Here is a 288,358-nt window from a genome sequence, read left to right on the forward strand (position 1 = left end):
TTGACGAGGCCTTGCTGACGAATCACCCCATCGTGATTATGCGACTCTCCACGGACGTGGAGATTTGTCTCATTTGATCCAATAATCGATTAATTTGTCTTGTTCAAAGTGTCTGTCTTACCCGACTTTCCTGTACTGCCTCAATCATCCCATAGGCCTTTGTATATAATTTTCATTCACCGTAAATCATATTTTCTGAATGCAAGATTTGATGCATGTGCTGTTTACATAAGAATCTATTCTGATCGACGATGTGCTTGAATGATTGTTGTTCTGTCATGGCTAACCAATGAACATTAAAACCTGCTGTGACTTGCACGGGGCTGAACTATATGACCATTTTCTCTTTTTTTCTCGGGGACATAAACTAAAGCGCAATAGTTTGTGATCAGATTCTTCAGCAATATGCACACTGGAACATGTTCCAGATGCCATCAATAACGGTGGGGTTCTACACCAGGGTCATGAGTACAGAAATTTGCTCATACAATCGGGCAGGCAGAAATTGTAGTATGATGCAAAATGTTGTAAGACAAAACACAAACAAATTCGAAGGAAATATGCGAGTCTTAGCACGATTGCCAATTTAGGGGCATGGCAGGAGTTGCTAGGGATTATGTAATCACTTCCACTGCGCCGGCCAATCAGCTGCCAAGAAAACATCTCCATGCAACATGACCGCCATGACATAATCACTCCGTGCACTTTAACCAGTCTGTTGCTGAGGTAGGTATATATTTTGAATGTATATTATATTCATTAATGTTATTCACATGAAATTGTTCATGTAATTAATTATGCTGTATTATTTTCAGTAAAATTTATTTCACTTTGACAATCGACATGTGAATGATCCTGACCACCCCCAGTTCTCTCCTAAATTTACGTGGCTTATTGTCTTAACTCCTTTATTAAACCGAAGTGATGACAAGTCTTAGCTTGCACGATTACCTATAACTGTGTAAGCGGTTCTGCAGTCAGGTCCCGGATTAACATAGCTTCAAAATTTCTTGGTCATGAATGGAAATGATCTTAACAATGAGGAAGGAAATTACATGTTTCTTTTATATAGAAAAATGTGCATTCACAGCCTGTTCTGCTCGCCGTTTCCGACGGGAAACTCCGGAGAGGTGTCTCAGACCCTCGGGGTGATGCACACTTTGTAGCGAGCGGGCTTCAGCACAAGGGAGTAGATCGGGGTGGGGTCCGGCGCCGGCAGCCCCGGTGGAGATGTAATGGAGAGGTTCTGTAGCAGCGTCGAGAGGAAGATGAAGAGCTCCTGCTGAGCCACCGTATCTCCGAGACACCGGCGCTTGCCAAGACCGAAGATCTGCACTTTCTCCGTCAGCTCCTTGTTCACTTCGCCGCTTTCGCTCGACAAGAAACGGCTCGGATCGAAGCTCTCGGGATTTGTCCAAATAGCCCTGCGCAAGACAACAGTGTTAGTACAAGCACACAATTCTACTCCAGCGACGGTAACAATCAATAATTGTTTGTTTTTGATAGAGCGCGCTTCACACCGGAGCATCTCGGAGCACTTAAGATGACATAAGCGACGCACAACTCATCTCAACACTTTCAAAAGGCACCCCTAGTGGCAGCTGTCCCCGGTGTGGAACAAGGTGACTGCATCTGGTCTGCAAGTGGGCGTGGGTCTGCCACTCGGGGTTGTGTGTGCGTAATTAGTATTATGCGGGTAATAAAAAATATGCAAATTTGGGCCATTATGCCAGCACACAATGGCCTATTCTTTTCGGACGACGTCAGGAATCTTTAAAAGTCCACTGTGAAGCAGATGGCATTATATCTTACTGCTAATAAACCCGCAGTACTAACCAGGGCCACCTGCCCGATTACGACCCTGGACCTCTGCAACGAGCAGCGAACGCGCTACCGCTGGGCCATGTCACCGCCCCAGTGGTGTGGAGATTCCGATGGGAAGTCGGGCGACTGGGACAGGGACATCGAAAGACTCGGTAGGTGGATGAGGGGTTGAACAAAACCTCACAGGTTGGCAAAGGAGTAGCGAGCGGATGAAGGGGGGGGGGGGTGTAGTGAATAAGGAGCAAGTTACGGGGAGAGAGAGTTACGGGAGAGAGTTAATTTTTGGTGAGAGGGTGGTGGAGACAAACGCAGAGCCGTCGCGGAAGCAGGGAGACGCGCCCCTGGCCGTGGCTGCCACAGCCTACGCGTGCGTGCACACGCGCACGCACCGCTGGGCATACGCTCGCTACGCGGCGTACACGGCGAGATACGGTGGAGGGTCGCCCCACCGGTGTCTCCCTCGCCTGGTAAGCAGGTCGTGGGTTCGATCCCGGCCCTGACGCCTGCTGCTGTGTATTTGGAGTTTGCGTGTCTCTCTTTCCCTGTGGTCACGTGCAATTTTTGTCCGGGTCCTCCGGTTTTTTTCCCTCCAAATTTTGAATCGAGGTGCGCTTAGAGTATTTGGCTACTGCCATAAATGTCCACGTGACAAGCCACTTCGTTGAGTTATCATTTGTGGCCAGGTCGCTTCTGCAAAAGAGCTACATATCTCAGTGGGCCTCACCTGCTAAAATAAAAAGTCTACGCATGCGACACGGCACCCCAGTGTGCATTGGCGCGCTGCCCTGTGCCGTCGCGTCAATGCAGGCGTACGTACGGGTCGTGGTTGATCTGGTACTGGTTGATGAACACGCACGTGTCCCGCGGAATGAAGAAGCCGTCCAGCACCACGTCCTGCGTCGTGCTGCAAAAAGGCGAAAAGCACAAATGCGATCCTCGTGATGGGAACATCCAGGTTAGGTTCTGGATGTTCTCATCACACTGCGTATGCTCAAAGTTTCAGAAGAAGTTTTAGCACGTAATGATTGAGCTAAAGTTCATGTTTGCAAGGCCGTGACGGTAAAAGGGCATTGTTATTAAAATTTCATAGGTTGCATTTTTACTCTTATACATTATCACGCTAGTTTACCCAGGAAAGCCTCACTGAGTCTTAAGACTCTTTTTCAGGAGGGTCCTGCCAGGTTATCACAGTACAGAGTGAGGCTGCTGCTGTGTGATCCTACATCGTGACTTGCAGGTATGTTTTTATCATTGGGACGTTTGGCCAATAACAGTCACATTATAAGTGCGTGTGTCTCGCTAGGGAACTTAACAGGAGAACCCGGAAGAAACCCATGCAGAACAGGGGGAGAACATACACACTCCACATAAGATATAAACCCCTTTATAGCTTTGTAGTGAGTTCAACTGAGTCGCAGACATAGACTTGGAGGCAACAGATTTATTTAACTCCAACACACGGGGTAACTTTCCCCTTAACAGAATAACAACCTATGATGGTGACGACCAGGCAAACTATATTAATTACAACGTAACTGGTGTAGTTAACCGGGTGGTGACCACCAGGCTAACTACACTAGTTACAACGTAACTGGTGTAGTTAACCGGGTGGTGACCACCAGGCTAACTACACTAGTTACAACGTAACTGCTACTACGGACCGGGACCAACAGCTTGGGTCCAGGTCCACGTGTTGGAGACTCGTTGAACGGAGAACGTAGACGAAGGGTTTCTTCCAGGATGAACAACTACCCTGGTCCCTCTGGGGACCCGGCTTATCTCCTCTGCGGCGTGGCCGGCTCCGCCCTTGGCCACGCCCACCTTCCAGAATTCTCGGGAAGGATCTGGGTCCCAACCACGTGACCACTCCTAGCCCCCACTTGGGGCCCCTTTGTAGACTGGTCACGTGTCCTCCCGGGTCAACCAGAGTGCCATGGCCTTGAGTAACCTCATCCCTTGGCCGGCACCCACACCCTGTCCTGTAGGGTTGGCACTGCACGCAAAGCGTGGTGCCATCTCGAGCTATCAATCAGCGCTCACCGGGCCCCTCTCGGGCCGGTACTACACCCAAACTACGGTGGTATCTGCGATGTCGTTCCACCGCACACCGTGCCTCTCTAAGGCCGGCACTGCACATTAACATCCTGCGATGTCACTACAGCTTTAATAGACGTTTTTGGCAAGTGCTGTTAGCGAGCACCTATGAAGGCCGACATGGCACACGAGGGGCTGGGTGGCCACCACCACGCCTTTGTCTCCTCAGTGGCGGTGTTTACGCAACGCTCCAGGGGACGCGAGAATCAAACTCGGGTTGCCGGGTTCACAGCGCAGAGCGCTAACCGCTGCGCCACCGCTCCCCAAACTCCAAAGACCACCCGTGGAGCCTTAACAGACTGTTGGAGCAAACGCCACGCACTCACTCACACTCAGTCACTCACTCACCACTCACTCACAGAACATGCACACAGAAGGGTGCACAAGCGTCGCCCGCCGCGCCCCCCTGTAGCGACTCGCGCGCTCACGCCGGCACCTGTGCGGTATGGTGAACGGCAAGTAGGAGGAGTGGCGGAACATTTCCGTGATGAAGGCCTCCAGCTGACGCAAGCTGCTGCGGTCGCCCGAGACCGGTGCTCGGTTCCCGCCGATCTTCTCATCTGACGGGGAAACGCGCACGCACACACGGCGCGACTGTTGTGCTGACGTTCGCTCGGAGCGCATGGGGTGGTGGGGGGGGCAGAAGAGCAACAGCAAGGAACATTCACGTTCGAATAAATAAATCCCACGCCTGGTCACTAATGCAAATACGGCTTCTGCAGCAGCAATGGATGAATGTCGTCGCTGTCAATCATGCGAAGTGTAAAACGGGAATTGAACTGATCCACGCTTTTTAAAATAATTTTTTTTGGGATAGACCTCGAAACAATCGAGACTAATTTCAGGCGTAAGACCCTCAAGCACGCGGCATAGCGAAGCAACTGAGATCGTCACGCGGTGTGCGGTACAAGCGTTTAACGAAGCGCCGATTAATGTCGTTTGAGCTCGCCCACTGGTGTGAGCTGAAGGACAACCCTCAGAACCAAATTAAGCAGCGATTGGATACGCGACGTTTCGCTTGATGCCACATCGAGCAACTTCAAGGAGATCCCCGCAGTCAAGATAATCACAGAGTGAAGTTTTATTTACGACGAGCGGCGCAGTAAGCAACGTGACCAAAATGGTTTATTTCGAAGTTGGGTTTCCTGCTGCCAAGTTGCCGAGCGCCAGACAGGGAACCGCACCGACGTACAGCGGGATGCGAACTCCCACCGAACCTCCAATTAGCACGCTTGGCTACATACGGTGCGAAAGAAGTTCAACATACACACACACACAAGCTCCTTTCTCTCACCGCGGCTGCTGTTGTGTGCTTCATTTGGCAAGAATAAGCGACTGGAAAATAGTCGCCCAGAGACACGCCCTTCAATCTACCGCACGAGCCCTTCGATCTTCCACACTAACCCTTCGATCTTCCACACGAACCCTTTGATTTATCACACGAGCGCTTCAATTTATCTCATGAACACAGCGCGGAACACATTTTGTTTGAAGAAAATGGGACACACAGTTGCATTCAATGTCCGAGGATGTTCCTTGGAAGACGCTGTCCTCATACAATCATTTGTCCTCCACTCCTCGACCACGTGAGATGATGAGACGAGCGATCAAAGGGCCTCTCACCGATCTCCTTCTGTAGCTTCTTCTGAATGTCGGGGTAGATGCACAGGTAAATGAGGGACCACATGATGCCAGCAATGATCGTGTCAAAACCTGTGCGGCACACAGGGGACGCACATTGGGCATTACCGTTGCGTCCACAAAGATATACCATACCTGTCAACCACTTATCAGTGCCTGCCTTATTGGCTCTGTCAGCCAAACGGAGCGGCCTCAATAAACGACGGATGGAAATCTGCACCCAAGAGAGCCGACCCCAATTGAGTAAATTGTTTCTTTCAGGAAAGACCTTCACAGATTTTACAGTATATATGTCATACCTGTCAACCCCTTTTCAGTGACTACCTTATTACAACCAATGCAGACCTTATTGGTCACCCCCTGCCCCTTATACATCTCAACGTTCATCCTACAAAGTCCCATCGCAAGGAAGAAACACAAACAAATAGACAAAAAAAAATTGCCCATTTTGAGATGGCCGTACGCCGTATGGACCTGAAATTCTCAGTTTTCCTGTACACGAATACAGGTAAACCGTGTGGGTTGACAGGTAAGATATACTCTTTGGTTCTTTCGGTAAAGTCACGTAGGTAGAAAAAATATAATAGATCACGACGTTTCGATCGCAACACAAGCAACCGTCATCAGGTGTGAAACAAACACAGCAGGAAGACTGCTGACGTCGGCAAACTGCAATCGAAACGTCGTCATCTATTATATTTTTTCTACCTACGTGACTTTACTGAAAGAACCAAAGAGTATGGATTCCTGCAGTCACGAAAGCTTCAAATCAAGGTAAGATATACACACACACGGCGAGGTGTAAGGTGTGCCGTAAACTGGAGCAGAGTGCTCAGAGAACTCAACACATTCGTCAACAGTGACACTCCCAGACCTCGAAAGGAAATATTAACAACAGCGGACGTGTTGTGCACCGACTCACTTCAATGTTGTTCGGAGAGGGTGATGCTGAAGCAGCATTTCACCTGCCACTGTGACTTGCTCATCGAATGGCTTTCTCCCCTGCCACTATTCTCCCCTGCCACTATTCTCCATCGATCGGCGAGCCGGGCCGTGAGAGTACGCGCCCGGTCGTTGTTTGTGCAACGCGGCGAACGATAGATGATAACCTTTGCCTGATTTCGATTTAAAGCTTTCGTGACTGCAGGGATTCATCTTCTTGGTTCTTTCGGTAAAGTCACGTAGAAGGGAAGTAATAAAATAATAAAAATAAAACAATAAAATAATTCTCACGACGTTTCGGTAAAGTCACGTAGAAGTAATAAAATAATAAAAATAAAACATAATAAAATAAGATAATTATTTTATTATGTTTTATTTTTATTATTTTATTACTTCCCTTCTACGTGACTTTACCAAAAAAACCAAGAAGATGAACCTTTGCCTGGTTGGCGGTGTACAACTCGCACGCGCGGCGTTTCCCAATCGCACGCGTGGTCACCTGCGGCAAAAATATCCATGACCGTGGCGACCACCTGCTCGTCACTTAACCCAGCCATGATCTTGTCATCGTTGCGCTCCGCACACAGGCTGATGAACGAGTCCGTGATGTCCCGCACGTGATCCTGCGACACGGGGAAGAAACGCGTGCGCACACAGACCGGCCAATTTCTCGTCAGCAGTCGAGCGGCTGTCGAATTTATAGTTTCCGCGTTGTTACGCGGTCGTCCACGTTGGGTCAACGCCGCATTCGTACGCTCGGTGACTCCCTCCCCCAGCGTATCGGATCGCGATCGGCGTCGCAATGATTGACTCCCATCCGACGCAGTATGCGGAAACGGCCGTGAAAGTGGAGCCAGGGAATTTGTGGGCACAGCCAACGAGCCTCAGCGTTTGTTTTATTATTACACGCTTTTATTTAACTCACTCTGTTTATTGTATCCTCAAATCTTGTAACTAAATTTATACCCGCTTCCCAATGTGGTATCGACTGCAAACTTGGTATACTTATGTCATACTGATGACAATACTATATTCTATCATTACAAATAAAATATATATCTTTTTAAACAATCCTTTTTATATGTTATGTTTCGGCTTGGGTCTAATTGTCCACGCTCAACTAATGTTGGCTGTAAATCACCACGGGCCCTTACGTTATGGCAAGCTTCAGGGCCACTTCCTGGAGTCGTGGAGTTCTGCCATTACGAATACGGTACATTTCATTAAAGCGTGTTTTAAAAAGTATTTTTAAATATTACTTATTTAGCCAAATGTTCAGCTTAACACGTCCCTCATATTGGGGGCAAAATACAGCAATGGAACCTAATATTAACAGTCATGATCAGCAATACAATTCGGGTGATAATCCTTGACATCCAATTGCTCTTGACAGTTATCCAAACCATGCTGAGACCTGTTATAGTGTCTGTGTGGAGAAAATATGGACTTCAGTGGGGGGGGGGGGGGGGGCGTGAAACTCGGGCTAAGCACTTGACAACGTTCATCAACGTCAGAGTGTCTCTCCATCATCAAACCTTCTGGTAGGTGCCGTAATGCTCCTTGATGTTTCCCTCCATGAAAGCCTGCAGCCTGCCGGTGATGGCTTTAAACGCCTTCAAGGACGGGTTGGGGAGGTAGCGCAGGACGGGGAAGAAGTCGAGCAGGCTCCCCGCGCCCGTCAGCTGCGAGATGTCCCTGTTGAACTCCACGACGCGCAAGAAGGTGGGGTCCCCGTGCCGGTAGCGCTTGCCGAACACGAGCGCGCACATCACGTTCGCGACGGCGCACGTGACGGAGGGCACGGGGTCGAAGCCGGCCGGGTCCCCGCCGCGGCACACCTGCACCAGCTCGGCCGCCTCCTCGCACACGTGACGCTCCAGGAGGCACGGGAACGGCGGAACCCCCGCGGGCGCCGCGCAGAATTTGCGCAGCGCGTTGCGCGCCAACTTCTTGCGCGCCTTCCAGCCGTCGTCGTACCGGGGGGAGAAGGAGAGCGTGTTGCCTCCGCCGATGAGCCCCAGCGTGTAGAACGCCGGCCGCCCCGCGAACGCGTCGCCGTGCTTGACCAGCGCCCGCTTCGTGGTGTCCAGGCCGGAGATCACCACCACGGGGACGGAGCCCAGGCGGATGAGGAAGACGTCGCCGTAGCGATCCCTCATCCGCGTGAGCGTCACGTGCGGGTTGAGGCCGACCTGCGGCATGTTGCCGACGATGGGCCACGGGGTAGGACCAGGGATGGGTTTCCCTTTCGGCGACGGTCGGTTGGAGCCCCACCTCCTCACGGACACGTAGACGAGCAGGAGGCAGAGCGCCGAGGCCACGAGCAGCAGCCCGGCAATGAGCGACGACTCGGCAGACTTGGGCAGAAACGAGGCCTTCATGTTGTTTTTTCTGAGATTGGATGCCTGCGTGAGTCAACACAGATCCCCCAACCCCCCCCAAAAAAGACGTCAAAACATCAAGGCAAACTATTTAGTAAAAAATATTATTAAACCTTATACTTATCACTTGGTTACAGCTCTGTGGTGGAAATTGCATTTTTCTACGGTATGGAAAAATATATCGCGTAAATTTAAATGGTTTAATAAAAAAAAACAGTGTTGTGCTCAGAAGTAAAAAAAATCCACAATGGATTTGCCTTACAGCCACACAACCTCACGAGTGGCAGCACGGCACACAACGGAGATCTTTCTTTGACGAGCAACATTGGGCGATCCCAGCATTACCTCCGCTGCCGTCCATGCTTTAGCAGTGTCAGAGTCCCCGAGGAGTATTTCCTTCGTACACTCTACCGTGAAAATTAGCCTGAATAAGCGTCGTTGTGCGTGAGGTTTACGCGCTGCTGCTCCTGCTGCTGCTGCTGCCTGGGAGCTGCTGCAAGAAGAGCGTAAAAGGAGGCGATTGTGGCTGGATGGGAGGCGTTGCTGCACATCGAAGATCGTGCCAGAATCCAGCGATATCAACGGTGGCCGTTTCTCGTAGCTTTGTCGTTGCATTTCGCATCGTTAACGTAGTCTTCTTCTTGGTTCTTTCGGTAAAGTCACGTAGAAGGGAACTAATAAAATAATAAAAAGAAAACATAATAAAATAATTCTCACGACGTTTCGGCCACAACGCAAGCAGCCGTCCTCAGGTGAAGAACAGGTTTGTCAGAAAGACAGCGTCTGAATGGGCACCACCAGGCTTGGCAGCGTATATTTGATTATTTCCCTTCTACGTGACTTTACCGAAAAAAACAAGAAGATGAATCCCTGCAGTCACGAAAGCTTTAAATCGAAATTTCACGTAGTCTTCTTGTGCGCTGCTGTACCGGTGCGAATAAAGACTGCCTAAAACGTAGATTTGAAGCTTTCGTGACTGCAAGGATTCATATTCTTAGGTTTTTTTCGGTAAGGTCACGTAGGTAAAAACATTAAAATTAATAAAAGTAAAATAAAATAAAAATCACGACGTTTCGGAGGCAACACAAGCTTCCGTCTTCAGGTGGAACCGTCACAGCCACGACAGCTGTATCAAGTAAATGAGAGATTGCAGGAGCTACCACTCCGTTTATATAATGGTTGGAGAGGGGGGAAGGGCCAAGTACAGCACACTTTTTATTCATATGGTAGGGTGAGGCTAAAAAGGGTGAGCCTTTGTTATGGTTTGTGACAACTAAGCATGGTGAACATGGTACACCTGTAATAGTTGTCTGTCAAATAATAAATAAGATTGGTCAAATAAGTGTAGTTAAATCTTTTTTGCATGGTTAATCACATCTTTCCAATGATTACTCAGTTTGTAACCATCATCACGGTTGAAATTATGTCTGTGTTTGTATATTTGTACTAGCTTTACTACCCGGCTTCGCCCGGGACTTGGATTCTCGACGCCCGGCCGTCTTTGTCTCCCCAGTGGCGATGTTCACACCACGGTTACTCGTTTGAGGCTGAGTCGACCTAGGGGAGGCCCAGGAGCGGTTCAAATGATCGTCACAGGTGGTGGTAGTAAGTGGGAATCCGAACTCGGGTCGCCGAGTTCATAGCGCAGCGCACTAACCACTACACTACCGCTCGCCCCACACACGCGGCCCCCGTCCATAGGTACACATACACGCGCTTGCTACAGACACACATCTTTAACGGTGCGTACGGCAGTAAACGACAGGAATAATAAAGCAATGCTGCGCGAAGAACGTCTTAGACCTGCAAAACATTTGTATGGCACTTTGCTCACGGAGGGTTGGGAGGGGGGGATGCGTGATGAGCAGGCGTTACGCTTCCGCACGCGCGGGTCACATGACAGATGTGACTTCACAGCTCACTTGCCGTGCAAAATATATGCATTATTGCGCCCCCCCCCCCCCAAAAGAATACAAAAGTAATGTTTTTATAAGTTTTGCATGGTGTACATTCTGGAAAGTACCCACATGGCAAATTTCACGTTTTTTGCATGTCGGGAAGTACGCTAAACATTTTCAACAGACACACATTCACAAATTTCCCTTTTGTATATATATAATAGCAGTAAAACCCGGCGTTGCCCGGGTGAAAAATATATTTCTTAATAACCTTACATATATACACACCTTCACCACTCACCACTCACCCTCACCATTCACCCTCACCACTCTCCCTCACCACTCATCCTCACCAATCACACCCTCACCAATCACCACTCACCCTCAACACTCACCCTCACCCTCACCATTCACCCTCACCACTCTCCCTCACCACTCATCCTCACCAATCACACCCTCACCAATCACCACTCACCACTCACCCTCAACACTCACCCTCACCACTCACCACTCACCCTCACCATTCACCCTCACCACTCTCCCTCACCAATCTCCCTCACCACTCATCTTCACCAATCACACCCTCACCAATCACCACTCACCACTCACCCTCAACACTCACCCTCACCACTCACCACTCACCCTCACCATTCACCCTCACCACTCTCCCTCACCAATCTCCCTCACCACTCATCTTCACCAATCACACCCTCACCAATCACCACTCACCACTCACCCTCACCATTCACCCTCACCACTCACCCTCACCATTCACCCTCACCACTCTCCCTCACCACTCTCCCTCACCACTCATCTTCACCAATCACACCCTCACCACTCACCCTCAACACTCACCACTCACCCTCACCATTGACCCTCACCAATGACCACTCACCACTCACCCTCATCACTCACCCTCACCAATGACCACTCACCACTCACCCTCAACACTCACCCTCACCACTCACCACTCACCCTCACCATTCACCCTCACCACTCTCCCTCACCACTCATCCTCACCTATCACACCCTCACCAATCACCACTCATCACTCACCCTCAACACTCACCCTCACCACTCACCCTCACCATTCACCCTCACCACTCTCCCTCACCACTCTCCCTCACCACTCATCCTCACCAATGACACGCTCACCAATGACCACTCACCACTCACCCTCAACACTCACCCTCACCACTCACCCTCACCATTCACCCTCACCACTCTCCCTCACCACTCATCCTCACCAATCACACCCTCACCAATCACCACTCACCACTCACCCTCAACACTCACCCTCACCACTCACCCTCACCACTCACTAATCACCACTCACAATCGCCACTCACAACCGCCCTCACCATTATATTTTTGCCCCAGTCAACGCCGGATATTTCCCATTCGTAGCAGTTTATATCAACTCTATAAGCAACTTATATTAAACAGGAAGTGCAATCCTAAAGTAATTTACAACCTTCGATTAGTCCTTTGTGCGATTCAAAGAATCGATTCCTGGCATGTTGGGGGTTTACATTTGGAATGATAGAGTTTCATTTTCATTGTTTTTTTTCTTTTTTCAGGAGTTTTTAATTACATTTTTGCCCCGGTCAACGCCGGATATTTCCCGTTTCGTAGCAGTTTATATCGACTTTAAGCAACTTATAGTAAACGGGAATCGTCCGAATGTAAAGGAATCTACAACCTTCGATTCCTTTGCGCGATTCAGAGAATCGATTCTTGGCGCATCGGGTTTAAAAGTAATTACACAGTTGTTTTTTCATTGGTATGTAATGTTTGAAAGTTTTCATAAGATTTTAAATGTATTTCCCCCCCGGGCAACGCTGGGTATATCGAGTTTATACGACAAATGCGTGCGCATATTTTTAACGGAAATTAAAAATGGCGTCCACCCGGCAGCGAATGCGTCGCTACCCGTTGCCAGGGGCAACCGCCGTCCAATGAAACTGCGTATGGTCCGGCGACACACAGGCACACACACAGACAGACAGACAGACTTGCGATTTTATATATATAGATGGCTTCGTGTACAAACCTTTGATGGTAGCCAGGAAGTTTGCAGAGAACCTTGGTCTCGGAAAAGACAATTTCATGAGAGCCCACCGAGTTGTAGCAATGATCGGCAACGGCTGAAGAATCAGTTCTACCGTGTTTCAGATCTGACTTGTGCTCGCGGACACGATCAGAAACATGACGTTTCGTTTCTCCAATGTAGCAATCACCACAAATGCAACTCAATTTGTAGACTCCAGGATACTGTAAGTCAGGAACGAAATCCTTCACAGATGTGACCCATCTTCTCGTCATCGGGAACTTTACAACATCTATCCGATTAGCACGGTTGCTTTCGCAAACGCTATTATCCATGAGGTTCTTTTGGGGGTTTGACCGCGTGAATATAAACATGTCGTTAAACCTGCCACGGACAATTAGTAAGGGTTGTCACATAAACAAAACATGCCAATTTGTTACAAACTGTTTGGCAATCAGTTTGGCACTCCAATACCAATACTCGCCATTCGCTGCTAAGTGACGGTGACATCACCACGGTGCCTGTGCCCGGCTAGGTGCACTTTGAGGCCATGTGAAGTGTCGAAGTCTCGCTCACAGGAGGTCTCGGGACAGACCTAGGTGCCATGGGTTGGCCGACTGAGACGACTGGTAGATGCACCAGCTGTACCCTCTACTGTGCCAACTTGCTGCCTTTCATCCACCCGGCGCTCCGCTCGTTGTTGTAAGCGTCGCTCCTCCACCCTCCGTTGTTGTTGGAGGGCGACTGCCTCCAACTGCCCAGTAGCGTCCTTCACGAGCCTCCTCCATAGAGGCCGATTCTAACACCGATGGCACCGGTCTTCGGCAAGTCCACTCAGCTCCACGTCCTCTCGTACCGCATCAGCTCCATCTCTCTCTCCAGCACGTGTCACAACAATGCCCCGAAATATCTTGAGTCTCAATTGATAACAACACTTGCCTTCGCGTGATATATCAAGGCGAATATTTACACGTAGGAAAGTTCCCTTGTTGACAAATGCCCTCATCAACCACGACGTGGTGTTGCGAACAACAATCAACTCCTGCACCTCTGTGCCACAAACACACCTCTTCGCTATATTGCCCGCGTCCAACTTCAGTTGCGGCGACGTGAAGCTTGGCGATTGAAGGGGAGAGAACATATGCAGTAAGTATGTATGTGTAACGGGTTCCGGAGACACTTGTAGAGGTAACTTCTTTATTACAACACAACACTCCAACAGTCCTGATACTCTGTTACAGCCTAGGTACACAGCCTAGGTACACAGCCTAGATACTCTACTCTGGCTACACTCTGGAACTCGCCCTCACAAGGTCGTAGAGTCGGGAGTTCCAGAGTCCCACCACTCGCTCTCACAACATCCCAGGGTCTTCAGATGGCTGGTCGTGGGTCTTGGGTCTTGAGTTACAACTGGCCCCGATCGTCTAGGGAGCTCCCCTTTTTATGCCTAGTCCAACGAGGGGTGGGGCCGTGTGCGCCACCAGACATCCCACAGAGCACACACAGCCCCCCCCCCCCCCCCGTTGGCGGCGCCAAAAGGCTTAAGCGCCTGGGAACCCAACGCCTGGCGCCCAGAGGCTTAAGCATCTGGACCCCCTGGGAACCCAGCGCCTGGCGCCCAGAGGCTTAAGCGTCTGGACCCGCCCGGGAACCCAGAGCCCCCAGCAGCCCCTCCCTTCTTATGTCACTACATATGTACCCATATGTCTTGCCTCACGGCAGATGGGGAGCGTACGTTCACAGGAAGTTCCTGTTTTTTTATGCTAATGTTGGTCACGTGACCAGGAAGTGACGATGTTAGATTTCCACTGTACCACGCGGGCGTCAGCCATTACACAGATAAGTCAAGATGGCGGCACGCATCGCATCTCAGTGAGACCACAGCCGCACTTGTCCATTGTGGGAGCTTAAGACGCATTATCTGTAAGTTGTTTATATTCCTATAATATTGGAAATGCTGTTGTAATGTTGGAATGACCGTTATAGCAATGTAAATGCCTTTATGGTGCCGTTAAGTTGTTGTAGTAAATACGAGGCCTAGTTAGTAACGAAGCCTGTGACTTTCCTTATTGTGGATGTTACTTGTGATTTAGTAGGTCGAGTCAGACTTGTGCCTATGTTGCGATCCTGAGAGTGATGACGAAGTATCCCATCCACAGTTTAGTGTTAAGTGTAATGCTGTACATTTGGGGTGCAGTGGGATGAATACACTATGTGCCTGTATGCAACGCACCAGCTTGTGCCTTTGTCTAGTTGTTCAGGGGTAATGTGGGGGCCTGGTCCTTCCAGGATCTATTGTTATCTGAGACAATGTTCTGATGCTGTGGTGTTCATTGTATCGGTGTTTCCGAATTATAACAGATGCTGTATCTGTGTTTTCTCACCAGTTTTACCTGTTACAATCAATAAATGACGATCGGAGTTGGACGGTCATCCTGGCTCCGAGGGTTTATTGAACACATGGTTATCTACTCGACTAGCGGTGCAACGCAGCGCACGGCGAGGCCGAGATAGTAAAAAGATATTCTTCCTGAAGCTCCCAACCAGTGCTGCAGCCAGCTCTCTGCAGCCAAGTAAAAAGATACTCTTCTTAAAGCTCCCAAAAAGTCCTGCAGCCAGCTCTGCAGCCAGCCCTGCAGCCAGCTCTGCAGCCAGCTCTGCAGCCAGCCCTGCAGTCAGCTCTGCAGCCAGCCCTGCAGCCAGCTCTGCAGCCAGCCCTGCAACCAGCTCTGCAGCCAGCTCTGCAGTCAGCTCTGCAGCCAGCTCTGCAGCCAGCCCTGCAGGCAGCTCTGCAGCCAGCCCTGCAGCCAGCTCTGCAGCCAGCCCTGCAGTCAACTCTGCAGCCAGCTCTGCAGCCAGCCCTGCAGTCAGCCTGCAACAAGCAAGGAGCTCTGCAACGAGTCTACATTAAAATCGTGCTGCAAACATCGCAGCATGGAAAGCCACAGTTCAGCAGGGAGAGATGCTGAAGAAGGTGAACCAAGCAATCCAGGATCTCCCATCCTGCCTCAAGAGGACCAAGGGAGTTCAAGGCCCCAGAAGGAGGTCAGGTTGACGCAACGGGCCTTGGAAAGCTATGAGGCTGAGAAACAGAACCTGGATGCCAGGATACAACGAGCATGGGACCGGGTCGAAGCAGATTTATCTGAAGCTTCAAACGCCTCAGACACAGTGGTCTCAATTCAGCGGGCCATCCAGCGAGTGAAGGTGAGCAGCTCAAGCTACAAGCTCCTGGCAAATAAATACATATCCCTCCTGACGAAGATGAAAACAGATGAGGGCATTGAGGGAGTGCGCACGCAAGAGCACTTCCTCGAACTGCTCGATGATAATGTGCAGGCAGTGATACAAGATGCAATGGACCGTGTGGATGGCTTAAGAGAGACAGGATCTCAGCACTCCGTCTCATCCAGGTCCACCACAAGATCTAAAGCCTCAGCACACTCAAAGACACCATCTACTAGTATGGCAGCAGCTCAGGCACGCGCAGCAGCAGAAGCAGCAAACGCCCGTATTGCCTACATTGCTGAAGAGGAAGCCATGCTAATTGAAAAGGCTCGCATACAAGAAGAAGAGAGTACATTAGCAGCTACTGCCGCACGGAAGAAAGCAGAGCTTGAAGAGCAAGAGAGTACATTAGTGGCCACTGCCGCACGGAAGAAAGCAGAGCTTGAAGAGCAAGAGCGTATAATAGTGGCTACTGCCACACGGAAGAAAATTGAGCTGGATGCTAAGTTAAGCACCCTACAACTCAAAAGGGAAGCAGCTGCTGCAAGGGCCCAGGCAGAGGTGCTCGAAGCAGCAGCGAACCTGGATAAGGAAGAGAATTGGAGTGAGTTTGGCACGCAGATACCTGTCAAGGACCGTGATCAACTCACCAGAAAAAATATTTTGGACTGGTCTGAACAATGCATCAATGCATCAAACCATACTGAACAAATGGTGGACGTTCAGGCTTCGCCATCTCCACACCGAATGAACATGAATGCTGTCTACAGGAATGGTGGAAATGCATATCCCGCTCTGGCAGTTAGTCGCCAACTCAGCGTCGCGCACGTGGGGTCAGACGTGGATGCACCAAGTCAGACCCACATTCCAGACAGTCACATAAGGGGATCCAACCAACGTGATCGAAACCCTTTGGGCCCACAGTCCAACGCCATCGCAAATGACGGCATGCTAGGCAATACAGCCAATAATGCCGCCTCACAAGCGCCAGTATGGACACACCCTGGATCAGCAGGACTAGGAGACTTTGCTAGGTACCTGGCTCACCGCGAACTAATCAACACAGGACTCGTTAAGTTTGATGACCACTCTGAGAACTATCGAGCCTGGAGATCTACCTTCAGGAATGCAATCCGAAATGCAGACATCTCTGCAAGTGAAAAACTCGACCTGTTGGTGAAATGGTTAGGAAATGAATCTGCAGAGTACGCAAAGAGGATCCGGTCAGCAAACATTGACGACCCTGCCTCAAGCCTGCATGCGGTGTGGGAGAGGCTCGAGGAGTGCTATGGTAGCCCAGAAACCATTGAAAAGGCTCTCTTCAAGAAGTTGCAGAACTTTCCAAAAATCTCTGGTCGAGACAATAAAAGGTTACGGGAGCTTGGAGATCTTTTGATGGAGCTTGAATCAGCCCAGGCTGATCCCTACTTACCAGGTCTCATTTTCTTGAATACCTACCATGGCGTGAACCCCATCGTAGAGAAATTGCCATTTGACGTGCAGGAAAAATGGAGAACAGCGGGTTCAAGATACAAGTCAGAGCATCAGGTTGCATTCCCCCCATTCTCTTTTTTCTCAAAGTTTATCCGCAACCTGGCTAAGACTAGAAATGACCCGAGTTTCATGTTTGGCACCACGGGGATTTCCAGTCCAGATCTCCCAAAAATGGAAAGGACAACGGCGAAACGAGGAACAGCGAGAGTGCCAATTTCCGTACACAAGACTGAGGTCTCTCCTGCGACATTCGCAAATTCCGTCCAGGCAACCACCACAAAGAAAAAGATAGAGGATCCAGAGAAGCAATGCCCATTGCATGATAAACCTCACTCCCTCCAGAAATGCCGTAAGTTCAGGAGGAAGCCATTGGAAGAACGGAAGAACATGCTGAAAGAATTTGGAGTGTGCTTCAAATGCTGTGCTTCTACTAACCACCTTGCAAGGAATTGCAAGGCAGATATCAAGTGCGAGGAATGTGGCAGCGACAAACACGCAACTGCTCTGCACACATTTTACTCGAAACCCAGTAGCACTAAGGCTTCCGATCCCGAAGCAGAGCACGGCGGGGAGCAAGGCGAGACCGCCGCACTCACTTCGTCAATCACAACCAAATGCACAGAAGTCTGTGGAGAAGGCTTCAAAGGAAGATCTTGCTCAAAGATTTGCCTCGTCCGAGTCTATCCCAAAGGACATCCTGAAAGGGCAGTAAGTATGTACGCCATAATGGACGACCAGAGCAACAGGTCTTTGGCAAGGTCAGAGTTCTTTGATCAGCTAAGTGTAGGTGGGAATTCCTTTCCATACACGCTCAGAACATGCTCAGGACTGATGGAGACAGCGGGAAGAAGAGCGAGCGGCCTCATGGTGGAAACCATAGATAGCACCATGAAGCTAGCCCTTCCTACGGTGACAGAGTGCAACGAGATACCGGACGACAGGAGTGAGATTCCCACGCCCGAAGTTGCACGTCACCACCCACACCTGAAACCCATAGCAGAGTTCATCCCGCCATTGGATCACGCGGCACAGATTTTACTTCTGCTCGGCAGGGACATGCTGAGAGTCCACAAGGTTCGTAACCAACGCAATGGACCTCACGACGCTCCCTATGCCCAGAGACTCGACCTAGGATGGGTCATCGTAGGTGACGTTTGTCTGAAGGGAATACACAAACCAGACCACATTAGCACATTCAGAACGAGTGTGCTCACGAATGGACGCACGTCGCTCTTCAAACCATGCCCCAACCACTTCACGCTGAAAGAGGAACTCGGCGAGAGAAGTCAAGGCTGTACCGTGCAGACTTACGAAGAAACCCCATGACTTCGCTTGTGCATCCACCGTCTTCGTTGGAGTTTGTTCCTCCACGTTTCTCCAAGCCAGTCCTGACTGACGGGAAGAAGACTAAGGTGAAGCCGCTGCTCGTCGCTCTGCTGGTGGTCGTGGCGGTGGTCGCTGTGACCGTGGCCTCTCCGTTCCTCGACTCGGAGCTATCGTCCGAGTGGGAATTCTGGAAGGAGTTCCACGGCAAGGCCCCACAACCGGAACATACCATCTCAAGGCTCGAGCTGTGTGGAGCCATTCTTGCTACAGAGGTGGCGGAACTGATCTTAGACGAATTTGACGTCAAACTGGACGCGGTCAAGTTCTACACGGACAGTAAGGTCGTACTAGGCTACATAAACAACCAAACCAGAAGGTTCTACACCTACATCAGCAACCGGGTGGAGCGCATCAGGAGATCGACGCAGCCGGAGCAATGGAATTACGTTCCAACTGACCAGAATCCAGCAGATCTCGCAACTAGGTCCGTCCCTGCATCTCTGCTGAATCAAACCATCTGGCTGACGGGTCCAGCGTTCCGGTTACGACGTGACGTTGGCCCATGTACTACCAAGGAGACCTTTGGACTCTTAGAGCCCGAGTCCGACAAGGAGATTCGTCCTCTAGTGACAACTTTCGTAACAAATGTGCGACCGAGAAGTCCACTGAGTCCACACAATTTTGAACATTTCTCGAAATGGACGACGCTCGTGCGAGCGATAGCACATTTAACGCATATCGCAGACTGCTTCTATCGCCCGATGAGAGGCACCACTGGTAGCTGCAATGGATGGCATTACTGCACAGTGCCACGCACTGAAGACGAGCTTTCCAGAGCAAGAAAATCAATCTTCCGCTGTGTGCAACAGGCAGCTTATGCAAGTGAGATCAAGGCCATCAACAAGGGAGAAGACCTTCCTAGGGTCAGCACCCTCAGGAAGCTAAACCCCGGGATGGACAATGACGACTTGCTCAGGATCGGTGGTCGGCTAGGGAATGCAAAATTAGATGAGAATGAACGAAACCCCCTCATAATCCCAAGCCAGAGCCACATCGCAATCTTACTCGTGCGCCACTACCACGAGAAGGTCAAGCACCAAGGTCGGCACTTCACAGAAGGAGCAATCCGATCTGCAGGGCTGTGGATCGTTGGAGCAAAGAGGTGCATCGCCAGCATAATCCACAAGTGTATCCGGTGTCGCAAGCTACGTGGAAAACAGGAAGAACAGAAAATGGCAGACCTCCCAGCCGATCGACTCAGTGTGGAACCTCCCTTCACCTCTGTAGGGATTGACGTGTTCGGACCGTGGACAGTCATCTCCCGCCGCACCAGAGGAGGGCTCGCGAACAGCAAACGTTGGGCAGTGCTGTTCACCTGTATGAGTACACGAGCAGTGCACATCGAAGTCATCGAGTCCATGGACTCTTCGAGCTTTATAAATGCACTCCGGAGGTTCTTCGCCATCAGAGGGCCATCCAAGCAACTCCTTTCTGATTGTGGAACCAATTTCATAGGAGCATGTAAAGAGCTTAAGATCAATACGGAGAATGTCGAAGATTATTCTCTCAGGAAATACCTTGGTGACCAAGGCTGCACATGGATCTTCAATCCTCCCCACTCTTCGCACATGGGTGGAGCCTGGGAACGCATGATCGGGATTGCTCGACGCATTCTCGACTCCATGCTATGTGATGTCGGGTCCACATGGCTCTCACGAGGTCTTGACCACTCTCATGGCCGAGGTCTCAGCCATAATTAACTCAAGACCCCTGATCCCCATCTCAACCGACCCGGAGTCACCATTCATCTTGACTCCTGCTACGCTTCTTACCCAGAAGACAGATGTGCTCACAGCACCTACCGAGGAGGCCAGCACTGCAGACCTCTACAGACGTCAATGGAGACAAGTGCAGAGCTTCGCGAACACGTTCTGGCGTCGCTGGAAAAACGAGTACCTTACGACACTCCAAGTGCGCAACAAGTGGCAGTCTAATAGACCAGACATCCAAGAAGGCGACCTCGTCCTACTGAAGGACAACCAAGCCAAACGGAATGAGTGGCCAATGGGCCGCATCCTCAAGTCGATTCCAAGTGCCGATGGAAAAGTTCGAAAGGTCGAGGTTATGATTGCGAAGCAAGGAGTCGCAAGAACTTTCATCAGGCCCATAGTCGAGATAGTACTACTTCTCTCTCGCAAAGATATGGACAAATAAGTCGACCCGTTGAAGTTGTTATACACTTGTTTATGAGATAGGAAATAAATGGTGGTATCTCCTAGATACCAGACGGGGAGTGTCTTGCCTCACGGCAGATGGGGAGCGTACGTTCACAGGAAGTTCCTGTTTTTTTATGCTAATGTTGGTCACATGACCAGGAAGTGACGATGTTAGATTTCCACTGTACCACGCGGGCGTCAGCCATTACACAGATAAGTCAAGATGGCGGCACGCATCGCATCTCAGTGAGACCACAGCCGCACTTGTCCATTGTGGGAGCTTAAGAAGCATTATCTGTAAGTTGTTTATATTCCTATAATATTGGAAATGCTGTTGTAATGTTGGAATGACCGTTATAGCAATGTAAATGCCTTTATGGTGCCGTTAAGTTGTTGTAGTAAATACGAGGCCTAGTTAGTAATGAAGCCTGTGACTTTCCTTATTGTGGATGTTACTTGTGATTTAGTAGGTCGAGTCAGACTTGTGCCTATGTTGCGATCCTGAGAGTGATGACGAAGTATCTCATCCACAGTTTAGGGTTAAGTGTAATGCTGTACATTTGGGGTGCAGTGGGATGAATACACTATGTGCCTGTATGCAACGCACCAGCTTGTGCCTTTGTCTAGTTGTTCAGGGGTAATGTGGGGGCCTGGTCCTTCCAGGATCTATTGTTATCTGAGACAATGTTCTGATGCTGTGGTGTTCATTGTGTGGGTGTTTCCGAATTATAACAGATGCTGTATCTGTGTTTTCTCACCAGTTTTACCTATTACAATCAATAAATGACGATCGGAGTTGGACGGTCATCCTGGCTCCGAGGGTTTATTGAACACATGGTTATCTACTCGACTAGCGGTGCAACGCAGCGCACGGCGAGGCCGAGATACCATATGTTGAACTTCTTTCGCACCGTACTTTGCCAATCGTGCTATATCGGAGGTGCGGGGGGAAGATCAAACTAAACACAAACAAAGCGTTTATAAAGAAATGCGTTTTCAATCTGGATGATTTAAAAGTGCACAGCTCCCCAGAGCGTCTTCCTCATACTAGAAGAGAGATATACCGGCGATCACACTCTGCTGGACTGTGCATCAATACGTCGCCAGTTCCACCGTCAAGAGGTAAATAAGGCGAAGCCCTGCAATTCCTTGCTAATGCCACTGCCGACGCAAGGACCTCCACGAGAGGTAAATCTGGGGGTGGGGGGGTGGGGGGTATTTGGCCTACTCTTCCACGCTGGCGAGGCATCTTGTTGGAGGTGGGAGTGCCCACACTTTACCCCACCACACGCGCCCAGCCGATCGACCGCGGTGAAGCCACTTACACTGCTGGATGAACAACACTTCCACATGGCAGTCAACCCCTTATCAGTGCCCCCTACCTTATTAGAGACCAACTCAGACCTCAATGGTCACCCCTCGTGCCCTTATACATCTCAACGTTCATCCTACACAGTCCCATCACAAGGGAGACACACAAAAAATGTACGTTTTTTTTTGCTGTTTGCCAAACGGACCTGAAAACTCGATTTCCCTGCACAAGAATGCGGGATAAACCGTCTGTGTTGACACGGTAGGCATCCACGGCACGATTATCTGTGATGCACCCCGTAGGACTGCACAACGACCGCTCCGGCCTCTCTGTGTGTTGCAAAGGGACACTGCCCGAAACGTCTCCTACAGTTTACTTTTTTCCCGTTTCAAGGCCGCACGCAAGCACGCGGCGTCATTGACGAATGCGTTGAGTGTTTATTTTGTTGTTATTACCCCCGCCAGGTGCTATAGGCTCGCTGCTGCTCTGCGTGTCACAACGCAGAGTGCAGCAGCAGCAAGGTCAAATGTGGCGCTGTACTTCTATGCTCACCGCATTCACCAACCGGCTATGAACCAGCGTGGTGAAGTATGGTCAAGATGAATAGGCCCTCAATTCAGCAATGGATTGGCGCAAGCGGGCGGTGCGCTGCGCTTGGTGTGACGATGGCAGGGCGTGAGGGGTCGTCCCCGCACTGCGTGAGGCTGGCATTGATCAACACGCGCTTGGCTACGTACGGTGCGAAAGAAGTTCAACGTAGGTACATCGTCGTAACCGCGTTGTGTTGTGTTGTGTGATGTGGGGAGTTCGAATCTCCCCGCTCACGGCCAACACCCAGTGACGATAATAATCGGGAAAATGTCAAAACTGGGTGGTTTTTAACTTTTGCCGACAAAACTGGATCCCAAATGTCAAAACTGGGTGCACCCTGGGTGGCCAAAAACTTGAGTTTTGGACACTCAGGGTGCACCCAGTTTTGACATTTGTCAAATACACTTGATAATTGTATACTAGCACAGTGTGCCAGCACCCCATTCATCCAAACACTTGGTATTTGTATACTGGCACACTGTGCCAGCACCCCATTCATCTAAACACGTGGTATTAGTATGCTGGCACAGTGTGCCAGCACCATATAACTACACACACTTGATATTTGTACGCTGGCACAGTGTGCCAGCACCCCAACGACCAACATTTCAAGCTACGGCTCGGACTCGGAAGTGAGCTCGGGGCGGGCTTGCGACCAGGCGGGCGCACTGCCACCTTGCTCACATTCGAATGGCAACCCTCCACCCCAAGAAGACTTTTACCACGCGCCGCGAGGCCATCCACGGCATCCAAGACTTTGCTTTGCAACAAGGCAAGCGCGCGGTCCTTGACCTCAAGCGAAGCGGCGGACGGCACGTTGCCATCGTCTGCTCTAGTTCAACACCTTGTTCCTTCAAGGTGAAGCTGACGAAGCTCACGGGGGAACGACGCGGCTTCCGCGTCTCGGCGCTGTGCACGGATCACCACGGCTGCACGGGCACTACCAAGATCACGCAGCGCCAAGTGGAGGCGAACACGACAGCCCGTTCGGCCTTTCGCGCCAACCCCCGTACCTCCGCACCGACTGTCATTGCCCAGGTCGCCGACGTTGCTCGCGTCATTGTCCCGACCCGGATGATGTACCGCGCCAAGGACACGTGCATCGCGGCGAACGAGAGTGCGGCCCATGCAGGCTTCGAGTTCATCAACTCGCTGGTGGAGACGTTCGGCAAGCTCAACGCGACGACCTGCAGTGTGCGAGAAGACGCGGGCATCTTCTGGGGTGCGTTCATCTGCAACCCGATCGCACGCTCGTTGCAGCCAAGTCTTCAACGCGTCGTCGGCATCGACGGGTGGCACATGAAGGCGCGCGCCTACAATGGAACCATGCTCGTCCTCGTTGGGCGCGACGGCAACAACCGCAACGTCCTTCTCGCCGTGGCGCTGGTGCCGTCTGAGACGGCAGCGGCCTACGACTGGTTTCTCAACTGCTGCACGACCAACGACATCGAGCTCGACGGCACGCCGGTCTTCTGCGATCGTGGCACGGGCATCCTAGCCTCCGACTGGAAGGACCTCATGCTCATCCACTGCACGCGGCATTTGATCTGCAACGGCGTGGACAACATCGGCTCCGCGTTCACGCCCGACCTCCAAGGCATCATCTACGATGCCCAAGGGTGCGCCTCCGAGGCCGCGTTCCGCAGCTCCTTGGGCGTAGCTCTGCCTGCGGCGGCCACGTACTACAACAAGATCGACCCCCACACGTGGGCGCTCTACCCGCACCTGCACACGACGCCATTGTACGGCTGGCGCACGACGAACTTTGTGGAGTCCACGAACAGCGAGGCCCTGCCGGCTCGCGAGATGGACCCCTTCCACTTCCTCATGCACCACATGGAAGACATGATGACGACGGCCTTTGCCCACCGCAGCGACGCCGAGAAGTGGGCCGCTCAAGGGCGTGTCATTACGCCGTACGCTCAAGGACTCATCGACGCTCAGCAGGCGTTGGCCCCGAGGTACAAGGTCTACGAGAGTACCTCGACGCGTGCATACGTCAAGGATCCAGACGCCTACGCCTCTGCCAAGCGCCGAGTCGATCTCAGCTCTCGGTCGTGCACGTGCGGGTACATGAAGCAGATGGGCTTGCCGTGTCGGCACTACATTCGTGCCCTCATGGCGTTTGGGCGGATGCCCGAGCTCTACGACGCATGTGCGGTGTGTTACCAAGTCTCTGCCATCAACACGACATGGACCTCGGTTGCCGGTATCGAGCTGCCCATTGCCGAGGAGCTGCAACGCGACAACACCATGATGCCACCTCCTCGCCAGAAGAAGGCTGGCCGCCCGAAGAAGCGTCGGATTCGCAACCGTGGCGAAGGTGGCCCATTGGGCCTCACGCGGTGCTCCTTCTGTCGCGCCAAGGGCCACAACAAGCGCTCTTGCCCGTCGAAGTAGTTATATATGTAACAAACATGTTTTGTTCTAAGTGTGCAGCACCATACTTCTCGACGCAAACACTATCTACCGTTGTTCTACTGTAGTAGGTGTAGCATGCAAGCTGGCACACTGTACCAGTATACAAATGGCAAGTTCGTGTATGTTCGCGAGCTGAAAGTGTTACTGTAGTTGCAAGCTGGCACACTGTGCCAGTATACACATGGCAAGTAAGTGTTACTGTAGTAGCGAGCTGGCACACTGTGCCAGTATGCAAACGGGAAGTTTGTGGTGCAAGGTATGGAACATGAGCCACGAGAAACATCATTTGGAACGCTCTAAATCTGTGGCGACATATGGATGAATAACGCAAGGACCTAAAGGTGTACAAAATGATACATTAAATCGTACACCTTCTTCACCCAGTTTTGACATTTGTCCACATTGAACATCACCCAGTTTTGTCATATCAAAAAGCACCACCCTGTTTTGCCTGTCGTTTTCCAAGACCACCCAGTTTTGACATTTGGGATCCAGTTTTGTCGGCAAAAGTAAAAAACCACCCAGTTTTGACATTTTCCCGATAATAATCTGAGACGGTCCTGGGGCCTCCCCTAGGTCGACTCAGCCTCAAATGACATACCTGGCGCGGTGTGTATGCATCGCCACTAGGGAGTGGTGCCGGCCACCCACCCCCTCGTGTACCGTGCAGGTCATCATAAGTGCTCGCTAACTCACAGCACTCGCCCCAACGGTCTGTGAAGGCTATACGGGGAATCGTTGTCTTGTTTTGCGTGTGTGGCAGGGTCAAAGTTACTCACAGCGAGCGAGCGAGCGGGGTTGGTGTGTTGGGGGGGGTGGTGGGCGATGGGATGCCGCGTTCAGGCACGAACGTTCACGAGGCGAGGCAGCTCCCCCTACTCCGCCTGCCGCATGGACCGAGAAATCCCCCGCCGCTCTCTGTCTCTCTCTCTGTGTCTCTCTCTGTCTCTCTGTGTCTCTCTGTGTCTCTATCTCTCTGTCTCTATCTATCTGTCTCTCTCTCTGTCTCTATCTCTGTGTCTCTCTCTGTCTCTCTGTGTCTCTCTCTGTCTCTCTGTGTCTCTCTCTCTGTCTCTCTGTGTCTCTCTCTCTCTGTCTCTTTTTTTACGATCAGTAGAAACAAGAAGATTCTCGGTGTAGTTGGCACTTTGCTTCGTTCATCATTTCGTAATTTTTTTTTAAATAATAACTTTGCTTTATGTAAACCCCCACCTCTCGCTCACTCTCTCGCTCTCTCTCGTTCTGCACGCAGCCCGTCTCGCAGTCCGACGGCCTCCGACGGGTATCTCTCTCTGTCTCTCTCTTTGTCTCTCTCTCTGTCTCTCTGTGTCTCTCTCTGTCTCCCTGTCTCTGTGTCTCTCTCTCTCGCGCGCAGGTTGAAGAGCCACCCACCGGTGCTTCTACGGCCGCCGCTGTTGATTCTACCGCTGCCACCGCGCCTCTGCATCTATAACAGTTGCGGGACACGCCTCTCCTCCTCCCGCCACCCCCGTAACCCTCCTTCGTCCCATCCCCACTCAACAGGGCCACTGGTGTCGTTTCCACAACTGCGATCGCAACATCACTGCTTCGACTGGCGCGCCTTACGCGCGGCGACCCAACGCTGGACGAAGACGTTCGCCACCGCTAAAGGGCCCTTGCTGCTGCTTGCTGCTGCTGCTTACTGCTGCTTGCTGCTGCTGCTTGCTGATTCTGCTGCTGCTTACTGCTGCTTGCTGCTGCTGCTTGCTGATGCTGCTGCTGCTGCTGCTTGCTGCTGCTGATGCTGCTGCTGCTTGCTACTGCTGCTTGCTGCTGCTGCTGCTCCGGTCACCGTCCCAAGGATCGCACGGGCAGATCCGGAGGAACGCTGCTTTTGGCGAGCGCTGTTGGAACGGCGTGGGCGTCCAGGCGTTAAGACACCGCATTCGAGATACAAACACCTGCACCTCCTGGCTTTGAGAAATCCAGAATCAGAAGGGTAAATACAACCCCATTGAGCTCAGAAGCTCCTTTCAAGGGGGCCACTCGGCCATCAGACGACATCAAAGAACCGCTACTCGCAAACCCAGAGTGATCAATACGTCACGCACACCCTGTGTGATCAATACGTCACGCACACCCTGTGTGATCAATACGACACGCACACCCTGTGTGATCAATACGTCACGCACACCCTGTGTGATCAATACGACACGCACACCCTGTGTGATCAATACGGCACGCACACCCTGTGTGATCAACACGTCACGCACACCCAGAGTGATCAATACGTCATGCACACCCTGTGTGATCAATACGACACGCACACCCTGCGTGATCAATACGGCACGCACACCCTGTGTGATCAATACGGCACGCACACCCTGTGTGATCAATACGTCACGCACACCCTGTGTGATCAATACGGCACGCACACCCTGTGTGATTAATACGACACGCACACCCTGTGTGATCAATACGTCACGCACACCCTGTGTGATCAATACGACACTCACACCCTGTGTGATCAATACGTCACGCACACCCTGTGTGATTAATACGACACGCACACCCTGTGTGATCAATACGTCACGCACACCCTGTGTGATCAATACGACACGCACACCCTGTGTGATCAATACGTCACGCACACCCTGTGTGATCAATACGACACGCACACCCTGTGTGATCAATACGGCACGCACACCCTGTGTGATCAACACGTCACGCACACCCAGAGTGATCAATACGTCATGCACACCCTGTGTGATCAATACGACACGCACACCCTGCGTGATCAATACGTCACGCACACTCTGTGTGATCAATACGTCACGCACGCCCCTGTGTGATCAATACGTCACGCACACCCTGTGTGATCAATACAACACGCACTCCCTGCGTGATCAATACGTCACGCACACCCTGTGTGATCAATACGACACGCACACCCTGTGTGATCAATACGTCACGCACACCCTGTGTGATCAATACGTCACGTACACCCCTGTGTGATCAATACGTCACGCACACCCTGTGTGATCAATACGTCACGCACACCCTGTGTGATCAATACGTCACGCACACCCTGTGTGATCAATACGTCACGCACACCCTGTGTGATCACTACGACACGCACACCCTGTGTGATCAATACGTCACGCACACCCTGTGTGATCATACGTCACGCACACAGCTCGTCACGTGGGTGGGGGCAGGAGAAGCACCTCGGGCTCGAGGTGGGTGGGAGTGGAATAGGGAGGGGGCTGAGATCCAAGCGCACTTCAAAGCCACCGGACCGTTGCCCCAATTAGCGGATGCCTATTAACTGCAAATGAAAAGACATATCTGTGGATTTCCCCACAATTTTTTTTATAGATTTTTCAGTTGAAGTATTTCGTTTGAATCTCCGTCAACTGATTTACTATTGTGCCATTCGTCATCGGCCATGGTCATTCCACTGCTGGATGATGGCCTCCCCCAAAAGCCACCGTCACCTCTCACGATACTACGATGCAATAATTCACCCAGTAGCTGCCTCTACCCAAGTTGATGTTATTCATTGATAGACGATGCCATTGACGGAGTGAAACGTCTCATAAACGCGAATGCGCACACACGTCACCCTTGTCGTGCCGCACCTCCGATTAGCGCGGTTGGCTACGTACGGCGCGAAAGAAGTTCAGCATACATACTCTGGACCCATCACAGCATGCACGGTGGTGTTTCTATAGCATTGATAAAGATGTACAACCCTTTGGGACTCCGCTGTTGGATGATTGCCATCTGCGGTTGTTGTTTTTCGTTGTACCCCATCCCGCAAAAGAAGCTGTTTTATCTACCAGGTAAAATCTACAGAGACATTAGCTTTTTTAACAAAAATACCTGGGCATTTCTAGCAACCAAATACTGTAATCTAAACGCGTGTTTCTATATACGGGAGTCAGGGTCGGGATCGAGCCCACGAACCTTCTTGGGGACCAGGCGAGAGAGATAACATCTCACCAACTTGCACTGATCAAACACTTTTTTATTTTTATTATTCTTGAGCCACGTTGGTGGTAGGCAGGTGTGAGATAGCAATGCTGTTCTTCACAATGTCATGGCGTTCATTAAACGTCGCTCGCAATGAGCAAGGAAGGAGGTGGTTCAATCTTGATTTGAAGCTTTCGTGACTGCAGGAATCCATACTCTTTGGTTCTTTCGGTAAAGTCACGTAGGTAGAAAATAAAATAAATCACGACGTTTCGGGCGCAACACAAGCGTCCATCATCAGGTGGGAAAGCATGGTCTGTTGCTGTGGCAGACTGTTTTAAAACATAACTTTACAGAAAGAACCAAAGAGTAAGGAGGTGTCTTCTTGGTTCTTTCAGTAAAGTCACGTAGAAGGGAAATAATAAAATAAAACATAATAATATATTATTGTATTTAAAATAATAAAATAATAATAAATAAAACCTTATATTATATTATTTTACTTATTATTTTATTATGTTCTATTTTTATTATTTTATTATTTCCCTTCTACGCGACTTTACCGAAAGAACCAAGAAGATGAATCCCTGCAGTCACGAAAGCTTTACATCGAAATTTAGTAAGGAGATATTTCTCTGTTGTTGTTGCTGCTGCTGCTGATGTAAAGCACTTGCGGGGGTGGGGGGAGTTCAACGTTTGAGGCAGGGCTGGTAACCATTCGCCCACCTCCCAACTCTCACCGCTGCTCAACAACAAATCCACGCGGCTAAAATGTTACATCCTCCTCGCGGCGAGCTCAGAGTGCGCGGAGCGAGGCGAGCCGATGCCCCCCCCCGCCCCGTGTGCAGGGCCCCTTCCACTGGCAGCTCCTTCGCACCCAGGGCCGGATTCAGATGTTGTAGACCCCCCCCCCCACCCAGTAATATATATAAAAAACAAGTTCAAGTTCATTTATTAGGTGTAGCTGTTGTGTCTATACCCTTTTTTTAATTAAAAACAATTCAAAAAAATATATATAATAATTTTTTTAAATCTATATATATACCTTTTTTTAAATTAATTAATGAAAACAACTCACTTCTCCTCACAAGAACACCAGGAATCCATGAAACATGGAGGGCGGTTAAAATGTTGAGAGTTCGGTCACAAAGAGGTCATGGACATCCAGATGGACAAAAGATGTATGGACTAGCCTCCCAAGACATCTGGAGATGTACAAGATAAGGGCAGAATAAATAACGGTTGAAACTTCGCGTTTTCTTAACGTTTTCCTTACCGAAAAGTAGAAACTTAACAAAGATAATTAACCAACAAACAATAATATTTTTTTCTATTATTATATGTTTCCTACCTACACGACCTTCCAAAAAAAAATAAAAATAAAAACTAAAGAGTACGAATTCCAGAAAGCTTAAGTGGAAACATAATTACGCTTAACCTCAGGACATTAAAATATAACTCAGAATAAACACCAATCTCTGGAGAACTAAACTTGGCGAAGCCAAAATAATAATGTGACGAGAATCATTACGAATATTCATTAAACATAGACGAATGATTACCACGATACTAAGACCGAAGGAACTCATAAAATATAATTCAAGAATAAATGTAACACACAGGACCACATAAATGTATTACAAACATCTCCTCAGCCACCTTTGTCTTCCAGCGGGGTCTGACGGGCAAGGAGGGAGCAAAAGGTCACAAAGGGGGGGGGGTGTCTGCTTCTTCTCACTCTGTCTTGTTTGTTTTCTCTCGCAAGAGACGCGAAGAGAGGGGAGTCACGTTTTGAGTTAGGCACGGGCGCACACCGTGAAAGGACAGTCTGGGTTGAGTCGGTCCGAGTCGCGCTCAGCGGTGCGACGGGGCACGCAAGGGAGCTGTGGCAGTCGTGCCTCGAGAAGAGATGGGACGACGAGACATCGTTAAAGTGGCAGCCTGAGAGCAGTCTGGGTTGAGTCGTGCTCAGTCTCGCAACTCGGCTTGCGACGCGGTGTTGCGACGGGGCTCGCAAGAGAGCGGAGGCGCGTCGTGCCTCGAGGAGAGATGGGACGACGAGACGTCGTTAAAGTGACAGTCTGAGGACAGTCTGGGTTGAGTCAGTCCGAGTCGAGCTCAGCGTTGCGACGTGGCACGCAAGGGAGCTGTGGCAGTCGTGCCTCGAGAAGAGATGGAACGACGAGACATCGTTAAAGTGACAGTCTGAGAGCAGTCTGTCCGAGTCGCGCTCAGTCTCGCAACTCGGCTTGCGACGCAGCGTTGCGACGGGGGCTCGCAAGAGAGCTGGGGCGGTTGTGCCTCGAGAAGTGATGGAACGAGGAGGAGTCGTTCGAGTCGCAGAAGTTTGAGTTCAACCTGAGTTGGGGCTGGGTTTCAGCCGTGCTCCGGCTGGCGGAGCGTCGTGAGGAAACGAAACACCGATGCCGATAGCAGGTGTCGCTTCTCGCAGAACGAAGTTAAGTGCGAGTGAAGCTGGCAGCTGCACGAACAAAGGAAGCACGGAGCAGAGAGAATGACGAGCGACGACAAGCAATCAACCTGTAAAAGGGCGGAGATCGCCAAGCGTCGACCAAGCGTGCAAAGCAGAGAGCGCGAAGCAGTGGAGAAAGCCTGGTCAAACGGCTGTAGAGAGAGAGAGAGCGCAAGAGCAGCACGACTCGGACGTCACCGGGCGTCACCGAGCGTCGTGCCAACTCGTCATCCAGCAGTGGAGAGAGAGAGCGCGCAAGAGCAGCACGACTCGGACGTCACCGGGCGTCACCGAGCGTCGTGCCAACTCGTCATCCAGCGGTAGAGAGAGAGAGAGAGGGCGCACAAGCCGAGCGACACGCTGAGCGAGGAAGCAGAGACACGCAGGCGCTCGCGGCGGCCACGCCCAAGCCAGAGAAAACTTCTGGCCGCTGGTTGTATCCTCCTACACCACACAAGCTAACGACACAATTAATATTACGAGGGGACAACGCACACACAGCACGCACACGAATAAGACTAAAAAAAAAATTATTGCCTTTGCGTTTCAAAAAGGGTTGCCATTTCGAGGTGGTGTGTTCAATATCAACTGATCGTGCAAAGCGGTGCTGCCGTCGAGTTACATGAATAATAAATATTTAGTCATTCATATTAGGTAATTGCATAGTATCGTAAATGCATAAGTGTTTATTCATTCATTTTAGTAAATGCATAATATCGTAATTGCATAAGAATTTTAGTTATTCATATTAATAGAATGCATAGTATCGCAAATGCATAAGAGTTTGGTTATTCCTGAATTATTGACGCATGCTTGACCTGCATGATAGAATGTCACATGCTTGTTAGAATAAAATTGCTTAACACCAACTGTTCGAGTGCTTCTTTCCAAGTCCATGCAAAACTGTCTTATTCATAAGAGCTGTATCCTGATGAGATCTGAACTGGTGACCTTAAATATCATAACACACTAGGATAATCGGTAAACGTTTAATCGATGATAATCGTGTTATCCTGATTGACAACTCTGGATAAACGAAGCTGAGCCTAATTATCACAACTGCACACATTAACATCGTCGCAAGCATCCGCATAAATTACTACGATTATCTCAGCGATTATCATAATTTATGCATATAATTACACACATCATCATAATTTATGCATATTAATACACACATTAACATAATTAATGCGATTTGCACATTTTTCGGAAAATTATTAATTTTTATTATTTTCATCAAAAATTCATAACCCGACACATACAACATAGCCCTGTGAGCCATTCGGCTCTTGAATCGGGTGCAACCGCAACAAACAAAAAAACAAAAACATGAACAAAAAACATCTTAAAGTGAATATGTAACTAAGTGCAAACAGAAAATCCAAGAAAAGACAGCAAAATATTGCAGAAAAATCACCGTACACCAACGCTGTGTGCAAAAATCCCAGTGGGATGCAAGTCAAACAACAACAACAACCACAAGACAACTTAGATTAAGGCCATCAGTCTAACTCTGTACTACAACAAACAAACATGGCTAAACCAATACACTTTTCGAAATCACCAAAATAAAGCTATGAAAGCAATGAAAAAGCAATCATAGTTAAAGACAAATATAACGTAGAGAAATATAATGTATTTTTACAAGGCTAACAACAAATGAAAAATCAGCATTCACGAATGAAATAACTTTTCACTTCATCTCTGGAGACCGCTCCAGCTGGCGGAGGCCTATGGGCAGCAGCCCCCTAAAGCCCCCTAAAGCACCCCCCCCCCCCCCGTGACTTCATCCCCAGCCCCGTTCGCACGCGACGCGCCTCGCGTGCGAAGGGCACCGAGAGGCAGCAGCCGTGTCCCTGTTACCTGCCGAACGATTATTGCTCCGGTTATCTTACAGCAAACACCAACAGATTGCACCCCCAACCCAACACTCACCCACTCGCCGCTCTGTTATCTGCGTTCCCTTGTGTCAACAGAAGTACTGCGCACGCGCGCGTTTGTGTGGGTGTGGGTGTGCTCCGTGAGCCCCGACACTTCACGTGGCCTCAACGTGCACCTAGCCTGGCACAAGCGCCGTGGTGACGTCACCGCCACTTAGTGGCGAATGACGGTTGTTGTTGTGTTGGTGGTGGGGGTGGCAGTGTAGTGGTTAGTGCGCTGCGCTACGTACCCGGCGACTCGAGTTCGATTCCCGCTCACGACCAACACCTGTGACGATTATCTGAACCGGTACAGGGCCTCCCCTAAGTCGACTCAGCCTCAAATGAGTACCTGGTGTGGTGTGTAAAGATCGCCACTAGGGAGACAAAGGCGGCCGGGCATGGTGCTGGCCACCCACCCCCTCGTGTGCCGTGCCGGCCTTCATCGGCGCTACTCGCTAACACTTGCCCCAAAAGTATCTTAAAAGGCTACACGGGCAATTGTTGTTTTTGGGTTGTTGTTTTTTTACGAATGTTAAACTGGGGTATAAGCTGGTGCAGGGTTGCCACCTCTCCCCCCCTCTCCGAAGGTACAAAAAAATAACTGGAAAAAGAAGAAGGGCAGTCTGACGATACCGGAATAGGGCAGAATGCGCATCAGTACCCGACTGGCAAAAGCCCGGAGTCCCGTATCGTGTCCCCGGGAAGACTGAGTCCCCAGGACAGCAGCTCCCTCAACAAGAGGAATAATCCCTGGAACACCAGGACAGGTGGCAACCCGAGACTGCTGGTGTGTTGCAACGCTTGTGATCCAGTGAACCCGTGGCCAGCGTTGGTGTGTCAATCGGAGATCGCGTGCGTTAAATGCCCACCCACAAGGCACGGCGATTGTTGTGTGATGCGGACAGCAAATCGGGTTCTAACAGCTTTGAATTTATTCTATTTGCATGCGTTGCGTTGCTTTACAGGCACCCTCTGGTTTCATCTGAGAGAAAAAAAACATCCCGACAAACAATGTTGAGACTTAGTGGCTTTTATGTGTTTATCCACCGATAATGAAACGACGCGTGGATGAATCAAGATGATTTACACTTTTCTGAGAACACCACCGATGCACTGAAGTTCTCTCGGCCGGGTGAATGTTTGCGAGCTGTTCGTATTTGTGTTGGCAGCAGGAGGCCCCTAGGGGGGGGGCGTTACTCCGCACGCGTTCTGAACGGGGCTAAACACCCTTGGGTAATTTTTCCCGATTTGGCTCATGCTACTCTGTTGCAATTTGAAGACATTCAGCACAGCGGTTCCTTTGGAGCCCACGTTTTTGGAAGGTCAACGACTGTTGAATCCAGCACGTGGGCTTTCGCAACCAAGTATTATGATCCATAATTAAGTTTTTGGGGCAAAACACGTTACTAAAATGTGTGTCAAGATGTTCAAACGCCTAATCTATCACAAGTCATCTAAATGGAAAACGTATTTCTCTCATTTGAAAACTCGTTTATTTTTTACAATTTTTGTGTGTTTAGTTTGTTGCCCTTTCCCCGCACCTCCGATTAGCACGGTTGGCTACGTACGGTGCGAAAGAAGTTCAACATACATACAAACATACTTCAAGTCTGAGTTAACCACACAACGTGTTCGTTTGCCCGTTTTACCACAAAAGGTGATGTGGGGTTATGCATACTTGATGCCTTGTGATAGGTGTCTATTTTGGTATTTGAACATCTTAACACCTCAGTTTAACACGTAGGCTTTCGCGACCAATATTATTCATAATAAAGGTTTTTGGGTTAGATCGCGTTATTTATAATTGTGTCGTAACCCTCCCATTCTGGCGAATTGCCCGATGATGCTGGATATGATTACCAGCGAAACGTCGTACTCAAAAATTGTAAATGCTGTAGATTCACTCTTCAACACACCGGTGGGCTAAAGTAGTGAACTACTTGTCTTTTGTCAACGTGACACATTTTTTACTGTTTGGCTATGTCGGGTGGTGGCTCTGAACTTTAAAAAAAACCCAATGTATTGTTGGGAATACTTTCTGCAAGTGGTGTGGCGCATAGCATTTGTCATAATTACCCCGAGGCGAAAAATTCTCACCCACTTTGGTGGATCAGCACAGATGGTTATACTGGTAGGAACCTCCTGGTTACACCAGCCCACAGGGGATTATTGTGTCCGTCGTGCAGGGAGGGGCTGGGTGGGGAGGGTGGGACTGGGTGGGGGGTGGGAGGGATGGGGCTGGGTGGGGAGGGGCTGGGTGAGGAGGGGCTGGGTGGGGAGGGGCTGGTCACCCCGTGGTGCCCTTATAAAAACTCAACGTTTAACCTACTCACGCCGGCTTGTGCCCGCCCTCACAGTCGGGCATATTTGCGGAATACACCACGCCGCCGTTGACCCTGGCCATTGACCGAGCAACCCAACGTTCCTACCAGCTCCCTCCGCAGGAATGTGTTCGTCAGGGTCCGCTGGAGGATCATCTGACAGGCTCGGTTATGCACGGCGCAGTGGCTGGTCGCATCCGCGACATTGGCAATGAAACAGTATGTTTCTTTCTCGGAGGAATTCCTGCAGCAGTCATGTTCACTGTAACTAATATTTCGTGAAATTTTTTTTCATGGTAAATGTAGCAAGGCTTATTTTCAAACTTTTCAGCTGTCTGGAAGGAAACCAACACCTTTGATTTATACTGCAGAAGGGAATTTTGACTGCACAGAGTACCCATGACAGGTTACCCTTGAGACGCCGAAAATTTGTATTTTATTGATATCTACCAAAGAAAATGAATTGCGTGCGTTTTTTATATTTATTTTAATTCATGTTTAGAAAGCTGGACATTGCGAGACCGCACTCTCCCTGCGACAGTACAGTACTCAGTGACTTTCCCGTTCCTTCAATGACACTGATGTTTTAACTGGCAGCACCGAGGGAGTTTTAACTTTTAGAAGCCACGTATTGGTGCGTATCTGCTATTTTATGTACTGTACACATGTCTGTGTGGGGAACGGTGGGGCAGTGGTTAGCGCGCTGCAGTACGACCACGGTGACCCTAGTTCGATTCCAGTTCACAATCAATAACAGTGGCGATTATTTCAACCGATCCTGGGCTTCCCCTAAGTCGACTCAGCCTCAAATTAGTACCTGGTGCGGTATGTAGTAAACATCGCCACTAGAGAGACAAAGGCGGCCGGGCGTGGCGCTGGCCTCATACCCCCTCGTGTGTCGTGCTGGCCTTCATATGTGCTACAGCACTTGCCCCAAGATTTTGTTGAGGCTATACGGTGGATAATTGTTATTGCGTGTGTGGACCCCTATTATGGAACATCTGCGCCGGTTAGAAACATTGAGGCTGGCCTGCCTAAGATCCATCCTGGGTTTAACCAGGCTTGATTGTGTGAGGAGCTCACGCATCGTTTAAAGACCTGGACACATTCCCATCAGTGAGCTCTTCGGCAGGCAAGGCTGCGTTGGCTGGGTCATGTAGCTTTTATTCGCGGAGACCTTGAACTTCGCCTGCATGACCACAACAAATGGCAAATGATGTATTTACAGGATGACGTATTTACATTCCCTGGCCTTGGCCACTCGCCAACTTTAAACGGAACCATGTTTTCCAAGCCTCTTGCTAATTGCCCTCGGCTATTTCGCTTTTGTTTGTTGTTTAAGTGAATGTGTGTGCTCTGTGTTGAACACAGCGGGGAGCGATGGTGCAGCGGTTAGCGCGCCGCGCTATGAACCCCGACGGACCGAGTTCGATTCCCGCTCACGGTCAACACCGGTGACGATTATCTGAGCTGCTCTTGGGCCTCCCCCTAGGTCGACTCAGCCTCAAATGAGTACATGGTGCGGTGTGTAAAAAGATGGCCACTGGGGAGACAAAGGCGGCCTGGCGTGGTGCTTGGCACCCACCCCCTCGTGTGCCGTTTTGGTCTTCATAGGTGCTCGCTAACAGCACTTGCCCCAACAGTCTGTGAAGGCTATCTGGAGAATCTTTGTCTGTGTATTGCGTATGAGGAGGTATGCGAGGGAGCGGTGGCGCAGTGGTAAGTGCGCTACGAACAAGGCAACCCACGTTCGATTCCTGCTCACAGCCAACACCAGTGGCGATTATTTGAACTGATCCTGGGCCGACCCAGCCTCAAACGAGTCCCTGGCGCGGTGTGTAAACATCAGCACTGGGGAGACAAAGGCGTCCGGGCGTGGTGTTGGCAACCCACCGAGGATCTCGCGTGCCATTCCGCACCTTCACAGGTCGCCACTCGCGAACGGCCCTTGGCCCCAACAGGCTGCCAAAGGCTATACGGGGGACCTTTGTCTTTGCCTGCGGTTCACAGAGGCGCAGACCCCCATGCGAGCTTTGAGCGCCATTCCACGATTGCTCCACGATGCAGACGCAACTCCATGTGACCTGTCACACTTCCCACCAAACAAACCCCCCCCCCCCCTAAAAAAACGGTTAAAGATATTCACAACACTATTGTGTAGGCGAGACAGTATAACGCATGTGACTGCTCAACAACAACAACATTGCAGCACGAAAAATACAGAGAGGGACCAGACTAAACGAGAGTAGTGTACTGGGATGTAGCAATGAGACATCACAGGGAAGAGTTGGACGCCCTCCCCCACTCACTCGGGTTGCCACCTGTCCCGGAATGGGGCCGATGGGTGTCTGTGGTTGGAGTTGGTGGCAGCGATTGATTTGTGCCGAACTCCGGAACTGGCATCGCCGTGCTTTGGTGGAGCTGGGCTGACGGAGGAATGACGTCCGGGGTTTGGGTCCATGGCGAGCAGAGTCTTGTACGATTCAAGAGAGTGCGGGTGGTAAGACGTCTCAGGGATATCTGTTAATTTTCTCGCAGACCAAAATTCAAGGGGAATGCAATTACACAGGAGGCGTTGAGATGCTCAGAGCCCAAAAGACGTCTAGGTGTGTTTGCCGAATACACTCCATAGAGCAGTGGTTCTTAACCTTTAATGCAGCCTAAACCCCTTTGGTTTTCAATCGTAAAAAAACTGTATAATGTTCATAAATGCAGAGGGTTTGATGAAACAGAGCAGTTGTACGTACGTGACCGTGCCTAATTTGTGTTTTCGATTATTTAGCTTCTTAACAAATTTGGCCGTGTCTCAAACTCCCCGAAAGGACATCTCGCATCCCCAGGGGGTTCGTGCCAAGGCTGTAATTATACTATATATTGGGGGGGACAATATATCCCCCCCAATATTCAAATGTGCTCAAAATGTCCTTCCTAATATATTGCTATAAAATAGATTTCTGTTTATGTGATTGTGGTTATGGTTGTACTTTATTAATCCCTAATCTCTGCCATTATATACAATGAAACAAGAAAAGGTAAAAAAGAAAAAAACTGGAGAATGGAATACAATACACTATTAGACATTATTGTAAAAAAAAAAGTCCATTCCATGTGTTAGTGAATTTTTTTTCTATTTTAGGCAGGAAATTAGTTTTCAAATTTAGATTTTTTTTTTTTCTTGGGGTTAAGAACCACTGCTCTAGAGAGGGCTCTTTAGAACGGAGTTTTCCCAGTAGAAGCCCTTCTGCCAACCAGCCGTGGCGTGAGCGAGGAATTGCAGGGCTCTGCACATTTTACCTTGCAAGTTCTTATGCAGTCGTGTGCCAGAAAACCTTGCATTATCTCATCGAGTAATTTACCTTAGCCAGCGTGTGTTAAATATGCTGACTGCGTTACGTGCCAGCTGCTTCTGCTGCGTGCGTGTGTGGGCGATGCAGCATTGGCAGTGCCGGATTAAAATATTGCGGGGCCTGTAGCATATGTTTTAAAGGGGCCCTAGATATAAAAACACACACATACATATTCAAACACAAAATGTTAACTTTCACAGTAAAGTAATTGTATTTTGTCATTTGGTATACAACCAGATAATACGACAAATCGCTATGCTTAAACACCCAGACGTTCATAAAAGTTGAAGGCAGTATAGTGCTATAGTAATAGAGCAAGTGCAGAATCACTGAACCGAAATTGATAGCTTGAAAGCATTTAGCGCGTGGCCTTTGCAAGTGCGTAGTAGCTACTACACGTGTAGTAGCTACTACGTGTAGTAGCTACGGGCCCCGCACTTGCTAATGGGATAATCCGGCACTGAGCATTGGGCCCGCCGCATCCAAAACACCCGGCGGCTCTGTGTGCAACAGAATCTGACCGTCGTGGTCTCGTGAGAGGGGTGGGTGAGTGGGGGTGGGTGGGTGGGGGTGGGTAAGTGGGGGTGGGTGAGTGGGGGTGGGTGAGTGAGGGGGTGGGTGGGTGAGTGGGGGTGGGTGAGTGAGGGGGTGGGTGGGTGAGTGGGGGTGGGTGAGTGAGGGGGTGGGTGAGTGAGTGGGGGTGGGTGAGTGAGCGGGGTTGGTGAGTGAGGGGGTGGGTGAGTGAGGGGGTGGGTGAGTGAGTGAGCGAGGTGGGTGAGTGAGGGTGGGTGAGTGAGTGAGGGGGTGGGTGAGTGAGGGTGGGTGAGTGAGGGGGTGGGTGAGTGAGTGAGGGGGTTGGTGGGTGAGTGAGGGGGTGGGTGAGTGAGTGTGGGGGTGGGTGAGTGGGTGTGGGTGAGTGGGGGTGGGTGAGTGGGTGTGGGTGAGTGGGGGTGGGTGAGTGGGGGTGGGTGGGTGGGTGAGTGGGGGTGGGTGAGTGGGGGTGGGTGGGTGAATGGGGGTGGGTGGGTGAGTGGGGGTGGGTGAATGAGGGGGTGAGTGAGGGGGTGGGTGAGTGAGTGAGGGTGTGGGTGAATGAGGGGGTGAGTGAGGGGGTGGGTGAGTGAGGGTGTGGGTGAATGAGGGGGTGAGTGAGGGGGTGGGTGAGTGAGTGTGGGGGTGGGTGAGTGAGTGGGTGTGGGTGAGTGGGGGTGGGTGAGTGGGGGTGGGTGGGTGAGTGGGGGTGGGTGAATGAGGGGGTGAGTGAGGGGGTGGGTGAGTGAGGGTGTGGGTGAATGAGGGGGTGAGTGAGGGGGTGGGTGAGTGAGGGTGTGGGTGAATGAGGGGGTGAGTGAGGGGGTGGGTGAGTGAGTGTGGGGGTGGGTGAGTGAGTGGGTGTGGGTGAGTGGGGGTGGGTGAGTGGGGGTGGGTGGGTGAGTGGGGGTGGGTGAATGAGGGGGTGAGTGAGGGGGTGGGTGAGTGAGGGTGTGGGTGAATGAGGGGGTGAGTGAATGAGGGGGTGAGTGAGGGGGTGGGTGAGTGAGGGTGTGGGTGAATGAGGGGGTGAGTGAGGGGGTGGGTGAGTGAGGGTGTGGGTGAATGAGGGGGTGAGTGAGGGGGTGGGTGAGTGAGTGTGGGGGTGGGTGAGTGAGTGGGGTGGGTGAGTGGGGGTGGGTGAGTGGGGGTGGGTGGGTGAGTGGGGGTGGGTGAATGAGGGGGTGAGTGAGGGGGTGGGTGAGTGAGTGAGGGTGTGGGTGAATGAGGGGGTGAGTGAGGGGGTGGGTGAGTGAGGGTGTGGGTGAATGAGGGGGTGAGTGAGGGGGTGGGTGAGTGAGGGTGGGTGGGTGAGTGGGGGTGGGTGAATGAGGGGGTGAGTGAGGGGGTGGGTGAGTGAGGGTGTGGGTGAATGAGGAAGTGAGTGAGGGGGTTGGTTAGTGAGGGTGTGGGTGAATGAGGGGGTGAGTGAGGGGGTGGGTGAGTGAGTGTGGAGGTGGGTGAGTGAGTGGTTGTGGGTGAGTGGGGGTGGGTGAGTGGGGGTGGGTGGGTGAGTGGGGGTGGGTGGGTGAGTGGGGGTGGGTGAATGAGGGGGTGAGTGAGGGGGTGGGTGAGTGAGGGTGTGGGTGAATGAGGGGGTGAGTGAGGGGGTGGGTGAGTGAGGGTGTGGGTGAATGAAGGGGTGAGTGAGGGGGTGAGTGAGGGGGTGGGTGAGTGAGGGTGTGGGTGAATGAGGGGGTGAATGAGGGGGTGAGTGAGGGGGTGGGTGAGTGAGGGTGTGGGTGAATGAGGGGGTGAGTGAGGGGGTGAGTGAGGGGGTGGGTGAGTGAGGGTGTGGGTGAATGAGGGGGTGAATGAGGGGGTGAGTGAGGGGGTGGGTGAGTGAGGGTGTGGGTGAGTGAGGGGTGTGGGTGAGTGGGGGGTGGTGAGGGCGGGGTACCCCCTCACGCTCCACGCAGCACTCACCCGGGCCCGGCAGGAATGTGCCTCGTGTCGCCGCTCGCCGGGCCGGTGCGACCGGCCAGGACTTCACCACCACCACCACGCTCGGAGTGGCGCGTTCCCATGAGGATGTGCAACAAAATATTAGTTACTGCAGCTACATACTATTAACACTCCTTCCCTTTATTAATGTTACCCCTATCCCCTCCCTTTGTTGCTGCTAATCCTGCATAATGCACGGGCATAATGACTTTAAACCCCTCGCCAAACCTCCTACGCATTTCACAAGTAGTACTAATCGCATATCTGCATTTCCCATAAAAATGCTAAATTCATCTTGATATGCAAATTATTTTGTCAAGGCGCTCTTCGCCCCTCCATCCCAGCTTAAATAGTCGCTCCAAGCCTGGGACGTGTCATTCAGACTCTGTCTTCTCGACAGACCTGTTCTCCACCTGAGGACGGCTGCTTGCGTTGTGGCCGAAACGTCGTGAGAATTATTTTATTATGTTTTATTTTTATTATTTTATTATTTCCATTCTACGTGACTTTACCGAAAGAACCAAGAAGATGAATGCCTGCAGTCACGAAAGCTTTAAATCGAAGCAAATTTTTTTTTTGTAGTTGGAGAAACAGATGCAAAAAAAATTGCCGTGTATGGCATGCTACTTATATACTCCACAACGGCGCCAATGATTGTTGTGAGTCATGTATGTTATAATGCTGCGTCAAACTAGGACCCACATCTTAACAAGAGGGTCCTTGCCTACAAACATCTGGCAGTTCACCGGCATTGATTCAAGCAAGCCCGACTGCTGATAAGCCACAGTTTGTCGAAACCGGTCCAAAGTTTGTCTGTGCCGAATGAATGCTACCGTGGGTCCCGATGGGCTGGATGGAGAAACAGCCATTGTGATGTGAACATATTGACGGCGTATTTATTTCACAATTAACAGGATAATTCGTGCTTGACCGCGCCACCAGCGAGGCACAGAGCACGATTGTGTTGGCATTACTGCGTTTAATCACATTACCACTGCCAGAAATGCCTTTGAAGTCACTCTTGCCTTTGGCAGGCGAGTGCGTGAGTTGAGACCAAATTTACCACGCGGTTTCCAAAGAGCCAGTTGTGTGTGTGTGTTAAGTCGTGTGTGGTACAATTTAATCGGAAGACCGGCAAACAGAATTAACAAATCACCAGCCCTGAAGTGCATAATAAAATTACAGAATGAATCTAGTTACATAATTATCTTAACAAAATATTGTTCAGGAAAAAACATATATCTGAAAATACAATTCCTCTTTGTGAGGTAGAGAATGTTGACAAGAGAGAGATGAGACATTGACCAAAAGAGACAGAGGAAGATGCCACTTAGGATGAAGACAAAACTTAACTCTGGAAACTGATAATTATAAAGCTCATGATGTGGAGATGGTTAATCCCACGTGAGTCCCGTAGCAGTTGCGTATGGAATGCAGTATCCACGGTGTGATCGTGTTACGGGCGCCATGGCACAAGACAAAGAAGTTTCCACTCGGAAACTCTTGGCTCCTGAAGACGCTTCAATCGCTTCCTATCCTGCGTGCCGACAGGGGATGCATTACCCTCTGTGCCGTGCAAAGTGTCCATAGGCATGGCAATATTGTACAACATTCATTAAGGGGCCGTCCATAAATGACGTCACGCACCTAGGGGGGGGGGTCAGACATTTGTGACGATGTGTGACGAGGGGGGTGGGGGGGTTTGAGAAATGTGACGTCACATAAAAATGCGCAACTTTAAATAAATATAGACAACACGTTCTACTTAATTAAATAGACTTTTAATAAATGTTTTCTCCTACAACATCAGAGTGCAGCGCCACATTAAATACGCACTACAATGACAATAGTTTAAAGCGATTTTAATCATGTTTTATATTTGGGGGGGGGGGGCAGAGCTTTGTGACGTCATATTTGAGGGGGGGTCTGACTTTTTGTGACGCCGTATGACGATGGGGGGGAGGTCAAAAATCGTCCAAAATCGCGTGACGTCATTTACGGACGGCCCCCTAACCCCTCGGCGTTCAATTCAGCCAAACGTGAGTGCCAAACCACTTAAAACACGAGCACGCGTTGTTGTTGTTTTGCGTGGTGACGATCGACCGCCATTGAGTTAATCGGCTCACGACTCCTGCCGCCGCTCCCCTCGAGAACCTGGCCGGGTCGCTGGGGATGATTCGAGGGGTTGCTGGTTCAGTGCCCCGAGTTTGGATGTCCGCCTCGGGGCAATGACCTCCCAACACCGCACCGCGCACTCGCGGTCACGTGCGTCTCGCGGTTAACATTCACAGAGCAACCCCTTTAGCTTAATGCGACGGTAACAATAGAATGTGTGTCGGGTGTCACGGGGCGCAAGGGCCGAGGAACGCGTGACCCGCGATGGAGGGGTACTTCGGGATCACGACGGGGAAGAGGACGCCAAGCTCGCCATTTGCAGGGCGAGGAAGGTGGCCCTGGAGGGGAAACGTCCGGCCAGCAGCCTGGGCATCTTCCGCGCTCTGGTCGGAGCCAGGGTGTGTGGGCTGGAGTTCCGCCATGCGCGGCTGACCCACGCCGTGCCGGCCTTCAAGGAGCAGTGGGCGATGGAGGAGGCCGTGTGCTCGGTGGCAGATGACGGGGAGCTCTGCATGCTGATATGAGCTACCCGTCGGAGGCCGTCGGACTGCGAGAAGGGCTGCGTGCAGAGCGAGAGAGAGCGAGAGAGTGACCGAGAGAGAGAGAGAGCGAGAGGTGGCGGTTTACATAAAGCAAAGTTTAAAAATGTGTAAAAAAAATTACGAAATGGTGAATGAAGCAAAGTGCCGAATACACCGAGCATCTTCTTGTTTCCACTGATCGTAAAAAAAAGGAGGGATGGGAAGGAGTGCAGGGGGGGCGAGGGAAGAGAATGGGCAACGGCGCGTTCACGGCTGCCGTGGCAAGCATCCTGCACGTGTTCGTTTGTTTTTTAAACCCACTTGCTGCACAGAAGTCCAAACACCCCTAAAACAACACGCGGCCAGCAACAAGCAGCAAACTCAAAGTTGTAATCGGTAAGAGCGTAAACGCTCAAACCTATGATGCAATTGTTAAAAGGCACTTATCTACGCAAGTCTTTAATGTGTTGGAAGAATTGAAGGTTATAGTTCGGCGGCGATTATGGGGAGTGGCTTCTGAGATAAAAGCTGAGGGTGATGCTATCTGCATATCTGATTAGCACGGTTGGCTAAGTACGGTGCAAAAGAAGTTCAACATACATCTGCATGAAGGATTCGGAGCTGGTGAACGTGACTGGAGGCACGATATCAACACGATGCTGGTGCGATACGAATCTGTATGGCAGCAGCTTCAAGTCTCCGAAGCCAGATACGATCTCCCAGCCAGCAAGCAGCCTGGCCTGCTGCAGACCCTCACTCAACCACTGTCTGTCACGACACCTGTGTGTGCACGGCGCTCGTTTGTTAGTTCGCTGTGAAACATTAGCGGAGGAGGCACTTGAGGTCCACGTCTCTACATTTGTTGGAGAGAAAAAATACCACTTTGAATGTACAAGCTGTACATGTTGAAGCCTCTCGGCGGAGGCGGCGTTAATTGACGATTGAAAACGCTGCTCAGAATCTGCAATTGGCTCTGTCAGCCAAACGGAGCGGCTTCAATAAACGACGGATAGAAACCTGCAGAATTGAGTATTTTTTTTCTTTCAGGAAAGACCTCAACAGATTTTACAGTATATATGTCATACCTGTCAACCCCTTTTCAGTGACTACCTTATTACAGACCAATTCAGACCTTATTGGTCACCCCGTGCTCTTATAAATCTCAACGTTCATCCTACAAAGTCCCAAAACAAGGGAGAAAGACATTTATTTGCCCACATTGAAACGGCTGTACGCCGTATGGACCTGCATACTAAATTTATTTATAAAAGAATGCGGGTAAACCGTATAGGTTGACAGGCATGAATATATATTTTTATCTCCCAGTAAATTCCCGTTGCCAATGCCTCTTCGCTCTTGGTGGAAGGGGGGGAGGTTACTAGGAATCGAAGCCAGCTGTGGTCGCTGTTCAATTGTCGAGGCTAATGCCCCCCCTACCGTCGTTACACGAGGCCGGTACTGGGTCAGTGCTGCTGGGGCTGGCGTTGACAAAGGCGACATGGGGATAGAGTGGGCCGTTTCGCCGGCTTATGGCGTTCAGTCTGTTTGGATAACCCACAAGCAATGTTGTTCAGCAGTTGGTGGGAATCGCGTTCAGACGTTTACAATAGCAGTGGTCGATGAAGGAAACAGCTCCGTTGCTTCCTGCAAAATACACAGCCTTCCCACTGCAACGCGACGTCTCTCAAAGCCGTGGATTTAGACGCGGCCTTGTAACACAGCTGCAGTCGGGACGGCAAGGCACTTGGGACCCAGAATGACCCAGAATGGCCCAGCGGCACACAAAATGAGGGCGACTCGGAGAGACAGGATGACGTGGAGAGGATGATTCGGAGAGACAGGGCGACTCTGAAAGGACGACTCGGAGAGAGAGGGTAACTCGGAGAGACAGGATGATGTGGAGAGGATGATTCGGAGAGACAGGGCGACTCTGAAAGGACAACTCAGAGAGAGAGGACGACTCGGAGGCGGCAGAAGGAGGAATCAGCAGCCGGAGTGGGAGAGCAGCAGCAGCAGCGGCAGCGGCAGGAGCGGCAGCAGCAGCTACGCCGTGAGGAGCTCCGCGCCAACACGTGCAGAGCTCTGCTTGTCGTTATCGTATTGAAGTACCGGTGAAGACGCTGGACACCCAGGTTGAGGCACACGTATATTTATTTCAGCTTGTCGGTACAGGACAACACTAGAGGGGGTAGCGGCCCCCTCACCCGGATAACTGGGGATACCCCCTAGCTAACCTCACCTATCCCCAAGTCCTCCACTAACGGGCTAGGGGAGGCTAACTGGCCCGACACTGGTGAGTCGGGCTACGGTCTCCGGAGTCCCAGGGTCTAACCCTGGTTCACGGAACCACGCCTCTGGCTCGATCCTCTGCAGCCCTGACAAGGGCGGCGTCGAGGGGAGTCCAGGGCTCTAGCTAGAGGATCTTCACTCTTCCTCCTTCGTTCCCAGACTGAGCCCCGAGCTCTCTCTGTCCTCCCCCTTTATACCCCTCACCAGGATCCCAACCCCCCAGGCTGCCTGGCGCGGACGTCGTTGCGGGCACCCCCCCCCGTGTACTCCCGTAACTCCGCCCACTGTGTTTGTTACCCATTGGATCGTATGCACTTACAGCCCTCCCGTAACAGCCCTACATCACCCCCCCCATTACAGCTCGCAGCCGTCCCGGCTGCAACAATTCCAAATAAAGGAACATTTACCCCTCGACCCCGTGTGTGCCTCATTTTTTTTTCAACAAAATGCAAATTGAAGAACAACAACAAGAACAACAACCATACCCCCGAAAGGAATGTCCGACGCACCCCCCCCCCCCCGCATAAATACGAAATCCGTAAAAGCACGTATATACAACTAGCCAGGAACTCCCCCCAGCACACACAGCACACCCACGACACACAACGCACCCACAACACACACACCGCGCCCACACAACACAGCACACACAGTGTGCAAGGAGCACACCACCGACGCAGCATACAGTAACCATGACACGTGAAGGAAAATAAAAAAAAAAAGTTTTTTTTTTTTCTTCTTTTTCTTCCTGCTGTATATTATAAGAGTCTGCGCATTTTAGCGCGCGTCCTTGCCGCAGGCCCGTCACACGGGGCAACCCCGGACGGCGGACCATCCGGTGGCGGCTGTCCCATTCGAGGTGAGGTCGCGATTGAAGTCGCGCGACTGTCGGCATCACCTGTGTGGGTTCCAGGGCGTGAGCCCGTCATTCCCGGTGCACCTGTGGATGGGACAGCCGGCAACACATCAGGCGAGAGCAGCGACGGACCCTCCGAGTCGGTCGACCCCCCACATGCTTGGCCTCGCGTGCGTGGCGTGGGCCCCCGCACCGCAACAAACGGCTTCAGCCTAGAGGGGTGTACAAACCACCGGCGCCTCCCCCATTGGATTCGAACGCACTGAGGCCTCAAAACCTCAACAACCTCGACGGGGCCCCGCCACGGGCGTACGAGTTTAGAGGAGGTCGCGAGTGGTACCTGGGGACAGTGCAGCCATGCCCTGTCCCCCGGCTTCCACTGCAGCACGTGCGCGCGAGCCAGTCTGAGGCGCTCGTTCGCCTTCTGACGCCTGTCAGAATTTAGCCTCGCCGCATCCCGCGCCTCAGTCAGTTTGTCAAGGTTAAATTTAACGTGATCGTCCAATTTAGATTTGCCCAGCGGCACGGGGATCTGCAGCTGTGCCCGAACAGGTGGGTCGGGTTCGCGGCCATACATAAGAAAGAAAGGTGAAAACCCCGTCGCAGCATGGGGAGCCAATCTGTATGCCGCTAGAACCCCTTGAATTTGTAAGTCCCAATCAGCCTGTGAGTCCGAAACTTGCTGCGACAACATAGACGTGATGGTGCGATGCAGACGCTCGACCATCCCGTCCGTTTGCGGGTGATAGGGAGAGGTTCGAATTTTTTTCGTTCCTAGGAGATCACAGACTTGTTTTAGGAGTTTCCCCGAAAAATTTCTACCCTGGTCGGTCAACAACCGCTCCGGGGCACCTTTGTCCATGACATAACCTTGGACAAAGGCGTCGACGATGGCTGCTGCCGACTGATTCGCCAGGGGCCAGGCCATAGGCCAGCGCGTAAAATATTCGACCCCAGTAAGCAAATATTTATTTCCCCTGGGGGTGGCGGGGAATGGCCCCAGAATGTCCAGTGCGACCAGTTCATTTATTCTGGAGACCTGGATGGATTGCAAGGGCGGGTTCGACTCCCGTGCCGGTGGTTTGCGCTGCGCACACTGAGGGCATGCCGCCAACAGATCAGCGACATCCCTTGTCATACCCGGCCAAAAAAAATTCAGCTGGAGCAAGGCGAGTGTTTTCTGGGTACCTAGGTGGAGGAGGCGCTCATGAGCAGCCCACACCACCTTACCCCGTAGGCCAGAAGGGACCACCAGCCGGTGACGCTGGGATTTCCCGTCCCAATGCATAAGCAAGCCCGCATGGGTTTCCCATGCGTCGGCATGACCCGTCACACGCCCCCTCTCCCCGGCGCGACGACGCAACGCGAGGAGGGAGGCATCCTCCAACTGGAGGCGCCCCCATTCATCAACGGGCAATCCAAGCAGGGAATCTCTCCCCTGTTCGGCGATATCAATGGGGACTACCGTTTCATCGTCGGCGGCCGCCGCCAGGACCGGAACCATCATGTCCCCTACTGGCTTGCAACGCCCCGATCCCAGGAGGCATGCGCATTCGGAGGCGGTTGGCATCCGCGACAGAGCGTCAGCGTTGGTGTGGCGAACGCCCTTACGATAAGTGGTTTCAAAACTGAAATCCTGGAGGACCTCCAACCATCGGGACAATTGTCCCGATGGCTGCTGAACCTTCAGGGCGTACTGCAGTGCCGCATGATCTGTGCGGACGGTGAAATGCCGACCGTACAGATATGGGCGATACTGTTGGATGAAATAGACGATTGCCAACAGTTCCCTACGGGTGACACAATATCTTTGCTCCGTTGGAGACAACACCCGACTGCCGTACGCGACCACCCGTTCCACGCCGTCAACCACCTGGGAAAGCACGCCTCCAATACCTGTGTTGCTCGCGTCGGTGTCGAGCAAAAACGGCCTCGAAAAATCTGGGTAAATCAAGGGAGGAGCCTTCACCAGCGCGTCCCGAAGGGAGCAGAAAGCGGCTTCCTCATCCTGACCCCAGTGGAACCGGACCCCTTTAGATGTTAACGCGTGTAGGGGTTTTGCAATCGTTGCAAAATTAGCGACGAAGCGTCGGTAATATGATGCGAAGCCAATAAAACTCCTGACCTCTCCCACCGTGGTGGGAGTCGGCCAGGAGCTGACACACTGCGTTTTGGCGGGATCGGTAGCAATACCCGAGCGCCCTACGATGTGCCCCAGATAACGCACCGACTCGCGTAACAAATGGCATTTCTGGGGCTTAAATTTCAAATTAGCAGCCCGCATCTTTAGGAAAACCGCCCGCAACCTCTGGAGATGTTCGTCAAAAGTTTTACCAAAGACAATAACGTCATCCAAATAAATCAGGCACGACTCCCATTGCAATCCAGCCAAAACCAATTCCATCAATCGCTGGAAAGTTGCCGGCGCTGAGTGTAAGCCCATCGGCAACCGGTTGAATTGGAACAGGCCGTGCGGTGTACGGAAAGCAGTTTTAGGCTTAGAATCATCGTCCAGAGGAAGCTGCCAGAATCCCGAAAGTAAATCTAGTGTGGAGAAGAATCGCGCTCCCGCCAAGGCGTCCAGCGATTCGTCCATCCGTGGGAGCGGGTATGCGTCGGCAACCGAAATTTTATTAAGGCGCCGAAAATCCACGCAAAACCGCAACGAGCCGTCCTGTTTTTTAACCAGGACGATCGGCGCTCCCCAAGGGCTGGTGGAGGGAGAAATGATGTCGGCGGCTAACATGTCATCAACAGCCGATTTGACATGGTCCTTTTCGGCGGGACTTAACCGAAACGGATTTTGGCGAATTGGCGGGCTGTCACCCGTGTCAATATGGTGACGCAGCAGGTGAGTGCAACCCAAATCATATTTATCTCGACTGAAAACGTCGGAAAATTCCCTCAGTAGCGTTCTAAGCTGTTGGCGCTCTGAATTTGTCAGGTCCGTCGATCCCGCACAAAGCGCGTCGATCCACCCTTCATCGCTGTCTGAATGTGGGAGCATCCGGGAAGCAGTGCCAACGTGGTTCGCGACAGGTTCCTCGCAGGGCACTGGCGTCGCGTGAGCGAGCACCGTCCCTTGAGGAACCACCACCGTCTGCGATCCCACATTGAGGACCGCGATGAAAGGGTCCCCGTCCCCTCTTACGACGGTCTGGGCCGGAATCAAATGAGGCCCATTAACCCCGGCCCTAGACGGTCCCAGCAAAACACCCTGATCCCCTATGCCCTTAGCGAAGGGCTTACGAAGTTTCAGAGGCACTAGCATTTGAGCTCCCGGCGGCACACGAACAGTTTTAACGACGAACGCCGGTACCGTCGCGAACGCCGACCGAGCCGCCGCAGGGGATGGCAGGAACGCCATGCGCCGCCCCGATGGAAGCTCAATGCATCCTTGGTCGATCAAAATACGAATGGGCATTTTACCTAAGAAATCCGTCCCCAGCAGGCACGGAACCGCCAGCGAGGAGGAAACGAAAATCGGCCCCGACAATTTGATGTCCCCAATAGAAATTTGCGCTCGAATCTGTCCCATGATGCCGAGAGAGCCCCCGTTAGCGGCATAGAATGGGACGTTAACCGGCAGTAAAGGCCGGCTTTGTACGGGCAGAATATTGTAAATTAATTCCGAAATGATTGTCGCCGATGCCCCCGTATCGACCAAGATGCGTACTTCTACCCAGTCAATGTGTCCGACCACGGCCGACGACCCTGACGACGCGGCTACCACGCGATGGGCCAACACGGACCACTGTTTGGGCTCGATTTGAGTCCCCGCAGTGATCCGCGTTGGCCCCTCGCAACGCGACATCGGCCCCCCGTTTGTTGTGGTGCGAGAGCGTGCAACGGGTAGGTGCTTTGGCCAAACATGTGTGGTGCCGCGACTCGCCGGGTCATGTTGCTGGAGCTTGGGAGGAGGAGGCCCGGCGTCCCGTCGAGGCGTCGTCCCGCGCTGTCGAGGAGAGCGGCACCCCGAGGCGACGTGGCCCCGGACGCCGCAGTTGAAACACCGCGGGAGCCCCGGTGGAGACGACGGGCGGTTGAAACGGCTTGACCCGTCCCGGGCCGACCGTACTTCTTGCGCCTGTTGCCGTCGATGGTCGACGGCGAAGAGCTCCTCCGTCGGAAGGGTGGCTGCAGCCACCGCACGCCCTGCCGATGCCCTGCTGGCTTTCCGCCGCAGGGACAGAAGGTTGGCGTGAAGGAGGCGCGCCGCCTGAAGAGAGGTCATCTCGGCGTCCTCCTGTGCGACGACAGCGATGTCCAGGTCGTCTGCCAGGAGGAGTATTTTCTCCGTGACCATCGCGTCCACGCCATCGTCGTCCATACGGGGAAAAGCCGTCTTAGCCAGCGCTAGGAGGCTCGTCCTGTATGCCAGGGGCGACTCCTTCTCACCCCGCTTGCGCTCGTAGAACTGCTCTCTGCATTCCGCTGAAGGTCCATAGACCCCGGCCAGCAGTTGTAGTGCCTTCGGCAGAGTAGACCGCTTCTCTTTCGGCGCCGATGTGAGGGCGGCGAGCGCGTCTGCGTCGAGGAGCGCCGGCAGCGCGCAGAGGGCTTCATCGTCGGACCACCTTGCCATTTCTTGGTGGGCGATGAAGCGTCGCTGGAAGCCGCCCCAGTCGCCCTCTGCACCAACAAATTCTTTCAGCGGAGGCAGCCGTTGTTGCAGCGCAGCGTTCGCCTTGGAAGTCTGTAGGCTGCTATCCCCGGGACTCGGCTGTGCGTCGGCGCGAATGGCAGATGGAATCGCCTGTCGCGGATGTGATGACGCTCCCTCCGCTGGAGATGACGCAGCTGTCCCAGCGAGAGCGGTGTCGGACCCAAGGTTGAGCCCGGCCACGCCCTCCGCAGCTGCCGTAACGATGGCGGGAAATTCAAAGTTGGAGTCTTCAGAAATGGCGGGAAGGCGCTCAGGTCGACGACTCCCCTCGCCCCGTGGTGGACCACCAGCCCCCAGCCGCGTGATGTTTTCCAGCGTGGCGGCAGCGGCGTACAGTAGCTCCGCCAGTCTCTCGTGAGCCAGCCGTAGCGCGTCTGGCTGCGGCCCCTCTTCATGCCGATGCCCCGGTAGGAACGCGTCGGCCCCCGGCTGCGCCATGTCTTGGTGAGCCGCCTCGGGCTCAACGACTTCAGCAGTGTCCTCCTCCGGTACTCTGGCTCGAGCTGTCTGACGTGTTTCCATGTCCGTAGTACTTCTGACACCAGATGAAGTACCGGTGAAGACGCTGGACACCCAGGTTGAGGCACACGTATATTTATTTCAGCTTGTCGGTACAGGACAACACTAGAGGGGGTAGCGGCCCCCTCACCCGGATAACTGGGGATACCCCCTAGCTAACCTCACCTATCCCCAAGTCCTCCACTAACGGGCTAGGGGAGGCTAACTGGCCCGACACTGGTGAGTCGGGCTACGGTCTCCGGAGTCCCAGGGTCTAACCCTGGTTCACGGAACCACGCCTCTGGCTCGATCCTCTGCAGCCCTGACAAGGGCGGCGTCGAGGGGAGTCCAGGGCTCTAGCTAGAGGATCTTCACTCTTCCTCCTTCGTTCCCAGACTGAGCCCCGAGCTCTCTCTGTCCTCCCCCTTTATACCCCTCACCAGGATCCCAACCCCCCAGGCTGCCTGGCGCGGACGTCGTTGCGGGCACCCCCCCCCGTGTACTCCCGTAACTCCGCCCACTGTGTTTGTTACCCATTGGATCGTATGCACTTACAGCCCTCCCGTAACAGCCCTACAGTATCATCACGTTAAAACACGATGGTGTCAATAACACTTCTATTTACCAAACAAAAAAACACGATATGTTCATGAAATAATACTTACAAAGATTTAGGTGAAGTCGAAAATAGTTTTTGTGGAGGAACAAATTTCAAAGGACACGGTGCATTTCAGTACTTAGACTATGTTTTTATTATAATTGTTATTATGTACATTCCAAAAAAAAGATTTGTCAATATATTGCAGCCATTGGGAAAAAACTAATTTATACATCTCGGTGAAATTAAATTACAATCAAAACTTTGGCTTCATCAAAACACCGACGCATCAGAAGCCACCGACCACCGGAGCAGCGGGCAGCAGATCTCAGGGACGCGCAAACGCACCGAACGCCTTCAGCAGAATCGTGAGCACGGCAGAAGGGCACGGTTGTTGACACACGAGGGTTCGGCCTTCGTACATTGATCCGTAAACAATACCGGCTCCCCCCCCCTCGCTCTGTGCGGCAGTAGTAGTCGTATTAGTAGTAGATGCATTCCAAGAAAAGGGGGCACACAAAGCGAAAACCGCACGAGGAGGCAGCTGCCTGCCGAGTCGCACGCACAGTACCCACAGTACCCACAGTACACACGCACAATTCTGTCCCACGCCCGACCGCATAACCGCACGAGTGAATTCAAACCGCATAACGCGAATTCTGGGTAGAAAGAGGTTAGCCGCATTTCATATACAGCGGGGAATTTGCAAAAGTGCTGATAATTGTTGCTTTGGAAGCTAATAATAAGTCGTTCCTGAGTGATGCGAGTGGTGGTGGTTTAACATTCCGATTTAGAAGAAACATTAGTGGGGTGGAAGGAGTCAGTTGACTATTGATAAATACAGTTCAGTTTTCCAATGGGTCTAAGTTTATTTAGAAAAACCACGACTCAACCGTTCACATCACTGTTCCCATGGGAGCCTCATGTCTGCTAACCACAAGAAGTGGTTGAGACAGATGTGCACGCTATACAGAACAGCCACAATCCCCAGCCTCAAACTGCCACATGAAGGGGTTGGTCGGTTGGCAGATCTGGCACTGCAATGCTCAGACCAATAGACGCTCACCCACACTGCCATCTCCGTCTGCCAACCGATGCTTCTCCCGTCACCCCAAACGATCTCTGTGACATTCAAAGATGCACATTGCGGCAAACGTTGCTACACATACATTTGTACATTTTCTTAAATACATGTAAGTGTATTACAAATACTGTGCTCTGTTTCTGTCCGAGAGAAGATGACATCAGTGATAAACAAACTCTATTATTCTTTATAATTGCATGTGGTTTTTTTCTCATAAAAATTCACAGAAGTACACATTTAAACCTTATCAGTTGCGGCGAGTCTCAAAGTCAGTGCTCGGACCGCTCAGTGCAACGATGGCAAACGCCCCCACCCCCAATCCCAGATGGGGCCTCTGAGGGGGTCCTGGTGATGCGGTTTGTGAGCTCAAGATGGCGTGACTGGATGCTACGTTGCTTAAACACATCATGACATTAAAGTCGATTGTCTCACATTTTATCTTAGTCTGAATAATACTTAGAATTTTTTTTGCCAACGAACAGGCATTAAGATTGGCTGGAAACGATGCTGGGAGTTTAGAGTGTACCCAATGCCCTCTTGTTTACATGAGTGCCCCAAGTGTCGAGCTGTTGTGGGCACGAGCCGAGGACAAACGCACGCAAGGGGCGGGAGTTCGACTCACGTCATCGTCATTCTGCTACGTTGCTGATCAATGTACAAGGTCACACTGTCAGCTCCAGGCTGGTGATGTCTTCAACCCGCTATATATAAACACACACTGATGGTCTGCAACATAGGGCATGTTTTGTCCTGTTCACATGCAACCCTTAAGTATTGTTGCATTACTTATCATTCGTTATTGGCCTGCACAGGCATTGGTAAGAATAATATGAACTTCTACTGGCTAAAAGTACCTTCTTCGGCCCATCATCCCACACCTTCGTTTATGTCGAAAGTCAAAGGGTAACGCGTGTCACCGGGATAAGCAAAACACATTTGGCAAAAATGAAAACGAGTTCCGACCGCTCCTGCCCGAGGAACACATCTTATATACAGTATATTCTGATTCGCCCTGACGCGGGCATGAGATCAGCTACCTCCCTTAAAGCGCGGACCTGGGCCTCACAATCGTGTCACCGTCGTCGCCTCTGACGTTACGTCGCGAGACAGAAGTTTACGACTGCAAAGCCGCCGGAGTGCGTGCCCCTGCGAGCAGAATGGTGGCTCGTGCTCCTCAAGTCCCCCCCCCCGGCGTGAACGCCCGTGGTGCTTCCAGGCGCTACCGGTCGCGGATGTCAAAGAGGCTCTCGGCATCGCTGTCCGAGTCGTTGGCGAGGCCGTTCCGGAGCAGCAGCTCCACGGCCTCCTCGCGCTCGCGCACAGCCGGCTCCACCTCTGCCGGACGACATCGAGCAACAACTGAACAACAAGCCCACGGCTCAACAACAAGTACGCAACTCACCAAGTCTACGAGCCAAAGTGACTTTCTGCACAAACACGCGTGGGGGATAGCGGTCGTATCCTGTTCAGGCGTTGACATGCCAAGTTGCCGTGGTGAGCCAGAGTCTATCCACAGCTCACTCACAGTTGGGATCCGATTTAGCAAGTAGCACCTATAAAGGTCAGCAAGGTGCACAAAGGCGCCGGGTCGCCTTTGTCTTCCCAGTGCTGACGTTTGCACACCGCAGCGGGTACTGATTTAAGGCTGCGTCGACAGAGGCATTTTTGCAAAGGCCGAATCGTGGATGAAAGCCACGGACGCCGGCCGAGGAGTGAATTCCGCGGTTGTGGACCGGAGTCCGTACCAGGTGGCCGCAGCGCCTTGAGTGCCACGTGCAGCGAGATTCCCGCCAGGCACACGCCGAAGCCCACCCAGTTGAGCGGAGACATGATGTCCCCGTTGATGTGCGTGGCCAGCACCAGCGTGCACACCTCCTGAAACACCAAATGGGACGCAGACATTACTCTCCAGGGGAACGCAGGTACCCGCGCCCGCAAGCGTGCAGGCGCGCACATAACACAAACAGTCGTCGAGGAAGAACAAAGCATAGCAAAAAGCAACTGGCCTTGAAAATGCCGGAAATGGAGAGAGTGAGGCCGGACGTTTGGGAGACCAGCAGGAACTCGGAGAAGCTGAGGCCAAACGCGAGCACGCCTCCGAGCGCCAGCGTGCCCACGGACCACAACAGCACCTCGCTGTCGTGGAAGCCAAACAGCTTCTCCGTGCACGCCAAGCTCACACCTGCAGGAGTGGGGGAGGGGGGGGGCAGACAACACGAGAGAGGTCAGCGTCACACCAGCAGCGCACCAACGCTTGAAGGCAGCACTTTTATTTTTATGATTAAAACTCACACTTGCCGTGCCAGAAAATCTTCGACGAGTCTCAAAGCTCTTTTTCAGGAGGGACCTGCTAAGTTTTTTCAGTTGGAGGCGATGTTGCTGCGTATAATCCCAATTGAGTAATTTGCAAGTAATTTTTCTGCATTGGATTGGGATGTTTTGGCCAATACCAGGAAACCGAAGAGCCAGGAGAAAACCCATGCAGAACAGGGGGAGAACATACAAACTCCACTCACTCACTCTGTAGAACACGAGGAGAACACACAAACTCCACTCACTCACTCTGTAGAACAGGGGGAGATCACACAAACTCCACTCACTCACTCTGTAGGACAGGGGGAGATCACACAAACTCTACTTACTCACTCTGTAGAACAGGGGGAGATCACACAAACTCCATTCACTCACTCTGTAGAACATGGGGAGATCACACAAACTCCACTCACTCACTCACTCTGTAGAACAGGGGGAGATCACACAAACTCCACTCACTCACTCTGTAGAACAGGGGGAGATCACACAAACTCCACTCACTCACTCTGTAGGACAGGGGGAGATCACACAAACTCTACTTACTCACTCTGTAGAACAGGGGGAGATCACACAAACTCCACTCACTCACTCTGTAGAACAGGGGGAGATCACACAAACTCCACTCACTCACTCTGTAGGACAGGGGGAGTTCACACAAACTCCACTCACTCACTCTGTAGAACAGGAGAACACACAAACTCCACTCACTCTGTAGAACAGGAGGAGAACACACAAACTCCACTCACTCTGTAGAACAGGGGGGGGACATACAAACTCCACTCACTCTCTGCAGAACAGGGGGATATCATACAAACTCCACTCACTCACTCTGTAGAACAGGAGGAGAACATACAATCTCCACACAGAGAGGTCCCCGAGTCAGGAATTAAACCCAGGCCGTTCTTGCTATGAGACACAGGTGTAACCACTGCGGCACCCTGACAGTCAAACGAAAAAGAACGGACAAACATGTCCGCCCTAATGATATCAACAATAACAGATAACGTTTCCTGGGCAACTATCCGAGTAACTCACTCGTACAGTACACACTGAACCTACCGTCGCGGTACCGCAAATGGAGCGCACGTCACAATCGCTGCAACAGAAACAACGAGGACGTGTTATGGGCTTCACCTTCGTTGTAGAGGAACAATGGGAAGAGAGCGGCGAGCATGAGGGGCTGCAGGTGATACAGAGCATCCACGGGATTGTGCAACCCTGCAAGCCAGAGACAGGAAGTCAACCATTGCCACCGCTGCCACGAGCAACCAAAAGTCACACCGAGCTTATTCAAATTCACTCCAACACCTCGACACGCCACACACACTTGAGTAGAATACGGAGGAAAAGCCCTTTTATAAACAACCCACTGATTTCTAACTCTATTCTCAGCAGGCGATTGAATATTGTAGCAGCGATGGATCCATACCACTCTTTCAGAGGAGTGTTAAAAGATGTAATAAAACATTGAATAAGCAAGCGCATTGACAATGGTTGGTGCATGGACTTTGAACGTAAACGTAGCATTCTCCCTCTTAATTTAGTGGGGTATCTACAAGTGGATCACGTGTGTAAAACACTGGAATTACATTGGGAATGCTACCTGGAGCAAGGGTGGTGCTGAAACAACCCGAGGGTATTCCGCCAGGTGCCACCTCTGGTGTGTAATGCCTCGGTCGCAAGTTAACAGAGTCGACTGTTGAGAAACTGGATGAATGATGTGGAGATGGGGGACCCATTCCATACGCCTTGAGCAAAATACAATCACACGTTTCTGCAAAGTGCATGGGGACTTTCACACTGCACCTCGACATTGCTAAAGAAATTGCATGGGACGATGTTGACGTGTGTAACTCTGGATCTACTTTTAAGGAATCGTGTCCTGCAATCAGCGGAAGGCGACGGCTATACCAAAAACGCAATGGCAACTGACATCATTGCATCTTACAAAAAATAAAATTTACACAGAGCCTTTTGTCAATCCACCATGTCAGTCTTGGGGGTGGTTTGATCATACTTCACCACGCCGGGCCATGCGGGTTGGCAAAGTTGTGGGAGGGGGTGGAGGCAGGACCGGTTCAAACACGGCGGATGTTATCCACGGCTGGGAATCGAACTGAGGTTGTCCGCTTAATGAACTAAGCACTGCGTCACCGCCTCTCCCCCTCGTCATACATTAGAGCAGTACTTCTTAACCCGGAGTGCACTCGCCCCCTGGGGGCGTGAGGTGCCCATTCTGAGAATCATAGGGGTGCAGATTGCAGTAAAGGTTAAGAACCACTTCATTAGAGAGGTGAAAGTGACACGCGTGTAAACACGCCCGCACGTGTGTCGGCGGCATGGTGGGGGGGGGGGGGGGAGGCGGTGATGCGGTCCAGCCATGGCGCATTTGCGGCTTGTTGCGTAAGTTTGCGGTTCGAGTCTGGCTGGCCGCCCTGCTTAATACTGCAGTGCATTATAAATACTACAACTGCTTACTACTACGTGGCAACTGCTTCACATGCTCTGCAAATGTACACAAGTGGTATTACACAGAGCAATATCGGCAACTACTGTGGGGCACAAACCACGGCAGCAGATGTGGACATGTGATGATGCACAAATGGGAAATTAAATACACTTCGGGCTGTGCGCGGCAACTGTGGTCACCGCCCAGAACAGAACCGTGGAGCGAGTGACGTGGATTCGGTGCCCGATTCACAAACACAAGGGAGGAGGTACACCACAGTGATTCACTCAGTTACCCCCGACGCAATCAACTTACTCAACCGCCTCATAGTAAAATTATAGCTGCAGCCCTACACCCACGTCAGCCGTACAAAAAAAGACTGAAATCTCCAACGTAAGCCACTGGAGCTATGCACTTAGCAAATCTAGAAGCTTGTCTCTTCTTTAGAAGGCTGTGTCTGTCTCTCGTGTTTTAACATCTTGACACCTGTTGTATTGCCAGAAAGGGTACAATCTATTCTTATTTAAATCCTTTATATTAAGTTCGCTTGCTTGCTTGCGTGCTTACGACCGTGCAAATCTTTCGGTCGTTTTTTAACCCACTTCCCATGATCCAATCGAGCTGACATTTTCCACACAGACTCGTTGTGCGTGACAATAAATTTTCGTGAATTTTTTTTTGCAAAATTTGACACTTTTTAGGATTTTTTTGTTTGTATTCAATTACCAATTGCTTAATGCTGCCAGGCAATCATCTGACCCATAGGTGGCAGCCATCTCAAGCCAGAGGACGAGAGGACTCTAGCCGCCACGCATATAAAGGATTTATAGTGAAAAACTTAGTTTTTACGGGTTAATTTTTTTTTCAACGTATTCTTTTCATGATTATGTCGCACGTGCAACATGCGGTGGGGGGGGGGGGTAGGGCGGGGGGGTGTTGCGGCCCACAAACCGAGCTCTGCCTTCTGAGTGAGGATCTGGGTGAGCGTCCAGCGGATCCCGCCGATGAACGAGGCGGTGAGCACGAGCAGGAAGCCCTCCAGGTTGAACTGGGTTGACTCGTAGGTGAACATGAAGAGGCCGCCCGCAATGAGGCTCACCACCACGATGAGGCTCGGCCGCTACGCGACAACAACGGTCGCAACGTCACAACGACAACCACGGTCCAAACGAGCACAGGGACACCATGGCCAAGGCACACGAGGCCTCCAACTGGAGAGAGGTTGCAAGGTGCGGGAGATCTCCCCCTTGTGTTCGCTCGGAGGTCCGCAATGTTTCATTCACGGTAAGTAACTATGCTAAGTTTGTGAGAAATTCTGGATCGCTGCACAAAGCATCGATAAACACTTCCCATGCCGCTAGACAGACGCTGACATTAACGCGAGGATTTTGATATGGCTCTGAAATCTGAGCTAAAAAAATCCAAATAAGCGTGAATGTAACGAGTTACGGATGATGAATTTGTAGTCGGAGGGCGTAGTGGTCAATAAATAATCAAGAAGAAACAGTATACTCTCTGGTTCTTTCGGTAAAGATGGACGCTTGTGTTGCGACCGAAACGTCGTGTTTTCCTTTGTTATTTTTTCTACCTACGTGACTTTACCGAAAGAACCAGAGTGTGGATTCCTGCAGTCATGAAAGCTTCAAATCAAGAAGAAACAGGTTTGAGATTGAACCGAGCAGGAACACTGGCTAAAGAAAGCAACTATCAGCAGAACTCTGTCTCTTCACACACAAATATTCATGAGTCCATCAGCCCATCGGCTTTCTAGACCAACATCGATCAGCATTTGTTTAAGTAAGAAAACTGTGGACCTGTTTAAACATTAGAGGTCTCATCAACAGTCAGGCCCGTAAAACAAATGCTGTGGGATTACCAGCTGTAATTGAAAAGAGCACTCGAAGTTAAGTATGGGGCCCCATATACATGCCGTATGAAGTACTCTTGCCAATATGCGGCAATATAATTTTATGGAGTTCTCTTTCAATTTGCCAACTTCACCTTTATGCGGGGTTATAAATAGATAAATCACCTTACAAGACCATCTTTAGTCATGTATTTGTAGTGTTGTACAGACGGACTCTTCAACGTCTTTTGTAGCACACACTTTTATTCGTCTTATTAACACAGTCCCTATGCACTGAGGGGTATACGGTCCCCTCACCCGTTACACTCAGAACGTACAAGCCCCCGTACCCTACAGGCTACTTAATATCCCGCTCTTTCAGTGTCCTCTGACTGGACCTAGGGAGATGTCTCCCGACCATTGGTTACTCTAAACCCTAGCCCTGATAAGGGCTGGAGGGCTTGGTCCAGGGTCCTAGGCTTCTTCCGCCGTCTTGGGTCTTCGTGTAGTCGAACTCCCCGAGAGCTCCGAGCGCTCTGGCTTTATACTTGTTCGTGGCCGGGTTGTCCAATCCCCGGCCACCTTGTGGAACCCTGTGATTGGTCGTTCCCAATCTGCTTTTCGATCCCAATTCACCCTATCTGACCCTGACCGTTTGGTCGCGCGGGAAAACCTTGTTTACGGTCAGCTCTCACAGCTTGTGAGACCCTGACCGTTAGTTTGAGCGGGAAAACCTTGTTAACGATTTGCTCTCCCAGTTTGTGAACATCGAGTGGGTAACTCTACTACATCTTTATCGTGATTACTACTTCTGACAGCACCACAATAAGCGTGGCATACTTGTAGATAAGTGGGGGCATGTGGAGGCATGTAGGGTACTCACAGCCCTCTCCAGCCTGAACACGATGGAGAAAAGGAGGATGAAGATGATCGACGTTGACTTGGTCATGGTGTATCTGGATGGGACCAACAAAAAGAAACATCAGAAATTACATTCGCAATAATAATTTAGTGCATTACGGTATTCGTGATATTCCTATAGCTCAGGGCTAGTGTGAAGGCGCTGTTTCACAGATGGCTACAGTCTGTCAGTAGGGAGGGGGTGAGAATGTTGCGATGGTAATCCCAATTGAGTAACGCAGGTCCATTTTAAATTTTGGCAAATTTGGACTGTGACCCTAGCACACAATGACTTATTTTTTCCGAATGACATTAGGGGATCTTTAACGTCAACTGTGTCGTGTTTTGTTACTACACACAGCGCAGCCTGCTGGATTCAAACCACGAAACTCTGCAACAAGCGGCAAAGGAGCTACCGCTGGGCCGTGTCACCACGAATAAAATCTCATTGCCAAGAACACTCTACACCCTGACCTTACCAAGTAATTATTTGAAAACTCGACGACAGCCAATGGATATATTTGTGTCATACACAAATAAGAATTAAAGTGGCAATTTTGAAGTGGTATGAAAGTGAGAGAAAACTTATTTCTGAAAGATATATATTTTTAAACATATGATTTTCCGTCACTAGAAATTACTTCCTCCAAAGGCGAATCTATAAAACTTCCCAAAAGATAGTAACGCTCCCAAAATACCAAGGCCCAATGTTAAACACAATAACCATGCTATGTATTTTATCTGAGAAATATCGAAACCCAATAAAACTTTCAGGGAATCAAGGGAGAGGGGGGCAATTCCTCCTTGAAACCACCACTGCCCTCCTTTAGTCTTCACATAGATTATAAAATATTGATATTACATGATACATCAATGCTGAGGATGTTAAAAGTATGGTACAAACATTTTCTTCACATTCCACCGATCGTGCATTCACGTCAGTTCATGAGCTTTTAATCCTGGCCATATTGGTTTTATTTGCAGTTGTATTTCCTTAATATTATAGCAAATGCATTTGTGGCATACTTTGAATTCATGGACCTGCATTCTATAACTCTCAACGAAACCTACAGTGGATGCCATATGGATTCAACTTTTCCAAAACAACGCTCCACAAAGACATTTCAGCACATCGAATGCCTGTATGAATTACAGGCCCATTACCAAATTTCTTTGAGTGTGCCAGACCTCATCGGATCTCGGAAGCTCAGCCTGGAAAGTGCTTGGATGGGTGTTATAGGCTACATGATGGATAGTAGAGGGCGGTGCAGCAATACCCATTGTTGTACATGCTATGAAGAGGGCCCATTGACCAAAACGTTACCAATTACATTTTGCTTTTAAGGCAGTGTTGTTGACAAGTGCATTGAGTTTCACTCTGTTGTACTGTACTTTCTATGCACCTGCATCCATGCTACCCGCATCACCATCCCGCACAGACCAGCAGTGGATTGACAAAGGAACTCTACGTTAAAAAAAGAACTGTACGTGTATGCGTGCATATATGCAAATGATGTGTGCATGCACAAGCATGCTCGTGTTCGTGCCCATTAACGTGTGTACTCGTACACGTGAACGTTCAAGTTGATAAGACATCAACGACTCACAATGAAATTGTAATGAACAGGAAACTCCAGTTAGACAGGCCAATATCCAGGGCGCTCGCAATGGCTGAAAACAAACAGAAGAATGATTACATATTATACTTGTTAATGCAGGAATGTTTTGAATGTGGCAAACTTGGACACTGACGCCAGCACAGAGTGGAATAAACATCAGTCAGTGTTGCAGGCCTCAAGGCCATGGCCACGGGGCAACATGAAGTATCGTGCTCACGGTCTGTCAGGACGCTGGAATATATCTCAGGTCCAATGACCAAGGTGCACATTTCCCAAGATGGTGGAAAGACATTTCCCGCAAATATTCGAGTACAAGACACAGGGCAACTGCTGACAACTTCCACAGATTGGACTGTTCTATTGCTCAATGTTGGTGTGAAGTGGATTCTGACAATAATTAAAGCCTCTACATCATTGGACCTCCTTTGCCAGTACCAAAATATAATAATAGGTTTTTTCCCCTTTTTTTCTGGCAACAAAACTGAAACCTTTATACAAGGATTCATGTCTGCATTAACCACAATACTTCAGTCAAATGCAAAAAAAACACGCAATGATAATACATGCATTGTCCGTGACACTGATTGGTCCTCTGGTCGAGCACCAATTGGGTCGAGGCTCAAAAGAAAACCGTCCCTTGATGTGGACCAATCAGTGTCACGGACAATGCATGTATTATCATTGCGTGTTTTTTGTTTGCATTTGACTGCAAGTATTGTGGTTAATGCAGACATGAATCCTTGTAAAAAGGTTTCAGTTTTGTTGCCAGAAAAAAGGGGAAAAACACTATTATTAATAATTAAAGCCGTTCTTGCACCCTGGCCATGTGCTATTTGCCTGCCCATAGAGATAAAAGCCACGCTCAATAATTTCTATTTAAAAAAACTACCTTTTATGAAACAATTTAAAGCGTTTTGTTATCACTCTTCACACGTTATATAATTCTTCATCATTATTTTTTTTATCATAATGTATCCTCTCTTGTACACAAGGTGTTTTTTTTTCACTCGATCTCATTGCAAGAAAATAAGTGCTGCAGTTAATGGGCTGTGGGTGAAATAAAGCATTGATATAACGTCAGCGTTCATTGCAACATCGTTAACATTGTACTCATCGAATGAACACTACCGCCAATTGCTGTCCCATTCAGCTACATCATTCAAATAAGCAATAGGAGAGGTGGGGGGAAATTTACAATTGTAACTGTGCAATTCATAATAGATTGGAATCACAATTCAACGTGAAATGTAATGTTAGTTAACCATTGCTTTTGCAATTGCAATCTTGGCAAGTGCCCAAACTCGGCAGGTGGCCAGGCTGGCGAGAGGAGAGTTGGTGACCGTCTCACAGAGGTCGCAACCGGGTACCCGATACCCGTACCCTACCCGATACCCGGCTACCTGTACCTGGCTGGGTACGGGTATGGGTACCCGTTTGCGACCCTGGTGCGGCCGGATACGGGTAGGCCATGAGTCACTGGTGAGTAACCGTTTGTCACTCATTTCCCAACGTCTTGTCTCTTCTCACAATTCAAGTTCCTAGAATCAACCCACCCGCGCCTGCAACATGGCTTCATCCCAGAGGTCGCAATCAGGTACCCGATACCCGTACCCTCCCTGTACCCGGCTGGGTACGGGTAGGGTACCCGGCCAGGTACGGGTAGGGTACGGGTACGGCCGGGTACGGGTACCCGTTTGCGACCCTGGTGCGGCCGGGTACGGGTAAGGAATCAAAACCCGCTTGCGACCTCTGCCATCTCACCCGTGGGCCCCACACGCTTGAGGTACTCGGGCCAAGGCAGGGCCACGCGCTCCCGCTCCCCGGTGCACTGCATCATCGCTCGCACCAGTGCCGAAAACATGAAGTTCATGGCCATGTGCACCATGGTCATGGCCAGCGGGAAGTGGAAACCCTGGGGAAAACAAACAGACAGGGCGTGGCGTCGGTGACGGGCAAGGTGCAGTCGCTATCACGTATCGCGTTCCCATTGTGCTGGCGGCCCCTTGCTGCGTGGCGGCACAGAAGACGTCCCTTTGGTAAATCTCGACAGCAAACACAATGTTTGCGTGACGTTGGGGAATGGGCACCCTGAACAGGATGTCACAGGGCTACTTTTGTTGTACGTTTTGGTTCTGAAAACATTCACATGAATGAAGATGGAAACAAAGTTGGTGATCTTAACGAAATTTTATCACAATTTGCGATCGGCATCAAGGCCTTAACGAGCCAAAGTACACGTCAGATCTGTTGCAGAGCAACCCTTTATGTTGGTGGATTGCCTACGGAAGTGGATATTACAGAGCTACCTCTGAACTACCTTCAAGTGACCCCTGGGGTCCACAACTAGCAGAGTGCAGCACTTCCCACTCGCTCTGCACTACGAGAGTGACATTTGTCACATGCAAGTAAAAACGTTATTTACACTTTGAGAGATAGCATTTTAGCCGAATTGTGAAAACCAAATTTAATAAGATGCCCTTTTTGATGAGGTAAAGAAAACGAATCAACCAGCAACACTTCAAAACCTGGTTGAATCATTGGTAGCTGCCCAGATGCGATCCAATTGTTGTCAGATCAGCGCTCAGATTTCTGAATCACGTAGCCACTTCATCCCTGTCACATCTTTGTGGGCTCAGCACGTCTCTCAGGTTACCGAGCGTACAGTGTCCGTGCGTTAGATGTCCAACAATTCACCCCTCACTATTCCCGCAATTAATATTTTGCCTTGATTCAGGGTCATACGAAATCAACTCAAGAATCAATATACTGTCTTGTTTGTTCAGTCTCGTCTGCACCATCTCAATGTCTTGTTTGTGCCATCGGTAAGGATAAATGTACATTTTGTAGGATTTTGCACAAAAGTTAAATAATTCGTTTTAACAAAGCAAGATTCGTTTCGTGAATTGCAACAATAATAATCGATGCTCGGCAATGAATCCTCTGCATTTCAGTCGACTGTTGCACGTATATACCTATTTGTTAACAAGGGTCATCCTTTAGACACCAGCCAATGCTGTCCCAACAGCGGACACACAACTGCATTCAATTCAGTGTGTGGATATTGCTGAACTTCTGTCTCCGATGTATCTCACTGATGACAGTAGCCACTACAAAACATTACTCTGGTTGTACAGTACCTGCCTTTTTCACACAGCGACATTGGCCAACTGCCTTTCACCATCATAATGCACACGTGTAAGTACCCTTTGTTAAGTTGAAGGGAAATGCATCCCCTCTGTTGGGCCTGCGTATTGCAGGGTTTTTACATTTTAAAAAACTGTTAGCCTTGCTTCATGTGAAGTTTCACGCACACAGGGAATACAATGTACTGTAAATTCAATCCTCACCAACTTGCAAAATTTGTTTGTGAGGATTGTTGGATATTATCATCTTGGGGCACCGGTTTGAGCGTGGCTTCAAACAATGGCCCAGGCTTTCCAGTCTCAGCTGGGGAGGGTGAGATGATGTATTAAAATCATGAGGAGGTAAGCTATAATGCACAAGTAATGGCAGGCCACTTGACCAGTTCTTCCTGGAACACAGACCTGTGTTTGCTACACAAACAGAGGAATCCACTGCTAGATGAGGGCCTAACCAAAGCCTTGTGGGTTGTGGGAAAAAGAACGCTTTTATTAAGCCACACCATCTGCATTCCAGTTAATCTATGAAGCCACTCCCATTTGTAGGTAACTGGACACAATACTTGAGTACTCTGGATAGATTTTAATATTTGTCATGAGAAAGCCCTGTCGTTTTTAGTACAAAAATAACATGTATTTCAAATGTAGGCTTTCACGGCCAATATTATGATTCGTACTTGCTTTTATTTAGCTTTTCAACGGATTTGGTTTTTCAGAAAACCAGAAGAATGTTGAAAAGCATGACAATGTTTATACGTAGTTTCGCTAGAGATTATATCCAGCAGCATCAGGTCTTAGCAAGAACTCCGCTCTTGAGTGAAAGAGCTTCACAATCTGGATCCCTAATTAAAATAGAAAACTCCAGCTTATTAACACAATAAACCATACTATATTTATGGATAGCCTATTTTCACCTGCACTACAGATTCACCTTATTGCGAAAAACTAACCTGCCAATTACAACCAACCAGCAATCAACTCTTAATCATTAAAGTGGTTCACCAGCATGTCTGCTCTAATGATACGATGGCACCAACTAAAGGCCCTGGAACAGGAAGCTCTTTCAACCAAGAGCTGAGTCCCACGTCAGACAGGGTACATCAGGGTGAGGGCCCTCACCCAGCAGTGAATTGGGCTGGTATCCCCTTCATCAAAGGGCTGGGAAAAGGGCCAGTCTCACCTTCATCAAAGGGCTAGTCTCACTTTCATCAAAGGGCTAGTCTCACCTTCATCAAAGGGCTAGTCTCACCTTCATCAAAGAGCCGGTCTCACCTTTATCAAAGGGCTAGTCTCACCTTCATCAAAGGGCTAGTCTCACCTTCATCAAACGGCTGGTCTCACCTTCATCAAAGGGTGGTCTCACCTTCATCAAAGGGTTAGTCTCACCTTCATCAAAGGGTTGGTCTCACCTTCATCAAAGGGCTGGTCTCACCTTCATCAAAGGGCCAGTCTCACCTTCATCAAAGGGCCAGTCTCACCTTCATCAAAGGGGCAGTCTCACCTTCGTCAAAGGGTTAGTTCACCTTCATCAAAGGGCTAGTTTCACCTTCATCAAAGGGCCAGTCTCACCTTCATCAAAGGGCTGGTCTCACCTTCATCAAAGGGCTGGTCTCACCTTCATCAAAGGGCTGGTCTCACCTTCATCAAAGGGCTGGTCTCACCTTCATCAAAGGGCTGGTCTCACCTTCATCAAAGGGCTAGTCTCACCTTCATCAAACGGCTGGTCTCACCTTCATCAAAGGGTTAGTCTCACCTTCATCAAAGGGCTAGTCTCACCTTCATCAAAGGGTTGGTCTCACCTTCATCAAAGGGCCAGTCTCACCTTCATCAAAGGGCCAGTCTCACCTTCATCAAAGGGGCAGTCTCACCTTCGTCAAAGGGTTAGTTCACCTTCATCAAAGGGCTAGTTTCACCTTCATCAAAGGGCCAGTCTCACCTTCATCAAAGGGCTGGTCTCACCTTCATCAAAGGGCTGGTCTCACCTTCATCAAAGGGCTGGTCTCACCTTCATCAAAGGGCTGGTCTCACCTTCATCAAAGGGCTAGTCTCACCTTTATCAAAGGGCTGGTCTCACCTTCATCAAAGGGCAAGTTTCACCTTCATCAAAGGGCTAGTTTCACCTTCATCAAAGGGCCAGTCTCACCTTCATCAAAGGGCTGGTCTCACCTTCATCAAAGGGCTGGTCTCACCTTCATCAAAGGGCTGGTCTCACCTTCATCAAAGGGCTGGTCTCACCTTTATCAAAGGGCTAGTCTCACCTTCATCAAAGGGCTGGTCTCACCTTCATCAAAGGACTAGTGTCACCTTCATCAAAGGGCCAGTCTCACCTTCATCAAAGGGCTGGTCTCACCTTCATCAAAGGGCTAGTCTCACTTTCATCAAAGGGCTGGTCTCACCTTCATCAAAGGGCTAGTCTCACCTTCATCAAAGAGCCGGTCTCACCTTTATCAAAGGGCTAGTCTCACCTTCATCAAAGGGCTAGTCTCACCTTCATCAAACGGCTGGTCTCACCTTCATCAAAGGGTTAGTCTCACCTTCATCAAAGGGCTAGTCTCACCTTCATCAAAGGGTTGGTCTCACCTTCATCAAAGGGCTGGTCTCACCTTCATCAAAGGGCCAGTCTCACCTTCATCAAAGGGCCAGTCTCACCTTCATCAAAGGGGCAGTCTCACCTTCATCAAAGGGTTAGTTTCACCTTCATCAAAGGGCTAGTTTCACCTTCATCAAAGGGCCAGTCTCACCTTCATCAAAGGGCTGGTCTCACCTTCATCAAAGGGCTGGTCTCACCTTCATCAAAGGGCTGGTCTCACCTTCATCAAAGGGCTAGTCTCACCTTCATCAAAGGGCTGGTCTCACCTTCATCAAAGGGCTAGTTTCACCTTCATCAAAGGGCTAGTTTCACCTTCATCAAAGGGCCAGTCTCACCTTCATCAAAGGGCTGGTCTCACCTTCATCAAGGGCTGGTCTCACCTTCATCAAAGGGCTGGTCTCACCTTCATCAAAGGGCTGGTCTCACCTTCATCAAAGGGCTGGTCTCACCTTTATCAAAGGGCTAGTCTCACCTTCATCAAAGGGCTGGTCTCACCTTCATCAAAGGACTAGTGTCACCTTCATCAAAGGGCCAGTCTCACCTTCATCAAAGGGCTGGTCTCACCTTCATCAAAGGGCCAGTCTCACCTTCATCAAAGGGCTGGTCTCGCCTTCATCAAAGGGCCAGTCTCACTGTCATCAAAGGGCCAGTCTCACTTTCATCAAAGGGCTAGTCTCACCTTCATCAAAGGGCCAGTCTCACCTTCATCAAAGGGCTGGTCTCACCTTCATCAAAGGGCTGGTCTCACCTTCATCAAAGGGCTAGTCTCACCTTCATCAAAGGGCTGGTCTCACCTTCATCAAAGGGCCAGTCTCACTGTCATCAAAGGGCCAGTCTCACTTTCATCAAAGGGCTAGTCTCACCTTCATCAAAGGGCCAGTCTCACCTTCATCAAAGGGCTGGTCTCACCTTCATCAAAGGGCCAGTCTCACCATCATCAAAGGGCCAGTCTCACTTTCATCAAAGGGCTGGTCTCACCTTCATCAAAGGGCCAGTCTCACCTTCATCAAAGGGCTGGTCTCACCTTCATCAAAGGGCCAGTCTCACTTTCATCAAAGGGCTAGTCTCACCTTCATCAAAGGGCCGGTCTCACCTTCATCAAAGGGCTGGTCTCACCTTCATCAAACGGCTGGTCTCACCTTCATCAAAGGGCCAGTCTCACCTTCATCAAAGGTCTAGTCTCACCTTCAAAAAAAGGCTAGTCTCACCTTCATCAAAGGGCTAGTCTCACCTTCATCATCCACTTGTTGTAGAAGGTGATGCCGATGGAAAAGCTGTAGTAGAGCACCACGAGGCCCAACGTGAGCAGCGTGCGGCGGCACAGGCGGCACCAGTCGGCACCGCTGAGCCGTCGGGCCGGCATGCAGCTGGCAGTAGAGAGAGCCTGGCCCGAGCCCACGCAGCTCTCGGCGAACTTGAGACGGATGGAGACGCGCTTGCGACCCGCTCGCTTCCCCTTCGTCATGATGCCGCGACGATGGGTCTCTCAAAAATGAAATATTGGGGCGCACTCGCCAGTTATAAAGTCAAACCGCACTGGTTTAATATACACGAGGCCCGGGTCTTCTTTGTAAAGTAGTTAGCATGTTCAAAGTCTTCAACAGGGAGTCACTTGCCTTGAAGGACTTTAAAAAAGTGTGTGGTACGCAAATCCCCTTTCAGATGAGACGTGTCTGAAAGAACCCCTCCCTCCCCCCCCACACATGGGGTGCTCGTGATATTGACCGATGCGTCTCAACACACCAATATCTTGTCACCTCTTGCCAATGCTTAATTCACGATGTGGCGTTCCTATTCAACCTCAGGTTGCGTGTCACGACGCGTCAAGTCTTCAGAGGCTAGTCCGTGTCGCCAGGCCGCCCTTTGACGTGTTCATATTTTCTGCTGAGTGAGCATGCAGAGTCAGCAGATAAATTCACTTCTCTAGCCAGTGGAAGTCGCTTTCAGCCTCACGGTATTTCACGCAGTTACAAAAGCAGTCGGGTACTAAATTGACTTTCTCTCTCTGGCTGTGCGTGTTCCAAGTCTTTTCAAATATGCATGCACGTTTTGTCTTGACCGCGATTCAATGCCACACAATAACTTCACTTTTAGATGATAATAAGAAGAAAACCCCGACAATCCTGCACTTGAAGGGACACATTAACTCGCCCTTTAAGAGTAGTGCTGGCTCTCACCCGGCCAGCTGTCAACATTCGCGCTGTGAAGTGTGCAGCTAACGTCAATAACAATGACAGCACCTCTCTGAAGCCACGGCCATCCGTGTGACAGGCGACTAGACTTTGCAATAATAAACACGAGATAATAATTATCAGCTTCTCATAAGAAACATTGACACACGTGCGTTGAGCGGTGGTCACATGTAAACAAACTCGCTACCTGCGTAATTAACACATCTCTAAGACCGTCTGTAAATGTCAATATTTTCCTCGTCGATAACTCTCTTTCCCAGTCACGGTAAACAATTCCTGCCGTGTGTAATTAACCCGCTTTTCGTTGAGTTATGTCACCGAATTTAGCACGGATGGCTACGCATGATGCGAAATAAGTTCAACAAATATACTGAATCACCGACTTCAGACCGAACGCATTTACTAAATACACCAAGCGTAATAGTACGTTGGTCAATAGCCGTTATTTTTATAGCATAAAGAGCAGGCAGATTCTAATCAAGACAATGCTTCAACTAGATCTCCAGACGCTTTCCCCGCAGATACTGGAACACTTAAATCAACTCCCTTTCAAGAAGGTGGAAACCCAAGCACGGCACACGAAGAACACCCAAACCGCATAGAAGAGGCGAGTACGCCACAGTCCGCACAGATGGGTTCACGAACCCCCTTCTGTCTGTGCACTGCAACACCTCCAGACGATTAGAAGTTTCGTTCCCTCTCCCAAATCTGTGACAGCAAACACGGAGCGGCTTGCAGAGACCACGCTCACGACGGCTGTGATATAAAGTGCGGGCAAGAAGCCAGCCGAGGATCTAAGAGTATCGTCATGTCCAACGTTGCCGGCTACAGAGCTGGGAAAGGCCGAGAGGAGCCGGGGGGAGGGGTGGTGCGGCCTTGCTCGGCCCCCGACTAGGCTCGCTCTGCCTGGGCAGAGCTTCTATCCGAGGCCGGGGGTTAGGCCGCGGGCCTCGCGCCGAGAGCGGTCGCCGCCGCGCGTGTGCGAGCCACCGGGCAGGATGAGACGGGCGGCGCGGCCTTGTCTCGCGTCCCGCTCGGCTCGAGAGGCGCGCGGTGAGGAGGTGGAGGGCGGCGAGGAGGTGGAGGCCGCGGGAGACGCCGAGGCCGGCGATGTCACCAACGGACGCAGCGGGGAACCTCCACGTCACTGCGCGAGCGGGGCCCCGACACGTGAATCCCCCCCCACCCCACCCCCAGTCCCCCCCCACCCCACCCCCAGTTCAAGTTCATGTATTAGGTGTAGCCCTGTGAGACATTCGGCTCTTGAATCGGGTGCAACCGCAACAAACACAAAACAAAAACATGAACAAAAAACATTAAAGTGACTATGTGACTGAGTGCAAACAGAAATCCAAGAAAAGACAGCAAAACATTGCAGAAAAAAAATCACCGTACACCAACACTGTGTGCAAAAATCCCAGTGGGATGCAAGTCAAACAACCAACAACCACAAGACAACTTAGATTAAGGCCATCAGTCTAACTCTGTACTACAACAGTCCCCCCCCACCCCACCCCCAGTCCCCCCCACCCACCGCCACAGTCCCCCCCCCCTCCCCAGTCCCCCCCTCCCCAGTCCCCACCCCCCTCCACTCCCCACCCCCCGTGCGAGGGGGGCCCCTGAACGTGAATCGCACGCACCTTCACGCAGCAACAGCAGCACACATCAACCACCGCGCTCTCCATCGCTCTCTCGGCCGCGTCTCTCCTCCGCTCTCTCCCCTCCCTGGGCCGACGTCCGTCCCATCCCGTCCGTCCGTCCCCACGGCCATGAGCACGTGGAGTGACTGCGCCGAGCGCTGGGCGCTGGACGCGGCCGCGCTGCTTCTGGCCGGCGTGGCCGCCCCGCTGCTGCTGCTGGTGCTGCTGCTGCTGCCCGCGCTGCGCCTCCGCATCCCCTACGGCCGCTACGGCTCCCGCAGCTGGGGCCCGGGGCTGCCCCCGCGCCTCGCCTGGGTCGTGCAGGAGCTGCCCGCGCTCGCCGTGCCCGTCTGGCTCATCAGCTGGCACGGCGCGGCCGCCGCGCTGCCGGGCGACCACGGCGGGGATGTTTACCCGGGAGGCCCGCTCGTGCCCTGGCCCAACCGCGTGCTGCTCGCCATGTTCATCGGCCACTACTTTCAACGGTGAGATGCTGATGGTGATCGATGGTGCTTCTGCTGCTGCTGCAGGAGAGTTGGTGGAGTTTTGTTATTGCTCCTCCACTGTAGGAGCGCAGACGGTGGTGGTTTGCTTTGATGCATGGTCAGTAGTTTGGGTTGCATGGACACATTTCACCACTCTGGCTTGTCTTTAATGTGTGTGTGTGGGTCCCGATGTCGCGATGTGTGTGTCTCTATGGGTTTGCTATACAGTCTGGGTCGCATGATCACACTCGCACGACTGTGGCTCGTCTTTAACGTGCGGCCTGCTGATTTCTCAGGTCATGATGATGCGGCTGCTGATGCGGCTACTGCTGCTGCTGATGATTACTTCTGCTGAATTGATATCAGCGTTTTCTTGATTCTTTCGGTAAAGTCACTTAGAAGGGAAGTAATAAAATAATAAAAATGACTTCCCTTCTACGTGACTTTACCGAAAGAACCAAGAAGATGAATCCCTGCAGTCACGAAAGCTTTAAATCGAAAAATGATATCAGCGTTGTTAAAAGTGTGTGTGGATCGCTCTCCGACACACTGGCGTGCTGATGCAATATATACGTCGGTGCGTTTGGTTACGTGACAACTGTATTTGTTCATATGGCATTGTACTCACGTTGTCTGACCCAGAAGATCAATGATTTTTAAAGGTGTTTACACACTGGGCAAGGCTAGACGAGAGTTTAGGCGTTTTACTTAGGAGGGTGCTGCCAAGATTTAACAGTAGGGGGCGATGTTGCTGCTCCTGCTGCTGTGTGTTCAATAGCAATTGAGTAATTTGCAGTGTCGTTCATTCTTGCGATGTCTTGGCCCAATACCAGTCACATAGAAGAAACCAGAAAATTCGGAGTAACCCCCCCCCCTCCCGCAGAACAAGAGGAGAACATCTTGATTTGAAGCTTTAGTGACCGCTGGAATCCATACTCTTTGGTTCTTTCGGTAAAGTCACGTAGGTATAAAATAAAATAAATCACGACGTTTCGATTGCAACACAAGCAATCATCATCAGGTGGGAAAACCACAGCAAGAACATTTCCCACTTCAGCAAAAAAAAAAATGCTTACTGTGGTTTTCCCACCCGATGATGATTGCTTGTGTTGCAATCGAAACGTCGTGATTTATTTTATTTTCTACCTACGTGACATTACCGAAAGAACCAAAGAGTAAAGAGGAGAAAATACAAACTCTCACAGAGAAAGGTGCCCGAGTGTGGATCTAATCCAGGCCCTTCTTGCTGACGAACAAGTGTTAACCATCTTCTTGGTTCTTTCAGTAAAGTCACGTAGAAGGGAAATAATAAAATAATAAAAATAAAACTTAATAAAATACAACACAGCGTCTCATTCAGACGCTATCTTTCCGACAGACCTGTTCTTCACCTGAGGACGGCTGCTTGCATTGTGGCCGAAACGTCGTGAGAATTGTATTTTATTACGTCTTAGTTTTATTTGTATTATTGTATTATTTCCCTTCTACGTGACTTTACCGAAAGAACCAAGAAGATGAATCTCTGCAGTCACGAAAGCTTTAAATCGAAATTGAAGTGTTAACCACTGTGCCCTCCACCCTTACCTCCCTTATCAGGACCTGGTCCACACGCCCGCTTGTTCTCTGCACCTCCCGCGTGTGTGCAGGGCACTCATCTACCCCTTCCTCCTCCGCGGAGCGAAACCCATGCCGTTCGTGCCCTTCCTCCTCGCCTTGGCGTTTTGCACCTTCAATGGCTACTTGCAGAGCCGCACGCTCATCTCGTGCGCTCGCTACCCCGACGGCTGGCTCTACGACGTCCGCTTCGTCGCAGGTGTGTGCACGCCTCTTGTGGTTTTTATTACACGCTTTCTATTAACTCACTCTGTCTGTTGCTGTTGTTGTATCCTCAAATCTTGTATATTTTAAACATTCTTTTACACGCTTTCTATTAACTCACTCTGTCTGTTGTTGTTGTTGTTGTATCCTCAAATCTTGTATATTTTAAACATTCTTTTACACGCTTTCTATTAACTCACTCTGTTGTTGTTGTTGTTGTATCCTCAAATCTTGTATATTTTAAATATTATTTTACACGCTTTCTATTAACTCACTGTCTGTTGTTGTATCCTCAAATCTTGTATATTTTAAACATTCTTTTACACGCTTTCTATTAACTCACTCTGTCTGTTGTTGTTGTATCCTCAAATCTTGTATATTTTAAACATTCTTTTACACACTTTCTATTAACTCACTCTGTCTTTTGTTATTGTATCCTCAAATCTTGTATATTTTAAACATTCTTTTACACGCTTTTTGTTAACTTGCTCTGTTGTCGTATCCTCAAATCTTTTAACTAAATTTTAACCCACTTCCCAATGTGGTATTGACTGCAAACTTGGTATGCTTGTGTCATACTGATGACAATACTATATTCTATCATAAAAAATAAAAACAATTTAACATTCTTTTTTATATGTTATGTTTCGGCTTGGGTCTAATTGTCCACGCTCAACTGACGTTGGCTGTAATTGGCCACGGTCCCTTACGTTATGGCAAGCTTCGGGGCCACTTCCTGGAGTCGTGGAGTTCTTCCATTACTAGTACATTTCATAAAAGCTTGTTTAAAAAAAAGTTATTTTAAATATTACTTATTTTTATTTTTTTGTTTGAACGCAGTCGCTGAGCCTCAGGGCCCGACGGCCCATCATGCCAAGCGGCCAGCAAGCATCGTCAAGAGTTGTAACGGATAAGTGTAGAAACGTTTCTCGAATTTGAGTCAGGCTGTTGTTATGAGAGCTTGGAAAAGACACAAGGTGTATCAGCGTTTGAGGGAAGAAGCAGAGAGAGGAGAGGAGTGATCTGCAGTGTGGTGAGTGGGTGGAGGGTGAATGTGTTTTTGTTGTTACCTGCAGTGTGGTGAGTGGATGGATGAGTGTGTTGTTGTCACCTGTGCTAACACACGTAACAGCTGAAACGTGTGAAGGTTACCACTATGCACGCAATAGGTCAGTGCTGCAATGTTTCTGCAGGTCTCTCGCTCTAGCGTATGGCAAGTATGTGCAAATCACACGTCCAAGTTTAAGTCTGTAAGCCATGCGATAGCTTCAGGAGTAGCGTGACCTAATACTGCTCAGTCCCGCCAGAGAGCAGTTGTGCGCAATATGGTCCATTGTCTGGTTCGGGTCCGCAGTCACACTGTGGGTTGTCTTTACTTCTCCACTTGTGGAGGAGGTGTGTGCAGCGACCTGTTGCTGTTCTGCAACGGTTGATGGAGCTTTATTTGGAATGTCCACAGAATTCCACAGTGTTCGCCAACGGTCTTCAAATGACCCCGCTTCATCAAATTGTCTCGCACGATCCCAGATTGGTTTCCTGGATTTCAAACGAGTTCGTGGAGGGTCAAGCAGGTGGGTGACTGGTGTGACGAGATGGAAGTTGAGGGTCACTTCCCTGGCTTCCCTCGGGTGCCAGTTAAAGTAGGAGGGACCAGTTTTAGTAGTATGGGTGTGGGGAAGCCCAATTGTGCAAAATTACCACTATGATGGGGGCAACAAAGAAGGGGTTGGGGGGACGCGATGCGAGGAGAAGGAAGGAAGGCAAGCGCAGCAGGAACCAGCCACCAGCAAGAAGGCCCAATCCACTGATGGAGTTTGGAAGAACCACACCGAGTGGAGCAAGGGGGCCTGATCCACTGCTGGAGTTTGGAAGAACCACACCGAGTGGAGCAAGGGGGCCTGATCCACTGCTGGAGGGTGGAGCCATCACACACCCAGGGCTGCAATAGTCTCAAGCAGTGCTGCCGCAGAAGCTGAGTGCTGTACCTGGGGCTGAGTGTGCTGGGCTGCAAAGTGTAGGTGCAGTCTCTACTGCTGGAGTGGAGGGGGGGGGACAACACACCCAGGGCCACGAGGAGGGCTCTATCAACTGCTGGAGTGTGGAGAGACCACTTCAAGGGCTGGGTGAGCGGTGTCGACTGTTGGAGTGCGGGGACTTGCCAGACCAAGAACAACGAGGACATAAATAGAGCTGCAAGGATTTTTTCGATTTAAAGCTTTCGTGACTGCAGGGATTCATCTTCTTGGTTCTTTCGGTAAAGTCACTTAGAAGGGAAGTAATAAAATAATAAAAATAAAACATAATAAAATAAAATAATTCTCACTTGTTATATTATTTTATTTTATTATGTTTTATTTTTATTATTTTATTACTTCCCTTCTACGTGACTTTACCGAAAGAACCAAAAAGAAGAAGAGCTGCAAGGGCCTCTTCAGCTTTCATGTCGGGCAATATCAAGACTTTGGAGTGCTGCATCCACCACCTCAAGGAAGCCACCTGCTCTACCTACCGCTGGAAGGCGGGCACACCACACCGAGGGAGCCATCAGTGCTCTGTCTACTGCTAGACTGGAGACACCGCACCAATGAAGGCACTAAAGCTCTGTATATTGCTGCAGGCTGACTATTAAGAACTTGGACACGCAGGACCGTGAGTCCCTGTAAACGGGCGCGCCGGTGGATGCATATGGGGCATGGAGTCGTTCGGTTGCATGTACAAACGGGTTCCTATTTCTTTATTAAGTTCAATACAGAACACACAAGTCAGACGATACTTGTGGGGTTCTGCCTAATAAGTGTGCATGAAAGCATCTCTAAAAGTGTGGCAAAACGACAAACCCACTTGGAATCGCACTCCCCATAAAGCCCGCAACTGGTTTCCAGAAATTTGGAGCACAGTATAGGTACTGATACAGCAGTATATGTACTGATAAATCAGTAACCTGATACAGCAATAATTTGATACAGAAACATGCCATGTCATCCGATGTTGTGTTAGGGTTTTGTTTTATTTAGGCAGTCCCTGGAAGAGTTTCAGCATTTAAAGCGGATAGGAAAGGATTTGACGCGTGTGACCGTAGGAATGTTTTAAAGAGCCAAGATGCAGCAGAATTGGTGTAAGTTGTATGGAACAATAGCATAAATCCAACGAAAAGGTGTCGGAATAGTTTGGGGGGTCAAGATAGGTGTTTTTGTCAGATGCGCATTGTGATTGTTTAAGATTGTTTAAAAAAAAGTGTGGAGTATGAGAGGTATAAGACTTGGATATCGCAACGGTCCATTTGCACCCGTGTGCAAAGTGATGACTAATTTTTGCTAGCGGGGACCTTTGCCTGGGCCATTGCAGCTCTAGGCACCTGTAAGTACTGAGGGTGGGCCCTGGGAATATTAAGGTGACTTTTCCTAACACAAACATATATTTTAATTTGCAGTGGTAGGAAGGTTTCCTGAATATTTGAACTACTTTCTGACAGGTTTCAGAAATAAGGTACAATGCGGAGGTCGTAAAAGGTTCTCTGTATTTAGGTAGTACTTCAGTGTTCACGATGCAGTGGACTGTGATAAGGAGGTTATTGGCTATAGCAGTCGACAAGTTTACAAGGGGTCTAATTTAGCTGCACTTGGACTGTCAGGGGAGGATCTTCTTGGTTCTTTCGGTAAAGTCACGTAGAAGGGAAGTAATAAAATAATAAAACATAATAAAATAATTCTCACGACGTTTCGGCCACAACGCAAGCATCCGTCCTCAGGTGAAAACCAGGTCTGTCGAGGCGACAGCGTCTGAATGAAACGGCACCATGCTTGGAGCATATATTTAAGCTGGGTTGGAAGGGGGGGAAAGGGCGCCTTGACAAAAGAATTTGCATATCAAGAGGAATTCAGCATATTTATGCCAGTTTAACACGTATTTATGCCAGCTTAAATATATGCTCCAAGCATGGTGCTGTTTCATTCAGACGCTGTCGCCTCGACAGACCTGGTTTTCACCTGAGGACGGCTGCTTGTGTTGTGGCCGAAACGTCGTGAGAATTATTTTATTATGTTTTATTTTTATTATTTTATTACTTCCCTTCTACGTGACTTTACCGAAAGAACCAAGAAGATGAATCCCTGCAGTCACGAAAGCTTTAAATCGAAAAATGTCAGGGGAGGAGTGATGGATGCCATGAGGGCTGCTAGATTGGTAATGTCCTCAAATATAACATCATTCCACGTGTGGTAAAGTTGACAACTGCCAAGCTGCTATGAGTAGAGGTATGCATTCATTATTTCATAGCAATCCAAACGTGGTTTTGTTTTCTTGAAGCACGGTTAATTTTTCTGAAATTATTAAGCTTTTCAGTAAATACAATTGTCACTTCTTGGTATACGTTTAATTGAAGCGGAAGTCAGCCATTGGTTTTTGTCCGCGATTTGCCTGTTATTTGTGGCTCTCAGGTTGCGGTTTTGAACACTGAAACACAACCGTACCCGCTACATTGTGTGTTTGGGTGTGTCGAGTATCCGAGTGTGGCTGACCTCGTGTGACCCTGGCGGTGCGGTCTGTGTGTGGTGTGGCTAGGGGCACTGCTCTGGCTTGCTGGTTTGCTGATAAACCTGCACTCGGACCACATTCTGCGGAATCTACGCAAGCCCGGTGAAACGGGCTACAAGATCCCTCGCGGTCAGTAGCCCAGCAGGTGCCCCGCCTCCCTCTACGAACCTCTTAATGGTAGTTTTTATATCGAATCATGCCTTTTCAAATGTTGGCATGCGGTCTTCCCTCGTTGTACGGCAACTCAATATACAGAAGTTCACGATAACATAACCTATATGGTAGGGAGTGAATTCGATGTAGGTTACGTAAAATTTGCATTCGTGGAATTTTTACTGTTCAAATTAGAATAAATGTTGCGGATAAATCGGACAATGTGTGGTCTGTTTCTCCTCGTGTGCAACTTATCTTGAGTCATAATTCTGTTAAGAGTTAACTCTGTCACACTGTCATGTTGTTACAGTTAACTCTAACCATAGATTTACATCACGGACCAGGTGACAGCCTCGTGGAAAAAAACATGTAATTTTTACCATCAGTGGAGGATTGCATTTGACTTGACAAGACGTATCTCCCATGTTCGAATAAGCAACAGCAGGCATCCATCTCCATTGGTGGTCATAAGCCAATGGTGGAATTTCCACATTCCGTTGGTAGTTTGATCACTGTTGGCTTCTCCCAGGATGGCCACTTGGAATTTTTGGCAACAACGTGTCACCCAAAAAGATGCGTCTACTTACCGATGTCCATTGGCACGTGTCCGTATTGTTCTTCTAGGAGGGATGTTTGAGTTCGTATCGGGAGCAAACTTCTTGGGGGAGATGGTGGAGTGGCTGGGCTTTGCCGTCGCGTGCTGCACCCTGCAGGCCTGGGCTTTCTCTGTGTTCACCATCACGGTCATCGGGCCACGCTCCGTTCACCACCACAGGTGAGTCTACACCCCTCCACCCCTCCACACACGGCATGGCGCGAGGACCCAGCACGGGTGGTGACGCGGCCTAGAGGTGGCGCGTTCGCCGCTTGTTGCCGAGGTTTGTGGTTCGAGCCGGGCGACCGCCCTGGTTAATACTGCGGGTGAATTTGTCGTAAAAAAATACTACTACGACGTGTGCCGTCTGCTTCACAGTGGATGCTAAAGATCCCGCGGCATCATTCGAAAAGTCGGCCGTTGTATGCTGACGTCACGGTCCACATTCGGAGCAACAGCAGCCGCTTCTTATGCGATGGTTCTCTTGCTGGAGAGAGCGTGAAATCACCGAGCCAACACGATTATAGTCCTCTCGGTGTATTAAAGTCACCTTTTTGATTTAGCAATGAAAGGTAAAAAAACAAACGTTCATTTAATCAGTAATCAAAACATACACGAAAGTAATATTTTGCTAAATAATTCACCCATTTTTAGGATTACAAAGTAAAAAATAAACTGCCAACATGTGATAGACAACCCCAGAGCACAACCCCGGTTACAGAGATCATCCCCAAAATAAATTAACAGCACTTCGCCTAACTTGAGTACCACTGCATGTAGGTTCGGTGCTGCACAGTGCAATTTTAATTGGTAACCTCTGGCGTTTTGTTCTGTTTGCTGCAGATGGTATCTGGAAAAGTTTGAAGACTACCCCAAGAAAAGAAAAGCTGTCATTCCTTTCCTATTTTAAATGCAAATTAAACAAATTACACACGTGGGTTGGGTGCTATTAATAGTGTAAGTTGGCCTGTGCAGAATTAAATGTGTGCTGCCTGTTGCACATATTTAATAATCTGCTTGCATTTCCTTAAATCAACAGGGGAGTTCAGCGGTCGAAGCACTACTCCTTATGGACAATAGGTTTTTTTTACGTCACTGTCATTTTTATATGAGATTTGCTAATTTTTGTACTTTTTTGCGGCCGTTCTAATTGGAGGTGGTGTATTTGAGCTTCCTATTCAGGCCCCTCACCTTCCTATTCAGGCCCCTCCCCTTCCTATTCAGGCCCCTCCCCTCTTTCTTTAGGCCTCGAGAGGCCCCCACCTCCTTCCTCTCTGCCCCCCACTGCCTTAAGCCTTTAACCCTCATCATGTCTTCCCGATTAGATTGGAAACTAATTCCTTTAGTTTTGTTGTCCTTCCCCCGCACCTCCGATTGGCACTATTGGCTACGTAGGGTGCGAAAGAAGTTCTATATACGGTACATACATCATGCCCAAATGTCTCTTCCTGTTTCAGCTGTGCCTTTCCTTTTAGGCCCTGCCCCCTCATCGTATGCCCTGCCTCTTTCTGGTTAAGCCCCACCCCTCCCCCCAGACACAGGAAGTGGGGAGGGGGTGCACTGAGCAGTGGAAGTGGGGACAGCAGAGGTGGGTGTTGCAACAGCACAATGATGACCAAAATCCCCCTTAGCGCAGCAAAATAATAATGATGTTGTTTTAGTCCCGCAAGGAGTTTCTGCAGAACCACTATCGGTCACGTGTCTGTTATATCGCATAAGGTTCTGCGACTGCATGGCCTAAAACGTACGATTTTTATTAAATGATTGCTAATGTCCATATGCTTTTCATAAAATTTAACTGCAAGCACTAAAATACTGTAGTATTTTAAACACATTTCTGCAGAGGGAGCTGGTAGGAACGTTGGGTTGCTCGGTCAATGGCCAGGGTCAACGGCGGCGTGGTGTTTTCCGCAAATATGGCCGACTGTGAGGGCGGGCACAAGCCGGCGTGAGTAGGTTAAACGTTGAGTTTTATAAGGGCACCACAGGGTGATCAGCCCCTCCCCACCTAGCCCTCCCCACCCAGCCCCTCCCCACCCAGCCCCTCCCTGCACGACGGACACAATAATCCCCTGTGGGCTGGTGTAACCTGGCGGTTCCTACCAGTAAAAAATCTTCGCATAAAGTTACTCTCACGTCACTGAAATCGACATGGAGGGTCATATCGCATGACCTCGCAGTGTGTTCAGCAATCCGAGTGCACGAGACAGCGGTTAACATCCACCAACCATCCAAACTCAGGAACACGCTTTTTTAACCATCTTTGTATAATTTTAGTTTTTGAAACGAATATACTGAATCGCGTTAGTTTTATCGAATATTTGTGTCATGCCTGGGTACTTATAAAGTATTTATCTGTAATGGATCCTCACTACTAAACGGTGGCTCTGAGTGGAGTTGTGGTCTCGTTCCTTGCTTCCCAATGCTCTACGGCCTCGCCTCGCCTTCTTACGTCAACGTGACCCCTTACTAGCATCCGTGGCGACATAGCGCTCCCTTCCAAAGTTTTTGAAGTCAATCGTGGCTATTGAAATGACTTGACTGGACACCCCCGATAGCGCCAGACCTCGGAAGCGAAATGTGGTTACGTCTGGATAGCGCTTAGATTGGGTGACCACCAATAGAATAACAGTTGTCAGGCCACGCTGCGGGTAGTGCAGCCAAGTCCAATGGACATGGTGACACTGTTTGGAGGCTTTCATCCAGCAGTGGATTGATCGCAGCTCATTGTGATCATTATCACTGACAAGGATTCCTATTTATTTTTATTCACGTAAAAAATAAACATTTTTAAAATAAATTCTAAAATAGGATTTTACATGAACTTTCTATACAAGACTGACATTTTATAGAAACATAATTTTAATGTAGATGTTGGCTTTTGTGTCAAAATAAATTGCACATCACAGCACGTGCTATTTCAGTGCATGACAATACGTGCATTCGCGTTTGTTTCCATGTAGAAATCAGTTAATATACACAGCACGTGCTCACAACATCACAAGCAACGAGGGACACCTCCAATCGTGAACACTCAAAATGATCATGTATTGGATGTAATGATGTTTAAACCAATATACAAAAATATTCCTTAATTCTAAATGTTACATCTGTTAAGTTCCCCGATGGCAAATGTATTATATCGGTCGTGTGACCAGATTCAAACATAATAATTTACACCCCTCTTGTCAAGCCCATGCCGTGTCATTCAAGGGGGGTTTGATTGTACTTCACGCTGGTCATTGTGGGTTGGCGGAGGGTGGGGAACCGATTCATGTATCGCTCGCCACCAATGTTAAACGGAGCTTGGAATTGAACTTGGCTCACCGGGGTTATACGACACTGCTCCACCCCCAGATGTAATTGTGCCACAGTAAAGAGTGTCGCGTATACATTCTGGTTAACATTTTCCAAGTGCAATTTTGAAAGATTGTTCTAAAAATATATGGATATTGACTTTTTCAGTTTCCTTGCAAAATAGTTACATGTATTATTGCATTGAGACATCCGTGAACATTTAAAGAGCACCCCAATTTCTTTCAAACGAGATCAATTGAGGCCGCCACTAAGTCGCCAGTCCTGAGATCTTGTTATGGAAGAGTTTCTCAAGCTGCAAGAGCAGACCCAGCCTGTACTGGAGAGTGTCTGTATTGAGTTTCAGTAGAAATGTGTACAGTGGTTCCCTGAGTAAAACCTCAATGGGGACAAACTCCAGCACCTGCTGCCGAACGTTACCCTCCCGGTCTCCTCTTCCATCGCCGCATCGCTCTCCAGCGTTTGAGACCGCATGCTGCAGCACGCTGATAAACTCCTTCACGCCTTTGTAAACTGATGGATGGCGCAGGCCCGCGCAGAGTAAGACGGTGGTGATGTGAAACGAGCTGGGCGAGAGGTTGAGGAAGGAGAGGCGGCAGAAACATTGTGAAAGGGCAAAGATTATTCCTGCGGAGAATCGAGTAAGGGCGGCGGGTAGGGGCAGCACCAGACAGTCGCCCTCTGCCAAGCGGGAGAACATCAGCTGCAATCCGTCAACGAGATTTTGCTGAAACAACACATCTCCGTCGTAGAGCAGTGGGCTGCTTAGAACTCCGACGAACGGTTTCGGAATGAGGACTGTGTCTCGAGTCGCGCTGCAAGTGTCAAGAGGCGTGGGTGGCAGAATTGAAGGTCCTCCACCGCAAGCACTGTCAGGCTGTGCGCTGTGCACGACTGCACTTGCACTGGATTCATCGGTACTTTGTGATTTGTTTTTCCGAGAATTATCGATAACATCGTCCATGGGGTTTAACTGCGCACAGAGCGTTTGCCCTACAGACGCACGTCGAGTCTGTTGCCCGATATCCATATAGTAAACGCCTCTCAGTTCCTTCCCATTCAGAAGTTTAATGAGCGTCGCTCGGACGCGCTGCTCCGTTTCCGCGGCGCTCTGGCTTCCTTCGCGGTGCTGCCCGCTCAGCCACACGGCGTTGGCCGGCCGCACGACGGCCGCCTTGGCCCGCGCCTCATTGAGACGCTCCAGCAGTTTCACGTCGCAAAACGGGGAGTTGGCCACGCGTCTGAGCGCAGGCCCGTGCCGCACGGAGAAGGTGCTCTCGTCTGGAGGATCCGGCGAGCACTCGAGCACGCGCTCCTCCGCAGGGTCCTCGGAGCGCTCGTCCGCACCGTCGCACTCACCCTCACGAGCCGCGTCGCGACTCGGCGCGTCGATCTTGAGCAGTGCATCGAAGGTCCGCATGTCCGGCTCAAAGTAACCCTGCATTACCTTCTCTCTCCAGCTCAGGCTCTCCAGTTCTTTCCTCTGGTTGTAGGTCCCTACCTGACGCTGCTTTCCCTTCCCCGAGTACGACTGAAAGGGTGGTGCGCCAGATCCCCTGGGTGGTCGCTGCATTAACCAGTCGCGCCGGGCGAGGGGTTGCACGTCGTAGTGGTCCGTGTAGAACCAGGCGGCGGCCTCGCGCACTGCCTCGATGTGAGCCCAGCGCTCCTCGCCCGCGTCGTTCTCAAACAGCCACAGGTTCTCCAGAATCGTATCGGCCTGCAGCTTCTGCAAGGGGGAATTTTTTTCTTAAAAACGAGCTTCGGCACAATTAACACAAACTCAAGCAAGCTCACAATTTATGGAAGGCAAATTCGTGGTCTCCTTTGGGTCCCCTTGGCCATTCCACATAGGTCCCTTTGGCAACTCCACATGGGAATGGTGCGAATACCAAAACGTACTAAACAATTACTAAAGAAGGTGTGTGGCCACCTGGAACATGGTGGCGCAGGCCAGCAGCTGCTGGGTGAAGGAGGGAGGAAGGCGGGTGGCAGGGAAGAGGGCCGTGTGGGCGCACACATCTGGGCCCACGTGCTCCTCGAGCCGCTCGAGCAAGGCGGGGGGGAACGTGTCCCGCCCGCGGAAGCCCAGGCACACCACGTACAGCTCCGAGTTGCCTGCTTTGCTCGTGGCCGGTTTCACCACATGGACCTCCTACGGAAACACCTATGTGTCACTCGTACATATGCGCGTTCATTTATTTACGTAGCGTCGTCCATGGTAAATTGTATATACAAACGCCGTAGAATTTGTCACGTGCACTTTTCACACGGGAAATCAAAGACGAGCGCGAAGGCAGCCGGGACCGGCACCAATAATTACCCAAACACTGTGGTCCTATATTCGGACATCTGTGAGAAAGAGCTTCATAGCTCATGGGATTCCTCCAGTCTGAACACTCAATCCTCGTACAGATGGAAATGAATCCACTTGGCGTACTGCCATGCCCTGGCAAGCCAGAAGATGGTGACCCCGCCATCTCACAATCTGTGTGACCCACTCATGCTTGCTCAAACGTGCTGGTTTGTTGGAGTGCATAGCCACCAGCGGGAACGGTCGCGCTGTGGTCAGTGTGCTGCACTACAAACCCGGCGACCCGAGTTCAATTGACGGCCAACATCGGTGACAATTATCTGAACCAGTCCTTGACCTCGCCTAGATCGACTCATCCTCAAATGAGGAACTGGTGCGATGTGTAAACATTGCCACGAGGGAGATGAAGGCAGCCGGGCGTGGCATTAGCCACCCACTGCCTCGTGTGCCGTTCCGGCCTTCATAGGTGCTCGCTAACAGTATATAACAATGTATGGACGCATGTATATGTGTGTGTCGGTGTAGCTGTCAAAGCAGAAACGGTTGCGTTTTTAAATTGGACAAGGCACCGACCACTCGATGAGCAGTCATTAGTTGAGATTATAAAACTTGCCGCACATGCAAACCCTCTCAACCGCAAAGGATCACATTCATGCAATTTTAAATCTGGGCATTGCACCGAACAATATAATTCTTTGTCATGGACTCAAATGTCATGAACCATTGGCCTACTTCAGGATTACGCTTGAGAATAAGCTTTTAAGCTTCAAGAGAAATCTTTAGGCATATAGAGTCAAATTTATGTCAGGAACACGAAATATTGTTACTTTATTTCAAGTGTGAACTTATGTTTCTTTGCTAATGGGTTGAATTAGTTTAATTAAAGTTGGCAAAAGGAGATATTTTGTATGTCACATTTCTGAAACAGGATCAAGTCTCCAAAATTAGTTCATAATTCTATCTAAATGTGCATCAATGTTTATTTCAAATACACTTTTAAAATGTACCATTATGAAATGCATTGTCACAAATACTGAATCTGATTTTGAGAAGCAGTTCATAATAATTTTAATATATTTGGCATGAGCACCATTGTTCTAGTTCATGGCTCTCATGGAGGAGATATGTTTCAGAGATGGGTATAGGCTGTCGGTAGGGGGTGATGTTGCTTGCATAATCCCAGCTGAGTCATTCGTGTGCATTTGTTAAAATTTGGAAAAATGTGGACCATGATGATGGCACACAACGGCCTGCTTGTTTTGAAGTATGGGGGAGGATCTTCTACGGCTACTGTGAAGCAGACGGCGCTCGTATGTTTATGGTTAATACACAACCGCAGTAATAACCAGGGAGGGCTGCCGGAGTCGAACCAAGAACCTCTACAACAAGCTGTGAACGCGCCACCGTTGGGCCGCGTCACCGCCCCACATTCCTGCTGCAAAGACTCCAATGCAGCACGGGAAACCGTACGGGACGCTCACGAACCTGGAAGGTGCACACGAGCAAGAAGAGGAGGCAGGCCGAGGAATGCTCGAAGAGGGTGAAGAGTTTGAGGACGAAGGATCCGCCGGGCGCCAGCAGGGCCAGCGCCGTCACCGTCTCACAGAACACCAGCGGCGCCACACACGCCTCCTGCTCCCCGGGGTTACCCTGACGGCGTCATACCGCATCGCATCACAGCACGCACCACACCGCACACATCACGGAGTAAACACTCCACACTCGCTACATCGCAAAACATGGAACCACACACGGGACGTACTCCCATTTTCATTTCACAGCAACAAAGATCCCCCGTTATAGTCTTAACCGACTTGGGGCAAGTGCTGTTAGCAAACACTTATGAAGGGCCGAATGGCACGCGGTAGGTGGCCAGCACCACACCTGACCGCCTTGGTCTCCCTCGTGGTGATGTTTACGCACCAGGTACTCATTGGAGATTGAGTTGACATAGGGGAGCCCCAGGACCAGTTCAGAAAATCGTCACTGGGTTCGTAGTGCAGCAACACTAAACAACACGTGACTGGCTTGCACTCCACAAACCCACGCGCACTTCTTCGGGAGTTCTACCCTCGTGTGCGCGTGCATTTTCTTTAGGCACTCCTACTGACGTAAGAGTCTCGAGAGCAAGCGAGAATTTCACCGTGTGACGCAAGGTGCCGGAATCGAGGGGAGGGGGGGGGAGGGGGGGGGAGGGGGGGGGGAAGGGGGGTGGAGGGGGGGGGGGAAGGGGGGTGGAGGGGGGGCACCCCGATCAGCACCCCGAGTGGCACGGCAGTCCCGCACGAAACCCCTGCGGACCTGGCAGTCGAAGCTCCCGTCGGCGGTGACTAGGTGCGCGCCGTCCCCCAGCTCGTCGCGCGCGCGTTCCTGCAAGCGGCGCAGGTTGGCCAGGCACATGGCGTCGCCCGTGTCGTCCGCACCGAAGCACCAGCGGGCCGCCGTGTGCAGGATGAGGCGCGCGTCCGGGATCATACTCCCGCACGTGTTGCTCTCGTGGAACGGGTTCAGGGTGGTGGCCAGCCAGCACAGCTTGCAGGCCGCCTGCGCCGGGGATTCACACGGTGAGAATCGGCGTCTGGTAAACACCGGTGCGGCATAGCCCAATTGCGCTCTGGTTGGGGTGGACTCAGGTTGCGGTGGATGCGAGTGTTTGTTCCTGTGTTGGCTCAAGCATTTTCCCATGATGGGCCCTTCATACAACTATGATTCTTAAAATAATTGTTAGAGACTATTACACTTTTCGTTTCATATTTTGGTAGCTTTTTCTTTCTTGGATATGGATTTTTAGTCATGCAATGGATTTTTGGTCATACTTGTAACACATTTTAAATACAAGTTAACATTGACACAGATAACCCTGAAATACTATTTAAATCCTGGATTTGAAGCTTTCGTGACTGCAAGGAATCATATTCTTAGGTTTTTTCGGTAAAGTCACGTAGGTAAAACATCAAAATTAATTAAAATAAAATAAAACAAAAATCACGACGTTTCGGAGGCAACACAAGTCTCCGTCATCAGGTGGGACCGTCACAGCCGAATTAGCTGCATCAAGTGAGGCAATGATTCAAGATGTAATCCCTTATAAGCAAGTTGAAGGGGGGAGGAGAGGGGGGGGGCTCATCAGAATGTGGTAGCCAATGAATGGAACGTATCGGGAGGGAGGGGGGCGGGGCTCGTGCTGTCTTTGAGCCCCGCCCCCCTCCCTCCCGATACGTTCCATTCATTGGCTACCACATTCTGATGAGCCCCCCCCTCTCCTCCCCCCATCAACTTGCTTATAAGGGATTACATCTTGAATCATTGCCTCACTTGATGCAGCTAATTCGGCTGTGACGGTCCCACCTGATGACGGAGACTGGTGTTGCCTCCGAAACGTCGTGATTTTTGTTTTATTTTATTTTAATTAATTTTGATGTTTTACCTACGTGACTTTACCGAAAAAACCTAAGAATATTTAAATCCTGCTTGAATAGGCACAATAATTGACCATGGAACCTGCTGCTCCACACTGTTTCCTTTCAGATACATTGACTAGAAAGGGAACATTATTTGACAGAGCCTGCTAGAGATACGTCGAAAATTTACAAACTTTAATGATGGGAAAACTGATTATGTGCGCCTACTTCATGAAGGTGCCACTGATGACCCAAATAACTACCGGCTGATTTTGATCGCATCCCCCCCACCAATCAAAAAACACAAATTACAGACTATCCAAAAGAATTACCTGCTCCACACCAAGCAATCAGACTTCAAGGAAAAGTTCAGCACAACCTCGGCAGTGCTGAAGACTCCTGATTTTATCTTCAACAGCCTGGATTATAAACACCTTCTCTGCCATCCTCTTTCTTGACCTACCTAAAGCGTTTCATACAGCAGATTGCGTCATCTGACCGGGCCAACTTAAACCTCTCAAATTTTCTGATCCTACTTTAAAAACTGGTTCCAGAGCTACTTTTCAGACTGCGGGGAAGGGGGGCGGCTCTACCCCCTCTGGTCTCCTCCCTTGCTCTTCGGGGGTCCCCGGGTTACCTGGGGGGGTGCCACGGTGGCGAGATGTTAAATACCTCACCTGATATGCAGGTGGTCGTGGGTTCAATACCGACCCTAACGCCTGTATATTTGGAGTTTGCATGTTCTCCCTGTGGTCACGTGGATTTTTCTCCGGGTCCTCCAGTTTTTCCCTCCACATTTAGAAACATGCGTTTAGGGTATTTGGCTGCTATACATTTCTACGTGATACGCCACTGTGTTGGGCTATCATTTCTGGCCAGGTCACTCCTGAAAAAAGAGCTATATAGCTCAGTCGGCCTTACCTGGTAAGATAAAAAAAAAGTTTACATTAAAAAATAGTTTAACCTGGTGCGTTCGCAGGTAATGGTTGAGGCTGCAGATGAATGCGCCGGGCGCCTCGCACAGGTGCACCGAATTGATCCTGCCGCCGCCGCGTCTCAGTGCAGAGGGTGGCAGCACGGGCAGGCCTCCTGCCAGCAGCTCGTGAAACTTGCACCAGGCCTGCGTGCACAACTCCGCGCCGGCCACACGCCGCACGTGCCCCACCACGTGCCCCGTGCGGTTAGTGGCGGCCGTGTGCTCATGCCACACATCCAGAGGCTTGTCACTCAGACGCCCTTTGACCTCGTTCAGATCCTTCTTCAGCCGCTGCAGGTCCGCGTGGGGCTGCGCCGAACACAGGTTCGAAGAGAGGATGTGAAGTTTCATTGAAGTGAATCGAGCTGACATGAAACAGAGTTATATTCAATGTAACGGGCACACTGGGATTTGTGAAAAAGCTTAACAATCACGACTTAAAAAAAAAATTAACATGCACCCAGGCCAGCTGTGAATTCTAAACCAATACTAACATCTATTCAAAATAATTATAACACTGATCTCAAGGTTATGCTTGGTAGGTGACCGCTGTCTGTATAGGATACAGCAAGGACTCAATCAACTGCTCATCTACGACTGCACATGATGTCAATAGGTGGCCAATGCAAGAACATAAAACTGTTTCCAGCTTTAAGTATTCCAAAGGCAAGAGACATTTTTTGTCAAGTCACAAAGATGTGCATTCAACAACAATGCCTCAGCTGTGACTCTGGCTTATCAACTTTTACTTAAGAGCTAAATAGATGATTATTTTTACTAAATAGATGATCCAACCAAGTGGCTCAGTGGTTAAGAATGTGCAGCTAGCAAATCAGAATCATGTCCAAAAGTTGACCAGGCCCTTCATTCCACCTGGTACCACTTTGGGAGAAACCAACTGCAGTTGTCTGATGAAGGAACTAACCTCCACCAAAGAAATGTGGAATTTCCAATCACCGAATTGGGGATTAAACGGGAGATGAGCGCCATGAACACGAGCATGCGATCGGGGAACTCAATTTGAACGTTTTCGTCCGAAAAGCACAATTAGAACGCAGTGGTGCTGACCTGTTGCGCCGCTGGAGAGGAGAAGACCAAGCGAGCTTCTGGGAGAGTCCACGTTTCACCGGGGGGAACACGGAACTCAAAACGCTTCTCAAACAGCTGAGCCACCTCATCCAGGACTGCAGCATTAGTCGGTGGTGCCTCCTCCACCCGCACTCTCTTCCTCTGCCCGCTCTTCATTGTCCTGTCACAAGGCAAATACAAAGACAACGACCCAAGTCATAGCCTTTAATACACTGTTGGGGCAAGTGCTGGGAGCGAAAAATGACGAAGGCCGGGACGAAACACGAGGAGAGTGGATGGCCAACACCACGCCCAACAACCTTCGTCTCCCCAGTGCTGATGTTTACACACAGCACCAGGTACTCATTTTTAGGCTGAGTCGACCTAGGCGAGGCCCAGAAATGCCTCAGATAATCGTCACTCGTGTTGTCATGAGTGGGAACCGAACTCGGGTCGCCTGGTTTGTAGTAGCACAGAGCGCTAACAGCTACACCACCGCTCCCCACTATACAGCTCCACACCCATGCGAACCTACAATTATAAGTTTGGGCATAAGTAGCTTAAAGTGTAAGTTTATTTATTTAAAAAGTGAGAACTTTTGAGATAAGGATAATCTCATTTGCAAGAGTGACCTGGACAGTCAGTGGGCGAAGGCCACTAAAGTGAAGGTGGCAATACAGTGATCCCTCGTTTATCGCGGTTAATGGGGACCGGAACCCCTCGCGATAGGTGAAAATCCGCGAAGTAGGATTGGCCCCCTAGGAATTTCCGTATATGTGTGTGTTGGTACCAGAATGTTTAAAATATGTATATTTATACTTTATATATATATTTTACTTAAATCTATTCAATTATAAAACCTTAATATACATTCACTCTCTCTCTCTCTCATACGATACGTATTATGGTGTTCTACACTCACCAATGACAGTAGTATCTTGAGACTTGACTCCAGTAATGACGACGACGACGATGACAATGACGATGACAATGACGACGATGACAGACCTGTGCAGTTCGATGAATGTGATGATGAATGATGATGATGATGGTGTTACTGCACAGGTATAATGAGGCCTTTAAATCAGTTCGGGAAGCGCCTCATCGTCAGATATTGGCGCTGGATCGTCAACATTTGCTTCTGAGAGAGGCGAAGAGGCTGGTGGTGGCAGAGAAGAGGCTCCCACTCCACTCGTAGAGGCTTCAGGTTTACTCGGAGGCTCTTCTGCTGGAGGCGCTGATGGTGTAGCTGGGGGTTTTACTTTGGAGAAGAACATGGTGATGAGTAGTTGCTGTCGTTGTTTTTTCAATTGCTGCAAAATGCCCTTGTACAAGGACATAACCCTGTCAACACGGTTGCTAAACTCGACAGCTCGAACCATATTATCGTCGATGTCTTGTGCAAATCGTTGCATTGCCCTTGCCATGTTGCACAATTGTTGCAGGTTCTCCAGGGTAAGGCCAAGCTCTTCAATTTCTTTGTCTTGCTCTTCTTCGCTTTCTTCTTCACTTGCAGACTTCGTCATCTCAAGGAGGTCTTCATCTGTCAGTGGGTCCGAGTGGGCATCGATAAGGCCGTCATCACTGATGAGCTTAGGAAACTCATACTCCATGTAACGACGAGCAGCATCGGTCTCGGCAGAGGCAGCCTCACCATACAAAGGCACACTTTTGAGGCCGTATCTCTTTTGAAATTTATCGAACCAGCCTTTGCTGGCTGTAAAGCCTCGTCCTCGAGGAGGCGAATCACTCGTGGCAGAGCTAGTACTGGCTTGAGGTTCGTCAGGATCATCTTCAGCAGCTTCTTCAGCATCTCCTTTGTCGTCGTCATCGGACAAGGTTTGATCATAGAGAGATTTGGCCTTTGTCCTGATCATATTAGTGTCCAAACTCACGTTTTTTTTCCTGTAATCAGCAACCCACAAGGCTAATGCAGCTTCCATTTTCACAATTCTCTTATTACGCGGAGTTACCACACGTTTTGCTTCTTTATTAAAGCTTATTGCAGCAGTTTTGCGGATGTCAGCTTCGTCTTTTTTGATGTAGCGCACTGTCGATTCATTCACTCCATAATGGCGTGCCACCGCGGCATAACTTCTGCTCTGTTTTAACATATCTAAAAGTTTGACCTTTTCACTGATGGTCATCATCTTCCTCTTCCTCTTGGGCTCACTAGAGGAATCTTTCGCAGGGGCACGGCGCTTAGGAGGCATTGTAAGGGCTTAACGAAAAGCTAATTTCGAACACAACACTAAGATACGTGAGACACAGTTGACAGCGTGAACGAGAGTGGCGAGATACAACAAGGGAAGAAGCTGGGAGAGGATGCGATGATGCGCAGCCAATCAGCTCACGGGATACATCCACTCGTGCTCTCATTCGTCGATCTCGCGCCGGGAACTAATCACGTGCCTTGTCTGAGTGCCCGTGGGTATGTACAAAGCCTCTGAGAGTTTCTCTCTTTGTCTGGCATCCTGGGAAACCGTTTCTCTCGCGTATCACGATGAAACAACGCTGCTTTCCGCAATACGGCTGCCGATATGGCGGTATTTTTGAATTTTTATTTTTCGATGAATATTTTTGAAAAATCCGCGATGCACTGAGGCCGCAAAACTTGAACCGCGAAGTGGTGAGGGATTACTGTAAAGCGAATTTCACTGCCCCCCCTCTCTCTCTGTATAATACCTCGTCACAGAGGAGCTGTTCATCTGTCTCTATGTGTCTCTCCTCTGTCTCTCTCTCTGTGTCTCTCTCTGGGTTTGTCTCTCTCTATGTGTTTACCTCTCTCCGTGTCTGTGTTTGTCTCTCTTTGTCTGTCTATATGTGTGTGTCTCTCTCCGAGCTTGCATTCACACCTGATGACGGTTGCTTGTGTTGCAATCGAAACGTCGTATTCTTTTATTTATTTTCTCTCTACGTGACTTTACCGATAGAACCAAAGAGAAGGTGGCAATGTTGGGTGGTTGTCCAGGGCGCATGTGGCAGGACTTCTGGTCGAGATACGAGACGCCTAGGAGGGAGCCCCCCCCCCCCACAATGTCTCCACTTCACCGGGGATCCATAAACAACAACCCCCTTTCCACTGCATGTGCACCGGACCCAAAACATCCCCATGCACAAGATGGGGGGGGGATAACTCTGGGTGGTCGACACAGCGGGATTCATGAGCTCACTTGCTGTACTGCCCCCCCTCCCCCACTCAGGGTAGATGATCTCGGACCCCCCACTCTGGATAGATGATCCCGGGCCCCCCACTCTGGATAGATGATCTCGGGCCCCTCACTCTGGTAGATGATCCCGGGCCCCCCACTCTGGGTAGATGATCCTGGCCCCCCACTCTGGGTAGATGATCTCGGGCCCCCCACTCTGGGTAGATGATCCCGGGCCCCCCACTCTGGATAGATGATCTCGGGCCCCCCACTCTGGATAGATGATCTCGGGCCCCCCACTCTGGATAGATGATCCCGGGCCCCCCACTCTGGGTAATGATCCCGGGCCCCCCACTCTGGATAGATGATCCTGGCCCCCCACTCTGGGTAGATGATCTCGGGCCCCCCACTCTGGGTAGATGATCCCGGGCCCCCCACTCTGGATAGATGATCTCGGGCCCCCCACTCTGGGTAGATGATCTCGGGCCCCCCACTCTGGATAGATGATCTCGGGCCCCCCACTCTGGATAGATGATCCCGGGCCCCCCACTCTGGGTAATGATCCCGGGCCCCCCACTCTGGATAGATGATCCCGGGCCCCCCACTCTGGATAGATGATCCCGGGCCCCCAATCTGGGTAGATGATCCCGGGCCCCCCACTCTGGGTAGATGATCCCGGACCCCCCACTCTGGATAGATGATCTCGGGCCCCCCACTCTGGGTAGATGATCCCGGACCCCCCACTCTGGATAGATGATCTTGGGCCCCCCACTCTAGATAGATGATCCCGGGCCCCCCACTCTGGATAGATGATCTCGGGCCCCCCACTCTGGATAGATGATCTCGGGCCCCCCACTCTGGATAGATGATCTCGGGCCCCCCACTCTGGATAGATGATCTCGGGCCCCCCACTCTGGGTAGATGATCTCGGCCCCCCACTCTGGGTAGATGATCTCGGGCCCCCCACTCTGGATAGATGATCTCGGGCCCCCCACTCTGGGTAGATGATCTCGGGCCCCCCACTCTGGATAGATGATCTCGGGCCCCCCACTCTGGATAGATGATCCCCGCCCCCCACTCTGGATGATCTCGGGCCCCCCACTCTGGGTAGATGATCTCGGGCCCCCCACTCTGGGTAGATGATCCCGGGCCCCCCACTCTGGGTAGATGATCCCGGACCCCCCACTCTGGGTAGATGATCCCGGGACCCCCACTCTGGGTAGATGATCCCAGGCCCCCCACTCTGGATAGCTGATCCCGGGCCCCCCACTCTGGGTAGATGATCTCGGGCCCCCCACTCTGGGTAGATGATCCCGGGCCCCCCACTCTGGATAGATGATCTCGGGCCCCCCACTCTGGGTAGATGATCTCGGGCCCCCCACTCTGGATAGATGATCTCGGGCCCCCCACTCTGGATAGATGATCCCGGGCCCCCCACTCTGGGTAATGATCCCGGGCCCCCCACTCTGGATAGATGATCCCGGGCCCCCCACTCTGGATAGATGATCCCGGGCCCCCCACTCTGGGTAGATGATCCCGGACCCCCCACTCTGGATAGATGATCTCGGGCCCCCCACACTAGATAGATGATCCCGGGCCCCCCACTCTGGATAGATGATCTCGGGCCCCCCACTCTGGATAGATGATCTCGGGCCCCCCACTCTGGATAGATGATCTCGGGCCCCCCACTCTGGGTAGATGATCTCGGGCCCCCCACTCTGGATAGATGATCTCGGGCCCCCCACTCTGGGTAGATGATCTCGGGCCCCCCACTCTGGATAGATGATCTCGGGCCCCCCACTCTGGGTAGATGATCTCGGGCCCCCCACTCTGGATAGATGATCTCGGGCCCCCCACTCTGGATAGATGATCTCGGGCCCCCCACTCTGGATAGATGATCTCGGGCCCCCCACTCTGGATAGATGATCTCGGGCCCCCCACTCTGGGTAGATGATCTCGGGCCCCCCACTCTGGATAGATGATCCCCGCCCCCCACTCTGGATGATCTCGGGCCCCCCACTCTGGGTAGATGATCCCGGGCCCCCCACTCTGGATAGATGATCTCGGGCCCCCTACTCTAGATAGATGATCCCGGGCCCCCCACTCTGGATAGATGATCTCGGGCCCCCCACTCTGGATAGATGATCTCGGGCCCCCCACTCTGGATAGATGATCTCGGGCCCCCCACTCTGGATAGATGATCTCGGGCCCCCCACTCTGGGTAGATGATCTCGGGCCCCCCACTCTGGATAGATGATCTCGGGCCCCCCACTCTGGGTAGATGATCTCGGGCCCCCCACTCTGGATAGATGATCCCCGCCCCCCACTCTGGATGATCTCGGGCCCCCCACTCTGGGTAGATGATCCCGGGCCCCCCACTCTGGGTAGATGATCTCGGGCCCCCCACTCTGGGTAGATGATCCCGGGCCCCCCACTCTGGGTAGATGATCCCGGGCCCCCCACTCTGGGTAGATGATCCCGGGCCCCCCACTCTGGGTAGATGATCCCGGGCCCCCCACTCTGGGTAGATGATCCCGGGACCCCCACTCTGGGTAGATGATCCCGGGCCCCCCACTCTGGATAGCTGATCCCGGGCCCCCCACTCTGGGTAGATGATCTCGGGCCCCCCACTCTGGGTAGATGATCTCGGGCCCCCCACTCTGGGTAGATGATCCCGGACCCCCCCCCCCCAACTCTTGACGAACAACCGCGGAGCGCGCAACTCAAAGTGAGGGCATGGCGCTTACACACAGCCGTGTCGCTCGCAGCCCGCGTCGCCTCGTCCGTCGTCTCGCCTCGTCCGCGCCCAGCAGGAGAAGAAGCAGCAGCAGCCGCAGAAGAAGAATCGGCACCCCACGATCCCGCGGGGATCTCCGCTCCGTCTCCTCACGGGATCGTAACCTCGGCACCCCCCCACCCCCACACTTGTGCGCATGCGCACTTCCGCCACCGCTGCTGCTGCTAGGCTACGGTGGCGCGAATGCTCGCCCGTCGCGGTCCATTTACCAAACGCGCTCGGCTTGTGCAGACTGACACACCGCGGCGTTGCCTAGCGACCGCTCCTCATCCTCCTCATCCTCCAGCGTCGCTCATCGCAAGCCGCAGTGAGAGGCCGCCAGACCGCCCGCGCCTTGTCCCACGACGTTGATCGCTTTGCTGTCTGTGCGGCGGGACGTGGGAGGAGACGGAGTGAGAATTCGGCGCTGATTGGTGGTGGGAGTGAGGAGGATTTGGAGATTTGAAGATGAACATCGGGCACCACGAGTCAGTACCCACGCGTATATTACACACATGCCGATCTCCTCAGTAACACAAAAAATACAATTTATACGTTTGATATAGAGTATATATTCATAATCAACGTTTTTGGGTTTAGATCGCGTTATTTATAAATGTGTCGTAACCCTCCACCACCCTACACGGCCAATCAGTAAAAAAGTGTCACGTTGACAAAAGACAAATAGTTCACTGCTTTAGCCCACAACATTTACAATTTTCACGCTTCAACACACCGGTGGGCTAAAGCAGTAAACTATTTGTCTTTTGTCAACGTGACACTTTTTTACTGATTGGCGGGTGGTGGAGGGTTACGACACATTTATAAATAACGCGATCTAAACCCAAAAACGTTGAGTATGAATAATATTGGTCGCGAAAGCCTACGTGTTAAATAGAGTATATATATTAACGGCAGGTGGATTATAATATAATGTTTAACTTATGAGGCGCCTTTGACCAGAGCGCTCCGGTAACGCGGTTAATGTCGGCGTCAATCGCGACCCCGTTGAAAGTGACGCCAACGTTTTTACTTTCAATTAGCGGAGCTTTAAAGCCCCCCCTAGGGGATGTTCTGGCTCGCTGAGAGCCCTTCGTGAACAGATTACACGATCGGAATACTGTACACTGTGGTCGTGATGTATTCCGCCTGGAGGAGGAATCCGAAGAGCTATGAAGCTCTTTGTGCACATGTCCAGTAGGGGGCCACGGGGTCAGTGAGTAAACAACAAACAATTTTTTTTTTAATATTCATATTCTTGGTTCTTTCGGTAAAGTCACGTAGAAGGAAAATAATAAAAATATAAAATGTTTTTATCGTATTGCAAAATAGAGAGAAGGTTAGCAAGGAGCTAAAAATGGATTTTAAAAGTATATACTGTAATAACAAATTGCATAAGTACGTAAACTCCTGCCGATGTTTTCAACACTCAATGCAACCTTGAACGGAAACTGCATATTGTGTCTGCGGTTAATGTTGTTGATCTTCTACCCCTAATTTGTGTTTTTGATCTCATTGCTCAGATTTTTGTTTGGTTGTTTTTTTCCTTCAGATTTCTATCTGTTTCATTGTGGTAAGCCGCGTTTTAATGCCGTTGCTTTTGTTATATTGGTGGCCCAGGTCGCCCTCGAAAATTATAAATTACACAATTCGCATAACTGCTCATTCTATAAACATGGCCAAGACCTAAGCGACACTTGGACATCTGTGAAAAAGAGCTTCAGAATAAATACAGATTCTAATTCTCTGGCTCTCACAGCCCAGTGAGAAGAGTTTTGAGTACAATTTTTATTATGAAAGTCGATCGCACGGATATATAATTATTATCATCATGCGCCATATTGCAATACAGTCCATCTCGTGTCTCATTGTGTTCGTCAATGTCCATGTTGTCTTGACCGCGGGTCGGCAACCAACATAACACAGTCATGTTTTTGGAATCCATGTGAATAACGTCGTGAATCAGTCCTTAAAGAGCCACCACATGCTCCCAACTCCCGGTCTAGGCCATTTGTCATAGCAGATTATACTCACAGATTTAAAACTTTCCTCTTGCTATGTTACTCTGCTTCTTTATAGAGTTCAGCTTTCCAAAACCACCCCCATCTGCTCTCTTCTTTAATGTAATTATAGTGATCCCGAAGATGCCTTCAACAGCCCTTAGATGAAACTAGGTGGCTGTGTACGGTACCTACTTTTTTTAAAGATCAGTGCTCCTCTCGATATCGTCGTTAACGCTCAATAAGTGTTAACCACATATATATTTACGATGACATGTGTACAGTCCACGAATAACACACGAACATTCACGGCTTGTTTTACAGTTTAATTCGAGATACCATGAGAATGAAGCAGAGGAGGCTGGGGTTGGCTGGATTTGGAATGTTGTATACAAACTCAGTTTGCACCGTAATGGAGCAATCTGGCCATGAAAATCAATCAACAAGACCACATCTCACCAATAACTAATCTGCAGTAGTTTTATAGCAGGGGGCGATGTTGCTATGTGTAATCCTGATTGAGTAATTTTCAGGTAATTATGTTTCGAATTTGGAAGACGTGGATCATGTAATTGTTTTTAAACTAAGCTTAATTTTTAATTTTACCAGGTAAGGCCCACTGAGCTACGTAGCTCTTTTTCAGACGTGACCTTGCCACAAATTATAGCTCAACGAAGTGGCTTTTTACGTGGAAATGTATAGCAACCAAAACAACTCGAGAGGAATGTTTCTAAATGATGTCTGAGATGTTTTGTTTTGTTTACTTCAACCGTGCTGCAAGACGGCCACTGGTATTTTAAGTTTAATACACCCGAAACAATCACCAGGGTGGCCTGCCAGAATTCGAATCGCGCGTTGCCGATCTGTCACAGGGATCGATATGTTGTGGGTGGTGGCTGGACTGCGCGTGGCATGTGAGAGGCAAGCCTGTTGTTCGATCACGTTAGTGCATGTGTGTATTTAACTTATTTCGCGCCGTACGCAGCCAACCGTACTCATCGGACGTGTGATCGGAGTGCAGAGTACAATGACACGAAAAAAAATGTTTTCTTGCGTGTTAAAGTTTGTCACGTGGTTGATTACACTGTCGCAAAATTCTTGTTCCTGGGTAGTAAGTGTTATTTCGTCATTGCTTATGCCTAAAAAGTAGAAACGATGGCTATTATTCCCCACAAACTTTGCTTTTGTGACCAGGACAGTGATATTTTGAAATTTACTTATTTTCAATGAGAAAACGGGCGAATTTGTGTCTTTCGTTCCCATAAAGTCAGAAAAAAACCATATGAATGAAAATGAACGTGTATTTATACTAAAGTAATACAAAAATTACTACAAAAGATTTAGAAATGAGTAGTTTTTAGAGATTTACGATTATACTGTAAATCACTTTCATGAATCAGCCCCCAAATGTAGTCTCCCATCATGTTATCGTTATACTGTCCTTGGAAGCAGCGTTCAAAGTCAAGTATATCCTGGTGGAAGCGCTCGCATTGCTCCTCCGAGTAGGCTCCCATGTTCTCCTTGAATTTATCAAGATGAGCATGAAGGATATGGACTTTGAGGGACATCCTACAGCCCATTGTGCCATAGTTCTTCACCAGTCTCAACCAGCTCCACATAGTTTTCGACCTCGTGATTGCCCAGGAAGCCACGAACCACTGCGACAAACGTGTTCCAAGCTGCTTTCTCCTTACTAGTGAGCTTCTTGGGGAATTCATTGCACTCCAGGATCTTCTTTATCTGTGGTCCGACGAAGACACTGGATTTGACCTTTGCCTCAGACAGCTTAGGGAAGAAGTCTTGAAGGTACTTGAAGGCTGCCGACTCCTTATCTACAGCTCTGGCAAATTGTTTCATAAGGCCCAATTTGATGGGCAGTGGTGGCATCAGCACCTTCCGGGGGTCCACCAGTGGCTCCCACTTGACGTTGTTCCTCCCCACAGAGAACTCGGTCCGCTGTGGCCAGTCCCGCCTGTGGTAGTGCGCCTTGGTGTACCTGCTGTCCCAAAGGCAAAGATAGCAGGGAAACTTGGAAAACTGCCTTGGAGATCCATCAGGAATGCCACAATTTTGAAGTCTCCGATTACCTCCCAGCCGTACTCATCATACTTCAAGGTGTCCAGCAAGGTCTTGATGCTGTTGTAATCCTCTTTGAGGTGCACCGAGGCACCGAGTGAGCCAGGGGAAGAGACGGGTACTTGTTACCATTATGGAGCAGCACAGCTTTGAGAATCCTGGATGAGTTGTCAATGAAGAGGCACCACTCATTCTGGTTACATGTGTAGTGGTGATACGCGCTGGGGTAGGGATCGTGTGTCAGCGCGTAGTGATTGGCTGTGTGTGATGGTGACGCGCGCTGACGGTGGGGGATCAGGGGTCAGCGTGGGGTCATGGGTTGTGTGGTGGTGATTGGCTGTGTGCCGGTGACGCGCTCGAGAGGGAGTGATCGTGTGGCAGCGCGGCGTGATTGGTTGTGTAGTGGTAACACGCGCTGGGGAAAACGGATCGTAGGAACAGCGCGGCGTGATTGGCCAACTAAGGAGCGATGCTCACGTCGAGGTCCGCATACACTTCGTCTCCCGTGAGCGGGGACTATATAAGGGGATGCGCACAGGCGCACGGGGAGAGAGTACCAGCGAAGACGGAGGAAGAGGCGGAACCCTGGGACCCGGGGCCGAACGTCCGTGGGAGAGCCGGCTCGTGGGACTCGGAGGTGGTGGCCCACGCCCAAGCCGGGGTGGGCCTGTAGGCTTCACGGACGTTACGGGGCCAAGTGAAGTGTGTGTAGCCGGAGGAGTAGAAGCTACACGAGTCAAGCGAAGTGTGTGTAGCTGGAGGAATAGAAGCTACACGAGTCAAGTGAAGTGTGTGTAGCCGGAGGAATAGTAATTACACGTGTCGAGTGAAGTGGGTGTAGTCCGAGGAATAGAGACCACTCGTTGTATAGTGACAAGTCAAGATTTAATAAAAAGTGTGTTACCCGTCAAGGAGTTTCCTGCCGTCATTCAAATACTTCACATGTGATTCCAACTGCCTCGAACAGACTGGTCACATTGTGGCAGAAGCAGAGCCCATCTTGACGGGAAAAGAAGCTGCAAAAAGTTTGGTGACGCTTCCTCTGATCTGCGACTTGCACACTTTCATCCAACAAGTTCCACGGCTTGAGCCTAGACGTCAAAAGCTCGGCATTGGACTTGGTGAGTCCAAGATCTCTGATCAAGTCGTTGAGGTCTTTTTGGTTGAGGTAGTATGGGTTTCTCTCCTCAGCTCCACCTCTGAAATTGTCATCTGGATCTACAACGTCTTCCTCGCTCTCTGACTTGCTGCTCTCTTCTAAAGATGGCTAATCTCTCTCCGGAGGAGTGGGTACGGGGAGCTCATGGCAGTGTGGCACCAGGGTGATGGATGAAGGAAGGTCTGGATACGTGATAGCAGGTGCATTCTTGTCAGTCCGACGTTTGGAAGGGTCCACCATGCAGAAGTAGCAGTTGCTTGAGTGGTCAGTGGGTTCCTGCCAAATTCTTGGGATAGCGAACTTCAACCACAGCAAGAAAGTAGGCAACGCCTACTTAAGCATTTTCTTGCTGTGGATGAAGATTGCTGTGTTGTGATCGAAACGTTGTGATTTGTTTGATTTTATTTCTACCGACGTGACTTTACCGAAAGAACAAAAGAGTATGGATTCCTGCAGTCACAAAAGCTGCAAATCAAGATTAAACGAAAGCATCACAAAATCGCAAATTAAACATAATGAATATGTAGGGACTATATAGCAGTAACTGTACGCATTGGGGTGGTGGGGTACATGACATTTAGAAGAAGTAACGTCAGCGTTTTGTGTGAACATGTCCCCCTGACCCCGACCGACTTGGTAAAAGCCGCCCCCCCCCCCCCCACTGAACGCGTGTGACTTGGTACGGCCGATCGTGCGCAATGAATAAATAAATACACGCAAACTGCGCAAAATCGCTAATGAAAGTAATTTAAAGTTGACAGATGGGAAAAATTAATAGCGCTTGCTCACGTCGGGGCTTACGGCGTGGTACCTGGCTAATTTTTTTTTATGTAAACCCAACCGTTGGAGAGCCAAGCGCGCGACCACACACAAACCCACACACAAACCCCGCCACAAACCCACACACAAATTTTTACTTTTATATAGACAGATTTATATTACTGGGAAGTTTTAGAATGTTCTAGAAGTTACTCCACGTTTACTGAGGGCTGAATCTATCTCTAATGTTCTGGAAAATAGGTACATTTCAAAATATCACTGTCCTGGTCACAAAAGCAAAGGGTGTGGGGAACAATAGCCATTTTCTGTACTTTTGAGGCATAAGCCTTACGACCCAGAAACAATAATTTGTTTTTGTTACACAGTGTTATCGACAGCTTCAAGAAGGTGCTGGCACTGGCATTGTTTGACTCACTTGAGCTGGCTTGTTTCCACTGCCACTCGTCAGGACAGAGCTTCCTTGTGAGGGTCGGGGGGCGGGCGAGCTGATGTGGCAGCTTTACGCTGACTGCCGGCGCCTTGGCATTGGTTGACATTGCACTTGGATTGTGTTTAGCGGACCCCCCCCCCCCCAAATGGTTCGTGCCTCTTGTATAAAAGTGTGGTTGTCAGCATTCCTTTCACTCATACCTTCCCCTGCATCGTTACAAAGAGGAGGATGGCGTCCGATACTCAGTGAGTTGACGGGCAGTAAGGTTCACATCATTTGACAGCTCAGCACCGGTTCTCGTTCAATGATTGCCTAAAGTAATGGTTTGCGTTAAACGCTGGCGAGAGACCGTGTTTAAAGTAAAACATACTTAAATCAAAACATGTGTGTACAGGAACTACTGTATATGTTACGAGAATATAATTTCAGAGGTTCACGTACAAGATTACAAAATATTGTGTTTTATGTATCAGGTTTATACAGATCTGTATTACATTGCTTTGTATGTTAATTTTATACGGTAGCGTTTGTGAATTATGGATCTGATCATGTATCATGAGCAATTTATGTTACACTTGAACGCCATTGCTAATGCAGTTACTGAAATGCGAAGTAGCAAACACTGCATGTACCTATTTGTGTAAAATATGTGAAATACTTTACATTGTACACAGAACTACAAAAATACACTCGGATTCTTGGCTTTAATGCTCAAATGATTGAGCATTAAAATAAAGCTCAATCATTTTTATCGTTTCAAAGTTGTACAATATTTCTATGTAGAGATGAGTAATCATTCGCGTGATATACGTGTGTAATTCTGATTAGATGTTCATGGTTTTTGCGTTTAGTTTGTTGTCATTCCTCCGCACCTCCGATTAGCACGGTTGCGAAAGAAGTTCAACATACATGCATGTGGTATGCTAGTGGTTGACGCACGATTGCAATGTTGCGTGTTCACACCCTGCCTGGGGTGGACTTAACTTGTCGTCTCGCTGGAGCCAATGAAACAAGATTCCAGATATGAAGCTTTCGTGACTGCAAGGATTCATATTCTTAGGTTTTTTCGGTAAAGTCACGTAGGTAAAAAATTAAAATTAATAAAAGTCAAATAAAAAAATCACGACTTTGTGGGGGGTTTTTTCTGTGGTAAGAGTCAGGAATCACCACCGTGGGAACGGGGCCATCAATTTCCACCACTGGCATACGCAGTGTGATCACGCCAGTACTCGCTCGGGCAGGGGGCTGCGGTACAGTGTCGGTGAAGCCTGTGCGTGCGCGTGGTTTTTTTGTGTGTGTGTGTGCTTGACATTAAACAATGCCCCCAGGCAAGTGACAGTGGCTCCGTACAGCAGAGCAATTGTTAAAAGCGGTGACGTTCCATCTTATGCATGTTTAAAATTCAGAGAAAAATGGCCAGGTGGCTCAAATGGCAGCAGAGCACTGAGCAAAGACTGCCGAGAACCTGGGATAAAATCCACACGACGCCCTGTGATGACACTGGGGGAAGCGAGACAAGCAATGGTCTCCGCCTGGTCACCAATGGCAGCCTCCCAAAACACCCATCGTATTAAATGTGTCCATGCGTTGAGTTGGGATAAACTCTAGCTCTGACAATTAATACATCGGTTTGACTCTTATGCATCAGAGCAATCGCAAAGGAGAACACACGGCAAAGAGGTGACCCTTACTGTGTAAAGGATACAACGGCCGCTTGAATATTTAGATAAAATACCTTTGATCGATTTCATCCTTCGTCTTTCTTTGACACACGGGGTGTACTGCTACATGAGATTTCTGGATCGATTCTTCGAATGATTTTAAACCAATAGGATAATTGGAATTGTGAAAATAAAGAGAAATGTTATTAACTAATGAACATATATGAACACACTCACTTTATACTTTCTTTACTGTGTTAGCTCCATGGTGTAATTGAGGCATTTGCGTGTTTAGTTAAGTGTTATATTGCACACAAATGTGGCTGTCAAACAGCGGAGCTCTTAGAATTATCACCGAGTGAGGCTAAAACTTTACGTCACTGCTTAAAGAGACAGTAAAAATGAAGCACTATTAAAGTGGTAAGAGCTGCACTCTTCTTATTGGGGTAAAATATATGTTCATAAAGTCATAGTACAGAAATAAAATTATAGTAAAATCTATATGCTCAGTCAGTCTATACCCTTGGTGTCATCTCTGCTCTCTTTTAGTCCTTACCAGGGCTGTGATAAAGACACTCACATTGTGAATCGCAGACAAACAAGAAATGGGCAGCATAAAATACGGATAAACAGGCACAGAAACACCCTGAAACAGAGAAGCAAACATGGACAAATACAACATCTGTGGGCCCCTTTTTTGCCGGTATCAAGATGATGAAAAGATTATAGGATGACCCTTGCCCGACCGGGTACGGGTACCCATTTGCGACCCTGGTGCGGCCGGGTACAGGTAAGGAATCAAAACCCGTTTGCGACCTCTGCTCTGTCTGTAGTCGTATCCTCAAATCTTGCAACTCAATTTTTACCCACTTCCCAATGTGCTATCAACTGCAAATTTGGTATACTTGTGTCATACTGATGACAATACTATATTCTATCATAAAAAATGAAATTTTTTTTATTTTAAAACATTCTTTTACACGCTTTTTATTAACTCTGTCTGTTGTCGTATCCTCAAATCTTGCAACTCAATTTTTACCCACTTCACAATGTGCTATCGACTGCAAATTTGGTATACTTGTGTCATACTGATGACAATACTATATTATTTCATAAAAAATGAAAATATATATATTTTAAAACATTCTTTTACACGTGTTTTATTAACTCTGTCTGTTGCCATATCCTCACATCTTGTAACTCAATTTTTACCCACTTCCCAATGTGGTATCGACTGCAAATTTGGTATACTTGTGTCATACTGATGACAATACTATATTCTATCATTAAAAACTTTTTTTTAAACAATCTTTTTTATATGTTATGTTTCGGCTTGGGTCTAATTGTCCACGCTCAACTGACGTTGGCTGTAAATCACCACGGCCCCTTACGTTATGGCAAGCCTCGGGGCCAATTCTAGAGTCGCAGAGTTCTGCCATTACTCGTACGGTACATTTTATTAAAGCGTGTTTTTAAAAAAGTATTTTTAAATCTTACTTATTATTTCATTCAAGATAAAATAGACAGACACAAAGACAGCGGCGGCCAACGACACGGTCACTGTGAGAGACATGGGCAGAGAAATGGAGATATATGGCAACACAATGACACGTAGACCGACACGTGAGTGCTGTTCGCAACGACCATATTCATGCACGTACTTTGTTGTTGCAAACATCATACCTGCATGGCCTTTATTCCCTTGTGTTCATGTTTGCACGCCACACAAGTACGTAATAAAGGTGTGTTGACCTAGGGGAGCGCTACAATAGATTCAAATACAACTTATTGACATCCTTGGTGAGGGGTCAACCCAGGTGGGCAGGTTTGTAGCATGTTGCGTTAACTACTGCGCCAAACACAAAGCGAGCAGCTATGAAAGCCAGCACAGCACACGAGGGGGTGGGTGGCCAACACCACACCCGTCCGTCTTTGTCTCTGTAGTGGTGATATTTGAGGCTGAGTCGACCTAGGGGAGGCCCAGAACCAAAAAGGCGAACAGCCCTTGTGCTGTTCTCCTTCTAGCGTTCTTTGGTCTCCAGCACCGGTGAGACAAATCCATGAAGGAGGCTGTCCTTGGTATAAGCCAATCAGTTTCAAGGACAATGCATACATTATTATCAAATCACGTTTGTTGGCATGTTTTTACTACAAGTTTGTGTGGTTAATGCAAACGTTATGCCTCGTGGTTTGTGTCTATTTGTTGTTGCAACATCTAAATGCCTCCTGTATTATTTCCAGAAAGGGTAAAGCCGTTTCTTCTTTCTTTTTTTATGAACTCACATAAGTTACGGTAATAAATAAAAAGATTTAAAAAAATGATTTTGGTTTGCATTGGTGCACAAACACATTCCACCTTACTGGTCTCTCTATGTGTTGTGAAGAAAGGCCACTGCCTGAAACGTCGCATATAATATAGTTTTTTTTTCTCTCAAGATAGTGTCCTTAAGAAAATGTGTCAAGTTCGTTTTTATCTCATTCAAAATGGCCACTTGTCAATGACTGGAGCTGTCCTAAAATGACTTTAGAACGTTTCAAATAATCGTAAATACTTTGAAACTCCACCTAAGGGCAAATAAAACCGAATATGTTAATTTTATGAGCCCTAACTCGAACTCTACTGCAGCTCGGAGTCAATGCACTTTGTCCATAACCACTCTCTGCATGCAGCACAACCATCGAACACGTTTCTTAACTTGGCAACGGACTCGATTCTATCCCAACGTCAAACCTCACATTGAAAATGTGAATAAAAATGTAAGAATTAAGATGGGGACTTTTTCGATAGGAACAAATCACGTTTGTCATTTTGTACGTGGAAACATTTGTGCCTATCCTGATATCATATTCAAATCAACCTGTCAATTTGCTAAATCTTATCTTTCATTTCGCCTTGAATTTTATCTTACACCCATCACTGCGATCCGTAACAGAGGTTTTTGGGTTAGATCGTGTAAATATATAAATATGTCGTTAAAACCCGCCACCACCCGACACAGCCAACTAGTAAGGGTTGTCACGTAAACAGAACGTTCTAATTCGTCACGAGTACAGCACACCGGTGTGTTGGAGAGCCAAGCCACAACATTTACAATCTGAGTACGACGTTTCGCCAGTAATTACAACTAGCTTCATCAGGCGACAGCCAGATTTGTGAATATAGAGGCGTAGATGTGTTCACCACGCTTCTGCGCTCTTGCACAATGTGGGGGGGGGGGGGATTACTGAGGCAACGTACATTATACATGTGCATGATGCGAGCCCTTTGAACTTGTCCTTCCTGTCTATTGTGTTTATTAAAATAGCCCTACCAACGGTAATCCCTATTGAAGTACGCTGCCTTTTGTAGGCATGCATACAAAAGGCATATAAGGAAACGAAACAGTAAGACTTCTCCACAAATCTGGCTGTCGCCTGATGAAGCTGGTTGTAATTACTGGCGAAACGTACTCATTGTAAATGTTGTGGCTTGGCTCTCCAACACACCGGTGTGCTGTACTAGTGACGAATTGGCCACGTTCTGTTTACGTGACAACCCTTACTCGTTGGCTGTGTTGGGTGGTGGCGGGTTTTAACGACACATTTATATATTTGCGCGATCTAACCCAGAAACCTCTGTTATGGATGATATTAGTCGCGAAAGCCCTCGTGTTAAACATCACTGCGCTGGTTACTCCAAGCCCGGTTATCACCTCCTCCTTCAACGAGCAGGCAGACTCATTGGACCAAGTTAATCGGTAATGCATACACACACAACTCAGTCCCTTACCTATCCAAGGTGTATATTTAGGATCAAAATCATCAAATCTTAGACGCGCCACAGCACTAAAGGGCATTGTGCCGAGCACAACAATCCCCACGCAGTTCTTGCTCAGTCTCCGTTAATGCTCCAAACACCTGGAATCCCATCGTCTCACGGTTTCTCTCACATCCACATCAACATTGGCTGCTGAACTGTTGATTCTTCATGGCAACTTCCCTTGCAATCGCATGTTACACACACCATTGTGTGTTTATACATTAATACGCATTCGTCACCCAATGTTTAACGTTTCTGGAGCTGAGTTTTGTGATTTATAATGTGTCCGACCTGGAATTACGTTTGCAATATTTTCAGTTTCTCGTCGTGTGAATCAGCTGTTTTTGTTCAGATGTTGTCGTATTTGCGTTGCTTTTATGATGTTTGTTTCCCACGTCACTCTTGTAAATGAGTTTTCACCTGACACAATACAACGTGAACTTCCCTGTCGCCCCGTGGTGCGTGGGATCGTGGTGTCTCACGCCTCCCCGACCCCCACCACGCTCTGCGGAGCTTCAAAGCCTGGGGAACCATTGGCGTACGTGTCGATTGCACTGGCAATCATTACTGAACGACCCGTGGCAATAAACGCGTGGCACTTCGGTAGCATTGGTTAAAAAAAATCCTGACTGCTGATGAGGCACTCGATGTGTTGAACCGAATGCTGCTGAAATGATGCACTCCCAGAAGGCCGTGTGGCTGATGGGATGTGTGAAAAATACTTTCGTTTTTTTTTGTCACGTGGTAAGAACAGATGTGTGAAGACGACATAGTGTATGCTTGCCTATTTAGTTCCCAGCGACCCTAATAATGATCTTGTGTGTTGTGTACTAAATTACTCTTTTTGTCAGCTCCCAGTGGAATTGCAAGTGGCACAAACAACCCCTGGAGCGCTGATAGCTATCCACAGCACATTTACTGAAATGTAAAACTAGATCATCGCAAAATGAGGGTATGGCATCCTTCACATTGGTTTTGTTCAGCATTCGTTTTCACAGCTCGGAGAGAATGCCAAGAGTTTCACGTTGGGTGACAGGGTGGCACGATGTGACGACTACGATAACAATTGTGCCTGACAGAAAGAAGGTTCCTAGGTTAAATTTCCGATTGGAGACACCTCTCTGTGTGGAGTCAACGTGTTTTTCCCCCTGATCTGCATGGAGCTCCTCCTGGTTATCTGATTTCCTCCAATAGGCAATAACTATGCGTTGCATTTCATGCCACATTTAGACAAGCTTTGACCCTCTGGCTGGCTTGCATCTATCTAATTTTAATATATTTCTCTTGTTTGGCCCGATACTCGTATTCATTGGATACTGCTGCATTGAGTAACAATGCACACGTTGAACGAGGGAGGTTCTGGCTTATGAATACAATGGAAAACAAGAGGATTTGCATTTTTTTTTATTATCAACGTCTATTCATGCGTCTGTTTTACTTCCCGTGTTATTTTTTATATCTTTGTTTTTTTGCTGTTGTTGCTGTGACTCAAAAGAGGTGCAGAGTGATTGTGTTTTATGGCTGAGAGTTCAACTGTAACAATAACATTTTACATCAGGTGATCGTGGTTTAGTCAGAGAGTGGAGTTGTTAAACGTGGTCGCGTAGTTATGGTAATAGGAGAACAGGCGGGAGTGGTTAAGGAGGGGTGGGTAGCAATACGGGTAGTTAGAGTAAATCAGGATGGGTTCGTGTAACATCCTGAGCAATTTCACATTTCTGGGGTGATTTCTCATAAAGCGCCAGAGTTTTCCAAAGCTTAACGCAAGCTTTGGCAAGCTCCACTATTAAAATTTCGTAGTCTCTCATCGACTGCTAACACTGGGTGACCACTTTGGTTTTTTGATGACCCACTATGGGTGATAACCGTCGCCTTTTCGAGTCTACAGACGCTTGGTTGAGAACCCAGCTTGAGAAGATGTTGCAATTTAAAATGTGTATGGGATTAAGGTATACATGAACCTCATCAGTTCATCCCACAAAGATAAAACAGACGTCCATCATTTCTCAAGCGAGACTGAACAAAAAAGCCATATAGATATTTTATCACTGACCAAAATATGTTTGTTTTGGTAGCTTCCACCATAGCAGTGTGATGAAGCATTGTTTTTGCAATTGAACATCATTACATAAATGTCTTATGGTACGTCTTACAATTCTGTAGCAGCTGTAAATCCCAATCGTGAATCACAAGTCGACTGGTTTCATGAGAACGGCCCTCATCAGTATTCACACCGTAGTGAGCTCTTCCCAAGCCTCTGTGCAAAGAATTTGAATCATTCGCAAGTTGAGACCATTCTCACTCGCGAATAAACTTACAAAATGCGTGATGTTTGTGCCCCCGATCTTGCGCACACCAGTGAGGTTTCTAGAGAAGCATCAAACACCGCGAACATTCCAGGTTTTGTATATTTATTTTCCTTTCACAAATCACCAGTGTAAAAAATTAGACGTGTGTTGTAACTTCACCTTTCAACAAAATCTTTATTCTTTGACAATCAGAGGGGTCAACTCACCCTATCACTCCTCCAAGATTGGTAAATTAAGTAACACATTGTGGGAAGTAAACGGTGGGAGTCCTCGCATGGATAGACTCGTCTACATTAAAGGAATGTGGAATTTCCACCACTGGAGATGAGCGTCTTCCGGGGCTATTTTGATTAATCCGACACTAAGTTTGACAGCTTAAACCTTGCAATGCAGAATACAATGTGGAAATATGCAAAATGGAACATTTGTAGGTATTTGTGCATTATTTTGTTTATTCATGCTGGACTGACACACTCTAGTAAGCTCACAAACACTGCACCTTCTGTCTCGTTTTATTCACTGTGTATATTTGGTGCCACATGTTTCTTCATAATTATTATAATTTTCTCGACTGTTGTTTACTCATTCTCGAGTTCCACTGCTCTCAGCTTCCACGAAGAAACCGATATCCACGGGGCTAGCCATGACTTGTGAAATCGAGAGAAATAAAAATTTGAATCAAGCCGAGCTTTGTCATATCGAGGGAGGGAGGGGGTAACTGTTTTATTGGCGATCAAATCACGAGCGAGACAAATACAAAGCACAGTGATTGCTGGACGAAATTATCACTGTGCCATGTAGATAGTGTCACATTGCACCGTTTCACCATATGGCCTTACTGGCCATGGACAGTATGGTGTGTTGACCTCAACACAATGGCATTTATGTGTATGCCTTCTGTTTAATACAATTTTTGGGAAAATATATTCCATTGTCTCTGTGAATAGCTATGGCAGACGCGTGTCACCTCGTCTGACTCTCCTGTTCAAGTGTGCGTTGGTACTTTCTCGATCGCATGGGAGTGTGGCTGTTCTCGTGAATGGTTTTATTGTTTCTAAATATAGTAATACTTTACAGCCACTTGTCAATCCACTGCTGGATGAAGGCCTCCCTGCACTGTCACTCAAGGGGGTTGTTTGACCATACTTCATCACGCTGGTTCAGTGCGTGTTGGTGAGGAGTGGGACCCAGGATTTGAATGATCGGCAAAGAGTAGTAGCCTTGGCTAGGAATCAAACTGATTTGTGGGTTCATAGTGCAGTTGGCAAAGCACTGCACCACATGTTATGAGAATATTACACAATTGTATCTATATGACGTGATTAAAGTAAAATTGCTTTGCAAACAATTAAACTACGTCCCATAACAACTCACACTCAGAACAACCATAGTTTTTCAATGAATGCTTCGCACTATGTGGGTTTGGGCTTCCACTGTTCCTAACCATGCTGTTGACAGTGAACATGAGCAGCCTCTAATTCCCACAGTAGTTCTTTCAGGCTTCTATTGAAGTGCTGACCCCTGAGTCAGCCGCTTTCATATACTTATTCTGCAATTTGCTTAATGCCAGCCCCATGGAATCAGCTAGCTGGTTGACTGAGCGTTAATGTTAAACAACACTACATATCATTAACAGTAACTGTAAAAAGCTGACTGTAATTTGTATAACTTACCTGGATTGCTCTTGTTTGCCATAAAACCCATCTTTTGAAAACTGACACATATTTGTTTGGCTGTGATCTTGTTAACGAAACTCACATTGTGAGTTTCCCATTGTTAGTGCAAAAATCCATCTGTTACATCGGTGCATGGTATTCTCGTAATAATTAAAAACTCCGTTAATTCTGTTGCTGATTTTCGCAACGCAAGCAGCAAACGTAGGGTTTTTTTGTAAATATACCAGAAGATTCAAAACAACACGTCAATGCAGAACGACGTTGTGGTGAAAGACTTGGACTATGATGACAGGCTTTGGCGTCGGTGGCCAATTGTCTTGAGATAAATCTTTGCGCTCAATGGTCCTGCATACGTGTTGGATGGAGTGGGTGAGTTATACCTCCAAATGTAGCTGATAACCCAGCATTTGTGATCACCAGTTATATTTTTCCAAATTGAGCAGAGAAATGGACTTAGGTGAGAACAATCTCAGCTTCTTCAGGAGATATGGGAGTTGATCGTGACCTGGTTTTGGTGCTGAGACTGGACACCGGGGATTTACGAGAGGGATGGAGCTCCTGACCTCTTGTTACAGGTCAGTAGGAAGTGATCATGTGGAGGTACCACGACATATTCTTTTTTTACCATATTTTTTTCATCTGATTTTCTCTCATTCTTTGGGTATTTCGGTAGAGCAATGTAGATAGAAAAAAATATTTTAAAAATAATAACATCACGACGTTTCGATCGCAACACAAGCAATCGTCATCAGGTGAAAGAAGAGGGGGAACGCTGCTGAGGCAGGCTGTTTATAAAGGTTTAGAGATGGGCGGGGCAGCTAATGTTAATGTAGGAGAGGTCTCCGTAACCTGCAGTAGGTCTACACTAATCAAAGAGCTGTTTACAAAGATTTAGAGATGCTTGTAATTGTAAGCTCGGAGAGAGCTCGGAAAGAGCCATCGCCACATGGAGGTGGAAAAGAATGGCAAGCCGCCATTTACTAACACAGTTAACGGTGGCTTGTTAGTGAATGTAACTCAGAGAGTCGAATATAACTGCTAACATAGGTAGGTAATATAGGAACATCACAGCCAGTTATGACCTAAACTGGTTAATAACGTCCTTCCAATGATTGCTCAGTGTGTACCCATATATATATCTGGATGGCTTCATGAACGAATCTTTGCTGATAGCCAGTGGGTTTGCAGAGTACCTTCGTCTTGGAAAAATCAATGTTGCGTGTGCCCACCGTGTTAAAATAATGATCAGCCACGGCTGAGGTATTATTATTTATTTTGAAAAAAAAATTCTATGTACGTGGCTTTACCGAAAGACCCAAATAATATAAATTCCTGCAGTCACGAAAGCTTGAAGTCAAGATTTTCTCACAGGCTCAGCATTATTTAAAATTGGGATTATAGAGAGCAGTCATCAACCCCCATTTTACTGGACTCTCCTGATAAATGAGACATAAGAGTTAATGAGGCTTTCCTGGGGAAAAAATTGTCATAATAAAATAATACAATGCATATAGCGTTGTCACAAGCATGTGATAGCTGGACCGTTTTTGGCATCTGCATCAAAGCATGTGGTGCATGGAGGGAGCTGGCATTGTCAAGTCAGATGTGCCAGCAAGAAAATTCAAACCTGTTGGGGATATTTAGGTTTTTGGACGTGAATCAGTAATTTTCTATCTCAAGGAAACGGATTTTGACGTAGCATTGCGTGGAGTTGTCTTTGTTTTGGTCACAACATTTTTTAACTGAACCCAAATTGTAATCCCTCTTGGCTGTCAACAATCTTAAATAATATGAGTTAGTTACACCATTCCTCTTGGTGGTTAACAAGTTTATTGGGAAAACTCAAGAGCCGTGTTTTTGTCAAGTATCGCCTGTGATGCTTGACCTGCACCCACAGGTCTCCCTTGAACAATACATATTTGATCTCATCGGGGCTCTTGGCCATAAGTAAAGGTTACCAAATGCAAATTAGTTGTTCTGTGTGCATCAGAGCAACTGCTGGAAAAGTGCAGCGTGTGTCATATTGGCAAGGCCTGCTGTACACAGAACTCTCATATCACACACGTAAAACAACAAATAACAGAGAAAACGTCCTGTTATCCAAACGTGTTTATCAACGACACGGTTAGTGTACAAATCAGCAGGGGAGTCTGCTGTGTCCCATACATTTGTAGTGAGTCCAACTGAGTCGCAGACGTTATCTTGGGAGCAACACTTTTTATTAAACATGAACACGCAACACAACACGATCTACACTCGGGTCTCGAATGCCCATCTAACCACGCTACGGCAGAACTAGACACGGTTCGCTATCCCGGTCCAGACCACAAACGGGGTCCCGGACCGCGTGGCTAGAGGCTTCTTCTCCCCGACGTGGATCTTCGTAACACCAGCACAAGAAGAACCTCGAACTACTCACGGGGCCCTCGTTATATGCCCCGGGCTGGGGCTGGCTCCACCCTTCGCCCCGCCCACCTTCCAGGTCTCTCGAGCTCCTTCTTGAAGGTTCCCGAGAGCTCCTTTGCACCACGTGACCGCCTCACGGCCCCCGTCCACCGGTGGCCCCCCTCCAATATCATCCGGTCACGTGACAGCAGGTCAACCGCTCCCTCACCGGGAGCCTGCACCACACACAAAGTTCAAAGTTCATTTATTAGGTATAGCCCTGTGAGCCATTCGGCTCTTGAATCGGGTGCAACCGCAACAAACAAAAAAACATGAACAAGAAAACATATTAAAGTGACTATGTGCAAACAGAAAATCCAAGAAAAGACAGAAAAATATTGCAGAAAAATCACCGTACACCTTCTTCTTCTTTAGTGCTGCCTAACGGCTTGTGCGACTTCACGATGATATTGGTCCCGGTTTAGCACGGCGTGTAGAGTTTGTGCTGTTGTTAATTGTAGCCATGTTTTGATGTTACTGAGCCATGTCGTTTTTGGCCGTCCTGGTCGTTTTTTCCCTTCGATTTTTCCTTCCAGGATTAGCTTTAATAGCTGGTATTTGTGGTCGTTTCGGGCAATGTGGCCTAGGTAGTAACACTTCCTGCTAATGATGGTCTTCAGCAGTTGCCTGTCAGTGCCCATATCTTGCAGAACTTGTGTATTGGTGGTTTTGGCTGTCCATGGGATTTTCAGCATTCTTCGATACAGCCACATCTCGAAAGCTTCGAGCCTTTTGGTTGCTGTTATTTTCAGTGTCCACGTCTCAACTCCGTACAGCAAAATTGACCAGATGTAGCATTTCAGTGTGCGCAGTTTCAACCGTGTGCAAATATCCCAGTGGGATGCAAGTCAAACAACAACCATAAGACACTGCTCACGGTGCCTCCGCACTAACCAGCGCTCGCCAGAGGTCGCAATCGGGTACCCAATACCCGTACCCTACCCGATACCCGGCTACCCATACCCGGCCGGGTACGGGTACCCGTTTGCGACCCTGGTGCGGCCGGGTACGGGTAGGCCGTGAGTCACTGGTGAGTAACCGTTTGTCACTCATTTCCCAACGTCTTGTCTCTTCTCACAATTCAAGTTCCTAGAATCAACCCACCCGTGGCTGCAACATGGCTTCATCCCAGAGGTCGCAATCGGGTACCCGATACCCGGCCGGGTACGGGTAGCCGGGTATCGGGTAGAGTACGGGTACCCGATTGCGACCCTGGTGCGGCCGGGTACGGGTAAGGAATCAAAACCCGTTTGCGACCTCTGGCGCTCACCCAAGCCCCGCTCGGGCTGGTAATACATCCCGTAACCCAGGCTGCCCGTAATGACAACACATTACCGGCCGTGGCTTCGCAAGCTCCGGCACCATACAGTGACAAGCACAGTCACTACACATTAGCCAATTTCCCTGGACATTGCGTAACGCTGCATTACGCAATGTCCATGGGAACATGTAGCATTACATTAACCTTAACATCCGTGTGTATAAGGTGCAAAGACAAACACCCCCCGTATAGCCTTAACAGACTATAGGAGCAAGTGCTGTCAGCAAACGCCTATGAAGGCTGGCACGGCATACGAGGGAGTTCTTTGACTTTGTCCTTCGTGTAAGCCTCAAGGCAAATGAGTGTAGCGAACGATACGAGAGGCGGGGAAGTTCGGGGTCAGAGTGAGCACATGGGGGAGACCATTACCAGGGTCGGAATTGGAAAGATAAGCGTATTAAAGAGAGAGGGGGCGGGGAGCTACCGCAGAAGAGCTAGGTCGCGAACAAAAGACAATTAGGGATGTGAACACAGAGAGGCATTAGGGCACAGCCACGGTGGCGGAGGCGAGGCGAAGGGCTGAGGAGGAGGATAAGGAGGAGAGGTGGTAAGAATAGTGGGAGAGTAGAGTTGGCGTTGGAGCGAGAGGAAGAGAGATAGCGCGAGGAACCAGTGAGCGGGCGGATGAGCGAGAGAGTGGGGAAAGAGCGGGCAGAGGGGGCGGCTGTGGGACAGGCGATCGTGGATGGAGAGATGCGAGGGTGAGAGACAGCAGAGACGAGACCGCACAGTGGGTTCAGCATGTGTTCTACACACCGTATTCCTCACACAATACACACGTTGTGCACACCACATTTGATTGTATTTTTAAAAATATTGATTTCAGATTATGAATTGTGTACGATCTACGAGCATGTGAAAATAGAGAAAAATGAACCAGATCCAGCGATTGGAAGTCAGACATTGCATGAACTTTGGGCAGTGCTCATCTCCATCGGCACTCCCTAACAAGTGGTGGAAACCCCAAGTTCCATAATAATTAATCATGCTCCTTTTCCCATGAAAGTCACACTGAAGCTTAGGGACTTAAGTCAGATCGGTATTGTGTTGTAATTTTTCCATGTCCTTTACACGTGACTTTTGCAATGTGGGAAGGAAACTCGTTCTGGACTCACACGTGCAATGGGTGATAATGCTCTGCCATCTCCTCCGCGATTCGTCACGACCTGTTGGTTGGGATCGCCACGATTTCTCAACTCTTTGAGTTGGGTGTTCTGAACGACAAAATGACCACACTTCCAGTTCTTTTCTGCTGGTGGTTTGGGTAAGGCTGTAAGCCGTTATACATGTGTCGTGTCCTCGGTGTGTGTTTGTCGCGCACACACTCAGTCGGAGACGAGGTAGTTGCAGGAGGTACCTCTCTTTATTTCCGTCACACTAACTCCGGCCTCCCTTCTCGACCACGTTGACGTACAGCCTGGCCTAGACACAACCCTGACCGCGTTGCACCGACGGCGTCGACCGAGACGGCCAACGACTGTCCGGCCACGCAATGATCGGGCGAAGGCGGCAATGACGAAGGCGGCGAAGATGACAGCGACGACGAGACGAGTCCACTCCCAGAACCGGCAGCCCGGAGCTCTCGCTCTCCGCTGCTTTTATTCTACTCGGCGCGGCCTGCCTCCTTCCTGGCCCCGCCTCCCTTCTCGAACCTACTAGAGGGTTCCAGGGGCCTCCCGATGAGGTCTTCCGTGACCCTTGCCCCAGTTCCTCCGCCTTGCCGGCACATACACCGTGTATATGGTCGACGGCGTGGGCGCTCACTGTCCACCGCTCTGTCATTACACATGCAATGCTGTGCATCTTTGTGTGTTGTTAAATCTATTAGTCACCATCTCGTGTTTTGGTGAAATGGCTGTCATGCAGCACCAGTGTGGTGAAAGTTCCACAAATTGAATCTGCGCAATCGGCCAGTCCTGCATACAAAGTGTTAGAATACAGGTGGTGTGCTTACACGCCAATTTTGGCGAACCTACCTAGGTAAGCCAACATTGTCGTTTATGTACTGAATGTGTATTTGCGCGTGTCGTACCTATGTATTCTGCTGCGCAAAGCTGTCAGTCAACCCATCGCACCTGGGTATGTCCCGTGACCTCCTTCCAGAGATCCTTCGACACTTGATGTATCCTCAAGGTGCACCTAGTCTGGTACAAGCGCCGCGCTGACGTCACCGCCACTTCGTGGCTAACGGCTTTTGTATCTACGTGTTTATTTATGACTAGGTTTGTTTTATATACCTTGTGTTTGTAAGTTATATCCGCTTTTCCGTGGAAAATACCCTTCCATTCGCACCTCAGAAATAAGTTCAACATCGCTACATACGTAGAAACATAACACGCAATATAACTGTTATTGGTCAAAATATCGCAACGTGAAGATTATCAGAAAATTACTCAACTGGGATTACCCATTCTCTAACGACTAAACTTGGCAAGACCCTCCTGAAACAGTCTTGAGACTCAGTGAGTCTTGCCTGAGTAAATTAGCGTCGTGATGATGATGATGACAACGTGGAGGGACAGATGTGTTGAAGAGGTCGTACGGCTTTGCTGATGTCTGTGTCCAGTACGACCACGGCAGCAAAGCGCAATAGGGCAAGAGACACCGCCAGTACAACGTGAAGGGGAACTGATATTGGGCGTATCGTCATGTCGTCAAATGTAGTGTCGATTTAACACGTAGGCTTTCGCGACCAATATCGATAAGAGGTGTTTTACATTTACACGCTTTTTATTAACTCACTCTGTCTGTTGTATCCTCAAATCTTGTAACTAAATTTTTACCCACTTCCCTATGTGGTATCGACTGCAAACTTGGTATACTTATGTCATACTGATGACAATACTATATTCTATCATAAAAAATAAAATTTTAAACATTCATTTTTATATGTTATGTTTCGGCTTGAGTCTAATTGTCCACGCTCAACTGACGTTGGCTGTAAATCACCACGGCCCCTTACGTTATGGCAAGCTTCGGGGCCACTTCCTGAGGTCGTGGAGTTGTTCCATTACTAGTACGGTACATTTCATTAAAGCGTGTTTTAAAAAGTTTTAAAAAATATTACTTATTTTGGGTTAGATCGCGTAAATATATAAATATGTAATTAACACCCGACACCACCCGACACAACCAACTAATAAGGGTTGTCACGTAAACAGAACGTGCCAATTCGTCACTAGTACAGCACTAACCGGTGTGTAGGAGAGCCAAGACACGACATTTACAATCTGAGTAGGATGTGATTCATTAACCCCCCCGCCCCCCACTTTGCGCAAGAGCGCAATAAGTGTGGTCACCACATCTACGCCTCTAATATACAAGGAACAAAACAGTTAGACTTTTCCACAAATATGTCTGTCGCCTGATGAAGCTAGTTGTAATTACTGGCGAAACGTCGTACTCAGATTGTAAATACTCTTTGGTTCTTTCGGTAAAGTCACGTAGGTAGAAAAATAAATAGAATAAAACTAAAATTATATATGACGACGTTTCGATCGCAACACAAGCGGTCGTCCTCCGGCGGGAAAAAATAATCGAGCAGTGGAACTACTGAACCAGCCTACGTGTCTTTACCGAAAGAACCAAAGAGGATAGATTCCTGCAGTTACGAAAGCTTCAAATCAAGATCAGATTGTAAATGTTGCGGCTTGGCTCTCCAACACACCGGTGGTGCTGTACTAGTGACGAACTGGCCACGTTCTGTTTACGTGACAACCCTTACTAGTTGGCTGTGTCGGGTGGTGGCGGGTTTTAACGACACATTTATACATTAACGCGATCTAACCCAAAAAAAAAACCTCTATTATGGATTTAATATCGAATCGCAAATTATATGGCAACAATGCACGCATAGTCCCCTCTGATGCCAGACTTAACGCCCCAAGTCGCTAAAATATTATTATCTCCTCCATGTCTCTCTCGAGTTCTTGCCTGGTTCGACAAAACTACGTGACCGTGGGTAACTGCAAATACAAAGATCCCCCGTGTCGCCTTCACAACAAGTTGTTAGCGAGCACCGACGAAGGCCGGAACGCCACACGAAGGGGTGGGTGGCCAGTACCACGCCCGACCGCCTTTGCCTCCCGCGTGACGATGTTTACACACCACACCAGCTACTCATTTTGAGGCTGAGTCGACCTAGGGGGGAGCCACCGCTCCCCACAACCACGAACCTCACGCACACATTCCGTGACGTCACTCGACCATTCCTCCGACTCCACCAATGGGCGAGCAGATCGAGCGGCGTGCTGGGCCGTGCCCCCCACGTGGCGGAAGACGAAACACGTGGGACGAGAATCCTGTCAAACGCGCGCGCACGTACACACACACAGGCACACACAGACAGGCAAAGACTACTCCACTATTCGCGTACTGTCGGGAGAGATGCATCCCAAGGATCAACACACGTGAGTCGCCGCGTATGTGTGTGTGTATGCGCTTCATTTAATATCGAGGAGACAAAGGCGGCCGCGTGTGATGGTGACCACCTCCCCACCCCCGTTGTGTGCCGTGCCGGCCTTCATAGGTGCTACGCGCCGGCAGCACTTGCCCCAAGCAGCCCGTCGAAGGCGATACGGGCGTTCTTTGTTTATGTTTTGCGCGCTTCACTGTTAACCTCTCTTGTGTTGTCATTTGTGTGCATCGTGCCTGCTCTCCTGTCGATAGTCACGACTCGCACGCAGTGTTGCTCATGGCCGGCTCCGGCTTCGCAGCGGATGTCTCCGAATCAGTCGAGCGGCGTTTTTCCTCCCGTCAGCTGCGTAACGCGGTGTGGAAGAAGCTACATTGGCTTGGCGCTCCACACGGCGCTCGCAACGCTTGCGAAACTGAACGCGACCCCCCTTTGAAGGAACATCTGCGCCGGTTCGAAACATTCAGGCGACGCTGCCTACGATCCACCCTGCTAGTTTGATGGGATTGGAGTGTGTGAGTAGCTCACGGATCCATGAAATAGTATGGACATAATCAAATCGGTGAGCTCCTCCGGCAGGCAATGCTGCGTTGGCTGGGTCATGTAGCTCGCATTCCCAGCCACCGCGTGTCCAAGCAGCTTCGGTTTAGCCGGAAAGTGGGCGCTGTTTGAACGGGCGCGGCACGGTCTAGATAAGAGAGGGAATGATTGTCGTGTAGGAGGATGTGGAGCTGATCGGACTTGTCGATTACCGATACCAACGGTGTCAATATCGGTCTATGTAGAGGAAGCTAGGGCAATTGGAGGCAGTCGACCTCCAAAAAAGTGTAATGTAGAGTAGCGACGCTCACAACAACGAGCGGAGCCCTGCGCGGCTAAAACGCAGTAAGAAGGCACAGTGAGGATCACAGGTGGGGCATCGACCAGTCATTTCAGTCAGTCAACCCATGATACCTGGGTCTGTCCCGTGATCTGTCAGCGAGCCTTAGACACTTCACGTCGCCTCAAGGTGCACCTAGCCTGGCACAAGCGAATGGCGGTTGTGGCGCGTCAGTAACCGTGCCTGCGTGTGCGTGCGTGGTGACGTGGTTGAGTTATGGATATGAAGTGACTCCAGTGCGTACTTGGATTGTAACTATTGTAGGTAAAGCTATCTTGTAACTGCGATGTGCAGGGTTTATTATGATGTGGCCAGTGTAGTGCTTTATATGGGGATAAGGATATGGGTGTAGGCAGTGGGTGTAGCAAGGACGGAGCTGGGGGGAGAGTGGGGAAACCGCCCAGGATCAACTATTTTTTTTAAAATATATTATTGGCAACTTTTCTGGTAATGGCCCTTATTCATAGCACATGTGGCTATTGTGATTGTGTGCCACTGCCAACGCTGCATCGCCAAATAGTGAGTTGAACTTTTGAATGACCAGTAGGATGTTTACATGTGCTATGAAGGGCCATTGCCTGAAACGTCACAAATCATATAGTGTATATATTTACTTTTAGAGTTTTAGGGTAGTGTTTTTGACTGTTGGTCATTGTCATTGGACTTGAACCTTAGACGCTTGAGTGTTTAAGGACTCGGTAGTAGAGTTAGGCACAGGGTTAGACGAAATCTTTAAGAGAGGGCTCCGTTTACGAATATAGTTGGTGTTCACATTTTAATTCTAGCTTACGATAGTGAAATGGTTAGTGACGGGGGGGGAGGTGGAGATTGGAAAAATGTTGGGCACGAGGAAGTTGTCTCACCAAGCCCACATTGGAATGAAAAGTCCAACTCCACAACTTTGTTTTGGGTTTGAAGCCGACATAGCAGCTGTTAGTGCGTCACCGCAATTCTCGGCAGTGGGCAGAGTGGACGGTCACGAGCAAATCGCGGCGGGGCTGTGGAAGAAACGACGAATGGTCACTCGCGAGGAGGGCGGTGGAGGGGTGGGAATGGTCTCTAAAAGAGCGTAAACACCATAAACGCTGTGCCACTGCATGAGCGTCGCTTTACTGCGCCTAGAAATGTTCACGTGCAGAGCATAGTGCTCGACGAAGCGCACGAGTCACCGCTGTTTGAATGGCGATCGCAAAAATAAATACATAAACAGCGTGCATGTCACTGATACGGCTGTATGCGTGTATGTTGGACTTCTTTCGCACCGTATGTAGCCAACCGTGCTAATCGTTAGTGCGCTTCTCGTACACAGTCGCCGTATATACAATACACGCGTGATATTATCTACACGACGCGAGCAGGAATGAATGTTCAGTGCCGTGGAGGCCCAGGAATGTAACCGGCCCTGTAGCAGTAGGGCCAGGTGAAGGTTGAGTTGAACACCTAGTTGAGGGGTTGATTCAGCCCCTCTTTTTGGGGGGAATTCAACAGCGGCTCGCCCCCCCCCCTGCCATAAGAATGTGGAATTTCCATCACTCACTCAGGTCTGTTTAGCACGTAGGCTTTGGCCACCAATATTATCCATAGCGGAGTTATTTTTGCATTAGATTGCGTAATTTTACGCGATCTAACCCAAAAAAAAACATCTTATGGCTCTGGTCTGTCAACAGGAGATGATGCACTGCCTCTGTACTCATGTGACCAACACATTGCTTTGTTTAACAGCAATCCACATGTTTTCTTTTCATGTAAGAAATGCAACAAACACTTAAAATCCATCATTTTATAAACAACCATTGTCCATAATTCATACACTATAATAACTTGACATCGGTAGCAAAAACGGTGAATGTGCCGGAAGTCTGTCTGGCCAAGCGGACGAGGCACTAAACGAGTAATGTGTAGCCTACAGTGCTTAAACATACTCCACATTTGCAGGACACGCTAAAAAATACATGGCAAAGAGTTAAGTTCGTTTGTCTAACGTACGAAACGTCCCGTTAATCTGGTGGTCATTGTTGTAGAAGGGTCATGCACACAAGGCAGTTGGGTATTTGTTGCGGTGAAACTCCTCTTGTTCTGGCCTGCAAGTCGCAAAAGGTCCGCGATGTCATTGCTTTCATGGCTTTATTTTGGTGATTTCGAAAAGTGTATTGGTTTAGCCATGTTTGTTTGTTGTAGTACAGAGTTAGACTGATGGCCTTAATCTAAGTTGTCTTGTGGTTGTTGTTGGTTGTTTGACTTGCATCCCACTGGGATTTTTACACACAGCGTTGGTGTACGGTGATTTTTTTTCTGCAATATTTTGCTGTCTTTTCTTGGATTTTCTGTTTGCACTTAGTCACATATTCACTTTAAGATGTTTCTTTTCATGTTTTTGTTTTTTGTTGCGGTTGCAACCCGGTTCAAGAGCCGAATGGCTCACAGGGCTACACCTAATAAATTAACTTTAACTTGAACTTGTATTGGGAGCAGGGGCCTCTCTGTCGCTCTGGCCTGGAGCTTGTTTGGAGACTCCAGGGGACGATGCGGCCACAATCTTCACAGCTCATGACACATTTCCCCCCAAGTAATGGTTGTCAAAAAATGCTATGCGTGTTGTTCTTACAAGTGAGGGCATCGGGTTTGGACTTGCCTTTTTTTCTTACTATTTTACATCCTGTCTGAAAATATATTTTCATATTCACATTCAGGAAATAAAATCTCCATAACAGGATAGACATGTTTTTATATGCTCCAAATATGTTATATAAATGAGGATTGAGAGTTCAATATTTCTATTGAAGTCTGATTTATTGATGGAAAGAAATGTAACCTTTTCTTAATGGATATTAAAATCACATTCTTTTAAAATAAAATATATTTGTACTTTTTAAAACTCCATGTCCCTTTGGGGACTCAATCTTGTTCACAATGTAGGAAATTTACAATTAATGTTTTAATTAAAGCACTTTACGTTTAAAGTAAAAATTCAGAACTTTAGCTGAATAACCCTGTGACTCACATTTCCCTGTCCTGACGTTGGGTGAACGTTGTTGTTCATGTGTTCCTTGCATAAATGTCATAGAATTATACCTTAGAAAAATAGTTATTTAGCATTTACCTTTTGTCATTCAGGTATTTTTTTAACTGACAGTTCAAGCCGCAGAAGAGAGCGTTTGTCAAATTCAATGGATTGGTTTCGTGGCTGTCTTACGGTACGCGGGCTCACCTTATATGGTCACTACAACCACGCACATTTATACAAATCTGCAAGAAGACAATGAAGATAAAACCGCGTCTAATTTCGCGACGTATTTTTCCATGCTGTTTTTTCAGAGCAACTACCTATGCTCTGTTGGAACAATTAACTGAAAATATACGAAAAACACTGTCGTGGTGACCATGCATTTAAAAAATAATAAAATCAGCCAGTTTGAGGGATGTTTGTGTGACATCGGTGGAATGGAACATGGCCATTCCCATACGTCTCGTGACTTCGTATCAGCATGGGCTCGGCAGCCACGTGTGGCCTTGCCGCCTCCGGTGACGATACAACTCACGTCCTCCGTGACATCGGCCTGTGTTTACGTGCCGCCGTGCAAACACGCACGTCGCATCACGCTCGTGGTCAAGGTGGTCCGGTCACATTTTTTTTGGCTGGCTGGAACCAAAAATGTCTGTGGTTATGAATAACACGCATAACCGTGTATGGCAGGGTGTGGCCTTGTCATTATACATGACCGAGAAATAACTGCCCCAACCCAGTGATCACAGCCTTTCCTCCCCAGACCAAAGCTGCCATATAAGGATATAGTATACGCAGTACTTTTAGAATTCCACCGGAAATCCCTGCAAGTGACGAAACCCGACATGATGCTGAGACTTTACTTTGGATGTTGTGACCGGCATATACTAAAGTTATATCTACGAAAAACCCTACCAATTTAGTTAAACAAAATGTAATGTGCATCGTACATCCTTAGCACACTTACTGAGTAGAGCAACAGCTTACATCACTGTGATAACGTGATGCTAGCTCTGTTCAACAAAATACAGATAATGAACGTTTACATCATAATTTATAATTGGTGACCCACTACTGGATGAATGTCTATCCCAGGACTTGCTGGTCCTGGAGGTTTGTTTGACCGAACCTCACGACTCTGGTCAGTGCAGGTCAGTAGAGTTGACCGAGAACCAGTATTGATATTTATATCACTCGCCACACAATTTGGCCCATGGCCGGAAATTAATCGCGGATCATTCGGGTCGTAGCATGCGGTGTAGGGAACACACTGGTACCACTTCCCTGTTTATACGGTAGGTTGAAGATCTACAGTACGTTTATTTTGATTACGCTTGGTTCAGTAAAATGCTGAAATAGCTCAGTGCCCAATTTACAAATACGAAGAAGGCATCACAGCAGCGGTACAACACCCGCCCCAGCTCCTGACGCAATCCATCTGTCCCAACCACCTCAATGTAAAGCTATAGTTGATGCTCTACAGCAACGGCAGCCGTATGAAGAAGTTTAAACATGTTTATTAAAAAGTAAACTACTCGGCCTGAACACGTTGGGTCCGGCAGCAGGATGCGATCGCGGAGTGGCCGACCCCATGCAGCCACGCGAAGTTTGTCTGAGAAGGGAGAGAGAGCCCGGAGTGGCGTGATCACTGCGTCGCACTTCCCGTAGAGTTGGCATTCTCTCGTGACGAGTCCATGTGACACACCACGCCTGCCTGATGTGAGCTTCCGTGGAGCTGTACACTCGCATGCATGTGATATTCAGAATCCGGATATATTGGTAGGAACCACCTGGTTCCACCAGCACACAGGGGATTATTGTGTCCGTCCGACTGTCGTGCATCCAAAAATGGGAGGGGTGGGGCTGGGTGGAGAGGGGAGGGGCTGGGTGGGGAGGGTGGGAATGGGCTGGGTGGGGAGGGGCTGGTGGGGAGGGTAGGGCTGAGTGGGGGGTGGGAGGGGTGGTGTGGGTGGGGAGGGGCCGGTCACCCCGTGGTGCCCTTATAAAACTCAACGTTTAACCTACTCACGCCAGCTTGTGCCCGCCCTCACAGTTGGGCATATTTGCGGAATACACCACGCCGCCGTTGACCCTGGCCATTGACCGAGCAACCCAACGTTCCTACCAGCTCCCTCCGCAGGAATGTGTTATGGGTAATTTGTGTGAGTTCATGCACTGTATGGCCACCTTTTGCGATATAACTCTATTATTCGTGTGGTCTTTGGTAATCTAATGTTGATATTATGGTGAATTTTATCCATTTTGAGTCACCACTCCCAGGTTTGCCTTTTATACATTAAAAGATGGACACAGGAAAAAAACGGGAGTCTTTGCAGGAAGATTTGGGGCTCGGATAATATGAGTCACAGAAAATAGGGGCACGGATAAGAATGTCGCTCTGCTGGCATAAACACAACCACAATTGTCAAGCAAGGATTTGTCTGCCACAGCAAACACAAGCGATATGAACGTAAACTCATCACTACTTTACAAACAACAAACATTTAAAAGTGCATATTTCATGACTAAGTTTAATATGAACAGTCTCAATTCAGTTTTGTGCGTGAAAGAAATGTGTGCATGTGTGCGTGCGGTTGTGCAAGGCTCCGGATGGGCAGTTCCACACATTGGGCAACTTCACAGTAAACATTTTAATATCATCCTCATAACGTCACTTTGAGGGTGATTATCTGAAGCTTGGGAAATTGTGGGTTTATGCAAGCATTCCATGGTTTGACACGTACACAAAAGAACGTACCATGGCCATCCCGGCTTGGATAGGATGTTTCGTTGGTCTGGCCCTGATATTGTCGTCTCGCGCAGTGGTATATTACGACAATGTCTATCTTATCCAGATAAGTGGACAAATTACAGTCCTCACTGGCTGATACGCAGCGCTCAAGAGCCACTTGACGTTCTATATTTGAAGCTTTCGTGACTGCAAGGATTCATAATCTTTGTTATTTTCGGTAAAGTCACGTAGATAAAAAAGTAATTAAATAAATTAGAAATTTAATAAGTGAAAAATCAGTGACTATCCACATCTTTAAAGTGTCTGAGACGTACGCCTGATATCGTTGGAGCTGGCCGGGTGTCTCTTTGAGAGCTCACACGTGCGTGGCCCTGCTTGCCGCACATGAGTCCACATTCGGCGGTTTGGTCGGCCTCGCTCCGTGACCGTGAGCCACACGTGGCGACGGGGGAGTTTGTGCCGTTTGTGGTGAAGCCTCGAAGCACTCCGTGGATGCACGAGTGTGCTTCCTCGCGCGCTGCTACGCTGCCACTTTGACTTCTTCCATAGCTCCGCACGTTCGGTAATTCACACCCCTCCCTCGATTCCAGGAATTAGTCACGATTCGAGAAAAATAACACGGTTGGAATCCAGAATCTATGTATTTGTGCGCGTTCGTGGTGCATGTCGAATCGGTCGTGACTCCGGGGTGTCGGTGAGCCAAGTGCATGCGGTATGTTCACGCGAATCGGAAGCGAAATAATCGCTCGTGCACAATTAAACGTACCTATCGCACTGATATTTAAATTGTTAATTAACATTTGTTCCGTCTGTACTTCACGGGGAAAGAAGGGAAATGAGCTGGCGCGGTGCAGCTGCCCTTTCTGTGTGGCACAGTCTCGGAAATAAACCGTGCAGTCACAACCCAGTGAATAGTGGACATTCGTTGACACCCATCGCACTGTTGACTTTGCAACCGAAATTCCGGAGTAAACACTGAAACAAAAGGTTGCATTTTAACCTTTTACTTGCATTATTCTTATCTGTTAAATAATGCATGACAGGAAATGTGCTTGTATTACATCTTATCAATACACCACAGTCTTCAATCCCGATACAGTGATAAGAATGGTTCTGGCTCACCAGGAGAAGGCGCCATCTGTTTATATCTGCACGGGGACGGAGTGTTTCCCCCCTCACGCGCATGGGTTTTCTCCCACTTGTAATAACGCTCATTAATTGGCTGTATACATCTTCAAATGAACACCCAATGCAGGACCCTCCTGAAAATGAGTCTCGCAACTCGGCGTGGCTTTCCTGGACAAATGAGCAAATTATTGCGCTTGGTCAAACCGTTGCTGTACCTCCCCGCCAAGCCGTTTTGTTGTTACTCATCAGGTACCGCTACGAGGACTACAAGGTGACGGCCGACTGGCTGCTCTCGAAAACCAAACACCGGCCAAAGGTGGGGATGGTGCTGGGCTCGGGCCTGGGCGGTCTTGCAGACATGCTGGAGGACCAGCAGTCCTTCCCCTACTCCGACATCCCCAACTTCCCGCAAAGCACGGGTGCGTACGCACACGCACGCATGCACAGGCGGGCGGGCGCATACACGCAGGCACGCGAGATACAACGTGTGGTGTCCACGCCGCGTGCGGTGCCCGTTGGGACTGTACAGTGTGTTGTGTGTATCGTGTATGCCACATCGTCGTCGTCATCGTTAGCGATGTTGGGTATTCACATCCTAATGGATTTGTGGATTGGCCACTTGCCCTCCGCAGGTAATAGGTGCAGCTCTGGGAGGCGTGGCACTTGAAGGCAGCCAGAATTGACGCCAACAATCGCCCAAGCTCTGTCGTCCTACATTACGATGTTTGGGCAACAGTGGTATTGGCTGAACGTAAAATCGAATCTGAAAGGTGGTCCAGCTCTCGTGAAAAACATAAATAATAATTTAAAAAAATCCATCTCTTTGCGAGCACACGACTCCGGCCCCCCGCCCCCGGTGTGCGTGAGCTCCATCGACTCGGCGTTCCTGCGGGGCTCACCTCGTCACGCTCTCTTTGTGTCTGCCGGTGCAGTGGAGGGGCACGTGGGACGCCTCGTGTTCGGCAAGCTCAGCGGGAAGACGTGCGTGTGCATGCAGGGGCGCTTCCACGCCTACGAGGGATATTCCATGAGCAAGGTGCCGTCCCCCACCAGCTTCCGCTCTGCACCGTGCAGTCGTCTCGACCGATGATCTGGCACTCGCTAATCCACTCCGGTTACTCGTTCGTTGGTGCTCAGTCGTCTTCTTATCACTCTTCTACAGCTGCTACTGCTATTAACATGGTTACTGTTTCCTGTAAACGTCAATCGTTGAGTACTCGGTCGACCAGACATGGACTGTTTTGTCTCATCCACCACAAATTGTTTATCCTCCACACTGCAGGTTACAACAGCTAACTCACTTACTCCCCCACTCTCTCGACTACTCACTTACCCAGACAAAGACAAAGATCCCCCATTTAGCCTTTTTAATAGACTGTTAGGGCAAGTATTGTTAGGGAGCACCTATGAAGGCTGGCACAGCACACGAAGGGGTGGGTGGCCAGCACCATGCCTGGCAGCCTTTGTCTCCCTAGTGGTGATGTTTACACATCGCACCAGATACTCATTTGAGGCTGAGTCAACAACGGGGAGGCCCAGGCCAGTCCAGATAATCGTCAATATTGTTAACCGTGAGCAGGAATCGAACTCTGTTGGCCAGGTTCGTAGCACAGCTTGCTAATCGCTACACCACCGCTGCCCAAACGCACTCACCCACACTCAATAGCCCAATCATTTAGCTACCACACTGCAGGTCACAAACACTTATCCTTCTGCTTCATCCCCCACACTGCATAATTACCTTGCTCAAGTCAAGAATCGTGTTATCTCTTTATCGATTGCAACTTTAGTGGCCGCTTGACCTTACCGGCCTTTGGACCTGTGCTCTGCAACTGTGTGGCCGTCATAATAAAACAGACAACTTGGCAGTCATAACACGCACAGAAGGGTCATATGGAGATTAGCCGGCACTTTGCTGTTCCGCCTTCTCCTGGCGAGTCGCCCACCCTCGCTGCCTCCACAAGTGCTGGATCACAGGTCACATGCGTAGCCGCCAGCAGACACGTCACAGGCTGCGAGCACTCGCTCCATCTCTCTCTGCAGGTGACGTTCCCCATCCGCGTGTTCAAGCTGCTTGGCGTGGACACCGTGGTCGTCACCAACGCGGCAGGTGGCCTCAACAAGGAATTTAAAGTGGGCGACATCATGATCATTCGCGACCACATCAACCTGCCGGGCCTGGCCGGCAACAACCCCCTGCTGGGACCCAACATTGAGAAGTAAGAGCCAGGAGAACATCCCACCGCATCCTGTCACAACTTCCAACATCACCAATCACCCACTAACGTCCCGCGAACATCCACTAACGTCCCATAGCATCCCCACTCCTGCCCCATGAGATAACTGAAGAGTGGGCAGGTTACCAGGTTGATACAATCTGCAGTGATTGCTTCAGCCCATCAAGCGGAGAGCCGTCCAGTGCTTATTTAAGTCCGAGGAGCCAAACGCTCTGTAGTGAGCAAGCCAACAAACGCCGTCCACCAGACGTCAAGTGACGTTCTCACGTGATGCCAGGTCACGTGATGCCAGGTCACGTGATGCCAGGTCACGTGATGCCAGGTCACGTGATGCCAGGTCACGATGCCAGGTCACGTGATACCAGGTCACGCGATGCCAGGTCATGTGATACCAGGTCACGATGCCAGGTCACGATGCCAGGTCACGTGATGCCAGGTCACGTGATGCCAGGTCACGTGATCCCAGGTCACGTGATGCCAGGTCACGTGATGCCAGGTCACGTGATGCCAGGTCACGTGATGCCAGGTCACGATGCCAGGTCACGTGATACCAGGTCACGCGATGCCAGGTCATGCGATACCAGGTCACGATGCCAGGTCACGATGCCAGGTCACGTGATGCCAGGTCACGTGATGCCAGGTCACGTGATCCCAGGTCACGTGATGCCAGGTCACGATGCCAGGTCACCGCGGCGATGACCGTGCAGGGATCAGCGCAGCGGGAGTACAGTTGCGGGCTGGATGTCAGGCCGGGCGACACTCACGATCCTTCGCATCCCGACAGGTTTGGGCCTCGGTTCCCGAGCGTCTCCGACGCGTACGACCGCTCGTTGTGCGCGCTGACGAAGAAGGTGGGTACCACGCTGGGCTTCGGCGAGTTCCTGCGCGAGGGCGTCTACGTGATGAATACCGGCCCGGCCTTCGAGTCCATCGCCGAGTGCCGCATGATGATCATCCTGGGCGCTGACGCCGTGGGTAAGGCGCTCGTCGCCGCATGTGTCCGTTGCTTGGGCCTCTGTGTATGTATGTGCTGTATTGTGAGCTTCTTTCGAAGCGTACGTAGCCAACCGTGCTAATCGGAGGTGCCGTGAGCGCGCTCATCGCTAGCGTGGCAAAAGAGACCCTGGCATATTTGTTGGAGGTGGGGTTGATAAAAGGGTCAATGGGAGTGATAGGTGCTGGTTGGATAGTTGGTTTGGGCTCGTACTTAGTTGGCTGGTGAGCTTTGCCACAACCGGTTGCCCGCCCCTCCCCATTGCATCGAATAACCGGTTCAGTTTTTGGCCGCTTTTGGTTTTCGTTAAAAGCGCCACCTGGAAACCCTCTCGCGCCACCAAGAAACTCTCTAGCGCCACCTGCTGACGAGCGTGCGAAACGCATTCGTCCTCATCACACAAGCGGCACTTGCCCTTAAGTGCTCGTTGGCTGCTGTAGCTGTTAGCGAGCACCCACCATTAACACACAAACATTCACAAAGACAAAGATCCCCTCTATAGCCTTTAACAGACTGTTGGGGCAAGTGCTGTTCGCGAGCACCTATGAAGGGTGGCACGGCACACGATGGGGTGGGTGGCGAGCATCTTTGACGCCCCAGTGGCTATGTTTACACAACTGCACCAGGTACTTATTTAAGGCAGAGTCTATCTAGGGCTGATCCAGGACCGGTTCAGATAATCGTCACTGTTGTTAGCCATGAGGGGGAATCGAACTCGGGACGCCGTGTTCGTAGCGCAGCGCGCTAACCGCTCCACTACTACTCCCCCCACACACACGCACTCCCCCTCCCTGTATTGGTTGCGTAGCTGGCTCCACTGCTCACATTGAAGTCGACTAGCGCTACAGATTTTACGCCGGTCTTCATCCTTCGTATGGCTAATCAAGGGTAATTCTTAAGAGATTCCGTTGTAGGTGATTCGCCCATTCGATTTTTTTGTCCAAGAGCTGGTGAATTGTGGGCACCATCCACCCTCCGCCGTCACGTGTACGCTTGGGGTAGTGCGTGGTTACACGCGTAGCCACCGTCGCACACAGGAGAGCGTCTTTGATCTTCCACTTGTGAGTCAGGTGTCCGCCGCGTCTCCCGTGGTCTGTGTTGACGCTGATGTGTGTGCGTGCGTGTGTGCGTGCGTGTGTGCGTGCGTGCAGGCATGAGCACGGTGCCCGAGGTGCTGATCGCGAAGCACTGTGGCCTCCGCGTGCTCGGCATCTCGCTCATCACCAACGAGGCCGTCTTGGACTACGAGACCGAGAAGACAGCCAACCACGCCGAGGTGCTGGAGACGGGCCGCATGCGCGCTGACGCACTGCAGAAGCTCGTCGCCGAGGTGCTGAGCAACGTGTAGCATCAGGAGCTCGGCCGGTGACAGAGCTCCTGTCATCTGCGGCGATGCGGGGGGGACGAGTGTCACGGATCCTATAGTCCGCAAATTTTATGTTCTGTAAATTATCGCACGTAAATGTGGGTGATGGGGGCAGCCAATAATAGGAGTTATCATGGACCCTATGGGTGACAGAAGTCGTGGGTAAGAGGAATCCTACTTAAGTAAACAAGTTTGTTGATATTTCAACAAAAATATTTGGACTGATCACTTAACAAGTGATTACATGTGATGAGTACGATGCCTAGTCACCGAGTCTAAAATTGCACGAGCACTTTTTACAAAATTGCAGGTAAACTTCCAATGGAAATTTGGATGAAAAAATCACTGCCGAGTAGGTGATGTAAGCCAGCACAACGTGTACATTCCCAGAAAATGGATAAATTACCGAATATGTGCAGCATATACCCCTGGCTCCAGGGGTGAAAATTCCGCTCGGTGCCCTCAGTGCGGTGCCCCAATCAACCTGGGTGGCGCAGGGTGGCAGGGCAGTGGCAACACTCGTCACGCCTCGCAGCAACAAGGGCGCGGGTTCAATTCCAAACTCGGCCGTCTATCTGTGTTGGCGTTTGTATGTCCTCCCCCTGTTCTGCATGGGTCTCCTCCGGGTTCTCCAGTTTCTTTCCATGACTGAAACCCACACGCGATGTAACTGGTATTGGCCAACATCCCCAGTGCTGATATACGACCTCCAAATGACTCGATTCGGAATGGCACACAGCATCAACATCGCTCCTTTCATGAGGAACTTGGCCAAGAACCTTCTGAAGAAGTGTCTTGAGCCTCGGCGACGCTTTTCTGGGTGAACAAGCATCATGATAATTGGAAAAATCACTCCATGCCGCATGAGTGTGGCATCTCCAGTCCACACTTCCAGTAGTATGATAGCCCACGTGACGTTTTATGTTGTGTTGCTTCTGATGAGCATGTCACCATGATCAGCGTCGTGTGGTAAATATTGGGTGAAAGTTGTTACAGAACAAACAAAAAACTTGATGTTAACATTTAAAAGGGTTGTAACAGCTATCGTTAATGCTGTCATGAAATTCTGTAAGGTTGTAGTCAAAGTGAATGTAATATGTAACTAATCTTTTACCACAAACTCTATATATTTTAAAATGCTTCAGCTGATGTAGTACTGAATGAATGTGTACAGCTTCTGAAGATTAGAAACACCACAAAACGCTGTATTTTGACAACTTACATACGGCCTGAGTTACTAAATGGGGATACAGGGAAAACACCAGAGGGGCAATGCAGGAGAGAGATTCAATGTTCCCGAAGTAGACGGAAGCCATAGGTCAGGGCTGGAGAGTGGTGAATGGCTGGAGAGCTGTGAATGGCTGGATATTGGAAATCACATTTCCGCATTATTTGGCCTAAAACATCCAATAATTGCAAGATGTATTTGACCATTTGAATTTAGTTGCATGGACTGCAAAGATGCGGTGCCAGTTTTTGCCTGTGGACCTAAGGTCCCCAGCATCTCATGAGACCTGCATCTAATGGGGTGTACACGAATACATGATTGACATTTTATGAATATTCATGGGAATTATTAATGTCGGCTAATGGAGTGCACAAGAGTGTACAAAAAAGATGGGACATGAGACAGGATAGAAACAACGTGAAAATAATTTGATTCTTGGATCGCAAGTCTGAATCATTGCCATTCTATTGAACTGTGGGAGGGAAGGTGTGGAGGGTTTTTTACGGCCTCAATATTCGTGTCGTGAACACACCTCGAGTATTTACTCGGGTACGTGACATTTGGAACCAATTTGAACTTTGCATTGAAACCCAATTAGAACACGTTTCTTGCTTTTTTATCCGCACCAACTCTTGATACTTTAAGGTGAGAAAATGTTTTTAAGTCCGAAGAAAACGTGTCCTAAAAACAGGTTTGGACGATCTTTATTGGTTGAGAAATTAATGGTTTATTTTTTTAATGGTAAAGTTATTGATGCCACGACTACGAGAGGCAGGGTCGGTAACACCTCTGCGGAGTGCTGTCGGATCCCGGCTGTGTCGTTGTTGTTGTTATTGTCCGGCAAGGCATCTTGACGTTTCGCTTCACATGCCGGGAGCAGCCACTCCCACTTCTTCTTCACACGAAGCCAGGGAGCTAGCGTGACGCCGGACAACGTGTGCGGTAACAACCAGTAAACACATCCGGAGAGTTGTCCAGCACGACCGCGAACACCTGCGCAGTGGGGTTAATCACATTTCCGCAATCCCTCAACTTGACCCCCGGCCACGAGCCGACTCCACCCGGGTGATCTCAGGGGCTTTGACTGCGTGTTGTGCGTGGACTCTTTCACCAAACGCTGCGGGTGTTTATATACACATTTCCATGGAGAAAGACGCTCTACCATGTAAAGACCTGACCTGACCTGCTGGATAAACAACATCATTGGATGCAGTCTTTCCTGTCACATTATCATTTCCTCAGGCTGGTCACTATCTGCTGCTGTGTTCAAACTGTACAATAGCAAAGGGATATTTAAGTCAAACTTTGATCCAAGGGTCTATTAAAATAGGAGTTTCAGGATATTACAAAAAACCTATTCGTGTACACGTGGTTTTTAAATCTCTCGGCTTTACACGGCCGAGCCATTTGGCATTCCCCTCAACCACTCCTTGGTGGGTCTCATGGTGGGTCGATCACGAACAGCAGTGCTTCAAAACTTCCTCTAGAAATGCCCAGTTGCGCTTGAATTTAAAGCGGTTGTATAACCCACGGTAAATATTTCATTTCGGTTGCGGGGATTAGTACGGTAGATTTTCTAAAATAAAACAATATTGATAGCATTACATTGCTTGGAAATTACTATTACATGTAAGGCAAACAGTTGGGTCCCTGACAGTAACACTTAATTTTAGTCGAGATATTAATTGAGAAAATCTGTGCTGCGTCTGTCACTGCTGCTACGATTAGCACCTTTACGTTGGATCTCAAATATCACATTTTCAACTCATTTCCTGAGAACTTTTCTGACGTGAATTTGTTCATGAAGAAATGAATACTCGCATGTTAGCATTTACAGAGGACCATTTTCAAGGCGATTTAATTATAATTTTAAAAACATCCCGCAATAATTTTGTACAAGGCATGATCTCTCCGCAGGATGTTTGTTGTTGCCATGGGTGACCTGTCAAGGAAATTGTGCCGCAGTGACCAGAATAACTACACCCTTTTATAGCCATTCTGTAGAAACACACGGAGAAAAAATAAATTCAAGGACGTTTAAATGCGCCAAATGCTGTTTACTTGGGACAAGAAATGTGGCTGATAGTCAAGGAAGCTAAACTCAGCTTGTCTTTCAGAGCTGAAGCATCCCATACCCTGTATAATACATCGGTGGCAGAGGTCGCAAACGGGCTTTGATTCCTTACCCGTACCCGGCCGCACCAGGGTCGCAAACGGGTACGGGTATTGGGTACCCGATTGCGACCTCTGATCGGTGGTGGACAAACCTATTGCAAGGGAAGTACAGATTGGCTGTTGGCGTTTTATTTCTGAGTGCAGTATCATTGGCCACATTAAATCACGACGGTCGATTCATTTAAATGTTTTACAGAACATAACACCGGAATATAAAATATGATTAGTGTGGCTAAAGTACTCAAAGTTATTCTATCGATATGAATCTTGTCATTAATGTACCATTTCCAAAGTGTTTTGGCCACCTTCCTTTCCATTCCATGTGGAGGTTCCGTTTGCTCGTCGTAACATTCAAATCAAAGCACGTCTTAAGACCAAGAACCAAATGCACTTTGTGTTTCAAATTAATTCGTTTAATGTTAAGTAGTAGTGTTTAGATGTCTCTTTTTGTGTTTTAATTTTATCGATGTTATATTGTGGGATCGTAAGAGATGGTGGAGGGTTGAGGGGGGAGGCATTCATCCAAAAGTAGCTTGACCAAGATTGATGATGATTAATATTATTGATGTCAAATTACATCTTAAGTTTATTTTAGAATCGTATTGTTATTAACATAATTGTTTAGAAACGTAGTACAGCATGATTGGAAGTATATCATTTGGTTCTGCTTATCTAACCCCGACACTTGCGTGAGACGCGAGAGGATTACTCGCACAACATCTTGGCTCCATTGCGGTGAAGGAGGGTGCAGTCTTCGGTCCTAAATCCATCAAAGTAACCTTTGAATACCCGTGAAATATTCAGGCATCGATTGCATCGGACGCTTCTAAGCCAGAGGTTCCCAACCAAATCTCTGCAGAGCACCATGCACCTCCACATTTTTTTTCTAAATTAAAAATTGCAGCATCCGTAACCGTGTCACCGAGACCACTTCCCGTTGGCCTTGCGGACCACAGCTGGGGGAAGCGATGATCTCAACAGTGACGACATCGCTGAATGCACCCTCCTGGCTCAAGTGGAGCCACGTTGAAAGTTGACGATCGCTCCCGAAAGTTAATCCAAGCGCTGCCGTACTGTGTTGGTTATACTCCAGTTGCGTGTCTCGTATTGCACACCACTTGTGTTCAAACCAAAGTTATCTCCTTCTGCATTTTGTAGTTATAAAGTCCTATTAAAGTGACTAAAATGCTCGTTGAAATGTTTTGTTATATTTTTGACGTGGTGAGTGGAATGTGCCACATTGCTCGATGCTGAGGGGGTAGGTACATTACTTTACCATCTGCACCCATGCTGCTCTGTCAACTCCCGATAACGCGAGCCTTCTGCTTCAGACCATTGGTGGCACATGCCGGGTTTCACCAGTCACATTTTTCTTGGTTCTTTCGGTAAAGTCACGTAGAAGGGAAAAATATATATATAACAATAACAATTCTCACGACGTTTCGACTGCAACACAAGCAATCATAATCAGGTGTGAAATTCACAGCAATAAAATGTTCTTGTTTTATATTTTTATTATTTTATGTGTCCCGGTGGCATGCTGAGCTGGTACCGCTGAGATCTGAGGTTCTTCTCTGGGCGGCTGCTGGCGATTGATTCGGGTGGAAGGGTGACACAGTGGTAACGCTCGTTGTGAATCATGGCAAGAAGCGCCTGGGTTCAATTCCTGCCTCGGGTGCCTTTCTGTGTTGCGTTTGTATGTCCTCCCCCTGTTCTGCATGGGTTTCCTCTGGGGTTTCCAGTTTCCTGCCGTAGCTAAAAAAAAACACAACGTAACTGGTAGGTCTCGAGACGTTTTTTTTGCAGTAGGTGCTGATGTCGCCGTGTGTAATCCAAATTGAGTGATTTGCAGGTAATGTTTCAACATTATGATGTTGTGACGAATAAAGGTGCATTGTATGTTTATGATCGTCATCTATGGGAGGAAACCAGAGAACACAGAGCACATCCAAGACGGGGAGAACCTCCAAACTCCTCAGAGGTCGGCGCCCGGGTTGGAAATCGAACCCGGTGGAAACTGGAATGGGTTTCGAGACTGCATGCCTGCATTGTGAAAATCGTGTGAGGGCAAGGTCCTGGGAGAGCAGGGATGGGATATTCTGCAGCGGGGGTAGCTATGATGTTGTACCCTCAGACAGAGGCACAAGAAGAAGATGTAATCCACATTCCCTGTTTGCTGTTTTATGAGTTTACAATGCATGCACGGACATTGCTTTCAGTAAATGCAGAAGTTTTAATGCAATCTCTGGTATGTTTGTATTTGTATTACAATGGAAACCTGCCACCTATGTTTTCAGTTTTTGCGGTCAGGAAACGATACAATTGTAACACAGAATGCCTTCCTGACATTACCGTGTAATGTACGTTTAATAAAATGCCATGAAAACTTATTGTAGTGGAAGCTGATAAGCTGACTTACACAATGGTCGTAAGAATTACCCAGTCAGTTTTCAAGCTTAACCCATCATGAATGGTGGGGGCAGGGCAATGACATCTGCAAATGACGACCATTTGTCAGTAACTGAAATGGAAGCATGACAACATATTGATATTGTTCTGTGAATGCACTTAAGAAATGTTTTTTTTATTATGTATGCTCAATTGTGGTTTGATTAGGAAATCATTTGCAGCTAAAAGGTAGAACGTATTGGATAACTCCCTTCCGAAAGCTTGGTTTAGTCAGTGTGTTTATATAACACGCTTTAAAGGAGTATCAACTCTTCTCTTTGGTTCTTTCGTTAAAGTCACGTAGGTAGAAAAATAAAATATTATTTATTATTAAATATACAACTTTTTATTTAATTTTTCTACCTACGTGACTTTATCGAAAGAACCAAAGAGTATGGATTCCTGCAGTCACGAAAGCTTCAAATCTAGTATCAACTCTCGTGCAAACATGTTCTTGGAGATCCGTTAGTTTACCCAGGTAAATGTATTGCCTGTTCTAAGTCATCGGCATCCCATAGAGCAAGGTCTCATATTTGTCACACGCAGGTCATTTAATGTAGTTATTTAAATATAATTTACCTTGTTTTTTTTTCATAATCCCAAACCTCAAAACAAATGTGGAGAAAGGTCAGTGTGGATTGTCCAAGTTACGGATAATATTATTGCATCTTCTGTTAAGCTACATTCTGCACCAGTATAGTCTGATTCTTCTTTTTTTATTTGCTGCATGGGTTAACATTTGTAAGTACGGTATATATATTTTTTTGTAATTTTGGGGGGTGGGGGGGGGTGGAATTCTTTTTATGCTTTTCATGCTTTTCAACTCTGGTTAAAAGTGTTAATGTATTTTCTCTGCCAGGCTGTGTAATACGGAGGCATAATAACTGATCAAGATGATCCATTATCGCAATTTAAATACTTCTGAAGTCAACTGTTGGATAGTGTTACAGAATCCTCGCATATGCATGGTTTTTCTTCCTTGATATTATTGCATTGAAAGATTTTAATCTCAAAGAGCATCGACCTACCTCATTAACATTTGACTAAAATTTAACTCAATGTAACTGCAATAAATGATTTACTGTCAAGATACATTCATTGTCTTAGGGGTCGGTGCATAAAAAACCTATTTAACATGTTGTAATACAATTACATTTTCATTTCAATTTACAAGCAGCTCATATCGAGTCTGCATTAAATGCTGCAATTGCAAATTTTTTTTTAACACAAAATAAAACGTAGTAATTTCCCACATCCTAATATCTAGATTTTCTCTGCAAATTCATTTATTTTTGGGTTAAAATTGAATGACGTGCATTTTATTCTCTCTGGATCTTGCCCTGAAGATGCTTGATGCAGTTTCAAGTGAAACGCAACTAATTGCCGCTGAGTTTGGTCGTGAGAATTGTTCTTCGACTCACCGGTGAGCGAGCCGAAACAACAGCCGCTGGTACACACGCGACAACTACATTTTTTGTCCATGTCGGGCGGTGGAGGGTCTTACAACACAAATTTGGTCAAGTCATTACGTGGCCTAACCCAAATATCAATTGTGAATTGCCACATTACCTGAGACTGTGAACAAGGTGCGACCCAAGGGATAATCTTGCAGGAAAACGGGTGATGATCTGTCCAATGGCGGAGCCAGGATATTCAGGTGGGGGGGGGGGGGCAACCCCTCCAGCAATGAAAAATGATAGGAGCAGCCATCAATTGAGAGTCGAATTCGAACCGCGTTGTGTGATCGGCATCGCGCTCGCTGAAGGTGAATGCCTTCAGGGAAGTCGTGTACTGTATACGCAACTGCGCACAATTCTGTGAGTCACTTATAACTGCTTTGCCGTTACTTATTGCCAATTATGGACTCAGACTATTGTCCTATCATCTCATAGAGTCCCTGGCACACAATAATATGCTACACAGTGGCAGTGAGGGTCGCAAAATGCCGATTTATTACGAATAAACCCCAATGATCCGATCGAAATTAGGGAATTCGATCGGATCATTGGGGGGGGGGGCACGTGCCACCCCCTCCCCCCCCACTGGCTCCACTAGTGGATCTATCCCAATTGTATTATTTGGGGAGGTGCTGTGATGAGTATTATTTATAGCCAGTGCGCCGAGTCGGGCACTGGATACTCCTTGTGCTGAACGCTGGCTGTTTTCAGCCTCTTCCAGGTGCTTTTGTGAGCCTGTAGTTGCATCTGTTAACAAATATAAACGGTTTATCAACACACATCTTACTGCACACAATCATCATGATAGCAGACACACCAGGGCACGCGCACACACTTGGACAGTGCCCAGCATGTAAATACATGTACACAAACAGGCTTAACGAACATAAAGCTACATACGTGAAACATCCACACGCAGGTCTATGTACGCAAGTAAAAATTCACACATGCGTACTATATATAACCACCATTCACCACTAAGTGGGGGTGACATCACCAAGGCGCTTGTGCCAGGCTATGTGCACTTTAAGGCTATGTGAAGTGGCGAACGCCCACTGGCAGGAAGTCATGGGGCAGAGCTAGGTGCCATGGGTTGACTGACCGAGTTGACTGGCCGATGCACAACCTGTACCCCCTACTATGCCTTCTTGCTGCACATACAAACACAATACAAAGCACAGTTGATAAGCACAGGCTTCAAGGCAACAAGTGGTCAGCAAATATACAGCACTAGTTTATATATATATGAGTTACATGTTTCTGGAATCGAGCAAGGTTATAAGAGCTTGTCAAAAGAGATGATGGGAGAGACGAATCAGATAAAAGTTGTGACCTGCAGAGTGGTGAGTGGGTGAGTAAGTTGTGACCTGCAGTGTGGTGAGTGGGTGAGTAAGTTGTTGTGACCTGCAGTGTGGTGAGTGGGTGAGTAAGTTGTGACCTGCAGTGTGGTGAGTGGGTGAGTAAGTTGTGACCTGCAGTGTGGTGAGTGGGTGAGTAAGTTGTGACCTGCAGTGTGGTGAGTGGGTGAGTAAGTTGTGACCTGCAGAGTGGTGAGTGGGTGAGTAAGTTGTGACCTGCAGTGTAGTGAGTGGGTGAGTAAGTTGTGACCTGCAGTGTGGTGAGTGGGTGAGTGTTGTTGTGACCTGCAGTGTGGTGAGTGGGTGAGTAAGTTGTTGTGACCTGCAGTGTGGTGAGTGGGTGAGTAAGTTGTTGTGACCTGCAGTGTGGTGAGTGGGTGAGTAAGTTGTTGTAACCTGCAGTGTGGTGAGTGGGTGAGTAAGTTGTTGTGACCTGCAGTGTGGTGAGTGGGTGAGTGTGTTGTTGTGACCTGCAGTGTGGTGAGTGGGTGAGTAAGTTGTTGTAACCTGCAGTGTGGTGAGTGGGTGAGTAAGTTGTTGTGACCTGCAGTGTGGTGAGTGGGTGAGTAAGTTGTTGTAACCTGCAGTGTGGTGAGTGGGTGAGTAAGTTGTTGTAACCTGCAGTGTGGTGAGTGGGTGAGTAAGTTGTTGTAACCTGCAGTGTGGTGAGTGGGTGAGTACGTTGTTGTAACCTGCAGTGTGGTGAGTGGGTGAGTAAGTTGTTGTGACCTGCAGTGTGGTGAGTGGGTGAGTAAGTTGTTGTGACCTGCAGAGTGGTGAGTGGGTGAGTGTGTTGTTGTGACCTGCAGTGTGGTGAGTGAGTGAGTGAGTTGTTGTGACCTGCAGTGTGATGAGTGAGTGAGTAAGTTGTTGTAACCTGCAGTGTGGTGAGTGGGTGAGTACGTTGTTGTAACCTGCAGTGTGGTGAGTGGGTGAGTAAGTTGTTGTGACCTGCAGTGTGGTGAGTGGGTGAGTAAGTTGTTGTGACCTGCAGAGTGGTGAGTGGGTGAGTGTGTTGTTGTGACCTGCAGTGTGGTGAGTGAGTGAGTGAGTTGTTGTGACCTGCAGTGTGATGAGTGAGTGAGTAAGTTGTTGTAACCTGCAGTGTGGTGAGTGGGTGAGTAAGTTGTTGTGACCTGCAGAGTGGTGAGTGGGTGAGTAAGTTGTTGTGACCTGCAGTGTGGTGAGTGGGTGAGTACGTTGTTGTGACCTGCAGAGTGGTGAGTGGGTGAGTAAGTTGTTGTAACCTGCAGTGTGGTGAGTGGGTGAGTAAGTTGTTGTGACCTGCAGTGTAGTGAGTGGGTGAGTAAGTTGTGACCTGCAGAGTGGTGAGTGGGTGAGTGTGTTGTTGTGACCTGCAGTGTGGTGAGTGGGTGAGTACGTTGTTGTGACCTGCAGAGTGGTGAGTGGGTGAGTGTGTTGTTGTGACCTGCAGTGTGGTGAGTGGGTGAGTAAGTTGTTGTGACCTGCAGAGTGGTGAGTGGGTGAGTAAGTTGTTGTAACCTGCAGTGTGGTGAGTGGGTGAGTAAGTTGTTGTGACCTGCAGTGTGGTGAGTGGGTGAGTACGTTGTTGTGACCTGCAGAGTGGTGAGTGGGTGAGTGTGTTGTTGTGACCTGCAGTGTGGTGAGTGGGTGAGTAAGTTGTTGTAACCTGCAGTGTGGTGAGTGGGTGAGTAAGTTGTTGTGACCTGCAGTGTGGTGAGTGGGTGAGTACGTTGTTGTGACCTGCAGAGTGGTGAGTGGGTGAGTGTGTTGTTGTGACCTGCAGTGTGGTGAGTGGGTGAGTAAGTTGTTGTGACCTGCAGTGTGGTGAGTGGGTGAGTGGGTTGTTGTGACCTGCAGTGTGGTGAGTGGGTGAGTACGTTGTTGTGACCTGCAGTGTGGTGAGTGGGTGAGTACGTTGTTGTGACCTGCAGAGTGGTGAGTGGGTGAGTAAGTTGTGGTGACCTGCAGTGCGGTGAGTGGGTGAGTACGTTGTTGTGACTTGCAATGTGGTGGTTGAACACAGTGTGGATGAGATGAAATGTTATTCTCTTGTGTGGAATCTTGGAATGACTTTTGGTGCATCTCCAGTGAGCTGCTTGTTCAAGGCCTTTGTAAATGCCTAATATCGACAACCAACTGAGCTGGTACGCACCTGGACCAATACCAGGGAGGAGCTATTAGTGTTTGTTTAATGAACAAGTGTGTGACGACATGCACTCACCGTTGCAATCTCCACTTTACGCTCCCAGCTGCACACTTCATTCTGCAAGTCCAGCAACTGGGCCTTGTGCTGGACGTATTCCATCACGGGAGGGACACGGAACTCGGACAGCTGTGCCCGCAGTTGCCTGTTCAGACGTTCTGCCTTCATCCTCTCCTGCTCATTCACCCCAGAGACAACTCAATTAACATAGGATGGCCACCTAGTAAGGCACACAGCTAACCCCTAGATACATTTGTCTACTATTTAAGCATAAACCCCTTGAGCCACAACTCTCAGTTCAATCCGAATCCTGATGTTGCCCATCTCTCACCCTGTCATCTCGACGTTGGCTAGAAACACAATGGTACTGGTAGGAACCTCCTGGTTACACCAGCCCACGGGATATTGTGTCCGTCGTGCAGGGAGGGGCTGGGTGGGGAGGGTGGGGAGGGGCTGGGTGGGGAGGGGCTGGGTGGGGAGGGGCTGGGTGGGGAGGGGCTGGTGGTGAGGGGCTGGGTGGGAGGGGTGGAGCTGGGTCGGGAGGGGCTGGTCACCCCGTGGTGCCCTTATAAAACTCAACGTTTAACCTACTCACGCCGTCTTGTGCCCGCCCTCACAGTCGGGCATATTTGCGGAATACACCACGCCGCCGTTGACCCTGGCCATTGACCGAGCAACCCAACGTTCCTACCAGCTCCCTCCGCAGGAATGTGTTTAACTGTGTGCTGCAGGGTGGAATGATGAACTTATGCCCACTGCCATGCACAATGTCAAGATCCTCACTTCCTCCACCGCCACGGTCTCCACGTCGATGCTCTTCAGCATCTCGTGCCGAGAAGCAATGTCACGCTCCATGGCCCGAGCCTCCTCCATAAGCAGGTTCAGTTTTTTCTGTGACCACAAATGAGACGCCGCTCAACAACCGTGCGTAACCGTAATATGCTTAGCGCAACAAAGACACGCGGAGTACGTGACATAAACATCGCACGTTCACCCCTACGATGGTAACGGTGTCTGTGCCGGGCTTATTGCACTCTGGTCGTTTGTTTGTGTATTGTTTGTTGTTGTAACATGCTGACCTGCCCCTAACTGGACATCTGTGAAAGAGAGCTGTATAGCTCATCGGATCCCTTCAGTCTAAATAAAGATTCTGCTTCTGATGTAGAGAGGAAAGAGGCTTGCTGACTGACAGCTCATAGTACAGTTAAAGGTTGCACATTAACGGAGTGCAACCAAGGGAACGTGTATAAAAGGGGACCTTTTTGCCAGTATCAAAGTATTCTTATATCACCCCGATCTATAAACGTTCTGATAGTGGCATTGTCTTTGTACTGTTTGCCTTTTGGCGTTGTCTGGTCTGACACTGGTGGTGAGACTAGGCCCTATTGAAAGCTGTCTCTTGTGTAGGCCAATGAGTTTCAAAGACATTGCTTATGTAACCAGAGTATGTTTGTTTGCATGTTCACCACAAGTACGTGTGGTTAATGCGAAATTGATTCCTTGGAAAAGGTTTCAATTTGGTGTGTGAACATCTTAACAGCTCGATTTAAAGCTTTCGTGACTGCAGGGATTCATATTCTTGGTTCTTTCGGTAAAGTCACGTAGAAGGGAAATAATAAAAATAAAACAATACAATTATCACGTTTCGATTGCAACACAACCACAGCTGTGGTTTTCACACCTGATGATGATTGCTTGTGTTGCAATCGAAACCTCGTGAGAATTGTATTGTTTTATTTTTATTATTTTAATATCTTAACACCTGTTTTATTGCCAGAAAGGGCAAAACCTATTCTTATTTTTTCCTAAGAGAACGCGTGTCCACTTATCGTCCAACTGTTATTCCTGCCGTTTTAACTGCCTCACAAGCATCTCGTGGTGAGCATCATCACTTCCTTGCCCCATGTCACGAAAGTGTTGCTGTCACCAGCTGCCTAGAGGTGTCGATTAAAGAACGCCGCAACGGAAAAGAAAACAAGCGGCCCTTGCAGGGGCACACCGAGGCCGTACGTCTCGGGCTGTATGACACACATGTGAAGGTGTGTTAATGAGAAAAACAGATGTTGAAGTTACAAATACATCATGATGGTCTTTAAGCAATGTGGCTGTGACACAGCTGTCAAACCATATGGTTTAACCCCGTATCCAAGTACAGGGAAATTGAGTTTTCAGGTCCATACGGCGTACAGCCGTTTCCATACGGGCAACAACAAAACGTTGTTTTGTCTATTTGTTTGTGTTTCTCCCGTGTGATGGGAATTTGTAGGACGAACGTTGAGATTTATAAGGGGCACGGGGTGACCAGTAAGGTCTGAATGGGTCTGTAATAAGGTAGGGGGCACTGATAAGGGGTTGACGGTTATGCTGCAAGGTCACTCCCATACACTTCAATACAATGTCAGTGTAATGCAAAGACATGGCTAGGGCTGACTGTAACTCAAATTATAAGGCTTACAAATAATTTAACTCGTGGGTGTTCTAGCCAATATTATGAGTGAATCTTTTCCATCATTTGCACCCCAGTGCCCCCCTTGCACTCCAGTGCCACCCCTTGCACTCCAGTGCCACCCCTTGCACCCCAGTGCCCCCCTTGCACCCCAGTTCCACCCCTTGCACTCCAGTGCCACCCCTTGCACTCCAGTGCCACCCCTTGAACTCCAGGGCCACCCCTTGCACCCCAGTGCCCCCCTTGCACTCCAGTGCCACCCCTTGCACTCCAGTGCCAGCCCTTGTACCCCAGTGCCAGCCCTTGCACTCCAGTGCCACCCCTTGTACCCCAGTGCCACTCCTTGCACTCCAGTGCCATACCTTGTAGGAGTTGAGGACTTGCAATGTGTTGGCCGCCGTGAGTTTCAGCCTCAGCATGTCCTGGTTCCTCTCGTCAATTTTCTCCACAAATTGATTGTTCTCAATCTGCAGCTGGCTGAAGTCTACCTCGTGTAGAGCCTCTCCCATCTCCTCCTTCTGCAGACACGGCGTATCCCACACATAGCACTGGCTGTTTAAGAATGGGACGTGAGCGAGACTTGTCTTCCCGAACTGATAACCAGACAACTTGCAATGGTTACATGCACTGTCAACTTTTCTCAGCGGCAACTACTCGAACCAGTAGGTTATCCAGGGTCTTTAGAAATGTTGAAGTTACGCATTCGCCAAGAGTGAAACGATGTATTTCCCATTCAGAGTAACGACAGTTCAGTGAAAATAACCGGTGACTGCATTAGTCCGATGTGTTTGTAAAGGATTTCCAGTCGTGTGAGTCTTGAACTCGGTCTTCATCCCGTCTTCCGCACAGCACGTCACACATCAGTGCATCATTCCGTTCAGGCACCACCCCTTCTACCCATACTTTTATCCCCTTCTCCATCCGTTCCCAAAACGTTCCATGACTCTCCACAAATCCCATTCACTTCCCCTAACAGTCTCCCAACCGACCCCCTCATTTCCATTTAGTTTTCCCTTGACAACCAATCCGACCTGATTGTTCTCCACCTTCAAAATCCGATTTGTGTATCCCCTATTTTAGCTGCCCCCATGATAGCTCCTCACCAGTGAGAGGTAAGCACGCTATTCGAAATCACGATGAGGAGCCGTTAGACATAGTGAGTGTATATTAATTAAATTTCCGAATAGGTTTCACCTCTCGGCATCCCTTACACATTTAATAAAGTGTGAGTATGTTAATGAATTGCATCTGAGGAAACATAAACCGTCTCCTAAACCACCGTCTTTCTACATACAGCAGTTGATTGCATTTGCAAGGAAGCTTCCTTTGGGCCTAGTGTATACGTGCAAGTAAGCGATAGCAGTGTGAGGTCACAACGTTGAGGATTTTAGGGGAAATGAATCAGTCTGACCTGCTGTAGCTGGAGGAGCATCTTCTTGTTTTGCATCTTCAGGCTTCCATTCCTTAAACGCAGTTTCTCTATCAGCGTATCCTGCGCCGACATAGCACACAGCAGCAAATCGTGACTTGCGCGTGACTGCGATCTGAATTTTGGAACTTCTCAAACATGCAGGCTCAGTAGGTGGTGTTTACAGTCAGTCTCTTGGCCGAAGGACTGCAAGAGATAACACCCTGAGAATAACGGGGAAAAAAATTCACATAACTTTGTGACTTTGAGTAAATACAGATGCATCAAGTTAATTGAATGTCTTATGAGAGTGAACGACGTGATGTGCATCATAACCGTGACACTAAAACCAACCCCCCTGGCTCGCTGTTCTGGTGAACGTTCTGCCACCAGATATCCGCAGAGACATGCAAACTGCAAGGGAGTTCACACGTTTTCTTGTCAACAACAACCATCATCGACCATGACCTCAGCAGTTTACCTCGCAGCAAACTCGAGTCCCAATCCCCCTTCTGGGATCGCGTTGTCACTATCGTAGAATCTCACCCAGATCCAGAAGATCGCTGGCGAACAGAGTGGAGCAACGTGGATGTCCAGAATGAACACCACATTCGAGATCCAAACATCGCACCCCGTGGCTTTGACGTTCCACCTCGAAAACACTGGCGATGGATTCATCAACTGCATCAGAACGTCACGAGGTCGATGCGCACATGTATGCATATTGAACTTCTTTCACACCGTATGTAGCCAACCGTGCTAATCGCAGCCACATCTCCTTCATATATGGAAAATTAAAGACACACAAGTCACAGTTGTGCAATTGTGGCCATGCAACTGTGAAATCGCAAAACTACACGAACTCCTGATGCCCTCTCATGGTGTGAAAACCACAGCTGTGGTTTTCACACCATGAGAGGGCATGATGATGATTGCTGATGATGATTGCTTGTGTTGCAGTCGAAACGTCGTGATGATTTTTATTAATTTTATTTTATTATTTCCCTTCTACGTGACTTTACCGAAAGAACCAAGAATATGAATCCCTGCAGTCACGAAAGCTTTAAATCGCTGTTCGTGGTGCTGACGTTAGGAGAAAACCGCCACTTTTTTCAAATTTTATTGCTGTGGATTTCACACCTGATGATGATTGCTTGTGTTGCAGTCGAAACGTCGTGAGAATGGCATTTAGCTCCTGAACAGATTGCCATACGTAAGCATAACATGAGAGTGGGGGACAATGTAGTAGCATTACATATTTGTGCATGCACTAAGAGCCATATGGTATGTATAAAATGTCGAACCAGAGTGGGTTAACAAAAGTGCTGCAAGTCTTGGGAGAATGACATTTGCTAGCTGTGAAAGCAATGACCGTGGCAATATCGTCACAAAGAAGTGCATCATGAGACAATCTGGTGTATGAGTGCAGGGAGGCAGTCATTGTCTCACTACGAATAGGTCAAATGGCCTCAGGCTGAATCTCGTTGAGCACGACAACCGCAGTCCTTGAGGCACTGACAACAATGTGAACTATTTGTGAGATTTATCACAAAAAGTTTGGCTTGCTCCCAGCCACAGGCTCCAGGCAGTGCAAACTTTTACACAAATGACCCTCAACATTCTTCATCGTACACGACCCCCCCGAGGGCTTAGACTCAAGGCGAAGCTGCAAAAACACGAATCACTTTTACAATACCTTTGGTGACAAAGAGAATATTATTCGGCAAACAATGCGATATCAAACACACTACACACCAATGCAGAGCCACCCCCACAGCGTATGTTTAATGAAATTAACAACACAATACAACAGCGACATTCATTCAATTTACCTCAATGAAAGATTATTTGAATCAGTACCATTCTTGTACCTATTGTCATCTAAATTACATTAAGAAAAAAACTCTCTCCATGGATGTGCAATGAGCAATTATATTTATCCGTGGTAATGTTTCAACCAAGAAATATAACGAAGCACATCCATCACTAACACTATCTTAAAACAGAAAACAATTATATAGCAAACAAATGTTTCAGGCAATGGCTCCTTTTAAGGGCAATTCGACGAAGGGGAAAATGACGAAAATTTGAATCAATAAATGTTATTGCTAAAAAGGCAGAATTAAGGCTAAACGTGGTCAAAAATGTGTTTACTTGTGTACCACTATCAACACAGACCACTGATATCCTAATAAACATGTTACTGCAGGTCACCTTGGGGTCACTTGAAAACGTGAATCTTGAGCTCATTCCTCATTATGAATTTAATTTGACAATGAATAGGCCACATTGTTAAGCCCCACTCGTCATCCGTATTTGGCCAGACGGCCCTCTGCTCAACGTGTTTGCAATGAAAGAGTGGCGAGGTCAAATCATAGTCAGTTGTTGGCACAGCTCATTATCCCCCCCAGGCAATAAAAAGTTGATTCCCACTTTGTGGGAAGGGAGATCAACAATGGTTAGCATATGGGGGGGTGTCTGGCTCCCACTAAAGCAATGTGGCATTTCCTCCATTGGCTCAGGGCCACCAACAGAAGTGAGTACAATCCCATCGCTCGCTTGGGCAGGGAGACGCTTGTAGATTGTTGGAATTTACCTCTTGCTGACAAAATACAAGCTATATTTTGATTTAAAGCTTTCGTGACTGCAGGGATTCATTTTTCTTGGTTCTTTCGGTAAAGTCACGTAGAAGGGAAATAATAAAATAATATAAATATAAAACAATAAAAATTCTCACGACGTTTCGACTGCAACACAAGCAATCGAAAGAACCAAGAATTATAAAAATACAAGCCGTTCTCAATTTTCTATCGGAATAAAATTGCGCACAAAAATAACGGTCACGTTGGATCAAAATCCGGTCGTAAGCCCATCGCAACAACGCACAAACCACCCGCAGCGGTGCATCCGAGAAACGACGGAGGGACGACTCAAATCCATTAGCCACCTTTATATTTTTGTGAGGTGTCAAAGGACATTCGCAGCCGTGTGCTAAAGTCTAGGAAGGATAAGTACGGGATGCGTGTGGTTGTACCCGAGCATGAATCCTGTCTTCCATGTAGTGCAGGATCTTGTCGGCCGGCAGCCGAGCCAGCCCTCCGGCAGCGTCTCGTCCCTTGCCAGTGCCCGTCTTGGTCTTAAGGATATCGCGCTCGAACTCGACTTGTGCTCTCCTGAACTCTGTCAGCCTAATGTCTGCCTCCTCCATCGTGGCCTGACCTCCACGCCAGACACAAAGGCACATGACCAGCACACCGAACCACCCCATGTTACAATGGTATCTTCCTGCAGAATGAGCTGAGGTGAATGTCGAATACATACATAACACACAGGAAATTATGCTTTTCTTAAATACAGCACAAATTTGATATACTCTAATTTTTTAAATTTAATATTTTTTTTACTATTGCTCAGAAAAGGCCCAAATACCCAAAATGTCAAACGGCCAGCAACAAACATCACCGTTAATTCCGCGTAAGATCAGCGGCATGGCTCGGCTTCTGCAGTGGAAAAACAACCCGGTATCTAATGAGAAAAAGCCAGGCTGGCTCAGCACGGGTCTGATTAGCACGGTTGACTACGTACGGTGCAAAAGAAGTTCACCATACATACTTACGTACTGTGGCCAAAAGTGCTGGTAAACCTGATGCTGCCAACTGCCAAACCTGAGTAGAGTGAGGTCAGACTAGAGGTCGCAATCGGGTACCCGATACACGTACCCTACCCGATACCCGGCTACCTGTACCCGGCCGGATACGGGTACCCGTTTGCGACCCTGGTGCGGCCGGGTACGGGTGGGCCGTGAGTCACTGGTGAGTAACCGTTTGTCACCCATTTCCCAACGTCTTGTCTCTTCTCACAATTGAAGTTCCTAGAATCAACCCACCCGCGCCTGCAACATGGCTTCATCCCAGAGGTCGCAATCGGGTACCCGTACCCGTACCCTACCCGATACCAGGCCGGGTACGGGTAGCCGGGTATCGGGTAGGGTACGGGTACCCGTTGCGACCCTGGTGTGGCCGGGTACGGGTACGGGGGGTAAGGAATCAAAACCCGTTTGCGACCTCTGGGTCAGACACTTGATTGCCGAGTACGACCTTGTAGGTGTCGAGGACTTGCTCAGCCTCCATGCCCGTACTCAACAGCTCGGCCCGCAGCTGCTCCAGTTCCGTCTGTGCCAGCTCGCACTTCTGTGCCGCCGTGAGCCGCAGCGGTCGGTCAGTCGAACTGCCTCGCGACCGTGAGCGACGCAGCCCCCGGGTCTGAGAGAGGTTGCAGAGTGCACGTTGGTTAGAGGCATTCAATAGAACAGATAGTGTTTTTCGATTTAAAGCTTTCGTGACTGCAGGGATTCATCTTCTTGGTTCTTTCGGTAAAGTCACGTAGAAGGGAAATAATAAAATAATAAAAATAAAACATAATAAAATAATTCTCACGATGTTTCGGCCACAACGCAAGCAGCCGTCCTCAGGTGAAGAACAGGTCTGTCGGAAAAACCTTCCTCCCCTAACTCAGCTTAAATATACGCTGCCAAGCTTGGCGGTGTTCATTCGGACGCTGTCTTTCCGACAGACCTGTTCTTCACCTGAGGACGGCTGCTTGCGTTGTGGCCGAAACGTCGTGAGAATTGTATTTTATTATGTTTTTATTTTTATTATTTTATTATTTCCCTTCTACGTGACTTTACCGAAAGAACCAAGAAGAAGATATTGTTTTGCCAGATACGTTTATTTTAGAGAAACATCAACGTGCAATGACACAAAAAATATACATGGTTATTTTGGTCAATTCTTTATCTATTTCCCAACAGTTTAACACGTAGGCTTTTGCGACCAATATTATTCATAATAAAGGTTTCCGGGTTTGATCGCGTAAGTATAAATGTGTCATAACCCTCTACCACCCGACACAGCTAGTAAGGTTTGTCACGTAAACAACGCGTCAATTAGTTTACTACTTCAGCACCACCGGTGTCTTGGAGAGTAAATCCCCAACATTTGCAATGAAAATCAACTGCCTGGGAGTTTAAGTCCAGAAATTACGATTGAATTTCAATGCAGTTCAACATGATCTGATAGTTACATTTATTATCGACAGAAACTTCAAAGCGGTGATGCACATCTGTAATCAAGTACAGTAGAGGTGTGAGACTGCTTACCTGTTGGGCTCTGAGGTGGCTAGGAGATGGTAGTGCAACAAATAGATTACTAATGTGTGGATTGAGTGTTATTGCCCCATATATGTTGTTTCCCTGAGTACTCCAAATATAGAAATTAAGGAATTGATCAAATATCTAAATGGAGTACTCAAAAATAATCTTTAGATTCAATCACTGGATTTTCTATTAAAAGCATAAGAAAATATGTACATATATAAATCAAATTGACTGCAGGAGCCAAATTGAATTGTTGTAATCCGAGTCCTTGAGAGATGGCAATGGTATTCTTAGGTTTTTTCGGTAAAGTCACGTAGGTAAAACATCAAAATTAATGAAAATAAAATAAAATTAAAAACAAAAATCACGACGTTTCGGAGGCAACACAAGTCTCCGTCATCAGGTGGGACCGTCACAGCCGAATTAGCTGCATCAAGTGAGGCAATGATTCAAGAAGTAATCCCTTATAAGCAAGTTGAAGGGATTACTTCTTGAATCATTGCCTCACTTGATGCAGCTAATTCGGCTGTGATGGTCCCACCTGATGACCGAGACTTGTGTTGCCTCCGAAACGTCGTGATTTTTGTTTTTTATTTTATTTTATTTTCATTAATTTTGATGTTTTACCTACGTGACTTTACCGAAAAAACCTAAGAATATGATTCCTTGCAGTCACGAAAGCTTCAAATCTAGAAGATGGCAATGGCTTGAAAAGGCCTTCATCCAGCAGTGATAGATCATGGCTGATGAAGATATATAGTATATGCTATCCGGAAATTTACTCCAATCACAGCGTGAAATAGTGTAGAACCGGGTTGTTCTCATTTTGTCGTCAAAATTGTTCTGTCAATTACAGTTGTGGACATAATATTTCTAGTTTTCCCCTTTTGTACTTGGAAAACACAACAACACTGCCAAATGTTGTTTTTCAACCCAAAACTTTGTGATTCCAATTACTACAGTTGCCCAGTTCAATGGCTAGCCCTCTCAACTTGCGAAACACTTTTAAATGTTTTCATCAATCATGATGCAAAGAAAATAAAACTCGCTTTGTTGCCCATGTGCAATATATCACCACTGATATATAGATGCACGTTGCATTGCATACTGACCTGCAGATCCTGCATTGAAGTGGTGGGTGTCGGACCCTGAGAAGGAGTGCTGTTTAAATCTTTGGGATCCAAACGGTTAAAGTATTTCTCAAACATCTCCGTCTCTGCAAGCAGGACTTCATTTGTTTGCCTACATAAAAGGCAAATAGCAGATGGGTAAAGATTATTGGGCTGTGCTTTTGACCGACATATATCACCAACAGCAATTGGTGTCTTACACAGGAAGACGCTGTTACAAGTGAATGTGGATTAGACTACTGCTGTGTCAGACATATTGGGTATATTTTACAGATGATCATAATACTAGCCCACGTCTCACCGAATTGAGAAGTCAAAACTTTACTTTGAAACTGCAAAATCAAAGTACATTCTAGGGATACTGTACATTGTGAGAGATGTCCCGAATAAATCTAGAAGTTACCATCATACTCTGTCCGAAATAATAGAATTTCCATGTAACATTTCTGATAGTGTATTCATATTGCAAACGTTGTTAGGGTTCAAGAAGGAAATATAGTTGCAAGGATTACTCATGGGAGTGTGAGTGCTTGGTTAAACAGGTCACATTTGTAATGAGATTTGACCAACATGTTTTTAATGAGTTCCATTACACGGTGTGGATCTGTATACTTGATCATGGGTATATACGTCTGGAGCGAGTGCATTTCACTACTGAGCACAACATAGACGTTTCATACGAGAAAACCCCCGAATTCTTTGAGGCCAATGTGCCAAACCAAATAGGATCCATTGGGTTGACACCTGCAAAATGCCACTTCCCATGTGATGTCATTAGAAACCCTGTGATTTGGCAGCTATATATTATGTAGCTAAGTCTAGATTTGAAGCTTTCGTGACTGCAAGGATTCATACTCTTAGGTTTTTTCGGTAAAGTCACGTAGGTAAAAATAAAAAATAAAAATTATAGAAATAATAATAGAAATAAAATAATAAATCATGACGTTTCGGAGGCAACACAAGCTTCCTTCATCAGGTATAAAACGGCACAGCAAAATAACTGTAGTGGGAGTTATTTGTGATGGGACATTTTTTTTATGTCTTTACCCTATATAATGTCTCATCACAAATAACTCCCATTACAGTTATTTTGCTGCCTTTTTACACCTGATGAAGGAAGCTTGTGTTGCCTCCGAAACGTCGTGATTTATTATTTTATTTCTATTATTTTTATTATTTATTTTTATTTTTACCTACGTGACTTTACCGAAAAAAACCTAAGAGTATTATGTAGCTACTCCATAGATATATAAACAAATGTAACTATCCTCATATAACACGGTGAATTCCCAAACCCAGTACTGTACATGTGGAAAACAAAACCCTTGGCTGCACACTGGAATAAACAAGGCATTCCAAAGGGTGACTCTCTCTCTCTCTCTTGGTGTCTCTCCCTGTCCCTATGGGGTCTGACTCAATCATGGGAGCCCACTCTTCCCCTTGCTTCCTCTGTCTCTTGCGGTGACTCTCTCCCTTTAGAGCAGTGGTCATAAGTGGCCTTTAGTGCGGCCCATGACGAGTAGCCCCCGACAATACACAACGTGTGACAAGACTACCCATCATCATGGTGCTGCTGTCAAACCCAGTGATACCCAATCGTCTCAAATGTGTGGCGGCCCTCACACCGATGATGTCTTATCGGCAAAAGTGTCCACCCTCTAAGAATGAGTGAAAAACCCTGACTTGGAGTCTCTCTCTCTCTCTTGTGGTCTCTCTGTCGCTGTCCCCTGGGGGTCCCTCTCCCTTGGGGGGTCCCTCTCTGTTCCGTGGGGGGTCCCTCTCCCTTGGGGGGTCTCTCTCCCTTGGGGGGGTCTCTCTCTCTCTCCCCTGGGGGGGTCTCTCTCTCTCCCGTGGGGGTCTCTCTCTCTCCCCTGGGGGGGGTCTCTCTCTCTCCCTTGGGGGGTCTCTCTCTCTCCCTTGGGGGGTCTCTCTCTCTCCCTTGGGGGGTCCCTCTCTCTCCCTTGGGGGGTCCCTCTCTCTCCCTTGGGGGGTCTCTCTCCCTTGGGGGGTCTCTCTCTCTCCCTTGGGGGGGTCTCTCTCCCTTGGGGGGTCCCTCTCTCTCCCTTGGGGGGTCCCTCTCTCTCCCTTGGGGGGTCCCTCTCTCTCCCTTGGGGGGTCTCTCTCCCCTGAGGGGTCCCTCTTTCTCCCTTGGGGGGTCTCTCTCCCTTGGGGGGTCTCTCTCTCTCCCTTGGGGGGTCTCTCTCCCTTGGGGGGTCTCTCTCTCTCCCTCGGGGGGTCTCTCTCTCTCCCTTGGAGGGTCTCTCTCCCCTGGGGGATCCCTCTCTCTCCCTTGGGGGGGTCTCTCTCTCCCCTGGGGGGTCCCTCTCTCTCCCTTGGGGGGTCTCTCTCCCTTGGGGGGTCTCTCTCTCTCCCTTGGGGGGTCTCTCTCCCTTGGGGGGTCTCTCTCTCTCCCTTGGGGGGTCTCTCTCTCTCCCTTGGGGGGTCTCTCTCTCTCCCTTGGGGGGTCTCTCTCTCTCCCTTGGGGGGTCCATCTCTCTCCCTTGGGGGGTCTCTCTCTCTCCCTTGGGGGGTCTCTCTCTCTCCCCTGGGGGGTCTCTCTCTCTCCCTTGGGGGGTTTCTCTCTCTCCCTTGGGGGGTCTCTCTCTCTCTCCCTTGGGGGTCTCTCTCCCTTGGGGGTCTCTCTCTCTCCCTTGGGGGGTCTCTCTCCCTTGGGGGGTCTCTCTCTCTCCCTTGGGGGGTCTCTCTCTCTCCCTTGGGGGGTCTCTCTCTCTCCCTTGGGGGGTCTCTCTCTCTCCCTTGGGGGGTCTCTCTCTCTCCCCTGGGGGGTCTCTCTCTCTCCCTTGGGGGGTTTCTCTCTCTCCCTTGGGAGGTCTCTCTCTCTCCCTTGGGGGGTCTCTCTCTCTCCCTTGGGGGGTCTCTCTCTCTCCCTTGGGGGGTTTCTCTCTCTCCCTTGGGGGGTCTCTCTCTCTCCTGGGGGGTTTCTCTCTCTCCCTTGGGGGGTTTCTCTCTCTCCCTTGGGGGGTCTCTCTCTCTCCCTTGGGGGGTCCCTCTCTCTCCCTTGGGGGGTCTCTCCCTCTCCCTTGGGGGGTCCCTCTCTCTCCCTTGGGGGACCCTCTCTCTCTTGTGGGGGTCTCTCTCTTTCCCCCTGGGGGGGGGGTCCCTCTCCCTAGGGGGTCTTTCCCTTGAGCGGCGGCGGGGGGGGGGCCTCTCTCTCTCCTCTCTCTGTCGGCAGTCCCGCTCTGTGCGAGCCGCTACCACCCCGCTACTACTCACTGCAGGCCGCGTACGCGCTGCGCCAGCGGCTCCTCGAGCGGCGGCGATTCGGCGCGAGGCGGCGCGACCTCCTCCTCCTCCTCGGCCATGCTCTCCGCGTCGCGCTCCGCCATCGTGGTCGTCATGGCAACGGTGGGGTGGGGGGTGGAAACTCCGCGGGCGGTTGCCCAGGGAGACGCGCCTCGACGTCATCAGCGCGTGGACACGAACGCCCGCGGTGGGAGGCGGGGCGGTGACGGCGAGCGAATGACGTCATCGCGACTCGTTGTGAATTGCGGGAGTGACGTCATTGTTATGGATGTGTGTGTGTGTCGGTGGATGGTGTTTCAGTTCTATTTCCATATATTTGGTAGAGCCCTGTGAGCCATTCGGCTCTTGAATCGGGTGTAACCGCAACAAACAAAAAACATGAACAAGAAAACATATTAAAGTGAATATGCGCAAACAGATAAATCCAGGAAAAAACTGCTAAATGTTCGTCGCTGTTGATTTGATTCTGCGTGATAATCTTGCATTTGGGATTCTACATTGGCGTTCTATGCACAGCATGTATATATATTGATAGCGTCTCCGTCTGTAACGTGCGCTACATAAAACATATGCACGGTTAGTTTTACACGCAGTTGAGCTTTCGCGGCCAATATTGATTATAGAGCTTTTTCTGGTTAGATCGCCTAAACTATGAATGTGTCTCGATTTAAAGCTTTCGTGACTGCAGGGATTCATCTTCTTGGTTCTTTCGGTAAAGTCATGTAGAATGGAAATAATAAAATAATAAAAAGAAAACATAATAAAATAATTCTCACGACGTTTCGGCCACAACGCAAGCAGCCGTCCTCAGGTGGAGAACAGGTCTGTCGAGAAGACAGCGTCTGTCGTAAGAATTATTTTATTATGTTTTATTTTTATTATTTTATTATTTCCATTCTACGTGGCTTTACCGAAAGAACCAAGAATATGAATGTGTCGTTAAACCCGCCACCACCCGACAGCCAATTAGTAAGGGTTTTCACGTAAACAGAACATATTTGTGTGTTGGAGAGTGAACCCACAAATTTATATATTTGTGGGTTTACTCTTCAACACACCGGTGAGTGCTGTACTAGTAACGAATTGTCACGTTCTGTTTACGTGACAAACCTCAACTAATTAGCTGTGTCGGGTGGTGGCGGCTTTAACGACGCATTTATATTCATCTGTATGGTTGATGCACTCCCGGTGATAGTCAGGGCGGCCGCTGGATTTGAACCGCGAACTTTCTCTCACCTTTGCACTCCTATCGATGTTATTGTTGTTGTCATCGTTGCTGTAACTCGCCGACTCTGATGCCCCTTGATGGACATCTGTGAAAAAGAAGTTTCGCAACTCATCGGATTGCTCCTCCAGGATGGAGAAAGTGTTCGCTCTCAGCTGTCAATATACCTCGTTCGGGAAGTTGTGGGAATATTCCTTAAGGACTCTGCTGAATTTCGATTTAAAGCTTTCGTGACTGCAGGGATTCATCTTCTTGGTTCTTTCGGTAAAGTCACGTAGAAGGGAAATAATAAAATAATAAAATAAAACATTAAATAATTCTCACGTTTCGGCCACAACGCAGGACGGCTGCTTGCGTTGTGGCCGAAACGTCGTGAGAATTATTTTAAGTTTTATTATTATTATTTTATTATTTCCCTTCTACGTGACTTTACCGAAAGAACCAAGAAGATGACTGCTGAACTCGTATATTTCTTCGTGTTGGGGTCTTAGTCTTTGCTGTTGCTGCTGCTGCTGTGCGCACGCACCACCGCAGATCTCTTGTGTAGAAATAATCCGGGGAACTGGCTGAAGGGACTCATCATCCTTGCAACACATGGAACTCAACTTAATCTTGAAGCTGTGTCTTTACCAGTCGTTCGCCGAGCGAGCCTGTACAACGATTGGTTCTGTGTCAGGAGGCTATGATCACCGTTACATTGCTTTTATAGCTTTATTTTGGTGATTTCGAAAAGTTTTTTGGTTTGGCCATGTTTGTTTGTTGTAGTACGGAGTTAGACTGATGGCCTTAATCTAAGTTGTCTTGTGGTTGTTGTTGTTGTTTGACTTGCATCCCACTGGGATTTTTGCACACAGCGTTGGCGTACGGTGCTTTTTCTGCAATATTTTGCTGTCTTTTCTTGGATTTTCTGTTTGCACTCAGTCACATAGTCACGTTAAGATGTTTCTTGCACCCGAATCAAGAGCCGAATGGCTCACAGGGCTATACCAAATTAATGAAACTGAATTTGCCCGTGACATGGAGCATCGGCTGATGTGTTTAGTTGTCCTCCGGCACCTCCACCTAGCACGGTTGGCTACACACGGCACGTGCAATGGTGAACACTGGATCGGTTTGACATTGCAGTGCCTCGGCTGCGGAGTGATGTGCTTGCCAGGTGCACAATTTAAATAACGCGATGCACGTCATAACCAAAACACTGAAATCGACACCCGTGTTGGCCTCCCCTGCCCTGGCTTCCAGTTTCACACGTAGCATACAGTTTAAAATCATATTAACATACAAAGCAGCGAACCATCTTGCCCCAGCCGACATCAATGACATGCTGCAACCATATTTCCCCACAAGGTCCCTCAGATGCGGGGATGCAGATCTTCTCTGCATTCTCAGGTCGATACTTCGGTCTAAGGGTGACCGAGATGTTTCCCGTGTAGCTCCCAGACTATGGAACGCTCTTGCACGAGATACCAGGGTCTCTGAGTCTGTGGACATTAAAAAGAAATGTGTCTTCAAAGCTACGTATACGCTTCCGCTTATTAAACTTTTAGTTCATTTTGTAAATTTTTTTTAATGTATTTATCATTATTGTTTATGCTGATTGTCTGCTGCTGCTGTGTCCTGTATACATCGCTTTGAGATCCTTGATGATAATCGCTACATAAATGGATTATTATTACCATTCCCTGGCGAACATTCTGACACCAAATATCCGCATGAGACTGCAGACTGCAAGGGAGTCAACACGTTTTCTTGTCAACGACAGCCACCTACCCATCATCAACCACAACCTCAAACAATGCTCCTGTCTGCCAACTTAAATCTCGGACCCTTCCTTCTGGAATCGCGGTGCTTATCGCCATCCTCGCATCTCACCGGTTGCGGAAGAACGCTGCTGGCGAGCGGAGTGGAACAACGCGGACGTACAGAATAAACAGCTCATTCGAGACTTCCAAAAAATCGCACCATCTGGCTTTGACATTCCTCTTTTGAAGGCACTGGTGATGGAACCATCGACCGTGCCAAGAACATGTACACACTGATGCGCACATGAATTTAAAATTTAAGAAAAGCCACAGTAGTGCGACTGAAAAAACTACACAATTTTTTATTTCATCAGTTAAGGCCCACTGAGCTATATAGCTCTTTTTTAAAAAAACGACTTGGCCACAAATGAATGCTCAACGAAGTGGATTATCACGTGGAAATATATATAGCAGCCAAATACTCTAAAGGCATGTTTATAAAGCCACGCGACCACGGGGTGAGAGAAATGCAAACTCCAGATATACAGCAGGCCTCAGGGTGGGAATCGAGCCCACGACCTCCTGTGTACCAGGCGAGGTAGTTAACATCTCGCCACCGTGGCGCCCATTTCGCCACCGACTGTGCCCATCAATCCAAACTATGGACCATAACAGTAAACCACAGTGAGTGCGCGCTCCTTCAACATAGGAGGAGGAGGAACAACAAGACTACAAGGGAGTCAGACATCACATCATGAAATGGCTTGGGCCAGGAATTGTGCGGTGAGAAATCGGCTAATGCGGGACAGGTTGAAAAGGTCGTCAGATGGAGGCGCAGACGTGGCAAAGACGAGCACACGCGGTGTGGTTTGAGCGGTGGGTGCTTGGGGCGGGGGGGTTCCTCCTTGGTCGAGTGCGCCGACATTGGAGTTCGACGTGCGGCTGGACAGCTCCCCGGCTCGGCTCGGCGTGCTCCCGTCCCGGGATGTTCACCACCTTTGGTGGCAGCAGCAGCAGCAGGAGCAGAAGCTCCCGCTCAGAATCGGAATCTTTATTAAGAGTTGGAGAAGGAATCCGATGAGCTATGAAGCTCATTGATTTCGACAGATGTCCACTAGGGGCAACGAGTAACAAACAGCAAGTTAGAACAACAGACGATACAAACAACCGATTGCAGTGCAAAGTGTTAGGAAAGACAAGCACATCACTATAAACACATTATACAAAAAAAATTAAGTATATAAGTACCACGCTCGCCTCTGCAGCAGAAGCACCCCCCCACCCGGCACACCACATCACGGGCAGGCAGCCAGCGAACGAGCGCATCACGCCCGACGCGCCGCAGTGACGACCCCCCCACCCCCCTCCTCGTGACCGCGCGGGGAGTTTCCCCGCACTCAGCGCCCCGCTCAGCACCACCGCCAGTGACGTCACTGAAGCGCCGTCCCTATTTGTGCGGCGCGGAGACGCGGCGCGCCCGGCACTCCCGGGGCCGCGGCTCGCCTCCCTCCCCCTCCCTCCCCCTCCTCCTCCCGTGTGTCTTCTGCGAGCTGCGTGCGGAAGAGCGGGCCGGGGCAGGAACGTCGCCCCTGCGCTCCGAGGTTGATGGCTGCGGGCGCGTCGATGACTCGAGCGCGGTGATGGGACGTCCCGTCGGCCGCGCCGCTCGCTGTCCGCGGCATGGGGCTGAAGCCGAGCTCTGACGGGCGAGCCCGAACCGCCTCGGGGCCAGGGATTGCGGGGGTCTCGGGCCACCAGCCCCATCCTCTCCATCACCCCCACCAGCCACACCAACACCACCACCAGCCGCATCATCATCATCACCACCACCACCATCAGCAGCCGCCGCCGCCGCCACAGCCGCCGGCACCACCGCACGCGGGGCTGGCGCTGGGGCGAGCCGTGCTGGGGCCGCACAGCCCAGGACTAGCGCGCAGCCAGGGACCCGGGCAGCAGCAGCTGCTCCTGCACGCGTCGGCGAGGAGTCGATCCGGCGGCACGGGCAGCGCTCCCGACGTCAGGCGCAACGCGTCCATCCCCATCCCCGGCCGGACGGCGTCGTCGGCAGCAAGCGGCGGTGCCAACGGGCGGCAGGGAGTCGGAGCGAGCCCCGGGGCCCACGGGCATGGGAACGCGCATGGACACGGGGACACGGGAGCGTCGGGGTCCGCGCAGCACGAAGACGCGGGGGGGTCTGGGCGTGCGGGACGACGCGCGGGGAGCCGCGGGTCGGCGAGGAGAGACGAGGGCGCCTCGCTCTCTCGCTCGCTGCCCTTGCACCTCAGCCCCAGGATATTCGGTGGTAAGAGCGCTCGCTGCGGCTGCTGCTGCTGGTGAAGGCGGTGCTGGTGGTAATAATTCTGATGGTGTCGATGATGCCATCACACATCTACGCGGAGTCAATGAGGAGACGCGTTGCGTCACTCGCAGACAGACCTCGCCTGGCTGCACACAGTTGTGCCTTGCCGTAACACCGTATGCTGCGTTCGTTCATTCATTCATTCACTCACGTACGCATTAGTTGTACGCGTTAATGCATTCCTTCACTCGCCATCACTGTCCATTAATGTAGTCGTTCATATGTATATCAGTTCTTTTGTTAAATGTATTCACGAACCGTTCAGTCATGTATGCCTCGAGTCGTTCATTCGTTCAGTCGTTTCTACATCCACCGACTCACCCGTTTACGTCTCAGGGTGTCCGTGAACGGGGTCGCTTCCTCTGCTCGGCCTGACCTTGGCCACGCGAACACGGCCGTGATGCGAACACGGCCGAGGCAATCGCCCTGCACTATTCAGGATGTGCGGTCCGTGCGTGCGGTGGCGGTGATGGCGATGGTGGGTCATGATGCTGATGATGATGGTGGTGGTGGTGATGGTGATCGCCCGAATTGCTTGCACATTCCACCGGATTCTGGCCTAAAATATCAAATTATTGATGAGCAAACAAGCCGTGAGTGTAACCATGTTTACATGAGTGGGCGTGGGGGAGAGACGAAACAGTTAATGTTAAACAAACTTTAAACAAATCCTAACATGAATAGTCAGACGATTAGCCTCCTTCACGCGTCTGTCCCTTCACATACAACGTGCACAATTTTTTGTTTCGCAAAACCCATCAGCGACACGGCCTTTCGGGGAATAAACCTTCCGGCAGCCCCGCCTGGCTGCCGGAGGGGGTTACGGCAGCCCTGCCCTGCCGATGAGCAAGAGGACGGGCGAACCTTCTCAGCGGTGGCCTCGGTCGTAATGTCGCTGCGTTTATTCACGACGCGTGGCCCGCGGTCAGCCGCCCCTCCGACACTCTGATCGCAGCGTGAGCGCGAGGCAGCGTCTCCTGTTCCGACTCGCTCGGGGCCGGCTGATGCACCAGGGCTCTCTGCTGGCGCAAAGACTCCGTACATGTGAACAGTCGTGGAACACGGCAGGCGCGCCGCGCACACGTTTGCGGGCTTACCGGACGAGGACGAGCTCTGTTCGCGTGCGAAACGCCACGCTGGAGCTTTAGAAGCGAGCGGACGTGCTTGAGATCATCACCGCGTCGATGTGCGCGCGCGTGCGTGCGATCAAGATGTGTGGACATCTGTGGAGGCCATGCGGCTACACCTCGTTAAAGTGCCGCACTGGGTGTGAGCTGTTTTATTGGTCGGGACGGATACGTTGCAGGCGGATATGCGACGTTGTTTCTGTATCGACCAACTCGCAGTTGGCTGTGTTCAGAGCTCGCAATCGCTGTGGTTAGAGTTCACAATCGAAACATTTAAAGGGGCCAGGTCTGGGGGTGGACTTCGCCTTTCGTGCGTCTGGCGCGGTGGTGGATGGTGGGTGGGGTGGTCAATAAATCAGGTACCATGTTGTGGCAATTTGACAACGGTGGCGATGCTGTGTGGACAGACTGAGATCCACGTCGACGCGGATCTCCCCAGCTCTGCGCACTATTAATCGTGGCCTGCTCTCGCCCGCCACATCCCCGTTGAGCGAGTCGCACCTGGGAGTTGAGAGTAAAAATACCGCCGCGCGCTGGAGAGAGAGAGATAGCGAGAGCCGCGCGTCCGCTCCCATGTGGTGCAACAGGTCGCTCACCGCCAGGGCCTCCCATCATTATCATAATTATCCATAATAGAGGTTTTTTTGGGTTAGATCGCATAACACCCCCCTCCCCTCTCCCCAAAAAACCCTCTATTATGGATATTGGTCGCAAAATCCTAATTGTTAAATTATCATTATTGTAATTTAGTTATTTACATTATCTAGAAATGCGACACGGAGCCGTCTGGCTTTTTTCAGTAGGGTTTTTTTTTTATTATGCAGGAAATGTTCAGCTCTTTTAATGATCAGTGTGTATTATACCAGTGGAGGAGAATAGCGGAGCTGTCCGCGGCATGGGGCTTTGCGCGAGGGGGCAACACTTGATCCCCGTACAAATGGATATTATTACTCCTGGCTCTCAAGTACAATTTACTAAACTAGAATTTCGGTGGCCTATCTCCTCCGGAGGGCTTCCACGGCGCTTGGCGCCTCCCCCGTCGCCCCCACTGATGTCCTCTTCTCCCCTGCCCCCATCCCCCATGTGTGCAGATACTACTGACTCTATTGTATGTCGGGTGTGTAGGCATATATGCCTACCAAATAAAAAATTGAGCGGGAGCGAGGTGAAACATTTTTGGGGGGGTACATTTTTGGAAACCTGTTGGATAAACTTTTTACCCCCACATCTGGGGGGGGGGGGGGTGCGAAGGGGTTCCACTTTCTATAAGTTTTTGATTCAGGCCTTCTGGAAGGCTCTTATAATTTAGTTGCCGGATAAACGGACAAACGGAACGCCGGGGTTTTATAACAGAAGTGCGGTCTCACCCTGGAAGGGGGTGCTTTCACACCGTATCACTCGAGGCACGAATCGTCGCGGGTCCCTATAAAGCCTCACGTGTTTAACGTTTGAGGGCCATAAATGTTAAGTTCGCGTTCCGTAAGAAGAGTTCGAAATCCTATTCCCGCGCAGCAACACGTTCAGCAGCTAAATGGCAATGTCGAGGTCTGCCGGCCACGAGGAGAGGGCTTCGGGAGAGAGTTCTTGTATTTTTGTTGTTGTCCCTCTTTTGTTAAAGGAGCGTAGACTACAGAGGTTTACTCCACGGTCCATAGTTTGTGTTGCATGACCACACTCGCACGACTGTGGCTTGTCCTTAATGCATCTCTTTATGTATCTCTCCCATGGGTCTCTGTGTATCTCTATGGGTCTCTGTGTATCTCCATGAGTATCCCCGTGTGCCTCTATCGGTTAACTCTTGTGGCCCATAGTTTGTGTTGCATGACCACACTCGCACGACTGTGGCTTGTCTTTAATGCATCTCTTTATATATATACCATGGGTCTCTGTGTATCTCTATGGGTCTCTGTGTATCTCCATGAGTATCCCCGTGTGCCTCTATCGGTTAACTCTTGTGGCCCATAGTTTGGGTTGCATTACCAAATTGCACGACTGTGGCTTGTCTTTAATGCATCTCTTTATATATATACCATGGGTTCTATGGGAACCTCATTTGCCAGTAAAAATATGATAATTGGTTCTTTACCCTTCTATCTGGCAACAAAACTGACACCTTTTTACAAGGAGTCATGTTTGCATAGACCGCAATACCTGCAGTCATAATACAAACAAAAGAACATAACTCTGATAATGTGCACTGTCCTTGAAGTTGATTGGTCCACACCCGAGACAGCTTTCCTTAGAGCCTAGTCTCATATGGGTTGGACCAGATCATCTGGTCCAACCCATATGAGACTAGGCTCTAAGGAAAGCTGTCTCGGGTGTGGACCAATCAACTTCAAGGACAGTGCACATTATCAGAGTTATGTTCTTTTGTTTGTATTATGACTGCAGGTATTGCGGTCTATGCAAACATGACTCCTTGTAAAAAGGTGTCAGTTTTGTTGCCAGATAGAAGGGTAAAGAACCAATTATCATATTTTTACTGGCAAATGAGGTTCCCATAGTGTAAATGCTTGCCCCGAGCTCTCATACTCTGATGGTGCATTGTCCTTGAGTTGTGCGCCTTTTGGCGTCATCTGGTCCAACCCATATGAGACTAGGCTCTAAGGAAAGCTGTCTCGGGTGTGGACCAATCAACTTCAAGGACAGTGCACATTATCAGAGTTATGTTCTTTTGTTTGTATTATGACTGCAGGTATTGCGGTCTATGCAAACATGACTCCTTGTAAAAAGGTGTCAGTTTTGTTGCCAGATAGAAGGGTAAAGAACCAATTATTATACCATGGGTCTCTGTGTATCTCTATGGGTCTCTGTGTATCTCCATGAGTATCCCCGTGTGCCTCTATCGGTTCACTCTTGTGGCCCATAGTTTGGGTTGCATGACCACACTCACACGACTGCGACCCGTGCCTTTCATTTCCCGTGAAGGAGATGTCACACGTCGGCCTGGTGATGCTCTCACGCGGTCGATGATTTCCACCGGTGACGTCGAGGAGGAACGTCTGAGAAGTTCAGTGTAGGCCTTAGAGGTTGAACTTTCGGACCTTAAGCGAACACGAAGTGAACTGGCAGCCAAAGCCGTGCAGTGGGCAGAGCCAGGGCCTGGAGAGCGATCTTCACTCACCCCATGGCCCCCAGCGTCACGTCAAGTCCCACCGTGGCAGAGGTTGGAGTGCCTCACTCAACACAACGTGTCAGTAACACCGTGGCCTTAAGAGGTGACGGTGTTAGAATAGGTGACATTGCGTGCAACGGTCTTTTATTCACAAAGACCTCGAAACAAAAGATGAATGCTGCATGCAGTGGAGTGGGGGGGGGGGTCGAGGCAGAGCTCGGCGCGCTGTGAAGTCGCACCATCATCTGGACGCGCCATCTGGAATTGAGCAGCGCAGAGTGAGTGAACGAGTGCTGCTGGATGCCGCTGGTGGGCATGGTGGTGGTGGTGATGGAGGGGGTCGGTCACGTGGTGCGCATGAGCTCATCGCGCGTGTATATTTAGCCGGACAGACTGCTGGAATCTCCTGTGGCGTCAACGTGGAGGCTGTGGGTCGGATTGGAGTCTCGGCGTGCGCACGGCAAACGATTCCATCCCACGTTTCGTCTCGTTGGCACGCTTATGGCTCACCGATTGAGTGACTCGTTGCACAAGACGGTAATATGGCCGGATTGGCAAAACGTTTCATCCAAAGATGCTCGACGGATTACTCCTCGTTCAATTCCACGCCGATAAGATGTTATGTGTGTGTGTGAGTTAAAAAAAATCACCAATCATCGCACACGTGGCGTCGTCCATCGGGACAATTTGCGCGTGTCCCGCAGGTGGCGAAGGTGGCAACGGTCGATGCGCGTGGTGCAACCCGCCCCACTTATTGACGAGCGCGCGTGGATGATGTAGGACGGCGAGCTGACAGCTGCAAGTGGCGTGTCCCGGAGACGAGCGCTGATTGACTGCGGTGTCGGCTCAGCGTTGTTGATTAAATTCCACATCGCGCGCTTCTCGTGGGGCGCTTACGGGTGCTGAAGGTCAACTTAAAGCAAGAGGAGAAGCTTTGTCGAGGTGGGGGGGGACAAGACAAGAGGGGGGGAGGGGGGGGAGAGACGCGTTACACTCTTTTTGCACGGTGCAAAAAAATTAATGACGTTAAACGTGCCGCGTGCTTTTCTGTTCGGACAAACAATAGAATAAGCCACCCACCCCTACGGTGGCAACGCCGTTGCAGCGGACTGCACTGCAAGCGATATCACGCGGTGGCAGGGTGCGGATCTGCCGTTCCGTATTCTCTGGCTGCCCAGTGACTCTGCGTGCTGCGGGGGAGGGAGGGAGTGGTGGGGAGAGTCGTCCGTCCTGCCGTTGAACGATGCGCGTCCCGCGTAATGATGTCTAATGTCTGGAGAGTTTAGTGTTTCCCTCGCAAGCATCATTTCTGGCCCCGATGAGCGAGACGCGTGTCTAGACGCGTGTCTAGGAGTGGGGGCAGGGTGTGGGTGGCTTTAACCCTCGTGGCGTTGCCTTGGCACCGGCGAGGAGTGGATCGTGGGCTCCGTGCCGCTGCCCCGCAGGGCTCGCCGGCACATGCGCCTTGTTTTTGCCCGTTGGAAGAAAATCGTCAAAAGGCACCGCGGGGTTAATCGCACCTCGCGTTTACGCTTTTCGTCGAGTGTCGAAAGCGTTGACCGCACGAGCTCCGTCGTCTGTCTGTCGGCAATTGCAGTAGAGAGTGTTCGGACGTCACTCTCGGAGGGATGATCCGGCGTGAACGAAACTCAACCGCGTGGAGTTGCGTTGCCGTCAGGGACTGGCAGTGCCGGATTAAGCGAGTTGCGGGGCCTGTGGCATATGTTATGAAGGGGCCTTGAATATAAAAAAACACATACATATTAAAACACGCATTTTTTACTTGCACAGTAAAGTAATTGTATTTTTTCATTTGCTATACAGCCAGATAATACGACAAAATGCTAACCTTAAACACCCATTCGTTCATAAAAGTTGAAGGCCGTATCTAATAATAACAGGACCCTGCGGGGTGGGCTGGTAGGAATAATACTAATACCGGTACAGGGATATCGACCGCACACACACGCGCACACACACACGCACATACGCGCACACACGCACATACACGTACACACGCACACACACACGCACACACACCGCACGCACACACACACACACGTACACACACATGCACGCACGCACACGCACACGTAATGAAGTTGTGTTGCTACGCTTCCAGTTGACCGTGAATAACGCTCCGAAGCCAAATAGCGCCCATTCATCACGCCGCTCGAGTGGGCCGGACACGCACACACGCACGCACACACACGCACACAGTCACACATATACACACACGCACGCACACACGCACACACAGACACGCACACACACGCGCATACACACGCACACACACGCACGCACGCAAACACACACGCACACACACACACACGCGCATACACACGCACACGCACACACATACACACACGCACGCACGCGCACACACGCGCACACACACACACGCACCTCTCACCTGCAAGGCAGCGGTCGCCGCTTCTCTTCCCACATCTCTCGTCGCGGCAGCTGTAACGATGGTGCAAGTTTGTTTTTATCATCAATTCCTCCTCCACCCCTCCCCGCCACTGTTCACCCACCAGAATAAATTAGTTCGCCCATAGTCAGTCGATCAAAAAGTTTCGCCGTGAGGCGCCGGAAGCGACGGCCATCTTGTTTAATTCACAGATCGCAGGGGGAGCGGGCGGCCATCTTGTCGGACGGACGGACGGACAAACGGACGCGGACGGACGGACGGACGATATAATCTATTGGTGGTCTGGTCCACTTCGTTCCTACCAGTATAATAGCCCAGATCTGTCCTTCTGTCATTCTGTGACTGTGATTAACGCCCCCGGATTGGTTGAAGTGCGTCACGTGACCGCGCGCCCCTGGATTGGTTGAAGTGCGTCGCGTGACCGCGAGCTGCCCACTTCGTGTTGTGGTACGCCCCGTGCCTCGGAGGCCCGAGAAGCAGCAACATGACGTCCACAGCGCCGCAGACGCAGCCACGGAAAGCTGACGGTCGATTCACTCACACACGGCTCACTCATACACACTCACTCATACACACTCACTCGCACTCACTCGCACACAGCTCACTCACACTCACAGCTCACTCACACACACAGCTCACTCACACAGCCCACACACACACAGCTCACTCACACAGCTCACTCACACACGCAGCTCACTTATACACGGCTCACTCACTTACACAGCTCACTCACACTCACTCATACACACTCACTCACACTCACTCACACTCACTCACGGCTCACTCACACACACAGCTCACTTATACACACTGCTCACTCACACTCACTCATACACACAGCTCACTCACACACGGCTCACTCACTCACACTCACTCACACACGGCTCACTCATACACACAGCTCACTTACACTCACTCACAGCTCACTCACACAGCTCACTCACTCACACTCACTCACTCACACTCACTCACTCACACTCACTCACAGCTAACTCACACTCACTCACTCATACACACAGCTCACTCACACACGGCTCACTCACTCACACTCACTCACACACGGCTCACTCACTCACACTCACTCACACTCAGCTCACTCACTCACACTCACAACAACAACCGCCATTCGCCACTAAGTGGCGGTGACGTCACCACGACGCTTGTGCCAGGCCATGTGCACCTTGAGGCCACGTGAAGTGTCGAACGCCCGCTGGCAGGAGGTCACGGGGCAGACCCAGGTGCCACGGGTCGACTGACTGAGATGACTGAGATGACTGGCTGATGCACCACCTGTGCCCCCTACTGTGCCAACTTTCTGTGCTTTAGCCACCCGGCGCTTCGCTCGTTGTTGTGAGCGTCGCTCCTCCGCCCTCCGTTGTTGTTGGAGGGCGACTGCCTCCAACTGCCCAGTAGCGTCCTTCACGAGCCTCCTCCACAGAGGCCGATCTTGACACCGCTGGTACCAGTCATCGGCAAGTCCACTCAGCTCCACGTCCTCCTGTACCACATCACTCCATCTCTACTCTAGCCTGTGCCGCGCCCGTTTAGCACCCTCGATCCGGCCGAACAAAAGCTGTTTAGGCATGCAGTGGTTGGGCATGCGGGCTACATGACCCAGCCAACGCAGCCTTGCCTGCCGGAGGAGCTCACCGATGGGACTTTGCCCAGATCTTTCAAGGATTTGTGAGCTCCTCACGCAATCCAGCCTGGTTAAACCCTGGATTGATCGTAGGCAGGCCAGCCTAAATGTTTCCAACCGGCGAAGATGCTCTATCAGGGGGGTCCACGTTTCGCAAGCGTAGAGAAGGGAGGAAATGACTGTGGCCGAGAAGACATGAAGCTTCGTGCGGAGCGACAGACCAGGTAGCTTCCACACAGCGTTACGCAACCGATGAAAAGATATTGCCGCTCGACTGATTCGGAGTGAGACCCAGAGGTCGCAAACGGGTTTTGATTGCTTACCCGTACCCGTACCCGGCCGCACCAGGGTCGCAAACGGGTACCCGTTCCCGGCCGGGAACGGCTCACTCACACTCACTCACACACAGCTCACTCACTCACACAGCTCACTCACACTCACACACAATCGTATGCAGCTCAGAGGAGACGGGTGAGTGAGAGTAAGGCAGAGCCGTGCTCCGTCCACTGCTGCCCTGAGGGACCCCCGTGCTCTCAACTGCTGCCCTGAGGGAGCCAGACGCACCCTCTCCACTGCTGCCCTGAGCCAGAGCCGAGCTCGGTCCGCTGCTGCCCTGAGAGAGAGCCGTGCTCTGTCCATTACATTAGTACTCGAGTTTTTTTGGTGCTTAAATCCACTGCTGGATGAAGGCCCACCGCACGCTGTGCGAGTGGATTGTAAGGATTTACTTGACCAGTCTGTTGGGGGCTGCCGCACGCTGTGGTTGTTGGGGGACGCCGCACTTTGTGGTTGTTGGGGGACGCTGCACGCTGTGGTTGTTGGGGGGCGCTGCAGGCTGTGGTTGTTGGGGGGCAATGCAGGCTGTGGTTGTTGGGGGACGCTGCAGGCTGTGGTTGTTGGGGGACGCTGCAGGCTGTGGTTGTTTGGGGACGCTGCAGGCTGTGGTTGTTGGGGGACGCTGCAGGCTGTGGTTGTTGGGGGACGCTGCAGGCTGTGGTTGTTTGGGGACGCTGCAGCCTGTGGTTGTTGGGGGACGCTGCAGGCTGTGGTTGTTGGGGGGCGCTGCAGGCTGTGGTTGTTGGGGGACGCTGCACGCTGTGGTTGTTGGGGGGCGCTGCAGGCTGTGGTTGTTGGGGGACGCTGCACGCTGTGGTTGTTGGGGGACGCTGCAGGCTGTGGTTGTTGGGGGGCGCTGCACGCTGTGGTTGTTGGGGGACGCTGCACGCTGTGGTTGTTGGGGGGCGCTGCAGGCTGTGGTTGTTGGGGGGTGCTGCAGGCTGTGGTTGTTGGGGGGCGCTGCAGGCTGTGGTTGTTGGGGGACGCTGCACGCTGTGGTTGTTGGGGGACGCTGCACGCTGTGGTTGTTGGGGGGCGCTGCAGGCTGTGGTTGTTGGGGGGTGCTGCAGGCTGTGGTTGTTGGGGGGCGCTGCAGGCTGTGGTTGTTGGGGGACGCTGCACGCTGTGGTTGTTGGGGGACGCTGCACGCTGTGGTTGTTGGGGGACGCTGCACGCTGTGGTTGTTGGGGGACGCTGCAGACTGTGGTTGTTGGGGGGCGCTGCACGCTGTGGTTGTTGGGAGACGCTGCACGCCGTGGTTGTTGGGGGGCGCTGCAGGCTGTGGTTGTTGGGGGGTGCTGCAGGCTGTGGTTGTTGGGGGGTGCTGCAGGCTGTGGTTGTTGGGGGGCGCTGCAGGCTGTGGTTGTTGGGGGGCGCTGCAGGCTGTGGTTGTTGGGGAGCGCTGCAGGTTGTGGTTGTTGGGGGACGCTGCAGGCTGTGGTTGTTGGGGGACGCTGCAGGCTGTGGTTGTTGGGGGGCGCTGCAGGCTGTGGTTGTTGGGGGGTGCTGCAGGCTGTGGTTGTTGGGGGGCGCTGCAGGCTGTGGTTGTTGGGGGACGCTGCATGCTGTGGTTGTTGGGGGGCGCTGCAGGCTGTGGTTGTTGGTGGACGCTGCAGGCTGTGGTTGTTGGGGACGCTGCAGGCTGTGGTTGTTGGGGGGCGCTGCAGGCTGTGGTTGTTGGGGACGCTGCAGGCTGTGGTTGTTGGTGGACGCTGCAGGCTGTGGTTGTTGGGGACGCTGCAGGCTGTGGTTGTTGGGGGGCGCTGCAGGCTGTGGTTGTTGGTGGACGCTGCAGGCTGTGGTTGTTGGGGAGCGCTGCAGGCTGTGGTTGTTTGGGGACGCTGCACGCTGTGGTTGTTTGGGGACGCTGCAGGCTGTGGTTGTTGGGGAGCGCTGCAGGCTGTGGTTGTAGGGGGGCGCTGCAGGCTGTTGTTGTTGGGGGACGCTGCAGGCTGTGGTTGTTTGGGGACGCTGCAGGCTGTGGTTGTTGGGGGACGCTGCAGGCTGTGGTTGTTGGGGGGCGCTGCAGGCTGTGGTTGTTGGGGAGCGCTGCAGGCTGTGGTTGTTGGGGGGCGCTGCAGGCTGTGGTTGTTGGGGGACGCTGCAGGCTGTGGTTGTTGGGGGGCGCTGCAGGCTGTGGTTGTTGGGGGGCGCTGCAGGCTTTGGTTGTTGGGGAGCGCTGCAGGTTGTGGTTGTTGGGGGACGCTGCAGGCTGTGGTTGTTGGGGAGCGCTGCAGGCTGTGGTTGTTGGGGAGCGCTGCAGGCTGTGGTTGTTGGGGAGCGCTGCAGGCTGTGGTTGTTTGGGGATGCTGCAGGCTGTGGTTGTTGGGGAGCTCTGCAGGCTGTGGTTGTTGGGGGATGCTGCAGGCTGTGGTTGTTTGGGGATGCTGCAGGCTGTGGTTGTTGGGGGATGCTGTAGGCTGTGGTTGTTGGGGGATGCTGCAGGCTGTGGTTGTTGGGGGATGCTGCAGGCTGTGGTTGTTTGGGGATGCTGCAGGCTGTGGTTGTTTGGGGATGCTGCAGGCTGTGGTTGTTGGGGGATGCTGCAGGCTGTGGTTGTTGGGGATGCTGCAGGCTGTGGTTGTTTGGGGATGCTGCAGGCTGTGGTTGTTTGGGGATGCTGCAGGCTGTGGTTGTTGGGGAGCGCTGCACGCTGTGGTTGTTGGGGGACGCTGCAGGCTGTGGTTGTTGGGGGATGCTGCAGGCTGTGGTTGTTGGGGAGCGCTGCAGGATGTGGTTGTTGGGGGATGCTGCAGGCTGTGGTTGTTGGGGCCCCCGCAGGCTGTGGTTATTGGGGAGCGCTGCAGGCTGTGGTTGTTGGGGCCCCCGCAGGCTGTGGTTATTGGGGAGCGCTGCAGGCTGTGGTTGTTGGGGAGCGCTGCAGGCTGTGGTTGTTGGGGGACGCTGCAGGCTGTGGTTGTTGGGGGACGCTGCATGCTGTGGTTGTTGGGGGACGCCGCAGGCTGTGGTTGTTGGGGGACGCTGCATGCTGTGGTTGTTTGGGGACGCTGCAGGCTGTGGTTGTTGGGGGACGCTGCATGCTGTGGTTGTTGGGGGACGCTGCATGCTGTGGTTGTTGGGGGACGCCACACGTTGTGGTTGTTGGGGGACGCTGCATGCTGTGGTTGTTGGGGGACGCTGCATGCTGTGGTTGTTGGGGGACGCTGCATGCTGTGGTTGTTGGGGGACGCTGCAGGCTGTGGTTGTTGGGGGACGCTGCAGGCTGTGGTTGTTAGGGGACGCTGCAGGCTGTGGTTGTTGGGGGGCGCTGCAGGCTGTGGTTGTTGGGGGACGCTGCAGGCTGTGGTTGTTGGGGGACGCTGCAGGCTGTGGTTGTTGGGGGCGCTGCACGTTGTGGTTGTTGGGGGACGCTGCAGGCTGTGGTTGTTGGGGAGCACTGCAGGCTGTGGTTTTTGGGGGACGCTGCAGGCTGTGGTTCTTGGGGACGCTGCAGGCTGTGGTTGTTGGGGGACGCTGCAGGCTGTGGTTGTTGGGGGGCGCTGCAGGCTGTGGTTGTTGGGGGACGCTGCAGGCTGTGGTTGTTGGGGGGCGCTGCAGGCTGTGGTTGTTGGGGGGTGCTGCAGGCTGTGGTTGTTGGGGACGCTGCAGGCTGTGGTTGTTGGGAAGCGCTGCAGGCTGTGGTTGTTGGGGAGCGCTGCAGGCTGTGGTTGTTGGGGAGTGCTGCAGGCTGTGGTTGTTGGGGGGCGCTGCAGGCTGTGGTTGTTGGGGAGCGCTGCAGGCTGTGGTTGTTGGGGGAGGCTGCAGGCTGTGGTTGTTGGGGGCCGCTGCAGGCTGTGGTTGTTGGGGGATGCTGCAGGCTGTGGTTGTTGGGGGGTGCCGCAGGCTGTGGTTGTTGGGGGGTGCCGCAGGCTGTGGTTGTTGGGGGACGCTGCAGGCTGTGGTTGTTGGGGGAGGCTGCAGGCTGTGGTTGTTGGGGGCCGCTGCAGGCTGTGGTTGTGGGGGGGGGGCGCCTACGGCGCTACATGTTGTGTAGCTACTTTTGACACGAGGATAATGCAGCACTGGGAACTTGGCCCCCGAGGGAACCGGCCACGTTGATCAAAGGGGGCTGCACTCACCCTCCCCGCCAGCACTGCCGCTGTCCGGACCACACCGCTTGCTGCACACTTGACGACGCTTAGGCTCCCGTTATTAAGTTCTAATAATTATAATGATTATAATGTGATCTTTTATACGTCACGTCGTCCTTCGTGCAATTTGCATCTCTCACGATCGCCGAGGAACCACAGGCCCAGCAGTCAAAGCGGTGAGCAGACGGCTCTCCCAACAAGCTCTGCGGTCCTCGACATATTAAGATGTTTTCAGCCAACGAACGAGTGCTTATTGTGGATTGTTAAACACTTCCTGAGGACAAACTCATGCCGTTGAACAGAATGACAAAATCCATGCATATCCCCGCTTGTTCTTCCTCGCGTCATGCAGCACTTGCAGGAGTGAGAGCTTTGACAACAGCTCTTGTGTTGCCGTGCTCACAGTGGCTTCACTGCACTATTCCGCCTTCTGCAAACATCCATGTACAGTAATCCCTCGCCACTTCGCGGTTCAAGTTTCGCGGCCTCAGTGTATCGCGGATTTTTCGAACAGATTTAAAGGCATAATCAACGTTTTTGGGTTTAGATCGCGTTATTTATAAATGTGTCGTAACCCTCCACCACCCGACACGGCCAATCAGTAAAAAATGTGTCACGTTGACAAAAGACAAATAGTTAGGGCAATTCTGGCGAATTGCCCGATGATGCTGGATGCAATTACCAGCGAAACGTCGTACTCAAATTGTAAATGTTGTGGCTTCAACACACCGGTGGGCTAAAGCAGTGAACTATTTGTCTTTTGTCAACGTGACACATTTTTTACTGATTGGCCGTGTCGGGTGGTGGAGGGTTACAACACATTTATAAATAACGCGATCTAAAACCAAAAACGTTGATTATGAATAACATTGGTCGCGAAAGCCTACGTGTTAAACTGATTTAAAGGCCTCATTATACCTGTGCAGTAACACCATCATCATCATCATCATTCATCATCACATTCATCGAACTGCACAGGTCTGTCATCGTCGTCATTGTCATCGTCATTGTCATCGTCGTCGTCATTACTGGAGTCAAGTCTCAAGATATACTGTCATTGGTGAGTGTAGAACACCATAATACGTATCGTATGAGCAGGGGCGGTTTCTTCATTAGGGCGATTGGGCGACGCACCACCAATGTCATTCAACCACAGAGCTATGCTAGCCGTTACTGTGCCTCTGGATATAGTCCAATCAGCGTCATGTCACGTTCTGTGGAGTACCGCCTCTTTTTGGGCGATTTCCCTCCGGCTGAGAATCGCCCCGAGTGGTCCCATAGACTTACATTCAAAGATGTTTTTTTTCGAACGGGGGGCGCTGCAATGCATTCTCTATGGCTTCCGGGAGGGCTCGCACTAACGTGCTTACGTCATCATACGTAAGCACGTTTCATCCAACAATATAATTTGTCGCCACCTAGTGGAAACTTTAATAAAAGAAACTTGAGTGGATTGTATTAATAGTGAGTATAGAAACAAACAAGATGTATTGTAAGAGTCACTTTATTTTTCATTAATATTAAAGAAGTGAAGTTGCCTTTACATGCTTAAGCTGTTAATTTATCCTTTGCATGGGTGGACCTTATCCTTATAAATCATCCAGACATTTGCCCCGCCTGAGAGATTTTGCAGGAGCCGCCACTGCGTATGAGAGAGAGAGAGTGAATGTATAATATTAAGGTTTATAATTAAATAGATTTAAGTAAAATATATATATCAAGTATAAATATACATATTTTAAACATTCTGGTACCCACACACACATATACGGAAATTCCTAGGGGGCCAATCCTACTTCGCGGATTTTCACCTATCGCGAGGGGTTCCGGTCCCCATTAACCGCGATAAACGAGGGATCACTGTATATTCCTGTAATCCCTGTATCTGTGCATCCCTGTACATCTCTCCACATCCCTGTCCATCCCTGTATTTGTCACTGCATTGATTGCAGCAGGTGAAAGGAGGGAGCTGTGGAATATTTATGGGTGGTTTTTTTTAGTTACCTTTGCAAATAAAATGGAAATTATTGGATATTGTCTTAGAATAAATTACTTGAAACTGACATTGTATTTACATTAGTTTACCAAGATGAAGAGGTAAAATATCCATTTTACCAAAAGACAGACTGTACTGCAGTTTTAGTCCACGTCCTTAATTATAATTGAATCGTCGTCATACTGATTCTATCACCATAGGAAGAACCAATAAATTATAATATTATAGGTTGCTACTTTACACCATGTAACGCTTGAACGTACACAAGGGAGGCAATTGATACTTCATACGATGATGCAGCTGCACTCCGTCGTAGAACGCTACCTTGTTATAGTGCCACAACAACATACACCCAGCCCACTCACTCCGTGCAAGGCACAAACACCTCGTGTGGCCACTGCCACCGAGGGGCCTGGTGACCGGCACTGGGCCCTCACCGCCCGCCAGGGCCTGTCCACCACGCGGGCACGCTTCGTGACCACCACGTCATCGTGACGCTCGGCCAATACACTCACTTGGCACCCTCACCAGACACTCACCACTCACTTTACACCACTCACCTGGTGACACTCAACACTCACTTTACACCACTCACCTGGTGACACTCACCACTTACTTTACACCACTCACCTGATAACAATCACCACTCACCACTCACTTTACACCACTCACCTGGTGACACTCGCCACTCACTTTACACCACTCACCTGGTGACACTCACCACTCACTTTACACCACTCACCTGGTGACACTCACCACTCACTTTACACCACTCACCTGGCACCTCACCTCACACTCACCACTCACTTTACACCACTCACCAGACACTCACCACTCACTTTACACCACTCACCTCACACTCACCACTCACTTTACACCACTCACCAGACACTCACCACTCACTTTACACCACTCACCTCACACTCACCACTCACTTTACACCACTCACCAGACACTCACCACTCACTTCACACTCACCACTCACTTTACACCACTCACCAGACACTCACCACTCACTTTACACCACTCACCTCACACTCACAACTCATTTCACAACCCCTCACCAGACACTCACCACTCACTTTACACCACTCACTTTACACCACTCACCTGATAACAATCACTCACCAGACACTCACCACTCACTTCACAACCCCTCACACTCACCACTCACTTTACACCACTCACCAGACACTCACCACTCACTTCACAACCCCTCACCTCACACTCGCCACTCACCACTCACTTCACAACCCCTCACACTCACCACTCACTTTACACCACTCACCTGATAACAATCACTCACCAGACACTCACCACTCACTTTACACCACTCACCAGACACTCACCACTCACTTCACAACCCCACTCACTTTACACCACTCACCAGACACTCACCACTCACTTTACACCACTCACCTCACACTCACCACTCACTTTACACCACTCACCAGACACTCACCACTCACTTTACACCACTCACCTCACACTCACCACTCACTTTACACCACTCACCTCACACTCACCACTCACTTTACACCACTCACCAGACACTCACCACTCACTTCACACCACTCACCTCACACTCACCACTCATTTCACAACCCCTCACCTCACACTCGCCACTCACCACTCACTTCACAACCCCTCACCTCACACTCACCACTCACTTTACACCACTCGCCTGATCTCACTCGCATTTCACCAGACGCTCACCCTCACCAGACACTCGCCACTCATCACACTCCCAGCGAGGAATGTCCCGACACTGGGGGGCAGTCGACTCAAGCTGTGCCGAGCTGCTCGACGTCGCCGGAGCGCACAGAGTTCGATGCTGCAGGCTGCACTGCGCGGGTCGCTTCAGACGAAGAGGCCGGTTCATCTCCCGTGTTCACCTCGCATGGCCGCAGTTGGACTCGACGATTAACGAATCGTGTTGGAGGTCGGGGTCATTCCGAGAAACACGGGTTGTTGTTAAATGGGTTGTTGGTAAATGGATTGTTGTAATAGGTTTTTACCCTTTTAACTGGTACAAAAACTGACACCTTTATACACGGCATCATGGAGACTAGGCTCTAAGGAAAGCTGTCTCGGGTGTGGACCAATCAACTTTAAGGACAGTGCATACATTATCAGAGTTATGTTTTTTGTTTGCATTATGACTGCAGGTATTGTGGTCTATGCAAACATGACTCCTTGTAAAATAAGGTGTCAGTTTTGTTGCCAGATAGAAGGGTAAAAAACCAATTATCGAATCGTGTTGGGTCATTCGGAAGCCTCGTGGCGCCGTTTCGTTGGCGCAATTTGGCCGGCCGGGGTGGACGGGGTTGGGAGGGGGGTAGAGACATCCTCGCCGTCTTCTTGGTTCTAAAATAACAAAAAGAAAACATAATAAAATACAATTCTCACTACGTTTCGGCCACAACGCAAGCAGCCGTCCTCAGGTGAAGAACAGCTCTGTCGGAAAGACAGCGTCACCTGAGGACGGCTGCTTGCGTTGTGGCCGAAACGTCGTGAGAATTGTATTTTATTATGTTTCATTTTTATTATTTTATTATTTCCCTTCTACGTGACTTTACCGAAAGAACCAAGAAGATGAATCCCTGCAGTTATGAAAGCTTTAAATCGAAATTTAAAAACATCGTCGCCGCTTCGTGTTCCTGCTACGGCGTGCGCAGGCACCCAGCGCACTTTCCCACGGCACCACTGTGCGCTGCCTGACTTGTACAAAGATGCATTTCTGGATCTGGAAAAATAATCAGAAGTGGGCTACACATTCCTGGTGGAGCAACTCCAAGCGCTTTCCACGACGCTGGTGACCTCTCCCATGCAACCACGCGACCTCCACGGGGTTCCCGAAATCAAGCGAGCGAATTCACGTGATGAGCGTTTTCAGTGCACAATCGTACGGTATTATATATATATAAGTCTTGCTGGCTGGATGCCTGACATTGAGCCGGGGTTGAGGCCCACTGACGTTATACGCTGTCACACTGCCATATCATCCTCATACTATCATCAGCGGTTAGCGCGCTGCACGATGAGCCTGAAGATCCGCGTTTGATTTCCGGCCATAGGCAAACTTCCGTAGTTAATACTCTGAACACCCTCTTCATTGATCCACATTGACCAGCGTGGTGAAGTATGGTCATATAACCCCCCCCCCCCCAATGACCTGCGCGGCTTGCAGGGGTGGTGCTCATCCAGCTGTGGATTGACAAAAGGGTGGCTTGGTGATCACCGCTGCTCAATTGGAGCGGGAGCACAAGTAAATGCTTGGTTGAGGTGCCAGAGCTTGGACAAAGTCGTCACCCACGTCCGCGTGCGTTCACGTCCATGCCTCCGCGTGACTTTTACGTGAAAAAATTCACCCCGGGCGTGTGCTGGGCCCTCCCGCGCGCTGGTAGACGTTGACTTGAATAACGGGAGGCACTTGCCAACCATTAATGCGATAATTTCTCTTTCAGCCTCGGCTCGTGATCGATGTTGTGCCCCCCCCCCCCGCGCCGTCCCGTGGGTGATTCACGGCGCGTCGATGCGGAGCGATCCCCGGCGCCCCGGGCCTCATTGCTTCGTTATGCGCGACGCCTGCCCGCATTTATTTTCTCATCGTGGATATTGAGGAGAGTCCACGCTTCGGATACGTCACGCCCCGGAGTCCAGAACGATGATGAAAAAATAAGAGTTCAGGGACACTGCAACTGCGCGACACATTCGGGTCTTCGCGCTCGCGTTTCCAATCCCATCAGTGGCAAACGTTATCCGCGAATTCCTTGACGTTGCACAAATCCCATGAAAAACCCGTGGCATTTTTCGGCACCGCGTGATGACAACTCGCGGATTTTATTTCAGGCCACAGCGAAACCAGGGCCAGGGAGGATCGCGTGTCGTCATGGCAGCGGTTTGGTAAATTTCGTGGCTGGCATCCCCAGGGCCCCGTCTCTCACCGCCAGCTGTCGTCGTCTGGACGACTTCACGCGCCATGCAGCAGCTGACAGTCGTCGCGCATCGATCTGGAAAATTCACTTCACGTGCGGTGGACAGTGTGACACTCGAGTGTGACGCATCCTACTCGTGTGTGACACTCGGAGGTGCTAAGCATATTTAGGAAATGTTCGCAAGCAACAGCGGAACCGAGGCTGGGTTCCAGCGAGCCGCGGCAGCGACAGCAGCAGCAGCAGCAGCTCGTTCAACCGCTCGCCATGAATTGGCTGGAGAAAAAAAACATCTTAAAATAAAAACCCAATGCAGGATCTTCGTGAAAAAGAGTCACATGATTCAGGGTGGCTTTCCTGGATAAATAGCTACACTACTGTTCAAGGACGTGCGGCGTGTATGCGGTATGGTCGAAGCCGGACTGTCCATCCGTGTTCTGGTTTCAGGAACTGATTCGTCGCGAGCTCTGATAGCACTATCGCTGCGATGAATTTTAATAAAATCGGGACGGTCCAGGGATCGCCATCCGTGATCTGGTGGCAGGAATTGATTCGTAGCGAGCTCTGGTACCGGCAATGCTGCGGGGAACTTCATCGCAGCACCGCTGCACTCTGGCGACAACAGCACCGAGCGGCGAGCGACAAATACATCGCGGGAGTTTCTTTTTGTTGTTTCTTTTGTTCTCTCTCTACCGAAAAGGTGGCGACCCTGGGCTCGTGCTTGCGCGTGTTCACCCTCGCAGGGTTCAAGTGCCCCCTGTGCTCCAAGTCGTTCATCGCCGACGAGATGGAAGCGCACATCTCCTTGTGCCTGGCCAAGCCCCGCATCACCTACAACGGTGAGACGCGTCGCACCGAATGCGGTCCAGGCCACCCCTGGCACACCCAACCACGGGGGAACCGATGCACGCCAGGATTCCATGGCGATCATCGGTTCACGCAGAAGAACAATTCCCCAGCAGCGCGTGTCTCAACTGGCTCCAGCCTCCCCCCCCACCCCCGTTTTCTCATCCAGATGAAAACAACAAAGAGAGAGTTGGGGTTTTACGGGCAACACAACCTGCACACGTAACGCGTGGATGCGTACGTGCAGATTGTGATGTGGTAATTGACGTATGCAAGTGCAGTGCGATGTACGGAGGCACACACTCGAGTTAGAGGCAACACGTTTATTTAACAACTCCCCAACAGGGTAACTAACTCAACGTGCACTGGTTCTACTGCTAAGCGATAGCTACACAGTTAACTATGTGAGCAGCGGGTTAACTGCACGAACGGGCCAGTCAGTCGACACGCTGCCTGACCCACAATGCCGAGCGAACACCGAAGACGACGAGACGCAGCACCCTGGGTTGATTCCACAGACGAGCCCCGGTCACTCCCGGGACTTCCCCTCGATCCCGATCAGCTTGCACCCCGCCGCACCCCGCCCTCGGCCCCGCCCCCTTTCTCGATCTTGCCAGAAGGCTCCCGGCTCGCATCACGTGCCCCTCGGGTCCCCTTGCTATCCCGTGCAGGTGACGTCCCCTTTCCGTATTCATTCTAGATTCGAAGCTTTCGTGACTGCAAGGATTCATATTCTTGGGTTTTTTCACACGGAGCAGCACGTCCGCACCTGCTCACCTCCAACCCTTCAGCAGAACCAATCCCCATGGTCCGCTTCCACGGCAAGCCATGTCTGCTGATAGAGAGCGACGTGCATCAAACCGTGGCAGCAGGTGGCGCCAACCACCACCGTGGCTCAACTCAGTCACCACACTTACAGCATCGTGACACCATGAGCGTCACCGCACATGGGCGGCAAGCTACACGAGGGTTTGTTGGGTTCTCTCTCTCTTTCTTCGTACGATCAGAGGAAACAAGAAGATGCTCGGTGTAGTCGACACTTTGCTTCGTTCATCATTTCGTTTTTTTTCGTTTTTTTTTCCAATGCTTTGCTTTATGTGCACCCCCCCCCCTTTTTAAATGAAAGAGTTTACAAGATTTTCTCTCCCCTCCCTCTCCTCCCTCTCTCTTCTCTCTCCCCTCCCTCTCCTCCCTCTCTCCACCCTCTCTCTTCCCTCTCTCTTCCCTTGTCTCTCTCTTCCCTCTCCTCCCTCTCTCTTCCCCTCTCTCTTCCTTTTTTGTTCTCTCTCTCACGAGGCTCCTGCACTGGGTTTTGTATTTTAAGATGAATCTCACAAAAATGTATAAAGGGGGAGGAAATCGAAGCACCCCGGAGAAAACCCACACGTGCGCCAGGGGGCAACAGTCTACCCCCGTACAGATGGAAACAGATGGCGATTAGGTCCCACTTGCTATACCGCCTTCTCCTGGCGAGCCCAGGGCATGGCCCCACCTCCATGTCCACGGGAAGGGAGGTTTCACAACAACATCTGTGCGGTGATCCACCAACACTCGCTGCTGCTGCTGCCCACACAATGTTGGATCACTACAGGCAGCAGTCACGTGCAACGCAGTCACCACCACTGCATCGATTCAATCTCACGGCTGTACGAGTGTGGAACAGAAGGCAGTTTTGCTTGCTGGCTGGCTGGCTGGACGTCATGTCCGGAGGGAGGGAGCAGTACCGGATTAAGCTAGTGCGGGGCCTGTAGCATATGTTATAAAGGGGCCCTAAATTTAAAAAAAGAATTAAACACACATTTTTTACTTGCACAGTAAAGTAATTGTATTTTTGCATTTGCTATACAGCCAGATAATACGACAAATCGCGGACCTTAAACACCCAGTCGTTCATAAAAGATGAAGGGCGGTATAGTACTATAGTAATAGAGCAAGTGCAGAATCACTGAACCGAAATTGATAGCTTGAAAGCATTTAGCGCGGGGTCCTTGTAAGTGCGGGGCCCGTAGCTACTACATATGTAGTAGCTACTTGTGCTACTGGGATAATGCGGCACTGGGAGGGAGCGATGGACGATCACGTTCAAAGGACATACGGGCTTGCTAGTTATTAACATAGAATAAAATAATTAAGTGTTTTTTTTCTTTCTCGAAAATATCAACGAAATTCGTCGTCTGCACTGTGATTGTCATGGTTGCTACGACGCGTTGGCCGTGTACCTGGAAGAAGAGGCATTCCACACGCGCAGAGCATGCAGCTCCGCAACGAGCGGTCGGCGTGCAGTGATCCTGAACAGAGAGAGAAGACTCCTGCACATAGTCGGGGCGAGCTTTGGCTTTCTTATTCTTAGGTTTTTTCGGTAAAGTCACGTAGGTAAAAAAAAAAATTAATAAAAGTAAAATTAAAATAAAATTAAAATCACGACGTTTCGGAGGCAACACAAGCTTGTGTTGCCTCCGAAACGTCGTGATTTTAATTTTAAATTTTTTTTACCTACGGGACTTTACCAAAAATACCTAAGAATATGAATACTTGCAGTCACGAAAGCTTTAAATCTAGAACTTTGGCTTTCTGGCCACTCTTGCAAACGACGTTCCGTGTTTAAATAAGTAACTGACATCTCGAGTGCGTGGGGGAGTGAGGAGTGGTGGTGTGACGGTTAGCGCGCTGCGCTACGAGCCTGATCGACCCGAGTTCAATTCCCGCTGACGGCCAACACCAGTGACAATTATGTGAACTGGTCCTGGGCCTCCCCGAGGTGGACTCAGCCTCAAATGAGTGCCTGGTGCCATATAAAACATTGCCACGAGGGAGACAAAGATCTGCTGGGCGTGGTGCTGGCCACCCACCGCTTCGTGTGCCGTGCCGGCCTTCAAATGTGCTCGCTAACAGCAACTGGCCCCAATATTCTGTGAAGGCGTTAAGGCTCTAACGGGGATTTTTTTAAAATCCTTTATATTAAGTTAACTTGCTTGCTTGCTTGCGCGCTTACGACCGTGCCAATCTTTCGGTCGTGTTTTAACCCACTTCCCGTGATCCAATCGAGCTGACATTTTGCACACAGACTCGTTGTGCGTGACAATGTATTTTCGTGAAAAAATTTTTCCAAAATTTTACACTTTTTAGGAAAATTTGTTTTATATTTTATTAGCAATTGCTTAATGGTGGCAGGCAATCATCTGACCCATAGGTGGCAGCCATATCAAGCCAGAGGACGAGAGGACTCTAGCCGCCCGTTTCAAAGACCAATGTGGGCTGGGTTGTGGCCCATTGAACACGCATATAAAGGATTTATAGGGAAAAACTTTGTTTTTACGGGTTAATTTTTTTGTCTTTTTAAGATGATGTGCTGAGTAAGCACAGCGGGGAGTGCGCCATCTGCCTGGAGGAGCTGGAACTGGGAGACACCATCGCCCGCCTGCCGTGCCTCTGCGTCTACCACAAAGGGTGATTCACACCCACACTCTCTCCCGTGACATCCACCATCTCTCCCGTGACACTCACCTTCGCCCGTGACACATGCCCTCACCAAATCACTCTTTTCGAATCACACAACAACTATCGCCCTCTACTGCCACAATAATGCGCGTTGCAGGACAGATGATGAGTCACCCTGTGCCGCACAGGGGCAGCTGACACTGGGGGTGCTCTTAAAATGTGTTGATGAGATGTGAGACGCCCCGGCGTGCAGGAGGTAGTCTCTGTGAAACACAGGCGGTAGGCCCTGTCAAACACAGGAGGTAGTCTCTATGACGCACAGGAGGTAGGCTCCATCAAACACAGCTCAAGGTCATCACGGACATTGCCGAGCCGCGCTCACGCCCGTGCCCGGCACTCCTCACGTGGCAGGCGCCCTGCACAGACTCCACACGCTCGCTACTCTCCACTCCGAGCGCAATGTAAAGCTCGTACTGTAATCCCCTTTCTTCATCCCTAAGTGTCGCTCGTTCCTCAAGGCAGGTGCGCTCCTGCCATCTAAATCAATGTTCTATTCTGCCACCGTTGTGTCAGCTATGCCAAGCCTTGAGTGAAGGCGCTCCATTATGAATTAGATTATATTTTATTTATTATTGCTGCGCTTTGTCTACCCAGGAAAGCCTCACCGAGTCTCATTACTTCTTTTTTTCGCGAGGTTCCTGACAAGTTTGTTGCTGCTGTGTGCCATCCCAGTTGAGTCATTTGCAGGGACACTTTCAGCATCGTGCGTGTTTCATTAGCCGACCTGACCGGCAGCGTTCTAACCTTAACCGCGATAGCTCTTGTGTTAGGTCCCCTGATCAGTTAAATAATACAAAAGTAACCACAAGAGGCTTCCATACTGCGCGGATTTCGACGGTTGTGCATCGTCGTGCCGTTACCGCGTGTTCTTCGGCACGATGCATGACGTTTCACCCCGCGTGCTGGGAGCTACTTCAGGAAGAAGCTCGCGCGGTGCAACACGAATCACGTGCCTGAGAGTTGTGCTGCTGGCTTCGTTGCGTGGGTGACTCCGTGCTGCCCTGTGCTGCTCTCCCCTGCAGCTGCATCGACTCCTGGTTTGAGATCAACCGCTCGTGCCCCGAGCACCCGGCCGACTGAACGACTCGCCCAGGACGTGCAGGGGGAGGGTGGAGGGGAGGAGGAGGAGGAGATGGGGGTGTGGAGCTCAACTTCTCTCCTCGCCACCTGAACCCAAGCTGCAAACGACGAGAAATCCCTGCCGCCACCGTAACGGAACGATGGCGCGGGCTGCCGGGATGCTCACGGCTTTCAGGCGGCACCCCGCCGCTCGCAAAGCGCGCGTCGCCCTTTGTGCATTCAGCACAAACCACCAGCAGCTCCTGAAGAAGTGCACTGTGGTCCTCTCGGCTTAAGGCTGCCCCCCCCGCCTTAGCCGTAGCGACGTCGTCCAAGCAGTGCGGGTGTAGAGATTCCGGGGGCCGCATCACTCCGCGCCGTTCGCTGCCTCACGAGTTCCCCAACTGTGGACGGCAGCTCTGGGTGTGCTCCCTGTGAAGAGAAGAGTCACGCAGACTTTCTTGCTTCCATGGCAGCCCCTGATAACGCAAGCCGGGTCCACCTCCACCACCACCAACAACAACAATTGAAGCGTGTCCACCTGGAAATATTCAGAAACATTGCCCGTACATACGTGATTTCCGATCGCCGACCCGTGTCAGCGAACTGGGTCAGCAGGCGGCAGTTCAGGTAGCGGAGCCGACGGCGACACCAGCGAAGGGGGCGGGGGGGGGGGGCGACTTGGGAGCGATGAGGAGCGTCCGCGCTGAGCTTGCGCGAGCGTTCGCTTTACCGGTTGATGCTCTTAGCAGTCGTAACCTGCCTGCCTGGCATATTACAAACCTCAACGCTGTCGTCAATAGCAACACCATGGCCTTACAAAGGCAGCGTATATAATAGGCGACGTTTCGGGCAGTGGCCCCTTCGTCATAGCACATACATGAAGAAGGTCCATTGCCCGAAACGTCACCTAATATATACGCTTCCTTTGTAAGGCCACGGTGTTGCTCTTGACAACTGTGCCGAGGGTTTTGTTTAGCGTGCCACTGGCGATGCAGCAGCAGCAGCTAAATCACGAAGTAATTTGCTTATTTATCGACTCATTCTAGTTGACGATCTCACACTAATTATTCAAAGTTGACGATCGAACAATAATCATTCAACCGCGGAGGTCAGCGGTCGCTGCGACAACCCCCGTGTCGCGCTCACACTCGCCGTGCTGCGCTGCCCTCGACGTCTGTCTCCCATTGCGGGTGATGGCCGGCAGGGAGCGACCCGTGCCCCGTGGCCTGTGGCCCGTGCCACCGTTTGTTGCCCTCCGCCAGAGGTCGCAATCGGGTACCCGATACTCGTACCCTACCCGATACCCAGCTACCCGTACCCGACCGGGTATGGGTACCCGTTTGCGACCCTGGTGCGGCCGGGTACGGGTAGGCCGTGAGTCACTGGTGAGTCACCGTTTGTCACTCATTTCCCAACGTCTTGTCTCTTCTCACAATTCAAGATCCTAGAATCAACCCACCCGCGCCTGCAACGTGGCTTCATCCCAGAGGTCGCAATCGGGTACCCGATACCCGTACCCTACCCAATACCCGGCCGGGTATGGGTAGCCGGGTATCGGGTAGGGTACGGGTATCGGGTACCCGATTGCGACCCTGGTGCGGCCGGGTACGGGTACGGGTAAGGAATCAAAACCCGTTTGCGACCTCTGCCCTCCGCGGACCGCCGCGCCCACACTGACCGCGGGCGTTACGGTGGCAACTCGCGACCCTATATTTTTTGTTGAACCGTTATTTTTGTACTTTTTTAAATTTGCTTCTTGTTTCACGAAAGAAACAACGTCGAGGCCACTCCGCTACAGTTGCGCACCCCCACCCTCCCCCTCCTCCACGGCACGAGCAGTGCACCTCTCCTGCGAGTGTGTGGGGGGGGGCGGGGCGTGTACCAGCGGCGCTTCACACGGCCGGTTCGATTCCCACTCCACGTGGTGGTTGCACGGGAGATTGAGCGCCGTGTCCCAGCAGCCCGTTGACTTGCGTGCGCCACTTTCAATTTGCTGGCAGAAGAGAGATATTTACATTTGAGGCATGTTCAAATGCTTTATTTGTTTTAGACTCTAAACCACTTCGAGTCTCGGAGAGTACTTAGTCTTCGATTGCGCGACAGAGGCTGTAACACAGCGTGGTTGTCACACCTGTCAACCCCTGATCAGCGCCTACCTTGTTACAGGCAAACTCAGACCTCATTGGTCACCCCGAGCCCCTTATAAATCTGAACGTGCATCCGACAAAGTCCCATCATCACGAGGGAGAAACACAAACAAATAGACAAACACATTTTGTTGTTGCCCGTTTTGAAACGGCTCTACGCCGTACGGACCTGAAAACTCAATTTCCCCGTACAAGAATACGGGGTGAACCGTGTGGGTTGACAGCTATTGCGTTGTCGAATGCGGATTATCCCCTAAGAGGCTTTGCTGCGGCGATAAAATCGTACACCCGACGAAATCACCGATCAGAGATTTCTCCCCCCCCCCACGCTTCCCCCCAAATATTTGGGAGAAAGTGGGCGTGGCTTTGGCCGAAGGGTCGCGTGTTTGCCCATTTGTGGTCGTTGTGGATCGATAGTTGCATCGATCCCGCTCAGTCGATCGGTAATAAACAAACATGTAAAAAAGAATACCGGGTTCATCATAATTTGCGGGTTAATCGCTGTGTCGATTCATTTGCCGATCGATCCGTAGACCGAGCAATGATGTGACACGAACCCCTTCATTTGATTGGCTGACATCAGCAAGATCGGTGATTCCGTCGCAGTCCGCTTTTATTGTTACCACGGCAATCGCGTCCTGGGGCATGCACAACGCTCTTGCATCCTGCCATTACATTTCTCTGTCGCTCGTTTTCAATTGCCATCACGGGTGATTTTATTGGAATGCATAATACAGGGTGATTCAAAAAAATGTTAACACTTCCGAGAATTTGCAACAATACCACGAGAAATGTGTCTCCGGGCTCTGGAGACCACCTGGAGAAGATTCCAGGCACGCGTTGACAACGATGGCGAACAAGTAGAGACTCTTTGCAGCTATTAACATACATTTGTTATCATGTCTTTCTATTAAAAACGATAGGCCCATATAAGTGTTAACATTTTTTGAAGCACCCTGCATATTTGTTTTACTTTGTGATTTTGAGTGGCGAAACCCTCCTGTTGCTTCGTAATGTCAAGTTGCTTTCAACATGTGCTGCATAACCACCACAACATGATTTGGTTGAGAATATTTTCTTGAAAAGATTATCCAGGTGAGATTGTACCGGTAAGATTATGTGAGTAAGATTATGGAGGTGAGATTATTCAGGTGAGATTATCAAGATGAGATTATCTTGGTAATAGTATCCGGGTAAGATGATCCTGGTAAGATTATTCTGGTAAAATTATCCAGGTGAGATTGTCCAGGTAAGGTTATACAGGTAAGATTGTCTGGGTAAGATTATCAGGGTAAGATGGGTAAGATGATCAGGGTAAGATTATTCGGATTGTAAGGGTAAGATTATCAGGGTAATAAAATCCTGGTAAGATTAACCAAGGTTAGATTATCCAGATGAGATTATATCGGTAAGATTACCCTGGTAAGATTATCCAGGTTAGATTATCTCGGTAAGATGATCTGGGTAATATCCAGGTGAGATTATACAGATGATATTATCTCGGTAAGATTATCCAAGTGAGATTATCCGGGTAAGATTTTCCGGGTGAGATTATCCGGGGCTGACATTTCCTTCGTGTCAACCTGGGGTTGCACTCTTATGCGACGTGGGTTAAAAGCAATGACACACCAGGAGAGGTTTACCTGCGACGCACGGCATCCTGGAAGTGTCTTTGTAGTCAAGCTGAGACCATAACGCCAAGCTATTTGGCGAGTGGTGAACATCTCACCCGTGAGTAATCTGGCTTCCGAGCGCTCCGTGTGTGACGAAGGTGCACACGATGGCGCACAATCAGAACGGGAATCTTTATTTCGATCGGAGGAATCCGATGAGCTATGAAGCTCATCTCCTCCTTCTCACAAACCCGCACACACCCCCATCGCATCGTGCCGAGTTAACTGTGACGACGCCACGGCGACACCGTCTCTCCGCCACTGTCCCGTAAGCACCCTTGAGCGAAATACCGTGGGGGGTGGAATCTGTTGGTGAGCGACGGTGCAGTACTCCTCGGGGCACAGAGTCCGTCGGGCATCGCAGGCCGACGCTGTTAGCGGCACGAGCTCGCTTTCCCTTCCCCCTTGACAGATCTCCCAGCTGGTTTTCAGTTTCAGTTATTAGGTATGACCCTGTGAGCCATGCGGCTCTTGACTCGGGTGCAACCGCAACAAACAAACTGCGTCTTCTTGGTTCTTTCGGTAAAGTCACGTAGAAGGGAAATAATAAAATAATAATAGCAAAACATAATAAAATATGGTTTATTTTTATTTTATTAAAATAATAAAAATACAACGATAAAATATGGTTTATTTTATTAATTTATTAAAATAATAAAAATAAAACGTAATAAAATATGGCTTATTTTATTATTTTATTATTTCCCTTCTACGTGACTTTACTGAAAGAACCGAGAAGATGAATCCCTGCAGTCACGAAAGCTTTAAATCGAAATTTAAACAAACTGCGCGCACGGCCGCCGCCAGACAACCAAAGGTCTCCCAGCCGTCCGCCTTTAGGTTCCACGACACGACTCCTCCGCGGCTTAAGCGCAAAATCCCCGTGTCGGCGCTGAGCAGGTGGGGTCGAGGCGCGTTCTGGACAACTGCGCACACGGCTGTTGCCCCAATGATTGCTGTCACCTTGTAGCCAAGGGTGGTTTTCCTTTGCGTAGATTCTCCGTGGTGGGTTTTTCTGGACGCAGCTTACCAGTCTGGTCTCGAAAGGCCGAAGCATAACGTTTTTAAAACGCGCCGTTTTAAACCGCAAAGCTTAGCGGTACCGTTGCAACGGCGAGTGCAATCGCTTGCGAGGTTACGCATCGCAACTGAGCAGCTGTCGCCGCGATCCCATCTGGGGAGACTTCGATTGTGTTGTTTAACACGTAGGCTGACTATTATGGATGGAGTATGTTGTCTAAGAGTTCCTTTCGAGGTAGCGGCGGCCGCCTTAAAGCTGCTCAATCAGCGTCACGAGCAAAGGGAAAGGTTCTGGGGTTCCTTGGCTCAAATGTCCAGCGGCAGTTGCCACGTCCCAACTTCCTTGGTGGATGGAGTTGGAACTCTGATCCATGCTTGCTCCGAGCTGTAGGCAAATTACCACAGTATTCACCGTGGGATTAGTGAATGTCGTTCGTTAGCAAACACATTAAAAAAACAATATTTCAAAGGAATCGGTCACTGCAATTGGAACGGTTTACGATATACCATTACGGACATCGTCTCCACCGAAGAGTGCAAGGAAATTAATTCGTAATGATTTGAAAGTAATAATAATAACCTAAAGCTTTACATGCAATGTCTCCCAGCGGAAATGACCACAAATGTACCCCCCCCCAAGGTGTCCTCGTGTAAGCGGTTCACGGCCCGTGCCTGGAGCGGCCACGTTCCACTTTGTGGTGGTCGCGTGCGTAGCCGTGGCCGTGTCAGTCACGGGGTTGTAAGAGGCGTTTCACACCACGACCTCGGTGCTAGATTTTTTTTGTTTGTTTGGCACAAAACTCCCAAGAGCACCAAAAATATACGCGTCGAGCTATTGTTGCGTCCGTCTCCACGTTTGCCAAACCCACTCGAGTGGGAAGAAAAAAACAACAACCACACAACTTGAAACTCTCGATACGACTCGGTGCTGCTGGCCAACGTGAGCGCAAACGCGACATCGCCGCTCGGCCGCGTGGCTCTCGCCAGGACTTCTGAGCAGAGGAGCGATTGTTGTTTCGATCGAGCGACGACTTCTGTCACCGTCGCGTGACAGAGAGAGAGAGGGCATCTCCTTCCAGAGTAGAGATCGCAGGCCTCAGCGTGGGTGGGGGGGGGGTTACCCTACAAGACAAATGATTAGGAAGATCTGACCCGTGAAAGGGATTTTACCCCCCTCCCCCCGCACAGCGTTCGCGATGGTGGGTCAAAGGTCGTTAACCGCGGTGCCGCCCAGACAGAAGAAAATGACATCTCTCGCTACGCCACCTGCACAGAAGCAGCGTCGTGTCCAGCTTGGCCACGTGGCACGGGTTGTGACCGTGCTGTCGGGCTCTGCTCTGTACGGACGATCTTGAGTTGCGCCGTTCGTGATCTGTGTAGGCGCGGCTCAAGCGCCGTGCTTTCCGATGCAAGTTCTTGACCAACGCGGCTCTGTTTGTTCTCTTTGGGTTTTTGTTGTTGTTGTTGCAGAAGCACATCCGGCCTCTTGTTTTACAGACAGGAGGCGCGTTGCACTCGGCTCCGAACAGTCACGCAGACCGGTGAACCAACTTTCAGAGTTTAATGCATTTCCAACACGCCCTCTGGACTCCGTCGTATATCACCGGCCGCTTCATTTTTAAATGTCGGTGTGCCAGAGGAGATTGTCTTGAAGTGCGTTATTCATTTATTGAAGAAATCCAGATATGTTTGTCGTCAAAAAAAACCCCAGACAATAATCACTTTAACGGATCCATAGCGAGATGTGTCCGTGGCAAGTGGTCGCATCGTTACAAATCGTGCTCGCGGTGGCCTCGCGAATGTGCGGGCGATGCCGGCGGCGAAGAACGAGCACGTGGATCAAAGGACGGACCCCGCCGGTGCAGCCCCTGCAGATGTCGTCTCGCGGCACTTTGTGGAGGGAGCTGTCGAGGAGCCCACGTTCTCGAGGTTACTTCAACTCCTCTTCGACGCTGGCCAAGTACGTCTCGGGGGAAACGAAGGTGGCGCTTACCTCCCACACTTACGTCCCACTACCGCACGCGACCTCGCTGATCAACTCGACTGTGTGTCCACGTTTATACTTTGGGGCGTTAACGGAGGCCTCGGCTGCAAAACACCGATTCAGTGACGGATGCAAGTGCGCGCGGGTTTTCTTTGGCCTTTGCTATTAACACGATGCTTTCCAGCCTTTTTCAGAGATGATGATTTCCACACCGTAGCCTTAACGTTGTTACACAGATATAATCCGCATGACAGAGCTTTGATTCCTCATGTGCCTTGTGTGCCCCACGTGTGTAACAACTGTGATTCATATTCGGGTTCAGTTGCTGAACGAATTCTCGAGCTCAAAATCAGAACGAATTAAAAAAATCCACATGAACACCCAGAGAGACGGAGAGAGAATGGAGGAGGGTGAGACGTTGAAATTCGTCTCATTTGCTTTGCCTCAGTGTCGCTTATCCTCATGTCTTGTCAAAGCTGTCGTCGTACGCAGGACTTCCTTCCGAGCCACCGCCTCTGCAGGCGGTTAGACAGCCCTCGCTGTATACACCGCGACTTCTGCGCGGCCCGTGTAAAGTTGACTAATCGATTAAACGTGTGTTTTATTATTTACAACTTCATGCTCAGATATCATTTATATTGCATGGGGGGGGGAGGGGTGAGGGGTGGAGGAGGGGTGAGAGTGTTCCTGTAAGCTGGGCGATGGACAGACACCACGTGCGTCTCTTTGTTCGGAGTCACGGTCGTGAAGGCGTCGGCGCAGGGCCCGGTGGCTCTCGCTTCTCGATCTCGCGATGACCAACAGCCAGAGGTCGCAAACGGGTTTTGATTCCTTACCCGTACCCGTACCCGGCCGCACCAGGGTCGCAAACGGGTACCCGTACCCAGCCGTACCCGTACCCTACCCCCGTACCCGGCCGGGTACGGGTATCGGGTACCTGATTGCGACCTCTGGGATGAAGCCATGTTGCAGGCACGGGTGGGTTGATTCTAGGAACTTGAATTGTGAGAAGAGACAAGACGTTGGGAAATGAGTGACAAACGGTGACTCACCAGTGACTCACGGCCTACCCGTACCCGTACCCGGCCGCACCAGGGTCACAAACGGGTACCCGTACCCGGCCGGGTACGGGTATCGGGTAGGGTACGGGTATCGGGTACCCGGTTGCGACCTCTGCCAACAGCCCTTGACCAACGCTGGTTTTTAATCTGAGCAGCCGTACGCCGCGGTCTTCTGCAGAACGTGAAGAACCAGTGGCATCTACATCTACAGGAGATTATACAACTTTCCCCGTGCTGAGTGTGCATGCCGAACAACATATTTGGAATCGACAGGAGTAGAGTTGGACTTACGAACAAATCAACTTACGAACAGACCTCTGCAACCTAACTCGCTCGTAAGTGGAGGAGTCCCTCTATCCTTAATCAAGCGGCACAGACACCTCGAGACGACTATTCGGACACGTGGAATATACCGTTCTTGAATCGGCACCTGTCACCTAAATCAAAGCCGCCTTTCCCAACAGCCCTTGAGCCAACGCTGGGTTTTAATCTGAGCAGCCGCAAGCCACGGTCGTCAGGTGAGCGAGCCTCAGCCATGCGGCAGAGATATAAACAATTGCATCGCATCCGCCGTGCGGGGTTTTTTCCCCTGGATGTTGCTGCGTGTTGTGCTCCCAGCACGTGGAACGGAACGCTGAAGAACACGCGCGGTGCGACCCAAAACACACTCGCATCGAAGATCTCTGGACACCCGATCCGGGCTTTCCCCGAGCCGCGATGGCCACTGCGGGTTGCCACGTAGTCGACCACTCGTCGCGGGTCATGAGCGGGCCCTGCCCAATGGTGGTTTGCGCCGAGCCGTAAAAAAGGCGACCGCAGAAACGTTTCAGGTTGATTTTGTACAGCCTGGCTGAGAACTCAAAGAGACCAGGACGTCGTCTCGTTTGCGAGAGTCTCCGGGACGCATTAGTTTGGCAGCCGGGAGCTGTCACTACTTTGTGTATCATCCCAATCGAGTAATTTACAGTTAGCTTTCGATTTTGGCAAGCATTGGAGTGCTTCTGTCTTGTTATCTTCCCGCGACCCGTTACTGACACAGATGCCGCGTTTCGATGACCACTGAGAAAGGAGCTGCGCTCGGTGGTCTCGACAGGGCAATCTAGGACCAAAGCCGGCCCTGCGGGCACCACGCAGGGCCCTGCGGGCACCACGTGGGCACCACATGAGCACCACGTGAGCCCTGTAATTGGAGCCGCAGCACCGTCTACAGACAACAGTCGCGCCCTTTCACCGAAGGTGCCCTTCAACAACAGTTTGAATTACTCTTTGGTTCTTTTGGTAAAGTCACGTAGGTAGAAAAATAAAATAAAAGATTATTTATTATGAAATATACAACTTTTTTATTTTACGTTTATTTTATTTTTCTACCTACCGGGACAACGTGGAATCGGGGTCTCATGGGACAATGGCGTGCCTCGTCTAACGCAAACACAAGCCGTGCCTTGTGTCGAACCTTTTATTGAAACACATTTTTGTTGTTATGATCACTGTCTTTTGGTGACCACGGATACGATGGGGAGCGGTGGGGGTGGGGGTGGGGCATCGAGTCATTGGTCACGTAAGGACAGCACCGAGGGATGGGGGCAGTGCTGGCCCCGGGAGGGGGGGGGGGCGTGGTGGCGACACGAGGCGCGCTCTCCCTGCTGTGCTCATGGAGACGGAGCCGTTCGAGGCCCTTCAGACGGAGCGGCTCTGAATGACATTCAGATCGCGACTCGACACCAGCAGCACACCTCGGGGAACGAGAAGAGGAGACGCGAGACTGACGTCTCCCACTTTTTGGAATCGTCCGCCGCTGCTTGGCCATTCCAACGCCGTTCTCGTTGCGAGCAGACAGAGCCATCCCTGGGGTGCGGCGAATCGGAGCGACTGCCCCGGGCCCCGCGCCTTGGGGGGTGGTGGGGGTAGGGGGGCGCTTCGACATCAAACGACTCAGCGTGGCTTTCCTGGAAAGATAGACAAATACAAACACGCGTACATGGCCCTGCAACCTCGCAGTGGCTTCACTGCGAGCTCCGGGGCTCTGGGCTTGAGCGACGCGGGACAATGCGACGGTTCGTGCCACCACCTCCCCCACGGGTCTCTGTGCCGTGTGCTCTGTGGCTTTGTCGACAGGCGTCGTTGCTGTTCGCCTTACCGTACCAGCGTTTCGTGTCCCCGTGGTCTCTCCTCCTGAACAGGCGTCTCGCGTTACAGACAACTGGCGCGCGCACGCACGCACACGTACCGCGATAGACGTTTATTTTATTTTATTTCGGAAATTGTCGAAGAAACTGCAACGAAACGCCGTATCCGATGTTGTCGGTCATGAATGTAAGCCGGCTGTGAATAATGTACTGTTGACTGTTGGATGACCAACGACGCGAACGTTCGCTCCACGTTGGTGCGCCGTTCCGTGAGTGTGTGCCGTGCAATGGGGTGGTTGGGAGTCGACTCGATACGACACGAGCAGCAACTCCCACGACATCGAACTCCGATCTCTGCCCAACAGGGGTCCTCACCCAACAGTGACCTACACACAAGAGCCCTCCCTGGGCTGCGGCAAATCATCGGGGCGTTTGCCCCAGGCCCCGCGCCTTGGGGGGGGGGGGGCGCGCTTTGACGTCACCGTGTGAGATGTAATATTTCCGCTTTAGTTTGAGGGCGTTAGGGGGCCTACAGGGCGGGGTTTGCCCCGTGCCCCGTACCCCTATAGGGACGGCCATGCTCAGAGAGACCATAAATCTCATCTGCAAAAGTGGCCTTGGGGTATATGACTCTGCCAGTGAGGGCCAATGAGTGGTGCTGTTCGTGTAATCACAATGGGGGTAATTTTCGGGTGGAATTTTTCGAATTTTTGCCCGACACACAGTGGCCTCCTCTTGCGAATGCCGTCAGGGGATCTCGAACGTCCGCTGTGAAGCAGATGGCGCGGAATGTGATCACACACGGCAGGAATAATGAGGGCGGCCGTTGGATTCGAACCTCTGCAACAATCAGCGGCGAACGCCCCGCAGCGTGCCGCGTCACACCACCCCTGCAGTGTTAACCTGCAAATGCGCAGTACAATAGATCGTACACAAATACTCGACTGTAGGCAGTACAGACAAACCCCCGAGATACGAACGTTCTACTTACGAACAACCGCACTTACGAGTCGAACCGCGGAACCACGTGTGGTCCACGCCTCTTCCAACGAGCAAGGCAGCATCAGGACTCAAGGTAAGTGAAAATGAAACTGAATTTTCTTTTTTTTTCTTTTCATGTTACTTTATTTTTGGTTTTATTTACCATACAGTATTTAGTACAGTATTACATGCAAATGTAAAATATGTATTATTTATGAGTTTAACTATGCTTTTTTGTTGTTGAACCATAACACATTTTCTAACACTGACACTTCAGCGATACGAACAAATCGACTTACGAACGGTCTCAGGAACGTTGCCCGTTCGTAAGTCGAGGCCTGCCCGTACACACGTTGTTCTGTATGACTCAGACACCGTCTCGCCGTGTTGGCACAGCAAACATGTTTTTTGTGAAAACCGCTGCGGGGTAGGACTGCCAGCTCCTGGACTCTATAAACACAGTCTGAATCAACACGCATCAAGGGAGCCGCAATGCTGCCCATTATACAAAGATACACCGAAAATACTTCACCAGACTATGGGGCAAGTGGGTCTTCGCGCGCACCTATGAAGGTCGGTACGGCGCACGAGGGGGTGGGTGGCCAGCACCACGCCCGGCCGCCTTTGTCTCCCCAGTGGTGTAGTTTACGCACCGCACCAGGCACTCATTTGAGGCTGAGAAGATCCAGGAGAGGCGCAGGACGGGTTCAGATAATCGTCACTGGTGTTGGCCGTGAGCAGGAATCGAACTCAGGTGGCCGGATCAGTAGCGCAGCGCGCTGACCACTACACTACCGCTTCCCCACCCTCCCAGACAAAGATCTTCCCCCCCGTATAACCTCAACACAGACCCACGCACTCACGTCCGTGTTCACACGGGGTGGGGGTCTCTGCAGTAACTCAAACACCCATTGCCACCAAGGAGGGGCTACAACACACGGCAGGACCCTGACGCCACAACCGTGCCCAACGCAGTCACGCTCTCTCGGGCGCAGAAGACACCCCCCCACCCCCGTACCTACTCATCAAGTGGGCTGGCGCTGTCCAGCGTTTGACCACTGGCCGTTTGGCGATTGACATTCTCATTCAGACTTTGTCTTCTCGACAGACCTGCTCTCCACCTGAGGACGGCTGCTTGCGTTGTGGCCGAAACGTCGGGAGAATTATTTTATTATGTTTTATTTTTATTATTTTATTATTTCCATTCTACGTGACTTTACCGAAAGAACCAAGAAGATTCTCAGTTGCGTTCGGGCGGCAGCAGGAATTGTTCCGTGCCGAGACGCGGTGCCGGTGTTGCTGCGTTGAACTCCATCGCGGTCATCTGCGCCGTGCTGATGATGATCGAGCCAAGCGGGCTGAGAATTTCGTCCGGGTTTAGTCTACGGGTGGAGCAAGTGGCTGGATACGCGCGCCTGAGGACGATTGTTTAAAATATTTTTTTTATGTTAATTATTATTACCCTCCTGCCAATGCTGATCAGTCTCCAGATTATAGTTTAATATTCAATACTGTACAGTACTCACGTCATATTGTGACTAGGGTTTGCACATGGGGGGGAACGTGGATTATATATGTCTGAATTGTAATTCGGGTGCCTAGGATTGGAGTCATCGTCGTACGGCTGATGTTGATGTCGAACAAACGGCTATGAGTGTTGCATCGAGGTGGGTGATGAGCCCGGAGTAGAGGAGTGGTGACGATGTGAGTCCACGTTCTCGGTTCCGTGGTTCTCTTTCTGGCCCCCCAAAGTCTCCGCACACTGCTGGAAAGTAAAAAAAGAAACACGCGTTTACCATTTGGGAGTTGTGCATTGCGTTGGAGTGCAAACATCTGCCTGCTACTGAAAACAAAAACACATTTCACCTCCCTCCTTATCAGGGACATCGCTTCGCTGGTACAAACACTTTTTTTTTTACAATCCCACATTATCACTGATACAGGCGTGTGTGTCTGGTGTCAGTTTTACAGCAGATCTGCATCGGAGCATCTACACAATGCCCACGATTGCACCCCAAAGCAATACTCGCGGATTGGCCTCGCCATGAAACTGTATAACCTTGAACAATAAAGGTGGAACCATGAACCTTGCACCCACTTGCATGGCAAACGTGAGCGGTAAGTTACACCGTCTCTTATTTGCATAGCAGGACTTGAATTTATTGTCGGTGTTGCAACCTAAGAATAGGCCAAGCACCACGACGTTTTACACACACAGACACAGCGCCTCCGGGTTATCTCTGTTATTTCTCTCAAAGTTTGATAACGAAGCCGTGGTGGGAGGGGGGGGTCATTGCCTGGTAATGTCTTAACGGCCATCGACCTGGAGGGCAACTCTCTTGCCTGGCGGGGATCGCCGCCTCCACATCCTCCTCCTCCACCTCCTCCTCCACCTCCTCCTCCACCTCCTCCACCTCCTCCTCCTCCACCTCCTCCTCCACCTCCTCCTCCTCCACCTCCTCCTCCACCTCCTCCTCCTCCACCTCCTCCTCCACCTCCTCCTCCTCCTCCACCTCCTCCTCCTCCACCTCCTCCTCCACCTCCTCCTCCACCTCCTCCTCCTCCTCCACCTCCTCCTCCACATCCTCCTCCACCTCCTCCTCCTCCACCTCCTCCTCCACCTCCTCCTCCACCTCCTCCTCCTCCACCTCCTCCTCCACCTCCTCCTCCACCTCCTCCTCCACCTCCTCCACCTCCTCCACCTCCTCCTCCTTCCTCCTCGCCCATCTCACAGCCCGGACCTGCACTCCACTTTCCCCGTTCCATTCAGAGAGCCAACATAGACAAACATCCCCCCGTGTAGCCTTAACAGACTCTTGGGGCAAGGTGCTGTTAGCGAGTAGCACCTATGAAGGCCGGCACGGGCACACGAGAGAGTGGGTGGCCAGCACCACGCCCGGCCGCCTTTGTCTTCCACCATCACGACGACGTACTCTCAACATCCACACTTATTGTGAATGCTGCTGCCAATCCTCGCATGGGATGGGGATGGTGCTTGAGGTCCTATTCCAGTCCACTGCCGGATGAACGCCTCGCCACGCCGTGCTGGTCATACTTCACCACGCCGGTCACTGAAGATTTACTTCGTAAATCTTCCGTCAAAAATAAAATCCTACAAGCAGAAGATCGATGCTGGATGCAACCGCGTTTGCGAATGTGACTTGTAACGTTAATCCTTGCCGCAGTATTGACAGTTCAACTTTAACGTGCAGATTTATTGGTGTTGTCTCGGCGTGGTCTGGGACTGCTATTGTTGTTGTTTTGGTGCCTTGCCCAAGCTTGCATTTAGTGTTTAAACCCCGACAAGAATGTATGTACTGATGCAATTTGTACTTGTATACCCCTCTTGATTTGTACTTTATTTCGTGACTTTCTTTACCCTCTCTCTATTGGGCACTGCTATCGTTTGCTGTGTGTGTGCTGTGTGTGTGCTGTGTGTGTGCTGTGCGTGTGCTGTGTGTGTGTGCTGTGTGTGTGTGCTGTGTGTGTGCTGTGTGTGTGCTGTGTGTGTGTTGTGTGTGTGCTGTGTGTGTGTTGTGTGTGTGTTGTGTGTGTATGTGCTGTGTGTGTGCTGTGTGTGTATGTACCAGAGGTGTGGACTCGAGTCATGTGACTTGGACTCGAGTCAGACTCGAGTCATGAATTTGATGACTTGCGACTCGACTTGGACTTGCATAACAATGACTTTGTCCCACCTATGAGATGTGGACTCGAGTCATGTGACTTGGACTCGAGTCAGACTCGAGTCATGAATTTGATGACTTGCGACTCGACTTGGACTTGCATAACAATGACTTTGTCCCACCTCTGGTATGTACTGTGTGTGTGCTGTGTGTGTGTGTGCTGTGTGTGCTGTGTGTGTGCTGTGTGTGTGCTGTGTGTGCGGGTGCTGTGTGTGTGCTGTGTGTGTGTGTTGTGTGTGTGCTGTGTGTGTTGTATGTGTGCTGTGTGTGTGCTGTGTGTGTGTGCTGTGTGTGTGTGCTGTGTGTGTGCTGTGTGTGTGCTGTGTGTGTATGTGCTGTGTGTGTGCTATGTGTGTGTGTGCTGTGTGTGTGTGTGCTGTGTGTGTGTGCTGTGTGTGTGCTGTGTGTGTATGCTGTGTGTGTGTTGTGTGTGTGCTGTGTGTGTGTGTTGTGTGTGTGTGCTGTGTGTGTGTGTGCTGTGTGTGTGTGCTGTGTGTGTGCTGTGTGTGCGGGTGCTGTGTGTGTGCTGTGTGTGTGTGTGTTGTGTGTGTGCTGTGTGTGTTGTGTGTGTGCTGTGTGTGTGCTGTGTGTGTGTGGTGTGTGTGCTGTGTGTGTGTGCTGTGTGTGTATGCTGTGTGTGTGCTGTGTGTGTGCTGTGTGTGTGTGTTGTGTGTGTGTGCTGTGTGTGTGTGTGTGCTGTGTGTGTGTGCTGTGTGTGTGCTGTGTGTGTGCTGTGTGTGCGGGTGCTGTGTGTGTGCTGTGTGTGTGTGTGTTGTGTGTGTGCTGTGTGTGTTGTGTGTGTGCTGTGTGTGTGCTGTGTGTGTGTGGTGTGTGTGCTGTGTGTGTGTGCTGTGTGTGTGTGGTGTGTGTGCTGTGTGTGCTGTGTGTGTGTGTGCTGTGTGTGCTGTGTGCGCGTGCTGTGTGTGCTGTGTGTGCTGTGTGTGTGCTGTGTGTGCTGTGTGTGTGCTGTGTGTGTGTGCTGTGTGTGTGTGTGCTGTGTGTGTGCTGTGTGTGTGCTGTTTGTTGTTGTAACTTGCTGATCCGGCCCCTACTGGACACTTGTAAAAAAAAGAAGAAGAGCTTTATATCTCATCGGATTTCTCCCCCTCCTCCAGTCGATAAAGATTCCGATTCCGATCGTGAATGTTTTCGAGCAAAGGTGGCGGGCAATAGGCGGAGTTTGACTTCTATATTTGTGCGAGGGGCTGGGGGCTCGCTTTGTCCCGCACATTCGAAATCGCGGGTTGCATATAATTAAAACATTTGTAATCTTTATTGTAAACAGCTAAAAATACATAAATTATTGTTCTCAGTTTAGGAGGGGCTTTGCCCACCCCCCACAGACTCCGCCTATAGGCGGGTTCGTTGAGATATCGCCAATGATGTTGCACGGGCCTACAGGCATTGAACTTGGGTGGCGACGGGTTCAGTGCGCCAACCGCTGCGCCACCGCTCCACTCCCTGGTGACAATGCGGGTGCACGTGCGGGACCCGACTGCAGGTCTTGTGAGATATCAACATCGCGTGATTAGTTTTCCCAAGACAGTCTCGCGACCGATTGCCAGCGCTAATAGAGCAAGCTACTGTCACCATATAACTCACTTTTATGAATTAACTGCCCGCCAATGGCAATGACTGCTTTGTAACTCTGCGGGCAATCACCCCCCTCCCCCCCCCACTAACTAGTGTAGTAGTAATACTACAGCCAGGGTGAGTGAGAGAGCTTTCCTGATTTGAAGCTTTCGTGACTGCAGGAATCCATACTCGTTGGTTCTTTCGGTCAAGTCACGGAGTTAGAAATCAAATCAAACAAAACAAATCACGACGTTTCGATCGCAACTGCAAGCGGTCGTCATCCTTTGCCTGGTGACGACCGCACACACACAAAGCACACACACACAGCACACACACAGCACACACACACAGTACACACAGCACACACACATCACACACATACAGTACACACACACACACACAGACACACACAGCACACACAGCACACACACACAGTGTTGTGTTGCGATCGAAACGTAGTGATTTGCTTGATTTCATTTGATTTCCTGTCAAGCGATCGAGATCTGAGCCACGTGTGAGAGACGAAATAACGTTCTTGAAGTCGTGTGTTGCCTCCGAAACGTCGTGATTTTTATTTTATTTTTTATTTTATTTGTATTCATTTTAATTTTTTACCTACGTGACTTCACCGAAAAAACCTAAGAATATCGCTAACGCAGTCATTTATACCACAGAGACGTCGGGATAACATCACCGGCATGTTGGCTTCTATCTCGTTGACCAAGATGCTGTACGCTGTTGGGAGAGCTCCAACTTCTGCATTCGACACGGAAATGTGGGGCTTACGTTGCCATCACTGCTCCTTGTTTCTCCACCTGCGATCTTAAACTGCTGTCCCAACCTTCTATCCCTGGCTGCTATCCCTCCCATACCTGTTATCCCAACCTGTTGTCCCAACCTTTTATCCAAACCTGCTATCCCTTCCAAACATCCCAACCTACTATCACTATCTGCTACCCCTCCTTACCTGCTATCATAACCTCCTATTCCTCTCTGCCATCCCAACCTACTATCCCTACCTGATTCCCCAACCTACTATCCCTAGCTGCTATCCCTCCCTACCTGATTTCCCAACCTGCTACCACTCTCTGCTATCCCTCTCTGCTATCCCAAGCAGCTATCGCAAGCGGCTATCCCACGCTGATGGGTGGGAGACGATAGCACGCACGCAGCCGACCGTGCTAATCGCAACCTCCGACTGGCGCGGTTGGCTACGTGCGGTGCGAAAGAAGTTCGACATTCAGACGATGCAGCCCCTTCTCGTCGTGGCCCCGCGTGCCTTCGCGTCACCTAAAGCAACAACGAGCACCGACATTTGGGAGGTAATATACGTCGTGAAATCGAATCCACATCTGAGCGCGTGCAGCAGCTACATATCAAAGAAGAAGGAGGAGGACAGGAGGCGGCGGTGGCTCCCGGCACGCGAAGCGAAACGTGGCCGGGACTCGGGAGCATTCCGCACAGCTGTTACCGACCCTGCGTCTCGTAGTTGCACAATCCACGACCAAAGAGCCCTTTGATCGTTTAATCAAAGGGTCGTTTTAATCAAGGGCCAGACACCGATGAGACCCCCCTCAAATCAACAGAGCACGGGCGGACAGCGACCCACAGTGGACAACTGCGACCTCCCCACGCTGCCCTCCTGCTCAGAGGCACCGCTGGTCAAGCTCGCCGAGCTAAAGCTCCCCGACACCTCGAGGGAAACTACCCGCCATGAGAGGGCCAATAAAGCCCCACGTGGCACCCGCCTGCGTACGATGACCGGAAATCCCGAGTTCCTAAAGCCACCTGGGACTACGCGGACAACAGGGGCTTGCAAACCCATGCACCGTCATACGCAGGGGAAGGCAAAATCCCACAGTCACGGAAGCCCAAAAGCCAAAGTCGGTGCCATTCTGAGACGCGCGAATCCGCGAGCTTTGCCCTCCAGCTACGGAGCCAGCGTGCCTCGTTGTCCTGCCCCGGCATGCTGCCTCCTGAGCGAGCGGGATCGGGGGATTCCGGACCAATCCTCTTTCTGGGATCGCGCCGTTGCTGCTGCTGCTGCGGTCACCATCCGAGACTCTCAACCCGGATACAAAGAACGCTGCTGGGCGAACAGAGTGGAGCAACGCGGACCGCCTGAATTACCACCTCATTCCTGAATTACCACCTCATTCCTGAATTACCACCTCATTCCTGAATTACCACCTCATTCCTGAATTACTACCTCATTCCCGAATTACCACCTCATTCCTGAATTACGACCTCATTCCTGAATTACCACCTCATTCCTGAATTACCACCTCATTCCTGAATTACCACCTCATTCCTGAATTACCACCTCATTCCTGAATTACCACCTCATTCCCGAATTACCACCTCATTCCCGAATTACCACCTCATTCCTGAATTACCACCTCATTCCTGAATTACTACCTCATTCCTGAATTACCACCTCATTCCCGAATTACCACCTCATTCCCGAATTACCACCTCATTCCTGAATTACCACCTCATTCCTGAATTACCACCTCAATCCTGAATTACCACCTCATTCCTGAATTACCACCTCATTCCTGAATTACCACCTCATTCCTGAATTACCACCTCATTCCCGAATTACTACCTCATTCCTGAATTACCACCTCATTCCTGAATTACCACCTCAATCCTGAATTACCACCTCATTCCTGAATTACCACCTCATTCCTGAATTACCACCTCATTCCTGAATTACCACCTCATTCCTGAATTACCACCTCATTCCCGAATTACTACCTCATTCCTGAATTACCACCTCATTCCTGAATTACCACCTCATTCCTGAATTACCACCTCATTCCTGAATTACTACCTCATTCCTGAATTACCACCTCAATCCTGAATTACCACCTCAATCCTGAATTACCACCTCATTCCTGAATTACCACCTCAATCCTGAATTACCACCTCAATCCTGAATTACCACCTCATTCCTGAATTACCACCTCATTCCTGAATTACCACCTCATTCCTGAATTACCACCTCAATCCTGAATTACCACCTCAATCCTGAATTACCACCTCAATCCTGAATTACCACCTCATTCCTGAATTACCACTTCATTCCTGAAGTACCACCTCATTCCTGAATTACGACCTCATTCCTGAATTACCACCTCATTCCTGAAATACGACCTCATTCCTGAATTACCACCTCATTCCTGAAGTACCACATCATTCCTGAATTACGACCTCATTCCTGAATTACGACCTCATTCCTGAATTACCACCTCATTCCTGAAATACTACCTCATTCCTGAATTACCACCTCATTCCTGAAATACTACCTCATTCCTGAATTACCACCTCATTCCTGAATTACCACCTCATTCCTGAAGTACCACCTCATTCCTGAAGTACCACCTCATTCCTGAAGTACCACCTCATTCCTGAATTACCACCTCATTCCTGAAATACTACCTCATTCCTGAATTACGACCTCATTCCTGAATTACCACCTCATTCCTGAATTACGACCTCATTCCTGAATTACCACCTCATTCCTGAAATACTACCTCATTCCTGAATTACCACCTCATTCCTGAATTACCACCTCATTCCTGAATTACCACCTCATTCCTGAATTACCACCTCAATCCTGAATTACGACCTCATTCCTGAAATACTACCTCATTCCTGAATTACCACCTCATTCCTGAAATACTACCTCATTCCTGAATTACCACCTCATTCCTGAATTACCACCTCATTCCTGAATTACCACCTCATTCCTGAATTACCACCTCATTCCTGAAATACTACCTCATTCCTGAATTACCACCTCATTCCTGAATTACCACCTCATTCCTGAATTACCACCTCATTCCTGAAATACTACCTCATTCCTGAATTACCACCTCATTCCTGAATTACCACCTCATTCCTGAAATACTACCTCATTCCTGAATTACCACCTCATTCCTGAATTACCACCTCATTCCTGAATTACCACCTCATTCCTGAATTACCACCTCATTCCTGAATTACCACCTCATTCCTGAATTACCACCTCATTCCTGAATTACCACCTCATTCCTGAATTACCACCTCATTCCTGAATTACCACCTCATTCCTGAATTACCACCTCAATCCTGAATTACCACCTCATTCCTGAAGTACCACCTCATTCCTGAATTACGACCTCATTCCTGAATAACCACCTCACTCGAGAATGGCCACCTCATTCCTAAATTATGCATTGTCTTTGAAACTAATTGGTCCACAGCAGAGACAGCTTTCTTTGGTGTTTTAACATCTCAAGACCTGTTTTGTTGCCAGAAAAAAGGGGAGAACATATTCTCATATTTTGGTACTGACAAAGGAGGTCCCATGACGTCGTACTCTAATTGTAACTGCTGTGGGTTTTTTCTCTCCAACACACAAGCGGTGTGCCGTACCAGTTACGAATTGGCACGTTCTGTTTACGTGACAAACCTTACTAATTGGCTGTGTCGGGTGGTGGCGGCTTTAACGACACATTTATATATTTACGCGATATAACCCCCCCCCCCCCCTAAAAAACAACCTCTATGATGTATAATGCCCCTTTGCAAGCCGGGTGCTGAGTCAATTGTGCCCACAGCGACAGCTGCCACGGGGGGCGGGGGGAGTGCCCTTTAACATGCTGGGTATGAGATGTAACGTCAAGCCACCGCGGTGTATGGGATCGTCTTAAATAAAAAACCACATGGCCATCGCCGTGGAAGCTGCCGTCTCGAGCTGCCCCCGAGCTGCCCCCCGTGAGCCCTCCAGTCTCACCACGCGGGGCGTGAACGCAGACCAGGCGCTTCGCGCAGCAGCACCGCGAGAGGGCGATGTCACACAACGGCAGCCGCCATCGGCTGCTCCGCGCTGTTTGCGAGCGCCGATGAAGAAGGCCGGGAGGTGTGTCCAAGACCTCGACCTTTGTTTTGGGTTTTTTTTATTTCCCAATGCTGACGTTAACACACCGCACCAGTACCGTCGTTTAAGGCTGAGTCGACCTTGGATAACCCCATGGCAGGTGCATATAATCACCACTGATGGGCGTCGTTGCCTGGAATTGAACTGGGGTACCGCCGATTGTGTAGCACAGTGTGCTAGCCACTACAAAAGGGAAAGGTCCCCCTGATAGCCTCAGCAGAATGTTGGGGCAAGGGCTGTTAGCGAGCGGGCGGGTTGCCGGAAACCACTTAAAACACCTTAATATGTAGAGAACAGCAGAACAATTGTCGGTACTGTAACGCCGGCTCACAGCAGCCTTCCAACCTGGTCCGTGGTTCCTACTCAGCGACGGTGACAATTTGCACGCGCGACGAGGTTTCGTGCGACGTGGGGACCCCTCGGGCGAGGTGCCACCACCCGCTCAGGGAGAGGAGCGTGCAGTGCGCACGCTGGAGGAGGCGCTGCGATTGTTTGACAAACGTCGGTCACCGGTTTCTTATCGGGACAACTGAAAGCCCGCAGAGTTGGCGGCCCGGACGTTCCGTGCCGTCGCGCGCGAGACGCGGGTTTGTAAGCACCGCCGTGACCTGTGCACGCGAGTTCGAGTGACCGAGCCCCATTGTGTTGTCTGTGATGTTCACGACGAAGCGATTGCACGGGACATTTTGGAAAATTCCATTCATACGCAGCGTTTTGTCTGCGCGATGGCATCGTCGCAGGCGAGAGACCACGGCCGTGCCCCCGACAGAACACTTCCCCACTCCTCCTCCATCCCGAACCCCACCGGGCCATCCATCACCCGGCACGCCTCGTGTCTGCCCCGTGCCTGGCGCTAAAACTGCCCCCGGCTCCACGCGTCTCGTGTCGCCACGAACTGAGACTAACGGCGTACAGCGCACACTCAGTCGAGGGCGCACAGACGACAGAGCAAAGTTTAAATCATCACATTGATGTTTGAATGCGTTCAACCACGAAAGCGTCACTGAGCGTAAGAGCATGCGTTTACGAGGGCCCTGCATTTGGATGTTTGGTTAATTCCGTTTGAGGGTTTTTTTGTACTTAGAACTTTCGTGACTGCAGGAATTCACGAAAGAACCAAGAATATCCGTTTGAAGGAGTTTTAGAAGTGAGCGAGAACCAGAGCACGCAGAGAAACCCCATCCATGCGAACAGATGGGTTCCCGCACCCACTTGCTGTACTTCCACTATAATAATCATAATGGTTTCGACTTGGAACGCACCGCACAATATTCTGTCGCTCTCGTTGACAGAAGACGACTCAGAGGCGTGCGGAGGAGGAACCACAGACGGGTGGGAAGGTAGTCACGTGGCGAGGAGCCGCCACTACCAACAATTGTCGAAGCTCTACAGTCCTCTATTTATTAAGGTGTTACGGGCCAATTTAGTTCAGTGTTTAAGGTGCGAGGAAACCGGTGCATGCGAACGACAACCCCTGCGTGCGAGAGGAACACTTTCATTCCACGCAGAGGGAACAGCTGGAGTCCACGTTGCTGGAGTCCACGAGTTTCACAAATCTGTAGTCCAAAGTTTCCTATATCATAGGCTGGCACTAACATGCCCGCCTGGCATGGGAATTACAAACAGAATCAGCAGTCAACGTGACATTATTGCAGTGTTGTTGGATAACCATACAAGGATGTTTTAATGCCCTCAGAGACAAAGCAATAGAAATCCAGATATGGATACTTATCACACAAAAAACGATTCTGTTTTATTTTACCCCACAGGGCATTTAATGCAATTGTACCACACAAGGACTGCAGTGCGCAACTGAAGGCTCTCTGAGAAGGCGAATGAGTGCCTGTTTGAGCCGCGTGCTCGTGTGCCAGGGGGCTGAGTTACTTTGCAGGTAAAGTGACTCACCGACAGAGCGAGCGTAATTAAAGAGAAAGACTCGTTATAAAGTTTGCCGTGTAATATTTAACCTTTTTTAAAGGGTGTACACATCATTTAGGGCTCATAACGTGAGAAACGCAAGCACACCGTGGCCCTGATAAAAGTTAGGGTTTCTGGAAATGGAAAGCGGGCTCGGTTTGACGGTGGAATTTTTTTTATACATAACACGTGCATGGCTGTGTTTGGTGATGCTGGTTTAAGCCGGCCACGTGTCAACTGGGCTTGGCTGCTCCGGCGGAGAGACAGACGCTTGTGTCTGGAACTCGTGCAATGTTTTATTTACATATTAACAGCAAACAAATAAAATAAAATAAACACGGAACTGAATTTTGACAATTGACATTTTCTTTAAACAACAAAAAAAACCTTACACAATTTCTCTCTTTGGTTATTTCGGTAAAGTCACGTAGAAATAAAATAACTTAAATAATAGAATACGACGTTTCGATTGCAACACAAGCAGGTACACACAGACAGACACACAAGCAGAGAGAGACAACACAGAGACACACACAGAGAGAGACACACACAACACAATTTCGTCACACACAGTCGCGCGATCAGCGATAGGCCACGTGGCCGTGTTTCCCGAGTTGAAAACGGCGCGCCGCGAACCTGCCGAGCCAACCGGCCACTGCCCTTCGACTGAGATCTTCCTTGTGTTTGATGTAGTACGGAGTTCGACTGATGGCCTTAATCTAAGTTGTCTTGTGGTTGCTGTTGTTGTTTGACTTGCATCCCACTGGGATTTTTGCACACAACGTTAGTGTACGGTGCTTTTCCTGGATTTTCAGTTTGCACATAGTCACATAGTCACTTTAAGATGTTTTCTTGTTCATGTTTTTATTTGTTGCGGTTACACCCGATTCAAGAGCCGAATGGCTCACAGGGCTTTACCTAATCAATGAACTTGAACTTGTGGAACCCCGGCCGTGAGGGCTGTGATCTTATACGAGACAGGGACCATGCACAAGCTCGAATTGGTAATAAAGTCAAACCTTTAAGATGAAATGTAACGTTAACACAGCAGGCCTAAGCCGAGTGAGCGGCACTTGACAAATAAGGTGATCACGTGAGTCGTCGTGCGTGTGAATCTTACACGCAGAGACAAGCGGTAATGCACAGACGGCTCTGTGACTTACATAATGTTACCGGGATGTATGCCTCACGCCAAAGAGGCATGGTCACACCAGCACAGAAGGGTTCAACCGTTATCCTGTGGTCAGGGGACGATTGAACGCAATTTCAACCGATGCTTCCCTCATGCAAATTAACCCCCCGCCCCCACCTCCCCCCGGCTTTCACAAGCCCGATCTGCGTGCAAAGTGCATCTTCCTTACACCACCACCACCATCAACACCACCAGCAGCAGCACCACCACCACCAGCACCACCACCAGAACCACCACCAGAACCATCAACACCACCATCAACACCACCAACACCAGTACCACCACCGCCACCACCACCAGAACCACCGCCACCACCACCAGCACCGCCACCACCGCCAGCAGCACCACCAGAACCATCAACACCACCACCACCTTCAACACCAGCACCACCACCTTCAACACCACCACCGCCACCACCACCACCATAACCATCAACACCACCACCACCTTCAACACCAGCACCACCACCTTCAACACCACCACCGCCACCACCACCACCAGAACCACCGCCACCACCGCCAGCAGCAGCAGAACGAGAACCACCACCACCACCACCAGCACCACCACCACCAGCACCGCCACCACCACCACCACCACCGCCAGCAGCAGCGGCAGTGGGTACTGCGCACTGATGGCGCTTGACCTTTGCCCTCGCACGACTCCCGTGCGTGCTGCCCGGACGCACGTCCCCTGCCGGCGGCATTCGCTGCACGTGTGCGACAACGATGATGGTTGATGTCGACGATGGCGATGGCGATGATGACGATGATGGTGATGATGATGAAGATGACGATGATGGCGATGATGAAGATGGCGATGATGATGAAGATGGCGATGATGACGATGATGAAGATGGCGATGATGATGAAGATGGCGATGATGACGATGATGAAGATGGCGATGATGATGAAGATGGCGATGATGACGATGATGGCGATGATGATGAAGATGGCGATCGTGATGATCATGAGATTTGTCGTTGCTCGAGGCCGCCTTCCGTTGCGCCGGGCTTGTCGCAGAGAAAGCGTCACACGCGCGTCAAGCGACTCGCGTCTCATCTCCCATGTTTGGAAGGGTTCTCTCCCCGGTGTCAGCTGTCCCTGTGTGGGACAAGGTGACTCGGCACCTGGCCTGCAAGCGGACATTGTCGTGCCAGTAGGGAGCGTGACAATTGCTGCGATGTGTAATTCCAATTGCGGCGTAATTATTTCCAATTTGTCAAACTTGGACCGGCACATCAATGCATGGCCTTCTTGTTTCGAATGACGCCAGGGGAGGTTTTCCGTCCATCGTGAGCGAAGCAGACGGCGCCGAGTATATGTTATGGTCCGCGCGGACACCGCTGCAATAACCAGGGCGGCCATCGGAACCGAACCGCGGACCTCTGCATCCAGCTGGTGGTCACACAGCGCCGTCTCTGTCTGAAGATCGAGTTTCCCGTGAAGTTCGCGGTTCCCCCCTCCGCCCCTCCCCTTGCCCCCCCCCCCCCCCCCGCAACATTGCTACGAGGGTCAGGACTCGTGATGAGATTGCAGCCACGAGAGAGAGCACGTGGGAGGGCGACCGTGGAGATGGAGCGATCAGCTCAGAATGGGCCGTGGCATCGCCAGACTGAGGCATGGCGTCGACACGGGGAGGCCTTTATCCAGCAGTGGATAGATAACGGCAGTTGATAATGTTCAACAGCAATGGCACCTCGCATCTTCCGTGGCAGGGTTCAGTGAAGATAAGAGACGTCGCGCTTTATTGGGTCGCTGTGTGCGTGGATTGCGTAACATCTCGTTATCTGGTGATCGGAGTTCAGAGTCTCCTGAATTCGTGCCTGAGTGATGTTGGGTCGCCGCGATGTCATCCTTCACGATACGAGACGACATTAAAACGCCACGATATGGCGATTTTCGCAAGGAGGATTGCAAATTTGAAGTGACCAGTGAATGAAAACGAACGAGTTCAAGGTACCTGGGTGCAACGAAGTGGTGCTGATGGATCACAAGGAGAGATGGCTGAACTGGCGAGAGATGACCGATGTGGTGTGCGATAAGAGGGTCCGAGTTTGGTTAAAGGGAAACGTGTTCAAGACGGTGGTGAGGCCGGTGCTGTTGTATGGGGCCGAGTGCTGGGGCACAAGAGAGAGGGAGGACCAAGCCGTGGCAGTCACAGAGATGAGGATGTTGCGATGGATGTTGGGGTTTCACAAGGAAGGGACAAGGGGTGAGAAATGAAGTGAGAGGAAGACTCAAGGTGGTAGAAATGACAGAGAAGATGAGAGAGAAAAGGCTGTGGGTCTGGTTCGGTCACGTGGAGACGACAAGAACATTTCGGAAGGTGCAAGTGGAAGGAAAGAGATCAAGGCAGAAGAAGAGTTGAGGGAGGGGGGGGGGGGCAAAGTGGTGTGATGGGACACGGTGGCCAGATTAGCGGAGAGAGAGAGATGTCGCAGGACATGGCAGCGTGTAGAAGGTTGGCAAGGACATTGGGAAACACCTCCACAGGCGTGGGACACACGCGTGGAAGACGAAGAAGAACGGACAATTTTCGCAATATCATTTCCCCGTAACTTTATTATTTGCTTTATTGGGTTTCACTTTTTATCGTATCGTTCGTGTGCTTTGTTCTACGATGCAGTCGGAATGGAGATCGCTTACGACCTTCGTGCAACTGCAGTTCACATGGCACGGGCCTGCCAACATTTCTTCCCACCGTGGGACCTTGACTTGCTGTCTGTCACGGCCGTGTTGGTGCCGCACACGCGCACAGAGACCAGGCGCTCTGGGAGTGATGTCCCAGGTGGAAATGAAGGCGCCGGATAATTGCTACGCCACAACTTAGTCCTAAAATAAAAAAATAAAATCATTTTATACTTGTAGTTATAGCGGTCAGTTGTGTACAATCTCTAATTGTTTCGTTTTATTGTTTCATGAACGTGATTTCAGGACGAAATATATATTTGCTAAAACAAAATAAAACGAGCAGCAATCGTCATGTTCAACCGCCCAGCAATACTCACCGCACTGCAGCTCACAACAAAGAAAAAGATCCCCCTCCTATAGCCTGAACAGACTATTGGGGCAAGTGTTGTTAGAGTGTAGCACCTACGGAGGCCACAACAACACACTCACTCACCCGCCCAGCAATACTCACAACAACAACACCCGCCCACCACCAAGACGCGCGTTAACGCGTATCTACTCCACTGTTGACAGTGCTGTATGTCGCTGGCCACTTGGTGTTTCGGCCCCTCGGGGCCTGCGCTCAGCGGCTCGTGTTTAGTGAAATCTCAAAGACGCTGGCTGCTGTTGTCGTTGCTGATGCTCACCGGCAACGACTTTCGGAGACCGTGCAGGCAGGTGGCATAGAAGCAGTCGCCAGTAGCCACCTGAGCACGCAAGTTCATCACCGGTGTTTAGTAGAGGAATGACGTCATTGGTGCTTAGAAGAGGAATGACGTCACTGGTGCTTAGAGGAAGGACAGCACTGGTGCTTAGTAGAGGAATGACATCACTGGTGCTTAGTAGAGGAAGGACATCACCGGTGCTTAGTAGAGGAATGACGTCACTGGTGCTTAGAGGAAGGACATCACTGGTGCTTAGTAGAGGAATGACGTCACTGGTGCTTAGTAGAGGAATGACATCACTGGTGATTTGTAGAGGAAGGACATCACTGGTGCTTAGTAGAGGAATGACGTCACTGGTGATTAGTAGAGGAAGGACATCACTGGTGCTTAGTAGAGGAATTACGTCACTGGTGCTTAGTAGAGGAATGACGTCACTGGTGCTTAGAGGAAGGACATCACTGGTGCTTAGTAGAGGAATGACGTCACTGGTGCTTAGTAGAGGAATGACATCACTGGTGATTTGTAGAGGAAGGACATCACTGGTGCTTAGTAGAGGAATGACGTCACTGGTGATTAGTAGAGGAAGGACATCACTGGTGCTTAGTAGAGGAATTACGTCACTGGTGCTTAGTAGAGGAAGGACATCACTGGTGCTTAGTAGAGGAAGGACATCACTGGTGCTTAGTAGAGGAATGACGTCACTGGTGCTTAGTAGAGGAATGACGTCACTGGTGCTTAGAAGAGGAATGACATCACTGGTGCTTAGTAGAGGAATTACGTCACTGGTGCTTAGTAGAGGAAGGACATCACTGGTGCTTAGGGAGTACAGCAAAGCAGCAGTAGCAGGAGTTTGTAAGAGTTACTTATTTAGACCAGAAAAAGGTCACACTGAGACTGAAGACATTTTGCAGGAGGGTCCTCTTCGATTCGGGATGCTTTGGCCAAGACCAGTTAAATTGCTACGCTTTCATTTTACCTCGGGGAGAAATCCGAATAGCCTGGAGAAGGCCCATGCAGAACAGGGGGAGAACGTACACAATTCACACCGGTCGGTGTAGGGGTCAAGAATCAAACTCGGGTCCTCCTGGCTGTGGCACGAGTCTCCCCACTGCGCTAACCCTTGACCTGTGGAGTCGAGAGAGGTGTGCGATATTTGCCACCCTTGGGGTGTCACGGTGTCGCCTGTATATTTGAAGGATGCGTCCCTCTCTCTCTCTTCCTGTGGTGGTTTGGATTTTTCTCCGGGTCCTCCGGGTCTCCCCTGCAAATTTAGAAACACTCGTTCAGAGTATTTGGCTGCGATGCATTTTAACGCGATAAGCCACTTCGTTCAGCAATCATTTGTGGCCAGGTCGCTTCTGAAGCAAACTGTCTTTCCGACAGCCCTGTGCTTCACCTGAGGACGGCCGCTTGCGTTGTGGCCGAAACGTCGTGAGAATTGTAATTTATTATGTTTTGTTTTAATTATTTTATTATTTCCCTTCTACGTGACTTTATCGAAAGAACCAGGAAGATGAATCCCTGTAGTCACGAAAGCTTTAAATCGAAATTTTAACTTATATAGCTCAGTGGGCCTTACCTGGTCAAATAAAACATAGTTTAGTTTTTAGGTTGTGTGTATGGGGTTCATTCCTACACTCTGACCTCTTCCCACAAGTTAGCAAACACTCACAAAGGAACAGGCCAGACATCCCAGGCAGGACCGTCGCGATAATATTGAAGAAACTCAGTAACAGCTGCTTCCCTTTCAAGTCAAAATGACCCGCGAGGCTCTCCTGGCTTTCGTTAAAGACTCCGTGGCATTGTTGTCCACAGGGAGCCCCGTAGCCAAGATCACACACCTGGTTAGTGCGTCCTGTGCTCACAACTACAATAGCCGTCGTCTCAATTTACAACAGCTGTGGCTATCATTAAAATGCGACAATGTGTCCCAGAATCCGAATATTTATTTTATTCTGGAGGAATCCGATGGGATGTGAAGCTCTGTTTCACAGATGCCATCTCAATGGGCCACCACCAGACGTCTCAGCCGCATTGAACCACGACCTTGGTGGCTTAGTACTTGTAAACGAATGGCCTCAAGATACTCATTCCAGGTGTGAATACGCTTAATGATTAATGTGATTAATGATGGATGCAGCTATGGGTGTGTATGATTTGGTTTGATTTTTGTGTTAATCAGATCGCCTACTGGGCAACAAAAACGAGTTGGTAATGGTTAACAACGACCCCCCCCCCCCCCCCCATGTGCTGGGCCCTTAATCTCTGAACGGATTCAGTCGTGGCGTCAAGAGGGAACGGTCACGGCGGATCACGACGGCACTGATTCCTATCTCGCCGCAGTTCGCCTGCGTTAATGATTGGAAATTTGCCCCCCCCCACCCCCCCTCAATCTCTCTCGTCGAGTGGCTTCGGCGCGTTTTGAAAATCCCTTCGGCTGAAGTGGTTGACCAGCGGCGGAGAGCAGCGACCCTGCGATTAGAGGCACCGTGATGATCGCTTTACGCGTTACATTCGAGATTTTTGAACGGTCTGTCTGTTCCATCTTGATTTGAAGCTTTCGTGACTGCCGGAATCCATACTCTTTGGTTCTTTCGGTAAAGTCACGTAGGTAGAAAATAAAATAAATCACGACGTTTCGGGCGCAACACAAGCGTGAACCAAGGAGTATGGTCCGTCTGTTATTCGATATCTACGCATGGCTAACTTTGCAATGGCCAAATTAAGACCGTTCATCCGGAAACATTCCTAACGTGTATTTGTTTTGTTTTGTTATCAGGGTCTCGTGGTAAACAGCGCTGTGCCCAACTGTTATCCCCTCTGTAGCTTCTCTACGTTCTATGGAGAAGGGTCATTGCCCAAAACGTCGCCTATTCTGTACCCTTCCTTGTAAAGCCACGGTGTTATTGGCGAGTGTGTTGATCATGAATCGGAGTATTGTAGATCGTAAATAGAACTTCATGGCTCAGACTGCCCTTGTCTCTTGCACGGAACCAATAACCGAGCCATATCGGAGCCATATGCTCTCCAAGGTTTTACATCGCCATGGAATGATCACCGCGCCAAACACCCCAGCGATTCCATTGCCATGACCACGTTGTCTCTGTACAGCAGCACACCAATTACCCATTCTCTACGACAGCACACCAATTACCCATTCTCTACAGCGACACACCAATTACCCATTCTCTACAGCGACACACTCAATTACCCATTCTCTACAGCGACACACCAATTACCCATTCTATACAGCGGCACACTCAATTACCCATTCTCTACAGCGGCACACCAATTACCCATTCTCTACAGCGACACACCAATTACCCATTCTCTACAGCGGCACACCAATTACCCATTCTCTACAGCGACACACCAATTACCCATTCTCTACAGCGGCACACCAATTACCCATTCTCTACAGCGACACACCAATTACCCATTCTCTACAGCGGCACACTCAATTACCCATTCTCTACAGCGGCACACCAATTACCCATTCTCTACAGCGACACACCAATTACCCATTCTCTACAGCGACACACCAATTACCCATTCTCTACAGCGACACACCAATTATCCATTTTCTACAGCGGCACACCAATTACCCATTCTCTACAGTGGCACACCAATTACCCATTCTCTACAGCGACACACCAATTACCCATTCTCTACAGCGGCACACCAATTACCCATTCTCTACAGCGACACACCAATTACCCATTCTCTACAGCGGCACACCAATTACCCATTCTTTACAGCCTCACACCAATTATCCATTTTCTACAGCCTCACACCAATTACCCATTCTCTACAGTGGCACACCAATTACCCATTCTCTACAGCCTCACACCAATTATCCATTTTCTACAGCCTCACACCAATTACCCATTCTCTACAGTGGCACACCAATTACCCATTCTCTACAGCGGCACACCAATTACCCATTCTCTACAGCGGCACACCAATTACCCATTCTCTACAACGACACACTAATTACCCATTCTCTACAGCGACACACCAATTACCCATTCTCTACAACGACACACCAATTACCCATTCTCTACAGTGGCACACCAATTACCCATTCTCTACAGCGGCACACCAATTACCCATTCTCTACAACGACACACTAATTACCCATTCTCTACAGCGACACACCAATTACCCATTCTCTGCAGTGGCACACCAATTATCCATTCTCTACAGCAACACACCAATTATCCATTCTCTACAGCGAAACACCAATTACCCATTCTCTACAGCGGCACACCAATTACCCATTCTCTACAGCGGCACACCAATTACCCATTCTCTACAGCGACACACCAATTATCCATTCTCTACAGCGGCACACCAATTACCCATTCTCTACAGCGGCACACCAATTACCCATTCTCTACAGCGGCACACCAATTACCCATTCTCTACAGCGACACACCAATTATCCATTCTCTACAGCGGCACACCAATTACCCATTCTCTACAGCGGCACACCAATTACCCATTCTCTACAGCGGCACACCAATTACCCATTCTCTACAGCGGCACACCAATTACCCATTCTCTACAGCGGCACACCAATTACCCATTCTCTACAGCGGCACACCAATTACCCATTCTCTACAGCGGCACACCAATTACCCATTCTCTACAGCGGCACACCAATTACCCATTTTCTACAGTGACACACCAATTACCCATTCTCTACAGCGGCACACCAATTACCCATTCTCTACAGCGGCACACCAATTACCCATTCTCTACAGCGGCACACCAATTACCCATTCTCTACAGCGGCACACCAATTACCCATTCTCTACAGCGGCACACCAACTACCCATTCTCTACAGCGGCACACCAATTACCCATTCTCTACAGCGGCACACCAATTACCCATTCTCTACAGCGGCACACCAATTACCCATTTTCTACAGTGACACACCAATTACCCATTCTCTACGACAGCACACCAATTGCCCACCCCAATGACTCGCTCTGTACAGCAGCAGCTCCTACAGTAGCAACTACAGAACACCACAGCAACAATCGGACACTCAACACCACCACCACAATGCAACCACGGTCCACCACTGCATCGGTAACGGCCACCGCAGCGACATTACTGAATCAGGAGTGAGTGTATTTCCCGAGTCAAGTCCCATTAAGCTAAGAAGTTATTTGGTTCTTTCGGTAAAGTCACGTAGGTATAAAATAAAATAAATCACATTTCATTTTATACCTACGTGACTTTACCGAAAAAAACAAAGAGTATGGATTCCTGCAGTCACGAAAGCTTCAAATCAAGATTAAGAATCTCTTTTTCAAGGGCAACATCAAAACATTCCACAAATACAGATTTTAAAAACCCCTTAACAACAGCAATTACGTTGTAAAATGACATTCGCACTTAAACTTTATTGGCAGTATGGGGTGCCGGGTGACGAATCGAGTGTGGTCCCGAACACTTTTGGGGCAGCAGCTACATGGAATGCTTTTGATCGAAATTGAAGAAATGAATTGTAGCGATACCGCCCTGACATTAACAGCTCACCGTAAACTGAATAATACCACAACCACGCCTCTGGCTAAACACCCAGGGCAGTCGCAGCGGCCACGGTCATCGCTGCCGCTCACTAAATCCCACTCCCATCAGCGGTATCGCAATCGCACATTCCGCCAGACCGAACTCGACGGTTACTGCCGCCGTACCCCGACAGGGAAATGATTGAAGGTCTCAAAATAGCACACGCGGCAACAAAGCAGTTGTTTGTCGAGTGTAAACCCCGTTGAAGTGCTCACTTTAAACGCGCAGTGAAAAAAAAATGTGAACGGGGGCCCGCATTCATAACTCATCAACGGCAGCGGCGAGTGGCTTTCGCGCAATTTCAGCGGCACGCTCCTCCTCCACGAGTCCACCGGGGGAGCTCCACACACCTCGCTCGCTCTCTCTCTCGCTCTCCCCCCCACTCCCCCCGCCACCCAGCACCTTCTGCTGATGCCCCCGAGGGAGTCCCTGTGGAGTTTATCGTCGTCCGGTAGGTCCAGGATCGGTAGCGGTTGCCCGGTTACGCAACGCTTCGAAATTCACGGTCCCTTACGCGCAGCGGTGCTCGTATTTCCAGAGCAGCGGAATGTATCCGCAAGTCAGGATGCTGTGCAAAGCAGCGGGGCAATGATCGTCGTGGGCACGGGCGTCCAGAATAAACACCGAGACCCAAACATCAACGCACACGACATTCCTCATCGAAGCCACCGGTGGCATCCATCAACCGCGTCGGAAACATCATCAGGCCCTTGTGAACATCTCCTCCATGAATGGAAAATTAAAGACACAAGTAACAGGAGTGCAGTAGCAGACCTCGACATTGGCATAGAGCGTCTGGTCATAATGCTGGCGTATGCGAAAATACAATGATCGTTACCGGAAGACGGAGGCGTGTAAATATAAGTCTACAATGTGTACGTACTTGTTTTCCTTACGGAAGAGAGAGAGAGAGTCATAGGCAGAGGAGAAGACGTCTTGAGCCGGACTTGAACAGGGAGGGGGGGGGGGCAGCGAGTGGACAGCACGGATGGCTGGGGGGGAAGCGAGTTCCAGATCGCAGGGTTAGGGGAGAAGGAGCGAAACTCCCACTGGGCGAGGGTTAACTGTGGGGCTGCGGAGTGGAGTGAGGTGAGAGGGGAGAGGTAGGGGAATGCGTGTAGAGGAGTGGAGTGAGATGAGAGGGCAGAGGCAGGAGAGTGCGTGGAGGGGAGTGGAGTGAAATGAGAGGGGAGAGGTAGGGGAGTGCGGGCAGAGGAGTGGAGTTCGATGAGAGGCAGGAAAATGCGTGGAGGAGAGTAGAGTGAGATGAGAGATGGGAGAGGTAGGGGAGTGCGTGGAGGTGAGTGGAGTGAGATGACAGAGGAGAGGCGGGAGAGTGCGTGGAGGGGAGTAGAGTGAGATGAGAGGGGAGAGGTCGGGGAGTGCGTGGAGGGGAGTGGAGTGAGATGAGAGGGGAGAGGCAGGAGAGTGCGTGGAGGGGAGTGGAGTGAGATGAGAGGGGAGATGCGGGAGAGTGCGTGGAGGGGAGTGGAGTGAGATAAGAGATTGGAGAGGTAGGGGAGTGCGTGGAGGGGAGTGGAGTGAGATGAGAGGGGAGAGGCGGGAGAGTGTGTGGAGGGGAGTGGAGTGAGATGAGAGGGGAGAGGCAGGAGAGTGCGAGGAGGGGAGTGGAGTGAGATGAGAGGGGAGAGGTCGGGGAGTGCGTGGAGGGGAGTGGAGTGAGATGAGAGGGGAGAGGTCGGGGAGTGCGTGGAGGGGAGTGAGATGAGAGGGGAGAGGCGGGAGAGTGCGTGGAGGGGAGTGGAGTGAGATGAGAGATTGGAGAGGTAGGGGAGTGCGTGGAGGGGAGTGGAGTGAGATGAGAGGGGAGAGGCGGGAGAGTGTGTGGAGGGGAGTGGAGTGAGATGAGAGATGGGAGAGGTAGGGGAGTGCGTGGAGGTGAGTGGAGTTAGATGAGAGGCAGGAAAATGCGTGGAGGAGAGTAGAGTGAGATGAGAGGGGAGAGGTAGGAGAGTGCGTGGAGGGGAGTGGAATGAGATGAGAGGGGTGAGGTCGGGGAGTGCGTGGAGGGGAGTGGAGTGAGATGAGAGGGGAGAGGCAGGAGAGTGCGAGGAGGGGAGTGGAGTGAGATGAGAGATGGGAGAGGTAGGGGAGTGCGTGGAGGTGAGTGGAGTGAGATGAGAGATGGGAGAAGTAGGAGATTGTGTGGAGGGGAGTGGAGTTCGATGAGAGGCAGGAGAGTGCGTGGAGGGGTGTGGAGCGAGATGAGAGGTAGGGGAATGCGTGGAGGAGAGTAAGGTGAGATGAGAGACAGGAGAGTGCGTGGAGGGGAGTGGAGTGAGATGAGAGGGTAGAGGTAGGAGAGAGGCTATATACCTAATCACATCATTACGCTCACGGTCTCGAACATGTAATGTTGTTGGGGCGCTCCGTCTTCGCACAATGCGGCCACTACGGCTCTGTAGTGGCTCTTTGCAATATAATTGACGCGTATCTCATGAAATATTTAATCCCACAAACGGAATTTTACGTGAAAGCATTTTCATTATTTTTAAACGTCAATTTAAACCGCGTTGTTGTTCTTGTACACTTGTTGTTGAAAACAGATCTCATGGTGGTTGTCGAGGTGGGGGGCCCAACTCGTAGATTTGGCCACTAGGAGGGGGGTGGTGGTGGTGGTGGTGGGGCAAGGCACCCCCTTGCCTGACACCCACGCTCGCTCCACTCCCTGCATCCTCTCTCCATGAGCAACCACCGCTGTCTCTGCTGCCTCTCGGGTCTCCGTGCTGCGTGGCCTGCCACGCACCAGCCCCGACTCTTTCTGTGTGTGTGTAAGTGTGAGACTGTGTGTAAGTGTGAGACTGTGTGTAAGTGTGAGACTGTGTGTGTAAGTGTGAGACTGTGTGTGTGTAAGTGTGAGACTATGTGTGTGTAAGTGTGAGACTGTGTGTGTAAGTGTGAGACTGCGTGTGTGTAAGTGTGAGACTGTCTGTGTCTGTGTGTGTGTAAGTGTGAGACTGTGTGTGTGTAAGTGTGACTGTGTGTGTAAATGTGAGACTGTGTGTGTGTAAGTGTGAGACTGTGTGTGTAATTGTGATACTGTGTATGTGTGTGTAAGTATGAGACTGTGTGTGTGTAAGTGTGAGACTGCGTGTGTGTAAGTGTGAGACTGTGTGTGTGTGTGTAAGTGTGAGACTGTGTGTGTGTAAGTGTGACTGTGTGTGTAAATGTGAGACTGTGTGTGTGTAAGTGTCAGACTGTGTGTGTAATTGTGATACTGTGTATGTGTGTAAGTATGAGACTGTGTGTGTGTAAGTGTGAGACTGCGTGTGTGTAAGTGTGAGACTGTGTGTGTGTAAGTGTGAGACTGTGTGTGTGTAAGTGTGAGACTGTGTGTGTAATTGTGATACTGTGTATGTGTGTGTAAGTATGAGACTGTGTGTGTGTAAGTGTGAGACTGCGTGTGTGTAAGTGTGAGACTGTGTGTGTGTGTGTGAGCTCCTCCGGCAGGCAAGGCTGCGTTGGCTGGGTCATGTAGCCCGCATGCCCAGCCACCGCATGCCTAAACAGCTTTTGTTCGGCCGGATCGAGGGGGCTAAACGGGCGCGGCACGGGCTAGAGAAGAGATGGAGTGATGTGGTACAGGAGGATGTGGAGCTGAGTGGACTTGCCGATGACTGGTACCAGCGGTGTCAAGATCGGCCTCAGTGGAGGAGGCTCGTGAAGGACGCTACTGGGCAGTTGGAGGCAGTCGCCTTCCAGCAACAACGGAGGGCGGAGGAGCAACGCTCACAACAACGAGCGGAGCGCCGGGTGGCTAAAGCACAGCAAGTTGGTACAGTAGGGGGCACAGGTGGTGCATCAGCCAGTCATCTCGGTCATCTCGGTCAGTCGACCCGTGGCACCTGGGTCTGCCCCGTGACCTCCTGCCAGCGGGCGTTCGACACTTCACGTGGCCTCAAGGTGCACATGGCCTGGCACAAGCGTCGTGGTGACGTCACCGCCACTTAGTGGCGAATGGCCGTTGTTGTTGTTGTTGTGTGTGTGTAAGTGTGAGACTGTGTGTGTGTAAGTGTGAGACTGTGTGTGTAAGTGTGACTGTGTGTGTAAGTGTGAGACTGTGTGTGTGTAAGTGTGAGACTGTGTGTGTGTAAGTGTGATACTGTGTATGTGTGTGTAAGTGTGAGACTGTGTGTGTAATTGTGATACTGTGTATGTGTGTGTAAGTATGAGACTGTGTGTGTGTAAGTGTGAGACTGTGTGTGTAATTGTGATACTGTGTATGTGTGTGTAAGTATGAGACTGCGTGTGTGTAAGTGTGAGACTGTGTGTGTAAGTGTGAGACTGTGTGTGTAAGTGTGAGACTGTGAGCGTAAGTGTGATACCGCGTGTGTGTGTAAGTGTGAGACTGTGTGTGTGTAAGTGTGAGACTGTGTGTGTAATTGTCAGAGGTGGGACAAAGTCATTGTTATGCAAGTCCAAGTCGAGTCGCAAGTCATCAAATTCATGACTCGAGTCTGACTCGAGTCCAAGTCACATGACTCGAGTCCACATCTCATAGGTGGGACAAAGTCATTGTTATGCAAGTCTAAGTCGAGTCGCAAGTCATCAAATTCATGACTCGAGTCTGACTCGAGTCCAAGTCACATGACTCGAGTCCACACCTCTGGTAATTGTGATACTGTGTATGTGTGTGTAAGTATGAGACTGTGTGTGTTTAAGTGTGAGAGATCGCGCAATCAAGTTACAACGGTGCCCTTGGAACGAAGGCGTTCATGCCCCCACTCGTTCTTTTATTATTCCCTGCGCCCATTTTCTCAAGACATAAAACACTTAGAAGAAGAAGTGTAAAGCAGGTACAGCGGCGCTACGAGGCCTCGCCTATAAACAGGGGAAGCGCTGTGCAGCTGCATCATCATCATCATCAGCTGCTCGTACTCCCTGCCCATCTACACACCCAGGCACTTGAATCACTCTCAGCCATGGTCTATCTGCTGCTGGATGAAGCTTTCCCCCACCACACCCCCCTCCCCCTTTAGTAGGGGGTGTGTGACCTTTAGTGGGTGGGGTTTATACGCGTACATGAACGTCTGACTCGAGAGCTGTTGTTCTGAGAGTCGCCAAACATGACACGTGGTTCGCCAAGCGCGAGATGCGGGGGGGGGGGGAGCCTGTGGGGTCCACTCGTGCCCAGCCGCGTGCCACGAAGCGTGAGGTCCTGGGGGGTTGAGGCACCCCCCCCACCACCACTCCCACCGCTCCTCTTGACCCCCCCCACTGCATGTGCCCACAGAGAGCCCCCCCCCCCGCCAGGTGTGACCACTTCAGCGCCGGGTTCATTCCTCCTCGGGTTTGCAACAACACTGAGCCGCTCTTTATCGCTTTACAGCTCGCGAAGAGAAAACAGCCCCGCGGGTCGTTTAGTTGAAGCTCGGCTCCTATCGGCGTCGCCTCTCGCGTTGAAGTGGGGAAGGGGGGCTGGTGGGGGGGGGGGTGAGGCTCGTGGGGGGGGGGGGGGTGAGGCTGGTGGGGGGGCAGGTAGGGGGTGAGGCTGGTGGGGGGGGGGGCTGCTGGGGGGGTGGTGGGGGGGGTTGGTGGGGGGTGGGCTGGTTGGGGGGGGGAGGTGAGGGGGTGAGGCTGGTGGGGGGGTGGTGGGGGGGCTGGTGGGGGGGTGCTGTTTGTGGGGGGCTGGTGGGGGGGGGGGCTGATGGGGGGCGCTGGTGAACTCCCTCCCCGGTAGGCCCCGAGATAGCCGCTCCTGCTGTTGCCACATCTCACGCCATGTCAATGTCACAGAGACCCTCCCTGCTCTTGAACTCGAGTTTTTTGTGTTTGTTTCACTAAGTCCACTGAGCTATGTGGCTGTTTTTGAGAAGCGACCTGGCCACAAATGATAGGTCAGGGAAGCCGCTTATATCACATCGTGCGGACATTTCGAGCGGCCAAACACTCGAAACGCGTGATGTCGATTCTAAATGTGGAGGGCAAAACCGGAGGACCCGGAGAAAAGTCCACGTGACCACGGGGAGAGAGAGACACGCAAACTCCACATATACAGCAGCAGCAGGCGTCGGGGTCGGGATCGAACCCACGTCCCTCCTGCACACCAGGCGAGGTAGTTAACATCTCGTCACCGCGGCAACAACTACGGCAGTGGGAGCTCTGGACAGGCCTTACCGAGGGTATATTGCCCAACTCTTCCATGCTGGTATAATTAGGAGTACCCACACTTTACCCCACCACACGAGACCTGGCACAAGAGGACTGACGGGGGAGGGAGGGAGGGAGTGGGGGGGGTGTATGAACCTTGCACCTTCGTTTCAAATGCCGCGCCGGTAGATCGCAAAAGTTGAGACAATGCCCCCGCTCAAGATGCTGGACGCAGTGGAGGAGTCCTCGTGAAGATGACCGCGGGGGGTGGGTGGGTCGAGGGGTTGCCTGGCGAAGGATGTGGCAGCGCTACGGTGAACCACGGCGGTGAAACTCCCGTCTCGGGCTGCTGACTGTGAGTGCAGGCAGACCTCGCTTAGCGCACAAGAGTCGCCGTTCTACGGGGTCTGCCTGTACCAACAGCACCGCTGAGTGGGATCGAGAGCAACGCTCAGACAGGTCTCGTGGGGGTGACGTGGTGAGTGTGGTGAGTGTGGTGAGGGTAGTGAGTGTGGGGGTGACGTGGTGAGTGTGGTGAGTGTGGTGAGGGTAGTGAGTGTGTGGTGACGTGGTGAGTGTGGTGAGTGTGGTGAGTGTGGTGAGTTTGGTGAGTGTGGTGAGGGTGGTGAGTGTGGGGTGACGTGGTGAGTGTGGTGAGTGTGGGGTGACGTGGTGAGTGTGGTGAGTGTGGTGAGTATGGTGAGTGTGGTGAGTGTGGTGAGTGTGGTGAGGGTAGTGAGTGTGTGGTGACGTGGTGAGTGTGGTGAGTGTGGTGAGTGTGGTGAGGGTGGTGAGTGTGGGGTGACGTGGTGAGTGTGGTGAGTATGGGGTGACGTGGTGAGTGTGGTGAGTGTGGTGAGTGTGGTGAGTATGGTCAGTGTGGTGAGTGTGGTGAGTATGGTGAGTGTGGTGAGTGTGGTGAGTGTGGTGAGTATGGTGAGTGTGGTGAGTGTGGTGAGTATGGTGAGTGTGGTGAGTGTGGTGAGTTTGGTGAGTGTGGTGAGTGTGGTGAGTGTGGTGAGTTTGGTGAGTGTGGTGAGTGTGGTGAGGGTGGTGAGTGTGGGGTGACGTGGTGAGTGTGGTGAGTGTGGGGTGACGTGGTGAGTGTGGTGAGTGTGGTGAGTATGGTGAGTGTGGTGAGTGTGGTGAGTATGGTCAGTGTGGTGAGTGTGGTGAGTATGGTGAGTGTGGTGAGTGTGGTGAGTGTGGTGAGTATGGTGAGTGTGGTGAGTGTGGTGAGTTTGGTGAGTGTGGTGAGTGTGGTGAGTGGGTGGTGAGTGTGGCGTGGTGAGTGTGGTGAGTGTGGTGAGTGTGTGGTGAGTGGGGTTGAGTGTGGTGAGTGTGGTGAGTTTGGTGAGTGTGGTGAGTGTGGTGAGTGTGGTGAGTATGGTGAGTGTGGTAAGTTTGGTGAGTGGGGTGAGTGTGGTGAGTGTGTGGTGAGTGTGGCATGGTGAGTGTGTTGTGAGTGTGGTGAGTGTGGTGAGTGTGGTGAGTGTGTGGTGAGTGTGGTGAGTGTGGTGAGTGTGGTGTGACGTGGTGAGTATGGTGAGTATGGTGAGTGTAGTGAGTGTGGTGAGTGTGGTGTGACGTGGTGAGTATGGTGAGTGTGGTGAGTGTGGTGAGTGTGTGGTGAGTGTGGTGAGTGTGGTGAGTGTGGTGAGTATGGTGTGACGTGGTGAGTATGGTGAGTGTGGTGAGTGTGGTGAGTTTGGTGAGTGTGGTGAGTGTGGTGAGTGTGGTGAGTTTGGTGAGTGTGGTGAGTGTGGTGAGGGTGGTGAGTGTGGGGTGACGTGGTGAGTGTGGTGAGTGTGGGGTGACGTGGTGAGTGTGGTGAGTGTGGTGAGTATGGTGAGTGTGGTGAGTGTGGTGAGTGTGGTGAGTGTGGTGAGTATGGTGAGTGTGGTGAGTGTGGTGAGTTTGGTGAGTGTGGTGAGTGTGGTGAGTGGGTGGTGAGTGTGGCGTGGTGAGTGTGGTGAGTGTGGTGAGTGTGTGGTGAGTGGGGTTGAGTGTGGTGAGTGTGGTGAGTTTGGTGTGTGTGGTGAGTGTGGTGAGTGTGGTGAGTATGGTGAGTGTGGTGAGTGTGGTAAGTTTGGTGAGTGGGGTGAGTGTGGTGAGTGTGTGGTGAGTGTGGCATGGTGAGTGTGTTGTGAGTGTGGTGAGTGTGGTTAGTGTGTGGTGAGTGTGGTGAGTGTGGTGAGTGTGGTGTGACGTGGTGAGTATGGTGAGTATGGTGAGTGTAGTGAGTGTGGTGAGTGTGGTGTGACGTGGTGAGTATGGTGAGTGTGGTGAGTGTGGTGAGTGTGTGGTGAGTGTGGTGAGTGTGGTGAGTGTGGTGAGTATGGTGTGACGTGGTGAGTATGGTGAGTGTGGTGAGTGTGGTGAATGTGTGGTGAGTGTGGTGAGTGTGGTGAGTGTGTGGTCAGCGTCTGTCGGGGCTGCTGCCGCTACACGGGGGATCTTTGTCTTCGGAGATCAGCGGACAGCCACGCCGCTTGTCGGGCAGGGCACTAAAGGGAGTTGAAGGGCAGTTGAAGGGCAGTTGGAGGGCAGATAGAAGGGGTGGAAGGGCAGCTAAGAGGCAGAAGTAGAGAGAGTGGCTTTATTTGAGAGCTCTACATGAAGTCATTGAACAACAACAACAACAACAGCAGTGTCACAGCGTGGGATAGTACTTTTTGTTACATATTTTATTAAAATCGTATCACCCATCAAAGTTTTCTCTTACTAAGAACACTTAGCATAACAACCACTCGGCACACCGCACACAAACGCGATCCGCTGCCGGACTGCGCCGGATGCCCCGCTCGGACACGCTTCGCATCGCATCGCATCGCGAGCAGCATCAGCAGCCCCAGGGCAGCACGGTGAGACACCCGTCCCGTGCACCACGTGTGACCCCAAACACACGCAGCTGGGCCGGCGTCGTTCTGGCTTCATGCGCCACCACAGCGGTGGATGCGCTCCGCTCCGCGTGACTCGTCGCCCGCTACGCACGACCTCCGCTCGCTATGCCACCTCGTGCCAACTCGATAACCACCGTGCCAACGCGACACACACACCGTGCCAACGCGACACACACACCGTGCCAACGCGACACACACCGTGCCAACGCGACACACACACCGTGACAACGCGACACACACACCGTGCCAACGTAACACACACCGTGCCAACTCGATAACCACCGTGCCAACGCGACACACACACCGTGCCAACGCGACACACACACCGTGCCAACGTAACACACACCGTGCCAACGTGACACGCACACCGTGCCAACTCGATAACCACCGTGCCAACGTGACACACACACCGTGCCAACGCGACACACACACCGTGCCAACGTAACACACACACCGTGCCAACGCGACACACACACCGTGCCAACGTGACACACACACCGTGCCAACGCGACACACACACCGTGCCAACGCGACACACACACCGTGCCAACGTAACACACACACCGTGCCAACGCGACACACACACCGTGCCAACGCGACACACACACCGTGCCAACGTAACACACACACCGTGCCAACGCGACACACACACCGTGCCAACGTGACACACACACCGTGCCAACGCGACACACACACCGTGCCAACGTGACACACACACCGTGCCAACGTAACACACACCATGCCAACGTGACACGCACACCGTGCCAACTCGATAACCACCGTGCCAACGTGACACACACACCGTGCCAACGCGACACACACACCGTGCCAACGTAACACACACACCGTGCCAACGCGACACACACACCGTGCCAACGTGACACACACACCGTGCCAACGCGACACACACACCGTGCCAACGCGACACACACACCGTGCCAACGTAACACACACACCGTGCCAACGGGATACACACACCGTGCCAACGTGACACACACACCGCGCCAACGCGACACACACACCGTGCCAACGCGACACACACCATGCCAACGTGATACACACACCGTGCCAACGTGACACACACACCGTGCCAATGTGATACACACACCGTGCCAAAGCGACACACACACCATGCCAACGCGACACACACACCGTGCCAACGCGACACACACACCGTGCCAACGCGACACACACACACCGTGCCAACGTGACACACACACACCGTGCCAACGTGACACGCACACCGTGCCAAGGCGACACACACACCGTGCCAATGTAACAAAAACACCGTGCCAACGCGATACACACACCGTGCCAACGTGACACACACACCGTGCCAACGCGACACACACACCGTGCCAACGCGACACACACACCGTGCCAACGTGATACACACACCGTGCCAACGTGACACACACACCGTGCCAACGCGACACACACACCGTGCCAACGTGATACACACACCGTGCCAACGTGACACACACACCGTGACAACGTGACACACACACCGTGCCAACGCGACACACACACCGTGCCAACGTGACAAACACCGTGCCAACGTGGCACACACACCGTGCCAACGTGACACACACACCGGGACAACGTGACAAACACCGTGCCAACGTGACACACACACCGTGCCAACGTGACAGACCCACCGTGCCAACGTGACACACACACCGTGCCAACGTGACACACACACCGTGCCAACGTGACACACACACCGTGCCAAGGTAACACACACACCGTGCCAACGTGACACACACACCGTGCCAACGTAACACACACACCGTGCCAACGTGACACACACACCATGCCAATGTAACACACACACCGTGCCAATGTAACACACACACCGTGCCAACGTAACACACACACCGTGCCAACGTGACACACACACCGTGCCAACGTGACACACACACCGTGCCAACGCGACACACACACCGTGCCAACGCGACACACACACCGTGACAACGCGACACACACACCGTGCCAACGTGACACACACCGTGCCAACGTGACACACACCGTGCCAACGTGACACACACACCGTGCCAACGTGACACACACACCGTGCCAACGTGACACACACACCGTGCCAACGTGACACACACACCGTGCCAACGTGACACACACACCGTGCCAAGGTAACACACACACCGTGCCAACATGACACACACACCGTGCCAACGTAACACACACACCGTGCCAACGTGACAGACCCACCGTGCCAACGTGACACACACACCGTGCCAACGTGACACACACACCGTGCCAACGTGACACACACACCGTGCCAAGGTAACACACACACCGTGCCAACATGACACACACACCGTGCCAACGTAACACACACACCGTGCCAACGTGACATACACACCATGCCAATGTAACACACACACCGTGCCAACGTAACACACACACCGTGCCAACGTAACACACACACCGTGCCAACGTGACACACACACCGTGCCAACGTGACATACACACCGTGCCAACGCGACACACACACCGTGCCAACGCGACACACACACCGTGACAACGTGACACACACACCGTGCCAACGTGACACACACACCGTGCCAACGTGACACACACCGTGCCAACGTGACACACACACCGTGCCAACATGACACACACACCGTGCCAACGTGACACACACACCGTGACAATGTGACAAACACCGTGCCAACGTGACACACACACCGTGCCAACGTGACACACACACCGTGCCAACGTGACACACACACCGTGCCAACGTGACACACACCGTGCCAACACGACACACACCGTGCCAACGTGACACACACACCGTGCCAACGTGACACACACACCGTGCCAACGTGACACACACACCGTGACAACGTGACAAACACCGTGCCAACGTGACACACACACCGTGCCAACGTGACACACACACCGTGCCAACGTGACACACACACCGTGCCAACGTGACACACACCGTGCCAACGCGACACACACACCGTGCCAACGTGACAAACACCGTGCCAACGTGACACACACACCGTGCCAATGCGACACACACACCGTGCCAACGTGACAAACACCGTGCCAACGTGACACACACACCGTGCCAACGCGACACACACACCGTGCCAACGTGACAAACACCGTGCCAACGTGACACACACACCGTGCCAACGCGACACACACACCGTGACAAGGTGACACACACACCGTTCCAACATGACACACACACCGTGCCAACGCGACACACACACCGTGCCAACGTGATACACACACCGTGCCAACGTGACACACACACCGTGCCAACGTGACACACACACCGTGCCAACGCGACACACACACCGTGCCAACGCGACACACACACCGTGCCAACGTGACACACACACCGTGCCAACGTGACACACACACCGTGCCAACGCGACACACACACCGTGCCAACGTGATACACACACCGTGCCAACGTGACACACACACCGTGACAACGTGACACACACACCGTGCCAACGCGACACACACACCGTGCCAACGTGACAAACACCGTGCCAACGTGACACACACACCGTGCCAACGTGACACACACACCGTGACAACGTGACAAACACCGTGCCAACGTGACACACACACCGTGCCAACGTGACAGACCCACCGTGCCAACGTGACACACACACCGTGCCAACGTGACACACACATTGTGCCAACGTGACACACACACCGTGCCAAGGTAACACACACACCGTGCCAACATGACACACACCACGTGCCAACGTAACACACACACCGTGCCAACGTGACACACACACCATGCCAATGTAACACACACACCGTGCCAACGTAACACACACACCGTGCCAACGTAACACACACACCGTGCCAACGTGACACACACACCGTGCCAACGTGACATACACACCGTGCCAACGCTACACACACACCGTGCCAACGCGACACACACACCGTGACAACGTGACACACACACCGTGCCAACGTGACACACACACCGTGCCAACGTGACACACACCGTGCCAACGTGACACACACACCGTGCCAACGTGACACACACACCGTGCCAACGTGACACACACACCGTGACAATGTGACAAACACCGTGCCAACGTGACACACACACCGTGCCAACGTGACACACACCGTGCCAACGTGACACACACACCGTGCCAACGTGACACACACCGTGCCAACACGACACACACCGTGCCAACGTGACACACACACCGTGCCAACGTGACACACACACCGTGCCAACGTGACACACACACCGTGCCAACATGACACACACACCGTGACAACGTGACAAACACCGTGCCAACGTGACACACACACCGTGCCAACGTGACACACACACCGTGCCAACGTGACACACACACCGTGCCAACGCGACACACACACCGTGCCAACGTGACAAACACCGTGCCAACGTGACACACACACCGTGCCAATGCGACACACACACCGTGCCAACGTGACAAACACCGTGCCAACGTGACACACACACCGTGCCAACGCGACACACACACCGTGCCAACGTGACAAACACCGTGCCAACGTGACACACACACCGTGCCAACGCGACACACACACCGTGACAAGATGACACACACACCGTTCCAACATGACACACACACCGTGACAACGCGACACACACACCGTGCCAACGTGATACACACACCGTGCCAACGTGACACACACACCGTGCCAACGCGACACACACACCGTGCCAACGTGACAAACACCGTGCCAACGTGACACACACCGTGCCAACGTGACACACACACCGTGCCAACGTGACACACACACCGTGCCAACGTGACACACACACCGTGACAATGTGACAAACACCGTGCCAACGTGACACACACACCGTGCCAACGTGACACACACACCGTGCCAACGTGACACACACACCGTGCCAACGTGACACACACCGTGCCAACACGACACACACCGTGCCAACGTGACACACACACCGTGCCAACGTGACACACACACCGTGCCAACGTGACACACACACCGTGACAACGTGACAAACACCGTGCCAACGTGACACACACACCGTGCCAACGTGACACACACACCGTGCCAACGTGACACACACACCGTGCCAACGCGACACACACACCGTGCCAACGTGACAAACACCGTGCCAACGTGACACACACACCGTGCCAATGCGACACACACACCGTGCCAACGTGACAAACACCGTGCCAACGTGACACACACACCGTGCCAACGCGACACACACACCGTGCCAACGTGACAAACACCGTGCCAACGTGACACACACACCGTGCCAACGCGACACACACACCGTGACAAGGTGACACACACACCGTTCCAACATGACACACACACCGTGCCAACGCGACACACACACCGTGCCAACGTGATACACACACCGTGCCAACGTGACACACACACCGTGCCAACGTGACACACACACCGTGCCAACGCGACACACACACCGTGCCAACGCGACACACACACCGTGCCAACGTGACACACACACCGTGCCAACGTGACACACACACCGTGCCAACGCGACACACACACCGTGCCAACGTGATACACACACCGTGCCAACGTGACACACACACCGTGACAACGTGACACACACACCGTGCCAACGCGACACACACACCGTGCCAACGTGACAAACACCGTGCCAACGTGACACACACACCGTGCCAACGTGACACACACACCGTGACAACGTGACAAACACCGTGCCAACGTGACACACACACCGTGCCAACGTGACAGACCCACCGTGCCAACGTGACACACACACCGTGCCAACGTGACACACACACCGTGCCAACGTGACACACACACCGTGCCAAGGTAACACACACACCGTGCCAACATGACACACACACCGTGCCAACGTAACACACACACCGTGCCAACGTGACACACACACCATGCCAATGTAACACACACACCGTGCCAACGTAACACACACACCGTGCCAACGTAACACACACACCGTGCCAACGTGACACACACACCGTGCCAACGTGACATACACACCGTGCCAACGCGACACACACACCGTGCCAACGCGACACACACACCGTGACAACGTGACACACACACCGTGCCAACGTGACACACACACCGTGCCAACGTGACACACACCGTGCCAACGTGACACACACACCGTGCCAACGTGACACACACACCGTGCCAACGTGACACACACACCGTGACAATGTGACAAACACCGTGCCAACGTGACACACACACCGTGCCAATGTGACACACACACCGTGCCAACGTGACACACACACCGTGCCAACGTGACACACACCGTGCCAACACGACACACACCGTGCCAACGTGACACACACACCGTGCCAACGTGACACACACACCGTGCCAACGTGACACACACACCGTGCCAACATGACACACACACCGTGACAACGTGACAAACACCGTGCCAACGTGACACACACACCGTGCCAACGTGACACACACACCGTGCCAACGTGACACACACACCGTGCCAACGCGACACACACACCGTGCCAACGTGACAAACACCGTGCCAACGTGACACACACACCGTGCCAATGCGACACACACACCGTGCCAACGTGACAAACACCGTGCCAACGTGACACACACACCGTGCCAACGCGACACACACACCGTGCCAATGTGACAAACACCGTGCCAACGTGACACACACACCGTGCCAACGCGACACACACACCGTGACAAGATGACACACACACCGTTCCAACATGACACACACACCGTGACAACGCGACACACACACCGTGCCAACGTGATACACACACCATGCCAACGTGACACACACACCGTGCCAACGCGACACACACACCGTGCCAACGTGACAAACACCGTGCCAACGTGACACACACACCGTGCCAACGCGACACACACACCGTGCCAACGTGACAAACACCGTGCCAACGTGACACACACACCGTGCCAACGTGACACACACACCGTGCCAACGCGACACACACCGTGCCAACGTGACACACACCATGCCAACGTGACACACACACCGTGCCAATGCGACACACACACCGTGACAAGGTGACACACACACCGTTCCAACGTGACAAACACACCGTGACAACGCGACACACACACCGTGCCAACGTGATACACACACCGTGCCAACGTGACACACACACCGTGCCAACGCGACACACACACCGTGACAAGGTGACACACACACCGTTCCAACGTGACACACACACCGTGCCAACGTGACACACACACTGTGCCAACGTGACACACACACCGTGCCAACACGACACACACAGTGCCAACGCGACACACACACCGTGCCAACGTGACACACACACCGTGCCAACGTGACCCACACACCGTGCCAACGTGACACACACACCGTGCCAACGTGAAACACACACCGTGCCAACGCTACACACACACCGTACCAACGTGACACACACACCGTGCCAACGTGACACACACCGTGCCAACGCGACACGCACACCGTGACAACGTGACACACACACCGTGCCAACGCGACACACACACCGTGCCAACGCGACAAACACACCGTGCCAACGTGATACACACACCGTGCCAACGCGACACACACACCGTGCCAACGTGATACACACACCGTGACAACGCGACACACACACCGTGCCAACGTGACACACACACCGTGCCAAAGTGACACACACACCGTGCCAATGCGACACACACACCGTGCCAACGCGACACGCACACCGTGACAACGCGACACACACACCGTGCCAACGCGACACACACACCGTGCCAACGCGACACACACACCGTGCCAACGTGATACACACACCATGCCAACGCGACACACACACCGTGCCAACTCGACACACACACCGTGCCAACGTGATACACACACCGTGCCAACGCGACACACACACCGTGCCAACGTGATACACACACCATGCCAACGCGACACACACACCGTGCCAACGTGATACACACACCGTGACAACGCGACACACACACCGTGCCAACGCGACACACACCGTGCCAACGTGACACACACACCGTGCCAACGTGACACACACACCGTGCCAACGTGACACACACACCGTGCCAATGCGACACACACACCGTGCCAACGTGATACACACACCGTGCCAACGTGACACACACACCGTGCCAACGTGACACACACACCGTGCTAACGCACACACACACCGTGACAACACGATACACACACCGTGCCAACGTGACACACACACCATGCCAATGTGACACACACACCGTGCCAACGTGACACACACACCGTGACAACACGATACACACACTGTGCCAACGTGACACACACACCGTGACAACACGATACACACACCGTGCCAACGCGACACACACACCGTGCCAACGCGACACACACACCGTTCCAACGTGACACACACACCGTGACAACACGATACACACACCGTGCCAACGCGACACACACACCGTGCCAACGCGACACACACACCGTGCCAACGTGACACACACACCGTGCCAACGTGACACACACACCGTGCCAACGTGACACACACACCGTGCCAATGCGACACACACACCGTCCCAACGTGATAAACACACCGTGCCAACGCGACACACACACAGTCCCAACGTGACACACACACCGTGCCAACGTGACACACACACCGTGCCAACGCGACACACACACCGTGACAACACGATACACACACCGTGCCAACGTGACACACACACCGTAACAACGTGACACACACACCGTGCCAACGTGACACACACACCGTGACAACACGATACACACACCGTGCCAACGTGATACACACACCGTGACAACACGATACACACACCGTGCCAACGCGACACACACACCGTGACAACGTGACACACACACCGTGACAACACGATACACACACCGTGCCAACGTGACACACACCGTGACAACGTGACACACACACCGTGACAACACGATACACACACCGTGACAACGTGACACACACCGTGCCAACGTGACACACACACCGTGACAACGCGACACACACACCGTGCCAACGTGACACACACACCATGCCAACGTGACACACACACCGTGCCAACGTGACACACACACCGTGCCAACGTGATACACACACCGTGCCAACGTGACACACACACCGTACCAACGCGACACACACACCGTGACAACGTGACACACACCGTGCCAACGTGACACACACACCGTGCCAACGTGACACACACACCATGCCAACGTGACACACACCGTGCCAACGTGACACACACACCGTGCCAACGTGACACACACACCGTGCCAACGTGACACACACACCGTGACAACGTGACAAACACCGTGCCAACGTGACACACACACCGTGCCAACGTGACACACACACCGTGCCAACGTGACACACCGTGCCAACGTGACACACACCGTGCCAACACGACACATTACCGTGCCAACGTGACACACACACCGTGCCAACGTGACACACACACCGTGCCAACGTGACACACACACCGAGCCAACGTGACACACACACCGTGACAACGTGACAAACACCGTGCCAACGTGACACACACACCGTGCCAACGTGACACACACACCGTGCCAACGTGACACACACACCGTGCCAACGTGACACACACACCGTGTCAACGCGACACACACACCGTGCCATCGTGACAAACACCGTGCCAACGTGACACACACACCGTGCCAATGCGACACACACACCGTGCCAACGTGACAAACACCGTGCCAACGTGACACACACACCGTGCCAACGCGACACACACACCGTGCCAACGTGACAAACACCGTGCCAACGTGACACACACACCGTGCCAACATGACACACACACCGTGCCAACGCGACACACACCGTGCCAACGTGACACACACTGTGCCAACGTGACACACACACCGTGCCAACGCAACACACACACCGTGCCAACGTGACAAACACCGTGCCAACGTGACACACACACTGTGCCAACGCGACACACACACCGTGCCAACGTGACAAACACTGTGCCAACGTGACACACACCGTGCCAACGTGACACACACCGTGCCAACGTGACACACACACCGTGCCAACGCGACACACACACCGTGACAAGGTGACACACACACCGTTCCAACGTGACACACACACCGTGACAACGCGACACACACACCGTGCCAACGTGATACACACACCGTGCCAACGTGACACACACACCGTGCCAACGCGACACACACACCTTGACAAGGTGACACAAACACCGTTCCAACGTGACACACACACCGTGCCAAGGTGACACACACACTGTGCCAACGCGACACACACACCGTGACAACGCGACACACACACCGTGCCAACGCGACACACACACCGTGCCAACGTGACACACACACCGTGCCAACGCGACACACACACCGTGACAACACGATACACACACCGTGCCAACGTGACACACACACTGTGCCAACGTGACACACACACCGTGCCAATGCGACACACACACCGTGCCAACGCGACACACACACCGTGCCAACGCGACACACACACCGTGACAACGTGACACACACACCGTGCCAACACGACACACACACCGTGACAACACGACACACACACCGTGCCAACGTGACACACACCGTGCCAACTCGATACACACAGTGCCAACGCGACACACACACCGTGCCAACGTGACACACACACCGTGCCAACGTGACACACACCGTGCCAACGTGACACACACCGTGCCAACGTGACACACACACCGTGCCAACGTGACAAACACCGTGCCAACGTGACACACACACCGTGCCAACGTGACACACACAACGTGCCAACGTGACACACAACGTGCCAACGTGACACACACCGTGCCAACGTGACACACACACCGTGCCAACGCGACACACACACCGTGACAAGGTGACACACACACCGTTCCAACGTGACACACACACCGTGACAACGCGACACACACACTGTGCCAACGTGATACACACACCGTGCCAACGTGACACACACACTGTGCCAACGCGACACACACACCTTGACAAGGTGACACACACACCGTTCCAACGTGACACACACACCGTGCCAACGTGACACACACACTGTGCCAACGCGACACACACACCGTGACAACGCGACACACACACCGTGCCAACGCGACACACACACCGTGCCAACGTGACACACACACCGTGCCAACGCGACACACACACCGTGACAACACGATACACACACCGTGCCAACGTGACACACACACCGTGCCAACGTGACACACACACCGTGCCAATGCGACACACACACCGTGCCAACGCGACACACACACCGTGCCAACGCGACACACACACCGTGACAACGTGACACACACACCGTGCCGACACGACACACACACCGTGACAACACGACACACACACCGTGCCAACGTGACACACACCGTGCCAACTCGATACACACAGTGCCAACGCGACACACACACCGTGCCAACGTGACACACACACCGTGCCAACGTGACCCACACACCGTGCCAACGTGACACACACACCGTGCCAACGTGACACACACACCGTGCCAACGCTACACACACACCGTAGCAACGTGACGCACACACCGTGCCAACGTGACACACACCGTGCCAACGCGACACGCACACCGTGACAACGTGACACACACACCGTGCCAACGCGACACACACACCGTGCCAACGCGACACACACACCGTGTCAACGTGATACACACACCGTGCCAACGCGACACACACACCGTGCCAACGTCATACACACACCGTGACAACGCGACACACACACCGTGCCAACGTGACACACACACCGTGCCAACGTGACACACACACCGTGCCAACGTGACACACACACCGTGCCAACGCACACACACACCATGACAACACGATACACACACCGTGCCAACGTGACACACACCGTGCCAACGTGACACACACACCGTGCCAACGTGACACACACACCGGCACAACACGATACACACACCGTGCCAACGTGACACACACACCGTGACAACACGATACACACACTGTGCCAACGCGACACACACACCGTGCCAACGCGACACACACACCGTTCCAACATGACACACACACCGTGACAACACGATACACACACCGTGCCAACGCGACACACACACCGTGCCAACGCGACACACACACCGTGCCAACGTGACACACACACCGTGCCAGCGTGACACACACACCGTGCAAACGTGACACACACACCGTGCCAATGCGACACACACACCGTGCCAACGTGATACTCACACCGTGCCAACGCTACACACACACCGTACCAACGTGACACACACACCGTGCCAACGTGACACACACCGTGCCAACGCGACACGCACACCGTGACAACGTGACACACACACCATGCCAACGCGACACACACACCGTGCCAACGCAACACACACACCGTGCCAACGTGATACACACACCGTGACAACGCGACACACACACCGTGCCAACGTGACACACACACCGTTCCAACGTGACACACACACCGTGCCAATGCGACACACACACCGTGCCAACGTGATACACACTCCGTGCCAACGCGACACACACACCGTGCCAACGTGACACACACACCGTGCCAACGTGACACACACACCGTGCCAACGCACACACACACCGTGACAACACGATACACACACCGTGCCAACGTGACACACACACCATGCCAACGTGACACACACACCATGCCAACGTGACACACACACCGTGACAACACGATACACACACTGTGCCAACGTGACACACACACCGTGACAACACGATACACACACCGTGCCAACGCGACACACACACCGTGCCAACGCGACACACACACCGTTCCAACGTGACACACACACCGTGACAACACGAAACACACAACGTGCCAACGCGACACACACACCGTGCCAACGCGACACACACACCGTGCCAACGTGACACACACACCGTGCCAACGTGACACACACACCGTGCCAACGTGACACACACACCGTGCCAATGCGACACACACACCGTGCAAACGTGATACACACACCGTGCCAATGCGACACACACACCGTACCAACGTGACACACACACCGTGCCAACGTGACACACACACCGTGCCAACGCGACACACACACCGTGACAACACGATACACACACCGTGCCAACGTGACACACACACCGTAACAACGTGACACACACACCGTGCCAACGTGACACACACACCGTGACAACACGATACACACACCGTGCCAACGTGATACACACGCCGTGACAACACGATACACACACCGTGCCAACGCGACACACACACCGTGACAACGTGACACACACACCGTGACAACACGATACACACACCGTGCCAACGTGACACACACACCGTGACAACGTGACACACACACCGTGACAACACGATACACACACCGTGCCAACGTGACACACAAACCGTGCCAACGTGACACACACACCGTGACAACGCGACACACACACCGTGCCAACGTGACACACACACCGCGCCAACGTGACACACACACTGTGCCAACGTGACACACACACCGTGCCAACGTGATACACACACCGTGCCAACGTGACACACACACCGTGCCAACGTGACACACACACCGTGACAACACGATACACACACCGTGCCAACGTGACAAACACACCGTGCCAACGCGACATGCACACCGTGCCAACGTGACACACACACCGTGACAACACGATACACACACCGTGCCAACGTGATACACACACCGTGACAACACGATACACACACCTTGCCAACGCGACACACACACCGTGACAATGTGACACACACATCGTGACAACACGATACACACACCGTGCCAACGTGACACACACACCGTGCCAACGTGACACAAACACCGTAACAACGCGACACACACACCGTGCCAACGTGACACACACACCGTGCCAACGTGACACACACACCGTGCCAACGTGACACACACACCGTGCCAACGTGACACACACACCGTGCCAACGTGACACACACACCGTGCCAACGTGACACACACACCGTGCCAACGTAACACACACACCGTGACAACACGATACACACACCGTGCCAACGTGACACACACACCGTGACAACGTGACACACATACCGTGCCAACGTGACACACACACCGTGCCAACGCGACACACACACCGTGACAAGGTGACACACACACCATGCCAACGTGACACACACACCGTGCCAACGTGACACACACACCGTGACAACACGATACACACACCGTGCCAACGTGACACACACACCGTGACAACGTGACACACACACCGTGCCAACGCGACACACACACCGTGTCAACGTGACACACACACCGTGACAACGTGACACACACTCCGTGCCAACGTGACACACACACCGTGCCAACGTGATACACACACCGTGCCAACGTGACACACACACCGTGCCAACGTGACACACACACCGTGCCAACGTGACACACACACCGTGCCAACGTGACACACACACCGTGCCAACGTGACACACACACCGTGCCAACGTGACACACACACCGTGCCAACGTAACACACACACCGTGACAACACGATACACACACCGTGCCAACGTGACACACACACCGTGACAACGCGACACACATACCGTGCCAACGTGACACACACACCGTGCCAACGCGACACACACACCGTGACAAGGTGACACACACACCATGCCAACGTGACACACACACCGTGCCAACGTGACACACACACCGTGACAACACGATACACACACCGTGCCAACGTGACACACACACCGTGACAACGTGACACACACACCGTGCCAACGCGACACACACACCGTGTCAACGTGACACACACACCGTGACAACGTGACACACACTCCGTGCCAACGTGACACACACACCGTGCCAACGTGATACACACACCGTGCCAACGTGACACACACACCGTGACAACGTGACACACACACCGTGCCAACGTGACACACACACCGTGCCAACGTGACACACACACCGTGACAACGTGACAAACACCGTGCCAACGTGACACACCCACCGTGCCAACGTGACACACACACCGTGACAACACGATACACACACCGTGCCAATGCGACACACACACCGTGCCAACGCGACACACACACCGTGCCAACGCGACACACACACCGTGACAACGTGACACACACACCGTGCCAACACGACACACACACCGTGACAACACGACACACACACCGTGCCAGCGTGACACACACCGTGCCAACTCGATACACACAGTGCCAACGCAACACACACACCGTGCCAACGTGACACACACACCGTGCCAACGTGACCCACACACCGTGCCAACGTGACACATACACCATGCCAACGTGACACACACACCGTGCCAACGCTACACACACACCGTACCAACGTGACACACACCGTGCCAACGCGACACGCACACCGTGACAACGTGACACACACACCGTGCCAACGCGACACACACACCGTGCCAACGCGACACACACACCGTGCCAACGTGATACACACACCGTGCCAACGCGACACCCACACCGTGCTGACGTGATACACACACCGTGACAACGCGACACACACACCGTGCCAACGTGACACACACACCGTGCCAACGTGACACACACACCATGCCAATGCAACACACACACCGTGCCAACGTGATACACACACCGTGCCAACGCGACACACACACCGTGCCAACGCGACACACACCGTGCCAACGTGATACACACACCGTGCCAACGCGACACACACACCGTGCCAACGTGATACACACACCGTGCCAACACGATACACACACCGTGCCAACGTGACACACACACCGTGACAACACGATACACACACCGTGCCAACGCGACACACACACCGTGCCAACGCGACACACACACCGTTCCAACGTGACACACACACCGTGACAACACGATACACACACCGTGCCAACGCGACACACACACCGTGCCAACGCGACACACACACCGTGCCAACGTGACACACACACCGTGCCAACGTGACACACACACCGTGCCAACGTGACACACACACCGTGCCAATGCGACACACACACCGTGCCAACGTGATACACACACCGTGCCAACGCGACACACACACCGTGCCAACGTGACACACACACCGTGCCAACGTGACACACACACCGTGCCAACGCGACACACACACCGTGACAACGCGATACACACACCGTGCCAACGTGACACACACACCGTGCCAACGTGACACACACACCGTGCCAACGTGACACACACACCGTGATAACACGATACACACACCGTGCCAACGTGATACACACACCGTGACAACACGATACACACACCGTGCCAACGCGACACACACACCGTGACAACGTGACACACACACCGTGACAACACGATACACACACCGTGCCAACGTGACACACACACCGTGACAACGTGATACACACACCGTGACAACACGATACACACACCGTGCCAACGTGACACACACCGTGCCAACGTGACACACACACGTGACAACGCGACAGACACACCGTGCCAACGTGATACACACACCGTGCCAACGTGACACACACACCGTGCCAACGTGACACACACACCGTGACAACACGATACACACACCGTGCCAACGTGACACACACACCGTGCCAACGCGACATACACACCGTGCCAACGTGACACACACACCGTGACAACACGATACACACACCGTGCCAACGTCATACACACACCGTGACAACACGATACACACACCGTGCCAACGCGACACACACACCGTGACAACGTGACACACACACCGTGACAACACGACACACACACCGTGCCAACGTGACACACACACCGTGACAACGCGAGACACACACCGTGCCAACGTGACACACACCGTGCCAACGTGACACACACACCGTGCCAACGTGACACACACACCGTGCCAACGTGACACACACACCGTGCCAACGTGACACACACACCGTGCCAACGTGACACACACACCGTGCTAACGTGACACACACACCGTGCTAACGTGACACACACACCGTGACAACGCGACACACACACCGTGCCAACGTGACACACACACCGTGCCAACGTGACACACACACCGTGCCAACGTGACACACACACCGTGCCAACGTGACACACACACCGTGACAACACGATACACACACCGTGCCAACGTGACACACACACCGTGACGACGTGACACACACACCGTGCCAACGTGACACACACACCATGCCAATGCGACACACACACCGTGACAAGGTGACACACACACCGTGCCAACGTGACACACACACCGTGCCAACGTGACACACACACCGTGACAACACGATACACACACCGTGCCAACGTGACACACACACCGTGCCAACGTGACACACACACCGTGACAACACGATACACACACCGTGCCAACGTGACACACACACCGTGACAACGTGACACACACACCGTGCCAACGTGATACACACCTAAGTGCGTCATGTGACGACATCGTGTTGTTGTTGTCTTTTATAGAAGAGTAATATCTGACAATGACATGTCAAACACGGCAGGTAGATTTGAGGCGAGATGTTAACTCCCTCGCCTGGTGTACAGGAGGTCGTGGGTTCGATGCCGACCCTGACGCCTGCTGCTGTGTATTTGGAGTTTGCGTTTCTCTCTCCCCGTGGTCGCGTGGATTTCTCTCCGGGTCCTCCGGGTTTTCCCTCCATATTTAGAAATGTGGGTTTAGCGCATTTTGTTGCTACAAATGTCCACACGATAAGCCACTTCTATGAGCTATCATGTGGCCGGCTCGCTTTTGGAAATGAGTTGTACAGCTCAGTTATCGTTACCTGGTGAAATAAACAAAAATTGCTTCGTAATTTCCAGTTTTCTTTGAGACGAATCTGACTTTCGTGATACAAGTTCAGGGAGCAAGACGGGAATTAACAACTTGCTCGGCACTGTGCGCTTCTGTGCGGTGAGCCTGGCGGGGGTCCGAGCCTCATCGCTGACACACAGACAAGTCCCACGCACGACGGCAGTCCGCTCTCTCACTGAGCACGCAGACAACGAGGGGATTTCGGGTCGACTTTAATACAATATACAAAGTAACAGCGTGAAGGGAGACACGGGCGAGCTTTACAGTCTTCATTCCTTAATACAGTTGTCCATAACCTATGTAGCACTACCAAACTAAAACTACTCCATAATACAACGAGAATAACATCTGAAACCGCAAATGCCAACCCGTACAGTGCAAAGCACGATTTATTGCCATGTCTGCTCTTTTACGCGAAGCTTCGGAGCGCCTCGGCGCCTCGACCCACGGCGAGTGCGGCTCAATCGCGATCTTCTCTCGGTGTGGAGCAGTGGCGGCAGCAGCAGCAGCGTCACTCGCGGGCGAGCGTGCACCACACACACGTGCACAATCGCATGCGCACACACACACACACGCGTGCAATCGCACTTGCCCCCGTTTTCGATCGGTCAGGCTGCGAATCCGCATTCGCGCCGCCGTGTTCACGGTGTGTGCCACAAGAACAGGTCATGGTGCAGCCCTGCGGTTGTTTGGCAGGAGGCGCCTCGTGCACTCGAGCAAACTCCCCCCGCCCCGCCCCCCACTCCGAGAGGGAGCCTGCCCCACCGTGTTCGTGCCGCTTCGTGGCACGACCACGGTGGAGCGGACAGACGCCGGGGAGACCGAGCCGGCGACCCGCGCATCGCGCTGGCGCTAGGCACTCCGCCACAGTGTGCGCCATCCTCACACGTGTCTTCATTCGCGTCGCAGGTGTCTGGTGGGCGGCGAGAGGTGAGTTTCACGCGAGCGACGGGGGATCGAGTGGGTGTCTGGTGAGTGTCGAGCTGCGGGTTGTGAGTGCCCTTGGCGTTGAGTGCGTCACGTGGCGGCGAGCGGCGAGTGGCGTCACGCGAGCGGTGAGCGTCAACGGCGAGACACGCGGTGACACGGGCAGAGCTCGTCGCGAGCGGATTTTGGAGGCACGCGCCAGTGATGGAACTCCGCATCGATAGCGTCGAGTCTCCCGTTGGTGAAGGCTGCGCGTTCCGAGTTTGCCATCTAAATACAAGAAACATCTCCCGACGGCGCTTTGCGTTTTCATTATTGCACGCGGAGCGGAGCTGTGGCCTCAGCGTGGCATCATCTCCAGGACTGCACCTCCGCCATATTTTTCACTTCACACGGAGCCGTCGGTGCTCATGGCCTGCGTCACGGTGGGGGTGGGGGGGGTGGGGTGGGGGGGGGGCTGTGCGGCCGTCATGCACCACACCGCGCCCCGCGATTGCCACTTCACAGATTCGCAGATTCGCTCGACTCATGAGCGGCACGGCCAGGGAGGCCACGCAGCGTCACTTCGTCGATTGGTGTCACGCGGCTCCACTCTGCCTGAGAGAAGCTCCATTCTATTTACACCTCCTGAACGCGGCACGCACGGGGAGAGGAACGCTCTAAGCCAGGGGACAGCTCGGAGAGGGAGAGATGCCAAGCAGGGAGGTAGACGTTTGGGGGAGGGACACGCGACGGGGCGACGGGGGGGGGGACACGCGGGAGACGCGGCCGGGCCCACCGGCGCTCGCGAGCGGCGCCGGGACCCCGCGGCGTCGCCGTCACTGGCAGTACAGGGTGAGCACGTTCTCCTGGTTGCCGCGCATGAGCAGCACGGGCGGGCGCAGGTCTTGCGAGATGGTCTCCAGCCACGCCATGTAGAGCGCGCTCGGGCAGACGCCCTTCCGAGGCAATGGCATGCACCTGCGTCCGCACGTAGGGAGGGACACATGCGCGGCGGTTAGCGCTGTGAAGGCGAGGGTGAGCGATCGTCACCGTTCGAGGGTTCGAATTAACGACGTTTTTACCCAGACGTTGGTCTTCGTTGTAACAGGTGGGGGCCGACGTGAGACCGTCTCCCGCTCAATGGAAACATTGAGCGGGAGACGGCCGCAGTGGGGCGATTGTGGCCGATGTCGTCTAAATTCTGGACGACATCGTGAGCCCACTGCGGTCTGCGCTCGCTGGGCAGAGCAGCGACAGCGAGACGGGGCGAGCTCTCTCCTGAGGCCCTCCCGTCGTGGCCGGCAGACCTCGACATTGGGCATTTAGCTCCTGAACAGATTTGCCGTGCGCAAGATAGGAATTGCTCAGGGCGGTGGGAGAAACGTGCGGATGAGTAATTGCGGCCATTTTTCACAAGCGCTCTCTCAATAATCAGCAGTGAAAAGTTCCATTCAGAGAGAGAGATCCCTTTGATTTGTGAGATCCAATCAGGGAGAGGGCAACAAGGCAGAGGCCGAGCTGTTGGATCCCAAACCATCAGACTCTGGGCAGCAGTAGCCAGGAGTCGTAATGTCCGCCGCTGTATAACCTGGGCGTGGGCATCATGGCTGAAATACCAAATGACAAACATTACAACTCTGCCACTGTAAACTATAAAACTACAAACTAAACTATTTTTTATTTTACCAGGCAAGGCCCACTGGGCTAAATAACATGTTTCTTTTAAATAGACCTGGCCACAAGTGATAGCCCTAAAGAAGTGGCTTGTCGCGTGGAAAAGTATCGCAGCCAGATGCCCTATAAGTATGTTTCTAAATGTGGAGGGGGAAAAAACGGAGTCCCTGGAGAAAAACCCACGCGATCAATTTACAGGTATCAGGGTCCATATCAAACCCATGCCTTTTGAATAACAGACGAGGTAGTTAACATCTCGCCACAGTGGCGCGCCGTGTGTGTCCCTGTGTATTGCAACACCACAAAGAAGAAATTCCACAAGTTTACGGTTAAGTAATTCCCACTGCCGACTTGCCACAAAGTGCTACTCATTTTAGTGACCTCGGAGGGATGACCCTGAGTGGCCGGTGGCCTGCGGCCTTTCCCTTGTGCCACGGGCGTTAATTCTCGATAACAAGTGACCAGCTAGCCACGACGCATCAACACTCTGAAGTCACGACCGTTTTCCACTTCGTTAGCTTCAGAACTCATCTTCTTGGTTCTTTCGGTAAAGTCACGTAGAAGAGAAATAATACTGGTAGGAACGAAGTGGACCAGACCACCAATAGATTATATCGTCCGTCTGTCCGTCCGTGTATCAACATCGCCCCCTACTGCAAACACTTGGCATGACCCTGTCCGACAAGATGGCCGCCCGCTCCCCCTGTGATGTGAATTAAACAAGATGGCCGTCGCTTCCGGCGCCTCACGGCGAAACTTTTTGATCGACTGACTATGGGCGAACTCATTTATTCTGGTGGGTGAACAGTGGCGGGGAGGGGTGGAGGAGGAATTGATGATAAAAATAAACTTGCACCATCGTTACAGCTGCCGCGACGAGAGATGTGGGAGGAGAAGCGGCGACCGCTGCCTTGCAGGTGAGAGGTGCGTGTGTGTATGTGTGTGCGCGTGTGTGCGCGTGCGTGCGTGTGTGTGTGCGTGCGTGTTTGCGTGCGTGCGTGCGTGTGTGTGCGTGTGTATGCGCGTGTGTGTGCGTGTCTGTGTGTGCGTGTGTGCGTGCGTGTGTGTATATGTGTGACTGTGTGCGTGTGTGTGCGTGCGTGTGTGCGTGTCCGGCCCACTCGAGCGGCGTGATGAATGGGCGCTATTGGGCTTCGGATCGTTATTCACGGCGAACTGGAAGCGTAGCAACACAACTTCATTACGTGTGCGTGTGCGTGCGTGCATGTGTGTGTACGTGTGTGTGTGTGCGTGCGGTGTGTGTGCGTGTGTGTGCGTGTGTACGTGTATGTGCGTGTGTGTGTGCGCGTGTGTGTGCGGTCGATATCCCTGTACCGGTATTAGTATTATTCCTACCAGCCCACCCCGCAGGGTCCTGTTAAAGTAATAAAAATAAAACATAATAAAATACAATTCTCACGACGTTTCAGAGGACGGCTGCTTGCGTTGTGGCCGAAACGTCGTGAGAATTGTATTTTATTATGTTTTATTTTTATTACTTTATTATTTCCCTTCTGCGTGACTTTACCGAAAGAACCAAGAAGATGAATCCCTGCAGTCACGAAAGCTTTAAATCGAACGGTTCAGAACTATACGGGAGGCGCGTGCACCGTGTTCTCATCGCTCGCTCGCTCCCTCGCTCGTGCATGGCTTCCACACCGCTCGTGCCTGACAGCACGGCGCGTGCATCGCATCGGTGAGGACGTTCTGCCTTCCGATGACCTCTCTCTCTCTCCGCTGTGTGGCCTCGAGGCTGCGTTTTACAGCGAGCAGGTGGCTGCTTATTCGGCGTTACGACATCGCGACGTGTGGAAATAGAAACATTTGCGTACGGGGCATTTTACGCAACCCTGCTTTACAGACTCGTAATGCGTGGCCCTAATGGCTCGCAGTAAACGCAGACCGCTGACCGGTTCTGGGTTAAGAGGTTCACGTGCACCTCAAGGTGGGAGCGAGTTAATTACTGATACCGCGTCACATTCACATTATTATTATTATTGTTGCGGGGACTTCCGCTGAGCGGACAATCTGCGTGGGAGTTACAACGGCGTGGAGCTGCTTTGTCGTGCCGCCTGCAGTGGCTGCTGAGGGCTACGGTGCGTGTGCGGCAATCAACCGACTAATTGAAACATAGAGTGTCTTCTTACTTATGCGGCCTAACGACTCAACATTCATTCTAAACAAATGCAATACATGGCATCTGCTCCGGCTGTAGAAGACCAATGTTTTCGTCAGTTGCGGTAAAGTCGCTTACAGCTCTGTTAATATCACAAGAGAAGTTTTGTATCACCGCCGTTTCACGAGCCTGGCTGTGAAAGCCATTCGCCAGCGAGCCGTACACGTTACACGCGCCAGCCGCAAGCGTGACGCTGAGCAGGAACGAAGCTAGCGCGTGCGTGATGGCAGCACGTGCCAGCGTAGCTACCGCCCGGTGGCGCCTACGTACGAGCACACGCGTGTACGTACGAGTACACGCATGTACGTACGAGTACAAGCCGGAACAGAGACTGCTGGGCGCCCCTGCTCTGCCCTTGGAGCACGTGGCGTAACATCCCCGCGTGGGAGCCACGCAGGGATTCCCCGCGGAGCGAACGGAGCCAGCCAGGGCGCAACTCCTCGGACGCTGGGCGCCCCGGGCTCTCCGGGTCACTGACCGTGGAGCATTGCGCGTGTTGACACCACGGGCCCCACGCGCCAGCACCCGCGGCGTGCGCCCGCGAGCGCTTTTGTGCGCACGAGTCGCTGCTCGTGCCAGTGGCCGCTTCGCCGCCTGCCCTCGGCGCGAGCTGAGAGCCGAGTGGCCACATGGCACTCGGTTATCCGCCCTTATGGCATCTGGCACCGAACTGAAACCAGGGCAATTGTCAAATTGACGTGCGTTGACCTTCCCACAGTATTTTTCTCGAACTGCGCACATCTTGTCCGTGGAATAAAAAACATGAAAGCATAAAATCAATTTGGCGCACGTAAGGACTAGCGCTTGACCGGCGGCTATCAATGATTGACGCGGTGGTACAGGGTGGAGCGGTGCATCGCAGACAATTACTTCTGCGGGCCACATGCACCTGACGAGCACTGGTCTCAGTTAACGGCTCATAGTTAATTATTTGGGGAGATTGGCGGCTATTCAATTACTACTTGTTCGGGAAATGATCAATCTTTATGCAAAAATGCTTTCAAGGGTAAAACAATCACTGATCCTGAAGCACGACGCAGCAGCGGCGCGGAGGAGCGCGCGGGCCCAGGAGCCAGCCTGCTCCTCTGCAGAGTCCGCGGAGCGGCAGTGAGGAGCGCAGTACGCACGGACGCACGCACGGGTGAGTGAGGGCGCGTGCACGCAGAGGCACTCACACGATGACGAGAGCCGAGTCCCGCGAGTAGTCCAGCAGGATCTCGTTCAGCCGCACCTGGCGCGTCGTCTGGGGAGAGAGAGAGCATTTGTGAGCACTTCCCTGGACCCCCCCCCACCCACACACACCCTCCAACTGGACACACGAAAGCGCGCACGGACGCACGCACGCACGATTAAAACGGTGACGATAACTGACAAGGTTGCTTTTGTGTGTTTTCTTTTTTAGTAAGCCGCTTGAACCACGTGGTGAGAACTCTAGGGTTCGTTTGCAAGCGTGACCCGGCTCGCCACAGCGACAGCGGCGATGGCGGAAACAAAACAAAAGCGCGCGACAATGAAGCAAGCAGAAATGACGGGCAAACAAGAAGCGGATGGACATCAGAGCTGAAGCGCCGCAGAACAGAACACACCGAGCATGGCGATGCGATAACGGTTTTAAAGGCATCGGTGAACGATCAAACCATTGTAAACCACCACGCAGCGGGATTGAACTCATCACCATCGATGTGACCTGAAGTTCTTTGCACCTGGAACTATCGGAAATTCGTACAAAGCACGACGAGAGACGGAAAATTTCGATTTAAAGCTTTCGTGACTGCAGGGATTCATCTTCTTGGTTTTTTCGGTAAAGTCACGTAGAAGGGAAATAATAAAATAATAAAAATAAAACATCAAATAATTCTCACGACGTTTCGGCCACAACGCGTCTGACGCTGTCTCCCCGACAGACCTGGTCTTCACCTGAGGACGGCTGCTTGCATTGTGGCCGAAACGTCGTGAGAATTATTTGATTATGTTTATTTTTATTGTTTTATTACTTCCCTTCTACGTGACTTTACCGAAAGAACCAAGAAGAGAGACGGAAAGTGAGGCCGAGCGGCGTGCTGTGTACGATTCGCGCCTTGCGGCTGTTTTAACATCGGTGGAATGTGCAAAAGATGATTCAACCTCTAAGTTAAACCGTGACATGAATCCTCGCGTGGAGGACCTACATAGTGACAGCGTAATAGATATACAGAGTGATATACTGAGTGAGAGCAGTAGCCCTTCCAGCAGCCGGGACGCTGGACAGCACGTGGCCGTACCTCACGAGGTCACGGGGATGGGGAGAGTGCCCCATCGTCGCCCTTGCAGTGACGATGGGACAATAAATCAGTTGCGCGTCGAGTGCCAGCGTCATGGCCCAAATCTTTTGCCAAATTCGAAAAAGTGACACCCAGGAAATTACTCGACCGGGATTGCAGCCACGCCAACAATCGTCGCCGCCGACTGGCAGCAGACCGATGCCGACGTGCGGGCCGGTGCCGAGTCATCAACTTGTGCCGCACAGGGACAGCTGCCACTGAGGGTGCCCTTCGAATGTTCGCGATGAGATGCGACACAAGGCGCTGTGGGATGAGGAGGCAGGGAAGTGAGCCCCTTTGGAGGGCGAGAGGTAAGAGGTGATTCACGGTGGAGAGTGACACGTGACTTATGATGGAGAGTGACACGTGACCGAATCCCCGCGGCGGCCCCATTACCTTCTCCTTGAACTGCTTCAGCTCCGCATCGGAGATCTTCCAGGGGCAATCTTTCCGCATCTCGTTCACGACCTCCTCCTCCTTGAATCCATCGTTGAGCTGATATGGAGCCACCATGTCCTCAAAGCGCTTCATGCTGTGTCAAACGCCACAGTGCGTCACTTAATTAGAACGTCGCCATCATCATCGTCATCATTGTACAGGCCTTAGTCACACATTGTCAGCCATGGAGGTTGTTTCACCACACTTCACCACGCTGGTCAGTGCTGATTGGTGAAGCAGATACATCACTCGCCACGGTGTCAGCCCTCGCCAGAGTCGAACTCCAGTCGCCGAGCTCACGGCGCAGTGTGAACGATTGTGACTCACACAAACTCATCGATATCGTGTTCGCTCAACGCTTGTGCACCACGTGACAATTGAGTTTGTTTGGCTGGGTGGTGAGGGGTCTTCACGACGCACATTTAGTCAGATCATTACACGGGGACAAACCCATATGTGTTCAATTATGAATCGTAACATTGGCGCTAAAACCTACGCTTTAAAGTCAAACACCTCGTGTTTACCATTACAATGAGTGTATGTTACGTGCTGTACACATAACAACTGTGTCCCTGCATGTATCTTGTGTGTGTGTTTGTTTATTTGTTTCTCGTGCCCACTCACTGCTCAGGCCTTGGCTTCTGGTTGAGGTCAGGTAGGATTTGGATATCTTTGAATCCCAAGCGGAACTGCTCCAGCAGAGTCACCATCCTGCACGACGGCACAGTGAACACACGACAGCCGATATACCATATGTACCGTATACATATGTGTGCGAGGAGACGGTCGTCCTCCATCAACAGTGGAGGGTGGAGGAGCGGATAAAACGCAGCAAGATTGCAAAGTAGAGGGCACAGGTGGCGCATCTGCAGTCAAGGCACCTACTGGGTCCCGTGACCTGCCAGGGGGCCTTCGAGACTTCACGTGGCCTCAAAGTGCACCTAGCATGGCAGAAGCGCCGTAGTGATGTCACCGCCACTTAGTGGTGAGTGGCGGTCGTTGTTGTTGTGTGTTCATAATCAACGTTTTTGGGTTTAGATCGCGTTATTTATAAATGTGTCGTAACCCTCCACCACCCGACACGGCCAATCAGTAAAAAAGTGTCACGTTGACAAAAGACAAATAGTTCACTGCTTTAGCCCACCGGTGTGTTGAAGCATGAAACCACAACATTTACAATTTGAGTACGACGTTTCGCAGGTAATTGCATCCAGCATCATCGGGCAATTCGACACATTTATAAATACTGCGATCTAAACCCAAAAACGTTGATTATGAATAATATTGGTCGCGAAAGCCTACGTGTTAAACTGTTGTTGTGTATGTTCGTTCTTGTTGTGCGTGCGGGAACGTACGAGCGCCGCTCTTCGTCGAGCCGGATGATGTGTCCGCCCACGAAGACGCGCACATTGCAGTCTCTCCAGCGCTTCTTGCGAGTCAGCAGGTAGGGGATGAGGAGGGTGAGCCCTGTGGTCCGCAGCACACGGCAAGCAGTCAGCACACCGCAGAACACCGCAGCACACGGCAAGCAATCAGCACACCACCACCGCACACCACAGAACACCGCAGCACGCCACAAGCAGTCAGCACACCACAGAACACCGCAGCACACCGCAGGCAGTCAGCACACCATTTAATAACCATCTGCTGCTGCTGCGTCAATCGCTCTCGGCAACGAGGTGAGAACGGAAGGGAAACGATCGGAGTCTCCAACTACGCTCTCACGCTCTGAAACGGACGCAGGCCGATCGCTGTGCGGCGAGCGAGAATCACCCACCGCCGTCGTCGAAGAGCCAGTACACGTCGATCGTCTTCTTCTCCTGCTTGCCCTGGAAGATGGTGCTCGCCTGCTCCGCCTCCATGGCCAAGTCTTCGTCCCCTGCGCGGCGGTGGAGACGCGCACAACCTCGTGTGAGCCTGAGCTGGGCGCGAGTCACAGTTGCCGGTACCGCAAGCGAGAACTTTTCCGGCCTTGAGAAACCCTTGTACGGGGATAGAGTGTTGCGCCCTCGCACGTGTGGGTTTTCCCCCCGGCTCCTGCGGTTTGCTCTCACGTGTATAAACAACGCATTCATGGAGTTGACCAAACATCACAAAATAGGACCAATTATTGGCACCGGTTCTGGTTGCCTTCTCAGGTCTTTGCGTTTTCCTGTGCTTCCGTGCAACAGCTGTGCGCATTATACATTATGAAGTGTTTTGATTTGAAATTTGCATGCCTTGCGGTGTAAATATATAACATACATATAACACTAATAATCCGTTAGAGCTCACTGCTCGTGGCAACGCCTGAAGGGTGGAGAGAGACTGCTGGAACTGAAGCCAGGCAACGCTTCTCCCCGTCATGGAAATGACACTTTGCTATAGCAGAGACTAGTCTCTGATGGGCTGCATCGCTAATTGCAAAGATGAACTATTACACCTGAAATTTGACAAACTGGAAACTAAAATTGTATTCATCGGTGGCTGAGCGTGATGCATAATTGTAGCTAGCAGCCCGGAAGTCGTTTGGTCGTGACTGTCCATCAGTCCCTCCCTCCCCTCCCTCCGTCCCTCCCCTCCCTCCCTCCCTCTCGACATGACGTCCGGCCAGCCAGCCAGAAAAAAAACTTTTTTTCGAACATAGAATCACTGCTATATTTTGCATGAAAGTAAGGAAAGTACAATCGTTTTTTAGCTAATCAGAATAAGCTAAAACAATGAAGTGGCATTCACGTAAAAATGTCAAATGTTAAAGCAAGTAATCAAAATGATAATAAAAAACTTAAATTTGAAAGCAACACAGTGAATGGGTTGTAAAGTAGCATCGCTCGGCGTACTCACCATTCGTGATAGAGTTTCCGTTTGTCATCTCCATTTGCACCTTGACCTCTCCATCGTCAAACGCGCGGTTCACTGTCGTGACGACACACAGGGGTCACACTCTGCTCTCGCGACGAAGCGAAAGCCGTCGAATCGAGATTTCTCGGCCTCAAATCCATCACTCTGTTCTTCCCCTCCACCGCCCCCCAGCCTCCACCACTCCACCCCTGTGTTGATTTGTTCTTGCTCTACTATACGCATAAGTTACAAACTATAACTGAGAATCAGAGTGTCTCTCTGCCCAAGCAAGCAAAGAGAAAACATTAATTTACATCGCCGCTGGACATTCCACATTCTCACGGTGAGGGCCATTCTCTTCGTAAGACAACCGCAGTGGTAGTCACCCGGCCTCTCCTGGAGTCCTCCTATCCTGTGCGTTGTATGCGCTCCAGACGCCTCTTTCCCGAAACTTCTCCCAGCCGTGAAGCCCTCCAAAAACTCTTGCGCCTGATCTTTGAACCCCCCAGCCAACCCCAAGCTCGCTGGTGGAACGGACAAAGGATCGTGAGTGGCTGTTCCTCGTGGCCAATCGGGATCTCGTCCCGGCGCAAGTGACCCCCCCCCCCAGCCAATGGGAACCTCACAGCATCCGATTCAAACCGTCTTGGCGTCCTCTTACATTATTACACCACGGCTAAAGAAATATCATGGTGGTGTAGAGTACACAGGCCGGTGCGAGCGTGCACGGCCGTGCTCGTGTGCTCACCGTGGGCTCGCTTGATGCGGGAGATGTCCAACCCCTCCTTCATCCGCAGCACGCAGAGGCCAAAGCTGAACTCCAGCGCGTCGCTGAAAACACAAAAACACGCGCGGGCACCGCAGCGATGTTCACATCTCAAGCACGTTCACCATAGCATTGCCGGACGACAGCACTGGGGACACACCTGGCCGGGTGGCTGAGTGGCAGAGCGAGTGATTCGCAAATCGTAAAGGTTGTGGGGTTCAGATCCTGGTCGGTGGGGTTGACTCAGCCAATCATACCTCTAGGGTCAATCAAATAAGTACCACTTTACAGGGAACTCAACAGTGGGTTTCCTATGGAGAGAGTCGCCCATGCCATGGAAACGAGGAATTTCCACCTCTGGCTGAATACGGGCTCTAAACAGGAGATGAGCAGCAGTGCTTAATTGCTCAATCGAGCAGGAAATTCACACTCCACTTTGTCCAGTGTTTTGTTCCCAGCTCACTTTCCACATCCTTGCCTCTGGAGTCCTCAACTGGTTCAACAAAGGAAGTCTCTAACACGCTGTCACGTGGCTCATGGGGGCGTGTGACGACCCCGTCGAGGTGACCTCTGGGTGGGCGACCTACTGCATGATGTTGACGTAGTTGTCCATGTTGTGAGGGTGGTCCACCTGCCAGTTCTTCTTGAAGCCCATGAAGAGGACGTTTGGCCGCATCTTGCCCAGGCCACTGCCCTGCACGCAGCAGCAGCAGCAGCAGAAGCCACATGGTGACACCAGCGTAGGTGTGCGGTGTGAACGTGTGTGTCGAGTCAGCCTAGTGCGATGTGTAAACATCACCACTAGGGAGACAAAGGTGGCCGGGCGCGGTGTTGGCCACCCACCCCTTGTGTCAAAATCCGGAATTTTATCCTGACACCCTGCCTCCTGTCCTGAAGGTGCCTGCCGCAGTTTCAAGCGAGCGCCAAACAAATTCGTGACAAAAGCCAAACATAATCGTCGCGTGCTCGAGCATTTAACGCATCAATTAATATCCTTTCAGCTCAACGGCAATTATAACGACCAAACGTATCAGTTAGACATGACGACTCGCTTGAAAATGCGTCGAGCATCTCCAGGACAAGATCCAGGAAGTATGTCCCATTGCCGCATGCGCCCGGCGCATTGCCGCGTGGGTCCGGAGCGTCACCACGTGCGTGCGTCGAACCTGCATGAGGATGTGGGCCCCGGAGCGCACGTCGGCGGCCACCACGGGCCGGTAGAACGTCTTCACCTTGCGCTTGTTGAGCCACGCGATGTGGCCCGGCGCGTTCAGCTCCGGCAGCTTGTCTTTGCGCGAGCCCTGTCGTTCGCGGGCAGCGCGCAGAGTAAAGTTAGCAGCTGACGGCGCACGCAGTCGGCCGCTGCTCGGCAGAGGGAGCGGCCGCACGCACGTGGCGGTCGCTGACGCGTGGTGGCCAACATTCACGTCCGCGCCGTTAGAACAAGACGTAAGAGTTGTACGGTCTTCGTGGCCGACAGTGTAGAACTTTGTCAATGTGCTCTGTTCAGCAACTGGCATCACGAGATAAACCCTAACCCTACTACCCATAATGTAGACGCAACTTTCAAGGGTGTTAAATAGGGCCCTACCATGTGTTCATCATCCTCTGATTTAAAAAGATACAACGATAACGTTAATTTAGTGATAATGTGCTATGTATATATCCTCTGGTAAATATCAATAAATCGTATCCTGTAACGCCCACCATTTATCATCTTGGTTCTTTCGGTAAAGTCGCGTAGAAGGGAAATAATAAAATAATAAAAATAAAACATAAAATATTTTTTATCATATAAAACATTATAAAATATGTTTTATTTTATTATTTCCCTTCTACGTGATGACTTTACCGAAAGAACCAAGATGATGAATCCCTGCAGTCACGAAATCTTTAAATAGAAATTTAAAGCCCACCATTTACATTAATTGTATTTTACGCGGAAATAATTTTCGCTTAACGCGCCGCTTTTCAGGAACGCATCTGGCACGTTCAACGAGGAATCACTGCACGTGGGTACACCAAGGCCAGGATAACAGCAGGGCCTGCGGGTGGAGGGCAGTGGTGGGGGGGAGGAAGGTGGGGGGGGGGCGAGGCACTCACCACCAGGACGTTGGTGCAGATCATGAGACTCTGGTTCTTGGTGAACGTCGACACGAAGTCCACGAGGGCCGGCCGGCAGTTGGGGGGCCCGGTGAGCACGAGGCACTGGGGACTGACGCGGAGAGCACGCGGCGGCGGTCAGCGCGCACCTCGCGACGCCGCACAACGACGGTGGGGGGAGGGGGGGGGCATGTGCATCGAGAGGGAGTGAGGGGTGTGGGAAGCTACGGAGGTGACGGCGCGGCGAGCCGCGAGTGAAGATGCTTCGCGGAGATGAAGCAGTCGGAGAGTGACGCTAATGCCCAACAGAGAGAGTGCTCGTGCTGTTAGGAAGAGCATCATGCAGTGTACGCCCACAAGGAACACACTCGCAAGAGTCTTCCTAATGAAGTAAATACTGAGTTAGGTAACCGAGGTAGGTGCTGAGGTAGGTGCTAAGGTAGGGACTGAGGGAGGTAATGAGATAGGTATTGAATACTGAGGAGGCCCATCAGCTACGGTTGGGTGAAGGAGGAGCGAGGAGGGTGAGCGACTCACCGGAAGTTCTTGATGTGGTCCTCCACGGCGTTGAGGCTCACGACGTAGCCCAGCGCCATGTTGTAGGAGCTCGCCTGCACCGAGGAACCCCAGTTGACGTCTGCGAGGGGGAGGAGATGCGCGGCCGACGCAGCGGGGAGCGTGTCAAGCGCACGCACGCGTGGGAATCGGACAAGTTCCGAAAGGAAGATGTTCACGGCCTGACGCAGGTGCCCGCGCGGACGAGGTGGCAGAGCGAATGGGAGAAGGTGGATTCTGGTAGCGGAGGACAAGTTACGGTGGAGCAGGGGTTCTGATGGACGACGTGGGATTTGGTGGAGATGAATGCTGGAATTGAAAGTGCCTCCCAGTGGTGGAGCTGACACAGTGGCTCAGATGATTCGTAGAGCGTCGCGAGACACTGAACAGTGATGGGAGAGGCGTGTGCAGTGAAATGAGAAGGAGGAGGGATTAGTAAAAACATATATAAAGAGGCGTTAACCCTTTCCGTTGATACTACAGGAGGCGTTAAGATTTTGATTTAAAGCTTTCGTGACTGCAGGGATTAATCTTCTTGGTTCTTTCGGTAAAGTCACGTAGAAGGGAAATAATAAAATAATAAAAATTAAACATCTTTTATTATGTTTTATTTTTATTATTTTATTATTTCCCTTCTACGTGACTTTACCGAAAGAACCAAGAAGAGGTGTTAAGATGTTCAAACACCAAGTAGACACCCGATTGCAAGGCATCGTCAACTCCGCATTGACCGCACGTCATGCTCGTGGTAAAGCGTGCAAACAAGCGTGCTCCCAATAATAGTGCACGCATCGCCCTTGAAAACTGATCGGTGACACCCGCCAGCGCCGACGGCCATCGCCGCCGGCGCGGGCGGCGGGCGGCGGGCCTCGTCACCTGGCTTCTTGTAGGTGACGTAGGCGAGGAGGAAGACGACGATGCCCACCACGATGAGCGCCGCCCACCAGGTGAGCAGGAACATGATCACCACCGAGATGACGGCGCCGAACAGCGCCGCCCACTTGTTGTAGAAGCGGAAGGACGGCCGCCACCCTGCACGCACGCGGCGGTCAGACACGGGAGCTGTGGGACGCGACGACCAGCCGCGCGGCGCTGGCGGCACGCTTGCCGTGCGCGAAGCATAAAGGCGCAGCCCTGCAACTGCTCGCTCGCGACACTGCTCACGGGAGCCCTGGGAGAGGCCCTCGAGACGGTGATTTTGGCCGGCTCTTCCACGCCGGCCAGACGTGTTGGAAGAGCGATGGATACCCACACTTTACTCCAGAACACGCGGGCTGCCAAATCGATTAGCTGCGGTGTTACCCGTGTACACCGCTGGGTGGACAGAGGTGGTGGTGGTGGGGAGGGGGGGGAGTTAAGAAACGTGACCCCCATTGTCCCCGTGCCGTGCTGCGTAAATACCGCACCGACCCTCACTCGTTCACGATTCGCCACGTCGCAAATGTAAGCGGTGGCGTCGGTGGCGGTGCCGGGGTGCGGTGGTCACCTGGGGAGTTGGTGATGGAGGCGTGGAAGCAGGAGAAGTTGATGAGCGCGTAGGAGGCCAGGTAGAAGTTGGAGATGATCGGCGCGATGGTGTTCAGCTCAGCTACGGAGGCACACACGTCACGCCGAGAGTCACCATCACGGAACAGCCTCGTCACCTCGACTGACGCACGCAGAAGCATCGTAACGAGGGCCCGATCCTCGCCGCATCACAGTTTTTTATTCGTTTAGACGCTGGTGCCTCCACTGCACGCCCGTGTTCCAGCACTGTGTAGTTAAGGGTTGTTGGACCAAGCGCGCAAATCTGTGAAACTTTCTACCCGTGGGCGTCGAAGTACGGCAGTACAGCAAGAGGGTTAATTTCAGTCTGTGCAAGATTGAGTGTTAACCCCCTCACACGCGTTATCGAGTTGACCAAAGGTCCATATATAGGACTACAGAGCTTGGGCAACTGTGGGCTTGATGGTGGTTTTCTGCACCTATATACCAGCCTCTGTCTCTCGGAGAGTGATTTTTTTTTAATTATTCATGGACAATGTTATAGAATCACTAAAAATGCAAAAAAAATCTAAACTGAAGTCGAAACATCTCTACGCTCAAAGAAGCACGGGGCGGCACTCATCCCTGTTGGTAGCCCTCAGCCAATAGTGTGTAAATTCCACGTTTCTCTGGAAGGGACCCGTCTCTCGACGCGATAAACCGCCAGCCGACTACGAGGACGAGGACGGCGCGTGGCCCGGCCGGGGGGAGGCCTCGAACCATTCACAGCGACGATTACAACACGGTCCCCCCCAACAGTGCAAGTTCATCATCGTGACAAATAAAAGTTTCACAGTCAGCAAACGCCGACGAGAGCGGCTCACCCCTCCCCCCTCCCCATGGAACACGAACCCGGCGTGGGGTTGACCGTGGGAACCCGCGGAGAGGCGGGGACCCCAGCGCGCCACGCGGCTGCACCGTTCATCTCCCGCTCAAGGCTTCTCAAGAGGCCCCTCCGTCAAAGTCCATCGGCTGCCACGGCGTGCGGCGTTGTCCACCGGCCGCTGTGGCCAATTGCGCAATTGTGCGTTTTCTTTTTTTACCCTTTGATTGTTTTACCGCTCTTGAACCGTTACGGGCGCGAGTGGCACGCGAGAAGTGAGGCTCGCGTATCCGTGTCATCCCGGTGGGGATCACGCGGCACTCCGGCCCCACGTTTCGCTCTGCACGTATGTACGTACGTACGTGTGTACGTAGAACTTCTTTCGCACCGTACGTAGCCAGCCGTGCCCATCGGAGGTTACCGGGTGAATAACTCCGCGAGCGATTTGCACCACCTCATTAGGACGCCCGGAGAGATATGTTATTGTTATGAAGAGAGACGTTTTTGGCGGTGAAAAGACTTTCTAATGAAAGAATCGTGTTGACTTTGGAACAATAACCGTATTGACTCAGGCCTGTTGTGCAGCGATAACGTTACGTTTACTGCTCGGTGACTGTCGATGTTATTGCCTCATTTCTGTGTTTGTAAAATCTACAAATATATTTCATGTTTAAAATGCAACTACAGTAAACAAACTAATCTATGTATAAGTTCCGTACTGGAACTCCTCACTTTAACACTCACAGCTCATGCCCATTTTCCACCGGCACATCCAAACCGTGCCAGCACGAGGCCCTCGCGTTACTCCAAGTGGTGTCTCCACTGGCCATTTGCCGCAGCCTCACAAGACTTCGAATCTGGTTTGGGGGCCAAGCAGGGCCAGGGGCGGGGCTAATGAATCGGCTCGTTGCTCGCGGCGCCAGCGGCACGGCCTGGCTTCGGCAGTGGTAAGCCGCTGGGCCGGGTTGGCACGGCGTGGCACCGGCACTGCTCGGGTGTGCAGTGGAAAAAGAAGAATCGGTGGCCTGGGGGGATTGGCGCTCCGTTCCCCCTTGGATCTCTCTGGTCCCGCGCGGTCGCAATCACTCACCGATAAGGATGAACCCGGCCGCGATGAAGAAGGTGAGGACGTAGCCCGGGATGGGCTCGTCGTTTTTGCCGAAGCCACGGCCAAAGAAGCTGATGCCTGGGTACAGCTGGTCCCTGCACAGGCACTGCACGGCAGGGAATGGTGACAACCACAACATCTCACTCGGTATTCGCGCGATCGTTCGCATTGTGCAGTCGTTGCCGTGACATTGCTGCAATGCCGCTGCGACGTTGTTGCTGCGATATTTTTGTTGTTGTAAGGCGAACTCCATACCTGGAAGACCTTGGGAGCGCTGACGAGGCAAGCGAGGGCGGAGGAGAGCGTGGCGCCGAAGATCCCGGCCGTGATGAGCGGGGCGAAGCCGGACACCAGGCTCATGGCCTGCCCGGGGGATGGCGCCACACACCACGCGCGGTCAAACACGGGGTTAGGGACACCGCGCAGTGTTCAGCCACCTCGTGGGAATGTGAAACAAGATATGAGATGGAGCGGTGGCGCAGCGGTTAGTGCACCGAAGCGAGCTCGGTGACCGCGGCACGCACCTGGTAGTGGTTGTAAAGGCCGTAGGTGCAGGTCTCGGAGGCCGCGCAGGCCGAGAAGTTCCAGCCGTACTTGCAGTCGAGGCCCGTGCACTCTCCCCCCACGCCCAGCACGGCGAGCGTGTCGTTCATGTCGCCGGAGGCATCGCGCAGCACGCACGCGCCTGCGCGGCACGGGCGGCACGGGGAGGGAGCGGGATTAGTGCGGGGCGCGACACGGAGCCTCGTCGGCGAACGGCGGCGCTACCGCTGAAGCACAAGCTTACACATGGCACAAGCTTACACATGACACAAGCTTACACATGGCACAAGCTTACTCATGGATGCACGCAGAGCCGTCCCCAGGGTACGGAGAATCGGGGCGACCCAACTCTGTAACAGCGGCAGCAGTACGAATACATCACCGTCACCCGTTGCCGATCGCTGCCGCTGAAGAGTAAAAATGCCAAACGGAAACATGTCACCCGACTCACAGAACCCACAGGTCGTGCATCGCTCACCGATCGTTGCCGAGATGATTATGTAGGAGATGGTGGTCCAAAAGATGGCCATCATGGTTCCCTTGGGAATCGCCACCGCCGGGTTCTGCACGGACGACACGTCACGACGTACACACGGCACACTTCTTAACTTGATGATGTCAAACATTTGCTCCATACGACCGAATGCGACAGGAAGGAAACAGAGAGAATTGTGGGATAGCGAAGCAGTCGTGTGGGAAGCTGAGGTAACGGAGCTGGGAAAGAGATGGAGCGACTAAATCAGCGCACGCACAGGCTCCGGACGGATTGTTACATCGCAGAACGGCGAGAGGTGGCAACTGCCTGCGGCGTGTTTCATCCAGCAGTGGATTGATCACGGTCCACGATGATGGTGATCCACGCAGCCCATCTCCGAGTGGCAGGTGGAGGGACAGTGCGGCTGGCTGCACGGCGGGGTGCGTGGCGGGGGAGAGCTGACGCGTTATGGGACGCCGTGGGGAATACTCCGCACGGCGGCCGAATGGGAGTAGGGAAGAGGCGTGCCCTGGATTCACGTGGAAGGAAGCGCAGAGACGTCGGAGGGCACGGGCTATTCTACCTTGAGATCTCCGGAGATGTTCGCTCCGGCCAGGATCCCGGTCGCCGACGGGAAGAAGATGGAGAACATCCCAAAGAAATTGTTGTTTGTGCCGCGGAATGCCGGCACAAAGTTCGTGGCGAAAATGTCCGCTGCAGGGCAAAAACAAAAAACACATCTTGTTGAACGTGGAACGGACGGGCACGGTGGGCACGTTACGGCGCTCCCATGCATCAGTTTAGAAACGAAAACCCAACACGTGGAACCTCGAAGGTAAAATGCACAACAGGTGACATTTCGGGCGACGGCCCTGTTGCATAGCACATCTACAGAGACTCAATCGACCTCAGTCAACGTCCCGCTCGGCTACGTGGAGGGAGGCAGGGAGGGAGGGAGGAGGGAGGGAGGCAGAGAGGGAGGGGCAGAGGGAGGCAGGGAGGGAGTCGGGAGGAAGGGGGGTAGAGAGGCAGGGAGGGAGGCAGGGAGGGAGGGAGGCAGGCAAGAAGGCAAGCAGGCAGGGTGGGAGGGAGGGGGGAGGGAGGGGGGAGGGATGGAGGCAGGGAGGGAGGGGGGTGGGAGGGAGGGAGGCAGGGAGGGGGGAGGCAGGGAGGGAGGGAGCTGCAGCGTTGACACTCGCGTCTCGGCGCGCTTCACCCGCCGCGGGGTTCTCACAGCGGTAGCTGAAGAAGCCCTTGGACTGCTTCTCCTCGGTGGCCGGGATGATGGTGCCCACGATGTAGTTGACGAACGAGACCATGATGACGAAAAAGAAGACGACCTGGGCCTGCACACAGCACAGAGTCAGGAGATCGTTCGAGGTTCTCTCCTCGCCCAGAGGGCAGCGTTTACCCGGAGCCTCGTGCTATGCGAAGGTTTTCCTGACCAACATTAGGGTTTGGGTTAGATATTAGAGTTAGGGTGGAGGTGTAATGTCAATTGTTGATGATAACCCTCCACCACCCGACGACAGAGCCAAAAGAAGTCAAGCTATCGCGTGCCTAAATCTACAAATCGATTTGGTTATTCACACGAGCACTGGTCATCCTCGCAGCGGCTTCTGGATGGCCATCGAACAAAGACGGGCACCGCATCGCGCGCTTTCAGATGTGCTTCTGCGGCCGTCTGGAACGCTCTTCCTACCGATATTAGGAAGCCACTGGAGCTATGCACTTTTTTAAGCCATCGAGATTGAAAAACTAATTTCTTTAGAGCTGATTTTTGTAGTTTAGTTTGTTGTCCTTCCCCCCGCACCTCTCATTTAGCACGGCGGGCTATGTACGGTGCAACATAAAGTTCAACATACGTACACACATTCAGCAAAATGCCGAAGAGCGTCATCAATTTTTCATTCTCGACGTTTCCCCGGAGATTCCACCCGCAGTCTCCCGGCGTAACCGGGAGCTGGGTGAGGGCCGGCGACCTGCGCGTGCGTGCTCCGTCTCCCGAGCCGAGGGCGTCACTAACCTTGGCCTCCCACTCCATGCCGGCCAGCGAGATGCCCAGGAGGAGAACGACCGTGATGATGCCGATGATGCGGATGTCGTTGACGAAGTCCACGATAATCACACCGTTTTCCTGCAACCCAGCGGGGAGCGGGGGGGGGGGTCGGAAGTGGGGGGGGGGAAGAAATCAAGGCTCTGAGCGCATAAGCGAGGATGGGCCCCAGGGATCTGTAAAAACGCTTCAAGGCTCACGGGCCGATGGACAAATGTAACTGAACTTTTTATTTCACAAGCTAAGGCCCCACTGAGCTACATAGCTCTTTTTCAAAAGCGAGAAGGCCACAAATGAATGCTCAACGGAGTGGCCTATTCATCACGTGGATATTTATAGTGTGGGGGGAAAACCGGAGGACCCGGACAAAAATCCACGTTACCACAGGGAGAGAGACACGCCAAACTCCAAATATAAAGCAAGGTCAGGATCGAACCCACGACCTCCTGTATCCCAGGTGAGCGAGCGAGTTAACATCTGATAGCCACCGAGACGTCAAGTGGACGACGTGCGCAGCTGGCGCGTCACGGGCTTGTTTGGCACAGCGCCGGCGCGCATCGGCGGGGAGCGGTGGGACGCGTGGCGGCGACGGAGCAGGGGGGGGGGGGGAGGGGTTGGTGGGGGGGGCACTCACGAGCATGAGGTCGCGCACGGTCTCCGCGAAGCCCACGGTGTGCATGGCCACCGCCACCGCGTTGGCGAAGGCGAAGATGAGGCCGATGGAGCCCCCCAGCTCGGGGCCCAGGCTGCGCGAGATGAGGAAGTAGGTTCCACCTGGGCGACGAGGCAGAGGGTTGCGAGGAGGTGAGCGCCGCCGATTGGGACCGAGGAACCCACACATCATCGTGCGATGTGTATATATATATAGACAAACATCATAAACCCTGCCGGGGATCGGTGTTATATGAACGCGGTTACACACCTGCAGTGCCCCCAAGGGTCGTTCCCCTGACCCCCCACACTCACCCCTCCCCCCCGCCCCTCGCCACCGCTTCTCGTTCCACTTCTTCCCCCTCATCGTCTCGCTTACCCCACCCCTCCCCAAGCTCTTACAACAACAAAAAATAATAACCTCGCTCAGCTCAAGAAACGCGTCGCACCCAGATCTCTTCACAACTTCGGCGGTGCTGTTTGTCGCTGGCCCCTTGGGGAACTGTGGGTTTCTAGAATGAAACCACCAATTCACAATAGAAAACTAAACTTACCGTATGAGGCTCACTGGAGCTATATAGCGACCTGGTCACAAATGATAGCTCAACGAAGTAGATTATCATTGTGTGGAAATTGATAGTAGCAACCAAATACTCTAAACGCACGTTGATTCTAAACGTGGAGGGAAAAACCGGAGGACCCGGAGAAAAATCCACGCTACCACGGGGAGAGAGAGAGACACGCAAACTCCAAGTATACAGCAGGAGCCAGGGTCGGGATCGAACCCACGACCTCCTGTATACCGGGCGAGGTAGTTAACATCTCGCCACTGTGGTTGATGACACTGACAGAGCGAGCGGAACCACCACGGGGGTCGCTAGAGAGCTCCCAGCCGAATCCCGCCATGCACTTGACCGCGGGGGCGAGCGTGGTGGCCGTGACCCCTGACCCCTCCCCCTCCCCTCCTCACAGGGAGCGTGGTGGCCGTGACCCCTGACCCCTTCCCCCTCCCCTCCCCACAGGGAGCATGGTGACCCCTGACTCCTGACCCCTCCCCTCCCCACAAGGAGCGTGGGAGTCACCTGCGGTCCGCACGGCAACTTACCGGACTTGACCTTTCCATTGGTGGAGATGGCGGAAATGGAGAGGCCCGTGATGCTGGTGACCACCACGGACATGATGATGATGACCCACGTCAGTCCTGTTGGGCCAAGGAGGGAGGTTCATCGACAGTCAAGCCGAGTAAAGCCGAAACGCTCACATCATTTGCATACAGACTCGGCTATGCACACACAGGAATAGTCACAATATCAACACTGCGCAGACAGCGTTGTTGGCTGGCAGCAAATCGCAGATTTTGTAAAACGAATCGCCTGCTCGTCCGTCCCCACGTTCGTGTCAATTGCGATTCGTCGGACCCGAGGTGCTGCCTCCCGCCACTGCGCTGCCGAGTGGCCTCGTGCAGTGGAGCGAGCTACAGGTTGGAGGGAGACGAAGAGAAACGCGGAGCGAGTTGGCGCACTCGGTGTCGAGCCGAGTGAGTGACGCTTACTTAGAAGGAGGTATTGCAAACCTGTTAACCCCTTATCAGTGCCCCCGACCTTATTACAGATCAATTCAGACCTTATTGGTCACCCCCGTGCCCCTAATAAATATCAACGTTCATTCTACAAAGTCCCATCATAACAGAGAAACAACAAATAAATAGACAAAACAAAATTGAATTTCCCTGCACAAGAATACGGGGTAGACCGTATGGGTTGACACGGCATTGCATTGTAGAGGTTCAGCGATTCGATTCCGGCAGGCCGCCCTGGCTGCCACTGCCGGCGTGTCTGACCGTAATAACTCAGCGCCGTCTGCAGCGGTGGACGTGAAAGAACCCGGGGACCTAGGCCCATCGCATGCCGGCGTCAGGGGCCAATGAGCAAACATTTCGCTGCAATTGTTCATTCGGGAGTACGCATGGCCAACATCGTCCCCTGCTGAGAAACTCCTGCGGTCCATACCCGTCCGTGAAGCATAGCGCCTTGCGCTACGATGAATACGGTGTGAACACCACGTGCACGAGACTACAAGAGAGTGTTTGGTTAGGAGGGTACGGTCGAAATGTGAGAGACAGAGAGGCGGGGTGGGTGGGCGAACGGAGCGCATGGCCCCATTTCATGATGAGGCGAACAACTTAAAACTCGTGCGGCCGAAGTCTCACCGATGCCTGCCTGGCCCGTGATCCAGGGAAGACGCAGGTAAAGGATGACACCCCAGATATTCAGCATACACCGGATCTGTGGGATGCAAAGCGTGGTCGGTAAAGGGCTCGTTCGAAAATGACACCGCAAAATTACTACATTGGGAACAAAGATAAAGATCCCCCGTATAGCCTTAACAGACTGTAGGGGCAAGTGCTGTTGGTGAGCACCTATGAAGGCCGGCACGGCACACGAAGGGGTGGGTGGCCAGCACCACGCCCGACCGCCTTTGTCTCCCCAGTGGCGATGTTTACACACCGCACCAGGTACTCATTCGAGGCTGAGTCGACCTAGGGGAGGCCCAGGACCGGTTCAGATAATCGTCACTGGGTGTTGGCCGTGAGCGGGAATCGAACCCGTGTCGCCGGGTTCATAGCGCGGCGTAGCGCTAACCGCTGCACCATCGCTTACATTGGGAACGCACACACACAGACACACACAGACACACACACAGACACACACAGACACACAGAGCAGAGTCCATTGGGTCGCCACCTGCCCGGGTTTGTCCCGGGGTCGACCACTCGCTGACAGAGGCTGCTGCTGCTGCCGCCGACCTGGGGAACCTGAGTTGTGATCCGTCTCCCCGGCGGGACATTGTTTGTGAACCGCCGCGTATTTCCACGAAGCCCCCTAACCCGCCACCACCCCACCCCTTCCCCAGCGCTGGTTATGCGAGCGATGTTCCTTCGTCACACGATAAGTCTCGGGGTTTTGTTTCGTGTTTACACCTCCTGTACGCAAACCATACTTCACATATTCTTGTTTTTTTTCGGTAAAGTCACGTAGGTAAAAAAATGTAATTAATAAAAGTAAAATAAAAAATTAAATAAAAATCACGACGTTTCGGAGGCAACACAAGCCTCCGTCTTCAGGTGGAACCGTCACAGCACACTCGCTGTATCAAGTAAATGAGAAATTCCAAGAGATCCGACCCCGTATATATACTGGTTGACATGTGCCGGGTGTGCCCTGCTGCTGCTGCTGCGAGGAGGCGACTCACCATGACCCCCTTGACCCATCCGAAGCGCACGGGTTTGTGCTCTTTCATCTTCTTGAGGTTCGCCTTCACCTCGATCTCCGCCGCCGCCTCTTGCTCCGGCGTCGGCTCCGCATTCTCGAAGTCGCCCCCTCCGAAGTTGATCCCCAGCTGCGGCACGGACACGCGGGACACGTGGCACGGACACACGATGGTGAAATCATCTGGTATGCAGGCGGTGCTGGGTGGATTATTATTGCATCGTAGAGCAGTGCGCTAACCACTGCGCCACCAAACCTTCAAATGTAAACTCATTGTTTGGTGATGCCGCTACTGCTGCCGCTTCTTTGGCGGTCGTGCGCAAGCAACAACAACAACAACACTCAACAACATCATTCGTCAATAACTCTGCAGCCTTAAAAGAAAATGTATATCGGAGACGTTTCGGGCAATTACCCTTCACAAACTTCAAAAAGGTGTTGCTGGGTGACGTTGACTTTTTCTCGAGCAAATCGTTCAAACTGCTGCGGGAAAACCGAATTGTTATCAATACAGTACGTGTTATCACTACAGTATGTGTTATCACTACAGTATGTGTTATCACTACAGTATGTGTTATCATTACAGTACTTATTATCACTACAGTATGTGTTATCATTACAGTACTTATTATCACTACAGTATGTGTTATCATTACAGTACTTATTATCACTACGGTACTCGAATGTGCTGCCATGGAGCGTCTCCCGAGCAACCGAAGTGAGCTTCTTCGGGAACGTATTTGGGAGAAGCTCTCGGTGGCACGCGGAGCGAAACGTCGGACATGCTACCGAACGGCACGCGGGGTGCGACCCAGCAAGCACACGACCGTTGCAAGCTTCTGTTGTTCTATACACGTGCGTGATGTGATGGTGGCAGCAGTCTGCTCGCGAGCTCGGTGTCCAATGTCGAGCTCTGCTGCTCGCCACGACGAGAGGGCGTCAGCAGAGAGAGAGATCAAGTCGGTGTCGTTTTGCTCTCCCTCTTAGTTGTGAGCGGCAAACGCGGCGACTCTCTCATCATTCGCACGCGCACGACGAGAGCGCGCACCGCAACAGCGGCATCAGCGCACGCCACAAAAGCGGATGCCGGAACAACAACAACGACGACAACAAACAGCAAACACGGAGAAATGCGCAGCGTCGCGCGTGTAGAAACACGCGAAAGCCTTGTCCAGACCACCGGCTCAAAAGAACTGCATGTGCGGCCACTGCTCGGGTCTCTGTGCACTCGGCACCGCAGGGCGCGCGCGCGCGCGCGTGGCGGACGCGTGCGTCTCACTGCGGGGTGCGGGAGGGCGAATCGGCCGCGCCGCGCCCTGGCACCTCCACCACCGGGGGTGTCGAACGCAGGGGCTGTTCCTCGCGTTGGAGTCTTAAAGAGCTGCGATTGTAATCCGCATTGCACTTGCGGTGGTGTGCGTCAACCCGACGCGTGGTTCGATAGGCGCACGATTGTGTTTCCACGTAAGAGAAAATAAATGTATTTCTTACACCGCCCGGCAAGCAATCGTTCAGTAAGTTAAAACGCAGGCCGTCACGACCAATGATGTATATTAGGACTCATGGTTATTTTCTCTCGGGGTTAGATCGCGTAGACACAATGCCCACGTTCGCTATAACCCTGCACCGCCCGACAGAGCCGATCAAATCGAGTCAATGAAAAACAGTAAATAACAACAATCATTGACATTTGTTTCTAATGCGCCTTCCACTAATGTCTCAATCGTCACGCGAAGCCCAAAGATCCACGAGTGATTTGGGTTTTTTTCCCCCGCAAACCGGAGGAGTGTTGACAAGCGAGCAGAGTTGACAATTTATATTTTGTCATCTCCAGCCAAAGCGTCGTTCGTATTAAATCGTCAAATCGCTACTCGCTTTTCGGCTCTCCGTCTGCTCGTAAACCAAATGGAGCGGCACGTTGGCCCACGTGACGGCATGAATTGGTTGTCTGTCCGGTGGTGGAGGATTATACGAAACCGAATTACAATACACCTACACGATGATCTAACCCAAAAATTAACGAATTACGAATAAGAGTTCAGAACACGAGACAGTAACTAGAAAATGAAGACCAATAAAGGGCGATCCATTTACAGACACCCCGCTGGTTTCTAACGACCCCTCTCTTAACAGCCGATTGAATCTTGGCTGGTGAAGGCAGAGGAGAATTAGCGACCTGGGGGCTTCGACACAGCGACGGACAGAGACAGAGAGTGAAACACAAAGACAAAGGAGACGTACACACCAGAGGTGTGGACTCGAGTCATGTGACTTGGACTCGAGTCAGACTCGAGTCATGAATTTGATGACTTGCGACTCGACTTGGACTTGCATAACAATGACTTTGTCCCACCTATGAGATGTGGACTCGAGTCATGTGACTTGGACTCGAGTCAGACTCGAGTCATGAATTTGATGACTTGCGACTCGACTTGGACTTGCATAACAATGACTTTGTCCCACCTCTGGTACACACAGAGAGACCACCAGAGAGACGCACACCCTCGGAGCGCACCGAGAAACAAGTCACACGAAAGCAAAGATCCTTCAGCAGACGAGGGACGCGTGCCGTCGAGCGAGCACCTGCGAAGGCCGGCACGGCACGCGATGAGTTGGGTTGGCAAGGACCGCGCATGCCGGGCCAGCACCAAAGTCAGAGAGAGAGAGAGGTAACGAAGATGGACTGGATAGAGAGTGTGCGGTGCGTTGCGTGCGTGTGCGCGTGTGTGCGCGCGCGCGTGTGTGTGCATGCGTATGTGTGCGCGTGTGTGCGCGCGTGTATGTGTGCGTGTGTGTGCGTGCGCGTGTGTGTGTGTGTGCGCGTTTGCGCGTATGTGTGCGCGTCTCACCCCCTCGAGGCCATGCAGCGCGGCGAGCGAAGGCCGCTGCTTTCGCGTTGCTCCGGCCACGTGCGTGTTGCAGTAGTAGTCGAGGCGCGGCACCGCGTCCAGGGTGTTGTGGCCGAACGTGCGCATGGACGAGGTGGAGCTCGACTGCGTGCCGTACAGCTGCTGCTGCTGCTGGGTGCTCTCGTACGAGGGCGAGTCCGCGTCTGCTGCGGCCGCCTCCTCGCACGAAGTGAGGCGGCTGATTCGGAAGCGGCCCTGCGACTCCCCGCCCGCCTGGCACGCCGGGTCCAAGGAGATGTCGCTGGCCATGGTGGTGGAGTCGTGGCGGACGAGCGCACTTTGCTGGAGGGAGGAGTGTGCCGACTACTGACTGCTGATGAACTCCGGCTCGATGCGCAGCGCGTCGTTATATAGCACGGGACGGCCGGGGGTCGGGCCAGACCGGATCATTCTCGTCGCGATGTGCCGCCTCGTAATCCACAAAGCGGGGGGGGGGGGGGGAACGCGCGGGTCCATCAAAGTGTGACTTGCTAATTGCGGCAGTAAACTCGGGGCTGCACGTTGTCCCGAGACATAAATAACTCGCAGAGGTTAAAGACGGAGTCGCGTGGAAGAGGAGGAGGAGGGGGGAGGAGGCGGGGGGGGGAGGGGGGGTCATCACAATGGATTTGTTGATGTTCACGTGCGGCCCAGAATTCACAATGGGGGTAAAAGGTAGACGCGCGCTCTGCCAGAGTAAACACGGACGAGCTTGGCTCACGCCGCGTCGTACGAGTCCATGTATTCATGAACGGCGCGAGTCGCTAACTCGCACATACGCACGGCGGCATAACACGACGAGACGAGGGCGACGGAGCAACGGGATGCAGTACGATTTAAAACGTGAAGGAGATTTCGATTTAAAGCTTTCGTGACTGCAAGGATTCATCTTCTTGGTTCTTTCGGTATAGTCACGTAGAAGGGAAATAATAAAATGATAAAAAATTAAAACAGACCTGTTTCTTCACCTGAGAACGGCTGCTTGCGTTGTGGCCGAAACGTCGTGAGAATTATTTTATTATGTTTCATTTTTATTATTTTATTATTTCCTTCTACGTGACTATACCGAAAGAACCAAGAAGGTGAAGGAGATTGTTTTTTTAAGTGTGTGTGTGTTTTTTCATTATATCTCGTTCAAAATACTTGCGTTCGTATAGCAGCGAATCCACAAGGACTCGATCGTAAAAGCGATATCCTGCTCGACCCGATGTGTGTGTTGTGCGATTTGGAAAAGAGGGGAAGAATTCGACGGCCGTTCTGGGCGCAGGGACGCGAACGCGAGACACGCGGCCTCGGGCAACGGGCCAGGGCCAACGAGGAGTCGATGGCAGCGTCGGGATGATGATGAGGAGGAGGAGGCCACGGCGAGGCCGGGAACTCGCGGGGAGCGCCGTCCGCCCGAGTCGCGGCCATACAGACCCAAGGGAAGACCCCACTCACTCGCCTCACTGCCTGCGTTAAATTTGCGGTTCAGTTATCCATCGGCTCGCCCCAACACATCGCCAACCACGCCAGCCACCCAAACATCCCAAACAACGAACCAGTCACACCACCAATCACCCCCCCCCCCCCCCCAAAACCACACCAACCGACCACACAACGGACAACCACCGCCACACCAACAACCACACCGCGTAGCAGGCCGTGACGAGTCATGGCCAGGGCAGAGGGCAGTGCCACCGTGGCTGCTGCTGCGCTGCCCTCGGCTGACAGCAGCGTGCCCCCCCCCCCCAGCAGCCTCGCACAGCACCACCTGCTGTGCTGCACCTGCAGGGTGCACATGCTTAAAATCCTGCCCAGCTCCCTCCATGAGACGTGTTCGAACGACGGCAGGTTCGGCGCACGCCGTAAAGACGGCGCCATTGTGCCCATGAAGCGTTCACTTCAAGGTCGTGCGATGAACACGCGCCGTGAGCTCGATCTGGACGTGCGTTCACGTGATGATGATCATCATCACGTGATGATGATCATCATCATCATTTCGTGATGATGATGATCATCATCACGTGATGATGATGATCATCATCATAATTTCGTTTGCTTACCAGAGAGCCTCACTGAGGCTCAAGACTGTGGCGCAGGAGGGTCCTGCGCTTGAGTGTCTGGCTATGCTGTTCCATCAATGCGTGCGGGGAGGTGACAAGAGTGAGCCAGAGGAAACCCGTGCGCATGCGGGGATAACTCCCGAAGCTCCGCGCGCACGGGCTCACGAAACCACTTGCTTCACTGAAATATCCCGGTCGCAGCGCAGCCCTGCGGGGTTTGGGAGTTTCACAGATCTCTACGTGATCCACCAACTCTTGCCCCCCCCCCCCCACCGAAACTTCGACTCAAGGAAGTGGATCACGAGGGCAGAAATGAGGCATTTACGACCAAAGCGGCACAGACGCGCGGCTCTCTTGGCGGCGTTGTCTTTGTCTGAGTTAAGGTTTTAGATTGCCAAGCAAGTGCAGGACTCGAGAAAACAACACACACTATCGTGATGATGATTATTATTATGAGTGCGGGTACAAATTATTACATGAATCGTTAATTCGCGTGGCGATCTTGCGCTTTCGCGATGGGCCCGGACCCGTTGCGCGATAACAACCGTCTAGACGTGCTTGGTAGACTTCATCAGAACGCGGGCGAGTTTGTTTATTTGTCTCTTTATCGATTTATTTGCCGATGCGATTCAAGTGAACGTGCCCTCGGCCCCGCGTGCGCACACAAAGAAAGGGAAGAAGCGGCGCCGTCAATGACCATCGCGGGCGCGAGTTTTAGGAACCATCTGATGGTGCCGACACAAGGGCACATACATAGCAACGTATCGTCATCGTTAGTATTCACGGCCCGGTGAGTGGCCCGCACGCGACGTCTGGCGATGAGCAAACTCAGACTTCAAGGGCGACTCGTTGCGCAGAGCGCGACTTTTGTGGATTGTAACAAGCAGCGGCGCTCCGGTCGCCTGCCCGGAACGGACTCCTCCTGACGAGGGCAAGCGCGAGTCGCGAACCATATCGTTCCATCATCTCCCTCTCGCTCTGTCTCTCTCTCCATGCGCGACGATGGCCACGTGCCCTGCTTGTGTTGTGCGTGGCGCGTGCAGCGCCATGTGCCGCGGCTCGTAATTTTTTATTGTATCTTGTTGTTGTTTGTGACTTTTTGTATCGAAATCGGCTCCAGTGCTATAGCTGTTAGCAGCAATAAAAGTGTTTTGAAAGTCAAAAGACTCCGTCTAGCTCCCTCTCTCTCCCCGTCTCTCTCCCCCGTCTAGCCCCCCCCCTCTCTCCCCCCGTCTCCCCTCTCCCTCTTTTTTTAAACACATCTTAATCCATTTAATCTGAAAAAACAAGTATGAAATACCATACTCTTTGGTTCTTTCGGTAAAGTCACGTAGGTATAAAATAAAATAAATCACGACGTTTCGATTGCAACACAAGCATGGATCCCTGCAGTTACGAAAACTTCAAATATAAAATACCACTTCAGGGTGTCACTTGCGGATGTTTGTCGACTACCAAACCGCATGCATTCCCATCATCGCTGCCCACTCGCAGAGATATTCCACGGCACTCTCTTTTGTTTACGATCAGAGAAAGCAAGAAGATGCTCGGGGTTTCGGCATTTTGCTTCGTTCATCATTTAATTTTTTTGTTTTTTTTCAATGCTTTGCTTCATGTGCCCCCCCCCCTTTAATTGAAAGATACCCCCGTATGCCTGCTCAGTCATTTGCTGAAGGTTTTAGTAAATGAAACAGTTTGTGTTCGGTTGTAGATACGCGGCGTGACCAACAACAGCAGGGCACAGCCATTGGCGATCGAACCTCGGTGGAGTGACTATGAACCTAGACGAGATCTGAGATAAAGATAACGAATACAACACAATCGCGTTGCTCAAAAATGTTGTAAGTAGGCAGCCTTGACTTAATGCGCGATTTAAAATAGAAACAAGACTGACGCTATAGGCCAGATGTTACTAAGCGTGGCGGGAAGGTCCGAAGATTGGAATAACGATTTTTATAGGAACATGCAGCGTGACAGTACAACTGGGACGACGCTCTTACGTTACATTACTTTGCAGGCAGACTTAATCCGCCAGCGTCTTGTGAACACAATCAGCTTGGAGCACAGGGGCAGAGGAGTTCAGTATGGGGGGAGGGGGGAAGAGGCGACGAGACAAAGCTAAAGCCCAGCGTGGTGAAGTATGGTCAAGCAACTCCCACGCACCGGCACGGCGCTGTGAAAGATCTCAACCAGCAGTGGATTGAGAATGGGCTGTGAAAGAGGAAGTTCACTTCAGAGAGAGCACGACCCGCAACCTGTGGCACAGCGCGGCCTCAGTGGGAGCACTGCGGCTCGTTTGATCGTCCACGTTCACGCACAGCCATCGTTGTTAATCCACGGCTGGACGAGGGCCTCCCCGTGCCGTGCGTGACATTGGGGGGCCGTTTGACCATACTTCACCACGCAGCCCCCTGCTGCCCCCCTCCCCACGTGGCCCCACAGACCCCCCCCCCCCCCCCCGAGGCTGAACCGCGGTGCACTGTGGTCGCCCGTCCAGGCACTGACCAGGCTTCACCCCGGCTTGGCTTGCGAGGTTCTGACGGCGTCGTGCGCTTTGTGGCGATGGTGGCGGCTGCGCTGCACGTGGCGGCTGCTGCCTGCAGTGATCCGGAGCTGTGCGGGCAGCAGCAACAGCGAGGGTTGGTGGATCACCGCAACAGAGGGTGCCATAGCATTGACTCGCCAGGAGAAGGCAGTACAGCAAATGTGTGGATTCCACCTGGCCCATATAAATTGCGATTTCGACGGATAATCCGGTTTCCTCCCACATGCAAACACTCCGTTAATTTACCGTTCCAACCTCAACATGTAGAGGATCACAGAGCTTGGGAAATTGTTTGGTAGCAATGGCCCAACTGCGTGTCCGCTGCTTTGTACGTATGTTGTATGTATGTTGAACTTCTTTCGCACCGTACGACAGCGCGTTACAATTTTAACATTACTAGCACTTTGAATGTTGTTGTTGTTTGATGTTGTTTTTGTTATCCCGGGGTGATTTGCTCCGAGGCGTACCTTATAATGGTGGCGAGGCGCGTGGCCCGCGTCCTCTCGACGATGAGGCGGCTCAGCACGAGGCGCGCGGTTGCCGGGAAGCTGCTATCAGGGGGGTGGGGAGGGGAGACGCCGGGCGCGATTTGCGAACGCCAGCTTATACGCGCCACGCCGTACATCCGACGAATACGCAGGGCTTTGTTGCCATTCCAAGAACCTGCTCGGGCCTTTCAGTTCCCCAAAAAAACCCCAACAAAAATCCCCGCGAACTCGATAAAACCACCGTGGTATATAAATCCCGATGCGTCGGTGGGCGAGACTTGTTCACATTCACGAACCCGAGAGGGCGAACTGAATGAAGGTGACATCTGGACAGATTGAGAGCGACGGAGTCGATTTGGCTCGCGCCCCGGCGGTCCCCGTTGCGCTGTTCGTGACCCGCTGGTCTCTGCGCGAGAGTTGACCGACCGCCGTCCAGGATTTAAAATTCGCAACTTTTCCCGATTGTGGCCAGCGAGTGGCGCGCGAGTCGCCGCATTGCACGCGGATTTTTTTATCGTGATTTGTAAATATAAATATTTACTAGATGCAAATAAAACCATTGATCCCAAACACATTTATTTGGAAAAAAAACCCCGTGGAGGTTTACACGAGATATTTGTCACATCACGCGTGGGGTGTTCCTATTGATTAGGCAGCGGATAGTTTATGACTTTGTGTATTGCAGGGGCACTCATTCAATTGCGTATCTTAGCCAACGAGGGTCCAGTGATGGGCAGACTGCACATCAACAACACCGCGCAGACAAAAGTAATTAACATTTTAATAAATCGGCTGTAGTTCAATGCATCATTTATTCTGGTCGCCAACGGCACGCGACATAATTACGTGGCAATGCAATGGGATGTTTAAAGCAATACACGTTGCTCGTCCTGCGTTTGGTTTAATATTTGACAAACTAATTAGCCGTGCTGTCTCTCGTCGCCTTTGCAGCACGCTAGCGCTATTGTTTCTGTTGCGTATTAGGGAGTGGTGATGTAACCTTCTGCCAGGGACAATATATATTGTGATACTTATCATTCATAGTATCTATTTGTGTTCATTCATCCCATGCATGTATGCACAGATCGTCATATGGATTCTTGTCATAGTGTTATTTGGTAGTAAATTGGATTCGTTCGGATATTTCGTGGTGTTTTTATTTGCCTTTCTAATTGTTGTTTATTTGTTAGACATTCTATTGCAATGTTGTGGAGCTGACAACTCGAGTAGTTTGCCACGCCCGCCATAACATCGGCTCACCTGTGTATGCGACCAATAAACTTTGATTGATTAGTGAGGCATAGCTTCCCCGGGAGCTGTGCGGATGGACACCCCCCCCCCCCCCCTGTTTCATGGACACGTTTACGGAGAAATGCATTCTTAAAGTTAAAACGCACACATTTCTAACGCCCTGCACAGGTTTCGTTGGATGCAGAGACGCAGGAATCCACAGACAACGTGGCAAGGCAGCCAGAACCTGCGCCAGCAATTGCCCGAGCACTGCGGTCCTACACTTAGAGCGTTTGGCCAACTCCACTCTGCCCGCGCACATCCCCCACACACTCGCGCGCGCCAGGGGACACGTGGTTAACTACCTCGCCTGGTATGCAGGAGGTCGTGGGTTTGACCCTGACACCTGCTGTATATTTGGAGTTTGCGTGTCTCTCTCTCTCTCTTCTCGTGGATTTTTCACTCCTGGTCCTCCGCTTTTCTCCCCTCCACATTTAGAATCAACATCACGCGTTCAGACTAATTCACTGCTATACATTTCCGCACGATGATCAGCCACTTCGTTCGGCTATCGTTTGTGGGCAGGTCGCTTCTGAAAAAATAGCTCAGCGGGGCCTTACCTGGTAAAAAAAATAACAGTACAACATACAGCGGAGTGAGTCTGTGAGGGTGCGAGCGAGTTCAGGCAGAGTCAGAGATAGTGTGCGTGTGGGGGACGTGTCGCGTTATCGCGCCAGAGTCGTTGAATGTCTCCCGCGTCTTTATCAGCGCGTCCGATAGCGGCAGAGGCGCCCAGTCACGCGATGCGCCGCTTTGAGGGCACCGCGTTGGGAGTCGCGCCTCTCCTGCCCTGGCGGAGGAGGAGGAGGAGGAGACGAAGCTGCTGCTGCTCACTCGCTCGGGCCCCTGGCTAGAGCCGCGTGCTGGCGCCACCTTCACGGCCGTCTGGCGCTCATCACGGCTCCTTTCTGGGATGGGCCGCGAGGTGAAGGGGGATCGCGCTGCGGCGATGACCCGTGAATGGAGCTCTGGGCTCGGGGACGCGGCTAGCGCTGTCAGCGTGACTTGGGGTCATTTCATCCCGGATCGATCTTCTCGAGTGATCGCCACTCGTTTTCTCACACACGTGGCCTGCTGAAAACTCCCAGCCCGTGGTCGGGATGGGATCCACAACGAGTGGCTCATTCATTCCGCGGCGATTCAAATAAAATAAAGGACATTGACGCGGCGCGCGATTTGTATTTTATTTTTCAAAGCCGCGGTGTCTCGCTGTTGCCGGAGGCCGTGGAGTTGAGGGCAAGGCTCGTGACGCGCCACGGGCATCCGGCCCACGCACCGTGTGGGTCCGTTCATTCGCCTCGACGGGTTTGAACAATCCACGAGCAAAGGTGCAGCCCCCGTAATTCCATGCTCACGCTACTGTTGGCGGAAGCGCGTGCGCGAGTAGAGGGAGCTCTAATAGAGAATGCTCCCTCCTGAGCGGGTGATTTTGTACTCTTAGTTTTTTCGGTAAAGTCACGTAGGTAAAAATAAAAAATACAGATATTTTGCTGTGACGGTTTCACCTGAAGATGGAAGCTTGTGTTGCCTCCGAAACGTCGTGATTTTTATTCTTTTATTTTTTTATTAATTTTTATTTCATTTTTTACCTACGTGACTTTACCGAAAAAAACTAAGAGTATGAATCCTTGCAGTCACGAAAGTTTCAAATCGGGTGATTTTGGCCTACTCTTCCACCGTGGCAAGACGCCTTGGAAGAGGGTGGGAGTACCCACACCTCACCCCACCACACGCCACCTGCTGATCGATCGGCTAACTCCGCTGTGCCCATTCGTACCGCTGTGTGAACAGAGGCGGGCGACTGCAAGAACATTGCCCGGTCGCGTAACGAGCGTGGGGCAGGCAGGGGGTGCCTTCCTCCTCCCCCACCTCCCACGCCTTCCCCTGGTGGCCAAAGCTACGAGTTGGGGCCCCCCTTTGACAACCACCACGAGACCCGTTTTCAACAACAGTGTCAAAGAACGCATTTAAAACGCGATTTAATTTGTATTTTCATGAACATGCTTTCATTTTTCTTAGGTTTTTTCTGTAAAGTCACGTAGGTAAAAAAATAAAATTAATAAAAGTAAAATAAAAATAAAATAAAAATCACGACGTTTCGGAGGCAACACAGACGGAAGCTTGTGTTGCCTCCGAAACGTCGTGATTTTTATTTTATTTTACTTTAATTAATTTTAATTTTTTTACCTACGTTACTTTACCGAAAAAACCTAAGAATATGAATCTCTGCAGTCACGAAAGCTTCAAATCTAGAATGCTTTCATTTACGTCCCAAATGTTGTGTTAATTTAATTAGAGCAGTAACGTAACGTTGCAAAGGGGTAACTACGGAGCTACAGTTGCTGCATCTTGCCAAGATGGAGCGCTCCTACGGCGTTACATGTTCGAGGCCGCGAGCGTAACGATGATGTGATGAGTCGAGAGAGGCCGCGATGTAGAACAGCCTCGTTGCGACCGTGCGAGACAAATCAAACATTGGGGCCTCACCTGACCGATGATCAATCATTGATCTCGCTCAACACCAGTGGCTATTTATACATCCTGAACGGGGGAGGGGTGAGCGAGAAGGATGGAAACGCTCGCGTTGAGTGTGCACGGTCATCCCCCGCCCCCCCTCGGTCTCAAATTCGAGTTGGATCCCACAAGTGATGGCCTCGAGGTCCCTTTCATTGTAAATCGCGCGCGCGCGTTTCGCCAACAACAACCTCAGCAACTCTTTGGTTCTTTCGGTAAAGTCACGTGGAAAGAAAATTGATAAAATAATAGAATACGACGTTTCGATTGCAACACAAGCAGTCGTCATCGGGTCGAACTAATTTGAGAGAGAGACAAAATACAGACACGGGGTCACACAGACAGACACACAAGCAGAGAGAGAGAGACAACACGGAGACACAGAGAGAGACACACAGAGAGTGACACACAACGACCCAATGCCTCTGTGTCGTGGCCTTAAACAGAGAGAGCCAGGGTGTGGCTGAAGTTCCGCCATGCGCGGCTGACCCACGCCGTGCCGGCCTTCAAGGAGCAGTGGGCGATGGAGGAGGCCGTGTGCTCGGTGGCAGATGACGGGGAGCTCTGCGTGGAGTTATGAACTACCCGTCGGAGGCCGTTGGACTGCGAGAAGAGCTGCGTGCAGAACGAGAGAGAGCGAGAGACTGAGCGAGAGAGTGACCGAGAGAGTGAGCGAGAGGTGGGTGTTTACATAAAGCAAAGTTATAAAAAAAAATTACGAAATGATGAACGAAGCAAAGTGCCGACTACACCGAGCATCTTCTTGTTTCCACTGATCGTAAAAAAAAAAGAGAGAGAGAGGGGGGCAGAGAGAGAGGTGGGTCTGCTGGAGCAGAGAAATTAGCATGTCAATGAGAGAGCTGTGTGGAAATCCACCCCGCGGCGGCCGGGGAGAGAAAGAGCGAATGGACCTACGGGAGCCTGGTAAATGTTAACCTCACCAACTCAACCACCCAAGATACAGCATCTGTACTCCGTGGGGACTCGCTCGCGTGTTTTGCCCGTGGAGGCGATTGTAGACTCACCCGCGAGTGTGTGGCTAACAGCTTTGTGTCCTGCAAAGAGATAAAGATCCCCCGTATAGCCTCAACAGACTGTTGGGGCAAGTACTGTTAGCGAACACCTATGAAGGCCGGAACAGCGCACGGGGCGGGGGTGGGGGGGCCAGCATCACGCCCGGCCGCCTTTCTCTACCCAGTGGCGATGTTTACACACCGCACCAAGCACTAATTGGAGGCTGAGTCGACCTAGGAGAGACCCAGGACCGGTTCAGATAATCGTCACTGGTTGTTGGCCGCGAACAGGAATCGAACTCGGATCGTCGAATTCGTAACGCGGCGCGCAAACCGCTTACACGACCGCTCCCCCACAGTGTGCCCTGTGCACACACACACACAGACGCACGCATGCAGCAGGAAAGCTCAATCCTTGGCTGTGAGAGTGATTACAAACGAACACTCCATGATGGAACGAGGCACACACCGCTCAGCACGGAGCCCCCTGCTGCCCCCCCCCCTGCCGCACCCCCCTTTGTGCGGACGCTGGGGGGTGGGTAGCCCCATCATGATCGCAATCAGCTGCGAGATGAGGCGGCGTTCCCCATCCATTGTGCCCGGGAGGGGGGCGATTATCGCCACTTTGTGGCACGTGGGAGGAGAGAGGCCCCCCACCCCCCGCTCCGTATCGGTGTTTACATCTTGGGGGCTGCCGGCCACTCAACAAAGCCCCGCGAGGGGGGGGGGCTGGCTAATGGTGCGCAACGACGCTAATGATTATTTCGTGTTAAGTGTTTGTTTTTTATATGTAGTGCGGCGTCCGACTCGGGAGCCGTGTCCCAACAGAGAAAGTTCTTGCCTATGAACATCTGGCAGGTCACCAGCCGTTGGGTAAGCCTGGCTCCCAAGTTTCAAGTAAATTGTTTTTTATATCACCAGGAGAGAACTCAAGAGACCAGGAAAAAGAGTATACTCTGTTTTGTTCTTTCGGTAAAGTCACGTAGGTATAAAATAAAATAAATCACGACGTTTCGGGCGCAGCACAAGCGTCCATCATCAGGTGATCATCAGGTGATGACGGACGCTTGTGTTGCGCCCGAAACGTCGTGATTTATTTTATTTTATACCCACGTGACTTTACCGAAAGAACCAAAGCGTATGGATTCCTGTAGTCACGAGAGCTTCAAATCAAGATTCTACTCGAGTACGTTGCTGGAGCGACCCGGGTCACCTACGATGAATGGCAAAACCGGTTCACAGTTCACTCGAATTAAACGGATCCCGCTGAGATTATTCCCTCGTAGAAAGCCATGTGGCTGACGGGATGTGTTAAATAATAATAATAACAATCTTGACTTAAAGCTTCCGTGGCTGCAGGAATTCATATGCTTTGGGTCTTTCGGTAAAGTAGATAGATACAAATTTATAAAAATTACATATTTTAGATAATTATTATTTGTACCTATCTACGTGACTTTACCGAAAAGACCCAAAGCATATGAATAATAATAACAATGCTAAGAGTTGGTGTGCTGTGGAGGGACGTACTTTGGCAAGAGGGGAAATCTTTGTGCTGTCCATAAATTCAGCCCGGCCGGGCCACGTGACGAGTCTCGCGCACGCGGACCGGAGGCCGAGATCGGAGATGAATCTTAACACCGCTTTTAATTGCAACATTTTAATTTGGGAGCGAGCCGAATTGGTGAAACAAGACGTGGTTTCAAACAATTAAGTCAGGACACGCGTTTACGATTATAGATAACAAGTCACTCAACAATATACGACAAATTAATTCAAGTACAGGGTGGTCCCGATGTCTTGTGACCACCAATTATTTGACCCTTAAATTTGTTTCCTTTGCTTATTCATTAATGTTTTCATACCCATTGGTACGCAATTTTTTTAGCGAATTAAACGGAAGTCACGAGACATTTGGACCACCCTGTACGGTGACTTGGGAGTGTCCCAACACGGGTCTCTATTTCTAGATTTGAACCTTTCGTGACTGCAATGATTCATACTCTTAGGTGACTTTATCGATAAAACCTAAGAATACGGGTCTCTATTTCCGTGAGTGACCACCGCTCACGTCTCGTGCTGAGAACTGCCTGCCCTGTGATCGGATGGACTTCACCGCTAGTGGCTCATTCCCACTCAAAACTCATTCCCTGCGACAAAGCCTCCACGGCGTGTGGCGTGTCCATCTTTCGCGCCGGTGCACGTCTCCAAGCGTGCTCAGCGGAGGTGCGGAACGGACGGACAAGAAACGAAATTGAGATGGTTAATGGTGATGAGACGGTTAATTCGATCCACACTGAGCTGAGACTTCCCACGAACTTTCCACCTCGTGTCTCGACAGTGACTGCCACCCCCCCGCCCGCCCTCCACGTTACGACGCCAACGAACCGTGAGCGTTTCAAGCGCTCCCCTCTCAAAAAGCCCTGGTTGCTTGAATGCACCAAGGCACGGCTCGTGGTGGATAGTGAACGCAATCGTCCGGCGAGCGGGTCAGAGAACACGCGCCGGTTGAGGACATGGTCCGACGCGTCGGGACAAGCGAGCGGGCTTGAGCAGGCCACGTGGCTCCAAGGGATGATGATGGTCGAGGATAATGATGGAACTGCAGCCAGGGAATGGAACTCGTCCCGAGAGGAACGTCTGGTGGATCTAGTAATAGGTTTTTACCCTTTCAACTGGTACAAAAACTGACCCCTTTATACAAGGCATCATGTTTGCAATAACCACAACACAAGCAGTCAAAATGCAAACAAATAGAAACAACTCAGATGATGATAATGATATGCACTGTCCTTGAAGTTGATTGGTCCACACCCGAGACAGCTTTTCTTAGAGCCTAGTCTCCATTGGTGTTGGACCAGATGACGCCAAAAGGCATACAACTCAAAGACAGCGCACTATCAGAGTATTGATAGCTCGGGGTAAAGCATTTACACTATGAGACATCTCCTTTACCAGTGGCAAAATATAGTAATACGTTTTTACCCTTTCAACTGGTACAAAAACTGACACCTTTCGGTGGATCGTTGCATCGCGGGATCGTGAGCGGTGACGGCGACTCGGGGAGGAGGCATGCCTCTTTCATCCAGCAGCGGGATTCATCGTGGCTGATGCTGGCATCGAGCAGGCCGACGAGAGAAACAGGCAGAAAACCCACGTCGATATCTCCGGTCCAGGGACGATGCACGATGGGAAGTTAAAGATTTGCTTCCATTGTCCCGTCTTCTTTCGAACGACTCCAGACAAATATTGGACTCCGCTAATGTCGCCGGGTGTGGGCGGAATGAACCGGCTGGTATCTCCGCAGCGCGATTCCGCTTGGCTCCGCACGCTGCACGGCCTGCGATTAATCGTCAATGCCACTCGGACGCGCGCTGCTCAATTTGGCCGAACAATGCAGGATTACGAGG

At 51.1% G+C, this 288,358-nt stretch overlaps 8 protein-coding genes across 19 annotated transcripts in view; 3 read left to right on the forward strand and 5 right to left on the reverse strand.

Annotated features, from left to right (window-relative positions):
- LOC144727660 (cytochrome P450 1A1-like) overlaps positions 1-26,909 on the reverse strand; it is a 27,071-nt gene extending 162 nt beyond the window's left edge. The window contains exons 1-7 of one of the 3 annotated variants that reach the window (XM_078606642.1): positions 26,811-26,909; positions 8,037-8,906; positions 7,001-7,124; positions 5,542-5,631; positions 4,355-4,478; positions 2,642-2,728; positions 1-1,424 (exon numbers count right to left, since the gene is read on the reverse strand). The exon at positions 1-1,424 is cut by the window's left edge and continues 162 nt beyond it. In XM_078606642.1, the coding sequence (XP_078462768.1) occupies positions 1,136-1,424; positions 2,642-2,728; positions 4,355-4,478; positions 5,542-5,631; positions 7,001-7,124; positions 8,037-8,882 (1,560 nt within the window). In that variant the 5' untranslated portion in view covers positions 8,883-8,906; positions 26,811-26,909 and the 3' untranslated portion in view covers positions 1-1,135. Of the gene's footprint in view, positions 1,425-2,641; positions 2,729-4,354; positions 4,479-5,541; positions 5,632-7,000; positions 7,125-8,036; positions 8,907-9,144; positions 10,735-26,197 lie in introns of those variants that run through there. The other 2 variants (XM_078606640.1, XM_078606641.1) reach the window with 2 other exon arrangements.
- Positions 26,910-53,568: 26,659 nt separating this feature from the next.
- SLC35H1 (solute carrier family 35 member H1) lies at positions 53,569-72,729 on the reverse strand. The gene is made up of 9 exons (XM_078606643.1): positions 70,611-72,729; positions 65,411-65,561; positions 63,638-63,701; positions 62,014-62,086; positions 60,236-60,404; positions 57,970-58,053; positions 56,529-56,704; positions 56,268-56,397; positions 53,569-55,857 (listed from the first exon to the last, which is right to left on the reverse strand). The coding sequence occupies exons 1-9, from the start codon at positions 70,842-70,844 to the stop codon at positions 55,742-55,744; spliced, it is 1,197 nt and encodes a 398-aa protein (XP_078462769.1). The 5' UTR covers positions 70,845-72,729; the 3' UTR covers positions 53,569-55,741.
- Positions 72,730-73,179: 450 nt separating this feature from the next.
- On the forward strand, positions 73,180-83,186 carry LOC144727665 (3-oxo-5-alpha-steroid 4-dehydrogenase 1-like). 4 transcript variants are annotated; one of them, XR_013587427.1, is made up of 6 exons: positions 73,180-73,696; positions 75,343-75,509; positions 80,075-80,176; positions 80,825-80,975; positions 81,174-81,367; positions 81,639-83,186. XR_013587427.1 is itself a non-coding variant. In XM_078606653.1 (5 exons), exons 1-5 carry the CDS (start codon positions 73,341-73,343, stop codon positions 81,703-81,705), a joined length of 843 nt encoding a protein of 280 aa, XP_078462779.1. In that variant the 5' UTR covers positions 73,180-73,340; the 3' UTR covers positions 81,706-83,186. The 4 variants fall into 4 exon arrangements, 3 of the variants coding, with proteins under 3 accessions (XP_078462779.1, XP_078462781.1, XP_078462780.1); XM_078606653.1 differs by lacking the exon at positions 81,174-81,367; XM_078606655.1 differs by lacking the exons at positions 80,075-80,176; positions 80,825-80,975; positions 81,174-81,367; positions 81,639-83,186 and adding an exon at positions 76,974-77,817 and having other exon boundaries at positions 75,293-75,509.
- On the reverse strand, positions 81,364-104,281 carry CMTR2 (cap methyltransferase 2). Of its 4 annotated transcripts, XM_078606651.1 has the most exons (8): positions 104,225-104,275; positions 98,025-98,178; positions 91,870-92,050; positions 90,790-91,110; positions 88,726-88,968; positions 87,910-88,074; positions 86,044-86,265; positions 81,364-85,839 (listed from the first exon to the last, which is right to left on the reverse strand). In XM_078606651.1, the coding sequence occupies exons 3-8, from the start codon at positions 92,044-92,046 to the stop codon at positions 84,361-84,363; spliced, it is 2,607 nt and encodes an 868-aa protein (XP_078462777.1). In that variant the 5' UTR covers positions 92,047-92,050; positions 98,025-98,178; positions 104,225-104,275; the 3' UTR covers positions 81,364-84,360. The 4 variants fall into 4 exon arrangements, with proteins under 4 accessions (XP_078462777.1, XP_078462778.1, XP_078462776.1 ...); XM_078606652.1 differs by lacking the exon at positions 98,025-98,178 and having other exon boundaries at positions 104,225-104,281; XM_078606650.1 differs by lacking the exons at positions 98,025-98,178; positions 104,225-104,275 and adding an exon at positions 97,766-97,875.
- Positions 104,282-104,401: 120 nt separating this feature from the next.
- On the forward strand, positions 104,402-140,018 carry LOC144727663 (purine nucleoside phosphorylase-like). Of its 3 annotated transcripts, none has more exons than XM_078606646.1 (6): positions 104,402-104,484; positions 129,878-130,047; positions 130,561-130,664; positions 131,672-131,847; positions 132,650-132,840; positions 134,011-140,018. In XM_078606646.1, exons 1-6 carry the CDS (start codon positions 104,468-104,470, stop codon positions 134,205-134,207), a joined length of 855 nt encoding a protein of 284 aa, XP_078462772.1. In that variant the 5' UTR covers positions 104,402-104,467; the 3' UTR covers positions 134,208-140,018. The 3 variants fall into 3 exon arrangements, with proteins under 3 accessions (XP_078462772.1, XP_078462771.1, XP_078462774.1); XM_078606645.1 differs by lacking the exon at positions 104,402-104,484 and adding an exon at positions 121,209-121,859; XM_078606648.1 differs by lacking the exon at positions 104,402-104,484 and adding an exon at positions 125,630-125,938.
- On the reverse strand, positions 137,755-158,577 carry CFAP263 (cilia and flagella associated protein 263). Its single transcript, XM_078606644.1, has 9 exons — positions 158,453-158,577; positions 155,201-155,330; positions 153,031-153,195; positions 151,968-152,147; positions 148,937-149,017; positions 147,888-148,043; positions 145,863-145,970; positions 145,098-145,253; positions 137,755-142,280 (listed from the first exon to the last, which is right to left on the reverse strand). The coding sequence occupies exons 1-9, from the start codon at positions 158,575-158,577 to the stop codon at positions 142,182-142,184; spliced, it is 1,200 nt and encodes a 399-aa protein (XP_078462770.1). The 3' UTR covers positions 137,755-142,181.
- Positions 158,578-163,032: 4,455 nt separating this feature from the next.
- LOC144727667 (uncharacterized) lies at positions 163,033-188,745 on the forward strand. Of its 2 annotated transcripts, XM_078606657.1 has the most exons (4): positions 163,033-163,751; positions 183,225-183,320; positions 186,669-186,774; positions 187,848-188,745. In XM_078606657.1, exons 1-4 carry the CDS (start codon positions 163,130-163,132, stop codon positions 187,903-187,905), a joined length of 882 nt encoding a protein of 293 aa, XP_078462783.1. In that variant the 5' UTR covers positions 163,033-163,129; the 3' UTR covers positions 187,906-188,745. The 2 variants fall into 2 exon arrangements, with proteins under 2 accessions (XP_078462783.1, XP_078462782.1); XM_078606656.1 differs by lacking the exons at positions 186,669-186,774; positions 187,848-188,745 and having other exon boundaries at positions 183,225-183,889.
- Positions 188,746-248,171: 59,426 nt separating this feature from the next.
- LOC144727668 (solute carrier family 12 member 3-like) lies at positions 248,172-275,404 on the reverse strand. Its single transcript, XM_078606658.1, has 26 exons — positions 275,015-275,404; positions 272,149-272,295; positions 271,106-271,181; positions 270,002-270,097; positions 268,880-269,019; positions 268,216-268,326; positions 267,424-267,535; positions 266,773-266,903; positions 266,193-266,277; positions 265,696-265,856; positions 265,427-265,534; positions 265,154-265,277; positions 263,203-263,304; positions 262,593-262,748; positions 261,699-261,798; positions 261,162-261,273; positions 260,225-260,359; positions 259,646-259,752; positions 259,041-259,123; positions 258,296-258,367; positions 257,250-257,351; positions 256,828-256,939; positions 256,097-256,183; positions 255,431-255,566; positions 253,910-253,977; positions 248,172-249,862 (listed from the first exon to the last, which is right to left on the reverse strand). Exons 1-26 carry the CDS (start codon positions 275,321-275,323, stop codon positions 249,721-249,723), a joined length of 3,114 nt encoding a protein of 1,037 aa, XP_078462784.1. The 5' UTR covers positions 275,324-275,404; the 3' UTR covers positions 248,172-249,720.
- Between the last annotated feature and the right edge of the window lie 12,954 nt (positions 275,405-288,358).

This window comes from Lampetra planeri, chromosome 26, assembly GCF_965212315.1.
Source record: "Lampetra planeri chromosome 26, kcLamPlan1.2.h2, whole genome shotgun sequence".
NCBI classification, from domain to species: Eukaryota; Metazoa; Chordata; class Hyperoartia; order Petromyzontiformes; family Petromyzontidae; genus Lampetra; species Lampetra planeri.

Excerpts from the sequence above, each read along its gene's own strand:
- LOC144727667 (XM_078606656.1), top strand. The coding sequence starts at position 163,130 with ATGGGGCTGAAGCCGAGCTCTGACGGGCGAGCCCGAACCGCCTCGGGG. Across the intron at positions 163,752-183,224 it reads CAGCCCCAGGATATTCGGTG|GGTTCAAGTGCCCCCTGTGC; the intron begins GTAAGAGCGCTC and ends TCACCCTCGCAG.
- LOC144727668 (XM_078606658.1), bottom strand. The coding sequence starts at position 275,323 with ATGGCCAGCGACATCTCCTTGGACCCGGCGTGCCAGGCGGGCGGGGAG. Across the intron at positions 271,182-272,148 it reads GATGGGTCAAGGGGGTCATG|ATCCGGTGTATGCTGAATAT; the intron begins GTGAGTCGCCTC and ends TGCATCCCACAG. Across the intron at positions 262,749-263,202 it reads CTCCATCACCAACTCCCCAG|GGTGGCGGCCGTCCTTCCGC; the intron begins GTGACCACCGCA and ends GCGTGCGTGCAG.
- SLC35H1 (XM_078606643.1), bottom strand. The coding sequence starts at position 70,844 with ATGACGAAGGGGAAGCGAGCGGGTCGCAAGCGCGTCTCCATCCGTCTC. Across the intron at positions 65,562-70,610 it reads ACAACAAGTGGATGATGAAG|GGTTTCCACTTCCCGCTGGC; the intron begins GTGAGACTAGCC and ends TGTTTTCCCCAG. Across the intron at positions 58,054-60,235 it reads CACTCAGAAGGCAGAGCTCG|GGTTGCACAATCCCGTGGAT; the intron begins GTTTGTGGGCCG and ends TCTGGCTTGCAG.
- CFAP263 (XM_078606644.1), bottom strand. The coding sequence starts at position 158,577 with ATGACGACCACGATGGCGGAGCGCGACGCGGAGAGCATGGCCGAGGAG. Across the intron at positions 149,018-151,967 it reads AAGACAGGATTCATGCTCGG|GATACGCTGATAGAGAAACT; the intron begins GTACAACCACAC and ends ATGTCGGCGCAG. Across the intron at positions 142,281-145,097 it reads GTAAAGTGGAGATTGCAACG|ATGCAACTACAGGCTCACAA; the intron begins GTGAGTGCATGT and ends ATTTGTTAACAG.
- LOC144727665 (XM_078606653.1), top strand. The coding sequence starts at position 73,341 with ATGAGCACGTGGAGTGACTGCGCCGAGCGCTGGGCGCTGGACGCGGCC. Across the intron at positions 80,177-80,824 it reads GGGCTACAAGATCCCTCGCG|GAGGGATGTTTGAGTTCGTA; the intron begins GTCAGTAGCCCA and ends TTGTTCTTCTAG. Across the intron at positions 80,976-81,638 it reads CGCTCCGTTCACCACCACAG|ATGGTATCTGGAAAAGTTTG; the intron begins GTGAGTCTACAC and ends TGTTTGCTGCAG.
- CMTR2 (XM_078606652.1), bottom strand. The coding sequence starts at position 92,046 with ATGAAGAGCGGGCAGAGGAAGAGAGTGCGGGTGGAGGAGGCACCACCG. Across the intron at positions 88,075-88,725 it reads ACGGGAGCTTCGACTGCCAG|GGTAACCCCGGGGAGCAGGA; the intron begins GTCCGCAGGGGT and ends TGACGCCGTCAG. Across the intron at positions 86,266-87,909 it reads TGCTCGTGTGCACCTTCCAG|GAGGTCCATGTGGTGAAACC; the intron begins GTTCGTGAGCGT and ends GTGTTTCCGTAG.
- LOC144727663 (XM_078606645.1), top strand. The coding sequence starts at position 121,837 with ATGCATCCCAAGGATCAACACAC. Across the intron at positions 131,848-132,649 it reads CTGGGACCCAACATTGAGAA|GTTTGGGCCTCGGTTCCCGA; the intron begins GTAAGAGCCAGG and ends GCATCCCGACAG. Across the intron at positions 132,841-134,010 it reads CCTGGGCGCTGACGCCGTGG|GCATGAGCACGGTGCCCGAG; the intron begins GTAAGGCGCTCG and ends GCGTGCGTGCAG.